Source organism: Haemaphysalis longicornis, unplaced genomic scaffold (genome assembly GCF_048455015.1).
Source record: "Haemaphysalis longicornis isolate Haplotype H1 unplaced genomic scaffold, Haemaphysalis longicornis Haplotype H1 scaffold_55, whole genome shotgun sequence".
NCBI classification, from domain to species: Eukaryota; Metazoa; Arthropoda; class Arachnida; order Ixodida; family Ixodidae; genus Haemaphysalis; species Haemaphysalis longicornis.
The window spans coordinates 224,404-512,761 of record NW_027526394.1 but is presented as its reverse complement, the minus strand read 5'-3'; the positions used below and the strand labels follow the sequence as shown (position 1 = coordinate 512,761).

Here is a 288,358-nt window from a genome sequence, read left to right as displayed (position 1 = left end):
TTCAACCGTTCTGTTCCAAACACGCATTTCACAGCCCACCTTCGCACTCCCTGAAAAAGAAGGCCGTTGTGGATATAAGTCAATATATTTTTGAGTAGAATATTTAAAAAAAATTTACATTATGCTGTTTTCCCGGGAAGTTCACGAAAGTGTATCGTTTAGTACAGGTTGCTAAAGAAATACTAACCGAAGTTCGGATATGCACATGTATTCTTAGGAATCAGAACATTTCTTGATATTGTATGGTTCAGAGATCTGAATAAAGTACGTACAGACGGCCGTAAAATAAAACAGACCAAGCGAGCGGCGCCTGAGAACTCTCGGCGGGACTCCTCCCGGCACAGTGCCTGCTGTAGAGATAGCCGAGATAGACATATCAATTATGCATAGTTGCTCCCGGGATTCCTAAGCAACGCGAGCTGACGTCATCACTCCCTAAGGTTTCTCGCGGGACGAACGGTTAACGCGAGGCTTAAACAGTGCACTGTTAAAAATATCAAAGCCAGATTGCAAACTGTGCAAGCCTGATTGATGTCAAAGCAGATCTATGTTCGCCTCACTAAGCTAAACTTCAAAAGGGCCACATAAGCCACTCAGAAACATTTATGCTGTTTATATATATTGCTCTCGTGAGCAAATGGTTACAGAAAACGCCAAGTAAACTCTATAAGTGCTTTATTTGTACAGTGCCCACTTCAGTCTTTGTATGTTTCACCGTTCGCGGCCACCGCAATGTCATCGTCGAGCCCTCCGTCGCTGTTGGAGACCTGCACCATACCTGCACTATTACGTCTGGTTCTTGTTCTTCCCTACGATTACATTGTCGCCTGGCAGCGCGGCGCACTTCCTGATCAGCCGCCCCTTTTTGAGCGTCCGAATCTTCTGTGGTCGCCACATCCTTTGCGCGGCCCAGATTTGCAGAGAGTGCTGCCGCCGCAACTGCCGTAATCAGAGTTACAAGAGCGCAGGTTGGTTCCCCTGGCAAATCGGAGTTATTGGCGTCAGGAGCTGACGGCAGTCGTTTCGTTGGCGACGCTGCTTGCCAAGCGCTGACTGCCACGTACTCTGGGTATTTTTTCTTTTCTTTTCGCGAGCACCTCACGTGGCGCAAGCGCACACGCAAGCATGAATACTTATCTGAGATTAGGCGCCTGCGCTGTTAGCTTTTATTTTTGCAAGTTCAGAACGCTCATGTTTTTGTTCAAACTTGTACTTCCGAATTTTTCGCAAATTTTTACTCCTGATTGTATGCTCTTGCTTCATTAAAATGCCTAAGTTTATAATTTATAATTTTCTCATAGCGGACGGATTAGCCCTTCTAAAGCATGATTTCCGAATCCCACACGCAGGTATGTACGCTCGATATATTCTTGGTATTTTTTTTGCGTATGGAGGGCGCAACCAGGAGCATAAACGGCACTGCGGTAAAACTTAAAATGAAGAGAAGCAGAACAGTAATACGTGATCTTATCTGTCTCTTCATTTGTATACTGACCGGCAACCATTCAGTCACGCGCGATGCATTATCGACAAATTGATCCAAATGTATTTTATTGTAGAGCACCAAAACGACAGTTACTGAGCTCCTGGCGCTGATATTATCCTGAAGCTGAACACAAACTATTTATTCCACAGCTTCGGCATGTGCTGAAGACTGCCGGCATATATATAGAATCATTCCGCTTGCTTGGCGTGCGGCACAAGGCACCGCAGGGTCTCTTTTACCACAGTAAGGAGGCATTGCTTCCGATATGAAAGAAATTTAAAGGCGGTGACTGACTAGCGAAGAACCCGTGTGCGGATTGAGCTATCTGGAATGCAGGCGCTTGTCCAGATGTCTTCGCTTCGATAGTTCTGGCGCACCGGTCGCTTCGTTTTATTTTGTGGCCGCCCGTACTTAGATCACCCAGCAAAAAAGAGTTCATGTAGTAATGATAAAACTACAACAAAAAGCACAAAATTTCAGGCACATTCATAGCTTATACCGAATCTCCACAGACAAGGTGTAGAAACAGCCTAATGAATGTTCGTTTAAAAGCTTCGGCAGATGCTAACAGCAAATTACTTGACACACCGATAAAGTGGGCTTATTAAGTACAGATGTTCAATCGGGGAAGTGCACAAGAAAACATTGAAATACTTGCTTGGGTACCAAACTTGAAGAGAGAAGATGGAGCAGTTCTCGGTTCTATTTATATATTTCATCGTGAACTCAACGTGTGCTCGTCCTAGAAGAGAATATAATTTGGTGTTTATAGATAAAAAGCAAACTATTGCCGCCTCCGATGCGTGAAGGCGCGTCTGCTCAAATTTGCTTCAACCTGACCGCGTGGTTATGAAATTATCAAATAGAGGCAACGTGTAACCGTTTTATTCCTGTTCCTCAACAACGTGCATTTTAAGTATTTCTATATTTTGATTGGTTTATTTTTTTTTATTTATTTGTTTTTTTATTATTATTAATATATATTCATATGAATTTATTTCCTACTAAAAGTACCCTAACGAGAAATTACCGCAGTACATGGTACCGAACTACGCATGGTTTCTTAAAAACCGAGAACACCGGGTATCGCTGCCAGCTTTTTCGAAGACCACACATAGAGCCACATTATGTACATAGTCATTAAGAAAATGGCAAAACTTTAACGCTATGATACCAAAAATAAATACCAGGCGCACGTTAAAAAAGTAACAAAACTGTGTCCATTTTAGAAATTATGTAGAGTAAATAGCTATTAATAAACAGATACGCAAGCGACCATTTCATTTTGATGCAACTATGCTTCGGCCGCAATATTTTGGCGAACCCTGGTTGATGCACATTCGGTAGTTGAATATTTGAAGAAAACAAAGAGGAGGTAAAATTTAATGTCATTTCGCCCTAGAAAATGTGGTAAAGAGCGAAGCTAAAACCTAACTGCCAGGTTGTAACGGCGGTCACAACGGTTTTGTCGCCGCTATGGCACACACTGATCGACAACTCCCCACGGCCAAAACATTTTGGGAAATTGTGAAATTGATGCAAGTTTGGGGTTAGGTGCTCAGTAGAATGGCTTTTCCATCCCAAGCAAACGGCTCAAACACAAAATTCGTGACCACTCCGCCCTACGTTCCACCTCATTCATATTGAAATCACCGACTATACCATCCCAGGGCTGGTGTCATTGCAACTAACCCATGGTCGGAATTGTGAAGGAATTAATTCTTACTGAAACGGCTGGGACGCTTTACTTCCGCCCCGCGTTCAGCAAGGGTTTTGCGCTCTTGCCTTCTAACACGATTTGCTATGCGATCCGTTTCCACCCTGTACTTTTGCATGGCTTAATCAAGGTGATTTTATGCGACGCTCTCCGTTCACAAGACTTGCTCCGTACTGGCCTTCGACATGTTTCTCGATGATTTGCTGCTTTGCTCATCCACTGGCTGCCGCTTCTGCATTTTGCGTGGTGGACGTCCTGCCGTCTAATTACCTCCGACCCAAGCTGCCTGCTACTCCAGCGTGGTTGTACACGGAATGGGTTGTGTGCACCACTGTACCTGGAATAGGAAAAAAGTTGCCTATGCTGGCATCTGCCTTGACCTATTTAGTCCTGCAGCATATCCAAACCTGTTATCCAGACCACTCCAAGTGTACACAGATGGATCCTTGACTTCAGCCTCTTCGGCAATCGCCGTATGGATTCCGTCAGCAGGACGGTCCATCAAAGAAACGCTCAGCCACAGAACATCCTCCACGGCCACTGAGCTAGCAGCTGCCAGAGCAGCACTTTTTTATATAAGCGGAAGTCCTGCTCGGCGGTGGGTAAATCTTTACCATTCCCGGCCACCCTTGCAACCACTAAATAAGCCGCCTGATTGTCGCAATCAACTTGTCTGCGATATTAACGAAATATTTTCAAGTGTGGTGCGCCAAGGACATTGAATTTTCTTTCAGTGGATACCAGGTCATTCTGGTATAACGGGCAACAAGATCTCCGTTACGATGGCCAGAGAAGCCAAGGACCTCAACTTCACCGTTGGAATACCGTTTTCCAACGAGGATCGCAAAGCAGCTGCAGTCGATCTAGGATGGCAACTCCAGATGCCGGCTAGGCAGGGTACTCTGACAAGTTATGCGGCTCTTCATGCTATAGACCCTCAGTGCGATTTCCCGCATCCATGGGGGTCTGCCAAAGCGCACTGAAGGTGTGCTACACCAGCTGCGAATTAACTTTGCATACACCCGAAGCTTCCTGTTTAAGCTGGACTGGGTAGAGTCGCCATTGTGTACAGTGTGCTCTACTACCGACAACATCGGGCACATTTTAAGCCAATGCCCTCGATATGCAAGTCAGCGGGCAAAAGCATCGAAGGCACTTGTGCGACTACGACGACGAAGTCCTCTAGAACTATCAGGCTTCCTTGGACCCTGGCGAAATCGTGATGAGGCAGTGCTGGGTACAAAAGGGCTTACACAGGGCTAGAAGAGGTTCTGTGAACAATCTGTGCAATACATTTTGTATATGTGTGCATTTCCCCAGTTAGTAGGCTTCCTTTCTTTTCTTTTCTTTTCTTTTTCTCTCTATTTTTCGCTGTCACCTCACTGTATTTGCCCCATCTGGAGTAGCAAGCCGTACCTTTAGTGGGGCTGACCTCTTCAGCTTTTATTAAAGGCTCTGACTACGAATAGCGCAGTTTCACAATATTTTTTTCTATTTTTGAGTTAATTCGTGTACTTTGGAGCACCTCGCGCTATAGAAATCATGACGCTTCGAAAAGGTGTTGAATTTCGGAAGTTTTTCTGCGAGCACATGAAAAAATGTGTCGATGCCTCGACTGATACAGCTCGCCATATAAGCTCGTCCTATATACAGCTCGTCCTATATAAGAGCAGAAACGCATTAGAAGAAGCATTATGCCGGCGATTTTGGTGTAACATGTAAAAAAAAACGCGGGACACCAGGGCAGAAACGCACAAGTGCGACGGACGGGTTGGTGTCTCTTGTGCTAGTGTTCTGTGCGGTTGCTCAGCAATATTTTTCTTTAATAAGAAATGAACAAAGTACCAGTACTAAATGGGAAAGTAAACGCAATGAATATGACGAGCAATAAACCGATTTCCAAAATTTTGGCGGCCAGGTGGTCACCGCATACTGCGTTGTGCACACAATAGATGTCGCTCGGAGGCCAAGCATAAGCGAAACAAAAACGGGATGCTCAGTGTCAGCATTACGTTGCATCAAAAACACATTGAGACGCTAACACTGCCGACCTTTCACTTAAACTGACTGACATTTTTAGCCACTCAAATTCGCGCCCACACCTTAAGTGATGAAGCATAGATGACCTGTGCCTTTTCTCTTCTGCGGTGTTTAAAAACCGTCGAGTGTCGTCTAGTACCCCAGCTCACTTTCCCTACTTTGATAGTGTACATTATGATTGCAACAGTAGTGTTCCCAGGCACCTCTTCAACAATGAACTAATGTTATCTTGTCGTTCCCGTTAAAACCTGAACATAGATGTCCCATGCCAAATTTTGCTATTAGGCTTACCAGGATGACCCAAATTCCGACGCCTTATATTTCAAAGTATATAGCTTATCCCAAGCAACCCTTTATAAAATACATTGTATATTGCGCCACTTAGCTGACGGCGCCAATATAGAATATGTCGTTGTAATTCCAAGGTGTTTAGCGCTTAGGATAGGGTACGCGCATCACTGTTAACGAGCTAGCTTTTATGTAGTCACTTAATGTGCAAGAACAAGGAGACAGAAACAAACAAGACGATGATTTCGAGGTCACAACCTGTCGGTTCTTAACATGCAAGAGTGACGTGAGCAGCCGTTCAGTCCGGTAGGAGTTCGTAAAGCAACAAACTAGAACAAAGATGTCAAGAATTTTGCAAGTAGGGAAATACATTTGTTACTCAAATTATTACTCTAAGGAGTTTTAGATTCCATATTTAGCAGTGCAGACGCCACACTGTAATAACCTATTAAACTCGCCACGTGGATCTGAAATTTCATTAATCTCATCACAAGCACCGGTACAAAAAGATTTGGAACTGCGAAGTGAAATTGTAAGCTTTAGTTTATTGGTACGCCCCAATTTGAGGGATAATTGTTTTGAATTGATTGTTTCTTCGTTACCAAGGTACCTCCAAAATTATTTTTCGTATTTAACAATATATTCCAGCGAGTGCAATATAATTCAAAAGTTTGAGATGGGGGGCGAATGCTTTCTACCAGCCCGAACGTCACGCAAGACAACACCACACTGCACATGCTTCGTAATTCTTTTAAATTTCGTTGTCCATAAATTTTTACGGATGTTATTTTCGGTGTTTGCTTTTTATGTAACATATTGACGCGTAGGGTAAGGACTGCGTGCCACAGAAAATCCCGCGTCTTTGGCAGCATTCACCGCGAGTGAAGAATACCGTTGCGCCACCTTGCAGGGCCTACTGAAATCCTCCGGGTCGTAAGGGGCTCATTCGGTAGATGGGGAGCAAGCGCAGGGGCCGGCAATGCCCCGGGCCGGCACAGCGTGCCACAGAGAAGGTCACATCTCCCGTTTTAAAGAGAAAGCCTCAAATGCCTAATCAAATTCGAAAAAATCAAAGCGCCTTTCTTAAAAGAAAGGTGGTTAAAACGAGAAGCTTGCTGCCATGCAAGGTGAGTGACAGCAAAAATCCGAAATCCAAACTGCTTCGACATGGCGCCATCGTACACTGCTTCGGTGTGATTCCCAACACGGGAAATTGTGGTTTGATTCCGGTTTGATCCACGTGCAATTGCGACCACGCGAAGCATTTTTTTTCGTCTGGCGCTCGATCTTCCTTCTGACGCGCAGCGCGAAGTTGGCTTTTCCGTTGTGCATCTTGTGCGACAAACGACACTATCATTTAAGGCATAGAAGCTTCTCTTTAAAAAGATCCTTCGCAGTCGTTCTATGAATAAAAATAATAAAAATGCAATAGGGCTGGTTTGATATTTGTACCTCGACCTCCATCGCAGGCACCTAGTGGATTACACTGGGGCGTGCCGCGTCATATGTGAGCCTTACAACACGCGGGTGGAGGAGGTGCATGTCAGTCACGGAGGGCTACGATTTTGGGGAGCAATCGCGCAACGTTCGGTCCTTCTACCTATTGAAGTAATTCGTGCCAAAAAACGCAGAAACGAAAGCGAAGGAAGGGACCCATCAAAAAGTAGCAGTAACGAAACGCTGGGCTCAGACAACTGAACACATCTACCTGACAACTACCTGAGGAAGGCTCCCTCGGTTCGTCTCAATTTCCAGTAGCGTACCTCATTCGACGTTAATATTCTCACGGCCGACGACTCCGTTGGAGAGCGCGTGGTAATGGGGATGCGAACACAAAGAAGTTCGTTTTACCTCCGCAAGGCGGTTCTCCCAGTAAGATCGAGAATTCGAACCACCGGGATTTTAATACGCTGTCCCAACCAATGGCAATCCATGATGATGATGGTTGGATGTTAATGGCGCAAGGCCAACTAGGGCAAAGAGCGCCAAAACAGTGGTTAAATATGAGAGGTGAGAACTTAGACTCTGAAATCAGTAAGCAAGAACAAAAGTAAAATCAATAAAAGACAGTGAGGATGGCTGGTGTAAAGGGCCAGATTTCATGATGCATGATAGGAAATGAGGTTTAAAAACTTGACTTCTGACAAATACTCAAACACACGTTTGACGGAAACAATGGCATCGTCACCTAGGAAAAACGATGGATGTAGGGGAATATGTTGTCTGTAGAGTTCTCTGAAGTGTTTGTGTCGTGTTGTGTGAAGTGCCTTGCATGTGATTAGTATGTGCACTACGGATAGGGCCTCTCCGCACCTGCCGCACTGGGGTCTAGGAGATCCCGTCAGCAGATACGAGTGCGTTGCATGGGTGTGCCCTATCCGCAGCCTACCCAAGGCGACTTCCGTGTGTCTGTTGTGCGAGTCAGATGTGTACCGTCCCAAGTGTGGCTTTATTACATGTAGTTTGTTGTCTGTCTGTTCATTCCAGTGTGTTTGCCATGTTCTGCGCAAGTGTTGTCTTATGTGTGGCTTGAGGTCTGTGTAAGGTAGTGTTATTATGTCTACTGTGTTTCGGAGTGCAGCATTGGCGGCCATTTCATCCGCCAGTTCATTTCCGCCGATGCCAGAGTGGCCTGGTACCCAACACACAGTCACCTCAAGGTTTGAAGAATATGCCAGCACAATTGATTTCAAGACAAGGTTAACTACATGGTTTTCGAGGACTCTCCGGATGACAATGTACGCACGACACTCAGCGAATCTGTATAGATGATGGATTTAGGAATATGATGTTCAACTATGTGACTTACAACAAGAAAAATGCCATATGCTTCTGCCGTAAAAATACTTGTCTTTACATTCATGGTTCTATATGCTTCAAAATTCGGCCCATGCGCCGCACAAGGCACTGCAGTGAACGTTTTCGATGCATCGCTGAAAAAATCTGCAGCCTTGTATTTATCCTGCACATACATGAAATGCTGCAGAATCCCACTTTTCGGTGTCCTGTTCTTATTGTATTTTAAGAAAGAGAAGTCACATGCAACAGGACGAAGATGCCATGGTGCTACAAGATCAGTGATAGATGACTTGAATGAGTCTACAAAGGAGACCTCATGAATAGTTACCTCGTCCCTTACTCTGAGCGAGAAGGGAACAGGAATGGACGGGCGATTTAAAAAGAGTTTTGATGTGGATGTATCATTAAAAACCGGTTTAAAAGGATGGTTGTCCATTGATGAAATTTTAGAGGCATATAACAAGTCAACATAGGTTCGCAGGCGTGATAAGCACCATTTGTCACACTCTGCGTAAAGACTCTGTACAGGGCTCGTACGGAATGCGCCACAAGAGAGGCGAAGCCCCAAGTGAAGCACTGGGTCGAGCATTTTAAGTGCTGTTTTAGTGGCTGACCCATACACAACACTCCCATAGTCCAATCTAGAACCCACTAGACTTGTGAAAATACTTAACAGGAGTTGCTTATCCGTTCCATACGACTGGTGGGACCAGATTTTAAGAATGTTGAGAGCCTTTAGACATTTATGTTTCAATTGTTTAATGTGAGGGATGAACGTAAGCCTTTCATCCAGCACCACACCTAAAAACTTGTGTTCCTCACAGGAATCGATACGCCATTAAGGATAATGTCTGGGTCCAGATGGATCCCACGCCTCCTGGAAAAGACAACACAGGTGCTTTTTTCTGGGTTAACTTTAAAACCGTTCTTGTCTGCCCAGCTGGCAAGTTTTTTGACACCGAGCTGGACTTGACGCTCACAGATGGACATATTACATGATTTAAAAGATAGCTGGATGTCGTCTACATACATTGAATAAGAAATTGTAGGTGGCAATGCCTTCCCAAGGGAGTTCATTTTAACTATGAACAGAGTGCAGCTTAGCACTCCACCTTGCGGAACGCCGTTTTCTTGCACATGAACTCTTGAGAGTGCGCTACCTACTCTCACGTGAAACGTTCTTTCGGACAAATAACTAGCAATTGTGTTGAGCATATGGCCCGAAACACCGAAAGACTTTAGGTCACTTAGGATCCCGTAACGCCAAGCGGTGTCATAGGCCTTCTCAAGGTCAAAAAATACCGTTCTGCAAAACTGTTTGTGAATGAAAGCGTCCTTTATGTATGATTCAAGGGCGACAAGTTGGTCATTTGTAGATCGCCCCGCCCTGAAGCCTGCCTGGCAGCCCTCGAGAAGACCGTTGTACTCAAGGAAGTACACAAGTCTCCTGTTTATCATCTTCTCGAAGAGCTTGCAAAGGCAGCTTGTAAGGGCGATGGGCCGATAGCTAGCAGGAGAGGAAGGGTCCTTTCCTTCCTTCAGGAAAGCCACTACTATGGCCTCCCTCCAAGAGCGAGGAATGTGCCCCGAAAGCCATATGTTGTTGTATAGATGTAGGAGTGTTTCAAGAGTGTTTGGGTGTAGGTGTTGTATCATGGTGTATGTGATTTTGTCTGCACCTGGAGCTGAAGGCTTACATGCGCTCAGAGCAACCTTCAGCTCATGAATTGAAAAAGGAGAATTGTAAGAAGTGTGCGACTTCTTGCTATCACGCAGGGACTTCTTTTCCGCAGACGTTTTGTGCTTCATGAAAGTGTTTGTGTAGTGTGATGAGCTGGACACGTGTTCGAAGTGTTGTGCAAGTGTGTTGGCCTGGTCTTCGAGTGTGTCCCCTGTTGTGCTAACCAGGGGCAGGCTGTTTTTTTGTTGTCCTTTCAGCTTGCGTATTCGTGTCCAGACTTTGTGTGTATCAGTGTATGAGTTGATGGAGGTGAGGAAGGTGTGCCAACTCTCCCTTTTCACCTCACGACGCACTCGCTTCCCAAAAGCCTTTGCCCGTTTAAAAGAAATGAGGTTATCTGACGTGGGGTACCGGCGAAAGACACCCCACGCCTTGTTCTGGGCCTCTCGCGCCCGCCTACAGTCCTCGTTCCACCAGGGCCTCCTTGGGTTGCGGGAGGCACTGGAGGCCTGGGGCATGGACTTTTCGGCGGCGTCGAGTATGTGTGCCGTGACGAGTCGGGTTGCTTCCTCCACGTGTAGGTGTTTTATGGTTGCGTGGTGTAGTTTAGATGTTTCTGTGAATGTACTCCAGTTTGCTTTTGATTCATTAAACCTATTATGGGAAGATGGACTGCACGGGCCTTTAACTATGTACGTTAGGGAAGTGGGGAAATGGTCACTACCATATGGGTCTGTGCCCACACCCCACTCAAGACATGGAAAGAGAACTGCAGAACCAATCGCCAAGTCAAGATGCGAGTATGTATTGTGTCCTAAGTTATGGTATGTAGGCTGTTTTTTGTTGAAAAGGCATGCTCCGGAGGATGTAAGAAACTTCTCTATCAGGCGACCTCGGGCATCCGTTCTGGAGGAGCCCCAAAGAGAGTTATGCGCATTAAGGTCGCCTGTTAGTATGTATGGTTCGGGCAGCTGGTCAACCAGTGCCTCGAAATCAGAGCTCAGAAGTGCAAAATCAGGAGGAATGTAAATGGAGCACACCGTTATTAACCTATTAAATATTATCGTACGGATTGCTACAGCCTCAAGGACCGTGTTCAGATGACAGGGTGGCAGGCTAAGGATTTCCGGGCGACAATTGCCACACCTCCTGAAGAGTGTGTGCAGCCAACCCTGTCCTTTCTGAATACCATGTACCTATTTAGGAAATTTGTTTGTTTCGAATTGAGGTGGGTTTTCTGGAGACACATGACACTTGGCTGACTGGCATGCAGAATCTCATACACATCGTCAAGATTTTTAAGGAGGCCTCTGCAGTTCCAATGGATGATGTGTTCTGTTCCCATTATTTAAATTTAAGAATAACTGGAGTGTGTGTGTGTGTCTGTTCATGTGTCGTCTTTCGGGGCAGTTATTCTAGGATTTCTAGGCCTTTCTGTCAGCTTCGACATCGGAGGCCGTTCCTTGCGCTGCGTTGCAGGCAGGAACGGCGCGACATCCATCTCCTCATCGGATGCCAGAAGGGTGCCCGGCGGACCAGGCCCCTCGGACTTGGCCCCCTTTCGGGAGCCCTTCGTTTGAGCCGCCACCGCCGAGGGCGTCCGGGGCACCAGAGGTGGCACGGGAGGGGCGGTGGCGGTGGGAGCCGATGCAGGGCCCCCGGTGTCCATCCGGTTGGCACCCTCCAATGCACTGGAGGACGGGGAGGCAGAGGCGGGAGCGGCACCGGTCCCTACAGAAGAGGTTGTCACCACAACCGCTGCTGCCTCAGCAAGCGGCGTGGGAACGGATTGGGCTGCCAGAGGCAACCAAGGGGGGTGGCGGGGGAGGGTCCAGGTCAGACTCGCTGAACTGGGTCCCTGTGGACACCAGACGCCACTCCGCCCCCCGGCGAGCCGCGTCGGCGTACCTCCCCAGGGGGAAGGAGGCGAACCTCTTTCGCGCCTCTGGGAAGGTGATGTTCTCAGTTACCTTCACATTAATGATCGCCTTCTCCTGCTTAAACTTCTCGCACGTTCGAGAGAAGGCGGCATGGATTCCCTGGCAGTTGGCGCAGGTGAGGGTTGATGATGGACAATTATCAGATGGATGATCATGCTGAGCGCACTTTGCGCAGGTCGGACGACCACGGCAGGAGTTGGTTCCGTGCCCGAACCGCTGGCACTTAAAGCAGCGGCGCGGGTTCGGAATGTAAGGACGAATGGAGCATCGGATGAACCCTGCGTTGATATGGTCAGGAAGTGAGGAGCAGTTGATGGTCAAGATGATATGTTTCCTGGGGATTACCTTATCATCTCTACGCATCGTGATGCGGCGCACGGCTTTGACACCCTGATCCTTTAGACCTTCAAGAATATCGGCATCTGTCTCGTTAAGAAGATCTGCCTCAGAGATCACACCCTGCGAGCTATTCAGGCTGCGGTGGGGTGTGACCCTGATGTCCAGATCGACCATTTTCGTCTAACCAAGAAGTGCGGTTGCCTGCTGTTGGTTTTTTACTTCAACAAGGACTTCACCTGTGCGTTGCTTTTTGGCGTTATAGGTTTTCCCAATGATTCCATCAAGGTATTTTGTAATCAAAAATACTGATTGTGAAGCAAGAGGGTGGGCTGTGTCAAGGGATTCGATAACAAGGAAACGAGAGTATTTGTCTGGCTTTGGGAAGCTCATGCTTGGAAGTGGAGGGAAAGATACTTCGGTGCGGCCCCTTTTCAGGGACCGATCACGTTTGGGGGGGGGGGGTTTGAATTTTCCATACAGCATAGAAAAAAGCAGGGGACGGGGGTACTTTCTTCTCAAACCTTACCCTGATAGCCTGAGAGGTCCCGGAGCTCCCTGCCTGGTAAACACAGGGAACCCATCCTCCGGAGCTTGACCTGGGCTCCGACGGCCACCGTTTGAGGCTTCTACCCTTCACCTTTAAGCACATCACCACGGTAGGTTACAGTTTATGTTGGGGGCTCGGGGTCCGCGGTGTCGCCAACACCGTCACCATGAATACTCAAGGTGCCCCGTGCGGGGCGAGGCCTCTTTACCACGCGGGGAAGTTTGTGCGATGCGAGCAGGGCCTGATAACGTATTGGCCTAAATGGGAAGGTTAAGTGTTCTCCAAGGTGTTTTCTGTCAATAAGGTGTGGTTACCGCATTTACACTGTTCGAATCATGCGGATACTTCGTTAGAAGCAGTATATCAAGGCCCATTACGATGTGTTAAAAAATTCAGAGTTTCGGTGTTTCACGCGGCAAAGCCACTCCTGACCTATGCGGTGCGACACAGCGGAGGGCGGCGAATTATCTTGACTACCTCGGGATCGCTCCCAAATCTCGACACATGACCGTTCTTTTTTTTCGCCTCTAGCTATAAAGCGGCTGCCGCTGCCGGGAATCGAACCTGTGTTTCTATATATTCTATTAGAGATGACATCAGCGTTCAAAAAGTTTTTTATACTCTGAAGTTCCTAGTTTTTAATGGAAACGCAATGAATGTTCCATTGATGTAAAGTCAAGCATCTCTCAGTATAACCACGAAGATGGTTGAACGTGAAGCATTATCATGATCAATTCTTTGGTTGGCCATTCCCGCACTCCGAGTATGAGCTCCTGTGGAGGTACGCGCCACTTTTCTAGAATACCCCCCCGAACTTTCGGGTGTGCACTGCGTAGGCCGGACGTTTGGGCTTGGGGATTACGGCGCGAATCCATCGTTGTAATCTCTGTGTATACATGCCGCCAGGAATGGGTAGCGGTTTAACGCGTGGGTAAAGCTATAAGCAATTCTACAGCCTTCAGCGAAGCCAAGGGTCGTAAACTAAAAGAGCACTGAACCCTTCAAAAACGCTTGTTGTAAACAAACCGTCTGAGGCGTTAAATTGGACAACACAGCTTTCACATTCTAAGCTTATAAGGGGCACTTTGGATGGACAGAAGAACGGAACATTCTGGCCAAAACCGGTTATGTACACAGCCCTACACACAACCCTACACACAATAACGTAACGGTTTCATGCTAAGAGCCAAGTAAACCAACTTTTAAATCTTCAGGCTAAAACTTTATAGTCCCCTGGGCACCCTCACTGTTATATTTTTATTCTTCTGGAAGAAAAAACGCCACCAGGGGGCTGTGCAGCGCACAGTTACCTCGAATGTGCTCCCGCTTTTGGAATCCTTGGCTCCAAATGACAACCGCCACCGCAGCAAATTTATTACGAAGGTGTTTGTAGCGTAACCAGCTATTCGCCGATACCACCCATGACTCAGTCTCAGCATCCGGTGGGCCGAAACAGCGGTTCAAGATTTGAAGTGGGAGAACGCTGTTGACCCTGACCTGTTCCTGGCAGTGAACGCAGCAGCTCTGCGTGCCTCCGGGCACGTCGCAATTCCTATCGGCAGCATTCTACTCCTTGTTCACGCCTCATGTTGCCATGAATAGATCGAACCAAATGTCACCAACGCATGATCCCGGCAGTGGACGGACACTCCCGCGGTATAACCCGTGGCAACAAGTGCTCCATGCCCGCCATCAACTCAAGAGACTCCGGCAAGCCGATCAACCGCTTCCAGCTACTCCCACCCCACGCAAGCCAACACTCCCAAAGCTGCCCGTAAACTACTACATCATCATTCGACCTCGAGCCGGCCTGCGTGTCGACGCCTGGACAACCCGAAAGTTGGCCACCAGTATTCAGCAAGCAAGCAACATTTCTATACAGGTCGTCTGCTCAAAATTCCTCACGTTTTCACAACCTGCTCACAACCTCAATACGCTCAGCACACGTGACGAAGCCTGCGCAGACGCACTATGCAAACTGGCCAACATTCACTTGGGCACTAACGACTACGAAATCACGTCGTATCCTAAGCACCCTCCGGTCACTTGTCGTGGCGTCATACAAGGAATAGATCCCGACACCTCTCCCGATCACCTCCTCACACTCATCACAACAGGACCTCAGATACTGGAATCTCACATGCTCGGTATGTCCGACACGGCTACCATGACCTCGACGGGCCCCACGTGCCTTTCTACGTGCGTGTCTACGGAACACTTGTTCGCTGCAAACCCTAACGCAACACCTATCAGTGCTGTGTGCGCTGTGGTGAACTCGGACACCGTTCCGAATGTGCCACTCTCCCCGCCCCAGCATCTGCACCCAGTGCTACACACCGGATCCTGCTCCCAAGCACCCATGCCGCCTCCAGTGCAAGCTCTGCGGACTAGAACACCTTACTGCCAGCAAAGAGTGCCGCCGAAAACTACGACCACTTCCACCCCCCGCACACGTGCGCATCCGTCAGCAAACACAAGAACTTCGACATCCCGCCCTCTCCACCACCAGAAGACCGCCACCTCTGAAGCCAGGTTCCCAACGGAAATCACAGGTGAGCTGGTCATGCGTCGCCGCTCTCCCCCCTCCTCCCACTACAGCCGGCTTCCCACCCCTTGATCCCCATAAGTAAACAGCGCCAACTCCACGGTTAGACACCTTAATCCGTGAAAACGCCCAGTTGAAAGCGCAAATAGCTGACAATGAACGTCAAACAACCTGACTTCAAATACAAATATCAGAGTTGCGAACACTACTTCACACAAGAACCAAGCGTACACACCAGTCTCCCCACCAGCCGACGCCCTTCCCTCTACATCACCGCTGGCAGCCCTTGCTGCTTCCATTGCCGACCTTAAACTACTGTTCCAGGCCGAATTCACTGCTTTTGTAGTCAGAATCTAGACCTTGGAAGACAAAGCAACTGACATCACCAAACGAAAGAAACAACGTAAACCGGGCCCTGCTCTGACCCCTTCTTTATTTGCTTACGCCTTATGGACGACGATGCCCCCTCCACGCTTTCCACGTAAACTCCGCGCGCCTACCGAAACCCTCACAATATGGCACTGGAACTGTCAATCACTCCGTAAAAAGAAAGCCTCCCCTTTACCATATACATCGCAACACCTCCCTGCCGTCATCACCCTTCAAGAAGCTGACGCACAGCACCCGACCATTCGAGACTACACTATCTTCCAAAACGACTCATTCATACGCACAGCTACGCTCGTCCACAATTGATATACTGCCCAGCACCATGCATTGACGCCCACGATCGATTATATACTCGTGGATATATTAGCAACTCGAAAGAGTGACCACAGTATTTTTGTGCTAAATGTCTATAGTCCCCTCAAGCTCACTCTGGCCGACTTTTCCTCCCCTTTAAAACAAGTACTTTCGCTCGTAAACACCACCAACTTGTAATCACTGGAGATTTTAATGTTCCGCATATGGCATGGGGCTACCCCCGTAATGCCCGCCAAGGCACCATTGTATGAGACGCTATGACTGAACACCTTCTTACGCTCTGCAACCCCCCGAACACTCCCACCAGGATACGCAACGTGACGGAATAGACATGGCGATGCCTCCCTGACACTTTTGGTAGCGACCACCACATCATATTCATAAAAATCTAAGGTAAGGCCTCTTCTTGAGTAGGCACAGCCCGACTCACGGACTGGAAAGCCCTTCGCATAAAATCTACCAACGGAAAAAATTAACGACCTCGATAGATGGAGGGCCGCCCTTTCGGATGTACTGAAAGCCCACTCAAAAGAATTTCTTCTCACCACCGACTATCCAGCCGTAAACCTACGCCTCAACAACTTGTGGACTACAGAAAACAGCCTCATCAAGCGTTGGAAGCGCAATAAAACAAATCGGAAATTGAAATTACGTATTGCACACTTTACACTACAAGCTGAAGAATATGCACAATTCTTAAACAAACACAACTGAATGCAATTGTGCGATCGCTTGCAGGGCACTTTTTGCACCCGTAAAGAATGCATATTTCTCATAGAGTTTGTCTCTCATTTCTTATTTTGTCTCTTTTGTTCCATTAGGGAACGAAAGACCGCATTCCTAATAAGCTCCTCCGCAATGTGGACGACTTGGCTCTTGAGAATCTCCTCCAATACATCGATGACCACTGGGCCGACGGCACGCTCCCACCACACTGGTGCGATGCCGATATCACACTTATTCTAAAACCTCAAAAATCCGTCTCCCTTTCAAACCTGCGTTCTAGTTCTCTTCCCTCGTGCGTCGGTAAGCTCATGGAACATTTGGTTCACACTCGATTCACTGACTACATAGTAGACAACGCATTACCACCAAATACTATTTACAGGCCTTAGACCACACCTGTCTACTCAAAAAATTCTACTTCAACTAATGGAAGACATCATCCTTCGTATTCCCAAAAATTACAAATACTGCATTCTTGCTTTCGGCATCACAGCGGCCTTCCATAATGTCACTCACGACGCCATCCTACACTGCCTCGCCACCCTCAACCCCGGTAAGAACACCTGCAACTACGTTAAAGCGTTTCTAACAGAGCACGGCGACAGACAGACTTGGACACGTACGCTCACCTAAGGTTACCGCAATTCCACGTGGTACCCTAAATGGTCTGTCATTTCCACACTCCTTTTCAACATCGCTATCAAAGATCTATCTACGCAAGCTCTACCATACGGGACCTGAAGCATGCTTTGTACGCAGACGACTTAACCTAATGGACAACCACAGCACTCATCAGAGACCAGCAAGAAGCCCTTCAAACAGCTGTTGATTGCACATGCAGATACTTACAGGCACGCCGTCTTATATACGCACCCGAAAAATCGGCCCTCATTACCGTAGAACAACGCAAAAACGGCCGAAGAATCTCTCCAGTCCCAGACCCTACACTCCATATTCAAAACCTTCCTATTCCAACTGTTACTCCCTTGCGCATACTCCGACTCACCATCCCACACTACGGATCGGGCTCCCATACAATTTTAAAACTTCAACACACCATGACTCATTCGTCGTATCACACACAAACGGCCCGGACTGACGGAACCAGACCTGATCCGTCTCATTCAAGCCTTGCTTATCAGTCGTATTACGTACGGTGCGCCTTACCTGTCCCTCAAGCCAGCCGAATGGCGAAATCTAAATATTGTCATCCGACAAACATACAAGACGGCCCTCCGACTTCCTACATGCACATCAAATGCCAAGCTGTTGCAACTGCGCTTACACAACACCTGGGAAGAGCTAAGTGAAGCGCAACGCACTTCACAACTCCAACGGCACCAACTCACTAATGCTGGACGTGCGACACTCGTGCGCCTTGGATATTCATCCCCTCCGCTATGCAGATGCAGCATACGTGTTCCAGTCCATATACGGAAACACATCCGCGTTACCCCAATTCTTAGAAATATGCACCCTATCTATCACATTGGAAGACGAAGGGCCCGGGCCAACTATCTTCAGGCACAATTTTAAAATCAAAAGGACGGGCTGTACACAGATGCCTCTCCCTGCGCAACCAAAAACGCCTATGCGATATCACTGATGAAAAATACACTTCAGACCGTAGCTACACCACTTTCCTCACCACGGATACCGCCATTGCCGAGGAAGAAGCAATAGCCATGGCAGCCACCACAACACAGAGCGACTACGTTACCATACTGACAGATTCCGAAGAAGCTTGTCGCAACTTCCTGTGAGGCAATCTCTCATCTCCGAGGGAACACATACCAACTAGCCCAACTTTCCGTTCTTCTGCAGGCAATCTCTCCACAGCAGCCCTCCATATTCTGGAAAACCAGACTCACCTACCTAACCTCTGAATTATCTGAGCACCAAGTCATTCAGGCATAGTCGGCAATGAAGCGGCACATACCACGGCTTGCAAAGCAGTACACTGGGCCATTTCGGACAGCCACAACCCTCTGCCAAGCACCACCACTAAGTATAAGCCCCAACTACTGCTAGCATACAACATCCTCTCTCACTACCCCTTATCCCGCCAACAGTTTCCTCCGCCATATAAAGAACTCACCAAAGATGAAGGAGTTATAGTTTGCCAGCTCCAAACTAACACCTTCCCCCACAACACGCTCTGGCACAAAATTGTCCCCACCCCACCCCATACTCCCCTCAGTGCCTCTTCTGCCCCACATCAGGAACAATATACCACGTAGTGTGGGCATGGCCGAACAACCCAGCCCTCCCTCCCTATCCCAACCCTACCCCTTCACAGTGGGCGGTGGTGCTGACCTGCTTCGACCCCTGCTCGCAGCTTCGGCTGGTGAATAGGGCACGGAAGGACGGCTACAGCCAGGGAGTCGTGGACTGAGGACGCCCTTCACTGGTACGGAGTGACTGCACGCAACGGATGGGATAAAAAAGTTTTTAATTCTCTCCTCCTTTGTGTTACATACGCTGAAACAGAAATTATGGGCGACAATCACCACGTTATCCCATTCGCCTACTGTCAAGGAAACTCAAGGGAACTCCCTCACAGTAAGTACTGTTGGCAGTAAAAACTACCAAAGATCGTTGTTTCCGTCTTTCGTGGCAACCTTTTCTTGATTTATTATAAAATTTAATAGAAACCATCGCCAGTGATTGCATGCTACGTCCCCTTCGCTATCAGTAACGCGAGTGTCGATGCTTGAGGCGTAATCAAGGAGGCTTTTTTAAGCGGAAGCATTCATTTCTTTTGTAGGGCAAAGAATGTTGAACCCGCCGCCGTGGCTCAGTGGGTAAAGCGTTGCACTGCTAAGTAAGAGGACGCGGGTTCCAGTCCCGGCCGCAGCGGCAGCTTTTCTGATGGAGGCGAAAAGCAAAAACGCCCTACTGTACGAGATTTCGACGCATAATAAAGATCCCCAGGGGGCCAAAATTAATCCGGAGTCCTCCACTAAGGCGCGCCTTATAGCTTGCGTTGCGTCGGTGCGTTAAACCCTACAATCAATCAATAAATCAATCAAAAAATGCTGACGCCATGGCCCAAAGTTGGAATAAAACTAACTGAAGATTAGCTCACAAAATACCCGATGCTATGGCCCGCAGAAAGGCTAACTGGTGGCTCACAAAATGACCGCAAATGTAGATGCTAAGTGTATTAGGGTGGACAGACCATTTCAGGTGTTGTTTTGCAGATTTCCGCCTGTTTTGTGGTTGAGGATCTGGTTTAAGATCCGTTAATGATAGGGTGGTCCATGGTTCTGATGTGTTGGCTGTGTCTGGCAGCTGCGAGGTATTGTGGCCAATGGCTTCAAGAATGTGCCGTCCGTAGTGTGAAGTGGACAGTCATTGTACATTTGAGTTACGCAGTGCGTATGCCCTGTCGGTGTATGTAGGACTGTTACTGCAGTCGTAAAGGTCATGAATGCTGGTGTAAGTGAGTACGCCGGTAATGAGTAGTAGACTTTCTCTATAATGTATTTCAAGGGTTTCTTGTTGCTTTTTAGTAATATTGACGTAAGGATAGGCATACATGATTCGTGAAATGAGGATTGTGTAAGTGAGGTGTCTAAGGCCATGTTCTTTAAGGTCAGACTGGTGTAACGTGAAGCGCTTTATAATGCGGAGGATCTGTTTAATTGTTTTGATTGTGTTAGTGACCCATGTAGTCGCCTGGCTCTTTTGATCCATGTGTGAGCCTAGTACCCTACTAGACGATATGACGCATCTAAAACAGAGTCCAGCACAACTGTGGCGTGGCATATACCAGCATTTAACGTCAATAGTGTTCATTCATTACCACCAGGTACCACCAGTAAAGGGGCAGAACTAGAAAGTACCATCCATTCATTTCGTCACATTGTTCATAACATATCTTTTCCATGTACAAACTCAAACGCATTCACACAGATTGTCGGGACGCTTTCCTGGAATGTCGTCATCAACTATCATACAGTCCACGAGTTAAGAAGATCCGAGAAATTGAGAGCATCCTTCGTCAACAGAACATTTCCAGAGATTCCGGCCAGGCCGGAATCCACGGAAATGAGGCAGCCCTTTTGGCGGCATGTGCATCGTTCACAACCGTGCCGAAATCCAGCTGGACGCCTTCGGACTGCAATTATGACCCTGAAGAGCACCGGACCGTCATCAAACTGCAACGGAATGACTTTCTGGCCTCCCTGCTCAACCACACTACCATTCCTAAGTCCTATTCTCGGTCTCAACAAGTCCGCCTAAGACAGCTGATGACACTTACGAACCTTTCCCCTCCAAACGACAACAGTTGTTTTTCATTCGTTACCTAATCAAGGCATGTGTATCCCAGTGATATTCCGGACACCACTGGAAACATTATTTGGACATGCCCTCGATTTAAAACTGAAAAACAGATTCTCCTAGACACTCTTTCCGCTGACTTACGACCGAATTCCTTAAATCATCTCCTGCGTCCCTCCTACGCACCTAATTTCGCGAAGGCAGTGTGGGACACTCTCCTGCATCTCATATCCCAACCCACTATTTCTCCCTTGCTATTTGCCACCCATACCCGTCGTGAACCTTAATTTATCGTTACCCCTAAGGGGGTCTGATGCACTAGCAAGACACCCCCGGGTGTTTTTTCTACATTTCAATAAACGTTTAAAAATGACCGCGAATTAATAAAAAAAACTCATATATCACTGAGGGAAATAAGCAAAGGTAGTGCCCTAAACTAAACTAAATTAAGAGGAAAAATGAACAAAATTGGGTGTAGGAACTAATAAAACCCCGTGCCTCAGCTCTGCAATACGAGAATGCATCTGGAACAATTCAGCGGATTCGTGGCTCTGACTGTGTGTGGACATAATAAATGCGTTGTTGTCTTCTGTCAAAAACGTTTGTTTTGACGTGCTCTGAGACACGTACCTGAGGATTTTGAGGGTGGGAATTTTACAAGCAGCCTTTACAAACTACAAATCTGACAATACTAATCAAAATCACGTAATACTAAAAAGACTGGTAATAATAAACACGCTAGATATCTGCTAACAGCGCAGGGCCTATAAAAGGCAATTCGTCAAGGCGTTGAGTCATAGTAAGAGAGGAAAAAGATAACCAGCAAAGAAGGAAAGATGGCGACAATGTTATTATGGCGCAGTCACATCACTGAAGACGAACAGTTCCAGCAGACTGGAACGACGCAAAAGAATTGACACTAGCGGTTTCGCCTAAACCGCGTAACTGAGAGTGCTTAGGCATCATTGTAAATTTCTGCTCTGCATGCTAATCTGGATGCAAAAGAAATAGTTTCAAAAGCGAATAACAGTTATGCAGATTTTAGGGGGGCGATTTTTTATGCTCCTTAACTAAAGGATCAGAAATTGTGTCTTGGAAAGTATTTTTCTATAGTTATGATCTCTATCCTGAACCTATAAACGCTGAGATGGCTTCAATTCAAGAAGCTGATGGGCTCAATAGCGTCATAGAAGAATATTCACGGGATGGTGAAAGTCGAAACTAATTCACGCCTATTCATTGTATTTGGGAACGTCATTTATACTTTGGCATCCGGAACTGCTGATCAGAGTTTTAACATTTTTTTAGGTGTTCTAAAACTTGTTTGAATCATCTTTTCACCCTACTTGGCAAGGCGGCACTTTAAAGTTCATGGTACGATTCAACCATTTCGGTTATATATTTACACTCTATTACCCATATTTCTTTATTGAATCATGCAACCATATTTCCCGAAGCTAATACGGTCTTTTAATTTTATATACCGAACATCTGTAGAAATTACTTTGGTATAAGGGCTGTCCTTTCCCTTGGCAAACTGGCTTGCATTTTTTGCTAACAAATAATAAAAGAACCAGCACAATGGCCAGCGTTGCTAACGTGAAATGTTACTAGGCTACTAGTATAGAATTTTTAAGCTCCAAACACCTGTGCGCCCTTCAATGATTATTGGCAAGTATGGCGTGTAGAGAGTCGTGATGTTCCAAAGAACGGTGTTACCGATAGGGGCCCCTTGGGAATGATGGGTGAATGGATACCCGGGCAAGCAGCGAGCACATTTCTGTCATATATAGGCGAGTAACAATAGACCCCCCCGTGCGAGTCGTTTTGTGACCTCCTCACCGTCTTCTCTAAGAACAACGTGAAAAAGCGGGTGACGGAATACAATCCGGTGCAGGCATTTCACTTACAAAACAAAATTCTTTCGCAGTTTGCCCTGGTTTTCTGATAGCAAAGTAACAGCTCACGCCAAAAAGCGCAAACTGAACACTCGGATGAGCCATGCCAAATTATGCTTCATGAGCTAACATTGCCGAATTCATTGGGTTGTCTCTGTAATGTTAATATTATCAACGGGTAATATATTGAAATATTCTGTACGCACGGATATTATTTTGTTAATACGATGTATTACATTTTAGATGCGTAATCATGAATTAACGAGAAAACGCATCACATTTAGCTACTAGACTTACGGAAATAATACAAAAGGAGATTTAAAATGAAACATTTTCATAAGCAAGCCATTACCTTCGGTTTTATTGACAACAAACCAGTCTCCATACCAGTTAGAGAATCTTGCCGACACGCCATGTCTCTCTCTGTAAAAAAATATACCAATATATCGGTGAGGTAATTAAGTAAAACATCTCAACAAAACCTGCGTCTTCTACGGTAACTCCGTAAAAAACATGCAACACCTTGCATATCCAACGCAAGATGGAATACCTAACCTAACCACTATAGTAGCTTCCCACAAAACTGGTTTTGTATCACGTCTCCACGAATTGTGGTGTTGCGGGAGATAGTAAATCATCTTCGTACTCGATTTGATTCGCCCGTAAGCAAAGGCAGTTAAACAAAGCGTTCTGTCGGGAGTGACGTTCACAATGTCATCAGAAATCACCGTGAACAAGTGCTTAAGAGTCAGCCTTGATGAAAGTGCCCTTTCTGCTTTCTGCCCATTTATTTAATTTCCACAATTTTACATTACTGGTCAAAGACGCTTATATGCACCAGGTTCTCCAATGTTTTCGCGAACAGCCGCATGGCAGGATGTCGTACCGAAGAAGACCAGAGCAGTAGATAACACTCAACTTCATTACAAAGTAGAAATTATAACCACTAATAGCAAGAACATGAAAAGAGGTCTTAAGAAAGTTTGTTACATTTTTGTTATAGCTTCATTAAATCTGACAACACTGTACACTGAGAAGGAGAAGACGCATAAAGAAATAATGGTGGAGGGGATGATAAGACAAAGTGGACCATGTGTATTTACGCTATGTCAAAATTACTATGGTACATTAAGCGGTTCTGACGCATTAGGGAGGTGTGCAACGCTGTTTTCGCTTAACAGAATCTTAATAGAGTATGAATCAGTCAGAAGTCTCAGTGGCTAAGGCGTTGCGCTGCTGAGCACAAGGTCGCGGGTTCGATTCCCGGCTGCGGCGGCCGCTTTTCTGATGGAGGCGAAAAGCAAAAACGCCCGTGTGTACGAGATTTCGGCGCACGTTAAAGATCCCCAGGTGGTCAAAATTAATCCGGAGCCCTCCACTACGGCGCGCCTCATCGCCTGCGTTGCGTCGGCGCGTTAAACCCTACAATCAATCAATCAATCAATCAATCAATCAATCGATCAATCAGTCAGAAGTAAAGCAATTGTAATTGAAACCGCGTTTAATTAGGGCTGATGACGTCACGTAACCTGACCGCAGCGCAATGCTGAGTTAGGTTTAACCCTCAGGTTGCAATCTTCGCCCCAACGCGTGAAAAATTCTCCTAGCGTGGTGCAGGCCATGAGTAGATATGGCGAAAAAAGTGTACTGAATATTTTGCGGTGTTCTTGAGCTAAAATATAGATATACGAAATATATACACCATAGAATTAGGACGTTTCTTCACACTTGTCTTTCATGCTGAAACCACAATGCCTTTATTTTGCACAAGCCCAGATAACCATTTCTACTTTTGCTGCAGTTGTTGGTGCCTTTTTTCAAGCCCAGCAAAGCGATTTATGATAAAACCAAAAAAAGACAGCCGTCACAGTGTCATGTGATCAATAGGGGGTACGGAGGCAAAAAAAGAGATTGCCCATATTAAAAAAATACCTGATGGCAAGATGAAGAGAAAGAAAAAAAAGAAGAAAGAATAGCCACCAGCTGATAAAAAGAATGTTAGGCAGATTTAGAAATCACACCAATAAAAAGGCGCCAAAAAAAGAAAAGACCAGGGAATTAAAGCATCGACGAATGAGAGCAAGGCATGGGAAAAGGCGACTACAGGAGAACAACGACGATAGTCTAGCCAGCAGTGTGGAATGGGACTTTATGAGGATACGGGTTTCGCGCTGTGTCGTGCTCCCCAACGTAACAGCGACTTCGCTCCGTTTACTTTTGTAATGGTAGCTCCCGGTGCATTGAGGCGGCGAGCAAGGTGAAATAATAGCCAAATCACCGGGGCATGGATATCTTGGGTGCTAGCGACGAGCACGCGCCACCGTGACGCGCTATGAGCTACTATCGCCTCTCCGCCTAGCCGCCATACAACTCGAAAGCGCCATGCACGTCCCAAAGGTTCTCCATACCATTGCGTTAGGAGTTCTAGCGTTACCGCTGGTAGAAAAGGGGTGAATGCTGTATATAACCTAGTGTAGGATAGATGACTCTTTAGGACTTATGTTGTAGTGATACACACTTAGCCAAAAGGGAGCAACAGGGGAGTGCCATTGCTCTTTTGGGGGACTACCTGCGTTGCCACAACCATTAGTCCCCTACGGGAGCAAATGCGAGGGGACAAAGGGTTACTCCCAAAACCGTTTGTCCTCAATGGACGAACGGTTCCTCCCTTCCGTTACCCCCCCCCCCCCCCCTCTTCCCCGGAGGCAAGAAAGGAGCAGCGAAAAAAAATCCCGCCATCTCCACGAAGTGAATGCTGATGATAGGGGTGATGCTAAAATGCTTTTCGGTAAAACCGTAAAACATTCGCCCACACATCATATAAAGACTCTACACGTTGTTATAGGTCTTCTTGACGACGAGCCGCATCTGAATGAGTGGAGGACATAAAGCGCGTCCGTAGCCATGCTCGCGTGTCGGTTTGTAGCGCAGTCGGAAGGGCGCCACGTACCTCCCTTCGCGGCCAGAGAGTCGTGGGATTGAAACCGGGCGCCGCCACTTCAATGGCACTCGATACGTTGTTATAGGTCTTCTTGACGGCACGCAGCATGTGAATGAGTGAAGGACATAGGGCGTGTTCGTAGCCATGCTCGCGTGTCGGTTTGTATCGCAGTGGGAAGAGCGCCAGGTACCTCCAATCGCGGCCACACAGTCGTGGGATCGAAACCGGCCGCAGCCACGTCAAGACCACTACTCCTCGCTCGCAAAGCTTGTGACTTCCAACCGCTCCGTTGACAAGCCCGTCGACGACAAAGATGTTTGTGGTGATCATGTAGGGCTTGCTTGGTACGATGAGAATCTCCATGGGCAAATTCGGTGTGTTGGCAAATTCGGTGTGTGACATTTTAGCCACCTTGGCCTTCGCCTTCTGCAGAGCGTCTTGTGTCGCGTACCCCCGGTACGTGTCCTGAGCTCGCAGACGACGAATGACAACCTATTCTTTTTCCTCTCCTCCTTGTTGGGTAGCAACGAACGCGTTGAACATTTTGACCTCTTCGTCCAATCTTTGGTTGGCCAATACCTAGGGGCATCGTGCCGCAATTATCATCAGCGGTAGGTACACGGCGCTACGAGGGACAGGACAGGGCCCGGGCAAGAGGAGCTTCGCCCCTAAAACGTGCTGGCGGGGAATCGAGCCACTGCCCCTCGCAGCTCAAACCCGACGCGCTACCGACTAAGCCACTAAACCAGATGGAGAAACGCGCAGAAAATGTGTAGTCGAGTGCAAAACGTTTGTACTGTGAACTTGCCGTCGTTGCGTTTATTGCTGGCGTCGGAATTCCTAGCGATGCAATTGCTTGCAATTTATGCGCTGCTAACTCTAGACATTATTGCTGACCTTCGACTGCAATTAGACGCTCACAAGCATGGTTTTTCCTCGTAAAATAACAGAAAACCAAGCGCTGTCGTCCCGGCAGGAGGCTGAGTGTTCTAACGATGCACCCGCTTCGGCAAAAATGATCAAGTTCCTAATGTTCGCCACTTGCCCCAGATTTCTTTGGTCTCATATGTGCGAGTTCATGGCTGTCTGTGCTAAAGAAATGATAGGGGGATAGGGCTGATGTTCCTGCGTAGACGAAACAAATTGTGGCGCTGCCGACTTCTTCAACTAGCGTTGGTAGATGAGGCTGGAAAATACAGCCGGGTCTTACGGCTCTTGAGGCGTTTTCATTGCTTTTGTACGGAAGACATTTATAATTAAGTATAAGAGCAAAGAGCTTACGTGTTGTGTGCGCTTGCAATTTTTTGTTGTTGTCGTAGTTCTTGTTGACATTTGTCGGCCTGTATAAAAATGTGTATTCACTACACTTAGTGAGTAAATTTAGCGATGTTTGACTACCTGCCTCACTTCGTCATTTGCGCGGAGTGTTTCATTTGCCCGTATTATTGCTCGGGAGTCCTATGTGCGTGACACTTTGTAATAACGTGAAAAAGAGGCGTTGGTGATATCGCACATCGCCTCTCCGTGCAACGAGCCGCATGTTCGCTTAGACAAGGCGCTTTGTTGTTATTTTAAAAACTAAAATTTTTTCCTAAGACACTATATGAAAGATTCTGCATTGACGTCTACGTTTGTTTACAAATTATGATACTGAAGAGACATATCCGCCAGGTCGTATAGCAGCGACGCCATTACAGGGGTAAATAACGGCTCGGCGTTTCGTCCTCCTGTTGCTCTCTAGGTCGGTGGGGACGAACATTTACTCCACGAATTATGCACACGGCACGCACGCTCCCACAGTTACTTCTCTTGAGGAGCAACGGTTGCTCGCGAGGACTAACAGCGGTAGTTAGTTCTTTTTTCGTCCTTCTTGGCTAAGAGTGTAGTGTGGGATGCTGTGCACGTCCTAATTGTTTAGAGCATACTACGTTTGTGCGAATGTGTTCTATCCTGTTTGAGCTTTAATTTCTTCACATATATTCAGAGGTATGCATTCGAGATCTCGACGCGAGCCTCGTTCATTGGCATGGTGAGACGCATGATGCACATAGTAAAAACTGTAGCACAATGTTTTTGCAACGTAACCAACTGGTGCACTGAGAAATTGTCCTGAAATCCCACGCAGGTTCAATAAGATGATGTACCTTCTGAATAATAAATGGAGACCTGCTTTCGTCTCTTCATGGATATTTTCGCGAAGGGTAGTATAAATGCTCACACAAAAAACTTTCTCCACTAGTATTTATTTGCGTGCAAATGTATCTTCATTACTGCAATTACCAACCACCATAGTTCAAACTCACGGAAGCTGAAAATTCAACCTAAAATTTACTTACTTTATTTTAGAGGGCCTGAAGCGTCATGTGCTGAGTGGGGCGTCTAGAGTAGCTGATTTTATCGGAATACGGAATGGGCGTGCGCTGGTTGGGGGCTTGTGAGAGTCTAATTTGGCCGGGGGGCAAGTATTGGGAGACAGGTGGGCAAAGTTATGTGGCGCCATTCGCTTCTGAAACGTAGTTGAAAATTGTCGTCTTCAAAGACGCCGTGCTAAAGTGCTTCAGCATGCCGTTGGTTTGTCGTCCGCCGCTCGCGACACAACTAAGCATACCAAAGCTGAAGGTACAACCGCCACCACCCATGCGAAACTTGAACCTCCTACCAATTTCCGTGAACTCAATGACACCGGCGCTGCTGTGGAGACGTCGTCACTTGCCCTTTGATCTTCCAGTCGCTGCGAATTCGCAGGGCTTAGCGCGAAGATGTCGAGAACCATTCTATCCAGGCAAAAAAGGTGAAGCCCAATCCACCTCGCAGGACTGCCACTCCACTGACCACAAAGCTTCAACAACCTTGCATCATCGACGGCATGTTCACTCATATTGAGCCGCACGCATCTGCCAATACACCTCAAGAGATGTCTGTCGCTCGAGGCGGGTTTTCCTCAGTGTCTCCTACAGTCTCCGAAACCGCGGACTTGCGTTGATTGATTGCAAGGTTTAACGCGCCGACGCAACGCAGGCGATTAGGTGAGCTGTAAATGAGGGCTCCGTATTAATTTTAACTACCTTATTCACCTTTTCATGCGCCAAAATCTCGTACACTCGGGCGATTTTTATTTTCGCCTCCATCAGAAAAGCGGCCGCCGCTGCGGGGAATCGAACCTGCATCTTCGTGCTCAGCAGCACAACGCCTTAGCCACAGCGACTTGCGTGACGGACCAACTATCTTGCTTTACTCAGCTCCAAGTCTATCACCGCCGTGAGTTCTATGTGCTTCCGACGATACTGATTACAATTCCTCTGCAACTGTAACCGCCTTGCGTGATACTTGGGCCCTCACGTTTTGCATCGACAACCCTGGCCCCCAACACCCGGCGCTTCGGCGAAATGCTCGTCATGTGCGGTTTACCCCAGTACTGGAGCACGATGGCGTGAAAAAGCAATGCCCTTGTGGTGCAAGAAGGATGGTGCTAGGTATCAAGCGTCGTGCGTGGCGTCGATGTCGTGCTCGTCCACCGCGCCGACATTTTTTCCACTTCACCGTTTGTATCTCCAAGGCCCCACTTTCCTCACCGGCACCATCGGAAGTCCAGAATAATCTTTCAACCTTCCGACTCTCAGGGTGTACACATCTCATCTTGCGCCATTCTACCTCTTCCGGAGTCACGGTTGGTACACTTTTTACTCGCAACCTCATAAATTCTCGTCCAAGCATTATACAGCCCACCAATCGCCCTCTGCAGCACTCCCAGCAAGATCTTCTGAGCTTGTTCTGCGCGCATGTCTGCTTGTGCCGGTCGGATATTGAATGAACTTGGACATTACTGAGCATGAAAACTGTATGTGCACATTTGTACATAGTTCTGCGCTTTATGCTCTCATTACACGTGTTAACAGTAACAGAATTTCTATTGTTTTAGTACAGTTCCTGTGTATTCGCGAAAGTTTTCATAGCTCCCTCGAAACTTTAGAATGCGGGATAAGTCAAATGTAGCAGTATTTGCGGCCGCAGCCTCGCCACCGCTAGGCTGTGGTGCTACCTGGTAAGGGACGAGAAGAACGAAGTTGCCTCGCATGATCCAGCACCAGCACTGTGTCGGTGTCTGTTTTCTCATCGTACCTGGCCCGGGAGCCACAGGCGCCGTGCTACATTTCTTGCCGTGGACGGTACAGCTCGTTTATGTGACAGCCGGCCTAGGCTACTTAAGTTATTTCTTTCTCTCCAAACTGCACTATATTAACGCGCAATTTTTTTTCCACGACAATCACCACTTATCTATCCTCGGTTCACTACTCGTCTGGTTACAGGGTTCTTGGTCGTTAAACGCAAATTTTGAAAATCGTAAGATAAGTTTTGGCCGCGAATTCCAGAGACTGCCAACTTATTCCCAGCTTTGGCGATTGGGCTTCCCTACATGATGATATAAAAAAGGCTATGACAAGGCAACGTATAAGTTGTACAATAACTAAAAAAGAAAAGTGCCTGTCTAGGTGAACGAGACCTAAGTGTCCCCAAGTGCTATGGATTTGAAAAAAATGATACCCAGGAAGGGGGCGACGAAGAAAAGTGGCCCCAGAAATGCTTGTTTCGCTGCAGTTCAAAAACACGATAGTCCTGTGGTGTCGCTGCCACGTACCTCCCCCTTCAGTCCCCAACGTTTCAAAGTTTTCCCCCAGCTTTCACTCTCTTACTGGTGAATGCTTTATAATTCTTTAATATAGGTAATTTTCTCTGTTCCCACTCCTTGATTCAGCGAGAGGCTTTTTTCACTGCGAAGCAGTATGTGACTCACCCCTCTCTCGCCCCCCGTAGTTTTCATTCCGGTGAAGTCGATGTGCTCCATCGGTGCAGCTCCGGGCTTTCTTTTCACCACCGCCGACACCTCTGTAACAATGGTTCTCCCAACGGTTGTTCCCGTCGGCACAACCGATGCCTCTTTCCCATGTTGCGCAGACTGCTGGCAGGCGGCCGTAGCGCCGTATTTAGAGATTTGCGGAGAATCACCAGCACCGCGAATGGGGCCAAAAACACCCGAAAGCCGCCGCCCCCACCGCGGCTGAGAATGTCGCCGCCACCATTGACACCTCAATTTTCACCTCGCCCACTAGCTTCGGGCCCCTGCCGCTCGAAAGCAACTTTCCCTATTGGAACGCCAAAGTGAACTCAATTTTTCTTTAGCCTGAAAGCCAATCCAAGCGACAAGGTCGCGTCGGTGGTCCTGGTTGAGCAGCTGGTCATTGGTGCTCTGGGGGAAGAATAATAATACATCTCAGATTACATCCGAGATGTATTAATAATACATATCAGATTAATAATTAAGAATTAAGAATTAGGAATTTATAAATAATAATACATCTCAATAATACATCTCCGATTGGTCACATATAAAGTACTTTTCACCCCCTCCACCTGTGCATTTCACGTCTAAATATGCGAACGTCCCCGGTTGTCGGTTTAGGCGTGCACGGGTTGGGGGGTGGGAAGAGGGGGTAGGTGTAAAACATGGTTATATTAGTTCTTTTTGGCAAGATGACATGTCATCACCCCGCTTCAAAGGGGAAACCAATAGCAATCATCATCATCATCATCATCAGGTGGTATCACCTCTAGCCGCGTCCTGGCTACAGGTGATACCTTTCCATGCTAATTTATATGGGCGTCCTTAAAATAGGCGATTTTTTTCCCCCTTCTGAATTTTCTGCCTAGTAAAGTCGAACAGTGTAGCAATATCTGCGGGAAGCGCCGAATCATAAACATTTGAAAGCAACAAATTATTAAAAACATGCAAATAGGTTGTTCAGACTAATTTTAATAAATAACACCTGCTGCAATTCAAACATTCATTTTAGCAAACTTCAGCACGAAGTTAAAGAAGTAAGTACAGAATAGGCATTACTACGCAAAGACGCATCTCCCAGAAGGATTTTTTTTTTGCTATCTCCTCCAGGGTCCAGACTTCATTTTGTCAGTCTGATGAATTTTCTGTACGGCTTGTGGGCATAATTGGAGGTCTTCTCTTGTGAGTCGGTGATTTTTTTTCTGTGGTTCATGAGAAGTACTCTCTTGAAGTTTTCGACAATTAAAGCTGCGGATCGTTTTTCATCGCTGCCGTCAACACACTCTGAACATTTTGAGCGCGAGGACGCGGGTTCCATTTCTGGCCAGGGTGGCTGCTTTTGGTGGAAGAGAAAAGCAAAACCACCCGTGTATTCGAGATTTCGGCGCACGTTAAAGATCCCCAGTGGTCAAAATTATTCCAGAGCCCTCCACTACGGCGCGCCCCATCGCCTGTGTAGCGTCGTCGCGTTAAACCTCAGAACCACCATATCAATCAATGCATCAATCAATTTGAAACTGTCTGCCCTCTGCGTGGTGAGCACCCCACTGAGAAATCATGTTCTTCACTTGTAACATGAGCGGCTAAACCACGAAAGCGCTTCCAAATAAGTAAAGAGCTCACACACCTCAACGAGGTTTAGAAAAGCATAAAACGTCGTCCGAAGCACAAGCCTAGTTATATGCAGCTCTCGGAAACACCGCATTGCCTAGGCTATTCCAATAATGAACGACATCCTTGAAATTATTTAGGGCCGTTATAACTTAGCAGCGAATGTATTATATGAAAATGGTGACAGGAACAATAGACGCGGAATTTTACGTGACTAAAATATCAATTTTTATTTTTTCTTTTGGATGACGTCTTGGTTTACACACGTACAGGGCCCGAGCAGTGACGCGACTGAATCCCCGTCGAGCTCACATGCGGTTATCGCTTAGATAAAAGTGTTTCTGCTGCTCACGCTCCGTTCGGCATGCGGGGACGGCCATGAGCAGAGTGGACTGTCAAAAACGGTTAGCTGAAACTCTCTAATCATGCAACTGAAGCACGCAACAAGTATACTTACATGGTCAGATACCGCGGCGAATGTATTTATGGGTACCGTGATAATACGCGGTAGATCGAAAGGACGTCCGACAAGCGTGACCTGCTCACAAGGCCAAAGGTGATGCGTCGAGTAAAAAAAGGAAAGATGGGAGGATAGACGGGTTGATGTTCAGTAAAGCTTGATGCCGGGCTAGTTGGTGTAGCATTCTTTTGAGGGTAAGTTGCGCTTGTTAAGAACACTGAGACAGACACGGGAAAGTCTTCGTGAAAGTCTACGTTTTTTCCCGTGTCCGTCTCAACAAACGCAACTTACCCTCAAAAGAATAGACGGTTGGTTCGAAGCGCCCTCACTCTTTCAAGAATCTGTTGCATTGTTCCCTTCTTGGATGCGCAGGACGCATGAAAGCGCGCGCCAAGCCCGGCCATGGCCTCCCTCGACTGCTTTCGAAACAGGCCGCTAAAGGTATTTCAGTGGCGCCCCAACAGGCAGCGCTTGAGGCTTATAGGTCATTTACTGTATCACTCCGCTGAAGCGACGGACGCATGACGTGAGCGCGTGCGCGCACTTTGTAAAGTGATTGCGCTTGGCGTGACGCGGTCATTTATAAGCAGAATAAATTCTAAATATCCCTGAATTGTCTTCTGTAACGTTCCCGATACTGGCTGTAAAGCATTCGCAGGGGCGCGTGGAGGAACAAGCAGGGTGCCGCGAAGACGGCCAAGGGTAGCATCCGTTGTCGCTCTCAAGTTGTAACCAAGTACACCACGTCGCATAGTTGCACCGATGAGCTACCAGACGTCCGTGGGTAAGTTTGGAGTGCGTACCTATCGAGGAAAGTGGCGTTGCCAGCCACCCGCACCTTCGCGCAAGTTCGCCGCAGCATGCAGACATCAGTTCCGCTGTTTTAGTAGATTTTACATGTTTGGAGCTGGCTTTTTAGAACTTTTTCTGAGACCAAAGCATTCTGACGGGGTAGTTAGTCTGAGATAATGCAAATACAAAGACGGGACGACGGACTGTGTTTTGTGTCTTCTGTCGTCCCACTCTATCCATGTAGCGCAATTATATTTCTATGTTCTTTGGAGAGGACAAGGTCGATGCCATAAACAATCATTTCTACGAGAACCTCGTTTTTTTCACTGCATAGCATTAATACGCAACTTTAGAGGCAAAAGGAACGATATCACGTTCAGTGTTGCTCGTATTCACTAAAAATGTAATTGCGCACAATTCTCAGTGTCTCTACGTAGGCAATCCGGGGCGTTTTCTTCACACGAATGCTATAATATAAACTAACACATTTTACTTTTTTCTCTGCGAAATGTTTCTACGCACAGTTTACCTACAACATCAAAGCTTCAGTTGTTATTATTGTCGGTTATCCTCAATGACCCTTTTCTGATACTGTTGTCTACGTTTCTTCCGCGTATATCTTACTTGTGACCCTTGTGTAGCATCATAGGTGATGGGGGTTGCACAGTAAGTACACTTCGTCTGCCGAAATACAAAGGGCGATGATTTAGTTTGTTCGAATTCTTGCAAAAGAAGTGGTATATACTGGTAGTAACGCCTTTCAGATCCCAGTGAACTCTTCGCCGGAACAAATAATTTTTTGTGCAATTTTATTTCACCTTTGTCTGCGAAGGAAATATTCCGATGAGAATACGGATGAGATTTTGTTACAGTTATTACCTTAAACTCACAATTTTTAAAACGCTCGCTTACGTACTGCGAAACTAACAAAGTGTGTTCAACACTCACGAGACCATAATAAGCGACATATTAGGTGTCAGAAATATCTATCTGTAAAATATACTGGTAACATGGATGGAAGTACAATTCCCGGTATTTCAGCACGTTACGTCCGCCTTTCCCGCGAGCAATTGTTTGGTTTGTTTATGGCTATTCAGATATTAATGTCTAAATGTCTATGTTGTGAACTGATGACCACAAGTTTGCAACAAGAATTTTATTATTTTGTTACGTCTATTGACAAGGTAGCATACTTACGTTCGGTTTTTATTCCTGTAGGTTTCAGTGAAGTCGTAGTAACTCTCCGTCATCTCACCAACTAATTTCGCGCTAACACAGGTGTGACTCCATGTGTGAGTGTAGTTGCGCTGGCGTACCCATATTGTTTCATTAGTATCTAGAAACTAATATAAGAAATATTGAGAATATTATAGTTTTTGTATTATCAAACTAGAATGTTTATAAAGCAAGCAAACTACTTTATGAGAAATAGTAGCATGCTACCAAGAATTCCTCTTCTAAGAAACACCACTGAAATATGAACCATGGCCAGCGCCATTAAGTGTCTCATGCCCGGGGCAAAACATATGCCACTCAGCCAAATTAAAAATTCTTTCATAGGTTGTTTTCAGCCAACAGCCTAAAACGCACTGGCGTTTCGCACAAGCTTGTTCGAATAAACAACTGTAACAGTTGTTAGTAATTCCGCCATATAATATCAAAGCCCCTTTGTCTAACGACAAAGATGGTTAGAACGGGAAGCTTTCTTCTTGCTCAAACCAAGTCGAATAAAGGTACAATTTTTTTAGGGTTTCGTTCATGGTCATCAGCCCATGATGCCAGCCGGTGATGCACTGATTCGTGGTCGTGATGCAGCGACTATGTGTACCAGCGGGTAACGCCGAAGCCTGTTGCACCAAAGCCAACTCGTCCCCATTTCTGAAGTGTCTGGCACGTACCAAATCCGGGGCATTTGTCAGTGATAACGTGTTGAATGAGCACCTGCGCTTTTTGCGCCATTGTGGAAACCCATTGTGTAGGTTGGCTTTCCTGCTTGGCTGTTTGGGCGTAACGATTTCAATTGTGGACTTCGACTTCAGACTTTCACACACTGGCGTTCGACCAAAGTTTCGCATTTGAACTATCTTTCACTTTACCCACGAACATCATCAACGGCAGAGAAAGTTGACTTTTGTTTAGTACAGTTTGAAGTGGACGGTCGCCATCAGTGAAGAAAGGAAAGCTTTAATATTTAAACTGCTTCGACCGTGTTGGAATGGCTTGATAGGATAGACGTCTGCTTTATAACGCGAAAAACCCAGGTTCCATTCCCACCATATGAGGGTTTCACTCTTGACCCTCACCCGCCGCGGTGGCTCAGGTGTAGCGTTCGAGGCGGCCGTTCTACTGCTTTCTTTTTCGCAAACGCATACTGTCTTAATCCCAAAGTCAGACTACAGGGCAAAACTTCAGTCTGTAACTGGCTACAGGCCAATGACCTTAGCTAATACAGGTTATAAAGTAATGATGAAGATTCTAGCGAATAGAACAGGGAATAGTAACCACACTTGTATGGCCGCATCAGACATGCGGCACACGAGGTAGAAGCATAGTAAACAATGTCCATGTCGCACGCAGTGTTTTACAGTGTTGTGATGTATTCTGTAGAAGAGTAGCAATGCTTCAGATTGATTATGAGACGGCCTTTGATGAAGTGTGTCACGAAATCTTGTTCTGCATTCTGGACTATGTTAATGTCGGCGATGTTGTGAAGGAGAGTGTACGTATGGCGTATCGTGAATGCTTCCCGAAATTTATTGTAAACACGCATGTCTCCACAAGTATTCCAGTTTGATCTTCTGTGAGACAGGGTTGCTCTGCCTCTCACACGTTGTTTTGCATTTTTTTTTGAACCTTTTTGTTTGCGGATAATCAATGATAATGGTTTGCGTGGGTTTCGTCTCCACCACTCGAGTGAGGTGAGACTCTTAACATATGCAGAAGACGTGGCTGTATTTTGTGAGGATAAGGAGAGCATCAGCAAAGTAATATTGATAACAAAAACATTTTGTCGCGTTACAAAGAGTTCTGGTAATTGAGCGAAGTGTGTGGGTTTTTTTCATGGGGAGTGGGAGGCAGCACAATCAGTTTTTGAAAATGTGCCATGGTCACGCACACCAGTGCGTTATCTCGGAGTTCCCCTGGACAGCTATCAGGATAGTCGCGATTACTGGGAATCCGAAACGGTGAGGCTGCGCGAAAAGACAACTAAGTGGAGAGGTCCAGCTTTGTCTCTTTTCGCACGTGCCACAGTTTGCAACCTTTTTCTTTTAACGAATCTGTGGTACGTGATGCAAGTCAATCATTGTTCGAGAGTTCAAGTTCAGAAAATACACCTTGTATTTGCCGTGTTCATTTGGTCTTCAGTTTGGGAGCGTTCAGCGTTCAAGCAGAACCAATCTTTTCCGGCGTGTTAAGGAGGATGGGGTTTGGTTGTGTCACGTTTACATTCGCCAGCTTGTTAATCGGTTTTTGTTCTTGCGGGATACGAATGACCCTTTTCTGCGAACATTTTTACAAAGTGTGCTGTCAAAAGCATTGCCAACATATATTGTCTCGTCCGCAGACAAAAGCTGTAGCAGCCCTAAAGGCTATATGAAGGAGGTTGTAGACTGTTTCAGGTTTCTAGCAGTACAGTTTTCACTGGAGTACTTATCAGCTGTGTCAATAAAAGCACTTAATAAAGACCTAAAGGATGTGTTGTTACCTGTGGCACTTTTCCGATCGGTGTATAGATCTGTTCCTGGCCAGGACGTGTTATCTCGTGTTAAAAAAATGGCCGTCCCAGCATCCGTGAAAACCTTTTTCTTTAAACTACACACCGGTACACTTCCCGTTAAGACGTGGATGCAGGAGAAGGGCTTGTTTGTCGCTGGTCCTACAACATGCACTTTGTGCAACAAACCAGAGACTATTGAGCATGTTTTCGCGGAGTGCTGGGGCGCCATCTTTTTATGGGATGTGTTGCAAAGGACATTGAAGATAGACCTGCCAGTTTCGCCCCAAGGCATACGATTTCTTTGCGTACCTAGTGACAACAGTGTGCCGTATGATCTCATCATGGCTCTGGGATTGCATGCCATTTGGAGATCGAGGATGGCGGTGCGCCCCGCGGACTCGCAGGCCCTCACTGTGAGCAAATACTTTGCACAGAGTGTTAGTTTGCTCTATGAAGTGCACAAGTGGCAGACGCCCGATATGGGATGGCTACCTGTACTAGAAGAACTGTGTACGTTTGACGTTTATTTTAAGTTTTTTCGTCAGCCGAAGTTCGGCCGACGGTTTTTAATCTATCCGTGACGTATATTGTGGGCAAAAAAAGGCAATAAAGAAAAAAAAGCCGCGGTGGCTAAGGCGTTGTGCTGTTGAGCACGAGGTCACGGGTTCGATTCCCGGCCGCGGCTGCCGCTTTTCTGATGAAGGCAAAAAGCCAAAATGTCCATGTGTGCGAGGTTTCGGCGCACGATAAAGATCCGCAGGTGGTCAAAATTAATCCGGAGCCCTCTACTACGGGGCACCTCATCGCCTGCGTGGCGTCGGCGCGTTAAACCGTACAATCAATCAATCATTCTTCAGCAGCATGGGACATTTGGCTTTCCGGTAGTGAGTTTGTCTTCTCGCCGGGTACACTCACCGAGGAATAGTAACCTTCGCTTTAAAGGGACACTGAAGTGATATGTAAACATTGCGGGATTACTAGCGCAAATTGTAGTCCGGAGTCCCCAGGCCATGTTTCGACCACTCTAGGCGCGTTTACGCGATTTTATTTAGTAGAAAAACTAATTCGAAAATGCTGTCCTCCTCTCTTTACGCTCGCCCATTTTCTGTGGCGTTTTCGTGTGACGTCAGGAGGGGATGAGCTGGCAATTGGCTGCGCCACGGCTGCGCTACTGCACGGCTCCCCGGCCGACAGAGTCAGTCGGCCCAGCGTTTCGTCCGCCGGCCGCCGGCAGGTCGTCGCAATCAAGGAGGTTAAAAAAAAATTGCTTGGTCGCAATTCGTTCGCTTAGTTGAAACGAAGCCAGGACACGTTTGTGAATGGAAGAATGTGCCTTTCTTTACTTGGTTTGTTTGTACACTGTATCTAGCTCCAAGTCAAGTTCGTTTCACACAAGTGCTGCACAAGCGCACATGCGACGCTTCGCTGACTGGTACGCCAGTAGGAAAATATAAGGCCTCTTGAAGGCGGGAGAAGAGTCAGCGAAGTCAATATAGGTACTAAGGAAATAAAATCAACTGATATTTTTACCGTACAGCGTAAAACTAGGGCGCGGGAAGCACTTTTTTGCGCTGGGCGAACAAGCACAGCGGTCAGCAGCACGACTACGCATCTGCGAACGCTTTTCCGTCTACGAAATGCAATTGCTAGACGTGAGCTACTGTGGAAACTCGGGCTACGCTTACTGCACGATCGCAGTACAACAAATAGTCACCTAAGCTGCTTGAAGTGCCAAAACTAAATAAAAGTGTAAACCGGTTGTACAATATATACCCTATATTAGAAAGGCCTTGGCGTCCCGCTTCGTGGCTCGGTAGTCTGGGGCACTGGGTATGTCACCGCAAATGTTTTGCAAGTCACGAGTTCGAATCCCCGCGGGTACGTGCTTTTTTTTTGTAAGTTAACTTTTTTGTTTTCCGCCGATGTTTTCTATATTGAGTTCACCTTTTTCTGGGCCACAACGTTCATGACTACACGAACTAGTTCACAAAACGCGCGCAGGCTGGCACATGCATGGCGCGCTAGCGAGTTCTCGTTGGCGTGCTGTTGCCATAAGCACCGACTGCTTGCAGGCAGTGGACGCAAGCCAGAATGAACAGACCCTTGGCCAGGTGCGAACACGCTTTTTACGATACAGGCACGAGGGAGGCAAGCTCCAATTATGGGGGAAAAGCGCACGACATTTGGGCGTCTACGGGTACGCGGAGGGCGTTCATGCACTGCGTAGGTTTCGGCTAGTGAATGCTACGATTCCAAGCCGTCCTAGGTGGCTTATCTTTATGCATTTTTACAGCTGACAACATGGCAGAAGCGCGGTACGATGATAACTAGAGTGAACTAGAATAGGGGAGTGGCCCGAGCGGGCGGAGACGGCGTTGCTTTCGCCGTGCCGCGCGCCGTCGACCACCGCTAGGGTGGCTAGGGGCGCTCGTGCACGATCTCGCAGCCGGTCAGCCGCGCCCGCGCTGTCGCCGCAGCCCTCAGCCCGGACTATAGTGCCTAGAATATACTGTCTAGGCACTATACCCGGACGAAACGTAGAACTTGGAAGGCGGTGGGTGCACGTGCGTTCGGTGGAATCGGTGCGGAGGTTCTGACGTGTTTTTTAAAACAGTGAGAGAGTGCATTTCGTCAAGGGCCAGCATGTGAGGAAGATGGCGAAAAGAAGAACTGATGCGCACTGTTTTGACCAGGCTGTCACGCCGGCTATCAGGGCGCTCCAAAGGCGTATTTGTTCGCCGCCCCAAGAGACGAAGAGGTTCGAAAAAAGTGGAAGCGCAATTTGCGCCGGCAGGAGAGAGAGACAAAGCTTTTTTTTTTATCGAGCTTTTAGGTGGGGTGGTTCCTCATTTCCAGGCATGTGCCGTCCCGGCTCGACCTGCCCTCTCGACCAGTAGAAGTTGATCTTGAGAAAGGGAGCTGGAACGCAGTATGTCCCACTGCTCAGGAGTAGGGGAAGGAAAAGGAGGTGGGAGGCCTGGGTTCTTGACGCACTTCCATATTATGTGCCATAGAGTGCCTGGTTGAGTACAGAAATTAATTTACATTGTGCGTCGAATTGTGAGGGAAATAACAGATGCATCCTGACTGAATGGGCAAACGTACTTGTAACTATTAGGACAAGCCCCTCACAGAATCGTCGGCTGCAGTGTGCGAGCTCCACTTTGTGTACAGGCCGTTCTGCACCGGTTTGTGCTAAACATGGAGAATGCGTTCACTGAATGTTTCAGTGTTCTTGAGCTTCATTGGGATAGCATCCTTGACATTTTGAGTGTGGTGAAGGCTAAGCAGCAGTGGGAACTTGGGTGCAGTGATCATTGTAAGGCTTTTGCGGCAGATGTGCGTTTTACCTCACGACCCGCATTCACTTCTACATCAAAAGCATCAACAGAAGCAATGCAAAAAGACGGCAATCTGCAAAATATGCTAAACTAGGTAAATGCCCGTAGTACTGGACCAAATTGCGAAATAAACATGACAGCACACTGAAAGGTAATCTGTTCTATCTCGTTCACTGTATGTATATTATAAAAATGTAATCGGGTTTGAAAAAGGTGAAGCTGGGTTTGCTTAACATGTAGCATTGCATGTAAGTGTTAACATTAGTTACTGTTCTTTTTTATAGTAATTATAACAAGAAATAACTACAAAATAATTTGCCTTTCCCCTGATAGCACCCTTGATCTCTGAAAAGTAGTAAAGACTCCATACCATATTGGCAAGCAAGCAGCAGTTAGTTTCGTTTTTGTGCTATGCGGCGGGTCTAATCTTCCTTTTAGGAGATCGGGGGTGAAGGGGGTCAACGGGCTTATTTGCGCACATGCGCCGAATAATACATTAAAGTTTACTGCAACACCTCGGCTAAAAAAATTGTCGCTCTTAAATGCTGCTATACGAGCAATGACGTGTTTTTAGAACCGCGATGCTCTGCCCTGTGCAGGGACTAACAGTCCATGCTGAACACCTGCCGGTTCGCAAAAAGTAGTTAATTGTCAATCGTCAGGCAGTATTAGGCGGGTTGCGGAGAACACAGGTGACAGTTCATTGACATTCAGAAGCACCCGCGCCAGATATAAAGCTCGGGGTGAATAAAAATTGTGGATAGCGGAACTAAAGTGCCTGCAACCAGAACGGCTCACCACATCGAGGTCACAGGTCTTGTGCTCGACCTGAAGCAGCAGTAAGTAAAGCAAAAATTACATTTGGCCGTTTAGAATCTTGCTTAGCTTCTGAATGCCTTTGAAAGCCGAAAGAGAACGCGAGAACATGATGGTGCAAGGCCAGGCGCCAGATACCTAGATCAGTCATACCTTTCAGAACGGAAACAGTGCGTTGAAGTTGAAGGCTTTATTTCTTCCCATAAAACTATACATCATGGAGTACTCCAAGGCAGCGTATTAGGGCTGCTGCTGTTTAATATCTACGTTAATAATATTGTTAAAACCAAAAACGACGTCACGTTCTTTCTCTATGCAGATGACACGAGTTTATTTATTTCAGGCCAAAACAAAAACGAAATGGCGGAAAAGGCTCAGGAGGCCCTGCCAATCCTTTACCACTGGTCACATTCCAACAGCTTAAAAATTAACGCCAGCAGGACAAAAGCCATCTTATTTGGAGCTAAAAACAAGGACACAACGATGCATCAAATGATAACTTTAGGCAGCATACCTATAGAGATAGTGAATAAGCACAAAATCCTGGGTGTTAGGTTTTCCTCTGATTTGACATGGACGGGTCACATAAAAGCCTTGACTAGATCACTAACGTCAGCGGCTGGTGCACTGGCGCGATGTAGACATTATTGCCCGGTGAAATCTAAAATTCAGATTTACCATGCCCTGTTCGCTGCACATTTACATTACTCTACGCTCATATGGGTCACCACTACCACTGGAAATATTGAAAGACCCTTTCACAAAAAAAGGGCCCTGCGCTTCATCGCCCATGTACCCTACACGCACTCAACTCAGTCTTTCTTCTCTCAATATAAAATCATGTCTGCCAAGAACATTTATGAATTTCGTCTATTGTATTCGCTTTTCTTTTCAAATGAAAGGTACCGAGTTTTTTTTTGGAACGCATGGGTGATTTAAAAATGCAACAGAGTGATTCGCGCACTCGAGGTTGTGACAGGTGGATAGTTCCGCTTCGACAACCTGAGTATCTTCTTCAGTCCTTAAGATGTACTGTCCCTTCTCTGCTAAACAAATGGAATAACGTAAACACAAATTTAAGTGGCTACACGCGAAAAGAAATGAGGGAATTGTTTTTAAAAAGTTGTTAACACACACCCTTATTTTCATATATGTTGATCAAAACTGTCGTTTCGTTTCTCTTTGTCTTTTCTTTCTTTTCTTGCTTTTTGCCTTTGCGTGTCTATTGAGTCTTCCTATAGAAATATTTCGATTTTTACAACTGTTTTTCTTTTTTTTTGCTCCTGTGTCACTGCAATCGCTATGCTTCATTGTTCATCTGCGCATGACAGTGTATATTGCTCCTAGCCTACTCTTCAAGTCGAACAACTCTGTATAATGGAAACAAAAAGGAAAACAGATCACTGCAACGGTTTACATTGCGAGTGCGGGCCTTCAGGCACCTTTCAAGTGGTCTTTACGGCCACTTCTCGCCTGGGGACCCCGAACTTCTTGTTGGAAATAAAGGTTGAATTGAATTGAATTGAACTGAATTGAATATGTATGTGATGATGATGGTGTAAGTTTAATGGCGCAAGGCCGACATGGGCACAGAGCGCCAAATACAAAGTTATTTGATGAGGAGGGAAAGCATAAAATCAGTTAATGATTATAAGCATGGCTGGTGTATAGGGCTAGGGTGAAGAACATGAGTGGTTAAGCGATAAATAGGATGGCTGGTGTATAGGACCAGGGGTAAAATTATGGGGGGTATGAGATGAGTTGTAAGAAATGAACTTCAGATAGGGACTTAAAGGTGCACTGAACCGAGAACATGGCATCATCTCCTTAGAAGTATGACAGGTGTGGTGGAATATGTTGTGTGTGTAGTTGAAGAAAGTATTTGCGTCGTGTAATGTTGAGTACCTTACATTGTATAGGGATGTGGATCACGGATAGGGCCTCTCCGCACCTGCTGCACAGAGGTCTTGGAGATCCAGTGAGCAGGTGCGAGTGCGTTGCATGTGTGTGCCCTATCCGCAATCTAGCCAAGGCGACTTCAGTGAATCTATTACGTGTGTAAGTGGTGTATTGTCCTAAGAGTGGTTTTATTACGTGTAACTTGTCTGTTTGTTCCCTCTAGTGTGTTTGCCATGTTTTTCGAAGTTGTTGTCTGATGTGTGGTTTCACGTCGGTGTAGGGTAATGTGGTTATGTCTACTGTATTCAAGAGTGTAGCAGCAGCAGCCATTCGACCCGCTGCTTCATTCCCGGCTATACCACAGTGGCCAGGGACCCAGCAAATGATGAGTTAAAATTTGTGGACATACACAGACATAATACCTTTGGTGATAATACTTACAACGTGATTTTTTGGAGACTTTGTTGAGGACAATGCCCGCACAACACTAAGGGAATCTGTATAGATAATGGATTGTGGGATGTGGCTTTGAAGTACATGATTAACAACAAGAAGTACACCATAAGCCTCTGCCGTAAAGATACTTGTATTGCTGTTAAGAGTTCTTGTGGCACTAAGGCCGGGCCCATGCGCCGCCCAGGACAGAGAGGTGGCAGTTCTAGAAGTGTCCGTATAAAATTCAGAACATTGGTACTTCTGCTGTAAATACAAGAAATTCTTCAGAATTGCACATGTTGGAGCTCGGTTTCTATCTACATGTGTGAAAGATGTGTCGCATGATACAGGGCGGAGATGCCATGGTGCTATAAAATCTGTTAGTGAACTTTGGATGCTTTCTAAAAAGGAGACAGAAAGTTCTGACGCTTCCTCTCTAACTCTGTAAGAGAAGGGCGCAGAGAACGATGGTCGATTTAAAAGGAGTTCAGTCATAGATGTATCATGGAAAACTGATTTAAAAGGATGGTGTGGCATGGATGAAATTTTAAAGGCATAAAGGAGATCTGTGTATGCTCGCTGACGTTGTAGGTTCCATTTGTTGCACTCCAAATAGAGGCTTTCAAACGGGCTAGTGCGGAAGGCGCCACATGCCAGGCGGAGCCCAAGATGGAGCAGTGGGTCCAGCATTTTGAGGGATGTTTTACTTGCTGACCCATAAACAACGCTACCATAGTCCAATCGTGAACCTATCAAACTGATCAAAACACGTAAAAGAAGTTGTTTGTCAGCGCCAAAAGAAATGTGCGAGAGAACCTTCAGGATAGTCATTGTCTTTAAGCATTTATGTTTTAGTTGTTTTATATGTGGAATAAATGTGAGTTTTTCGTCGAAGATTATACCTAAAAACTTGTGTTCCTTTTTGACAGGAATCGAGACAACATTGAGTTGAATGTCTGGATCCGGCCGGATGACACGCCTCTTGGAAAACAAAACACAAGTGCACTTCCCGGGAATAAATTTAAAACCATTGAGATCTGCCCAGCCAGCTAGCTTGTTAACACCAAGCTGGACCTGGCGCTCACAGACAGACAAGTTACAGGATTTAAAGGAGAGTTGAACGTCGTCTACATAGATTGAACAGGAAATCGACGGTGGCAGCGCCTTCCTAAGGGAATTCATTTTCACATTAAAAAGGGTGCGACTTAGAACTCCACCTTGCGGCAGTCCATTTTCCTGCACATGAACCCTAGATAGTGCAGTTTCAACTCGCACACGAAAGGTTCTTTGAGACAAATAGCTGGAAAGTGTGTTCATCATGTTACCTGTTATGCCGAAGAACTTGAGGTCGCTTAGGATGCCATACCGCCACGCGGTATTGTACGCTTTTTCCAGATCAAAGAATACCGTCATACAATATTGGTTGTGGAGGAAAGCATCCTTTATATAAGACTCGAGCGCGACGAGTTGGTCGTTGGTGGACCGCCCCGCCCTGAAGCCTACCTGGCGGCTCTCGAGAAGACCATTGTACTCAAGAAAGTACACGAGTCTCCTGTTTATCATCTTCTCACGGAGCTTGCACAGGCAGCTTGTGAGGGCGATGGGCCGATAGCTAGCGGGAGAGGAAGGGTCCTTTCCTTCCTTCAGGAAAGCCACTACTGTGGCCTCCCTCCAAGAGCGAGGAATGTGCCGCGAAAGCCATATTTTGTTTATAGATATAGGAGTGTTTCAAGAGTGTCTGGGTGTAGGTGTTGTATCATGGTGTATGTGATTTTGTCTGCACCTGGAGCTGAAGGCTTACATGTGCTCAGAGCAACCTTCAGCTCATGAATTGAAAAACGAGAATTGTAAGAAGTGTGCGACTTGTTATCACGCAGGGACTTCTTTTCTACAGATGTTTTGTGTTTCATGAAAGTATTTGTGTAGTGTGCTGAACTGGATACGTATTCAAAGTGTTGCGCAAGTGTGTTAGCCAGGTCTTCCAGTGTGTCCCCTGTTGTACTAACCAGGGGCAGGCTGTGTGTCTGTTGTCCTTTTAGTTTTCGTATTCGTGTCCACACTTTGTGTGTGTCAGTGTATGAGTTGATGGAAGTGAGGAAGGTGTGCCAACTCTCCCTTTTCACCTCACGCCGCACTCGCCCGTTTAAAAGAAATGAGGTTATCTGACGCGGGGTATCGGCGAAGGACACCCCACGCCTTGTTCTGGGCCTCTCGTGCCCGCCTGCAGTCCTCGCTCCACCAGGGCCTCCTTGGGTTGCGGGACCCACTGGAGGCCTGGGCAATGGACTTTTCGGCGGCGTCGAAGATGTGCGCCGTGACGAGTTGGGCGGCTTCCTCCACGTGTAGGTGTTTTATAGATGTGTGGTGTAGTTGAGATGTTTGTGTGAATGTGCTCCAGTTTGCTTTTGATTCATTAAACTTTTATGTGAAGATGGACTGCTCGGGCCTATACCTATATACGTTAATGAAGTGGGGAAATGGTCCCTACCATATGGGTCCGTGCCCACGCCCCACTCAAGACATGGAAAGAGAATTGCGGAACCAATAGCCAAGTCAAGATGCGAGTATGTATTGTGTCCTACGTTATGGCACGTAGGCTGTTTTTTGTTGAAAAGGCATGCTCCTGAAGATGTAAGAAATTTCTCTATCAGGCAACCTCGGGCATCCATTCTAGAGGAGCCCCAAAGAGGGTTGTGCGCATTAAGGTCGCCTGTTACGATGTATGGTTCGGGTAGCTGGTCGACCAGCGCCTCAAAGCCAGAGCTCGAAAGTGCATGATCAGGAGGAATGTAAATGGAGCATACCGTTATCAACCTAATAAATACTATCGTACGGATTGCTAGAGCCTCAAGGACAGTGTTCAGAGTGACAGGGTGGCAGGCTAAAGATTTCCGGGTGAGAATTGCCACACCTCCTGAAGAGCGTGTGCAGCCAACCCTGTCCTTTCTGAATTCCATGTACCTATTTAAGAAATTTGTTTGTTTAGAATTGAGGTGGCTTTCTTGGACACACATGATACTTGGCTGATTGGCATGCAGCATCTCATACACATCGTCAAGATTTTTAAGGAGGCCTCTGCAGTTCCATTGGATGATGTTTTCTATTCCCATTATTTAAATTTAAGAATAACTGGAGTGTGTGTGTGTTTGTTCATGTGTCGTCTTTCGGGGCTGTTATTCTAGGATTTTTAGGCCTTTCTGTCGGCTTGGACATCGGAGGCCGCTCCTTGCGCTGTGTTGCAGGCAGGAACGGTGCGACATCCATCTCCTCGTCGGATGCCAGAAGGGTGCTCGGCGGACCAGGCCCCTCGGACTTGGCCCCCTTTCGGGAGCCCTTCGTTTGAGCCGCCACCGCCGAGGGCGTCCGGGACACCAAAGGTGGCACGGGAGGGGCGGTGGCGGAGGGAGCCGATGCGGGGCCCCCGGTGTCCATCCGGTCGGCACCCCTCCAACGCACTGGAGGACGGGGAGGTAGAGGCGGGAGCGGCACCGGTCCCTACAGAAGAGGTTGTCACCAGAACCGCTGCTGCCTCAGCAAGCGGCGTGGCGACGGATTGGGCTGCATGAGGCACCCCAGGGGGGGGGGGGAGGGCACAGGAGGGACCAGGTCAGACTCTCTGAACTGGGTCCCTGTAGACACCAGACGCCGCTCCGCCCCCCGGCGAGCCGATTCGGCGTACCTCCCCAGGGGGAAAGAGGCGAACCTCTTCCGCGCCTCTGGGAAGGTGATGTTCTCAGTTACCTTGATGTTGATGATCTTTTTCTATGAAATTTTTTACATTTGCGGAAGTACGCTGCATGCGGCCCCCCCCCCCCCGCCGTTCACACACGTGAGGGTGTCGGATGGGCAGTTGTCGCTGGGGTGATCGTACGCGGCGCATTTTGCACAAGTCGTTCGACCACGGCAAGAGTTTGTACTGTGCCCGAACCGCTGGCACTTGAAGCAGCGGCGCGGGTTCGGAATGTAAGAACTAATGGAGCATCGGATGAAGCCTGCATTTATATATTGTGGAAGTGCCGAGCGGTCAAAGGTCAGGATGATGTGTTTGGTGGGGATTATCTTGTCGTCCCTGCGCATCGTGATGCGCCGCACAGCTGTGACGCCCTGATCACCCGCCGCGGTGGCTCAGTGGCTAAGGCGTTGCGCTGCTGAGCACGAGGTCGCGGGTTCGATTCCCGGCCGCGGCGGCCGCTTTTCTGATGGAGGCGAAAAGCAAAAACGCCCGTGTGTACGAGATTTCGGCGCACGTTAAAGATCCCCAGGTGGTCAAAATTAATCCGGAGCCCTCCACTACGGCGCGCCTCATCGCCTGCTCTGCGTCGGCACGTTAAAATCCTACAATCAATCAATGTGACGCCCTGATCCTCTAAACCTTCGAGAAGGTCGGCATCTCTTTCCGTCAGAAGATCTGTCTCAGAAATCACACCCTGAGAGCTGTTTAGGCCCCTGTGTGGCGTGACCGTGATGTCCAGATCATGGATGCGGGTTTGTGCAAGAAGAGTGCGGGCTTGTTGTTCGGCTTTGAGTTCTACAAGTATTTCTCTGGTCCTGAGTTTTTTAGCTTGATATTTGCCACCTATGGTGCTTTGCAGAAATTTAGAGATCAAGAATATGGACATGGAAGCGACAGGTCTTGCTGAGTCAGCTGACTCAATAACAAGAAAACGAGCATAGTTGTTGTTCGGCATTGAGTTCTACAAGTATTTCTCCGGTCCTGAGCTTTTTAGCTTGATATTTGCCACCTATGGTGCTTTGTAGAAATTTAGAGATCAAGAATACAGACATGGAAGCGACAGGTCTTGCTGAGTCAGCTGACTCAATAACAACGAAACGAGCATAGTTATTCACGGTTGTTGACAAGGCAGTTGTTGAAAGAGGTGGGAACGAAACTTCGGTGCGGCCCCTTTTCGGGGGCCGATCACCTTTGAGGGGGGGTTTGGAAAATGCCATATCATACATTGGAAAGAAGGGAGACGGGGGTACTTTCTTCTTTGACCTTACCCTGGTAGTCAAAGAGGTCCTGGAGCTCCCTGCCTGGTAGAGAGACAGGGAGCCCATCCGCCGGAGCTTGACCTTGGCTCCGACGGCCACCGTTTGTGGTTTCTACCCTTCACCATACAACACATCGCCACGGTTGGATCCAGCTTATGTTTGGGGGCTCGGGGTCCGCGGTGTCGCCAACACCGTCACCAAGATTGCTCAAGGTGCCCCGTGCAGGGGAATGTGTATGTATGAATGTACGTATTTATGTATGTACGTATGTATGTATGTATGTATGTAAGTATGTATGTATGTATGTATGTATGTATGTATGTATGTGTGTACATATGTACGTATGTATGTATGTATGTACGTATGTATGTATGCATGTATGTATGTATGTACAGTGCTCGCAGACTGAAACGCGACGATGCGAGCGCGTGGCCGCCGGTACATGCAGCGCTGCCCGTGGAAGCCCATGGGAGCTAGGTGTTGCACTGTGGTATACCGCGAGGGTGAGAGCGTATTGAGCGTAGAGTTACTGCTTGCGGTTGCCAATGAGCGGGACTGTGGTTTCCCCGCAGTGACAGCGGGACGCTGTGGGCCTGGAGCGCTGGAACGCGTTTGTGCGCCGACGGTAGTAGCCCGGCTGTGCGCGCTGCCGATTTAGCGACATTGTGTGCGCGCGCTCTCGTTACGCGTGCCCTTCGAATGCAGCACAGTAATGTTTATGTAATGAACAGTCACGCTCATCCGAATAAAAGAAACTTGTGTAAGAAGGAACAGCAAACTTGATTCCAGGATATGAACTAAAAAAAAGGAAACATGCCTTTGCAGGCACGTTCGCGTCTGGTGCGATGCATTAGTCATCTCTTCTCTTTTTTATTTTATGTCATGGAATAAAGTTAGCTGTTCCTTCGTGCATACGCTCGTTTTATTCAGATAACCGTGACCCTGATTACATGCGCATTATCTGTGTCGCATCGGAAGGGCACCCGTAAGAACAGCGCGCGAGGAGACGATGTCGCGAAATTGGCTGCGCAGACCGCCGGGCGGCTGCCACCGGCGCACAAACGTGCTCCTGCGCTCCAGGCTCGCAACGCACCGCTGACGCTGCGGGGAACCACAGCCCCGCTGATTGGCAACCGGAAGCAGAAAGCCTGTGGTTAAAACGCTCTCATCCTTGTGGTATACCATAATGCAACACCTAGCTTCCACGGGCCTCCAAGGGCGCCGCTGCATGTACCACCGGCCACGCGCTCGCACTGTCGCGTTTCAATCCGCGAGCACTGTACTTACGTTCATATGTATGTATGTATGTATGTATGTATGTATGTATGTATGTATGTATGTATGTATGTATGTATGTATGTATGTATGTATGTATGTATGTATGTATGTATGTATGTATGTATGTATGTATGTATGCATGCATGCATGCATGCATGCATGTATGCATGTATGCATGTATGCATGTATGTATGTATGTATGTATGTATGTATGTATGTATGTGTGTGTGTATGTATGTATGTATGTATGTATGTATGTATGTATGTATGTACGCATGCATGCATGCATTTATGTATGCGTGTATGTATGTATGTATGCATGTATGCATGTATGTATGTATGTAGTGAAAAAATGCCCGCCGGGTAGGGATCCGAACCCACGATCTCCAGAATACCGGTCTGGTGCGATAACCACTACGCTACAGGCGGGGCTGTTTCCCCACCACTTTCTCGGGTATTATGTTAAGGTAGTGTTTGTTTTCTACACTTGGGGGTGGTAGCCAGCGCCACTCCGACTACTCGGCGTGAAGAGGACCTACTTTTTAACCCCCGGGCCGTGACTGGAGTGTCTACGACATGTCGAGAGTGGTCGACCAACGTTGAACCTTCGTAAGCTGCCTTTGGCACCAACACTGCCAGAACAGAGGCCCTCACTAAGCATGTAGCGAATCAGAAAATGGGGAATGAGGGGCTCGGTAAATAAGACAGATAATAACAATTGGCCGTAAAGAAAACCTCGGAAAGCAAAGGGGAGGTTGTGGTGGGTCATAGAAACAGATGAAGAATGTTTTGAGTCAGAAAGAAAGTTGTGAAAAAATGCCCGCCGGGTGGGATCCGAACCCACGACCTCCATAATACCGGTCTGGTGCGATAACCACTATGCTGCCGGCGGGGCTGTTTCCCCACCACTTTTTCGGGTATTTATGTTAAGGTATTTTTTGGTTTCTGCACTTGGGGGTGGTAGCCAGCGCCACTCCGACTACTCGAGGTGAAGGGGACGTTCTTTTTAACCCCCGGGCCGTGACTCGAGTGTCTACGACATGTCGAGAGTGGTCGACCAACGTTGAACCCTCTAAAGCTACCTTTGGCACCAAGACTGCCAGTACAGAGCACCTCGCTAAGCATGTAGCGAATCAGAAAATGGGAAATGAGGGGCTCGGTAAAAAAGACAGAAAATAAGAATTGGCAAGAAAACCTCGGAAAGCAAAGGGGAGGTTGTGGTGGGTCATAGAAACAGATGAAGAATGTTTTGAGTCAGAAAAAAAGTGATGAAAAATGTCTACCGGGCGGGATCCGAAAACACGACCTCCAGAATACCGGTCTGGTGCGATAACCACTACGCTACCGGCGGGGCTGTTTCCCCACCACTTTCTCGGGTATTTAGGTTAAGGTATTTTTTGTTTTCTGCACTTGGGGGTGGTAGCCAGCGCCACTCCGACTATTCGGTGTGAAGGACCTTCTTTTTAACCCCCGGGCCGTGACTCGAGTGTCTACGACATGTCGAGCGTCTTTGGCACCAAGACTGCCAGAAAAGAGGCCCTCGCTAAGCATGTAGCGAATCCCCTTTGCTTTCTGAGGTTTTCGTGACTGCCAATTCTTGTTTTCTGTCTTATTTACCGGGCTCCTCATTTCCCATTTTCTTATTCGCTAGATGCTAAGTGAGGGCCTTAGTTCTGGCAGTCTTGGTGCCAAAGACGCTCGACATGTCGAAGGTTTAACGTTGGTCGACCACTCTCGACATGTCGTAGACACTCGAGTCACGGCCCGGGGGTTAAAAAGAAGGTCCCCTTCACCTCGAGTAGTCGGAGTGGCGCTGGCTACCACCCCCAAGTGCAGAAACATAAATACCTTAACATAAATAACCCAAAAAATGGAGCGGAAAATAGCCCCGCCGGTAGCGTAGTGGTCATAGCACCAGACGTGTTCTTGAGGCCGTGGGTTCGGATCCCACCCGGCGGGCATTTTTTCCCCCCTTTCTTTCTGTCTTTCCAAATTGTTTATCTGTTTCAATGACCTACCACATGCTACCCTTTTCTTTCCGATGTTTTCTTGGCTGCCAACCCTTATTTCTTTCTTAATTCAACGAGTCTTAATTCAACTTACCTACGTATGTACGTATGTATGTATGTATGTATGTATGTATGTATGTATGTATGTATGTATGTATGTATGTATGTATGTATGTATGTATGTATGTATGTATGTATGTGTGTATGTGTGTATGTATGTATGTATGTATGTATGTATCTTTGTGTGGTATGTATGTATGTATGCATGTATGTATGTATGTATGATCAACCTATCAAAGGCGTGGGCCGTGGGAGTCCAACTGCTCCTATAGTGCCCTGTACGAATAACTTGTGTGCGCCTAATTTCTATATTTCATTCGTTCATAGACCTATCGGTCGTGTGAATTTTCTAGCCTCATTTCAGCGTAGCCATTCCGCTACAACGGTGGTCCAACGGTTATCCGTTTTAGCCAATACATGCCCTACCTAACCTCACTTTCAGGGGTAGATACCCCCTCCCTTAACACAGTATTCCAAGATACTCGTTCGCAACGTCGCATCTCTTCTTTTATCCTTATTTTTTCTATGGTCATATGGGCCGAACTAAGATTATGTTGACGGAAAAACTCCCTGCGCTACATTCGTATACAATAAGAGCAGCCAGCACTCCAGCATTACAAGTAAGGAATAGGGAACTTTTAGTAAAAAGATTGCACAGCGCACTGAACCGAAATCACTCCAACTACTCACCAACGATTTCTCTACTGCTGTATTTCCTTCCTACAGTATTAGCTATCCGGAAAATGGAACTCGAGCACGAACACATGGACACATACACACGTGCACAGACTTCTTTTCTCAGTACTTTTTGCAAGTTCGTACGCATCACCACCTACTCGGCCGTTGTTTTTGCGCTTAGCTTCATTATTGTCATCGCTTTTCTTCGCAAAAAGTCCCTCAACATCTTGAAATGTTTCTTGTGCACCATACCTGCGGACAATCCCATATTTTCTCTTTCAGAAAATAAATCTCCCCATTTAGGAATTGTCCTCTCCCTCATATGTACAAGGGTTGTTTACTGTTTTGCTATTTTTTTCTTATTCCTCTCAGCTTCAGTCACGTCGCAATGACCGCGCAGAAATCCAGGTATACCTAGCCCTTCTCTGCCTCTTCTCTGACGTTACCGGAAGCCTCGCTTGATGTTATCCGACATCACTCCGACATCCGACATCCGACATTCCTCCCATATTCCACCCAACCTTCGGCTCTGAAATAATCTCCTCAAACAACTCCTCTCTCCCCGGCGGCGGCCACTTTTAAGTAAGTACATTCCCGTTTCTCTATGGCTAAGTTGCTTCTTTCAATCATATTGATTATCTCAGACCCTGCTTCCCCGTCCTATTTTTAGACAAGTAATAAGATCTGTGAAGATACCTGGCAACAAAAAGATTTTGCACATTGAAAAAAAAAAGCAATTTGAGAGCCTGCATGGACAACAGGCTCGTCTTGAGAATCGTGTGAAATTTGAAACATTATATTTTTCCGTAGCACACAAAATATTGCACCTGTCCCTGAAACCGAAAGTAATGTTTCAAAAGCACTGTAAAATTATTCAACGGCACCGCGATGACCAGGCTCAGCTTCTGCTCCATACTTCGTGGGTAGGTGGTAAACGCATTTAGGTGGAGTACCGCTTGAACCATGGCGAGGCTCGCCATGCCACTAACGTGCATGGATATTAGGATGAACAACTACGTAACGGGAAATAAATCGTGAATTCGATGATGCATCGCTAGATACGAACTGACGGAAAATTTTTTGCTTTGTGACAACCAACATAATATTCCTGAGCACACGGTTGCCTCACGATCGGAGCGCTACAAACGGTGTTATGCATGTACGGTTAACTGACCGGTCAAATGCCAACGCAAATGCATACTCTACTCAGGACCTCTGTGTTCTCGTTCAGAAAATGGTTTTTGCCTTCTTTGATCACACCCCACTTTAGTATACAGGATGTTTCATGGAAGATTTTATAATTTGTAAAAATACGCGTTTCGAGGTAAAATCGTTTTTCTTGTGTCAAGGGATCAGGGGAACCCTCTATAACACGGGTTCCAAGTGCTATTTAGGGAAATAATTAACTAGATTTTTGAACTTCTTAAATTGATCTGTTAGGTGCTTGGTTGTAATTAAGAAATAGTAGATGATCATGAGTCCAACCGGTGTCGATTATGACTTTTCTGAAATTGTAATTGCGTGCAGATCTACAGCGCTCAGGGCCTCAGCTCTCCAGATGCACGGAACGCGCTCCGGGCGGCAGTTGAGCGCTGCAAATCCACGCCCACACACTCATGTCACTCGGAGCTGTACAGGTTACACGTACACCGCGCTTTAGCTCTCGACCCAAAAGAGGCACGTGGTGCCGTCCGCATCATCCGCTGGAACCTCCTAGCCCGCCCAAGTGTGATTTGTGATAACGATTTCCCAGTGCGGCCTCGACCTGCCGCCGTTGGCGTGCGGCGGCCACGGTTCATTCGCAGATAACGTAAAAGAAAATAAAAGTAAAAGAAGCTGACAACTTTGTAATTTACAAATACAGATACCAGACGCCTGTTTAGGTAGCCCATTGCCTCTTTTCGGGCCGAAGATAAAGTGCGGCGTACGCGTGACATGTACAGCTCTGAGTGGCATGAGCTTGTGGGCGCGGTTTGCGGCGCTCACCTACGTCGCGGAGCCTTTGCGCGCATCTGGAGAGCTTCGGCTCTGACCGCTGTGCCTCTGCATGCAATCGCAATTCGGAAATCTAATAAACGATACCGGATGAACTCATTATCATCTACAATTTAATGAACTCATTATGATGAACTCATTATCATCTACCTAACACCTAACATAGAAAGTTAAAAAAGGGCAACTAAGCAAGTCTAGTTACATATTCACCTAAATATCACTTGGTGCCGCTCATATAGAACCCTCCATGGCCCCTGATCACTTAGCGCAGAAAAAAAAACAATTTTAGTTCCAAAATCCAACTTTTTAAATTACTTATTGAAAACCTGTACACATACACATTTACTTACCAGATTTTTGATTTAATACCCTTGCCTCTATTGTCTCTCTGTCTCTCTCTGTATGCCTTACTTTCCTGTTTAGTCAGTGCATCACCCGAGAAGGCACAGCGCTGTTAGAAAGCACTTCAAACAAACAAACAAACAAACAAACAAACAAACAAACAAACAAACAAAGAAACAAATAAATAAATAAATAAATAAATAAATAAATAAATAAATAAATAAATAAATAAATAAATAAATAAATAAAATAGTGAATGGTTGGACGCTTTGGCAGCCATGAATGTAGCCGCTTTCCTCAATAAAGAAAACAGTCAAGAAAACAGAAAAATTCACGTAACAAAGAAGCTTTAGCTTGTATGAATGATCATTTATCAATATTTTTGGGTACTTAGGGGCTGTGAAACAGGAGCTTCAATGGTAAAACGTACAGAAAAATAAATACGAAACAATACTCAATTGTGCCCTCTTCGAAATTGACACGTCCTAAAACTCTAAAAATGGATAGAAATGGCTTTTTTGCATATCTTTGCATATCCAAGCTCAATTAGGCTGGGATATGCAGAGCAAAAGCATGGCTTAGTCTGGGTGAGTCTGGGTTTGGCTGGATTAACCTTCGATGTACCTGTATTGCCGACCACGGCTTAAAGCCGTTCGGCCCCGTGCAACGCCCACAGACGGAGCTCCGCCGAGCGCGGCGTTCTTTCACGGCAAACGTGCCGTTCCTCTACGGCGGTCGCGAAACGAGTCACGTAGCCTGAGACGACCCCCCAGCGCCATATGAATGGGAAGCTGCGGGGGCGGTCGGCTACCGGTCAGCTGATCGACCGCAACCGCGACGGCGGCCGCCGGTCATGCTTAGCAGAACGACTTGAGACGGGGCCTTGTGTGCGGCGCTGAAAGCGGGCCCGGCCAATCACGCGAAGCGATTAGAGGGGTGTGTCGCCGGGGGTGTGTCTCCGGTCAAAAGGTCATTTGCGCATCCTCCACGAAATCGCTGGACGATAGTAGTCAAGCTTTGCTTTGAAATAAACTTCCAGCAATGACCTCAGTAATTAGCAGAAAATAACGCCGGAAACAACAGTGGAAAGGTGGACTCATCTATACATAAGTTTAAAATGAAACATCGCATCAGGCGGAACTCGAAGAGAACTTAACAAACACTCGCAGAAGTGTTTGTATACTTCCCTCTGATGCGCTCTTGCTTTCTTTCGAATACTGGAGATACCCATTCGGAATAATTGAATGCATGCCACGAACGCAAGATCTTCTGTCACTTCCTTAAAACTGCCTTTCAACGTTCCATTCATAACGTGAAAAGAAAAAATGGACCTTTTACAGTAGCAGCCAACACAAACTAGACAGTGTGACGCATTGTCCGAGACTACATGACCCAGCGTTATTAATAATCGTAGCGAGCTCAGGCAGGAACGAGATAACGCATCCGCGCCTGCTGACGCTATGACTACAAGGTGATTTCCGAACGCGGTGTACCATGCACATGCATATCCTCAACGTTAACTGGACGACGCACGGTGCATTAAAAAAATTCAAATTCCGTGCAAAATATCGTACATTTCTTTGTCTAGGGGAAGAAAATAGAACGATGTGAAGGAGGATTTTGGGAGAAATTCTGGAAGGGCACATTTCAACTGCAGAAGAATTAAGCTTCATAACGACAGTAAAAGTAACTTCCATTACCTGCAATATAAGGAGACAGGCCTTTTTATTTTACGATCCTTGATTAACAGTACGGTTACTATTCTGTGCGCTCGCCCAGTTAACTCCATATCTGTCCCTTTTAGCGATTTCAGCTTGGAATAAAAATAATAAATTGTTATATTTGCCGAGTTCTAGAATTAAAGGCTCGCTAATATCTAAGAAGATTGCTACGCAAAGTAAAGAATAGAATAATGTGGTACACCTGCTTCAAATTTGCGCACGAGTAAGCGAGTTTGCACATTACTCCACTAACGTACTCCCATGCAGACGCAAGTGGCTGTCTAAGCTCACTCACCGTTCGCAGGAATGCCGAAGCTGAAGCTAAAGAAAAAGATACTGCAGAAATTCAGAGAAGTATCTACTTACGCGTAGCATTCGTATGCCGCTTGTCTTGAGTGTGAGTTTTTCACCACCAATGTTTTTGGTTTTTCTGGATCCTGTCGTTCCAATTATCTCCACGTAGCATATTATAAGGATTAGAAGTAAAAGATTCCCGAAATCTGCATTACTGTGGGAATGCAGAGTGCTGCAAGGTTCGCTATTTTCCGTAATTATTTCATAGTTCTCTCATTTTCTTTGTTTTTCAAAATTTTGTTCGACCAAGTATATCCATTTACGCCATTATAACGATTACAGATGAAACTTCTGCAAAATCTGTATTATTCTGGAAGTGCCATGCGTTATACGTTTTGCCATTTTCCCTCATTTCTTTTATTTTTGACTTTTTAAATGCGGAGCATTTCTTAGGCTCGCCTGGTCTTGCATCGTTGATGGCGGCGCCGTCCACACGCTCACTGCGCATGCGCAACTCTCCTCCTTACACCCACAGCTCGGCGATACTACACTATATAAAAAAAAGAAATAGTTAGCGGCGCCCGGTTTCGATCCCACGACTCTCTGGCCGCGACGGGAGGTACGCGGTGCTCTTGCCACTACGCTACAAATCTTTTTTCTTTCTTTATTGCCGGTCTTCGACAGTGCAACACAACATGTAGCGTAGTTCTACAGATTGTGTGTTTTCTGTAGCACTACGCTACAAATCCGGGACAGGAGCAAGTGCTACGAACGCGCCTTATGTCCTTGACTCATTCAAACTACGTCAAGAAGCTACTGATGCAACGAAGTCACGCGAAGCTGAACGTCAACGGAAACGACGAACTGAAAACTTTAGAGGGGGATGCTGAATTTCCCGTGGGAAAGCTGTGGCGGGAAGCGCCACGCGCCTTGCAGCTAAACCAGCGCCGTCCGCAGCGCCTCTGATGCTGATTGTGGCAGGATGCCCTAGGGATTGGCCAACCAAAGAATCTATCACGAGATAGGTTCGCGTTCAACCAGCGTCGTCATCTTCCCGTAGTGGAACCGCCGAAGAAGAAGAAGAACGAGAAGACAAAGCTGCGAAGAGGAGGGCGTTTACATTGCTCTCAGCCGGTGCACCAATGTCAACAACCTTTTCCTCACCAAAGCTGACGGAGACTACCGATTCTACCACAGAGACAACATCGACAAGAACATGATGGACGAGTTTCGGCGCCTCGAGAACCACCGCCTACTCACCGTAACACAGCAGCACTTGCGTGCCTTTGCCACCGGTGTGGACATGGACGCGGAATTCCCTCTGGCGCTAGTAAAAACCAGATCACTCAACATAACGGCAACACAATGGAACCACACGGAACCGCCACGATGCTTCGCATCCTCATCAGGGTTCCCCACGGGAAGATGGTGTAATTTTTTTGTTTTCAAAATTTTGTCACACCAATTATCTCCGTTTACGTTATTACAACGCTTACATTTGCAGCTTCATTGAAATCTGCGTTATTGTGGAAATTCGTTGCGTTATACGTTTTGCCAATTTTCGTAATTTTTAATACTTTTCGTATTTTTTTTTCAAAATTTAGTGCGACAAATTATCTCCATTTATGGTATTATAATGACTACATTTTGAAATTTCGCGTAATCTTCATTATTGTGGAAATGCAGGGCGTTAAACGATACTGGATGCTTCAGTACTCGGCAAAGAATGCTACGCAATAAAACTGCCCCCGTAATCTGACCAAACGGGTTCTCGTGAAATGTCTATTTCTTACGCTACGCTAAGGAGAGAGATAGAGAGTAGAAGGAGGAGGCAAAACGCTTTCATAAGCAAAAATAAAAATAAAAAAGTGGGTGGCGTCTTCAGTAGAGGAAGCCCTATAAACGTTATTTCGCGATTGACGTCTGAAAACATCGCCTTGGCCCCTTCCCACATCCCAATCTCCAAGAAAAAAAATATTGCCGTGGTTTTTTACCGTTACACCACCTCGCAATGAATGACATGCAACAGATGCACAGGCAAGATTTGTGGTCGTGTCACTCCGGGAATAGAGGTTCTTAGTAAGTATACTAGAGACGAAACTGCGCCTGGTGCGCCATGTCGTCATGGGGGTTCTTGGGAAGACCCCTCTTTTTGGCTTGGGCTTGGCATGACAATTGGATTCTTAAGCGGCTTTTGGGATTTGCTTTCTTCACTACGCATTAACACGTTTAGGAGCTACAAGGAAGCCGAAATCCTGCCTGTTCTGCACCAGCCGTGCTCGGTAAAACCGCAGGCAGTGCGTCATCGTACCTTACGTTTGTGGTGCCGCACTCGAAGGACGTATGACTGAGCGGGTAATATGCCGCCGCAAAATTTGTAGCCCACGAAAAGAACAAACAAAACGTAATTCCACGAGGACAAGATCCGACAGATACGGGCTCTTGTATGCGTCCTGTCTTTTGATGCTCTACGACCGTTTAACGCCCCGTTTTCTTTTTTCTTGTTAAACTCGTGGTGAACACCAGTTCACCACGAAGGCAAAGTTACCGTAGGCACGCTCAAAAAACCTTCCAAACTCTTCAAACAACTTAATATTGGAAATAATGGTAAAATTAATAAAATCAGAGTCTCTAATGAGTCGCCCCCCCCCCCCCCCCCAAATATTAACATTGTTCGTAACTACAACCTTAGCCTGCGTAATAGCAAGCACAACCGTTCCGGCAAAAATATGCTGTACTTTTTTTTTTCCTTAGTTTAAAACAGCCTGTTTTTAATTTCCAGATACATAATTGCACACTATTCTTACCGTTTTTGTGGCACTTCGTTTAAATTTGCGGTCACTAAAACGTTTCAATCGAAGCCAAAGAGGAAACTAAGGCGAGCGCAATGTATAATGGTGGTCGATGAAGACACAGACGGCCTTGACGTGAGTCAAGCTAACTGCTCTGTGTTACTGCTCGAAGTAGTTCCCGATAAACTGGTTTTGGTTTCAGTATCAGCGTGACCCATACGCATTTGATAGAGTTCATTTCTTCGCATAAACTCCGTAGTTGAGTGCGCTGAATCACAATCACCGAGCATACAGGCATATTGGCGTCTCCTTCCAAACACTTTATTTGTTTGTAAACACAGGCCAACGCTTTGACTGGACACGGCCCAAGCGGCCGTGAAGTGGAGAACTCAGACCGACTGTGGACTCTGTACCGTTCAGAAAAGAGTGAATTTTGTAAGCGCCGCAGTTTTGACAGAATGCACCGATCTGTACACTCTTCCACTGGGCAGCAGCACCGGCATGTGCGGCGTACTTACCTAGCGCGGTCGCGGTATACCGAAAGAGCAGCATGCACATATGCTTACGCACACGCTCGCTTACGCCGGGAAACTGGCTAACCGAACGGATTGCGAAAACCGTGGAAAGTTCTGGTTGCATAAGTCTCACTTGGGCGCACACTTTTCAAACCACTCACTTCGTTTGTTTAGACAGCGAAGCTATACAAATCCTACGCGGAGAATGAAGTGGCGAGCTGCCGAAAGCCGTCGACAAGAACGCCATGTTTTTGTTTTCTTTTTTCGGGAGGCAACCATTGCGACGCCAGGGGCGACAGCTGCCACCAAAAATATCCGAAAATGTAAAAAAAGGAAGAACTCTGTTTCATATGTTCTGGCTAGCAATTTAGTAGCGTTATCACTGCAACTCTAAAACATAAGAACTAAATATCCTTGAATTGCTGAGGTTACCGCCAGCTAATTATGTTTGTTGAACTACTTCCAGGTGCGCAGTGAAAAGGCGTGGTCCGGCTCTGTAGCCTTGACTACATTGCCACAGAAAGTTGTCCCTGAGTATAGTGTATATTGTATGAAACTCTATGACTGCGGGCAAGCGCTTCGTTTTAGCTAATACTAAATAACTCAACATCATTACTACATAAGCAAGCCATCGTTCGGCGAAAAAGCAAAATATACACTGTTTCGACCTACGCCAACGGTCTAACCTAGTTATTCCCCGCATGCTGATAAGCGTCGAAATCGCCTCGCAAGAGATGACGCTGCAATGCATAGTTGCTGTCAAAGCGGTGTTACCCACCCGCATGAGTGCCGGCAACTTTTTTTTCACTCTTCGGCGCACACGTCGCCTGAGCCCAAAAGTCCGGTGCACGTGGTCCGGTGATCCGCGCAGTAAAACAGCAAGACCACGGCATGTACGCATTCTGTGGTAGAGCCTAAAAATGTTTCCTTCTTATTTTGAAAGACGCAGCCACCGACAAGAGTGGGAAATTTGATTGGAGGCATGGTCGAAAAGCCTAGCGCTAAAACAATGGGCCGAAAAGAATTCTACCGGCATGTATACGCAATCAGAAGAGCCGAAGAGAGGGAATGTTGGGAACAGAATTTTCACTTTGGGTAATCCTTTTCAATCCGGCGTGTAGAGATGCCGCCTGTGTTGGCCAGAAACGTCTTTACTGATGGTGATATCGCCCTTCCTAACTATGTGTTGAAGACTCTCAGCCTCGGTACAAAGTATGCGGTGCTGCCAAAGGCGTCCGCTACAAATTTCCTGTCGTATGTACAAGTGGCAAGGCCACCTCCGGATAAAAAAATAGCGCCCACCTCCCCGCGAGGGGAACCCTGTGTAGATGCGACGCATCGTGGGGTTCACTTGGTGTTTCCGTTGGATTTATTCTGAAATCGCGTGAAACGTGTCGGGAACGCGTATGATTATTATGTTTTATCATTATTATTATGTTTTATTGGCCAATCTTGGTCAATCTCTATAAGTAGTATGCTTGGGGCTTCGCTGTCGCAACGACCTTTACTCCATCATTGTTGCTGTAAGTGGGAGCTTCTTTTCTTTTATTGCAAGTGTTAATCATTGCCCCATCATGCGTTGTTTCATAGCGTCTTGACGTAGTTTGAATGAGTCAAGGATATAAGGCGCGTTCGTAGCATTTGATTCTGTCTCGGTTTTGTGGCGCAGTGGGAAGAGCACCATGTACTTCGCGTTCCGCCCACAGGGTCGTGGGATCGAAACCGGCCGCCGCAAACTATTATTTATTTTATAGTGTAGGGGGAGGCGCGGACGACAACAACGCCGACGACGCTGCATGAACAAGGCGAGTGAATGAGATGCAGTCGCATCTAAAAGAAAGGTGCGATGGGATGGGGTAAATGTACCTTCGAGGTGTGAGCCGCCATGAAAGGATTTGCCATATAGGGAGTGAGTGGCTATATACGTATAGGATCACAACGTGCGCATGATACAGTTTTTTTGCGAACGCACAAGACGCTATTATGTCTTTCTTCCGTACCTGTGGGCATGCGTGGTTGCCTAACCGCGAAGGGAAATAAAGGATTTATGCAGGATGCCTAATCTTGATTCATGGAAAAAATGCAAATAATGGTTCTTGAAATGGTTCAGCCCTAAGGCTCATTACGCGGGCACGTCTTTTAGAGTGGTCGCGACTGAAAGGCCGACTTCGCAGAAACGTGTGACGGGTCTTTTGCTGCCTCCTTTAAATCGGTTGTGTATAGATGAGCGAAATTAGCATCGAAATTGAATAGCAAAATAGCATCAATTCAAAATAGCATGGAAATTCAACAAACAAACAAAAAGTTTCGAACGAAGAAAAAGCGGTCAACAACCTGTCTCGAATTCCTTGTAATGAAGTAGGATACAAAGTTGTTCTGTGAAAATGAATATCTCGCCATAATCGTTTTGAGGGTTTCGTGTTGTTTCGTGGTGGCAGGACACATGAAGTGAACGATGGTTGATGGTGAGCGTTGTACTTTCAGGGTTTCCGCAATTGACCTTTGTTTCAAACAGCCATCACAGCTCTAGCCAGCCATGCATCCTGCCCAATCTTCGTCGACGTCGGTGATAGACGATTTTGGTGCTACATGACAGTTTGCCTTTGTTTTTTATCTCATGAACCAACTGCATGGTTGACAGCCTCCCGATCGACTCCGTAACCGATAGACGAGCAGGATAAGGCTGAGCGATGTGATGACTAGAGAACGAAGTTTTAGGCAAATTGACTATCATTCAAAATAGCATCGAAATTCAACAAACAATCAAAAAGTTTCGAACGAAGAAACAACAACCTGTCTCGAATTCCTTCTAATGAAGTACAAGAAATTCCATGCACATCCCCAGCTTTCCAGATCACGCCTAGTAGAGCCATCTGCCACCAGGCGATCATTAATCAGCAGAACTCTAAGGGTGGCAAATTTGAGACCGATTACTCATAATTTTCGAAATGTTCTGTGATATTTTTTTATCATGTTATCTTAGGAGTGAAAATTACCCGTTTATAAAACATGGTTTCAATATATTGGTTCCACAAGGTTCATGAAGGGTTTAGAGTGTGACTATTGCGGAGAAGCTTCAAGCATTGCTGGAAAAGCTCCTGTCGACCCCTGAGCAGACCACGTGCTGATCTCTCGGTGTGGGCTTTGCCTCGTCGGTGTATCAGTCCGGGTTCCAAAAAAGTCGCAAGTTTCTTTACGCCTACGCGCGTTACTGGCACGTTGGATAACAAACGGATATTGTGGGGCTAAAGCGAAGCGGTGGTGCGACTTCTGTGTGCTGTTAGCAATCGTCGGTGTGTGTGTGTGCACGCATTTGTGTGCATGCGTGAATGGGTGTGCGCACTTGCTTGCGTGTTTGCGTGCGTGTGTGTGTGCGGGCGCGTGTGTGTGTGTGTGTGTGCATGCGTGCGTGCGTGGGCGAGTGCGTGCGCCTGTGCGTGTGTGCGTGTGCATGTGCGTGTGCGTGTGTGCGTGTGTGTGCGTGCGCTTACAGGTGTGTGTGCGCGCGTGAACACAAAGCAGTCGTGAATGTCGTTGTGCAGTAATAGAAAGTTTGGTTAAGTACATTTCACTTGTCTCTGGTTACCCTCTTTGTACAGCCCCGTGTGAGAATTCAAGTGATGTTACATTGGTAATTGTCGTGAGTGTCGTTTACAGCTTCGCAGTCTAACCACATTTAGTGAATTTGAACATTTTTTTAATTTTGCCTATTAGATAATTAGTGAAGAATTTTTAGCCAACTTCTAAAGCAGCAAATCTAGGCAAAATGGCAGCATCTCCACTCCGTGGATGATGGCGAGGGTACGGAGTACGGGGACTCGAAATGAGATCCAAGTCGTGCCCCGCGTGACATCCGACTTCTGCCCTGACCGTCATTCAATTTGAGCCCTGAGTTGTCCCTTGATTATTCCCTAAATGAACCTGCAACTCACGGCTGAAAAGGAATTTTGTCTGGTTTTCACTTTATGGTGGTGTGCGGACGGATGAACGCTGACGGACATTGGGGTGTCTTATCGTAGTCGGCACCGTTACAGGCGAAGGAATAAGCCATTTTACTCTTGAGTAGTCACTCACCATCGTAGCCCGATGGGTAAGACGGCTGACACTAACTCTGTCTGGTCTACGAGGCGCAGGCTCGAATTCCGCCGGTGCCTGTGTCATTTTTTGCGATTGTAAATGGTATACGCATGGACGCGGACGGACATTGTGCGGTGCTAAGGTACTCTACACAAAGAATTCTAATAAGAAAGTTGAACAGCGGTTTTTAAAACTTCCGAATCGATAGTCTCCCTTGTATTTTTCAGCTTACTCATGCATGATATACAAAAACACTTCGTGACATGCCCGTTTGCGCGTCGTGATTGCAGTGCTATAAAACGTTCGGTGCACAAACAGCCACAGACGTGCTGCCGCTTAAAAAGCAACAGGTCATCGACGCAAACGATAACAGTTGCCTGTTCTTATTGCTATGATGAACTGTCGTGAGGGGATCACATCGCTGGCGTAAATGGAACAGACAACGCGTAAATCGCTGAACTGTCCCCTTTGAAGCGGCAGCCCACCGATGGCCCTTTGTGGCGAAACATTTGGGAGCACTGTAATCATGGCGCGCAAGCAGGCATGTCATGTGGTGTTGTTTGTATTTTTTCAGTAATTAGAAAAATAGTAATACAGAATATATGGAGAGACGGAAACTTTATTCGGACATTCTGGAAATCGCTATGCAAATTTCAAATTGAATTTTTTTTGGTATGGAGTACCTCAGGACCGCACAATGTCCGTTAGCGTCCGTGCGCATAGCATTTACAATCGCAAAAAATCACAGTGGCACCGGCAGGTTTCGAGCCTGTGTATGATAGACCAGACAGAGTTAGTGTCAGCCGTCTTCCCCACTGGGCTACAACCGTGAGTTAGTAACCGAGAGTCAATCGGCTTACTCCTTCGCCATAACTGTGCGGAGTACCTTAGGACCTCCCAACGTCCATCTGCGCCCATCCGTGCGCACTCCACCATCAAGCCAAAATCAATCGAAATTCGATTTCAGTCGTGAGTTGCAGTTTCATTCAGGATAATAATCAAGGTGCAAGTCACGGCTCAATCGATTGACCGCCGGGGCGCGAATTTCATGTAACTCGTTTCTCAACTTTGATGTCATTTCGAGTCTCGTACTCCACACCCTCGCCATCGTCCACGGAGTGGAAATGATGCCATTTTTGCCTAGCTCCGCTGCTTCAGAAGTTGGCTAAATAAGCGTCACTGATTATTTGATTAGTCAAGCTGCAAAAAATATTATGACACAGTACATATAAAATAAAGCAACGTGCATTTGGTCGCGTCGGCTTAGAGTGCATCGGTATATTTTTAAAGTCCGGCTGAAGTTAGCTTAACACCCTTACATATAGTACTGGGTTGAACAATGAGATTGATTTGAGGATTGATTACAAAGCTGACGAAGGGACTGACTGGTTTGATTTAATGTATTTAATAATAAGTAGCGATGCACGGGGGAATATTTTGTTGCTATTATTATGAACTATTTTTCGTTTGTGGTTATCTTTATCTAGCGACGAAAAGAGCCTTCCGATATGCCGCCTATTTGGCTTGTTCCGTTTGCGAAATAGCACCGTGCGTATTGTTCGGCATACCGCCGTTGGCGCAGCCATTCCAAGATGGCCGCAAATGTCCACGATGGCTTGCGCTCTCTGCTAGGTCAAAGCATAGGGTCGAAGTCGTCCCAAAACTATGAGAACATGATTTAAAAATTATGGTAACTATGAACTAATTCCGGGATGCGCAAAAGTACGAAGAAGCAACTGTCATAGTTAACTGTTGTGGCAATCTTTTTAACGGCCAGGCTCTCCAACATGCTGGAACGAAGAAGCGGAAGTTTGAGCAATTATCTCCGCATTCCGACTAGCTCATGTACCGAATATATGCGTGAACATCATTACAGACACACAAACGGCATTAAACTATTTGCTTCAGCCAGAATACGTAAACTCTTCGGTAAGCTACTCGCATCCGCAATAAAAAAGTTAACGTTATCTGGACACCTGGACAGAAGGGCCTGGAAGAGGCTGGAAGGCATGGGCAGATAATTAGTGCTGACCCCAACCACGAGAGAGAAATCCGGCTCGGAATAGGTAGGGGCTGGGAGCACTTGGCAAGTACTCCCAAATAATAAAATTTAAGCTACCTCTATCACTCAAACGGAAAATATACAAGCAGTGCACATTGCCGGTGATGATATACGTAGTATGACTTGGCGCCTTACCAAGCAACTGGAAAGCAGACTTAGATCGGCTCAGTGGGCATTGGAACATATAATAATAGAAGTAACGCTTACGGGCAGGAACCGGGCTTCCTGGATGAAGAAACGAACTCGAGCAGATGATATTAGAGTTCAAGCAAAGAAAAAGAAATGGACTTGGGCTGGTCATGTATTGAGACGAACCAGCAACTGGCTGACAATTAGGGCAAAGGAGGGCATACGAAGACAGGGGCCTAGAAGAAGGAGATAGTTAAGAGCAGGATGTGGAGATGAATTAGGTGCATTCTGTGTCCGCCATAGACTCAAGCGGCGCTGGCCAGGAGTGGTTGGAAGTCATTGTGAGAGGCCTTCGCCCTGCAGTGGAGCTAAGGAGGCTGTTGTTTTTGTTGTTGATGATGAAGAAGAAGAAGATAATGATGACTAGAGAACACGCTATGCACGCGAACGAAGCGCTGCTTTTCCGGCAGTTAGGTCATCAGCCTCTTCATGTATGACGCACCATATGGGTTGTATTTGCCTGCTCATGTGCGCAAGCGAAAGGATGAATACGATCCCCCAGGAGACCTAGCTAGACGGAAGTCTTGGAAATCCAAAGCAAAAGCAAACTTTCACCAGGCACTGTGCACTCTGTGCATAGGCGTTGTTTTTGCTTCTGATCACGTGGTTTACAAGGGTTAAACGAGATCCCTTTTCACGCATATTCCAAAAACCAGGACTAAAATCACTCCAGGCAAGATTCACTCCGAACGAGACAACCATTTTCTTCCGGCTTCCGGAACAAGCAACAGAAGTATGTTTCATGTTAATTTCTGGTATTTGTAGTTTTAAAGATTTTTAAACAACCTAGGCAACAATGCATTATGATGGGCCAGTGCTGCATTGTGGGAAACTTATTATGATCATGCGTTTACGAAATATTTGCTAATATTTTGCACAACATGCGCTGTTCTTCGCAATTTGTTTCTGTGTACACGCTAAGGATAGTCTGCCAAAGCATTTAAAATCTCGCGGGGATCCATCATCTTTGTACAATCGAAATCACCATCTACTAATCACTTCAGTTAGGCTGCAAGCACAGGGAGCTACGCGTCGTCTGACACAAATGACGTTACTATAGGTCAAAATTAACTAAAACGACAAAATAATGTTCAACTGCCGAGTTTTTCTACCATAGCAATGTGTAACCATACCTAGATAGAGTTCAATATAAATATTTCCCGTAGTGCACCAGACCACATTAATTTACGAAACACAGTGGCCCCGTACAAAAATTTTGGAAAGCTGAAACGAAATTTTTGGGCGTATCAAGAAAATCTTTGCAAATGAACTTCTCTTACATCGTATAGGTCATCAGAAGACACCGACGTAGCTTTCGAGGCTGCAGTAAATGCTGCGATGAAATAAAGCGATACGCGCAACATTATCCTTTTTCTATTGTAAGCTTCCTTGAGCCAACTTCTCGGGCATGTCTTTATATACATGCATGTTTAAATGTCACCTATGTTCGTTTTAACCATGTCCACGGAGACGTGACGTCTGTTCTTATTATTATTGGTATTTTATGTGTGTGCCTTGGGTGATAATGAACACTGTAAGATAAAGGTTCTTCTAAACTTTCCCCTTAAAAACACTTGAAAAATTGTTTCTCGAATTCAAAGGAAAGGTCAATAAACAATAAATTTCACAGAAATCACTTGAGAACATTTTGAAAGCTTTCTTGATCGTAAATCTTCTAGCATCAAGCTGGATGGCCATCTTCACCTCTAAATATCAGCGATGACGGGACGACGCACTCGAGGTTACCTCTTTTGGCTTTCAATGGTCGGTTTTGTAAGCCGATAAAAGTTAGGGTAAGCAGAAACTGCGCTTCAAACACTGCCATGCCTCTTTCTAAGTTCGCATTTGCAGTGCACGCCAATGCTAAGTATCGGCAGGTATTCAGGAATGGCGCTCATTTAACAGCGCATTGTGATTCCTGCACAAAGTGCGAGCCACGATTTTTTGAGACAAAGATACTGGGAAAGAGCAGATATCAGAAGGCCCGAGAATTGCTCGAGGCGCATCGTGTCAGATTGAAGGGAAGTGACTGCGTCAGTGACACTTCGGTGGTATTGTTCAAAGCCGAGGGGCGGTTTTTAGATGAATTCTTGCGTTGACGCTGTAGGCATCTCTATTGCGGATGGCGGGATGTGTGTATATATGTATACGTTGCAGTCGTTGCTATTAAACTGTTGGAAGTGTAGCGCCTGTCCGTGTCTTCTTTCTTGTGTGTTGTGAATTTGCGCCACTCAGTATGTTTGTTTTCTGTCGTGGTACGGTCGGGGTTGTTATTCACCGCTTGAATGGCGACGTTGATTTCTTTGTCAAAGCTGGAAATCTTGAATCCACAGGGAAGAACTACTGGCTCACTGGATGCAATTACCATCCACACATGTGACTACGTCCGTCTGTGGCCTCGGCCAGAGCTCGGGGTACCAAAATATTTTTCTTGACCATGTTCGCGTCGCCGTAAAATTAAAATAGTGCAGCTTTTCAAACGAAGACAAGCAGAGTTCTCCGGAACAAACGAAGCGGTCATAGCTGGTAACAGGGTATTTTCAATAACTGAAAGCACATCTGCGCTGGTCTCGCTGGGATCGTCAACTGATGTGGGCAGAATTTCACCCCGGAAAAAAATTTCGCCAGTACCACAGTCGAGCGTAGGAAATCTAGCGTAGGAAGGTGCGTAGGAAATCTACCCAAAATAACGTCATGGGTAGCTTGCGCCAGACCAATAAACTCCGTCCGGAATGCCTCTTCACCAAGCGTTACTGTCGCGAAACAAACGCCGAACGCGCGCAGATGCTCGCCCCATACACAGACAAAATAAAGGGCTTTAAAATAAAATAAAAGCCCAACCCGTACACAATAAATAAAAGCCCAACCCATACACAGCAGAAATGAACCTTGCGATTAGACGCAAACATAACTTCGTGTCCAAGGCGATTCTTGAAAGACTCATAACGAAAACTGCGGCGCCAGTGTCAACTAAAGCTAACGTTTCCACACCATTCACACTAACGATCACTTTGTTTTTCGACATTTTCGACATTATCACAGGTGGGGTAGCGGTGAAAGCGACCGTCTCGCAACCTCACCCCCGTGGGTCACAGAAGCTAGTTTTTCAGCGTCGGCGGTCCTCGCCTTCCCCGCGGCGAGGGTAATCGGGCTTGGTGAGTACGTGGGGGAGAGAAAGTGCGGTCGGACGCAGGCGAATCGTTGCGCATGTTGCTCGACTCGCTGCACCAGTAGAAAGTTAAAGTTGGTATAGTCGTTTCGTAAGGCGGGTTGTTGCGCATTGCTGTAGGTGGTCTCGCGAAGTTTCCTTGAGGCTGCCGTAGGCGATAGGGACAAAATCGGGATATATGACCGAAGAGGTCACAGTTATAACAAACAGGAGGTGGTCGGGGCGCAACATATCCTTGGAGGGGTCGTCTGTGGTCATGGCGTGGTCGGCGCGGATGGTCACTGTTGGACGATGCAAACCTCCGAAATGGGGACCGATTAGCCTGAGCCTCCAGATCGTTCATCCCGAAAACTGGTTGGCCGACACCTCGAACTGTCCTCACACCAGAGCATCGGCGGCTCTTCTGGTGACTCTTGCAATGCACAGTGATAATAGACGGGGCAGACTGGAGCGGGACGATGATGGCAGGGCGGGTCACGGCAGACGCATTGCTGGCCAAGCTCTTCTCTGTTAATTCTGCTAACCAGTGACGCGATATCTTCGAGTTGAAGTCCACACTCGGTGGTGACGTTTGCTAGACGACCGAACTTGGGAACAATTCGCCGCATTTTCAGTGCTTCAAACGCCCTGCAGTGGCGAATCACGTCCTGTGCAGACGCAAGGTCTTCCTTCGTTATTAAAAGTTTTACGCGTCCTCAGCAATTCCCTTGAGCAGGTGACCCACCTGGTCCTCATCGGACATGCCGCGGTTAACCAAGCGGCACAGCTTGAGCACTTCCTCGATGTACGTTGTGCCTGTTTCTCTAGGGACCTGGGCTTGTTGCGCGAGAGTTTGTTCAGCCTTTTTCTTTTTGACGCCTGAATTCCCGAAAGACTTCTTCATCTTGGTAACAAAGTCATCCCACGTAGACAACCTTTCCTCGTTGTTTTCAAACCACACAAGGGCGGTTTTGTCGAGAGAGGACGCTTTGGCCAGCTGTGACGCCGGGTCCCAGCGGTTGTACTTGCTGACCCTTTCATAATGTTTCAGCCAATCTTCTACGTCCTCATCCGGAGTCCCCAAAAACAGGCGTGGTTCCCTAGGGTGGGGCCAGATGCCCACCCTTCCTAGTGCACCGGCGTCAGTAGCTCGGGTGTTCAGCATGTCGGTCGGTCTGGGGGGTAGCACCGCAATCCGCCTGCTCGGTGAAAAGTTGATGGTTGTTTCCAGGCGGTGTCGATACCCGGCTCCTTCACCAATTGACAGGGTCGTAGAGGATGAGATGGGCTTTATTAAAGATGAAGCGGATGGTGCGCAGGGAATTCGTAGGCGGGGAGCGGTCAGCACAGAGCGAGTAGCGCGCAGCACCAACGTCTCCCTCCTCTGTTCCACTCGCGGCCGGTCGGTTCGTTTTCTTTGTCTTCTCGCCTAGTTTCGTTTTTTCCCTTTCCGTCATAACAATATACTCCCCCCTCCCTTGCCATTTGATGAGGCGCCGCCTTTTCGTCGCAGTGGTTGGATTGCGGACGTCCGCGGGTTGGATTCACATTTATTTTAGAACCGTTCTCGTAAACTAGTGTGCCACCACAGCTTTAGCGGCTGTAGTTATGCTATTTTGTCGCATGTAGTATGAGCGGGCTCTTTTACAATGCAATCCTGGTTACAAGGAGCCAGGTGGACCACCTTGTAGCTAGGTTGTATTTACGTTGCTTTTGGGAGTCATCGTATAGAGCTTGTTATAAAATATTGTTGGACTTCTTCACACCAGCTTTTTTTAGGCATTTACGACCAGTCGAACACATGCTATTCCACGTGTTCTGCTCCTGCTTCACCACGTCTAGACATAATTTTAGGTACAGTCTGTTTGGAGAGCTTTCTATCAACAAATAAAGCTTCGGCGGAGATTAGCTGTTAGAGCGACCAGTGCCTGCTCTGTTATGTAGGCCTACAGCGTACTATCAAACTAAAATATTGCCGCGCACCTGGGGCAAAGCAAGAAACCTTCCTTAGATGCTCATGACCCTATGCTGGGCGCTTTAACAAGTATTGGGCCAGTTTATTGGTTGAAGGGGCTATTTTCGTATTGGAGAAAAATATCGTCTTCTGGTGGCTTGCATGGTTAAAAATAGGTAATATTATTTTGTACTAGCGAAAAATATCTACCTATTAGCCGAAAGGGAAGAAAATATTTACCTATAAGCCGAGAGCTACGTTGGAAATTACAGGTTTAATAACCCAGGGTCTAGAACCTGCACCGAGGGCCCCCGAGATTAACGCAAAAAAAGTGGCTAGCATTCCATTCCTTCAGAGATGCCCTTCATATTTTCCCACTGCTCTGGACCAGTTACAATGTCTCGATTGGTAGTGCAGGGATTACGTCTGAGTTTCATGATGGAATGTGCACTAGTTCGAATTCCGGGCTCTCAAATCACTTGATTTATTTTAAATAGTTTGTTTAGAATGTTGGTGAATTTTTTAATTGTTTTGGGTGTTTCAAATCATTCTTTTGTTTTTGTTAGCTTAGGTAAAGTTACTTCAGAAGGCGTCAAGTAGAGCCATACGTGGCGCTCTGCAAGAAATTAACTGAAGTGCCATAGAAAACCGGGATACTTTGTACGGATTATTCTTAACTGCTCAGAAATAACGGGGCGAAGAAAGGAAAACACTGCAGAAGCCTTTGTCCCCTATTTGTGCGCTGTGAATATGATTCTGCAAGAAAACCAAGGTGCTCCTCACATAACAAAGTGCTTATTTATCCCTTGGAGGGTGGCATAGGCACAGTGTCTGATTAACTTAGACGTATACATAGTATATTGTGCATTTAATGCTGCCTACTAGCGGTGCCAGTCACGTTTTTATCGTGAACCTGCCGCAAACTATTTTCAAAAGTGCGTAACCTTCCCACATCATTACTATATTACTCCATTTCCACCGACCTGCTGGTACATACTTCCACACTCATTGAAGTGTGCTAAATGTCGGTGGCGTGCTAGGCCAGTAAATAATTATATTCATGCGAAATATTTACCCTACATGAGTGACAGGGTGACAAGGGTACAGTACACTGACTGCGCTACTTAGAAGCGCTGTTTCTGAAAAGACGATTTTATGATGCAACCGATCTCCCCAACTACGCTGGTTTCGCTACCGCAAATACCCAATTAGTAACTTTGGTGGATCACGTGTTTGACTCAAAAATTCAGAATTTCTGTTATTTTCAGATGCGGCAATGGCAGTTATATGCTGTCACTATATATCTATACCTAAGACAGGCTTACGTTTGTTACATTACAATCAAGGACTCTGGTTTGTCATCTCGAAGTGTCAGTGAGGCATGTTGGAAGAACAGTGGAACTGTCAGGCCTGCTCCTTTTGGGCCAGTGATGCGGGCAAAAGACTGACGCCGTTCGGATGTAGCGCATTATTAAAAAAAACGGTGCTTTTTTGAGAGTAGCCATAACATTCTGATATGATGTCACATCGGCCCGGGCGTCCCAGCGCTCGGCAACAAAAGATGTAACAGATACACGACAGTTACGATCCCTAATTGTATTAATGACTTTATGCCTAAGGACGACTGGCTAAGCAGATTGTTCAACGCCCCAAGAATCATCACAGTTCGCTTTTAGTGACGAACTACTTTATTGTCGCAACGACTGTAGCAAATATTTGCTAGTCGTGCCGCGCATGTTCTGCACTCACAAGGGCACCGCAGATAATTCACAGAAATTACCGTAGAGATGTGGAAAGACGGCCGGGACGGTGTTGTTAAGTGACGCTTCCAATCGCACCGGCCAACAGCGAAGAAGTAGGAGCATCGAGAGACAGTGGTCGGTCCTAGGATCGGGGAAGAGGATGAAAAGATTGATCTGCCAACTTGCGAACCGTTCTTCTATGCTCTGCTGTATCAGCAACTTCCGTAAATGGTGTAAATATCGTAAATACGCCTTATTTTCATTGTGACATCGTGGTGGACGTGCTCGATTACCGTCGGATATGCTTCAATTGCTGTCGTGTGGGCCGAAGTGCTCGGTACTGCCGAGTCACTGGATGCGGTAGTCCGGCCCTCCGTTATTGAACCACTCTGCCACCGATGTTACTACCCCTGACGAAGATGACAGCTCTCGCTTTGCCCCGAGATCTTACACGGACGACCACGATGCTCATACTGCCCCAATTTCCGATCGTTCACCGTTGCCGTGCAGACGCCAGCCCCGCTTACCAAAACCCCGTCGCCTGCTGTCTCCGGCCAGCTACAACCACCTACCGTCGGAAAACTAACACATGCCGCTCCCAGAGGTGACGCTACATGAACGACCTCTCCGGAAAATCTTGTTTTGACCCCGTCTACCTGCAAATATTTACTAGACGTTGAAGTTGATGGAGTTGCTGTCAGTGCGCATTTAGCTAAAAGAGCCCATTCATCTGTTATGTGGGCTCATCTTCGTTGCCCTTTACGCAAAAGTATGACGCCATTAACATCACATTTTATTAGAGTCGCTGATGGGGGTAAAGTTGTGATTAGAATGTGCTTTGCTCGTGTGAGTGTAGGGGGTCTTTAAACGACTGTTTTGTTAAGTGGGCTTGAACTTTGCTCTCATGACCTATTGGCCTTCAGGTTTTACGACGCCCTCAATGACTGTCCTACCAGAGTCCTTCGCTTCGAGATACCGATTTTTCCCGCTCCCGACTATGCGCCCGACATGAGGCTTCCCTCTAAACAGCACATTCGCTTGTCACCGAGAGTAATAACTTATGTTTCTCTTTCGTACAGCTCACAAGTTCTCTACGGTGATTACGTAGTGTCCCCATTAGTTCACGGGCTGCTTACACACGGCTTCAGCGTATGTCATACGACAGTGACTGTTACCAACAACGAAGTCACCTTGCCCTTGCTGCGTTTCAGCTTGTGTCCGCAACTTCATCCGCACGTTATGCATTTAGCCCCGTTGGCACCGTTCCGTGACTACGACCTTTCCGCTGCAACTCTTGCGAACCTGCAGTCAATATTGAAACGACACGACCGACTCCTCAGCGGGAAGATGCCGAACTTTCGAAAATGATTGTAGCAGATCTAACGCCAACGAAAGCTCAAGAAGTGTGTTGCCTTTTGGAGTCGCACCGTGACATCTAGAATTTCATAATCGTCCCTTGGGTCAGAAATTCATATTCCGTCATTGTATTAACATCGGAGAGGCCATCCTTGGGCGTAAAGCGCAGTATCATGTGTCCCAAGCTGAGCGGCTTGTTATACAAAAAGAGGTAGACAAAATGCTCGATAGAAACATCAGTGAGACTTCATCAAGTCCATGAGCGTCACATGTACTGGTTAAAAAAAATATGCACGGCCGCTGCATCTCCCCGCTTTAGTGCGACCTGCAAAGTCGCTTTACGAACCAAAGAACGCCTGTGAAAGGAGTAGTTGACTTACTAGCCACGGCAGAGGGGGGGGGGGGGGGGGCGTTGCTTATGGACGAACAACGCACCTTGCCCATGCACGCGCCACCTCGTACGAAGGTAGAATTCTTACAACTCTTGACCCTTTTACCCTGCTGTCGTCCGGTCAAGAGGCCACCTCATTTTTTTGTGACTGCGGTTAAGTTTACTAGTCTGTGATACATGAACGACACGGCACGCGTTGCGTAAAAATTGCGTGCCGCTTTGTAAATCGAATGCCTCACGAAACTTGGAACTGTGCTACGAGCTGCCGCAGGAAGAAAACCTCCGGGTTGCTTGGCAGCGGAACATTTCCGGACAAGGGAGCGACAAAAGCAGCTAGTAACAGCCAAGCTCCAGGACCGTTGTGTGTTCGCTCCACTACATCGTACATGATTACAAGGTAGAAATGAAATGCAAAACAAGGAGATTGGCGTGCCAAATTTGTCATGGAACCGATTATCATCTTTGATAAGTCGCGGCCGACTTTGCAGGAACCCACGCTGTGGGAATGTGCCTTGTGGAAGGCGACGTCTTGTGAAAGCTACGATCATGTGACGGGCAGAAAACTGCTGAAGCACACTAGAGAAGTTAGTGGGATCTTCTACAGGAGAGACTGGCGTAACAAGACTTATAAAGGAATGGCTCCAAGTGGAGAGACGGAGCATGCGGTCACAAAAACAGCCATACTGCAGCCTGAATATTGACGAAATGTCCATACAACAAACAATAATTTTTGACCGTAGGTCGGCAAATTTTTCAGCCTTGTTGATATGGGCTGTGAACTTCGAACCGGCGTCGCCACTGAAATAGCCAACAGGCTCATTTGGGTTGTCCGGCACGGCGTTTGCCGGCTTACGTTATCAACGTAGGGTATATTTTTACCACCAACCTGCAGAATGACCGTCTCCGTTATCTGACTCTGTGTGCTGAGAGCTGGGGAAGAAGCGGTATTTTTCATTATCCGTATTGAAACGGACAACGACCAAACCAACACCGCTATGTTTCGAAGCCTGTCGGATGACGACCTTTTATTTGATCCGATCCACCTCATTAAAATACTCAGAAACAATCTGCTAAGGAGAGATATGTTTGACGGAACGCAAAAAATTATAGGAGTTGTTTTTCTCAATTCCCTCTTTGATATCCAAAAAAATATTTTGCTGAAGCCAGTTAGACTCCTAAGCCAACCTCACTTTGAGACGAACAACCTGGAAAAAATGAAGGCGTCCCGCGCCACCCTCATATTTTCGCCTGTCGTCGTCAGCTGCCTGGTGTTTCATCAGAAAAATCCTAACGCTCAGAAAAAGGCCCTTAGAATTTACTGATTGCGGATGGACGACCGCATTCGTAAAAATTATTGGCATGTGGTATAACCTACATGATATGTCGGGCTGGAAATCCAGGCAAGGTCAATTGTCCCAAGTGAAGAAGATAGAAATACGTGTCTTGTCGCCGACTACATCGGTGAGAAGGCTTAAATGAAGTCCCTCACCGAGGAGACTTACGAAGGAACCATCATGACGACAAAATCAACGGTCGCTGTCGTGGAGTACGTGCTAAACGACGTTGGACAAGTAAAAATAAAAATAAATGCCAGATGGACTGCAACAATTCTGATCAGTTTGTGAAATGATTCGTGATAACTATTTCATTACTATTTTGAGTGTCAAGTATGTCTTGACGCGGGACCTCAACAGTGACCCAGTCAAGCTTGTTCAGCTGCTTCCGACCATTCTACGGCGGGAAGCCCATTCCCGCAACGATCCCCGCTTGGGAACTCGTGGGGCGATGTAAAGTTAAGTACAATTGTGCACCTTGCGCCATTTGTAGAAGTGCGGCCGCCCTCTCTTCACCCTTCGCATCTGCTGCTAACATAGCAAGGCCACTGCCTCCAGCACACCTCCAACACCCGACCGCCGTGTGCTTCTTCGAGATCTGACATTTCTTCGCCTCGTAAGAACACAGTATTATTTACAACTTTTACTGTGGTGGTGAGCAGTTATCACCTTTCTTGCGGCCCGGACCTTTCTACCGTCGTGCGTGTCCGTACTTTATGGTTCCTCCGTCGCCTATGTCTACACTTGCGTGAATCCCTATAATAGTCCCTACACTTTCACGTGAAACTGAAATATGGTTCACTAATATACAGCACAGTCAAAGCATGGGTAGTGTCACCCCATTGAAAGTCCGCCGTCAGCCCCACTATCTAGCCACGTGGGTGATTGGAGCTGGCAAGACTCGCTGAAAGCACTTGTGCTTGCGGTGGCGCCTCGGGCCTACGCTGCGAGGAGCGACCACTGGACCGTGGACGTTGCGCGCAGGTCGCTTGACGACGTGCAACCTGGTGCACTTGTCGTTTGGCACACGTCCCACGTCAGGCCTCGGGTGCTTGGCGCGGACCCAGTTCTCCGATCGGGCCCACGCCGCGAACGCTCGGGAGACCACGGACCGGAGGGTCAGGGCTTCCCCGATGCCTCGAAAGCAGTCACCAGAACGGGCCCGGGGCTCGGGAAAGGTGACGCTCAGGCCGCCAGAATCAAGGAGCCCGGCATACCACGCAACAAAACCCGCCTTTACGAGATCCCAGCACCCAGAAAACCCGAGCGCACGCCGTCTTCTTCTTCCTGTTCCTCCGTAGAGGGCCATACCTTGTCCTTCTTCGCCTGGTCAACCCCACACAACCACATTCCGGCACAGTACACCACCACACCATTTACGTAGTAATACTACTGCCAATTGTCCTATTCCTATTCTCCAATGACAAACGGCATGTCGCGGAAATAAAGAAACAGCGACGCGAAAATTCCGGTATAAATAAGCTGAGTAGCGCAATCCCATTAAAGGTAGTGTCAGATGTTAAGGACCGTGTTTCTACTCCACGTATTTTTATTTTATTTTATTTATAATACCTCAAGGGCCCCAGTCAAGGGGTGTTACATGAGGGGGTAGACAGTTCACAAACAGATGATTTGTTCGATGGCTTCTTTGAAATGGGCGATGCTGGAGTGGTGCACGATGTCAGCAGGAAGATCGTTCCATTCTGTTGATGTTTGCACAAAAAATGAAGAGTGATGAGCAGTGGTATGCGCACGGGGTGGATAAACGGCTTTCGAATGGCTAATGCGGCATGAAAGACGATGTGCTGGAATGATAACATGGTTTAGGTGCAATGCATGATAAAATTTATGGAACAAACACAGTCTTGAAATTTTTCGGCGTGAAGCTAAGTTAACCATGTTAGCTTGAGATTTTAGTTCGGTGACGCTACTGTGATAGGAGTAGTCTGAATAAATGAATCTGGCTGCGCGATTTTGGATGGATTCAAGTGTTTGAATAAGAGAGATATGATAGGGATCCCAGATGGCACATGCGTATTCTAGCTTCGGGCGAACTAGTGTTAGATAGGTTAAAAGTTTAACAGAAGGTGGGGCAAGACGTAAGGTGGGGCAAGACGTAAGACTGTGGCCTGTTCAGCTGGGCGACTCAAGAATATCATGACAAAGTGCAGAAATACTGCTGCCGCACCCCATACAACTGCCAGGGTAGATCACCGATTGTGTGGCACCTTTCCGAGTCGCCGCCGCCGCGCCGATAGCGCGCACCCCAGGCGACGCTGCGGAGGAAAAGAGAACTATCGCTCTCACAGGCGGATAGGAGCACTGATCTCCACTTAGTTGCTGGATGGCGCTTCGCCGCTGTCGCGGCCGGGCGCGCGCACGGGCACCGGAAGTTCAGCGGCTCGTCCCGGAAGTCGGGCGTCTGCTATGCTTTTCAACCGCTGATAAGCGTCCCGATTGGCGGATTTTGGCATTTTGTTCTCACTATATTGCATTTTGGCTATACACATTGCGTTCAGATCAAAACATATGCTATACCGAAATATGCGACGTTAATATGAAGCAGAATTTAATTGCAAAGGAGAACGAAAATGTCACTTGGGTCTTGGTTTGAGAGACGACGCAGCTCTAACGGGATTTATGCTAGAAATTTATGCTAGGGATTTATGCTAGAAAGAAAACAACGTGGGCACGGTGACAGGCTGTAGCCGAGTTCGTGCGCCCGTTCTATCAAAACAGTTGTCAGTAAAGTGGTCACTCCAGAGCCTGCCTGGGGATGGAGAGGTAGTTACACGGGCACAGTTAACCACGGTTAAGCAAACCGCGGTTAGACAAAACCGCAGTTTGCTGCGTTACACGACAGACGAAACTGCGCTTACGTCGCTAACCATGGTTAGCGCAAACTGATCTTGGCACCTCAGTTCGGTTACGCTAACCGCACTTTCTGCAGCCGCAGTGCTCAAAATCGCACAATTCAGTTCGGACGCAAGTGGCGGCGCATCAGCGGAGGCGAAAAAAAAAAATCACCTGGCGTTCGGAAGAGACAAAGGTTCTCAAATAGCGGGCGCCCAAAAGCTGTCCCCAAGACGCGCTTACGTTCTTTGCATCGCTCTCGCAATCAGCGCGACTGCCCGTCAGCAGCAGCTCGTTTCCCGATCCGCCCGATCAACTACGACAAACGCCGTGCAAAATTTGTAAATTCCGCGCGTCGTCCGCCAGAAATGGATATAGCAGGCAATCTTGAAGCGTTTTCATGAAAAGCACACGGAAACGATCGGCGCACGCGTCGGCCGTGCCTGTAAACACGCCGGCGCGCCTGCCCGCACGGCACTGCTTGCGGCCCGAACCGTCCCAGACCACGGCAGCAACAGCTTATCGCATCGCCGCTCTTCGAAATCAATCTGATCGCGGAAAAGAACTTCCGCATTCGAGAAAATGGATGTTAGTGCGGTGAAAAATTGTGCTATGGATTGTAATTCGCAGTTGTTGAGATAGCGGTGGTCAAATATCTACCGCGATGCTAAGATGAAAGTTCCCAACACCGAACAGACCTAAGCAAACCAAGCCGATTGCGAGCTTTGGGGAAGCCCCTCTTCTCGCCACGCACGAGTGCGTTGCGTTTGTGTCAGAAGCGAATGCTTTAACGATATTTCTTTTTGTCTACACTGCTTCTCTTTTTTTTATCGTGAAGTTAAAAGTGTGGTAATTTATTTTTGTTGCGCTCATAATCAAGTGACTGCGGTTACCAAACTCCAACATCCAAAACCGCAGTTGGCGATAACCGCGGTTAAAGTTTAGTATCCACGGTTAAACTTAACTGCGGTTACTTTCGCCATGTAACTAGGGCATACGTTTGCCACCCAACGCAGGTATAAATCCGGCTTAGAGCGAGGGAATCTGCGTAACAAGAGCCCCAGCTTAAAAACGACACTGATATGACATTTGCGTTTCGCTGCGTATCACGCACGTCGTTCAGAATATTGTAATACTTCCAAGTAGAACGTCTTCCCAGACGACTTCTCTGGTCTGCTTGTGCAGTTTACGGCGCAACAAGCAGGCATTTTTGGCGGAATGCGTGCGAAACCAGCCCATGCGTAGCATGCGCTATGCTGGAACGGCCCGACTTCCGGGACGAGCGCTTGAACTTCCTGCGGCCGTGCGCCGGAGAGCTCGAAGCGCCATCCAGCAACTCTGGTGGAGATCAGTGGATAGGAGCATTCGGCGGGCTGCGCCAAAAGGGGGAGATTCAGCGGCCGTGAAAGATGAAGCATGGCGATTCAGTGCGGAATACCAGCGCCTTAACACAATAAAAAAAACGGACACCTATCCCCTTCCAAGAAGCGACTGTAGCGGAAGCCGCTCGGCACCCCAGCGCAAGTGGCTGCCGCGAGACGAGGCTTTTCCTTTCTCTCAGGTCTGCCGCCGGGTTCACGACAGTGCGCCTTTGTGGAAGACGCGTATTAGCCATGGCGCCGCCTGCTTAGTTCGGGGGTCATTCCCCTGCCCTCTTCAACGTTCGCCGTCGGGGGAGGCATAACTTGTTGTCCGGCCGACTGCTGGCATTATTCCTGGTGCCGTGGCCGTCCGCTAGCTCGGGGAGCCTTTTTACTCTCTCCTTTGAAGGACGCGGGGGTTTCCCTTCTTTCCCTCGTCGGGGGACGCTCGCAGCGTACGTATGTTTTGAAAGTGAACAGCTTTTGTCTTAAAACTGAAAATCATGTCCCCGTCTGCTTTCTCGGCTCCTTCAGCAGCCGACATTCCGGGCGGCCACAAAAATTGCTTACCCGAACAACGCTTCAACAAACACGCCGCGATGAGCTCAAAAGACAGCACTGCTGCCTCCACGCCTGCACTCTTCGCCACAGCACTGAAGCTACCAAATTTTTGGCATAAAATCCAAGAGTTTGGTTCAGCCAAGCGGAGTCCCGATTTCAGCTCCGCCACATCACCTCGCAGTCGACGAAGTACCTTCACGTCATCGAAACCCGACTCCAAGAAATTACCGACGCTATCGACGACATTTTGGTTTCACCTCTCACACAAGCGGAACACGGCACCCTCAAGAAGACGGTGCTGGATTGCCTCGAGGTGCCTGAATAAAGCAGACTCCAGCAGCTCTTATGTCGGGAAGAGCTGGGTGACCAACGACATTCGCAAGTCCTGCACCGGATGCGGCAACTACTCAGTGTGCACGCGAGTCAGGATGGCCAGCTCCCACTCTTTCGTGAAATGTTTCTGCAACGGCTGCCCCAGTTGGTGCGCATGCTTCTCGCGGCTTCAGATGAGACGTCCCTTGATCGACTGGGGCAGCTTTTCGATTGCATGACGCAATACTCTGCTCCAAACGTCGCGCCCATAGCTGCTGCAAGAACACAAGAACAACCGATCGACTGTTGCGCCTTGAGGAGAAAGTGCAACAACTTACCGAGACTATGCAGCAACTTTTGCTGCCTTGCGCTCTCAAACAGGGCGAGCAACTGAAACAAATTCATAGCACGAGACAGCTGATCGAACCTTTTGAAGAAACTATTTATTTCTACAGTAACAGACCACTGTGGAGATAGGAGCCGTAGCCGCAGAACTGCGAATTAGACTAGTCATCGAAATTTCATCCGTTAAAACAAAGGAGCACTGAAACAGATAAAACAAAAGAAAATATAATAACAATTGCAACCAGGGAACAGGACCAGTTAGAAGCACCCTGCATTTCTGCATAAGTGACGTGTTTTAGTCCTGTTTTTCTTGAAACACAAAATACCTAATGTATTCACATAGCACAAGAGTTTCTAGAAAAGAAGAAAGTACTTATTCTACGCCAAGGGTACATTTTGCTTAAAGTATCACAGTTATTTGGTTTATTTGGAGGCACGGACTTGTCCGCTATGCACCTCCTAGAAATCTTATGAATAAAGCAGGCCCCAATCATTTGCTGTGTTTGCAAGAGGGCACGCTTGGGTATTTGAAAGCACAGAATAAGGAAGAAACGTCGAAAACAACATCATGTTTTTTGGGGGGTTTTTTCGATGGCTGAAGAAAGCGAAAAAGCAAAATAATTCTATTTAAACCCTTCGCGGGGAAGAGGTATTCCCACATGCGTAGCATTTTCTTGTTTCTGTGAAAACATCGGCGAAAAATGTTGTTTTGATGCCTTCAAACTTTTCATGTACTATGAGGCACGCTCCATATGTCAGGCCTTGGACCTTTACGCCATCTGGAAATCTTTAAATTGCTTCAAAATCTAGACGCACGATATTTTTATTCGGCCGCGCAAATCATGAAAAAAGCCGTCGGTGCACGCCATCAAACTACCGTCCACAGCAACCTGCCTACATCATAGCCACTGAACAACTCTGGCGGGTCACACTTGTCTAGTCTTTCCACTGTTGACTTGAGCGTTCTTTTTCAAGCGAATATTTTGGCGGAACAATTCAGTACTTTTTTATTTGGGCCTGTAATCTTCCACCTGCAGAGCTATGCGGAAACGCATCTAAGGAACGGCAACATCAGTGTTTTTTATAACCTGGAGCCTCACAGAATAAACCATTTTCTCTGTCAGGCCTTGCACTAAGCTCCCGGAACAAACAGCAGCATGCCATTTCAGTGTTCGTGCGGATACCATGCTTTGAGTTGCGACCACATTTATGGCATTGAGAGTTTTCTTATTTATACGGATTGTGAAAATGCAAGAGTGCAAAGCACATGGCAGGTGAAACAATAACGCGGAATGACCTAAACCCTGCATTGTAACAACAGAGACTCCCACTGTGTTGTTCCGAACATTGAACAATTAGGAATTTTCTGGGCATTCCTGGGGTCTGGTCAACGTGCGTATAACAAGAGGCTGGTTGAGGTTTCAGTGCTGCTAAAATATCGGTTTGTTTCAGGCTTGCTGCTCAGTTTTTCTTCCATTTCGACACCCTGCCTAGGTATTGTAAGAATCTACTTCACTTGCCGTAGCACCGAGGCTTCCTTCGCACTGATGTGTATAAACACCGAAATTTAATCTAAAAAAGAAAGTAACTTGGGGACACCTTAGCAGTCCCTATTAGTTGCACTACGCAGATTCATTTTAATCTGACTGAAGACCTCTCAGGTATTCGTGGACGTTTCTGCTGAGAGTTTCCGCTCAGAAGTGCCGTCCTAGCACGATTATACGGCACCCCCATTGTAACGCAAAAGTTTAGTTACTTTAAGAAAATTGAAACAATACTTTGACGCCGGTCGTACCGCCCAGGTTTAAAAAAATCGTACAACGCACTGCAAACGACATTTCATTAGACTTAAGCCACAGTGCCAGGAGAAATTTCTTGGTCCATAAACATGCTTATTTATGTCCGGGTGCAATTAAAAAAACTGGTGGGAACATTGAAAGTGTTCGCAATTTCAAGCGCGTTTGCCGTCATATTTTCAGACGCCACAGTTAAATTTTTATTTGTTGCTGCTTTATGAATTCAGCCATGGCCTATTCAACTTTTAGGCATAATGTACAAACTATCGCAGATAGCTTCTATACCTCAAACGCTTCCGTGCTCGGTGCCAGTGGAGCGCTATAAAAAATATTCTGCTACTTTGTTTACACCAGTCGTGATTTCACGTCTATCGGGTGGCCAGTGTGCGTCAGCCGGCTACTGTGCTTCAGCCCGTAGCCAAGCCAGTGTGCACCACCACAAAGTAAAATGACCTCGCTCTTGAAGGATGCTTGTTAGTGTTATTTTCTGGGCACCATATCAATTGAATCATGACCATTATCAACAGACTTCTGAGGCCCGCCATCGGATGCAGGCCTCTTCCATTCACCTTCAACCACTCTGTTTTACGCCGCTATAGTCCATTCTTCACCCCCCAATTTCCTCATTTTGTCCCTCCTCGAAGTTACAGAATTCTCCTTCTTACACCCGTGAGGAACTGAACTGAAGTGCTAACTTCCGCAGCGATGTGTGCCGCAGCACTCCAATTTTTTCGTCTAAGGTATGCAATGAAACAATTGGTACTCAAAAATGTACGAATTATGTGGCTTAGGTTGAGTCGCGTTTCGAGAGGGGTGAATGCCAATGGCAATGCTGCTGGCCTTTTTGAATGTGATTTCTTTTTAGTCATGTTGTAGAACGCACACACAAGCGTAAAAGCTAGTATTATTGAAAAAAAGGGGCGCTTTTGAATACTGCATATATGGTTTCTGCGATGTATCGGCGAGCTAGCCATCGCCGACAACGTTGAAGCTTTTGACTACACATAGGGATAGTGCGTAATGATGCGCAGAGGCCGAAGACAATTGTGACTGTTGCGCAGCTGTGTAAGTTCCTATGAGCTGTTATTTGGGTATATACCACTGTGGGAGTATTCGTACTCGCACTGAAGAAAATATCCCCGCGTGAGCACTGGTCAGTATTTTTTAGACCGCACGGTCTTTCGAACCTGTTTGATTTAGCCTAACGTCGTCCATTGAGCCAAACATTGTGCCTAACGTCGTCCTAAGCAATTTCAAATAGATATAGGGCAGGCGGGGGGAGCCTGTAAACATTGCTAGATCTCAGAGCATCACGTTAGGTATAATGTCAACAAAATGAAGCGAAACCGTCAGCCAATCAGTTGCCGCGGGTGTGCTGTACGTAGCAACGAATGGAAGCTTCAGGAGATGGTTTGGTGCTACAGACTGATTTTGATTTATAGGTTACGGGGTTTAACGCGCCGACGCTACACAGGCAATAAGGCATGTCGCAGTGGAGGGCTACAGATCAATTTCGACCACCTGGAGATCTTTAAGGGTGCTACAGTTTCCGAATAGCGGACTATTTTCTCAGTGAACCGTTCATTTTATTTATGGTAATGTTTGACATGCAGGGGCGTTAGAAGATTACCACCAAGCTCCTGTGCCTCGAGTGATTGTGCTTTCAGGTGTGCTTCACAAAAGACAGGCACATGTTTAATGTTCGTATCTTTTTGAAGTGCCGTGACTTGGCTCATACTTCTTCAGGGCCCCTTTACGGTGGTAATACGTTGTTGCTGTCTAGCAAATGATGACGATTAGAACCTTCGGCGGTACTCATAGACAAGTAACGTGAGGGAGAAAATTTTTACGTTAGCTAAATGTTTAGTTGCTATTTATTGGCTAAGGAAGAATATAAAGTAAACATCCCATATATCTTGGTAAGGGTAAAAAAGCGCGCTAATCTTGTCCCTTCCTGCCAGTTGCTCGAAAGATAATCCGGTTTCAGCACGTCAGTGAGAGCTTGAAGAGGCGCGTTTGCAGCCATGGGGGGAAACCCAAAGGCATTGTCTGAATTTACACCACCCGGTTACCAACAACGTCACGACGTACGCAAAGATCATGACGTTCTGCTGCTGCCATCACGTTCTGTACAGCTACAGCATTCCTAATACCCCAAGGGCCCAATGACACCTAAAGACGTTCGAGATTTCTTCAGGTAAAGTGAATTCGTAGAAGTGGCGTTTGGAAGGGTAACCTGTCTCTCGAACTTTAGGGGCGAAGCTCCTCTTGCTCGGGCCCTGACCCGTCCCTCGTTGCTGCTGTATCCGGTACATTAATAATTATTGTGGCAGTATCCCCCTAGGGATTGGCCAACCAAAATATTGGCCGAATAGGTCAAAACGTTCAACGCGTTCGTTGCTACCCAACACGGAGGAGAGGAAGAAGAAGGGGATGTCGTTCGTCGCCTGCGAGCTCAAGATATACATATCTAAAAAAATCTGTGCGGTATTTCCTTTTCTAAATTATGTGATCTAAAATAATATAGGTCACATCCTCATTAGGTGCAAAACTTCTTGGCCAATCCCCCGCGTGGGTATGTTTCATGGTCTGAGGCAACCAACCAACCAAACAACCAAGTACCGGGGGTACGCGACACAAGACGGTCTGCAGAAGGCGACGGCCAATGTAGCCAAAATGCCACACACCGAATTTGCCAACTTACCAATGGAGACTCTCATCGTCCCAAAGAAGCCCTACGTAATCACCACAAACGTCGACGTCGTCGACAGGCTTGTCAACGGAGCGGTGGTACGCTTGACGTGTAGAGTCTTTATATGATGTGCGGGCAAATTTTTCACGGTATTACCGATAAGCATTTTAGCTTCGCCCCTGTCATCATCATTCAATTCGTAGAGATGGTGGGATTTTTTTTGACAAAAAGTCCGCCGAATTTGTTCACTTCGCTGCAAGTATTGGTAAACGACGATTGCCTTCGCTCGCTTCTGAGCATCTCTTGTGTCCCGCCCACCTCTCATGCATTTTTTCTGCCTTATGATCTTCCCCGATAAGCGAGGTGAAAGTTTACTAAACTGCTCTGAAATTTTCTGCTTTCCACTTCTGGCAAAATTTACAAGAATCTTCTTACTGTTCAACGTCGGACACTGCCACAAGGTACTCTTTAGCACGAGCCATTTTTCCTGTTCGAGTGAAAATATTATTTTACACGTATTGTTAGTTCACTATCGCAAATGTCTAGCACACATTTCTTTACAATAAGAGAACAGTGCCAGTACTGCTTGTGCATGACGTGTTGGCGGAAATATGCCTATTTGCGCCACACAGCTGAGAAGCATGAACTGTGTTTGAGCAAGCATGAACTGTCTTTATAGATAAACGTACGTTTAGGAACACTGTTAGGGGCGAAGCCCCTCAGGGGCTGGGGCTGTTGGCATCTCCTGTTGTCGTCGTCGTAATCACCTTCGTAATCGTCGTCTCGTGTAGTCGCAGCACTAAAACACCGGGAAACGCATTATGCCTCGTGTTAGAACGCAACGCGTACTAAACAATCACCGGGACACTCGTTTAAGCCTCACGCTAGAGAGCTTCGTGCTTCAAAAAGAATATACTTTTGCAGCAAAGCTGTGTACAGCTACCACCGAACGGTTTCATCTCCGTTGGCAAAAACGCCAAGGCGCCAAGAATACACCTATGCTCGACCTGCTTCGCAACCCTCGAGGTTGCACGCTATTTCTTTTGAGTGGATTGCTCTATCGAGGGACAGACCGACCGACCGACAGACAGACAGACTGGTTTACATAGCACAATTTTATGGTTTACGTAGCCCAAGCAAGACTATCGTTATTAGAAGCGTAAAGCACAGTCACAGATACTGTGTCAGTTTTAGCGCATGCAAGACCAAGATAGACTATTAGCCTTTGTTCAGACTACCGACGCAAAAGCCATATCACGACCAATACACGCAAAAAACGCATGTCACAAAGTTCCGTTGGCTGAGACGTGAAATGACATCATTCGTTAAAGTTATTACGGCAGTTTCGGCCACAGTCTGAACCCGGCCTTAGGCACAGATTGAATTGAATGTCAAGTAAAAAAGAAAAAAATTAAATACCCGGGCCACCCATTTTTATGTCTACTACTGGAGCGTTGCTTGCCCTAATAAGATGTTTGCAAAGTCTGGATTCAGGTGTTTTGATCTGCCTACTTCAAACTAGTGGGTACAGCTACATTTATTTATATCCTTTGGTACGCTTTGAATCTACGGTACAGTGCTTGCGGACAGAGGGAATAGCACGGATGATAAAAGTTTCTAAAGCGACCTATGCCATTAAATTATAACCGACAACCAAAACCTTTTGTTCTAAAACATTCGTGTAAACACATAAAAATAAGTGCTATTTTAAATATTAAAACAACTATATATTTGAGAACGCATTTCGCTTGCTCGGAAATGCAATTTCATTTGTCAGTGCAAAGATTCAAATATTCCTGGGAGAGTATGGTTATATAAACAGTTTATTCGTGCGGGAAAATAACTTTGACATCGGCAAAACCAACCACTTGAATCATCCTTACTGTTATGGCCATACAAATTTGCCAGGTAGAATATTCTACACCGTATAAACTTAACAGAACCTCATGAGAGAAAAATGTAATTTATAAAGAATGTAGCACCTTACTTCGACAGCGAGTTCAAAATATCTAAGAGCTACCAGAAAATTTGAACATTGTTGATCTTGTTGAAGGAAACGTATTCTAAGAACTACAGTCGAATTAAAATGCATATCTTTACCGCTGGGGGCACTTTGAGGTGGAGCTCTTGCAAACCTATAAGTCAGTGTTAAACACATGAACAAACGATCGCTTTTCTGCTGCTGATGTTTGCTAGATTTCGCGTCATCCTTAAGAGAAAGTATTTGTGCAACACATGAACCTTTAAAATGTGTTCTCACGAGCTGTGTGCCATTTGATGCAAACTTGGTTTAGCCGTGTCTTTCTCTGCCTAAATATAAGCGTCACGTGTCTATTTCCAAATATACCGGTGCGGACAAAAAAGTCATAACCGATCCACGCTGGAAATCAGATTCAACTGAATTGTTTCCAGCAAGGTTAACATCAGCATAGAACGCCGTACGTCGAAAGTGTTTACTGAAAATCACTTATAGGAATTCAATTTCTTTCTAAATTTCCGTAGTTTTTCCCCGTTTCAAAGTTCTTTTGCTTCCCAGAATAAAAATTTCTACAACCAACAGAAAGTTGTTTGGCCTTCTCTCTGGCATATTCTTCCCCGTCTGTATAATCTATGACAGCTTAAGTGTTCCTGATGGCATGAAAATACTATCCTCTCTTTTTCTTGAATTCCCTGCTTGAGTACCCTCTGAGCTCCGTCGCGGCAACTTTTCATTGTCCCCGTATATGAATTCCATATTTAGTCTTGTTAGAAACTAGAGCGTTCCTTGATTGAGTCGTTGCCTGGGCGCTCAATTCAAATTTCAGGTTTTCGTATTTTTACCAGTGAGTTTTGGGTCTCTGGTGTTCCCCCTATAAATGCGACGCTTCTCACGTGCCGCAAACTTGTGCGCAAACCTGGCCGATGCCGGGTGCTGTTCAGCGGCTGTATCCCTGACTGCAGTGACTAACTAATGTGCTTGACTGACAGCCCTCTCTCTTATTCTTTATCCTAGCAATATCCTGTCTTTGTCTTCTACTCTCTCTCAAGTTTGTCCTGTTACTCCCCCTCTACTTCCCTTCCTCTGCCCTGGGTTGTATGCAGGTGAGCTCCCTGCCGAGCGCAAGATGTTCCTAGTACATTTCCTGTCCTTTTCCTCACCTGTAAACCCCAACCCGATCCCTACTCTCCCCCTCACACACGTGCGCTCCGTTCCCTTTCTTGGTTTTTTTTTGGTAACCTTATACAGCGGAACTAAAAGCTTTAACAGCTCTCCTGCTAGAAAAATTGACCAAGCTCGGACTATAGTTGTGCAAGGGTGGAGAAACAGTGCAGCTGGGAGTCGACCTAGCTCTTTTCCTCCTGGGATCCGCTGTCATTGTGTCGGCGACTGGCCGGAACGGCCTTGTAAAGTCCGGCTAGCCTTGGCTCACCCCTCAACACTTACAGTAGCCTAGAGATAACGTCACCAAAACGAACAATTTTTAGCAAACCCGAGAAAAACCTCGGAAAACGTAGCAAAACTGGAAGAAGCTGGGTCGAACCCTAGCTCCTATGTTCATCCGGCTTGTGCCACTAGTGAAATCTGGCATATTTTTAAAGATGTACAAGATGAATGCTTCTGATTTTGTCAGAACATATTCATTAATTTTTTGGGGAGGACTTTTGGCTTGGCGAATTACCTCACCTAGAATTACTAGAACGAATAAAGGTGTTCCTTCCGCAAGCGCACGGCCTCTTCTGTAGACTTACGACAGAGTAATAATCGGCTTTATTCAGTGGTCGAGACCACAGTGTTCTGTTGTGCTTTGAGTCACTGCTAAAAGGGCTACGCTTGACAGCTCCCGTGTCCTGGAGGTAGGCTATTGGGTTTGCGCTCGCACCCTTGGTTCGAGTCCCAAGAGCGACGTGGTTTACTTTCTTTTTCGCTGACCTCTTCTTTTAGTTCAATTCGCGTTTTTTAAGTAAACTAAGTGTGTACTGGTATTTTCAGGCTTCTTTAGTCGAATAATAATTAGCTATACCATGGTACAGTTCCCAGAATAAACCTGAACAGTACACTGGGGTCCGGTCCACGAAATAATGCTTCACGCATTACTGTATTCATGATCATTACCACCGACTGCTCCACAGAATTAGCACTGCCTCCGGCAAAATTTGAATTTTTGTGGAAGTGCAGTGCGTAACACTGTTGGCTCACTTTTACAATTTTTGTCCGTATTTTTAACGTCTTTTGCGGACTTTCTTCGTTTACACTTCGTTTTTTGGTGAAATGCATCTGTTGCAGATTTGTCTTGTCAAATCATTTTTTGTGAAAGCTGTATACTTTATATTTTTGTTATTTCTTGCTTTTTCGACCTTCTGTCCGGCCAGGTATCTCAATTTCCGCTGTCATGACTGCGCGAATACTTGGCAAAGACTGCAACGCAATAAAAAGAAAGGCGGGTGGCCTTTTTTCAGTCCGAATGTTTGCCAGCTGTTGCCGCTGCTTGTGCCCGTCATTCATGCCGCGATTGGACGATTCGCACGGTCATTGGTCTGGGAGCGGGGAAGGTAGTGCATTTTGTGTCAGGGATGTTTTCATATACGCGGGGTCACGTGGTACAGGAACTTGGTGGTAGCGGTGTAATACAGACAAAATGGTGATGTAATTTCGGGTATGGAATCTGTACAAGGCGGGTGCCGCGAGGGTTAAGGGGCTGAAAAGGGGCAAAATAGTGGAGGCGGATACGTCGGTAGTGCTAGAGAATTTCGGTGTAGCAAGCAGAAATGGGTTAGATGACGAGGAATACGGCCGAGTCACGCACCCTTGACGGTAGTGCCTTCAATATGTCGGGGGCAGCGACGTGAGCCTTATACAGGTTGTTCCAAAGGATTTGGTGAAACTTAAGGGTCTTTTGTTTCTCTTAATCTTGAGTTGGCCCTTGCGGCATGAACAAGCCTGTTTTCTGTACCGTGAAATACGATCCGTTTACTCGCGGTTTAACGGACCTTTCTAATCTAATAGTTTCCAGTCTAATACTTTGTAGATAGTACTCAAGCGCTCAAGCGTCTAGCAGCCAGTTTTGCTTGAACTACTCATTGAACTCCCGCATGGTGAGAAGCGTGGCAGTATCAAACGTTATTGTGTACCGCACATACAACCTCTTCAACAGCATTCCCAGGGCATTACCTGTACAGCTATAAGTATAGTAGGACGAGAGAATTGGCTCAATCTAGTGACTGCATGAGTTAACGACGACAAGCAGCATCTTGTTTTTCACTGGTCCTGCGAAGGGACCATGAAGTCAGAACCAGGTTTTCTGCATCTCTGGTCAGGAGATGGGTGCTAAATCTTAAGGCTCACCTAGGTGAGTACACATTTTTGTACGCCAGAGCTGAAACAGCCGTATTCTTGCTATTTCGCTGTGAGCGATCGCCGCACCTCGGTTGCCTAGCTGGCAGCATTTCCTAGAGAACCTGCCGCGGCTAAGAAACCTAGCGTTTCCCTTGCCGCCGCAGCTTGCAACGCCACTCGCCGTGCCCAAAACCGAAAGATAGATAAAAAAACAAAAAAGAGAAGAAAATAAGAAGATTGTAAAACTAAAAAAGAATAAAGACAAAGCAAACTTTGTATGTATAGAAGGGTCGGCTGGGTGGGATTCGGCGCGGGGCTTCGTCGTCGGAACGAAACCAAGCGGGGGAAGCGAGCCGAGTGGACGGAGGACGAACGAGCCGCACGCCTCTGACGCGTCGTAACCGCACAGAGAACCAAGGTCAACAATAGCATTAACTGTACCTCTCGCCACGCACACCCGCGCAGAACTTAGTTGAGGCACAGCCAGTTTTCTTGAAGTTCAGAAACAGCGCTGAGTAAAAGTTTGAAGAAGTAACAATAAACATTGCTGACGAAAGGAAAAAAAAAACGTTATTTTAAAGACAAGAAGTAGACGAAAAACCTCAAACTCAAACATATCTACGGGGGAAAATTGGTACCAGTCTACCTAGATAAAGAAAGTTTGAATCAGTGGCAAAACAAAAACGAAAACTTAGGATTACGGCTCTATCTAGTACAATAAAAGTAGCACAGAGTGAGCACCGACTTCATCAGACTGTAACGAAGCTTCAAACGCGTTTAATTTTATTTTGGGCACGACGAACATTTTTTTCAGTGCATTGCTATATTTCTTCCTATCCCTGAGCACATGTTGAACCCGAGCTCCATAGGGGCGTTGGTTTATGCACCCCACCACCCTAGAGTACGTACACTCGTCTACAGTAAGGGGTAATTTTAAGCCGACGAATTTCAAGCGTACAGTTTCGCACATTTGAGGGATTGGTTCACGCAATTTTTCTCCGATCTGACTTTTAGCCATTGCCGTTGTTTACTACGGCACAAAAATAAGTTAGCTTGTTGACCCTTCCCCCCCCCCCCCCCCTGAAAAAAAAACGCCCACATGCCTGCCTTCTCACCGATAATTTTCCAAAAGTTCGTGAAACCCCGTGCACGCACGACATTCTGTTTATGTTGCCGTGAGCTTTCTCTTGTTTCTATATGGTTGCCGTGCTAATCCTGACGCATTTGAGGATGTTTTCTGCGGAGATGCGTTATAAAAACAGGCTATCCTACCATTCCAAGTCTCTCAAGTTATCGGTCAAGGCTCATCGTCATCCCGTGCGGACGAGAGTTTATTACTGCGTTCTGTATGAGTGCCTGAGCTACGCCATGTATTACGACTGTTTAGTGGGGTAAATTGGGCAGGACACCTTTGGCATTCCCTGGAGCCTCTACGCAATGAGCGTGGGGCGCGCCGAACGTCAAGCATCTTCTTCTTTCCCTTAAAATAACTTCAAACACAAGAAGAACCGAATAAGCATGAAAGGCTTCCTGGATTCTCTGGTATGTTATTTACGACCCGCTTTTGCACTATTCAAGAACGAGCTCTACATGCAGCAAGGAAGCTGTATTTTGGCTCTGGTACATGTCTTGTGCTAAAGGCACCCTACTGGCCAGCTACGACAACAGTTTCTAATACACCAGATAAGATTGGGCAGTTGTAAAAACCTTTGATATGTCGAGGGTCGTCTCGCGCTGTTCGAGGTACATGAATATCCTTTGAGCCCAATACTCTGGAGGATTTATCTTATGTGTTGACGCGTTTAACCCTAAAAGGTATAATCCAGGAGGAAAGAAGTTCAACGTTTTTGCCTAAAGTTTACTTCCGCCATGCGTGACGTAGGCTGGAAATACCCTTCCAGAAAACGGAAATGTTTCCTGTCGTACAACTCATGCCACTCGAGCATGCTCAAACGTAAAATAGAACTTACACCTACACAGTACCGAGTAATAACGTCTTGTCCACATACGATGATGCAGAGGACAGACAGCCAAGTCAGCAGACGTAAAATGGCAGGATGGTTGGTTTTTTCGTTGGGCAGAAACGTAGGAGACATCATAAAGCGGGTCAGCGCTCAGGTAAAATCGGGAGGCTAAGTGCGCCTAAACGACATCACCTACGTGCACGGGGTTTTAGTATTTTGAAGTTTGGTAATAAAGAAGGCCTGCGGACGCTTTACGCAAACCCCGAAAAACTGGCGTGTATGTGTGCCATGATAAGCAATTACAAGGGCTAAAATCCACATCTGGAGAAAAAAAACGTGAATAAATTTCTCACCTGTGCACACTGCGTGGTGTATAAAACCACCCTTTCACGCCAACAATCGTACGTCCGCAGAGTGACAGACGCATAAATTAGCGCCTTCGGGAGAATGTATACAATCAAGCTCTCAGGAACGGGCAGCAACCAGAGAATAGACTAGAAACGTGGTATTTGATTCCTAAAAGGTAAGAAAAGACGCGAGTTAAAGCGGTATCAACATTTCCAATACTGCGAAATTTAAGTTATAGGTTTTAATTACAAGCACTCGCTGTGAACACTGGGTGTACCTATTATTGCTGGCACAGTTTCAACGGGAGATTGCGTATATAGCTGTATAAAAATGCCTTCATTGGACTAGGTAGTAGCCATGACCCTCTCCTTGAGGTTTTTTGTCACCTCTATGGGAACTCTTTCCCTTCTACAGTAATATCTCTTCCTCGCATTAGCTATACTTTTCTATCTAATACCCATTTATCAGATGTTCAACAAAACTCTGCCGCGTCACTTCATTGGTCTTCCACTCGGTAATGTCTTAGAAGTGGTCATATGAAGGGTGTCTTCGCAGAGGGTGGGGATCGCCTGTACGCATTTGTGACACACAACGACTAAGAGCTCAATATCTTGGTACTGTCGGGGCGCCAATGTTCTTACCTTGCAACCCACTTTATTGCAAAAATTTCTTGATGAGGCTCTTGCAATGCCTTAAGTAACCTATACCGGTCACCCTCCGCTAACACAACACGATGGCCCCGATGCAGTGAGTCAAGTATGCACGGACGGCTCGAGTACCCTATTGTGGCACTCCAGCATCTCTGTGCCTTCCCTGGCAATATGCAGTGAACGCGCCACGACGTATCGTCATACACCTGCGAGTACGCTGTACGTATGCGTGAGTGACTTAAGATCCTTCACTGGATTTGCTGTTTAAAGCCACTGGTTCATGACAAGCATGAACTCGGCCGTATTCTACGCGGCATTCAGCCCCAAGTTAAAATGATTGGGGTTTGCGGCCTAATCATCTGCGTTGCGAATCGATTTAGTGGGATTGTAGTTTAACTTTTATTTATATGCAACAAACACGGGTGCCTATCTCTCGGCTATGGCTGGTGGAACAATGGTCGGGAGGGTGTGTACCAGAAGCCCAAACCAAACCTGATGATACGTAACGAGAGTCAATTCTAGCACCGCACGGTAGTCCCGAAACAAGGTAGCAGGCAAGATGAATGCCGGCTGCTCAATCTCAGCATGAAGATATTTCTTTTGGCAACTGCCACAGTTTCCCATCAAAACACAACCGCTAGCCTTTATACATTAATATGATATGAAGGTACACAACCACCTCCGTAAGGCAACGCATTACATTAAAGAAGAGCCCACCGCTGCGGTCGAAGTTCAAGTTCAAGTTCAAGTTTTATTATTTCCAAAAATAAGTTGTTACAAAATCTAGGATATACAGACGAGGGTCCCAGAGCCAAAGCCTTTAGTAGGACCCTCGGTTCGTCGATACAAAATGACGGCAAAATTTATACAGAGCAACTGAAAATTCTTACAAAATACGGACATGAAAATACACTTTTACATCAGAAATCACGCCAAAAACACGCAACATGGTATAAAAGGAATCGAAGAACAAACAAGTCAAACAGGTAAACGATCACAAGTAGGGTTATTCGAGAAAATGGGTTTTGACAGACCTTTTGAACAAAGGAAATGAAGTGCAACACTTAATACTAGAAGGTAACGCATTCCAAAAGGATATCGCACTGAAAGCGGAAGTTTTTTTTCCCATAATTAGTATGAGCGGGGGGTAACAGGAAATTTTTATTAGCCGCAAACCTGGTCACATTATTATTCTGCAAAAGATCAGATGCAATAAATGGGAATGCCAGTTGATTATGAAGCAATTTGTGGAATAAAGTCACGAGATTCAACCGGAACAAAACATTTACGGGCAAGATATTGTAAGAGCGTAGTAATGTGTAGGCGTTCGATTGCGAAGAACTAGAAGTGACAATGCGTATTGACGGATTTTGAATGTGCTGTATTGATGATAAGTGACAAGCATAAGTGCTGCCCCATGAGACTATACCGTAAGTAATATGACTATGAATGAACGCAAAATACAGCGCCAGTAGAGCTTCACGGGAAAAGAAAGGGCGAGCTTTGATTAATGCGCGGATACCAAACGCCGTCTTCTGCTTAAGATGGTTAAAGTCACTGCAAAAGGTAAGGCATGGGTCAAGATGTATGCCAAGAAAGACGACATCAGAACAAGCAGAAATGGAATGAATACCAAGTTGTATTACGGGAATGGTAGATAATGACCTCTGAGCACTTTTAAACACCATAAATTTAGTTTTTGTGGGGTTGATAACTAAGTGATTACTGCTGCACCAATTCATAAGGGCACTTATTGCAAGATTTAACTTTGAGATAAGAGCACCAATGTTTTTATCAGATGAAGATATCGTTGTGTCATCTGCGTATAAAACACACTGACCACAGTCAGACGAGCTAAGAACATCAGGAAGATCATTTATATATAAAATAAATAGCAAAGGATCCAATACTGAGCCCTGCGGTACTCCTTGGTTAACATATTTTATTGCACAGAAGGTATTTGCGGCGTGTACTGAGTACTGTCGGTCAAGTAGGTAATTTTTTAAGAATGTAAGCGCAGGGCCAGTTATGCCATAGGACTGAAGTTTATGCAATAAGACTTGGTGATTTACTGTGTCAAAGGCTTTTGTGAGATTAAAAAAAAACCGAACCCACTAAATTTCCCGAATCGATACTTTTTTTTATGTAATCAGTTAGAGACAGCACAGCTAGATTTGTTGACCTAGCTGGACGGAAACCAAATTGGCTGTCTTTAAGCAACTTAAATTTAAATAAATAGCCATTCAGACGTTTAACAAACAATTTTTCGACTAGTTTGCTAAGGCAGGAAAGAATTGAAATAGGACGGTAGTTCGTAACTGTTTGTTTATCGCCTTTTTTAAAAACTGGAATTACATCAGCTTTTTTTAAGAATGAAGGAAATAAACCCTGTTTAAACATAAGGTTGATAATATGACAGAGCTTGTCGGAAACTAAATGTCCAACCAGTTTTAAATGCCTTACACAAACGTCATCGGACCCAGGCCCTGTATTTTTAAGATTAGCAATGGTGGAAAAGACTTCCTGTGGTGTTGTTGGGAAAAAAAAGAATGACTGCGTGGTACGTCCCAGAGAAGTATACGACTGCGCATGGGGGCGGTGGTTAGTATAGACGGAAGAAAAGTATTCCGAGAAAGCATTGGCAATTTCCTTGGGCTCGGAGAGGGTGGATCCATTGTAGTCTATTTTGGTTAGAGGGACATTAGCAGATGACTTGTTAAGGAAGGAGTTGAGCAGCTGCCACTGCCTCTTGGGGTCAGTCCTATTTTTGTCGAATTGATTTTCGTAGTACCTTTTTTTCGCTTGCTTGAGCAAGGTATTTAATAGATTGCAGTAGGACTTGTATCGTTTTTCCAGACACATATTAAAGTGCTGACGCTTCTTTTTTTTATACATGTTTTCTTTCTTCCTTAAACTTATTAGAAGACCATTTGTCATCCATGGGTTGTGCGGATACTTGTATTTCTTTTTACATTGGACAGTAGGCGTGTTAGTCGACACGGCGAGTAAAAATGACGAGAAAAATGCTCGCAAGGCTGCATCTGGGTCAGACATAGACATAACAGGCACCCAATCAGTTGTACTGATAGCCTCAACAAAGGAATCGGAACTAAAAACACATGTAGAATAGCTAATATTACGTGTGTGGGTTATGTTTTCGAATGTGAGGAAAATAGGAAAATGATCGTTGATATCGGTGTCAACAACCCCCACGCAGGGTGGTGACGCCATGTTGGATAACACGTGATCAAGGAGTGTACCGGTACCGTGAGATGCTACCCTAGTTGGACAATCAACAAGCGATTCGAAGCCAAATCCAGTGAAACAATCAGTGTAATTTGCATAAGAAGTACTGTCCGTGTCAAGCAAGTTATTATTAACATCACCTACAATTACTACGTTCTTATTTTCAAAAGTTAGCTTAGATAAAAGTTCACTGAGACTGCGCAAAAAATCACAAAGGGAAGACGAGCGGCATAATGACGGATAAACGCACGCCATTCACCGTGTGGAAATTTGAGAATACCATGAAAAAGGTCGGCCAAACGGAAAGCACACCGTTTGTTGTGGTTTTTGTTTGCGCGCTCCTTACCATTTTAAAAGAGTGGATTTGCGGTACATGCTATGTGAACCATGAAACACGGGCTAAAGAAGTGTGCGGACGCACACTTGCCAGAGGCCTGGCTCATGCTTGTACACACGCTTGTTGAATTCTTTCCCGCCTTCGAGAAACAGCCACACCTCGTTCTATTTACGTATATCTTCGTGGCCACGTAGTGTATCTTTCAGAGGCTCGTTGGAACCTAATATATAGGCGCACAGGGTTTAAAGCAAAAGACAATTATAATGCGGTTTGAAATTTTGCAACAAGGTGCAGAGACGGAGAAAGAGAAGAAGCCGAGGATTCGCATTCTGTCGGCAGTTTTACAGCTCTGAGAGAGGCGTTAATGACGCTGTCTTTGTTTTAATTCAGCCTTCTTGTTTCGGACCACTTCGCAGGCCATTTCCTGTAATGTTTAGTATTCAAAGCAAGGCGATAGAGCAACATTTGTTTCTTGACAAAGACCGCTGCTTCTGCGTCGTTTATATGTGAAGGCGCATTGGCTATTCCGGGGAATCACAAGTCGCACATTCAGTATATTATTCGTCTTTAGGCTTTTTTCTCAGAACAAAAGTAAGCTTTGAACGAAACAGAACATGTCGAAAAACCTCAGTGATAAGAAATCCGACATCTCATGACGACACACCCAAGTCTATATACGAATGTACTTCTCACTGGAGATGATCCGCGGTAACGCACACGTGATCAGCATATTAGGTAGTTTGTGGGTGCCCTCTGACGATCATCTGCTGAAAATGTCATGTTAGCTCATTTTAGACTAAAGCCGTACGTGGAAGCGTAGATAACACGCGGAGAACGTGGGTAATAAATTCTTGGAGCACTTCGATGTCGCTGGAATATACGGTGAGAAAAGTCAGCGAACGCTGGTTTATTGTTATCGCACACAAAAAAATGACAATGTTTGCCGTCATCAACTATATGCGGGAAGACCTCTAGTTTCTGTGAAAAGTTTGCGGCAACGCATTACATTAGTTCGGTGCGTTGTGTTACGAAACCGTCTCTATATTATTCCAGACCAAAGGGGATGCTATAGGGTAATTCTCAGGGCATAGCCCCCCTGTTTTTATTGAGATATATGATGGCGAATGCAATAAAGCTCCTGCGCCACACTGAAACCCTGGAGGGACGTAATCACAAATATTTCTAGAGCTTATCTGCTTCGGCGGGTATTTGAGCCGGGAGCTTATGTAATACCTCATATTCCCCTGCTACAAAAGCGGTGCGCCACGGCCAGTTTCTGAGCTACTATACGCGTTGACTCAAACCAGCCAGCTCGGCTTGGTAATACGCGAGCTCCTTCGTTAGCGGCTGTTTTGCCCCAGAGGCCAGAAAGGGGATAGGCGGTGGCATGGCGACTCCTTCGGGCCAACAGGTATCAAAATCCGCGGTTTTATACCGGTGCTACTCCTCTATATATTACACATGATTGTCATGAGCAACCTCCCGAAGGGGCATGTGCCCAGCAAAAGCGTATGAAATGTGCCAAAATTGAAATGAACATAGGGAAGAGGAGAAGAAGAGGAAAGAGGCAAGGGGGGGAGTAGAGAAGGAGGCCCTTCACGCGTTCTGGAGGTGATTGTAACGAGACTTCGGTGTCGTGTGCCCCAGTTCAATAGATACCTCTGCAGGTCTCGGCTGGCGCAGTCTGCTATAGGCAGTTAGTGTAATCGGCCATTTGCGTTTGTCCTGTAGACGATTTTCAAGCCTGAGATCTCAGCTCTTTGAGGTGCCGCTTCATAGCCTGGGATTGGCATTCTCAGTGGCGGCTCTACTTTTATTTGGTGCTTCAGAAACGGGATATTGTCGCCAGCGCGCTTGTTATGCTCTTCTGCGCTTCAAAGAAAATTCCGAAAGATTCACAACGTGATTCTATTCTTATTCTAGTACCTCACCACAGCCCTCCAACAGTCCTCATTTCGAAATATTTTTCTTATTTCCTTCTCCTTCTCCTTCTCCTTCTTCTTCTTCTTTTCCTTTTTCTTCTTCTTGTTTGTTTGTCTATTTATTATATATGTTTCTTTTTATAGTTTTATTTTATTAATGACTAATTTTCAAACTCGACTCCTCAAACACAAGAAGAAAAAAGCTTTCAAATTTGTCTAATTTTCCTCAAGTAATATACCTAGTCAGTAATCTCTTTCGGTTGAACGACTGATGTTTGGCCGACCCCTTGAATTGGTATGCGCTATTATTATAAGGAACAACAACAACAAGACCGAGGAAGACGAGAAGACCAGGCTACGCTCCTGGAACCGCCCCCAGCATAAAACGGTGCCTGATGCGCCTCAGGCTTTCTGACAGGAGTTCCACGCTACGATCTTGGAAGAATACCCCGCGGCAGCACACCGTCGGCAACCCCAGAAACGAGAACCAGCTGGGCTACAGGCGGTGACGCTCGGGTTCTGCACCGCATCGGTTCAAGAACGCACCTAGGGCTACGCTCCCCTTGTTTTTGACGGTGACGGCTGGGCTCACTTCCTGCAAGCCTCTACGAGACTCGACGGTCGCCTTGATCCCCACCCCAAATAGAAAGACTTCGACTGTAAGGTGAGGCGACGCCACACTTGAAGACTTTTATCTGAACTCAACCGCGAGTACGCTACTTTGACTATTTACCTTTACTTGTCATGTGGTATGAAATACCGTCGCCATCAATTAAAACGTTTTCTGTTTGTCCAATCCACCTAATGAATTGACGTGACAATTTTCACGAGCCTGCCAGGATACCTCATTTTTTATTCTTACTGTCAATTCAGCCAGGTGGGTTATGGATCCAGAAAAACAGCCCTCACCAATGCACTAGGGTTGACGAAGCAGGAGGCGTTGGCCATGTACGATGGAGCAGCTCAGCAGGAGCAGAAGAAAGCCGAACGAGAGCAGGAAAGAGCATAGAGAGAAGAGAACATAATAGAACTTAAACTGCTGGTCGCTAATTAGCCTTCGCAGGGGCAGTAGTGCGACCGGAGGAACATCAGGGTCGGTATCACATCGAGCCGCAAAGATCTGCCCCCAAAAATTGATGGCACCTTTTTGATGGCGAGGGCCGGGACAAGTACGAATGGGCTACGCCCACGAGTTTGTGCTTGGCGCAAGAGGCGTTAAGCATCTACTGTCGAACGCCAGCTTCTGGCTCAAATGACTATGACAAGGTGAAGATCGCACTACTACAAGGATTCCGCTTGACTGCTGAAGGTATCACAGAAAATTTTAGGTGCTGCCAACCCGAAGACGCTTAAACTGGTTGACAGTTTGCAGCAGGGATCAGCAATTACTTTGATCTGTGGATGGAGCTCTCCGGCACGGAAAGACCTATGAGTGTATTATTCATAGAAGTGGCTCCCAACAATTCATTAACTGCTGTAATCGCAATTTAGTCGTGTTTTTAAAGGAAACGAGATTACAAGCTATTGACGACCTGGCTGACTCAACTGATGGCTTTCTCGAGGCGCAAGGCTTAATAAACTTTGGTAGGGTGACTGACAAACAAGAACATCTGGCAGGTGGAGGAAACGCACCATAATTAAGGAAGCTCCGCATCACCAAACAGGGTCGTAGAAGATGCTTCCTCTGCGATGGGCTCGGCCATTTAGCCGCAGAATGTCGCAATAACCTTCAAGGTACCAAATCTGATAGTATTTGCCAAGTCTGCGATAGGAGAGGGCGCAGGATTGAGGCCTGTCGCTTTAAGCCTCAAGACACAGTTGCGACAATGGTGTCTCCACATGCAAAACCAGCGCTACGGCCAAATGCTGCTCAAGCAAAAGGAGATGAAGTCAGCACCCTAGGAGCATGAACGGCGAAGAACAATAGGGGCAGAATGCGAATCAGTTAGGGAGTAAGACAAGGGAAGAAGATCACAATATTGAGGGATAGTGGTGCTAACACGGTGCTGATTTAACGTTTGGTACGTGATGAAGATTTGACCGGAAAGAAGTCACCTGTTTTTTTAGTTCACCCTACTGTGAAGTGCTGGCCAGAAGCAATTATAGAAATCTCTACGCCCTATTATTCTTGAAAGATTAGCGCGAAATGCCTGAACAACCCTTTATATGACATAATATTGGGAAATGCTCTGTGCGTCTGAAGCGTTGATAGTCCGGATCCCCGATGGTCAGACATGACGCAAACTCTAACACCAAGCAGTTCCGACATCGGTACAGAAGTACGGCAACAGAAAAATGGCAGTTCACCGCACAAAGAGGACATCGAAGCAAAAACAGCCGCCGTTAAACGATGGACAAGGGTAGAAGACAAGAAGCCCACACTTACAGTTTCAGCCATACTACTGTTACAAGTTACCCCTAGTGAGTTAGAAAAGCAACAGGAGCAAGATAAGTCACTACAAGTTTGTTATGGACAATTAGGAGCAGAATGGAGAAGAAACCGTACCGTCTACGAGTTCCAAATACTAGATGGGCTTGTTTACAGAAGATGTGTATTCCCCTCAGGACGAGTAGCCATGCAGTTTGTCCTACCGCAAGACATACGGTAGAACCTCAAGGCATTAGAGCACAAAAACGTTGTGGCGGGCCATCGAGGGATGTGTGAAACCAACAGGGGAATTACAGCCAGCATCATAAGAGGGGACTATACAGAGCACTAAGGTGTCGTGTATTCAGAAAGAATTACGGCGAGAGTAGCACTGCTAATTAGTACAGTTACTGGGATGAGGTGAAAGGGAAGGGACGGGCAGGAACGGATGTTATGACCAGTGTGACTTAGTAAATGGAATAGTTGCTGGGGTAATTTAGAAGTTTTGAATATGGTGGGATTCGTCATATCGGGCGAATTGTACAGTGCAGTGTTCAGGGAGATACTATAGGGTTTGAGAACTGCGGACACTTCCAAATTTTGCACGGAATGGTGAACGGTGTTTGTGAACTGTGTACGTTGTACTTAATTAGGAATTTGTGGTGCGACAGGGAGTTCAAGAAGAGAGTGCATTCAAGCAGGAGACGCTTCAGATCAACCAAGCGGACATGATTAAGGAAATGAGCCATTTTTTTGACAAAAACGCTTAAAAGGGGAGGTATAGTGTGATTAGCAACCTCCTGAAGCGGTATAGGCCAAACCCCCGAAGGAGTATGTGCCAAGCAAAAGCAATGCAATGTGCCAACATTGAAATGAACATAGAGACGAGAGGAAGTAGAGGAAAGAGGCAAGCGGGGGGAGAAGAAGGAAGACGAGAAGACCACGCTCCGCTCCTGGAACCACCTCGAGCATCAACGGTGCCTGATGATCCTCAGGCCTTCTGGCAGGAGTTCCAGGCTAAGATTTTGGAAGGAGATCCCGCGGCAATGCACCATCAGCAACACCAGAAACGAGAACCAGCAGGGCTACAGGTGGCGATGTTCGGGTTCCGCACCGGATTGCTTTGTAGCGGCAGGGCACAGTGCCAGCGGTAGCGCCGTGACGGAGGCGCACGAGCGCGCTCACCCTGGCATCAGGAGATAGAGACCCCACGGCTTCCGAATAAACCGACCTTGCTACGTGGTCTGGTCGTCTTTCTTTCAACGCCTCCGTGGCATGCGCTCTACAGTTGGTGACCCGGACGTGATATCCCTCCAAGCAAAGTTGTAGAGCCATTTCTAGCAACGACCCGGACCAGCGAGCACCGCAAGCAGCCGGCAACGAGATCGCCACCCTGGCTATCCACTTGCTGCCGTGTAGGGAACACAACACGGCCATCTGGTTCCTTCAGGCCTAGTAACAGTTCGCTCTGTCTGGCATCAGGTCCCAAGAACGCAAGTTTCACTACGTCATGAGAGTTCTACCAGCAACTGCTGCGGAAGAGGTTGCGGACATTATTGCCTCCATCATACGAAACCCACCTACAAAGGCTTACGACCAGCTCAAAGCAGCGTTACTCGAACGTACAGCACCATCTGAGCGCACGTGCCTACAGCAGCTACTTTACACCGAAGAGCTTGGCGACCGCAGACAGAGCCAACTCCTGCGGCGCATGACCCAACTCCTCGCCTCACGTGCCCTAGCCATGAACGGCGCATTGCTGCGCGAGCTCTTTCTGCAGCGCCTGCCTGCGAACGTGCAAATGGTCCTCGCAACAGCGTCACCCTTCGCTCGCGTCCCTGGCCGACAAGGTAATGAAAGTAGCCAGCACAGCTTCACCTATTGCTGCTGTGACCGTGACGCCAGCATCACCCACCCCTCGCACCACACCAGCTCCTGCCGACGAAGGTGCGTCTGCGTCACCTGCCAGTGTCGATCACCTGTGCGAACGACTGGAGCAACTGGTTGCCGCGGCGACGAGGCGAAACAGCAACACATTCTGCTCGCCCGTCACGCCGACGCGACCGCTCAACTTCGCGACGCCATGATGCCATTCGTGGACGCAGCCCTACATCAGGCCCCAGTGCAGACGCTCGCCACTGCCTCTTGCCATGGTCATGGACGGGAAACGGCCATGCAGACCGCTAGCGGGGCCGAGCGGTTCTGGCCCCATTGAAGAGTGTCGCCTGTTTCACATCGTCGATCGCACCACCGGACAAAAGTTTCTCGCCGACACGGGGGCGCAACTCAGTGTCTTGCCAGCTTCACGCCACGACCGCACCTCCAGCGCAGTCTTCTACCTCCAGGCAATAAACGGCACGCGCATTCCCGTGTTCGCGCAGCGATGCCTGACTGTGAACCAGGGTCTTCGCAGAACCTTTCGGTTGATTTTTGCTGTCGCGGACGTTCGCTCTGCCATCCTTGGTGCTGACTTTGTTACCAAACATGGCCTCCCAGTCGACGTTGAGCGACGGCGACTTCTCTACTTCACAACCCTCCTCTCAGTTCAAGGCGCCGTAGCGACAGCAGCTGCTGACGTACCGCCTTCCTGCGCTACAGTTGCTGAAGAACCGTTTGCCGCCCTACTAAAGGAGTTCCCCAGCGTCACGTCACCACCCAACTGGACCCAGCCCGTGACTCATGACGTCCGTCATCATATCACAACTACCGGACCACCCGTTTTCTTTCGTCCGTGACGTCTCGCTCCCGACAGACTCAAGATCGCCAGTGCAGAGTTCGAGCAGATGCTGGAACTTGGCATCGTCCGACCTTTTTCCAGCAGCTACGCATCACCCTTGCACATGGTACCCAAGAAGAGCGGTGACTGTAGACCTTGTGGTGACTACGGCTTCTTGAACCTCTCCACCATCCCAGATCGGTGCCCTCTTCCCAACATACAAGATTTCACCGCCAGTCTCCACGGTACCACCATATTTTTAAAAAATCGACCTTGTCCGGGCGTACCACCAGATCCCCGTCGCTGAGGAGGACATTTACAAGACGGCAATCAGAATACCTTTCGGCCTCTTCGATTTCCTCCGAATGCCGTTAGGCCTCAGGAACCCTGCCCAAACGTTTCAGCGTTTCATCGATACAGTGACACGTGGACTGCCCTTCTTCTATGCTTACGTGGACAATCTGCTGGTACCACGTACGTCCCTACAGCAGCATCTTCACCACCTCCGCATTCTCCTCGACCGCTTAGCTGCCAACGGCGTTGTCATCAATGCAATTAGGAGCGAGTTCGGTGTTCCCGTCCTCGACTTTCTGGGACATCGACTGGATGCGACAGGCATTCGGCCCCTCTCCAACAAGGTCCGGGCCATTCCTGACTTCCAAACACCAATGTCGATCACCAAGCTTCGCCAGTTCCTGGGTCTGGTAAACTTCTACTGTCATTTTATCAGTAACTGCGCCACTCTGCTTGAGCCTCTCGACCACCTGCTTTACGGGAAGTGCTCTAGCACCGAATTGGACTGGACCGCAAGTGCTGACGCAGCCTTTCACGCCATCAAACTTGCCCTGGCAAACGCCGCTCTTCTCGCTCACCCGAATCAAGGACGTCCACTCTCACTGATGACCAACGCCTGAAGTTCTGCTGTGGGAGCTGTTCTCCAACATCACGTAAACGGCGCGTGGCAGCCCTTGGCCTTCTTCTCAAAACGTTTAACACCACCGCAAACCCGGTACAGTGTCTTCGGGCGTAACATTTTGGCAATGTGCCTGGCTGTACGTCATTTCCGACATCTCTTGGAGGGTCCTTAGTTCACCATCTTCACTGACAACAAACCCTTGACGTACGCCATCAGCCGGCCCGACACCCATTACACGCCACGAGAAGTGCGGCAGCTATCCTACCTGTCCGAGTACACGACGGATATCAAGCATGTCAGTGGCGTTGACAACAAAGCTGCGGATGTTTCAAGTCGCGTGGACGCCATTGCCTCCACTTCACCGCTTTTGCTTGAACCTGACATCCGCCGGCTGGCTGCTGACCAAAAAGACGACACGGAGCTGCTGCGTCTTCGCACATTTCCAACTGCGCTCCAGCTCAAAGACGTGCCACTCGACGGACAGGCGATTTACAATGTGGGTAGTTGGCTACAGATCTCTTTTTCAGCGATTGTAAGTTTTGGTCTGCCACGTTACTCTAGAGCCATGCCGAGCACCCTTACGTGACTGTCCTCTGTGAGGGCATCCGTACTTGAGCACGAGGTCGCGGGTTCGATTCCCGGTCGCGGCGGCCGCTTTTCTGGTGGAGGCGAAAAGCAAAAACGCCCGTGTGTACGAGATTTTCGGCGCACGATAAAGATCCACAGGTGGTCAAAATTATTCCGGAGCCCTCCACTACGGCGGGCCTCATCGCCTGCGTTGCGTCGGCGCGTTAAACCACACAATCAATCAAGACATCCGTACTTATTTTTGGCTGATATTTAACTTGGCCGCACAGTGCCCTCCGTCGTTTTCCAAACAGAGCTTGCAGCGGAGGCAAAACCACGGGAATGTTGTGATGTTCGAAAATTCATGTGATTTGATCCTTGTGTTTTATTTTCTTTCGTTTCTACTCATAATAATGCCTTCCGTGAGTTTTGGGAGACTGATGTTAATCCTTTGGCCCGTTTTAGGGAAGTGGCACAATGTTGGTACCGGCATAAGTCCCGGTTAAACACTGTGGCCCAGTGAATAAGGCGTCGCGCTGCTGAGCCCAAGGTAATAGGTTCGATTTCCGGCCGCGGCGAGCGTCTTTCTAATGGAAGCAGAAAACTCAAAAGCAACTTCTGCTACGGCGTGCCTCCTAGCCCCGGTGCAGCTTCGGCTCATGAATGACCGGAATTTATTTTTATCTTCCGGTGGAAAGACACTTTGATGTGGCGGCGTCAGTTGCGGGCATGGCTGGTGCCCGTGTCTCTGGAGTATGCAAATACCCATAGTTTCTTAGTAAGTATACTAGAGAGAAAGCTGCGCCTGGTAAGCCATGTAGTCGTGGGGAGTCATGGGAAGAACCCCGCTTTTGGCTTGGGCTTGGCATGACAATTCGATTCTTAAGCGGTTTTGGGGATTTTCTTTCCTCACTATGCATTACTACGTCTACGAGATACGACGAAACCGAAATCCTTCCTGTTCTGTGGTTGCCGTGTTCGCTGAAACCGCAGGCAGTGCGTGATCGTACCTTACGTTTGTCATGCGGCAGTCGAACGACTTACGACTGAGCGCGTAATATAACGCCGCTGAATTTGTAGCTGACGATAAAAAAGAAAACGTACTTCGAGGAACACAAGATACGATAGATACGGGCGCTTGTATCCGTCCCATCTTGTCGCCGTCCACGACTGTTTAACGCCAGGCTTTCTTTTTTCTTCAAGAATAAACCAACTCGCTCAGCTACAAGTTTTGTTACTGCAGCTGACGGTCGGAGCAAAAAAAAAACAGAAAAAAGAAAAACAAAAAACAGAAAAAAAAGTTACATTTTAGAAAGAACGAAGCGCGGCTCTGATAACACGTAGAGTGCTTTACGTTTGTAACCCGTGTAAGGTATTGCTCAAAAATTCAGAAGACGCTACCATGCCAAGAATGGCAGTTTCGAATGCTGTAGTCTGCTTAAAATAAGGGGTGCCATTAGACCTACACGTAAACCTAAAAACGGCTGACCGCCTGGCATTTGGTGCCCTCAGAAAGACAAGACAGCAATCGTTTGGGATCAAAAATATTTGTTAGCGACTTTATTTTAAAATCACAGAATTGATTTTCCTAAAACAAAAAAGTTTGTTCTTATTATGACCTTTTCTTGTCAGCGATGTTTATAAGACACAAAGGTGAGTAGGTCGATTTGAAATTCCCCTCTCCTCAAGATGAAAAAATATGTGTACACGGATTCGATACTTCAGGCATTCTGAAGGGCTTGAAATCTTATGATGTAGAATAGTAGGTCAAAAAGGAGTGCCCTCTCAAAAATGTCACAGAAAAGAAAGGAAATGTTAGAAACGTTGGTGCACCTGCCACGTGAAGAAAGATTAAAAGGTTTCCGCTGAAATGCTTGGAAACTTCACCCTTTCAAAACGCTGAGAACTTTCCACGTGCTGCCTTTATACGGAATGTATCAACACGTCTAAAGGAGCCGATCAACCAATTACGTCGTTTCTTTAACCTAGTACTGCTAAAAACGCACACCTAAGTATCATACAAGTGCCTAATACAATCTATACCCCAGTGAATCACATTTCTTATGATATCGGAACAGGTGAATCGCGTTTCTTATTGCCTCTTTTTACGTATCAGCTGTTACTGTTGAGTGCCAAACTTGCAGTGATCTCTGCATGCAACTCATGCTTTTGCAGTCGACACCCATTAATACACAATCCACGGGGTCTGCAGAGCAGTTTCAATTATCCGCGCTTGGAATCAAGCAAAAACAACGTGGACCGCATTGTTACTATTCCACAACACGACTCCCTTTTGTATTTCGTTCAGAATCTGGACTTTCATGGCCAATGAGAGTGTACCACACGGCTTGCCATCATAGTTGAAATGGCGAAGTATGATAAAGAGGAGACACGAATGTGGTCCAGACAAAAATTATTGGCGGGGGCCTATATTGTCCACGCGCCACCGGCCTCCCAGCTTTCACGATGTTCTCTTCCTCTATCACACCGCTCTCGTCGTTCGGCCTATGTTATTTGTGCTCCCCTTGTTCGCTCTCCCCAGCGGCTTGCTTTAGAGTTCCTGTATATCGCTAGCTTGCTTCCTTTCGCTGTGACATCTGTCTTCTAACATGTCAAGCTCGCTCGCAATCGCGAGGCGCGCGGGAAATCTAAATCACCTTGCGCGGCCGCAATGGGCGTTGGGGTAATCGCACACGGCTATATATATGACGATCGCTTATTCTCTATCGAGGAGCGTTTAGTCAAAAGGAATCGACGCGGTTGAAAACTAGTTACCTAACCGAGCATATCTAAGATGCAGACGCATGAGGACGATTTCAGAAAAACTAAAGAAGAAAGGAGTAAGTGTAATATCGCACACTACGTGTACTACAGCCTAATTTGGCTTACGGCAAAGCCATGCGGCGCAAAAATCGTCCTGTGTTTGCTCGCCCGCTATCCTGCTCGTGCTTACCCATTTATGCTTGTTCTGCACACAAACCACCTTTGGGAGGGTCTTCCGCAGTCTCCATAGGCGTGCTGCAATGATGGATACATTTACATTCAAGAAATTGACTGCTGCCGTCTTGCAATTAATATGGAAAGACGTCGTTAGCTAGATTAGGCGACGAAACAATTTCGAAAGCTATCTTTGATTGAACCCTCGTCGTTACTTGGGGCCTGATGTTCACTGTCACTGTGCCGTCATGTAATCTTGTCGATGGCGCCAGTGCAATCGACAAGCGGCATCCACAGCGGCATTCTTGAGCAACGTGTTCTGATGACCTTGTGAACACAAAGGTTTTCTGGAATAAAGCCCCAAGCCAGATAATGACCTATATTTTATCTCAAGAAGTGCTTGGGTATCTTTAAAAAAAATTTAAATAACATTTAATATAAAATAAATAAACACCTGTCGCTATCGCACTAACGGTTTGATCCATGTAAGTATTCCCCCTGTTTGTCCTATCTGTATGCCCTAATTAACAGCTGGACAACCAGTTGAGACGCCGCAAGCGTTCAGATGCCATATGTCGGCAAAACATAAAATACTCACTCTAACTCAATCACAATTTTTTTCATGAACGCTGTACTCAATCAAACTCAGACTCAAACATCCCCCTCGCGAGGGGCACGATCAAATGCAGAGCATTTCCGCGGGGGGGGGCGCGCCTGCAAGTCGTATGGATTACGTATTGGTTGTTGTTGTAATTGTTGTTGCTATTGTTGTTGCTAATTGTTGTAATTAACGACGACTCCTAATTGCGAGGTCACGTGACATCATGTATTAGCAGGTTATGATCGCTTTATTTAGTCTTGTCTTCTTTCTTCTGTCTTCTTTCTTCGTGAACGCGTAAATGCCTCTCGATAACTTGTACCCCAATCGAGGGGGAGTCGATGAGGCGATCGTTAGTTGTCGTTGTTGTTGCTGCTGCTGCTCTTGCTGCCGTTGTTGATGCTGTCGTTGTTGTCGCCACCGCCACACGAGACGCCAAGGACGACTGCCTTGTGGTCGCTAAAGTGGACCGTTAGGGGTTGGGGAAGCAACGGTCTGACGCGCAACGTCGATGGTGATGACGAGGAGGCCGACGCGAAGACGAGCTCGATGCAGGACCCGTGAATCGTCATCGGCGCTCTGCTGTTCACTTCGTTGTGGTCGGACACGCAGTCGAGACCGTACGCTTCCCTTACCCGCCTAACGATCCAGTCGTCCTTGCGAATGTCGACGTTGAAGTCTCCGACCAGGACGAGGTGCTGTCGTTGGTGCTGTTGCTGTTGGTGCTGCTGTAATTCACGTCCAATCATGTCTAGCACCTCGTCCCGATTGAGGCGTGGCGAGAGGTAGACGACCACGACGGTAGCGAGGAGAGCGTCTACGTTGAATGCGGTGTACTCTCCTCGCTTGTCCGCGTAGTCGAATGCCTTTGTCAGCTTGATGGCGTTCTTGCTGTCGTTGTCGTTTACGTTGGTGTAGACGGCAACGCCGCCCGCACGGCTACGGCCCACCACCGCGCTCGTTTCCGTCACCAGCGCGAACCCGTCGATGCCAACGGCAACACCACCGGCGTCCGCTCTTCCCGTTTGGTTGGCCATCCACGTCTCGCACAGGCACAGCGCGTCGACGCGGCCGAGTACGGCGTCCCTGCCAACGTCGACGGCGTGCGCACGCAGGGAGCGGACGTTCAGGAGCGCGAGCGTCAACTGTCGTTGCTGTCGTTGCTGTCGTTGTTGATGGATGGCGTTAAGGTAGCGCCCGGTGACGGTCTCGAGTCGGTGATTCTTCAGTCGCTGGAACTCGTCTAGCATGGGCTTGTCGGGATTGGCGACCCGATGGTGGAACGTGTGGTCGCCGCTCGCGTTCGTCAGGTAGAGCCCGTCGAGACGCGTGCACCGCGACAGCGCCACGTAGACGAGTTTCTGGCTGTGGGTGTTCGAGTATTCGTAGACCACGGACGGGTAGGTGCCGCCCTGCGACTTGTGCACGGTGATCGCGCTCGCCTGAACCACGGGGAACTGGGTGCAGTTGCACGCGATTGCAGACTTGCGGTCGATGGTGAACGTCATGGAATGCGGCTCGATCGGAACCCAGTCCTTGTGTTTGGCGAGCACGTCACCGTATCCGCTCTGTGTGGCCTCGTGGACGGCGAGCCTGGCCTTGACTCGCGTCAGCCTGCCGCTGCGAGGCACGTCAAACTTGAGCCACAGGCGCTTGGGACGGATTTCACCGTCGCCTTCTTGTTGTTGTTCTTCTTGATCTTGTTCTTGGTCTAGGTGATCTTGGTCTTGCTGTTGTTGTCGTTGTTGCTGCTGTTGCTGGGAGCGGCCGTACTCGACAAGCTGCAGTGTACCGACGGCGCCGTTGACGAGCCCGTCGATCACGTCCACGTTAAACGTGAGCATGTAAGGCTTCCCCAGCACCAGGTAGATGCGTCGAGCGAGGTTTCCCATTTCGGTGGTACTCATCTTGTCGACCTTGAACTTTGCATTCTCCAGGAGGTGGGAAGCCTTACAGCCCGCAAACTGGTCGCGCGACGACCGCACGGTGGGCGGCACCCTCGTAGTTGTCGTTGTAGTCGTTGTGGTAGTCGATTCTTCTTGTTCTTGTTGTTGTCGTTGCTGATCTTGCTGTCGTTGCTGACGTTACTGTCGTTGCTGACCTCCTTCGCAACGGACTCGTTGTACGCGGTGACCTCCTTGTTAGAAAAGGAGATCAGCAACGCCGACGGAGCGAGCTCTCGAGCGCACTCGGCGGTAACGAACCTTCCCTCAAGCAGCTTGACCTCGTCGTCGTCCAGCGCGCGCCCGTCCCTGATCTTGGTGAGGAGCGACGAGAAGGCGGTGTCAGCCTGGCCCACCACGCGAACGAGGGGGAAGTAGTTCACGTGGTGCCAGGACACGTCGCTGACGAAGAGCCCCTCGTCGTTGCGCGAACGCTTGTAGATTTCGTTGGCGCGAACGGGAGGCAGCTGCCGGAGGTCGCCGCAGAGAATCACGTCGAGTCCGCCGAAGGGTACGTTGCGGCACTGCATGATCTGCCGGAGACGGCTGTCGACGTCCCTGAGTTGGTCGGCCGACATCATGCTGACCTCGTCCACAACGACGCACCTCACGCGCCGGAAGGCGACCTGGAACGTGTTGAGGTCGCTGTGGCTGAGGCCGCCGTCCATCTCGGCAGATCGCAGCTTGGTGTTGTTGGAGTTGGTTCGGCACAGCTTGAATGCGGCGTGCACGGTCGTCCCGCCGACGGCAGCGGCGGCCTTGCTGGTGCTCGCGCACACCACCTACGCATTGTACGGGTTGCACGAGGGGCCCGCCCTGTGCATCGACACGGACGCCGTCGTCGCCAGTTCGCTCGTGCCGCCTTCGTCCAAGCTTCCGGCGTTGCAGCGGTTGTAAGCGTTCATGGCCAACTTCAGGACGAATGTCTTGCCGCAGCCGGCCGGTCCCGTCAGGAAGACTCGCAGCGGCTCGCCTGTGCCCGGAGGCAACGTCTGCCGATGCAGAATCTCCCGCAGAAGCTTCTACTGCTCCGGGTTGGTCATGCGCATCATGGTCTCGTAGGATTCGCGGTCCAGAATGTCCTTGCGTCCAGAATGTCCTTGCGTCCAGAATGTCCTTGCGGTCCAGTCGACACCTCCTTGACCAACGGGAGCAGCTGCTGGCTCGGTACCAGGTCGGCGGCTGCGGCCTCCTGGTCGCGTCGCATTTGCTCGGCAGCGCTCACTTCGCCGTCGTCGCCGTACTCGGCCTCATCCTCCTCCTGGGCGCGCCGCCGCAGCTCCTCTTCTTCTTCCTGACGAAGGCGAAGCATCTCGGCGTAGTGTTGGTGCACGAGTTCGGTCACGACGACGTCGTCGTTCGCCGGGTTGTACTGCCTGCGCTTGAGCTCGATGGCTTCTACGTGTTCCTCGTACAGGCGAATGTACTTGTTGCCGTCCAGCACGTCGACGGCCTCGCTCCTGAATGGCACGTAGAGCAAGACCTGTTCGCGCATGTACGAGTCCACATCTTCGCCGGGGTTGTAGTTCCGGTAGCGAATCACCACCGGCCGCTCGCGCAGGGAGTACAGGGTCGTCGTCTTCGCCTTCGTCTTCGTCACGGTCTTGGTCTTGGTGGGGCGGTCGCAGTCGGCGTCGACTTGGTCTTCTTCGTCATCGTCGCCGCTGCTGCAACCGCTCGTCGTCGTGGTGGTGGTTACGGTGGTCCTCGTGCGCTGTCGGCGCTGCACGTACTTGCTGACGACGTCGGCCAGGCAAACGTTCTCGAGCTCCGGCTGGCACCGGGCCTCGTACTTCTGAGATGACGTTGGGTTTCCAGACGTCCGTAGACCCGGCGGGGAGCCTGTTCACCTCCTCGTTCGTCTTGCGTACGCGGACGCGCTCCTCGGGGAAGCACGTGGGGACGTAAACGACGTCGCGGCTCTTGCGGGACATTTCCTTCCGCAGCAAGAACCACGCCGCCTCCTGCGCCGACATCTCCACGCCCTTGACCACGTTCACCTGGAGTTTCCGGAGCAGTTCCCGGTACTCGTCGTTGGGGTTCTCCTTGAGCAGGTCGGCCACCGCGCGCTGCAGGTGCGACATCCCACGGTCGGCCTTGTTGACGTAGTCGACCACGTAGGATGCGCACGCGTAGTGATCGAGGATGAGCTGGAGATCCATGTTGGAGTCCAGAACCCGCCCGATCCACGGGTTGAATGCGTTCACCGTTTCTGGGCGGGCCTCCTCTCGTGCAGCACGTGCGGTCGAGTCGCGCCGGCACGCAGGATTTCCAGGTACTGCTCGTGGGAAGCCACGTCCAAGACGCGCAGGAACTGCTCCAGGCTGTCGAAGTCGCCGTGCTCCAGACCCTGGTGCATCTCGTTGTACTTGGCTTTCAGTTGCTGCCGACGAAGCCGCTCCGCCTCTTCGTGCGGCGCCAGCGCACCCGACTCGCCCACGGCCATCAGCGGCGGGAACGGAACCACGATGCGCGTCTCGTCGCTCGGCATGAAGGGAGCGCCGACACGGCACTGGGTCCGCCCACGCTTTTAGCACGTGTGATTGTGCGCGTGGCACTGGGTGCACGGCCGGCGGAGGAGGTCCGTGTCGAGCGTCAGCAGCGTCCGAACCATCTCCAGGGTCTGAGGCATGGCGCCGTCCACGCCGCTCAGCTCCTCGTCGACGGGGGCGTTCTCCAGCCAGAGCACGGTGTGGACGTGGGCGCTACCGCGCTGCTGGAACTCGACCCGCTTGAAGAAGTCGCGAACCACGTACGGCCGGAACGGCGAGCAGCGGCGATCGCGCAGGATGTTGAGGATCACGTCGAAGATGTGGTCGGTGTATATGGCGCACGCAACGGGGTCTTCGTTCACCAGTTCAACCCGTTCCCACGACCGCATCTCTTCCACGACCCGAACGCGACCTTCGGGGCCCATGCGGAGCCGCTCCAACGTCTCCAGCAGCCGGTCCCAGTGTACTTCCGAAGCAGAGAGTGTCAGGAAGACGTGGGGTTTGCCCAACTGCCGGGTCATCGCGAAGAGCTCGCGCTGCCGCTCCTGCCAGTATTGGATGGTGTTTGGGATCCCGCGAAAGAACCCCATGTCGCGGTTCACGACGTCGTCGAGGAACTGCTGGCCGCCCTTGAGAAGCTGCTCACGAGTGATGGAGTCCGCGTAAGCGTTGGTTCGGAACGCCATGGTGCGCTCCCGGACGTTGAACCACATCACTTTCACGGCCATGTACAGGACGTGTTCGGGCCGCACGCCGCGCCGGTCCGTCCGGCGGATCTCGCTGTTGGCGGTCGAGAACGCGGTTGAACGCGGCGACGTGAGGCGACGGCGGACGCCCATGTAGATCGTGGGGTAGGCGAGCTCCTCGGCGCGTTCGTCGATGTACAGCGACAGAGGCCGCACGTTCTCGCCGGGAGCAACGTCCACCACGTACTCGCCGTCCACGAATCTGCGCGCCACCACGTCCTCTTCGACCGTCACCAATGGCCCCGCGGCCGCCGATTTCGCAAGCGCCTCGTCCGACGACGGCGGCGGCGCGCCGTGCATGGTATCGTCGTCGTACACGACCGTGCGCTCCATCGCGTGCAGCAGCTTGCTCAGCTCCACCGGGTCGTCGATGTCCACGTGCTCGGGGAGTTCCTCGACGTGCTCGTTGTTGTCGTCACCACCGCCGGCACCGTGTTCATCGTCGTCCTCCAACTCGTTCAAGCGAGCCCAGTCCAACGTGACCCCGACCTCGCGGTACAGCTCGGTCGTCTCGAGGTACTTGAGCCACGCCAGAATGTTGCCGCGCTTGACCAGGCCGCGCTTGTACGTCGCCGGGCTCATCAGTCGACGCTTGATGTTCACGTCGATTGCCGCGTCCTCCGGGACCCGACGGGGCAGCGACAGCACCAAGGCGGGCACTTCGATGGGAACGTTCACAACTTGCCCGCGGATGCCGTACTGCCCCGTCGCCCGAGTCAAACGACGAATGCTCATGAAGGGCAGCCTAGGCGCGATCAGCCGCTCCTCCACCGCGTTCAACTCGGGCAAACCCACAGGACGCGGCGTGTACCTGTAGCCGTAGGCGACGCAGACGCTGGGGACGACACCGCGTATCATCGAGTCCTTGCAGGAGTTGCACACGACGTGCGTGCGGAACCGCTCCAACGCTGCGGCGTCCGTCACGTCGTCGATGCTATCCACGACGTCGATCACCCGCTGGACGACAACGGTGCTGTTGTCGTTGTTGCCATTGTCGTTGTTGGCGGCGACGAACCCACCGAAGCCGCCGTCGTTGACGTTGGCGTTGTCGTCGATGTTGTTGTCAGCCGTGCCAGCAGCCGACCCGGCGCCGCCAGCGACGACGACCGCAGCTGCAGCCGCGCCCTCCGCGTCCAGAACGAACGCACTCCAAAGAACCCGCAGGCAGTTGTTCTGGTGCGTAGCGTTCCGGATGTTCCCGACTGTGGTGAGGTTGTTGCTGAACCAGAGTCGGTCGCAGACGGCGCAGCTGTGGCCGAAGCTGCGGTAGAGGAATTCCCGCTTGAAGCGGGCGTCGGCGCCGCCTTGCTCGCGGAAGCGCGCCTGGGCCTGTCGCTGGCGCGCGCGAACGGCCTCCGGGTCCGCTTCCAGACGACGACGTTCGGCTTCGGCTTCTCGTTGACGTACGCTGGGATCCTCTCGACGAAGCGCACTTCGAGCGGCGGCAGCCTCCGGATTTGCGAGTCGACGAGCACATTCTGCTGCCGCCTCTCGTTGCCGCATGGCCGGATGCGCTTCTCGGCGCTGGCGTTTAGCGGCGTTTTCGCATTCGCGAACGTCGTCGTTGTCGGCTCGATGTCGGCGTTTCGATGCAGTGTCACGTTCTCGCAGCGTTGCATCCGCCGCCCGACGTTCACGAATGGCTGCGGCTTCTCGGTGGCGAAGTTCGGCGTCGGCGGCTCGCTTGCGGCGCTTGCGCTCAGCATCCGCAGCACGCCGCCGCGCCGCCTTCTCTTCCAGCGTAGACATTGTCGATGAAGTTGATGGTGAAACGTGCCGTGAACCCCCTGCCGCGGCTACGACGCAACATGGAGCAGTGTCACGTTCTCGCAGCGTTGCATCCGCCGCCCGACGTTCACGAATGGCTGCGGCTTCTCGCTGGCGAAGTTCGGCGTCGGCGGCTCGCTTGCGGCGCTTGCGCTCAGCATCCGCAGCACGCCGCCGCGCCGCCTTCTCTTCCAGCGTAGACATTGTCGATGAAGTTGATGGTGAAACGTGCCGCGAACCCCCTGCCGCGGCTACGACGCAACATGGAGCGGCTATGACGCAACGTGGCGCGACTACGACGCCACACAATCCAACACAATCCACTTTAATCCAATCCAAATCCAAACCAATCCTAGCCAAGCCAAGCCAATCCAAGCCAATCCAATGGAATCTAATCCGATGCCCCTCGCGAGAGAGTGTTATAGCGCCGAAATCGCGCCACCACACGAACGCGGGATGTTGGCGTCACGATCACGCCACAGATGTTAGCGATTCGAGTGGGCGCGAACGACAAATTGGGCCCATCTCCCCGCGGAGGGGCCTCGAGTAAATGCGTCGCATAGGGGGTGGGTGTATTGCGTTAACGTTTAGTGTTTGGGAAGTTGGTGGTAGTGAATGCGTTGTATCAGCAGCTTCTTGACGTAGTTTGAATGAGTCGAGGAAATTTCGTCAGAGAGCGCTCGTCAGCAGTAATTTGAATGAGTCAACGAATCCCCCTCGCGAGGGGCACGATCAAATGCAGAGCATTTCTGCGGGGGGGGCGCGCCTGAAAGTCGTATGGATTACGTATTGGTTGTTGTTGTAATTGTTGTCTTCCAGCGTAGACATTGTCGATGAAGTCGATGGTGAAACGTGCCGTGAACCCCCTGCCGCGGCTATGACGCAACGTGGCGCGGCTGTGACGCAACACAATCCAACACAATCCACTTTATTCCAATCCAATCCAAATCCAAGCCAATCCAATCGAATCCAATCCAATGCCCCTCGCGAGAGAGTGTTATGGTGCCGAAATCGCCACCACGCGAACGCGTGATGCTGACGTCACGATCATGCCACAGATGTTAGCGACCGCAGAGCGCGAACGACATATGTGGTTTAAGCGCGAACCGACCGCGGCGAGAGAGCGCGATGCGAGCGCCCCACCTGTTCTTGCGCGCGAACCTAACGCGGCGAGAGAGGGTGTTGCGCACGTCCCCACCTGTTGTGCGCCCGAACCGAACGCGGCGAGAGAGGGCGTTGCGAGCGGAGAGAAGGCGAGGAGGACGCGGGGGAGAGAGCGCACCTCTGGCTGACGGTTGAATGAGTCAAGGATATAAGGCACGTTCGTAACCTTCAGTTCTGTGTCGGCTTTGTGGCTCAGTTGGTAGAGCACCGTGCACCTTGCGTTCCGCCCGCAGAGTGGTAGGATCGAAACCTGGCGCCGGCAAGTATTTATATAGTGTAGGGGGAGCGATGCGGACGCGGACCACGGACGCCAACGCGGGTGACATCGTGAGTTACTCAAATGCTCTGCATTTAAAAGCTTGTCTGTTCTCAAAATCACTCATACTCACTCATCACATACTCATTTGAAATCGTACTCACTTGTACTAAAACTCATTTGTCCTGACGAGTATCCGCACTCAATCTGTACTCATGAGTACTCAACCTGTAATCATGAGAACTCAATCTGTACTCACGAGTACTCAATCCTCTAGACTCATGAGTACTCAATCTATACTGATGAGTACTCATCAGTACTCAATTGGTATTCACAGTACTCAATTTGTATTACTCACGAATACTCAACTTAATACTCAATACCCCCAGGCACAATTAAGTGTCCGCTTAGGTTGACGTCCGCTCGTATTCAGATCACTATCTGCTTATTCGCAGTAGCTCGGTGCTGGCGTTGGTTTTGTAGCGTAAGCTACACTGGCCGAGGTTGAGCAGTTTCACGTGGACCTTGAAGGGCCGTGCTGCGCACGCGTGAGGAGCATTGGATTGAATTGGCTTGAATTAGATTGGCTTGGATTCGGATTGGATCAGATTAAATTAGATTGTATTGGATTGGAAATTCAGTCCAATTGGAGTACGGGTGTGTAGGGAATTGGGTCTGCACATTCGCCGGTCTGCACATTCCAGAGGAGTGACGTCATAGCCGCGGCAGACGCACTGGCGCAGGCGCGTGCTTAGCTGTGTGCCTCCGTTGCACAGTAGCCAAGTCTGACTCTGGGCCGGAGTCGTTTGATAGCCGTTTCGCGCGGCTCCTGGAGAGCCGTGCTGCGCATGCGCGAGGAGCAGTGACTGGACTGGACTGGACCCGACTGGACTGGATTGGATTGGGTTGGATTAGAAATCGTTTTAGCAGCAGTAAGCATGATAATCAGCTTATTCTGGAAAACCAGGAAACCTAAGAATAACCAGCTGAACCTCAGCTCACGCCACGCATATGCTGGAATAGCTGAGCTAAGCCACTGCTATTTTTTTAAATGCGAATGCATTTCTTTGCCGCGGGTGGTCTTGCGTCGTTGAGCGGCGTGCGCCTAGCAACAGCTGTGGCACGCGCCTAGCAACCGGAGCAGGTGCGGAGTAGCGGAGGGCAAGGGGAGAGGAGGAGCGCGCTCGGCGTGTGAGGGCGCTCGCATCGCGGAGCTCGGGCGGAGTAGCGGAGAGTGAGTCGAGAGGAGGAGCGCGCTCGGCGTGTGAGGGCGCTCGCATCGCGGAGCTCGGGGCGGAGAGAGCTCGTGCGCGGGCTGGCGCGGTTCTCTCTCTCCTCTCCGCGTACCCCTCTCCGCTCGCTGCGCATATAAATGCAGGGAGCGCGCGCCTCTCTTTGTGTCTGCTTGCCGACTAACACCTTGATAGCGATGGAAGTCGGTGAAGTCGAATCCCTCGCGGCAACGATACCGCAAATAAGAATTCGGTGCACCCAATGCATTCGCATTTCCGCACGATCCCCTTCGGGGAGGTGGGGGGATTTTTTTTGTTGTTGTTCCGGATATTAAAAACTTCGTTATGGGGCGTTTGGATAGATGAGGTTCGGTGAATATCAAATGGGCTTGTTTTTTAAAGTGTGTGCCGTGGTATTCACCTGGTCTGACGTGAATTTGACAGCCTTTACCGCGTTGCGTTAGTCGCATCGCTTCCGTCGGCGATCGTGTTCCTGTAGCTTGTTGCTTGCTTGGTGCATGTTGCTTGCTTGGTGAGTGTAGACGGCCGTTTTGTCCGGTGGCAGAGCTCCGGTGTGCAGGGACATAGTTTGGCGCGTTGAGTCCGTTGCTTCGATTGAGGTGTGCGTTGCGTTTGGTACGGGAGCCGGTTGGCTTTTCGTTTAGCCTGCGGTGGCGTGGAGTTGTCGTAGGGTGGCGTGGCGGATCGGTCAAAATTGTTGCGGTTCCGTTCACGCTTTCGCCGTGGTTGCTTCGGAAGTGAAACTGTTGTGGTAGGGAAGCGGTGTAGTTCATTTCGTCCATTTGGCCCACAATCCTTGGCGTCTTAAGCGTCACTTCGTCGGTAGGGCGTTCGATGGCTTCGTCTAGATCGGGCTCATTTGTCGGCGTTCTTGCCGTGTCCGTGTCATCACTCAAGCTCTCCTCTTTTGCCCGTTGTTTCGAGAATTCTAAAATCGCTATTTCTCCCGTACAAGCAGGCTCGAAAGCGTTCTCTTCGTCCCGAGTGCGCTTGCTTGCGGTTGCGTCCTCTTGTACGAAATGGGGTTTGTCGGGTGAGTCTCTATCGGAGCAGCGGGTGACGGTGATCTTGTACGTTCCGGCTAGGACGTGCCGCAAGCTCTGGCCGTGCCGTTGCTCGTTGACAGACCAACCTGCACGAGTGTAATGTCGTTCGTTCGCTGGACTTGGGTTGGAGCTGCGGGTGCTGGAGGGCTCGTACGTTCCGGTAGGGTTGAATCGCCTGCGCTGTGTTATTTGTTGCTTGCGGCAAGGTTGATTTCTCAGATTAGACATTCGCTGGCCAAGTCCGGATAGCAGCACCGGGAGCGGAGGATGTCGCAAATAGCGGTTTCCTGCGTGTGTGTTGGCTTGGTCACGTTCCGTGCGCTTTGCATTTCGTTCGCGTGGTAAGCTCCACCAGTCCAAGTTGGATGTGGTTCGTCACCTCTGGTGCGTTTCGTGCGCTGTGCGTCTCGTTTTTCTTGGGAAACTCCTCTAACACTATTGTGCGGTCATTCGCAACGTATGGTGCGTTCCCCGTGCCGTGCGCCTCGCTAGTCGTGGCCTATCCACGAATCCGGATGCGCTGTCGTTCGTTGCGCGGACCGGGGCCGGGGCAGGACCTGCGGAAAACGTACGTACTGGCCCCGTTGCGTTCCGCGCTTTCAGCATTTAGTTCGTGTATACGTCTGGACCGGAAAAGCGCGTGCCAGGCACGTGGTGCTTTCTGGCTCGTGCGGAAATTCGGGGACTTGAATCTCTTGATTCATCACGAAAACCTCAAATGACTGTGCACCATGCAGAAACAAAAAAAAACAATTATAATAACTGTTGTTTATATGCTGGGAATGTGTAGCGATCGCAAAAAGATAGGTGATTTCGATGCTACTGTGTGAACCCTTCAAATCTCATGGAATCAGACGTGTTTTAGATTCTTTATACAGGCGCTGTCAGGTTCTTGACCACGCATGTATAGCACTGCTGTGCTGTATTTATGGCTTCCTGTGACTGCTAATCTGTGATATTCACCCCTCTTACACTTGGTGACAGTAACGTCGGATCCGAATGAACCTACGTATTTCTATTTGAGAGAGAGAGAAAATATTTTATTGGGGACAAATGAGAAAACTTTTATTATATATTGCTTTTTGCTAGGGCTCCGTTAACTCTACGGGAGTCAGCGGTCTCAGTCGCTATTCAGACTAGTGTCTGTTGATCTTCAGTGGTAGTGCTGTGCAGCGCGGCCTCCCACTGCACGTCGTTGTGAATGTTTAGTAAATATGTGCTGTTTTCCTCTGGATTTGTAGTGATGTGCTGACACTCCCACATGGTGTGTGAGGGTGTAGCCCACCCTAGACAAAATCTATATTGAGGTTCATATAGTTCTGTATACATCTGATGATACAGGGTTGGGTTTGTAAAGGGGTTGGTCAGCAGAAGTCATAAGCTACAGCCTGTTTCCAATGAAGGGACCTGTGGGGGCCACGATATGATCGTCTACCCTCCCTATAGCAGTTGAGAATTTCCCGGTACTTGAAAGGCCTGCCGCCCTTCCGAGGTGTGTCCATGGATACCACTTTCCCGTTGGTTTGGCTGGGGCGAGCGCAAGCCAACTCATGTGCCTACTAATTGCCTTCCAAGGTAGCACGTGCAGCCACGTTATTGTGGGGAGGTTCTCAGTTTTGGTTAGAAGTGTTAGTATGGCAAGTGCATTGTGTGATATACGTCGTCTAGTGAAGTTTGGAACAGCAGGATGCGAGTCTGATAATACCACTCCCGACGTATGGATGCTGGAGATCGCTACGGCGATAGCAGCTCCCTCCGCTTCCAGCGTGTGCGTAGTTACAATTGTGCCAGCGACTTGCTCACTTCTTGGAGAGTTGGTAACAGCTATACAGGTGACCATCTTCTCACGATATTCGCAGAATCTGTTTACCTGACATTGGGTTCCACTCGAAGTCTCATGGACTAAGCACATACTCAGGTTCGCCTACGTCCTGTGTCTTAGGCGGAACGCATTTGCCTAGGGAGAGAAGTGAAATTGATTTGCTATCTGAGAGCAGTTAGAAGGTTGACTTGCTCGGAATTCTGCGCTTTGGATAGTAAGTTAGAAGGTTGACTTGCTCGGGATTCTGCGCTTTGGATAGTACTCTCAGATCGCACAGAAGTTGTAGTCCTGCCCGTTTGGGTGAGAAAGGAACAAGTTTTGCCATGCGGTGCGCCTCGAAGATTTCTTGCTCTCTGTTGTGGATCCCCAGTTCGAGTAGTTTGTGTGTCCGGGCAGAGATAGGTATGCCTAGAGCTTGCGTTTATATCTTGCGGATTATTTTGTCTATTCTCTCTTTTTCAAGTCTTCGGAGACATAAGAACGGCGCGGCATATGCGATTCGCCTGGTGAGGAAAGCATGAATGAGTCTTGTAATGCTGTTTTAAGACATCCGTTGACATCTATTGGGGGTTCTTGATATCACGGGGCTAACCTAACTTCTGTCGCATGCTTCTTCAATTGCTTGAGAGCTCCTCTGTTGTATCCATTAGCTTGGATCAGAACGCCTAATTATTTACACTGTGTCTAAGTATGGTATGGCAGCCCCATCTTTGGTTGTGATTGAGATTATTTTGCGCCCTTGAGGACCATGGCCGGTGCGTACATGACAAGCAGTTTCGATTTTAGCAGTGAGCAGCGAACGAATACCCTTAGTTATAGCATTTCTCTCTACCACTTCTATCGCTTGTTGTAGGGTATCCTGATTTATTCCATCCCGGCCTCCAGCTAAATTGAGCGTAATATTATCCGCATAGCGACTCTGATTGACTGTGGATATCTCATTCAGTTTCGGTGGCAGCCCGATCAGAGGCATGATAAATAAGAGAGGTGACAGGATCAATCCTTGGCGACTGCCCTGTTCTCCCAGTTGTTTGGGGTCCGATTGAATATCCCCTATCGTGAGACTGGCTGTTCTGGCCGTTAAAAACTTTTTCACATAGCTGTAGTAGCACTTTTTCACGATAACAAGCTCGAGATTCTGCAGTATAGCCGAGTGTTTGACTATGCCAAAAGCTTAAGTTAAGTCTAGTCCCGCATTACCATGGTATCATAGGAAAGGTTGTGTCGCCCCTCGATGACTTGGTGCTTTGGTTGTAGGAGCACGTCCTGCGTCGAGAGACCTAGTCAGAAACAGAACATTGAGTCAAGGAGTAGGTGTCCGTCACTCCCGTAGTTGTTGAGTCTATTCAAGCTTATGTGCTCTAAAAGTTTGCCTAACCAAGACGTCAAAGTGATGGGTTTTAGGTTCTTAATCTTCGAAGTCTTGATTGGTTTAGAAATGAATGTGTTCTTATTGTTTCCATTGCTTCGGAGGGGTACCTTCCCTCCAGAATTTTTTAACACGAAAGTGTTTTATGCCGGGGTCCACTAAGATCTAATTGACGTCATATCCGTCCCGAAAATGACATCGCCAGAATACTGCGATTGACGCGGTGGCTCTGGGATTCGATTCATGAACTCTTCCGTCGCAACGGGAGGTACGAAACGCGCTCCCGATTACGCTATGAGCAGTTGGGTGAACAGGGCGACAAACGCGCCTTATCTAGGCGAGGCGCCGAGGCGCCGACAGTTGCCGTATCGCTAGCGCCTCGATGCCAGCGCCTACGAGTACGTGGGATGCGCATCGTAAGCTGCGGAAAAGCGGAATTGCTGAAGTCGCGTTTGTGTTGTGAAGTGACTCGGCCCGCCGCAGCGTGGGTTCACCAAACGATTGGCTGATAACTCGTTTGGTTTCGTTCGCCCGGATGGCTTGCAAGCGCCTCTGGTTTCAGCCGGATTTACGCAATGCTCCGACGCGTGCAATCCTGTGTCTAACGCTGATGCGTCAACGGTGTCATACCGGCGAAATATAAATAGCGACGTGCAAGTTCGTACCGATGCACAATAAACGTTAAACTGCTCCTGTGAAGGCACATTTCACTTTCGTATTTTACCGGGTCCTATGGAAGAGTGAACAAACACATTTTTTATACGCAGTCAGGGTCATAAGGGATCCGTCATCCAGGTTCCCAAGCATCTTGTTAGTGACGCCATCTGGGGCGGCGCTGATTTGGCTCTGAGCTTTGGCATTGCTGTCCTCATCTTTGCCTCCGCGAAAGGTTCATCCAATTTTATTTTGGGAGCTGTTTCGTAGCCTTTGGCTGGGTTGTGAGGACTGATGTCACAGTATATACGTCGAAGCTCGACCAACAAGTTCTTCAGGGATTCCATGGTAGCCGTGTAGCAGGCGATGATGTTTCTGTCGTTAATAGGTCTTGCTTGCTACGAGCACTAGCAAATGGCAGAGTGTTCCACGTGCGTGCGGCACTCACTGATTCGTCCAACCGCGAGCATAGGGGATGTCATTAAATATTAGAGAGCTGCATCGAGTGTTATTTAATCTCCTTCTAGAGTTCGGCACTGCATTGCCTCAGTGGGTGATTTTGTTTGTTTTGTGCTAGCCTTCTTTGTAGCCTGGCTTTGGCTTCTTATAGATGATGCAGACTGAAATCCACTTCGCCTAGGTTTGCCTCCTTTATTGACATGTATGTTTTCGCAGACTTTCGGCGTTGCCGCACGAAATTTACGGAAGCCATCCCATTCCACAATTTTGAGGCTTCACTTTGTATTTGGTTTTACTTGCGGTAGATTCGGTAGATTCGAAGTAATCGTCGCTGCTTCAGTGTGCTTTTGTTACTCTAGGTAATGGGTAGGACGATCACGAGTAGAAAAAAAGTGCGCGTCAAAGACAAGACCACTGCAAAGGGGACAGGATGGGCGAAAGCCTGTCCCTTTTGCAGTGGTCTTGTCTTTGACGCGCACTTTTTTTCTACTCTTGATAGGCAGTGCCAACCACCCAATCAACATGCTGTACTGGGTAGGCCTATGTTCTTAGCGAAAGTAAAATCCGGAGTAGTATCATTCGATGCGTCCGTTCCTTGCCTTGTGGCCTACACGAGATCAGTTGGTAGAGCTAGGATTTCTTGCTGGGCATCCAACCAGCCCGTGAGCGGTTGACCGCGCAGCGATGGTATGCCCATGCGATTTGAGGGGAATTAAAGTCTCCTACCACGAGAAGTGGCGTTCTTACTTCTGCTGGCTTGCTGTTTTCCTGAACACCTGTGAAATTCCATGGTTTTTAATGGGAATCCAATAAACCCACATTATGAAAAGACTGCCTTGATCAAGTCCCGATGTCGTTATGAACTCTAGGAGTACGTGATGGGTGCCTTGGATCCCAGAGGGGTGTTTTATGGGCGGGATGTTTTGCTTGACTAGGGCCGTGACTAGTATAGAGAACCCTTCTCTTTGTGCGCCGTCTACATGTATGAATGATTTGAATCCGCGTAGCTTGGCATGACCATTGGTTTTATGAAGGGCTATCACATTAGGAACCCTGTCCAGTGCCACACTTCAAAAACACTGCTGTAGACAGCCTCCTTTACGTCTATAACCCATGCAGTTTTCTTTCCACATCAAAAATGCTGAAGTGTGTTTAGTCTTGCCCCACCAGTTGTTCAAGCGTTTGGCATGGTCCGTCAGGAGATTGTAAAAGTGCGGTTCTCAACACAGGCTGGGAGAGCCCTTTCGATTTTGGGGGTCGCTGTTGCTCGGGGTTTCACGGAGGCACTTATCCGATCCCCATCGCTACATGCTGTTTAATGGCCCCCGGAGTGGTTCAGACAAGTAGCATACAAGTAGCTACATACAAGTAGCAGCAAGTTGTTTGTTGAGGGAGTCCATAAAGGACGTCAACAAAGTACGAACTTTATAGATGCTCTTTTTAAACTTGGTAACCGTAACGGAGTCATTTTTCTCTGACTGGGCGGCAGTGCGTGTGCAGTTGAGAGTCCGCTTAGCTAGAGGTGTAGACTCGTCGGGTACCATTAACTATTCGTCTGTCTTTGCAGGCGTTTCAAAGTTGGTTACGACGCTAGCTATCATGTTAATGAAAGTCGGGACTTTCTGAAAACGTTTTATTTTTGCCACGCACGTAGCTTGTTCCAGCCATTTCTTCGTGACCAGTAGGTCTTTTTTTTGACGTTGACGTTATCAAATTTAACGGGTCAAACAAACTTATCCTGTATTACTGAGAACGGGTAGGCGAAAGAAATAAAGCGCCCGCATTAGGCGCCGCTCAATTCACTCTCTTAACAAGAAGGCTAGTAGAGAGGTAGCAACGGGTGCTGTATTTACCGACTCCATACTAACTTTGCTACCACACAGAACCACACTACCACACAGAACCACACAGATCCTGCCTCTACAGTAAAAAAAACAAAAATGACGTACTCGGATAGAGCGAATTATGCTTTATAGCGAACAATCAAATTTTTTCTTCCGTTATGCATGTACACAGCATGTACACAGTATCTAAATCTTGGATATATTGAACGCTGACCGTGCGCGATACGTCACCAAACGCCGGCCAACGCGTTTCTTCACTGGCTGCGCCAAGCCTCCGGGCCGCCACGTTGCTTGCGCGCGCTTTCTTGAAACGCAGGCGCAGGAGCAATCAAATCAAGTCAAATTTATGTTCTGGGGTAGTACGGATAGGGTTCCCAAAGGGAAGCAATGCTGACGGGACCAGTTATTTTTTAATGTAATATTGAGTGGTTAAAACTAGCGGTTTAGCCTTATTACAAACGTACAATTTAGAAACGGATGCGCCCAGCCGGCAGATGTGCATCGAAAGAATATTGCTTTACACAATATTACAAACCAGCATTTATTGTAATGTCCATACTTTTTCAGCAAACTATAACCACAAAAAAGTACAAGTCAAAATATTGACTTAAGAATGCATATTTATAGTACACAACTATCAATGCGAAAACCACACTATACAAGTTTTCAAAACAAATTGCTTAATCAACAAAAATACCACAGTAATAAAAACGAACGCGAATTCCTAGTAAGCAGCATACATATCACAGCATTTCCTTATCGTCGCATCAGTTACAAGTTAGGAAAGGCAATTACGATTAACAGAAAATAATTGATTTAGGTATAAAAATACCGAACGATGTATAACAGTTACTTAAACATATATAAAAGAGCTAGACGCTTAAAAGTAGGAAATTGTGAGGTTGCTTTGATTCATACCGGTAACTCATTCGACATTTTATTTGCACTGAATTCAACAGGTGGTTTTCCATAGTGTGATTTCGGTGAGCAAGAAGTTGTTTTAAAGTGACGAACGTGTTTTATTCAGGATTGAAAAGTATTTACTGCCTAGAATATATATAAACCAGGTAATTTATAACATCATGCCTCAGAATTCCAAGATTATAATTTAAAATACTGCGTAAAGACAGAAAATTGTTGCCTATAAAGTAGTGCAACATGAGCATTGTAGAGGCTTTCCTACAGCTTGCTACCTACAGCTTGATTTGGAACGTCTGAACTATAAGTAAGTACCCGTGACGATATACAGTAGTTTATATAACTACAGATAAAAGCTAATAGCGAGAATATACTGTAGGAGTACCAAAGTATAAGCGAATCTTTATAGGTATTGTGATGCCGCAGGCATTCTTTTTCCCTAATGAAATAATGTGAATATGAAATTTCAGAAAACTGTATATTTCAGCACCCAAGAAAGCGCAGAGGCTACTCTGAAAATGGCGCTACTCTGAATAAATCGGCAGCGCAGGCGTCGCCTTTGGTGTGCCTTTGGGTCAGCGTTGCATCATTTCAACCCCTGGATTCCGATGCAACTACAGCGCCGCGTCGCCTTTAAGAAGACCCCCAGTTTGTGCTTCCCGCCCAACCGCACTGGAACTTTGCCATTTCTTTTCTGGTGCACACATCGAGCACGGCATCAGCGGTGGACGCCGATAAAAACGAACGATGGCACAGTGGGCGTTTGAATCAGCGTTGCATCATTTCAACCCCTGGATTCCGATACAACTACAGTGCCGCTTCGCCTTCAAGAAGACTCCCAGTTTGTGCTTCCCGCCCTATCGAACATGAACTTTGCCCCTTCTTTTCTGGTGCCCACATCAAGCACGGCATCAGCGGTGGACGCCGATAAAAACGAATGGTGGCAACCGGACCCCTCCAGTGGGCGTGGGAGCAGCTACGTGATGCGGCTGTCTGAAACTGCGATTGTTTGCGCAGGCGTCCCCTTTGGTGTACCTTTGGATCAGCGTTGCATCATTTCAAACCCTGGATTCCGATGCAACTACAGTGCCGCTTCGCCTTCAAGAAGACCCCCAGTTTGTGCTTCCCGCCCAAACGCACATGAACTTTGCCCCTTTTTTTCTGGTGCCCACATCAAGCACGGCATCAGCGGTGGACGCCGATAAAAACGAATGGTGGCAACCGGACCCCTCCAGTGGGTGTGGGAGCAGCTACGTGATGCGGCTGTCTGACACTGCGATTGTTTGTGCAGGCTTCGCCTTTGGTGTGTCTTTGGATCAGCGTTGCATCATTTCAAACCCTGGATTCCGATGCAACTACAGTGCCGCTTCGCCTTCAAGAAGACCCCCAGTTTGTGCTTCCCGCCCAAACGCACATGAACTTTGCCCCTTTTTTTCTGGTGCCCACATCAAGCACGGCATCAGCGGTGGACGCCGATAAAAACGAATGGTGGCAACCGGACCCCTCCAGTGGGTGTGGGAGCAGCTACGTGATGCGGCTGTCTGACACTGCGATTGTTTGCGCAGGCGTCCGCTTTGGTGTACCGTTGGATCAGCGTTGCATCATTTCAAACCCTGGATTCCGATGCAACTACAGTGCCGCTTCGCCTTCAAGAAGACCCCCAGTTTGTGCTTCCCGCCCAAACGCACATGAACTTTGCCCCTTTTTTTCTGGTGCCCACATCAAGCACGGCATCAGCGGTGGACGCCGATAAAAACGAATGGTGGCAACCGGACCCCTCCAGTGGGCGTGGGAGTACCTACGTGATGCGGCTGTCTAACACTCTGCGATTGTTTGCGCAGGCGCCGCCTTTGGTGTGCCTTTGGATCAGCGTTGCATTATTTCAATCCCTCGAATCCGATGCAACTACAGTGCCGCTTCGCCTTCAAGAAGACCCCCAGTTTGTGCTTCCCGCCGAACCGCACTGGAACTTTGCGCCTTCTTTTCTGGTGCCCACATCGAGCACGGCATCAGCGGTGGACGCCGATAAAAACAAACGGTGGCAACCGGACCCCTTCAGTGGGCGTGGGAGTACCTACTTGATGCGGCTGTCTAACACTCTGCGATTATTTGCGCAGGCGCCGGCTTTGGTGTGCCTTTGGATCAGCGTTGCATTATTTCAATCCCTCGAATCCGATGCAACTACAGTGCCGCTTCGCCTTCAAGAAGACCCCCAGTTTGTGCTTCCCGCCGAACCGCACTGGAACTTTGCGCCTTCTTTGCTGGTGCCCACATCGAGCACGGCATCAGCGGTGGACGCCGATAAAAACGAACGGTGGCAAACGGACCCCTTCAGTAGGCGTGGGAGTACCTACGTGATGCGGCTGTCTAACACTCTGCGATTGTTTGCGCAGGCGCCGCCTTTGGTGTGCCTTTGGATCCGCGTTGCATTATTTCAATCCCTCGAATCCGATGCAACTACAGTGCCGCTTCGCCTTCAAGAAGACCCCCAGTTTGTGCTTCCCGCCGAACCGCACTGGAAGTTTGCGCCTTCTTTGCTGGTGCCCACATCGAGCACGGCATCAGCGGTGGACGCCGATAAAAACGAACGGTGGCAAACGGACCCCTTCAGTAGGCGTGGGAGTACCTACGTGATGCGGCTGTCTAACACTCTGCGATTGTTTGCGCAGGCGCCGCCTTTGGTGTGCCTTTGGATCAGCGTTGCATTATTTCAATCCCTCGAATCCGATGCAACTACAGTGCCGCTTCGCCTTCAAGAAGACCCCCAGTTTGTGCTTCCCGCCGAACCGCACTGGAACTTTGCGCCTTCTTTGCTGGTGCCCACATCGAGCACGGCATCAGCGGTGGACGCCGATAAAAACGAACGGTGGCAAACGGACCCCTTCAGTAGGCGTGGGAGTACCTTCGTGATGCGGCTGTCTAACACTCTGCGATTGTTTGCGCAGGCGTCCCCTTTGGTGTGCCTTTGGATCCGCGTTGCATTATTTCAATCCCTCGAATCCGATGCAACTACAGTGCCGCTTCGCCTTCAAGAAGACCCCCAGTTTGTGCTTCCCGCCGAACCGCACTGGAACTTTGCGCCTTCTTTGCTGGTGCCCACATCGAGCACGGCATCAGCGGTGGACGCCGATAAAAACGAACGGTGGCAAACGGACCCCTTCAGTAGGCGTGGGAGTACCTACGTGATGCGGCTGTCTAACACTCTGCGATTGTTTGCGCAGGCGCCGCCTTTGGTGTGCCTTTGGATCAGCGTTGCATTATTTCAATCCCTCGAATCCGATGCAACTACAGTGCCGCTTCGCCTTCAAGAAGACCCCCAGTTTGTGCTTCCCGCCGAACCGCACTGGAACTTTGCGCCTTCTTTGCTGGTGCCCACATCGAGCACGGCATCAGCGGTGGACGCCGATAAAAACGAACGGTGGCAAACGGACCCCTTCAGTAGGCGTGGGAGTACCTACGTGATGCGGCTGTCTAACACTCTGCGATTGTTTGCGCAGGCACCGCCTTTGGTGTGCCTTTGGATCAGCATTGCATTATTTCAATCCCTCGAATCCGATGCAACTACAGTGCCGCTTCGCCTTCAAGAAGACTCCCAGTTTGTGCTTCCCGCCGAACCGCACTGGAACTTTGCGCCTTCTTTTCTGGTGCCCACATCGAGCACGGCATCAGCGGTGGACGCCGATAAAAACGAACGGTGGCAACCGGACCCCTTCAGTGGGCGTTGGATCACCTACGTGATGCGGCTGTCTAACACTCTGCGATTATTTGCGCACGATAGTACGTGTACACCTTTGTACTCTTCTAAGTCTGATACCCCGTGCTTATTGCTGTTCCCAAGCCCAGGAGTGTTGTTGTCGGAATTTTGTGAGTGCTATTATGTTATTAGTCAGTTGATTTTGCTTTCATGGGATGTTGAGCTTAATCCTGGCCCTTCTACGCGGACGCAGAATGCCAATACTACGACTGACACTGAGCAAAAAACACCTAATGACATGTTTAGTATGCTACCCAGGGTGAATGACCGCACTGCGAACATTGACAAAAGCCAGTCAGAACTACTTAATTCCTTAAACGAAGTTATAAATGGCTAAGAAGCCATCTGGAACACCATCGAAGACATTGACAAACGACTAACGGCAGTAGAAGCTAAAACATTGGCTACTGTCGCCGCGCAGCAAGAATTAGTCGCAATAAGGGAACTCGCCGACAGACTTAGCACTGAAAATTAAAAAGGCTTCTTTAGTGCAATAAATCCAAGACGGTTATCAATTTCACTCGCGACATTTTACTTCCACATCCCCAGATCGTAATTGCTGGGTCTATAAAGCTGACATTGTACAGATTCGTAGCATTTCCGTACGGATGCCTGAAGGATTATTGGACTGGTGCCCTATACAGTCAAGGGTATTGCGCCGTCACGATGCAGCTGCCAATAGTGGCAGACAGAGGACTCGAGGGGGCGGGCGGTTAGAGTCAAGTTCCTTATCTCCTACTCTCCGCTACACTGAGCAGGGCTTTCGTGTACACTACTTTGGGCAAACAGGCCAGACACATGATCCGAGCAACTACAAAGAGAGCCTACACTTTTTTTGTTGAAGGAACGGGAAAATACATGGAAGTTAAAATGTCTACAGCTTGGCTGTAAACATTAATGACTAGCAACGCGTTTTCATCGTTTTACATCGTCAATGCCTAGTTTTTGTTGTGTTTTGATATCTTAGAACTGCAGAATTGCCATAAAATCATTTTAGTTATACTTACCGGGGTGCTTTGCAGAGACGCTGATTGCATCTAGTTCCTGTTGGCATACCACGCGTGCATTCCCGGGGAAAGGGGTGCTGCAAGGTGTCCGATGCGAGAAATGCCGTGTGCAGAAATAGGCGCAGAGAGAGAGAGAGAGAGAGAGTAAGAGAAGGAGGGAGGAAGGGAGGGAGGGAGAGATATAGAGGAGATGATGTTTCCTAGCACGAGGCTTTCCATAGCACGAGACTTTTAAGAGCGCAATCTTAAACTCAGCAATAGTGAGAAGCAGCCGTTCATGTCACGAAACTGCCGATAAAAAAACCCTGCCGTAACCGGCATGTAGTAAGTGAAACGATCCTGGACAATCCCCCAAGTGGGTATGCGCCACAAACTGCGCAGGAGGCCGCCTGATTCTTGCTGCGGCAGGAAACTAAGCATCCCCCTCGCGAGGGGCACGATCAAATGCAGAGCATTTCCGGGGGCGCACGACGTTAAGTAGTTTGTTACGTTAATGTTGTTGCACTTGTTGCTGTTGGTTGTTGTATTGTAAATTAAATGAGGAGACGTAATTACGTGGTCACGTGACATCATTTATTAGCAGGTGGGAATGACATCATTTATTAGCAGGTGGGTATGATTATAGTGGCGCAGTGGGAAGAGCACCATGTACTTGGCGTTCCGCCCACAGGTAGTGAATGCGTTGTATCAGCAGCTTCTTGACGTAGTTTGAATGAGTCAAGAATATAAGGCGCGTTCGTAGCCCTCCATTCTGTGTCGGCTTTGTGGCGTAGTGGGTAGAGCACCATGTACCTTGCGTTCCGCCCGCAGGGTCGTGGGATCGAAACCAGGCGCCGGTAAGTATTATTTTTTTATATAGTGAAGGGGGAGGGGTGCGGACGACGATGGACAACTAGAACGGGTGACATCGTGAGTTAAAGAAATGCTCTGCATTGAAAAATTCAGGAGTGCCAAGCTGAAATGGAGGACAGAATGCGAAGGACTACCTGTTGTTTTATGGACTAGCTGATGAACCTTTAGAAACGTGGGACCAGACCGAAAATAAGATACTGGAAGTTATGTCTGCCTCTTTTGACTTCATGGTTTCTAAACAGATTATTGAACGCGCGCACAGGCTGGGTGCTTTTTCCGACCACAAATGCAGACCGGTTGTTGTTAAATTTTCTTGTTTTAAAGTCAAACAACAAGTTCTAAATTCTTCGGCTAAATTAAAAAACAACGGTTTTACTGTGAGTCAGGACTATTCCGCAACAAGACGGAAGGAACGGAAAAAACTTGCAGAATTTGGAAAAATGCAGAATTCCACCTATCAACTTCGCTACAACAAATTTTACATTAATGACAAGTGCTACTGCTACAACCATGCCGTTGGGGCCGTGTTTGAGCAGGATGACTTTTCTATGCAGCCACCTAGTTCTCACCAATCCGATAACGCAGACGCGATGCCCCAGCATTCAGATAGCGCAGGCGTGTCAAACTCGTCCGATGTTACGAAATAGGAATACGCGAGGGGTAGTGGTTTGCCGTCGTCATTCAAGAGTTCATTGTCATTTCTTTTTACTAACATTAGAAGTGTTCTATAAAAAAGGGATGAATTGAGTTCGCAGATTCATTCATGCAATGCTGACATTTTAATGCTGACGGAAACTTGGCTTTCCTCGAATGTTGCTAATTGTGAAGTCTTTGAGTGCAACAAGCATTTTAAAAAGCTTATCCTGGGTTATCCTGGCTTTGTTATCACCCCCCCCCCCCCGTCGTGCGACGCCACGTTTGTCGATCAAATTCATGACGCTCTGAATACGATCGTTGTTCGCTTCCCAAATGTGCCTATAATTCTAGTTGGTGATTTCAATTATCCTAATATTGAGTGGTCCGGTCTGTACCCTCGCTCCACTCCTTTTTCAGCCGAATGTAGCAATTTTCTGACTATGTGTGCAGATTTTAATTTGTCTCAGCTTGTGAACGAACCAACTAGAGTTACGTTAACAACAAGCAGTATTTTGGACCTTATATTAACCACATCACCTGACTTTTTTTCACCCATATCTTATCTGCCTGCTTTAAGCGCTCATGCCGCTCTCCATTTTTTTGTATACATGCCTGTCCTCCACCACCGCACGCATGCAAAACAAATAATGGACTATAAGCGAGCCGACTTCGACAGTATTAATCGGGAACTTTCTATATTCCTGGACTATTACTTGCAAGTATTCCCAAACCGGACAGTCAACACAAATTAGATTTTGTACAAGGAGAAGGTAGTTGCTCTTATCGAAAGGTTAATACCCGTCATAAATATCACCTCTACCAAAGAGGGCCCTTGGTTTACTAAGCATCTAAAAGATTGTCTAACAAGAAAGAGCGTTTGTTTCGCTCAGCCAAAGCTCAAAACTCAGCCCTTCAATGGGATGCATATAAATTAGCAGCTGCTAACTACAAGACTCAATTAAAAATACGAAGAATTTTATTTTCACAGAAACTTTGCCGTCCTTAGTAATTAACAACACTAAGCAATTTTGGAAAATTGTAAACAAACGTGATACTTGTACTATAAACCTTAAGACCCCAGACGGTATGACAATTCCTTCTAATGAGTGTGCTGATTGTTTCAACGCTGCATTTACTATACTGACCACTTTACCAGCTGTGCAGCTACTTTTCCAGGCAGCATATGCTTCAGTTTTTGTCAAATGGAACCCGCATAATAGAAAAACTTAAAATTTCTTCGTCATGTGGTGTTGACAATATAAAGTCAAAATTCCTTATCAACACTAAAAATTACAGTTCTATCGTTTTTACAAAACTTTTCACTCAGTCAATTCAGACTAGTTGCATCCCACATGACTAGAAAATTGGGGAAATTGCACCGCTTTACAAATCTGGTGATCGATGTTCTCCTAGTAACTACAGGCCTGTGTCATTAACTAGTATTCCGTGTAAAATAATGGAACATTTCATTTATAGCCACATTGTAAATTTCTTGAGTCCAATTAATTTTTCAGCCCAGCGCAGCATGGTTTTAGAAAGAAATATTCTTGTGAGACCCAGCTAGTCTGTTTCTCTAACGATGTACACTCGGCGCTGGATCGTGGATGCTTTACAGACTGTATATTCTTAGATTGCTCTAAAGCGTTTGATTCGGTTCCGCATGATTTAATATTTATAAAGCTTTCTAAACTAAACTTAGATTATAATATACTTGCGTGGTTGCGTTCCTTTTTGACTAACCGATATCAGTTCGTAAGTGTGAACAATACAGACTCGCATCCTTATCCGGTTCATTTAGGTGTACCCCAAGGATCTGTCCTGGGGCCTCTTATTTTTAATTTATATAAATGACCTTCCGATTAACATCAGCTCATCTGTCAGTCTTTTTGCCCATGATTGTGTTATTTACAGGCAAATAACTAACAACAACCACGTCCAAATTCTGCAATCAGATATTGACAGTATTTCAGATTGGTGTGAATTATGGAAAATGAAGCTTAATACTAAAAAGTGTAAAATCATGCGCATTTCCCGAGTTAACACTACACCTCCCGAATACTCACTAAACAATGTTTGTCTTGAAATCGTGCCCTCGTACAACTATTTAGGGGTTATAGTGTCTTCAAACTTATCATGGAAACCTCACATAGATTATGTTGTAAGTAATGCCAACCGTATGTTAGGATATACTCGTAGGAACTTTAATTCTTCACCTAGCTCTTTGAAACTAATTCTCTATAAAACTTTGGTTCGTTCAAAATTAGCATATGCGGCTGCTGTTTGGCATCCTGGTATTGCATCGCTCACTGACGAATTGGAGGCGGTTCAAAATCGTTCATGCCGCTTCATACTTTCAAATTATCATTGCACGTCCACCGTCACCACAATGAAAACGACTTTATCTAGACGTGCAGTTTCCAGACTTTTTGAGTGAAAATGTGTATGCCGCTATGTTTTTTTTACTTTCCGTGACTTGGGCAGTGTTTATTTGTTTATTTAGCCTTCTCAGGTGAAGGTCCTTTGTTTTTGTATTTTCGCCAGCCAAATTTGTGCAGTGTAGACTCTGTTGGAGTAAAGCTGGGTTATATGAGTGTTTATGCCAACTTGTGCAACGCATGCTTCTTTAAGTAAGGAGCTGTTGATATAACTATCGCAGTGTCTGTACTGTTTGTGTAAAGAGCTGTTGTTATCATATTATTACTTGCTGTATATTCTTCCAATCATTTTGTTATCCCCCACTCCCCTCTGTAATGTCCCTGGACCCTGAGGGTATGTGAATAAATAACAGAAATAAATAAATAAATAAATAAATAAATAAATAAATAAATAAATAAATAAATAAATAAATAAATAAATAAATAAATAAATAAATGAATATTACGTGTATCCCTCGGCTTAGTGCTAAAGTTCACGAGCTTGATTCTAGAAGAATTTAGAGTTGCCAGGGTGTTATTACACCACGCCACAATTTTTATCAGGTCTTAAGTTGATTGCTCCGTTTGCAAGATTTGTTTGTACGCAATCAGGTAATGAACTAAGACACGTTAAATGGTTGGTGATATAAACTAAAAATAAGAGATGTCTAAGATTTTTGCTTTGCGGGAAATCACTGTAAGGGTTTTTTTTTGTTGAATTTACTCCCCATTCATATACTGTTTGTCCGCGATCCCTTAAAACACTTAAATATCTTGAAAGCTGGGCCAACTATTCCATATAATGCAAGTTTATTAAGAAGATATTGTTGTCAGTGGGGTAAAATGCTTTGGTAAAAAGAATAAATACCGAGCCTGGAATTTTTTCTTCGTTCTTTTCTTTTTTATATTTTATTGCTTGTATTCACGGGCGAGGTGCGCACGCAGGCTACCATGAGAGTGTGCCGCCCCTCGTTATGTCGGGCCCCGCGGGATGGCGGTACTTGTCCATGCTAAGCACATAACTGTGTTTCACGTTAACAAACTCCTCCGCAGCGAATGCAAAGTATTGCCTCGAGTTCAATGTGAGTGCGATTATTAACATCTATGTTAAAACCACAATTCAGAATCGGTTTTAACGGAGCAGACGACGCACGGCTTTGTTTTTTTTTTTTTTGTTCGGCGTGCGGGCACAGTGGCCCGAGCCACGCCATGTCCGTTGCGCATTGTGTGTGTCTGTGCCATGTCTGTGGTCGTTTCCAGTGTTGCCAAGCGAAGAAATTGACAGCAAAACTTTTCAACGAATACCACCACATACTATAGTAATTAAGCCAAGGTTTGTAAAGTAATGACTAGAAAAATCGACTTGCCTTTGATTGCGTAAATTAAAACCGATGATTAAATAAGAATTCAAAACTAATTATTTGGCTGAAATCAAAATGATCAGTCATTACTTGCAAGACGTGACTCCGGACCACGAATAAAGGCGGTCGTGCTCCGGACGTCGTGGTCCACGACCGGGACCTGCGCATCGGCCGCCGGCGCCGTGTCCGCGATGTTCTTTTGCTTGCTGTGTTCTTTATAGTTCCCGCGGGCGCCACGGCAAGCTGCGGCGCTCCGTTTGATCCTCACGTCTCCTATCCTCGCGACGGCCTTCGCTGCCGCGCACGGGTGGTCAGGGTTGCGGCTTGTTGGGTTTGCTTGTGTTTGGGCTTTTTCGCGCGCATGTTTGTTTCTCAGAATTACTTCAACTTCCACCTATGGCTGGAACAGGTTGGATGGAATAGTTACACGCTGCAACGTCCGCAGTTGTGTACTGCTGCTTACCGTTCTACAGATCGAGCGGGCGCACTACCGCATTAGGCGGAATATCGTTACACGCATTAGCGTACCCAGGATTTTTGTTAGGGGGGGGGATGAGGGGGTGAAATTTTGACAATCAATTTTCATGCAAAACAGCCTGTTCACCTACAAACCAACTGTAAAATATGGTTTGCACAGTGAGGCCAGTTTCGAGGACATAATTAGATAGACCCCAAACTTGAAATATACGTCTAAATGCGAAAGTATACTGAATTCCGATCTACAGCTCCAAGTGAAAAAAATCATAGTATAGTTTGGCACACATTGCGCTGGGTAGTCAAATTAACTGATATTTCTGGAAGCCTGTTCAGCACGGAACAGACCCGCGACAGGGCTCAGTGGAATGCTAGATTGCAGTGGGGAAGGCAGAATTTCTTGCTTTTCAGTCAGGTCTGTTAGTGCGCTAGTGAAAATGGGTCTAATCCGTGTTCACTGCTTGGTTTTCCTAACTGTGCACGGAACCTTGCCGCCTTCCTCGAGGATGTTATAAACCGTGAGGCGAAATGGAAAACCATATTTGTTATTAACGGGAGAGAGAGGGTTATTTCCGCTCGTACAGTGCTTTGCACTAAAAAATCTGATCTTATTAAATTTGAATTGAGGCCACAAGGCATGCAAGCTCGATCATACTGAGTCCCGATTACGGGAAAAATTAGCGCCCCCTCCCCTTTTTTTCCACGATTGATTAACATCTCGTGACTCCAGTTGCGCACAAAAGTTCAGAAAGTGATGAGGCCCTACAAAATTATAATTGTGGTTTAACGTGGGCTGTGAGGCGCGCCGTACCAGAGGTGGGGGCTACGGAATAATTATTTAAACCCCTCAGAGAAATTACGCAGTCAGAAATTTCATAATTATTACCGACTGCCAATTTTTCTCTCACACAAAATTTTTCGGTTCTTTTTCTTACACCACTTCAAGTTGTACGCAAGTTGGTCGGCGCAGTCTTAACTTAAAAGCTCGATCTCCAGTTTTCTTCTTTCACTTTTAAATATATCCACGAGATTTAGCTAAGAATATACAAAAATAGACGCTTCCGGTAGTACAAACTTCGTTCGGTCGGCTTCAGTTGTCGGTTCATTGAAAGAGGGGGAGAAGGTTGGGTCGACAGACCTCCGGGGGGGAAAATCGACAGACCCCCCCCCCCCCCCCCCCGAGGTGCGCCACGGGTTCTACCAGTTCCGTGTCACCGATTTGCGGAACCACTCAGGGACAAGAGTGCGCGGCTTAAAACAAAGCTGAATAATGCCATTGCGCAGAAATTTATGAGGCCATCCTTGTCAAGACTGGCCCATATCCGCCGTGTCGGCTTCTTGCGGTCGTGTCGGTCCTATACGCCTCAAAATGCGGCGGACCCCTGATTACGACATTAAAGCATTTACCAACTCGTAATATGTGTTTTCTAAGTTTGTTTTTATTGTGATTTACGCTTGAAATGATGGATTAAAGTTAGAGGTAAACACCCGTGAGGCCCATATCTCGGTACACGTTCAAGGCTCCATGAACAAATACATATTCCTCGATGTGCCTCGTAGTCCAGGCGCAGGTACAGCACGTAAAACCCCAAAATAAAAACAATACTGCATTGATTATTCTTTGGTGCTCCTGTCAGTGCGATAAAACGCGATAAAGCTGATGAGATGGCCTAGCGCAAACAAAACTGCCTTAACATGTTTAAAAGTTGGTGAGCTCTTCGCGTCAATCCGTGTGATCTGACTGCGCCTCAAAGAAAACAAACCCACATTGGCGTGCACCTCGCGGACCTGCAAAATAACATGCTAAATATATCTCATGAGATCGAATTAGCACGGCACAGCAAGTAATGTTCTTTGAGAATGTTTTCTAGGCTGCCAGGAGCCTACAACAAGCCGCCGTTGTGAGTGCTGACGTTTCTACATTCCTTCGTTATTTCGGTTTCGGGTTAAACTGTCCTACTTCATGGCATAGTAGGCAGAGCACTACAAACCAGGTGATGTTTGGAAAGGCACGGGGTTCACACCCTGTCGCGTGTTCCGCGGTTGTAGCAGCTGTAGCAGCCGACGCGAGGTTGGGGATTAAACCCAGCGCCACCTGGTGAGGCGCGTTGTAAATATCGCGGCATTTTTTTGGACCGCGTAGCCGTGTAGGAGAAGGGCGCGTGCACAGGTCGCTATTTATAAAGCCGGCTCCGGACACAAACCGCGACCTGTTATGGCTATCTGGACTTGTTAAGAGGGCGTGGAAGTTGCGTGTGCAGTGCAAGTCGACAGCGATATTGACTTGCTTTCGGAAGAGCTCACCCATACTACGTACGCTCTGCCAGAAAAACTAGACTTCGAGGACATTTTGACCATCGACGGCCATGTTGCTGGGACAATCATCGCGCTAGATTTTGATATTGTTGCTGACGTGATGCCGGCTGCATTCGGTGCACCGACGAGCCGCCGCCAGAAGGCGATTGCCCTCGCCCTACGTTGCCAGAAGCCCTTCTTGCTACCGATGTGCAGCGGTGATACTGCTGCGAAATATAGGTAAGTGGACGGGAGTTCACCGAGTTGGTGTCGCTTGTTGACAATGCCGTTTTCAATGATAGTGTTCAATGCAGTGTTCTGGCGAAAATGACTGCGTACTCCAAACAGGTGTTGATTGCTCTGCAATAAATTTATTTTAATGTACATTTCTATTCCTGATGAGTGGCATGATCTTTCATTTGTTATCCCGTTTTCAATCAGCCGTTCGCATTGTTTACAGCAAATTTGGTGCTGAATCAGGTATAATCGGTTTAGGTTATATCGAACTACGTCATAATACGAACAAATAACCTTCAATAACGCTGTTTGTTACAACCTTGTTGTATGTATGAACAATAAATGCTTCCGTTGCAAGTCTAGATCATGCAGTTAGTAACTGCTGCCTATTTAATACTAATATTCCCTTATAAGAACAAAATTCAATGACTTACTGAACATAATAGTATTGCACGTTTCCCACTCTACCTCACTATTAAACCATTCCCGGAAATCCGTATGGTGTCTTGTGTATGCTCATAGTAAAATGCGCAATTCCAAAATTATCGCTAAAATATTTGATTTTTGTGACAAGCCCCCGACTCGGTCAGATGACTGTGTGCTGCTGGCTATAAAAGAGAGATGGCATAAGTACTTGCAAGGTAACTAAGTTATACTCGCTCTGCGCGTGAATCCTTTGGTTTTCTTGACCAATTTATTTGTTGTCTAAGCGTCACATGTGCATGTTCAATGTGTGTCTATGTCGTACGGTGAGCTCCGCCGATCCGCATTATCACGCGTAGCTTTACTAGGTTATGCATGGTCAGTAGGTAAAAGCAAATAGTTGAGAGGAGTGTTGTTCACTCGTACATTCCTGCTAAAGGTGTTGGTGCGCGCAACCGTCTTGAGTAAGTAAATTTAGTAGGGCTACATTTACTACCTCCAGTTAAAAAGTGACAAGCGGATGCTGTGACAAGTAACCGGTTAGTGTTATGTTAGTAAAGGCAGCACTTTTTAAACAGTGCAAGCGTATCTCGCAGGAGCCTATGTAGCAAAAACCTTCCTCTCTTTCTTCCAGCGGACATTTTCATTCCAGCAATTCTGGCTTCTGACTATTCGTGTCAATAAATAGGGAAACAGAGAAGTTTGCTGGATCAGGTAGGGCGTCAAAAAAATGTCGTTAAATTTCTGCCACATTGGAACTCTATTAGGCAGAAAGCCCGCGCGCGATTTTGCTACAAAACGAAAATCTATTCTTGCAAATTAATATTGTCATCGATTTTTCAGACCTTGTTCACAAGCGCTGTGGAATGCAATTTCAAACATTTGCTACGACAGAGCCCAATCTTTTTATTTTTATTTGTGCGATTTATTCATTGACGGACGACACATTCCTTTACTTAAGGTTTTTATTCGTGCTGATATGCAAAACAAGAAAGCCTGATACAACTGTCATTAAATGGCAATTTCTCAACTTCAGTGCTCCCTGCTCAAACACAATTTGTCAAATACTTTGCGCACGTAACGACATTCTCTGAAGTAATGTTCTCTGCAGAGCTTCAAATCTTTTAGAACCTTCTCTTTACCCACGTGCATTTCACAAACCGGTTCTTCTGAGTCTGAAAAAGTTTAAATATGCACGTATTTTAGCAACTTCAAAAAACCTACTGAAAATTTTCGGAGCAATTTCTCAATTTCGAAAATAGCCCAAGTTTCGAGTATAGTAAACGTATTTGTAAAGCGCAAGAAGCTGGATTTTTTTCTAGGCTGACAAACGTTCTGAATAACGTTTATTCTTGGCTGCGCCCACTTATTTTGCATTACATTGTAAACGCCATGCCATACAATACTTTCCCACATTTTATGAAACGCTCTTGTGAGCTAGTTTCTATTGCTGTATTACCGACACTCCGCAGAAAGGGTTTTGTACCTAATATTTAGTTCATTTTTAAAATCATTGAACCTGCTAAATGATTATGCTTCGTGCTTGCTATTTATTAAATCCACTTACCTAAACACTGTACGAAGAGCACAACAAATACTACTTTTTACTGATAACTAGTTATCAAAAAAGAGGTGAGAGATAAAAAGGGGAACTTACAGCCCCATTGCTTTCTTAATGAGAAAGCAAAGAACTTTATAAAAATAAGCACAGTACAAGGCGTGCATTTGAAACCGGTGTTATTTTATAGATACTGTGAACGAAAATTATACGCATGCAATTATCAGAAGGAAAACAATAAAAAGAAGTCCAAAGAGGCGCTGTGTAGCTTGATTTGTGCCACCGGGTGTGTAAATGAAGTGACTGTATTTTTTAAAAGTATTAGGTTAACAAATAAATACTACCAAAGCTTGTGCACGATTTCAACCACGTTGGCTACCATCCCCGGCAGAACAGAATGTGTGTCTCAAGACCGACCCGTCTATGGCCGCTTTCTGGCATGTTCGGCAGCATGCAGGTTGAGGCAGCCACTGATCATGCGTTGAACAGCCAGTATTCGGCCACCAGCCCTTCGGTATTGTTCCGGCCGCCCGTGTTCAGACACACGACGCCAGTCACCCGGCTTACCAGGATGCCGGATATTCAGTTTACTTCCGGAGGCCGATGTACAGAAAAGGAACGGCCGACGTATGGCCTTTGGGCGTCCGTTTTTATTTTTGGAAGCGGTGTTCAGCCGCAGTACCGCAAGGGACCGGCCACATACTATTCGTATTCTTGTGGCAGGTGTTCTGAAAGAGACAAGCCGGAGTGCGGATGCCGTGAATTCGCTCTTTCTACGGTGAACCGTGCATCCGGTTTCTTCGGCAACTGGCGTTATAAAAGAGACCGGCCGACGTACGGCCCCAGAATGTACATATTTCATTCTGTTAGAGGTCTTCGAGGTCGTATTAAGGCAAGCTAGAGGCCGGAGAGGTTGTGACAACCGGTTTTCAGGGGAGACTATCCGACGTAAGGTCTCAGGTTATCCGTGATTTTTTCGGTAAGCGGTATACAGCCGAACAATAGCACGCGTCTGGGCGCCGAGAACCGATGCACTTCTGAGAACCAGTGCGGACGGTGTAGGTACAGTTTTTCCATCGGTGGGTAAAAATCCGTTACGAAGCCGAGCAATGCGGATGCCTTTCATACACTTGGTGTTTTTACGCTTTAAATGAACGAACTTCGTTTGTAAAGTAGTAATGCGGGGTACTAGGTTAACAGGCAAGGTACAAAGACTCACTGTACATTACAAGCGAACTTTTTAGGCCATTGGACTGCCATTTAATACTACAAGAAGGCTGTTCCTCACCGACGGGTTAGTTAAGCCTCGCCAGTCATAGCGCTACCACGCCTCGCCCGCAGGCGTCGTCGATGCAGAGTCTATTCGCTCCCTCGATAAATACACAGCATTGGAGACATCCACCAAGCACAGATGTGCGACCCGGAATGGCCGTATTTCACCGAAACTAACTGCCCTACACGGACGTCGAGCAAGTATAGACACAACAAAGGAGCTAGCCGGCGCTATGCCAATGACTCCCTCCTAAAGAACGGTAAGGGCGCGCATGAGCGCAAGTATCCGGCAGTTATTCTGACAATAATGCTGCGAAAAACATTCTTGCATTATTTTATTCGTACGAAACATAGAAGAAGCCAAGCTCGTGCATTTGTAGGCACTGCACTGTTTCTTGGTCTGAGTTTAAACCGGCCAGTTTAAAAACAAGTTGTGTTTTAAATTTGCGATAACAACAGAGCTTTGTCAATGACGAATCCTTCATGCTAAGTTTGTTGAGGTGTTTGAAGGGGAGCTCAGCTACATTTACTTAAACAAAATCTGTATCATCGTAAACAGCGCGGATTTCGTCAAGGTTTTTTGGGCAACGCAGCTTAATGAGTTAACGCACGATTTGACTCTAGCAAGAGATTAGAGTAAAGTAGTATTTGCGTCGGCTTAAAAAAGCTTTCGATGTTGTTTCATGACCTTCTTGTGAGTAAATTGTGGGACTATAAGCTGAATGAATCCGTTATTGCATAAATAGCCCACTATCTCTCTCTTGTAGGCATCAGTCGGTCGTTCTCAGCGGTTGATCTTCCGTATACCTTCCTGAGACCTCAGGATTTCCCCATGGATCAATTGTGTGCCCTTTTTGTTTCTGTTATATATAATTGTTGTTACTATTGCCCTCAAATATTTGCTCAAAATGTTCGCATATGACTGTGTATTCTACATGATTATGGAGAATGAACGTGATTCCAAATACCTGCAGGAAAATTTTATAGTAGTAGCATCCTGGTATACCGATTCAAAAATTTCGTTGATGTTATAAACAGTGTTCACGTCACCTTTATAAGGAAACGTTCATACCGGTTGAATACGTACGGCGTAAATGGAGCCTCCTTAAGAACGGCCAGAGAATATAACTATGATTTTATTTAACGATTGGTTTGAGGTTAACTAGGCGCATTTACAACATAAAAGTTAGGGCTAAATGTGTTATGGTTTTTCTGAAACAAAATTTCAATGAACCCCCCTTTAACTAAAAGAACAATAGCATTTCACTCATGTGCGCTCAATGATACAGTACGCATGTGTTTGCTGGAATCCTTACACCGAAGAGCTGGTCGATACGCTCAAAAACATATAGAATAGGGCTGTGCGATTCGTTTTAGGTAATTTGATTGATTGATTGATTGATTGATTGATTGATTGATTGATTGATTGATTGATTGATTGATTGATTGATTGATTGATTGATTGATTGATTGATTGATTGATTGATTGATTCTAAGCTTTAACGCGCCCACGGAATGCAGGCGATGAGGCACGCCATAGTGGAGGGCTCCAGAATAAATTTGACCACATGCGAATCTTTAACGTTCGCAGAAGTCTCGTACACACGGGCGTTCTTTCTTTTGGCCTCCATCATAAAAGTGGCCGCCGGAGCCAAGAATTCAACTCGCGACCTTCTGCTCAGCAGCCCAACGCCTTAGCCCGTTTTAGGTAATTGGAATCGTCTGATTAGCATGAGGCAAAGCAATAGTAAACGTAAACGGTAGGACGTGAAAGATGAAACACGAATCCACATATTCAAATTTTTTCATAATATCTATCAGTCGAACACTGGAATCAACAAGGAGGAGTGAAGTATATCCAAGCGCCATTCTATATATCCCATAGTGAGACTAGAACCTTAAAGAAAATTATTAGCTTTTATTACAAGGTGACGCCTTGCGCAATTCATTTTTCCTGAGATCACTACGGGAATAGAATTATCCTACACCTACAATTGTATTAATTTTTATTGACGATTTTCAGTGCTTTGTAGAATCAAAGAATCTTTTAGATATTTGGCCTCACAATTTCTGCTTGCTTTTAGATAGCCCTGCTGTAATGCATGCAAAGGCGAATGCATGCAAAGGCGAAGCAGGCATCCCACGAGCTCAAATTCTACCGTGGAGAACGGACCTCCCTAGCAGACTCGCTTGCAGGGAGGATATCTTGCTGCGAAGACTTCTTGTTGGTGTAGCCCTCTCTCCCGCTGTTACCCGGGGGTGGCTACCATGCTACCATGTCCTTTCAATCAGAACTGCCCCTTTTGCACGGTTTCTGCCGAACATGCGGACACAGAGAATTTGCTGTGGACGGGCCCTTCAGTAGAAGCGGCCAGAACGCGACACCTTCTAGGCACAGGCCTCCACCCTGGCAGACCACCAGAACTTCATCGGTGGAAATGAGGACCCCACCACCGCTCCCTCCTTGGGTTTCTTTGGAAAACGGGAGTTTACCTATACTTGTAACATAGTATTTATGCCAACGAGTATACTTTTGCATTACAAAAGGTATAAAATGAATTAATAAATAAATTGAGACCTTGTGAAAAGTGCCTCTTTGCGGGTAGCCTTTAACAAATGGTAATAGCAGGGTAAAAAAAATATTTTTCCGTGAGTGTCGATTGCCGTAACAAAAAACAACAGCACGCAGCCATTGACCCTTCTGAAAGTGGAAAAACGGGGTCAGTGGAACAGTTACAGTGCAAAGCACGGCTGGCGCTTTTTCCGCGGGCCGTGCAAGAAATGCCATATTACACTCTAAAGCTGGAGGAAGAGGTGTATACGTAGGGCCGAGCTATTATTTCGCCTTCGAAGGGGTGAGAGCCTTACGCATTCAAACTCGACCAGTCATATATTGATTATATTTTATTCGTTGTAGTGTGGAAGGTGTGCTGTGTACATACTACCATTGCTAGGTCATCGTTTTGAAACAAAATTATGAAACTGTGGTGTTACGTCTTCTATTGCTTGAACACAAATTTGGATAGAACTACTGCCATCAGAAGCAGGACGCCATTCGCCACAGGTCTACAATTTTTTTAACGAAGTACGACATTCAATGGAAATTAAGTTCTTTTGGACTCTTAAGTTGTGTGCACGTCCTTCATAAAAACATCATCAAAAAGAAATGAATCATCGAAATGAAAATGAATGTACATGTTCGATCTCTCCTAGAAACAGCCCTGTGAAAGCCCATCAAAATGTTAGTCGAGTATGAAATTTCTTTCTAAGAAAAATGGTCCTGAAGTAGACATACCTTTTTCGTGAAGAACAATATATAGAATGTTCCTGAGTGTTTTGTGGAGGGCCAAAACCGTTCGTAAAGGCATGCTTGCCGATTTAAATACAAAGAAAGGTGTCAGCCAACTGTTGTAAATATAGTTGATTTAGGCAGATCATTGAAGTGTTCAGTCGGGTAGGCCTAATGAAATTGGTTAAAGGCGGCACTTTCATCTTTGTGAAATTCAACCCACTCAAGTAAGCGCCCTCCGACCCTGCCCTTCCCCTCCTAGCTTACTGAAGCTGGGCCGCCCACAGATACCAGGGCATGGACAACACAACTATTGCGGCTATAGCAACGAAATGAATACTTTTTCCATCTGACAGTTAAAGGGGCATAGCAATTGTAGGAACTACAAGTTGTGAGAAGTGTTTCGTAAATAAATTTTGCTGTCGACTGAGGCTGATCAATAAGCAGAGCTGCCCTGAAGGCTGGACATCTGGTGGTGTCATGCGGGCTCACTTTGACGGGGATGCAGTGTACCCTAAATGGTGTATTTAGGCTGCTGCACAGTGGAAATGAGTCATCTGGATGCGCTGCATGCAGTGTGCAGTGGTCGTCCATCGGCCTCAGTACAGCTGGCGTACTGCGGCTGTACTCCAATGATCGTAGCATGACGGAACGTCGCGCAGCTGTAGTCCGGGTGGAGTCCGATGACCGCATCTCGACTGACCTCTGGTGGCCGTACTTCGGCCGCATACGGGTAGGTGGGGAATGGACATAGCCTACGGCTGAAGTCTGATCGGATGAACCTAAGGCCGACTGGCCGACGGCGAGTGGCCGTTGGGTAGCCATGGAGTTCGACCCTATACGGCCAAAACGCGAACATTTGGACACGGCCCGAACATGTCTGCCGGAAAACGGTCCGACATAAAATCACTGGACAAAGTATATTGGCTTGAGTTAGACCAAACAGTCCTGTGCTGCTTGGGCATGACATGTAATAAGGCTTCGCGCCACTCTTGTTTCCTGCGCTTGCGAGCTTTATGATGCTGATGATAAAACTAATAAGAAAATAATTGGTTTCATGCCTCAATGCAGAATACAACCATACAGATGAAGAGAAGTGGCAGCAGTTCCACTTTACGTGAAAGCTGCTTTTTTGCGGACGTTGTTTCGCAACACGGGCTGTAGCTCCCTCTCTTGGCTACTTTCAGTATCCCTCTGGCGTTGATACCGAAAGCAGTCAAGGAAGGGTGGCGGAGCCCTCAAAAGCATCTACAAAGTGCGACTAGCTTGAGGTTTCATGAATTTCCGGAAATTGATGTGTTAACTCTTGGTTTTCAACATATATCACTGTCTACACATTTCCAGCCTAGCAACGTGGGCTTCCGTGCCAACGGCGCAGTGCAGTCATCACCCGCAACACTTTTCTCATAAAGAACGTGTGCCTCTGTTGTGCAATGTGGTTAACATAGTCTTCGTGACGCCAGCAACCGGGTTGCGATGCCGAGCACAAAAAGCGGTGATGTTTTCAAGACTTCTCTTGGCCGCATAGATGTTTGCTGCACCGCAAAACTCTTCCAAAGACAATAGTCATCTGTCACCTCTGGTACGTAACCCGTTCTTCATTCTTTGCCACAACTCTCGCGGTCTTCCCATTCTTATCTCACTGCTTATTTTGTAAAACGGGCGAAGATTTTTTCAATGCAATTCAAGTTTCCCTACTTCGCGATGATCGTGCACTTTCTGCTGGGAAAGCTCGCATAGTTTTCTTTATTTTTGTTCCTTCTTCAAGGTGGAACAGCACGAACGAGACTTTCGTTTCTGATGCTTGCTTTCATTTTGCATGTGCTTTTCTGCCATTCTGTGCCATTAGGACCTCGTCGTTTTTGTAGCGGAAGCTACACTACGCTACCTGGGGCAGTCTTCGCGGGATGACCGATTTTGCCCTTGAGCGCGAGATGTCGAACCACACCCCATTCGCCAGCACCTGGTACGGAGCAGCGGCACGATAACGGGGAGAGATAGGCGCGAAGGAAAGGGGACGAGCGCGGGACCCGCGCGCGGGACGCAGCGGAGGAAGGCAAGAAGGGCGCCGCCGCAGCGAGAAGCCCGCGCCCCGAAGGAAAGCCACGAGGCCGCATGCGGCGCAGAAAACAGCTCATTTGTGTTGTCCCAAACTCTACTTACAACTTACAACCAATTCTATTTCCTCTCTTTTTAACAACAACAACAACAACAACGACCGTGTGCGATAGAGGAAGACGAACACGCAGCTGCGGTCCCTCGTACGGCGGCGAGGCTTAAACAACGCCGTGAGGCTAAAAATGCAAAAAAACGCTACTCTTGCGTACAGCTTCGCTACCTTCAGGTCTTACGCATTAGTGTGAGCGTCCTTCATTTTTAAATGCGGAGCATTTCTTAGGCTCGCCTGGTCCTCCGGCGTTGATGGCGGCGCCGCCCACACTCACACTGCTCATGCGCAACTCTCCCCCTTACACCCACAGCTCCGCGATACTACACTATAAAAAAAAGAAATAGTTAGCGGCGCCCAGTTTTGATCCCACGTTTCGGCCGCAACGGAAGGTACGCGGTGCTCTTCCCACTACGCTACAAATCCGGGACAGGAGCAAGTGCTAGGAACGCGCCTTATGTCCTTGACTCATTCAAACTACGTCAAGAAGCTACTGATACAACGAAGGCACGCGAAGCTGAACGTCAACGGAAACGACGAACTGAAAACGTTAGAGGGGGATGCTGAATTTCCCGTGGGAAAGCTTTGGCGGGAAGCGCCACGCGCCTTGCAGCTCAACCAGCCCCGTCCGCAGCGCCTCTGATGCTGATTGTGGCAGGATGCCCCTAGGGATTGGCCAACCAAAGAATCCATCACGAGATAGGTTCGCGTTCAACCACTGTCGTCATCTTCCCGTAGGGGAACCGCCGAAGAAGAAGAAGAACGAGAAGACAAAGCTGCGAAGAGGAGGGCGTGTACATTGCTCTCAGCCGGTGCACCAATGTAAACAACCTTTACCTCACCAAAGCTGACGGAGACTACCGATTCTACCACAGACACAACATCGACAAGAACATGAGGGACGAGTTTCGGCGCCTCGAGAACCACCGCCTACTCACCCTAACACAACAGCACTTGCGTGCCTTTGCCACCGGTGTGGACCCGGACGCGGAATTCCCTCTGGCGCTAGTAAAAACCAGATCACTCTACATAACGGCAACACAATGGAACCACACGGAACCGCCACGATGCTTCGCATCCTCATCAGGGTTCCCCACGGGAAGATGGTGAATTTTTTTTCTTCCCCGGCCACTTTTTTTTTCGCTTGATATCGTAAAAATAAATCTACCGAGCATGTCAAACTAAACGGACGTGAGGGCAGCTGTTTAAGTAAATACGTTTTGCTAAAATGTACTTGCAGTTTAATTTACGCTAAATAATGGAGACATTTATAACATTTTCAAGCTGTTACAGAAGTTTCGAACAGTTCTACTGATATAAACCTCTTGCTAGAATGTGTGGCCTACTTGGCACCAAGATCCCGTTTTTTTGAAGATATTGAACGCCTAGATCAAGGGCCGGTAACTTTGAAGACCATCTTAGGACCATGGACTTGCCCCTCGAAGCAGCGTCAGGCCCTAAAAAGTTTGTTTTCATATTTGGAGGACATTGGCCACATTTCAAAATTTTAAATTCTGTAACACAATCTAAAAATAGTCCGCCAAGCCCGCCACACCACGCCAGTGTTTTTTTTGTTTGTTTGCTTCTTCTTTTTTTTCTGTCTTTTTTTTTCTTTTCTGCCCACCTCTCTCTAGGGCCTGTTCTCCCTACATCCCCGACCCCTAGCAGAGAAGCATGTAGGTGATCACAAACGCCGGCAAAACTCTTTGCTTTTTCAATAAAGAGCCTTCTCTCTCTCTCTCTCTGCAGTATTCTGTCAACTTTGGTCTGAAGGTTGAATCTAGAATGAGCGGGTATCTTTTCGAAGCCTAAGTTTCGGCGCGTGATGTCGTGTGATTGAAGTTTCGGATAGCGTGATAACTAGACATCGGAACTTTAGGCAAGCTGTCTTTTTTATTTAGACCGTAATGAGCCTATTTTAGAAAAAAGCGTGTACTAAAGAAAATAAAACAATTCACGCGATAAGCTATTTTTCCAATTCGCGCCTATTCCAAGGTAGTAGTTTTATGCGTTTTTAGTGCACAAGAATGCGTTTTCTAGGTTATATGCTTCTTGTGGTTGTTTTTGTCGCCGATGTTCCGCTAAATATGTCATCGCTTCAGAAGCCCGCAACTGGGAGTTTGTCTCAGCTGTTTGTACCCGCCGCGGTGGCTCAGTGGCTAAGGCATTGCGCTGCTGAGCACGAGGACGCGGGTTTGATTCTCGGCCACGGACGCGGCTTTTCTGATGGAGGCGAAAAGCGAAAACGCCCGTGTGTACGAGATTTCGGCGCACGATAAAGATCCCCAGGGGTCAAACTTTTTCCGCAGTCCTCCACTACGCCGTGCCTCATCGCCTGCATTGCGTCGGCGCGTTAAATTCTACAATCAATTAATCAATCAATCAGCTGTTTGCGAGGACAATCAGCGTGCTGTGCCAAACAGGGCGAGACGGAGAAATCCGTGCTCGTGCCGCTGCCACTTCTTCCTGACGTTATCCCGAGCAACTAATCTGGTCCGTCAGATGCCCGAATGCAGCGATATCGCAGCTAACCTTTACACCGGTTGTGAACATGAGCTTTTTGTTTTATGCCATTCTGTCGCGCTGTGTCCATGTATCAAAAGGGAAAACCTTTGGCGACATGGCCTGTAAATTGGTCGCAGAATACAAAACACGCAACGAAGGACATGAACGACACACAACCGCGCATGTACTTCTCAAGGTCAAAGATGCCGAAAAAGAAAAAAAACTCCCCCCACCTCCCCGAAGGGGATCGTGCGGAAATGCGAATGCATTGGGTGCACCGATGAGTGCGCTGCGGCAAGCAGTAACGGAGAGAGGCGTGCGCTCCACTGCATTTATATACATTTTCCGAGCGCAGCGAGCGGAGAGAGGGTACGCGGAGAGGAGAGAGAGACCCGCGCAACACGCCCGCCCCGCGCGCGAGCTCTCTCTCCCGCCGAGCTTCGCGATGCGAGCGCCCTCACACGCCCGAGCGCGCTCCTCCTCTCCACTCACTCTCCGCTACTTCGCCCGAGCTCCGCGATGCGAGCGCCCTCACACGCCCGAGCGCGCTCCTCCTCTCCCCTTGCCCTCCGCTACTCCCGCCCGAGCTACCACCTGCTCTGGTTGCTAGGCGCGCCACAGCTGTTGCTAGGGGCGAGGAGGAGCGCAGAGAGATAACACCTGCGGGCGCACGCCGACGGAGCACGACAACCCCCGACTAAGAAATGCATTCGCATTTAAGCCGCGCCGAGACGACGACGACGACGACGAAGGCAGAACTACGAGGCGCGCGCTCACGTGCGCTCGCGCTGGATGAAAGACGACGACGACGACGAAGGCAGAACTACGAGGCGCGCGCTCACGTGCGCTCACGCTGGAGGAATGCAGGCGCACGCCACAGCTGTTGCTAGGCGCACGCCGACGGAGCACGACAACCCCCGACTAAGAAATGCATTCGCATTTTAAAAAAACACGTGAACATGCGAGCCACGAAGGTTTCAAGGGGGCGCCACAAACGCGTGCACAATCACGAGCCTATCACGCAAACATCACCAGCCGTCAAGACCCAGCATGTATTGCACAAAATAGGAACGGGAGAAGGGGGTTATAGAACAATAATCTCCCCACATCTTCGGTCTGTTCGCAACAGCGATCATCTTCCCTGCCAGTTAACAGCCGCGGCGTTTGCAGTCTAGCTCTAAGAGTTAACTGAAATTATGTTCGGTGCTGTTTGATGTTGGTAATTGGTATAAACAGCATAGCTTCTGACTCGTGTTATTCTCAGCAGCTATGCTGGGCATCTTATTGTTAAGGATAGGATGAATTTTTTTATCCGGAGATATTGGACTGTATTGCGTTATCCAGGGGATTATTCGATGTTGTAGAACTGCCTGTTTGGGATTCATGGGTGTCCTCGTCTAGGAGCCGTTATCGATTGTGCCTCTTCCAACGGAGAGTGTTGTTGCTCCCTGGGGAAGCGGCTAAGGGTGAAAAGCTTAAACAGCACACACTTCCGGGTTATTTTCAGCTTTGCAGTAGGCAAGAGAGTCTCAGACTAAACTATTCTCTATCATCCTACACTTGAGTATAACTTGCACAGTGCCGTGATTAATCCCCATTTCGAGCAGAAAGCGTTCCGCAGCGGTAAACGTGGGCACCACTCCGAATCAGAATGCTGAGCTCATTTTGAAGGTACAGGAGAGGTCCGCCGCCATCCCCGAAGAACTGGTTGCTGAGAGAGCCATTCTGAATCTTAAATCAGTCTCGGACATGTCCATCACATAAAGTCCATAAATAGTCTATACTAATAGGACTTGCAAAGGTTCTGTGCGGGAAATATTGGCATTACCAATAAAATTATAACATGGAGCGTTCAAAACTGCAAGTATAGTCGGCGCCAACTTCAGTGGACGTGGTCTGTTATTTTGCTTGCTCACCAATCTCGACTGACAGGAAGGGCAATTATATGCGTTAAAACGTCGTTACGACTGGATTTGCGTGGGTTTTAGTCTTTTACGTTAGCGGCGAATCGCCCGAATTGGACGTAAATCTCTCAAAGCGGCGGCGCTTCTATGACGCAATTTTAACAATAATATAAAATTACCTTTCCACAACACAACATTTGTCCGCAGTTTCCACTCCTAGGGAAGAGGAAGACATTATCCTAAAATATGCTGCTGAATAAATAGAAATCGTGTCTACATATGCCTAGTAAATTTTTTTACGCCTATGTATGCCTCAACGACTCTTTTCTGTGCGTATTCTAGACCCCTAAAACCTTGATTTTTTGTGCCTAAAGTTCTTGTCTCTGGTGGTAACAAAGCAGCAACGACGACCGGCCGAGCCTCTAAAGTGCTCCACACTTAAAAATTGGCTAACAATCACGATACACTCCCATAAGTTATTTGAGCGCAGCGCGAAAGGCAATCTTCTTGCTGACAGCGCCTAACTGTTACGTCTCAGCACGCATCCGTCTCCTGTGTAAAAATTTTATCGCGGATGAGAACTTGGAAACTCACCTAAGATGAATTATGATGTCATCGGATCAAAAGAACGATGGGTGGAATGTTATCCCTTCTCTTTACAGTTGTGAGCACCGTTCCAGTCTTGTTTTGCCGAGCGCACTTCATTGAACCTGGACGTGATTTACGGAGAGGCACACTTCCCACCGGTCACAGAGTCTTTAAGATCAACTTGGCAGGTGTCAGTGTGTCGCATGTGCGTGGCCCATCCATAACGTGCCTAAGGTAACCGCCATATGTCTGCTTTCTTTGCCTGTTATGTATTTTCCTACTTCTGGGTTTATAGTGTCCAGCTTGCTATCTGCTTGAGTGTACCTTGTTTTGTGCGGAATTATAGTCCCCTTCGCATCACTGGCCTTATGTCGAGCTACAGGGGACACGCGACACGTCGAATCTACGCAGAAGGGTGGGTGCAGCGGGAGTCTGGTGAGAAATTTGGTTTCCCAAGAATCCACTTTTTACGAAAATCCAGCAAACAATTGCTTCACGTTTCAAGTTATAGGCAGATTTTAGAGCCTTCTTTAGGTGATATAGGACCCATTTTTTGTACGTGTAATGGAATAAATAGCTGTTACTGAAAATTGTGTTCTTGTAAAGACGGTGAAGGTTTTGGTCCTGGTTTGTACAACGTGTTATTTTATATTATCACATAAACAAAAGAGAGCTATCGATCCAATCTTCAGAGAAGAGGACGAAGACCCATCTGTGAAGGCTTCTAATGTTCATTTTTGTGGTTCTCGGCAATGTGAGGTGACCTTCACTGAGCGGCTCTGCAGGGTCCCAAGGCTTAATTTCTATCTGTTCAGATTAGGAATTTCACCTACGAAACCACGTGTGCGGTGTCAGGTCCCTGAAACAATCGAACATATTTTTCTCGACTGCCACCTATTATCAACAGCTAGACAACTGCTTTTGAAGGTCCCAATTGAGCGTTTGGGGTTGACGTTTTCGATTCCACGTATATTATCTATTGGTGCATCAAATGTGGGGTTGGCAAACATATATATATATATATATATATATATATATATATATATATATATATATATTTGCATTCAAAATAATTTTCTTTCTGCTTCAGGTCGTTTGAATTGCTGAAGGGTGCTTATATAATGCGTTTTTCGGGTTTTATTCATAACTAAGTTTCCTTTTACAGCCTCTTTGCGGAAATCAATTAGTGTTTTAAAGTTTTTTTCTTTCCGTATTTAAACAACCGATTTAGCCCTAGCCAATCCCCTCTTGTGGGTACGGGCCAAAATGTTTGAGGACATCATCATCACCATCGACATCGCGTATATAGTGTAAATACATCAATCGCATCTTCCATGGTTAATTCCCTCTGTCCTGCTGCCACGTAACATGTTATGATGGAGGTTGCGGAGTTCATGCCCCTCCTAGCCCAAGCTTCGTTTTTTTCTTTTTTTCTTTTCTTATTTTTTATTTTTAAAACACCTTTATTTCTTACTGTCATCAAAAAATGCTGTCCCATATAAAGGTAAAGCTTATTATTGGAATTATTTATGGTGAGAAAAGCTTAGTATTGGCCAATAAAGTTTTGATAAAGGCAGTAAGTAATTTGATATTACGCAGGCGCATCCACAGAGCAGAACTCCCAAGGGACAAAAAAACGTCACTAAAGAGCATCAGCTTGTGAATCTTTGAAGCTTCAAATTCACATTTTTACTGGTTCTTCTGTGAATAAAAATCGGCTGTGGAGAAAGGAACATACATAGAAACTTGACCACACAGCCTCCAGAGAACTTAGGTTTCACATATCACAATGTGAATGGGCATGGGAACAGTGTGGGCATGGGAGCAGAGTGGGCATGGGAGCAGTGTCATCAACATGCTTCCTAATCCGCTACTTCGCGCATTTCAGGCTCTTTTGACGTGTCTGGCCAGCTGGCTATCTGCGTCGCCCTGTGGTTCCGCCTGTCAGCCTTCGTTACTGATACCTGGAGAGCCGATCAGCTACGGTGGCCACTTTCCCATCGTAAACGGTGCGCGGTGTGTCGATTCTGCCCATGCGCGGATTCCACATACGCGCCATCCTGCGGAAGCCCTATTCATAAGCCCGTCAGTCCCATGGTCAACGTCATCACCTGTCGACGCCCTGGATTTACGCAGCACGCATCCAAGCGTCCTCTTCAGAGGGCATGGCAGCAGTGTCGTCAACATGCTTCCTAATCCGCTACTTCACGCATTTCAGGTGTGTAAACCATATTGACTTTACGCTAAGAGGTGCGATGACCGATGTTTATTACTGCTCCCGTGCCCACGGGTCTTATGTGACACTGTCTGCGAGTGTTTTTCTATGGCCTGTTTTCTTCTCTGCTGTGGATACATAGAGGCTAACCCTGGTCCTTGTGCACGATCTAATTCAGTTGATGACTCCCAATGCTTACCCGATGATCCCGCTGAGCAAACTAAGCTAATGTTTAAATTACTTAAAGAAGTGCACGAACGTACGCAGGAAAGTACAAAATTTCAAACCGAAGTCACTGCTGACATAATAGCTATAACAGAAGGACAAAATAGCATTGAAAACAAAATGACCGCCATCCAGCAAAGACTAGACGAGCTTGAAGAAAAATCTGAGGCTTTTTCCTTGTTCGAAGAGCAGCTATCGCAAACGGAACAATAACCTGCAGGCCTAACCAACCACACCGATTATCTAACATCCCGTGTCGACGAACTTGAATATAGATCCCGTCGTAACAACCTAATATTACATGGCATTACAGACGCTAAAGAAACATGGAAACAGACATAAGCAAGACTAACATCTGTGTTATCTTCCGTCATGCACTCTTTTCAATCGACGTATTAGAACGTGCACATTGTTTCGGGTCCTTTTCACCGAACAAAGCTCGCCCCGTCATTGCTATGTATACTAATTTCAAACAAAAACAAAAAGTACTTTCCCTACGCAGTCAACTCAAACTTAAGGACATCGCTGTAAATGAGGATTTCTCTGTTAGCACTCGTATTGCAAGAAGAAAACTGATCGAATTTGCTCAAAGTCAGCCTGGATCACCTTCTTTCCAACTCAGCTACAAAATATTATTTATAGACAAGAAATGTTACATCTACAACGCTAGCATTGACACCGTAGAGTAAATTGAAACTCGAGACGAGCGCCCCAACCATACTAACAATGCCGCCTCTCCTGCCTTATCGTAGGAAAACGAGGGGAGTGGCCATCTTTGTTCATTGTTTTCTTCACCTAACATTTTCATTCTTTTTTGCAATGTAAGAAGTGTACTTAATAAGCATGAGTCGTTGTCATCGGCGATTGACACTTGTTCCGCCCACATTATTGCGCTAACAGAAACTTGGCTTTCCACACATGTGCGCGACACGGAAAGTTTTTTGCAATGCCTCTCACTTTTCCATTTATCGTTGCGACCGTACTGAACGTGGAGGCGGAGGCGTTCTTTTAGCCATATCAAAAGATATTCCATCCAAGTGCGTACATATTAACAGTCATTTAGAAATAATTTGGGCCTCTATGACGCTTCAACATCAAAATGTAGTCTTCGGTGTTTGCTATCGACCTCCTTCTTCCTCAATTACGTTTATGAATGAGCTGCATGACGCAATGAACGCAATTTTCACACGCTATCCTTCCTCGTGCCTTTTTCTTCTGGGTGACTCTAACTTTCCTAACATTTGTTCGAGTACGCAACCGCCTCACTTATCACCATTTTCGACTGAAGCAAGTAGTTTTTTAGATATGTGCTCTGTATTTTCTTTAAGCCAATTGATAACACAACCGACTAGTAAACTAAATAACACAACAAGTACTTTAGACCTTATCTTAACGAATCGACCTGATTATGCTTCATCTGTCACTTATTCCCCTGAATTGAGTGATCATTTGTTGTTGACGTTTCACATAAACGTAATCCCCCCAAGAAAAGCAAAAGAGAAAAAATATATTCGTGACTACAAGAACGCTACCTTCGAAGCTATTAACAATGAACTGTCAGCCTTTACCGACTCATTCTTGCTGCACTTTGATGACCGGTCTGTTCAATGTAATTGGGATTTATTCTCGAGTACAATTCACCAACTAATGGATAAATATATTCCGAATAGTGTAGTTACAACTTATCCCCACGCACCATGGTACAACTCGTACATCAAGCGCCTCTCTAACCGTAACAAGCGCTTTTACCGATTAGCCAAAAAGTCCCCCACTAGTCCCCGCTGGGATACTTATCGCGTCGCTTCTGATGCTTACGTTCATGCAATAAAAAATGCTAAAAAATATTTCTTATGTACAGGACTGCCATCTATGCTAAAGACTAACATTAAGAAATTTTGGCGCGTTATTAATCCCACCGCTCATGATGATATTGCCCTCGAGGACGACTTTAACAATCCAGTGCCATCTAATATGCGTGCGTCTATCTTAAATGACACTTTCGTAAAAAACGTTTCCAACACTACTGTCGATAAGCTTCCGGCCATCCAACATTTCGAATATATTGCCATGTCTCCAGTGATTGTCGATGTTCTTGGCATTTCCAAATTAATTGACGGTTTACAGAATCATTCATCCCCTCCTTTTGGCCTAATTACTGCAAAGTTTCTGAAAAATACAAGTGCTTATTGTTCTATACTACTAACAAAAATTTTCCAACAATCACTAAATACATTTACGTTACCCGCCGCGTGGAAAATCGGGAAGGTGGTTCCTCTGTACGAAACGGGAAATAAATCTGATCCCGCTAATTACCGCCCAATTTCACTCACCAGCGCATGTTGTAAAATGCTCGAACATGTTATTTTTTCTAATCTGGTTGAATCTAACTCATTTTTCACGTCGGTACAGCACGGCTTCCGGAAATCATACTCCTGTGAAACTCAACTGGTAACATTTACACACAGTCTTCACCGTATTCTTGATCGTTCGTCTAATGCAGATTGTATTTTTTTAGACTTTAGCAAGGCTTTTGACAAGGTCTCTCATAAACTCCTGCTTCACAAACTACGCCAACTAAATATCGATGATAATCTTCTAAAATGGATTGAATGTTTTCTTACTAATCGTTCGCAATTCGTTGCAGCAAACGGCTACACTCACCCCTACGAGACGTACACTCCGGTGTACCTCAGGGGTCAGTGTTGGGGCCGCTGTTATTCTTAATTTACATTACCGATCTCTCCTCCCTGGTAACTTCTAAATTCCATTTTTTTGCTGATGATTGTGTCATTTTCCGAGAAATCAACACCTACAACGATTGCGCAATTCTTCAGTCTGATCTTACTAGTATCGCTAACTGGTGTCATGAGTGGCGAATGGAGCTCAACACTAAGAAATGCAAAGTCCTACGTGTATCTCGTACAAACACCACTCCGTCTCTTTATTTTCTTAATAATTCCGCTTTAGAATTTGTTGTCTCTTATAAGTACCTTGGCGTTCACATCACATCAAACTTGTCCTGGGCCCTTCAAATCGAATACGTTATTAACAATGCTAACCGTATGCTGGGATATATAAGGCGAAACTTTTTTAACGCCCCGTCCGAACTTAAACTGTTGCTTTTTACAACACTAGTACGTTTAAAATTGGAGTACGCCGCGCCGATATGGGATTCCACTCACGAAATGCTAACAACTGCACTTTTTTACAACACTAGTACGTTTAAAATTGGAGTACGCCGCGCCGATATGGGATTCCACTCACGAAATGCTAACAACTGCACTTGAACTTGTACAGAACCATGCAATTCGCTTCATTCTCTCCAATTATAACCAATGTGCAAGCATTACAGCAATGAGAAATACACTTGGCCTACCTACGTTGTCTTCTCGTCGAAAGCTTTTTCGTCTAACCCTGTTCCATAAATTGTAACACCACCCGGAACACTGTAAATTAATTCCACCACCTCAGTACACTTGCCATCGCATTGATCACTCTCACAAAGTTGGTCTTGAATCATGCAACACAAAAACCTTCTGTCATTCATTTCTCCCCCGTACATCCCGCGAATGAAACCACCTTCCCCGTGAAATTGTTAATATTAATGATATCCTGAATTTTCGCGAGAATTTAGCTAATATTGTATATTCAGGAACAATCTAATGTTTTTTGTTGTTATGATACTCACTGCACTGTAATATTTTTTTAATGCTTTGTAACCCACTCCCCCTCTGTAATGCCTTTGGCCATGGGGGGTACAATAAATAAATAAATAAACAAATAAATAAAAATAAATAAATAAATAAACTGAGCAAAAAAATGTTTTGTAGCTGCTAATTGTTTGGAAGGTACTTCTTGATTGTAAGAGATACCGCTGTGACGAGCTAGGGATAAAATCAGACAGCTCAGAAATTTCTAAGATCGGAGAGGCGTCAACTCTTGGGGTTTTTATTTTTCATCTCGATTGTAAGTACGGCGACACCCACTTCTTGTAGCAAGACCTTACCTAATGGTCTACTGTGCGCAGATACACGGCATAAAGCCCGCATATTCCCCCATAGTCAACTTCTACCCAGCCCTATAGAATGCATTTCACCTTCCCTGTCTACGTCCCGTAGTATCACACTTTCAAAAGATTCCACTTCTTCAAAATTTACCCTAATTGTATAAGAATTTAGCACGTTCGCAAAAAGAAGAAAAGACTATTTGTTAACTGTTACCTAAAAGGGGAGTGTATACAGAGAAAACTGCGCAGTTCTCCTCTTCCACCCAGTGCTTCAGTGTGTATATGACTCCTTCCGCCTCTGAAATAGAATAGGTTACCGTTTCACCAATGATGCAGGGCATTCTAAGGAAAAAGTATTGTTCTTCATTACAACTCAGCACAACGACGGCCTTTGTCGTTGCAATACTGTCCAGATGCTTGATTGCGGTTGTTTAAAAGTATAAAACGGCACCGATTCTCTGTTCGAAGCTTCCTGCTGACATATAGTTCAGTTTATTTCCACCGACGATTTTTGCACAGCACAAATGTTTCAGCCTTACAAAACTTCCTGTTGAGGAGCAAGCGGCAGTTTGTGTCGCACTCTAACGCCCATGAATGTTAAAGCTACGTATACCCTCTGTAACAGTTGCTCTGAGATGTTTGTACGAAGTTTGAAAGTGACGTCTGTCTGCTGCATGTCCACCTGGGGCCCTGGCTACTTTTCCTTGGGTGCTCCACTGCTTGAGCAGTGGAGCGCCAACAAATATGAGCTTTGACAATAGCGCCATAACATGTTACAATAACAGACAGACCACCCTTTAGAGTTGACCTTGCGCAAGAACGTAGGAAAAAAAATTTCAGAGTATTCAAAGAATTGTGTATCAATTAGTAGAGTAGTTATTTTCCTTGTATAGAGTGAATTTTTACAGAGTAAATTTGTCTGTAAGTTGCCAATACCATTCGGCTATTTACTTTTGAACAGTTTCCTTGTTTATTTTCGCCAATAAATCGAAAATAAATTTAATTGAGTTCCTGAGTAACAATGTTGGCGCACTCCCCGGAGAGAGATGCCTTGTAGTTGCGCGCCGCTCCCACATTTTTGCCGGAAGGCGGTCTGACTCCTACCTTTCGTTATAGTGATTTGGTGGTTTTACTTCGCCAATTGTTTATTTTTCCGCAGATGCGGGGCGTATTGCAGGGTGAGTACATTTACGCTGCTTGATTTCGAACATTATTCTGTGGGCTTTTTCGTGCACTCTTCAGTTCGGGAAAGGTTGTTGAGAAGGCATATCTTTGGGGTTGTCAGTTTATTTTTGTAAATATTTTGTTTTTCTTTCTTATTGTGTTTTGGTTGCTGAATGTTCTGCTCTACAACAGTACTTAATTTACGCTACCATATTGATATAATACGTTATCACCGGCAGTTATGCATTTGTGTGTAAATGCAAGGTGTTAGACGGGTTGCTCGTTTTCGCTTTGTAGTGTTCCTTTTTGAGTGATCTTTCGCGGGAATTTTCTGCGTAATTTTCGGTTTCTCTAGGAGGTGTGTATGATAGATATTTTGGATTCTGTCACTGACCTATTAAAAATGTGTTCTTTTTTTCTAGATTTTAATTTTCAAAATTTGTTTGGCAATTTTGTCACTTTACATCACTCCTATGAATCAGTGTGTTACTTTGGCCAGTGATGCATGCTTGTGGAAATGTAGATCAGAAAAGTATTGGTTTGGACATGTTGGTACATACAGGCGTATTGAAGCGCAGCAAAGACGAGGACAGTAACCCAGAAGACGACACACCGAGCGCTCAGTGTGGCGTCTTCTGTGTTCGTGTCCTCGTCTTTGCTGCGCTTCAATACGTCGTTCCAAATGTAGAGCGTTGAACAGTTTGTTCATTTTCGCTGTTTTTAAAGCAAAATCGTTTTTAGTGGAACCTGTTGCGTTCTCCAAAAAAACAAATATATTGCCTCGTAGACCGGTCGACAGAAGTCCTGGGAACTACTCTGGACACACGGCGCATGCGTGAAAGCGGGTTTCTGCTTTGTAAAAGCAATTACGGCAAAGCCTCGATAAAGGAGTGGTTATAGATAACACAATACACGCATAGAGGACGAAGAAGCAGTACAGTGGTATGCGGTAGCTGTCCGAAAGTTGCCACCTATCTAACCGTTCTGCTCTGGCTTTCCACATTACAAGATACGACAGAACTGCTTGATTGCGTTTAGAGTAAAATTTCAGCATTACGTTACAATACTCCTGTTTTTGGTTACCTACTAGTCGGGCTACTTGAATAGCAACACGTACTGCCTTTCACCTGAACGTGTCTTTCACGCTACCTAAGATGACACTACAAGATGGTGCTCCCTGCTTCTCCTCAATATCCAACATGCTTCCCGTGGTTGACGAAGAGCGGTGTGACACTTCACTCATTCATCCTTCACCATCTTAGCCGTGTCACACGCATCCCTTCTCTGAGGACTCTTTTCAGTGTACTCGGCGTTTTACGTAATTCCAACTACCGTTTTTATGGTTCTCACCTTCTCCTTGGTCCCAGCATCTTCCGTTTGAATATCATACTCACAGCTTTCCTTCTCGGATTAACACGAAGTTACTATCGACTGCGACGCCACTTTTTTGGGGGGTCTGGGTACTTCCGATGAACACGCTGCTACATTATCAGGTACCATCTTTGTGAGCGTCTGGGACAGCCACAACGCTCCCTAGCAGATAATATCAGCATATCTATATTTCCCAGAACCTGTTCTTGTCAGTGGGCCTGCATTTACTTGGCCCTTTTTTATGGCCGTAACAGAAACCAAGCACATCGCCTCAATGACAGGTATTCCATGCGGTGCACTATAGACACCGGTGTTTAAAACCATGTGTAGGAGTGATGTTTTCCCCTTAAATTCAACATGGCGTTCTTCCGCACTACAGCGCCCCCGCCACCTGCTTACTAAACACGTATAAATTTTTTGCTGAGCCAAAACCAGGAAAATTGTTTATAACAACAATTTTCCGTGTTTTTACTCAGCGACCCATCAGCTTCCCACAGCCTAACACAATTAACTGATGGCACCCTGGAAAACTTCAGCCGGACGTTGACATGCATACGCGTGTATACAGGTATCTTCTGACCACATCGATTGAGACCTCACGTTACTCTTTCCAGATTCGCGTATAGCAGCACGCACAGTTACACAATATTTCTCCGTTTTGTTTGTAGTGTCGCTAGAAGCGTGTCTCGTTTTAAACACACTACTAGTTCCTCCCTCGCCCTCCGAATATTTCATAATACTCACCCCGAATGCAGCCGAGTGCAGCTCAACAACTAGTTCTCGCCCGCTCGGTTGCAGGAAACTATTGCGTAAGCTCACTTTGTTCAACATCATTGCAGGGCTCACTTTGTTCAACATCATTGCAGGGCTCACTTTGTTCCGGGATCGCTTCTCCTGCTCTGTTCTCCTACTCGCTTAATGGGTACGTTAAAAGTGTTACTTCAGTAGTTATTGACGTGTTTAAGATATTACCCAACCATCTGGTCCTTTTCCTCGCAAACTTCCGGCTCAGTGTTGGGTGCACGTACTGCTTAGGCGTTAGAAGTCCGTTATAGGGCGTTTCTCGCAAGCTTTTCGTGGACTTTGCCAACGTGCTTCGTGTTTTACCTGCCTCAGTCGCCATGTATGCTCACTTTGCCAATGGCATTGGCCTCATTCCTTTTTCATCGCCCTATATTTGGTGCACACTCTGTTTCGCAACGCATTCAAGACCGAAAAAATTCCAATGGCCCGTCTAGATGGCTTAGGACGGGCGCGTCGGCGCAGAAAGGTGGTAAGTTGAGCTTTGCTTTATCATCTCTCTAGCAACATCACCTGAAGAGTGCGCGGAGCTTTACCGAAGCGACGCGTTCATTCTTTTTTGTTGAATCGCTCTAAGTTGATATTGACGGGGCAAATTGTTGCAGACAAAGCCAGCTATTAACACCACGCAATAAGAACTGCTTCCGCCCCTATTCTGGAGCGAAGAAACTGCTCCTGCACGTCTCATACGTAACACCAGCGACTGCTACAGTCGTCTGTCCATCTATATAATAGTGTACCTGACTGTCCAGCGGTGTTGTACCCTTCACGCGTCTGAAGTCAATATGTTATCCCGACGCCGTTATCCCAAGCGCTAAAGCAGTGATTTTTTGCATAGATTTTTGATACGGGCAATGCCCATGTAAGTCGTTTCCGCGAATTCAGTCGGTGCTATAAAGGACGCAAGAACGGTACGCTTGACATTGTACTCGCTCTTTAAGCGTGCACTCGCCCAGCATGTAATTATATGTGAATTGATGTCTCCTTGGCGGTTATAGGTGCAATTTATTCGTATCTCCGCATTTGTCGATTGTGGAAAGGATCTCGGTAGTGAGATTGTCCTGTTGCACATATCACAGATAAGGTATCAAGGATTGTGATCGCAATGTTTAGAGACAATGTAAATGACAATTTTCCTCCCTGTGTTAATTTGCAGGCTGTAACATGGTCCTTTCTTCCTAACACAGTCTGTGCTTTTATTTTGTGATTTATGAAAACATATTTTACCATCGCGTTCAATGGTGCCATCGTCGACAACTTTACACCACATAGCGGGGGGACACAATAGTCCGTTTTCTCACGCGTGATTTTATTGCCTTTTTGTCAGCCAGCGGCTTGAAACTATCCCTCACTTCTGTTTCCTTATGTTCAATGATAACATAACTGTCTACACTGCATCAAAACCTCTAACTAAACGTGGAGTGCCTCCAGCAGGCATTGAAATACTCCTTAAGGGTTAGGTATGCTAGTCTCACAATGTTCCTAGAAATCTAACATTCCTCTTGGCTAAAGCTTGTGGCTTTTGCACGCTTGAAATGTGCTCATTTGCACTGCAATCTAGAGAAATGCCCTTCACATTGTTCACTGCCTTCTGATTTTGGGATTGCGAATTCGGTAGCAGGGTTTGTTGTTGGCTGCCTTCAATATTGGAAGCCCAAAGCCGTAGACCCTCAACCCGTTGAGCACATTTCGCAAAAATCTGGCGGGCATGCATGAATATTCTTCTTCTGATGGTGCACTGGGTCAAGCAAATACTGGTTGCGTGGCAAGCACAGTTTTCAAATACACCTTGGACAGCTACAAATCTTCTCGATATAATCAACACGGCGGAAGCGCACACTATCAATTGCCTTTATCGCGCAAGGTTGGTTCAACCGCTGCAAACAGAGGGGCGGCAGAATACGCCAATTGGGATGAGTCACCCGCACTGTCCTGAAGGTGTGTTCATAGGTGATCTTGTGCCGCAATCAGCAACTCTTGTCTGCAGTTGGCACCGAGAAAACATAAGACGTTCGTCAAAACCTGAGATACCTCTAAAATACCGAAGGTTCTTCCTTTGGTATAGTATCCAGGTGTACATACTAATCGACAGTCTAAAAGGTTGCTCATACCATTCGGTCGGACAAGACTACCGGTTCCCGAAACTGAGAACAGGTGAGGACTAGTACCTGAGGTCTGCCGAACGTCTTCTTTAGTACTCGGGGGATCTAGCCGGTGTTCGTCGAGCGGCTTAGTACCGAAACGGGCTGGAGGATAGTGTCGCCACTCCTGCGAGGGTTCTCCCTGGTGCTTCGCTGATCGGAGCTCAGCTAGTCCGGAACCTATTGTGGGGTCCGCCAAATTCCAATTGGCAGTCTAATGCCCATCCTGAGCAATCAGGCCTTTTATAGGAGTCAGACCTCGAAGGATCAGATCTAAAATCTCGCTGTCCCCATTCCCACCCAACCTCCCATAACCGATTCCTATACTCCAACTTCCACTTTCCTTCATCCCAACCCCTTCCGCTACCTTCCTAGGGGAGATCAGGGGAGTCTCCCCGGGCCCGCTCTCCTGGCTGTGGTGTCGCTTGGTAGCTTTTCCCCTTTTATTTCTTTCCACTTCGGTGGTCAAAAACATTCTTTGCCTTTCGGCCAATTCTTTTATATTAATATTGGGTGAAGCCTGTTATACCTAGTGGCGCAGGGTGAGGCATTTAAATATTTTATGTTCTTTTTAACTTGCCTTACAATATCCATGTCTCTGGTATATGCAAGCCCCATGATACGGCTCTACTTTTTTTCCGTGGATAACCGCCTCTGGGTCTGTTGTAAGGTGAAGGGCCACGCGCCTATGAAGAGATTCTACATCCAAAAAATTGGCTGTAGCCAGTGTAAATCAGGTGGTTTTAGTCATAAGGATAAGGCCCCTGCGGCGGTGAGGAAAAGAGGCGATTTGACGACTGACCGAGGCAGACTACATTTCCAAGGCAATTGGGGAAATACAAGAATAAAAGCAAAATTAATCTTGTCGGTACAGTCTTTATAATAAAAAAATCCTTCACACCAATTAATCCGGATTCACTCGCAAATAACATTTCTTCGGCGCTCTGGTACGGTGCGAAGGTTGTTGGCGTATTCATGACCGAGAGATGCCCCGTCGTGAAAATGCCGTGTGATAAGGCGACGGTACTGACTCTGCGCTCGCCATTCATTGAAGAAGGCTGTCGTGAAGACATCGCCCAGACGACTTTGGCAGTCTACAAGGCCAGGAGGGAAGTGTGGTTTGGCTCAGAGTCTCATGGCCTTCACATCCAGCAGAGGACTCCCGAGAGCCCCGTTTCTCCTGCCTCCAACTTGCCACACCAGTTCCGCTTGCTAACTATGCCTTTTGCTGCGTGCTCTTCTCCGACGTCGGCACGCACTCCTTCTCCTTTGCAGCCGTCGAAAAGCGCCTTCTCACAACAGACATTTTCGATGTCATTGTTTTTACAGGGACAAGCTCATCCTCCTGCTCCTCCTCTTACTCCTCCCCTCCTAATAATAACAATAATAATAACAATGATAATAATAATCCTTCTCGTCATCTCCATCATTAGCATCATCATCACCACACTGCTCATGTCCAGTGCAGGACGAAGACCTCTACCATTGACATCCTATCGCCCCTGTCCTGCGGTGCTCGAGTGCACAGTTTATCACCGAAGTTCCGCAATTCATCCCACCATCGTGTTACTTGCCTTGGCCTTTTTCTGTGCCCATCTTGTGGTATCCATTCTGCTGTCCACCCGTTGTGTGTTCGTCTCACTACATGGCCAACCGAAGTCCATTTTTTTTCTTTACTTGAAGAATGATATCGCCTAATCTAGTTTGTTGTCTGATCCACTTAGAAAAAACAGCGCCAAAAATGATACGATACGGAGTAAAGACAAACACTGCGCTGATCCAGGTAGCTCGTATCTTTTCCTTGAGTGACATTCCTAACAATATTCATTCCATGGTTCATTGAACCGACAGAAGTTTGCTTTTAGTCGTTTAGTTGGGTGCAAGTTTCAGCTCCCCGTGTAAAAACGTGTAGTATACAGCTGTTGTAGATTTTTTTTGTCAGTGACAGATTTAGCTTACGTTTCATGATTGTATCGAAAGCTACAGTACGCTACCTCGGGCAGTCTTCACTGGGTGACCAGTTTTGACCTTGAGAGCTACAGGACAAACCACACCCCCATCCGCCAGCGCCCGGATTGGAGCAGCGACGGATGGCGGGGAGAGATAGGAAAGGAGAAAACGGAGAAGGGCGCGATACCCGTGCCGCCACCTGGCGGAGGAAGACGAGCACACCGCCGCAGCAGCGATAAGTGCGCGCGACAAGGGAAGGTGACGTGCGCGCAGAGCCGTGTGCCATGGAGCAGGACCAACGTCCACCTGTGGTCTATCCTACAGCGGCGGCGCTTTAACAATGCCCTCAGGCGAAAAACAGGAAACACGGTACTCTTGCGTTCAGCTTCGCTGCCTTCAAGCCATACGAGTTAGTGGGAGCTTCATTCATTTTTGGAAGTTCTAGCGGAGCGTGCCCCAAAGCATACCCATAGTCCGTCGGATTGCTTTCTCGTGGTTGGTGTCAGCACTAACCATCTGACCGATGTTGTTAAATTCTGTAACTTCTTCTTGCGTTTCGTTTCCTAAGCAGAAGACGACACTCATGACATGCTCATTATCATTACTTTATAGTTATTCGTATTTATTCTAAGCTCATAGCCGTACTTTCTTGTTGTAGATCTTTGGGCATCGTTTCCATCTGTTATGCAGTATCGCTCTGCAAGAGTATGTCTTCCGCAAACCTTAAAGGAGCCATGAAGAGAAAACAAAAGTTTGTTTTTTTTTCGAAAGATTAGGTGTTTCATAGTACCCCCAGCGCTTTCCCGGAAGCATAGATGCTTTATTCACTGAGAAATAAGGCAATTTAAGCCAAAATTTTACATCTCCCGCTAAAATTGCACATTCCGTGACGTGAACAATGGCGTCATAGGAGCCGGTCCATGAAACAGATACTTAGTATGTCGACTCCATATAGCACCCACACGCGGGAGTCGACCGAGACGGCGGCCATTTTAAAAATACTAGTAAAACCTAGCGCACCCGCAGCACCAGTCATGGAATCGCCTGATCCGGAGAACAAAACTCTCGCCGAGGAGCTCTGGCTTGCATTTAACACCCTCACACCACTTGAACGCTCAATGCTTCTAAGTGCACGAGCGGCAAGAGTTGTGGGATACGCGGTGGACGGGAAAGCGACCATTCCGCGATAGCCACAACAGACCAACGCCCTGCCGTCAGCACCGCTGCCTCGTCAGCCCCGTCGCGACGGACGAATAAAGACTGGTACGTATGTGCCGTATTTTTATTACGGTTAATAATAGTTCAATTTCAGTAGCAGTATCACTTATGCCAGTTGGCCGGTGTCGTGTATGGAAAGCCGTTCGTGCGAGCTCTCTGCTTCGACCAGAAAGATACGAGCGTCAATGCGGGGTGTTTGCGGCCTTTTTTTCCCCAAGGTCAGAGCGATTTGACGAAGTCGGCGACGAGCGCCAGCATGTCCCAGGAGTGAACTAACGTAGGGTCCCTGCCGTAATCACTTCCTCGAAAATGAAGCGAGCACACTCGTACTTCCTTTAGCTCTCTTTCTCCTCCGTTTGCAAAGTTCACAAAACGTAGCCACTTGCTTCGCCGAGGTTCGTCGTTGGGCAGCACATGAAAGGAGATCTCCTCACCGGCGGGGATGTCGCACTCCCTCGACTATTTGCCCGTACTACATGGGCATTTCAAGACGCAGCAACGAAATTTCATTGTAAAGTACTCGAACAAACTGAAGTTTTCAGTTGTTGTAAACTGGAAACGAGCTCGTAACGACAGCAGCAAGCCAACACCATTCGAAACTTCTGCGACGACTGGCACTATCTCGTCGCTTCTTGCTGTTCCTTACTCCCCTCGTTTCTATTTTTACCTTTGCTGGTTGGCGATATGACGGCCAACCTCCTGTCAAGGGATTAAGATACCAAGCAAGGTCGCGGCTGTACGTGCTGGAACGGTTCGTTGGCCCCTAAGAGCCTCGAACCCGAAAATTCGTCTGCGCGACGGCGAGATGTCGAGCTCGGCCGGCGGTAGTTTCGTACTCATTGGCGCACACGCTTGCGTGTTCGTTCGTAACTTTAACTGTTTACTCCACCGTTCTTTGTCATAAAAAGAATGTGCAGTATGTTTCACTGGCATTTAGCTCGCTATGCAAACTGTAAGCCCTGCCTAACATGCGTTTGCTTTTGCCGGCCTCCGCCAATCGCAGAGCATTATCGAGTGACATCATAGGTTCTGTTGCGGATAATGAGCTGGTGGGTCGCATGTTCATTTCCTTTTTTCCTAATTATGTAGCTTATTTGAGCGAAGTTTGCGTTATAAGTGGTGTCGTTATGGTTCTAACGAGGCAATCTTTCGAATGAACCAAACTTGTGTTTTCTCTTCATGACTCTTTTAAATAGCTCAAGTAATATCCTGTTTGTTCTTAATGCTATGTTTTCCGAGCCACGTCTTCTGCATATCCCCTGTAGGCATGCTGTGAATAGTTCTGGAGAGATGGTGCCTCCCGGTCTTACTCGCTTTCGGATGAGAAATTGATTGTTTTACTTCTAGATGGTTACCCTACCTGTGCGTTCCCTATATATGTCTTCTAGAAGTCTTATGTAGGTTACCTTTATTCCCTGGTCCTTTAGTGCTTCTAAAACGGCTGCGGTAAGTACGGAATCAAATGCTTTTTCGTACGCCATCATGAAAAGAGGTTCAGTGTAACCTGCGGATTTTTATAGCACTCGGTGGACTACATAGATGTGATGCATGGTTGAGTACCCTTTCCAAAACACAGCATGCTGTCGGGTTCATGAGAATCTAGGCTGCAACCTATGTGGGTAATTAAACTTTGGGGAACCGATTGTAAACAACTGAGAGTAGCCTGTTTGGTGTGTAATTCTTGAGGTCCTTGCGATCTCGCTTATGAATCAAAAATAATACTTGGGTTTTTCCAGGCTACGGGCACTTTTGCAGTCTTCAGGCATTCAGAAAGTGGCACAGCCAGCTTTTTCAGTGCAATATCTAATCCTTACTTCAAACAATATATGGTAATGCCGTCATCACCTACAGCTTTTCTATTTTCATGCCTTGGGGAGCCCTTCCAATTTCGTCTTTAGTGACTAGTTGGACATTCAAAGTTGACCATATATTCTCAGTCGGTTCCTCTGGTCTAACGTCGCTTTCATACAGCCAGGTGTAGAATCGTTCTGCTACCTTAATGATGTCATCCATATTATGCGTAATGTTTCCTTGTCTCTGAGCCCGTACATCCTGGCTTTGCCCATGGCTATCCTTCTCTTAGTTGCTTTCAAGCTTCCCCCTATTGGCAGCGTTTGCGTAGTTACTGCCATGTTATACTTACGAATGTCTGTTGTTTTATTGCTGTAATCAGATTTGCCCGCTCGGGTAATTCCATCCGGTCCTGTGTACTTAGCAGCTTCATGTTCAAACGTGTTGCGATTTCTTCCTTCGTTTTGTTAGTTAGCTTTACTGTTGATTGTGCCCCAGCTGCGGCTGATTCGCTGAGTGCCGAGGTTATGTTATCAGTTGTCCTGTCTCCACTGACGGCGTTTTGCGCGTTCAAAAGCGAGAATTTGTTTTGAAGAGTTATTTTAAACTACTGCGGGCTGGCTCTGACTGCTTCTTTGCAGGTTTTATTAGTTTTCGCGAGAATCATTCTTTTTTTTTTATATTCAGCCTTAGGTTGTATCTAATCATCCTACGATCGCTGCTCCGAATCTCACTTAGCAGCTGTACGTCTTGTAGAATACCCAGCTCGTCACTTACAATTACGTCAATGTTCTTTTTGGTTGTGCCATCGAGGCTTTTTTGTTCACTATTCGTTCGTTTGTAAAATAATGTGTTAATAAACCTCAGGTTATTCCTCTCTGCAAATCGGACGAGCGTAGTTCCTCTACGGTTGCGATTCTCTATTTGGAAGTTTCGCACTGACTTTTCTCCCATTTGCTTCTTCCCGACCTCTGCGTAAAGTCTCCAATGTCAAGCGTGAACTGTGTTGTGGCGTTCTTTATTGCTGATTCAACATTCTCGTAGAACATGCCCATGGCTTCATCGTATTAACTGGTTGTTTGCGCATAGGCTCGTACTACCTTTGCCTGTATCGAATGCTTAGCTTCATCACAAAGCTGCGATTCTCTCTGTAACGATGAAAAACTCTGCCACGTTGCAGAACATTTCCCTGTGGATTAAAAATCCCACCCCGTGTACTGTTTTCTTGGGGTCCGCTGCAGCCTAATGTGAAAGCGTTAGTGAGCTCCATGAACACTTATCTTGTTGTTCTAACTTTTCTGATCCTCCTAATATCCAAGTAAAGGTCTTCTAGAAGTACAGTTGGACTTCCCTTGAGAGATAGAGTGCGTATGTTGCCAGGGCGAAGTTACAATGGCGGCCTTTCCGGGCACAAAAATTCTTAGCAACCTCTCATCTATGGCTGTGCTGGCCGCTGCTGTGGAGAGGTGTTTTACAGGTGCTTGGAACTGGGGGTCAAAAGTTGGATTGGTTAGTCATAAGATGTGGCGGCTAGCTACTACACCAACCTGGCCAGATCCTTCTATGTAAAGGGAGTGCTCTTTATGTCCCTAAGGGCCTTCCTAGAATTCGTGAACATTTATAGTGAAGCCCCTGAGGTATCCAGGAGGATTCTTGCTTCCGGAGCAGGCTACCTTACCTATCTTGTTTGCTCATAGAGAGCCCTACGAAAAATGGCAAGAGGGCGAAAAAGGTACAATACACGTGTAGGGATACTAAGCCAGGGTTTGCCGGTTTTGCTTTTGTACGCGCGGTTCTGGAAGAGTAAGCTGACGCTGGCTACAGAAGGGATTCACTGACGTCTGACCGTTGGAAAGGTAAGCCACTGCTATGCTCAAGTGTATAGGTATGAAAATTGGCTAGTTTGAAGCGCAGCCGGGCAAAGAGAAGCTGGCCAAGGGAAGGTGAGCTTCTCAGCTGAGGTGAGGCTGGATAGTTAAAAGCAGAGCTCGCGCAACTCCATCGAGCCGTGTGCGCAATGAATGAAGGCATCTCGAACGTATGGTGACTGTTTACATTTCAGGTTTCGCTGTAACTTTAGGAAAACTGTGCCTAGCGAGCTGAGCTAACTTCTCAAACATCAGAACAGCAACACGAGTATGGCCTTTGAAGGGTCACCTTGTCGAGGAAGTTTACTAGGTTCGGTTTGCTTGCGTATGACCTAGCGGGCACGGTCGCCCCCGCCAAAAAAATAAAACGTTGTCAACTTTAATTACAAGAGAACTACGAGGTTCAAATTTTGTACAGAGGTGTTCAAGAATGTTATGAAAGATGGAGTGGGAAGGGATTAGATCTTCCATTGTAGATGTCCTGATGAAAATGTGAAAAGCGCCCGCCATGAATGGAACCTTCTGGAACAAACCAGGGAGAAGCTAGGCGGAGTAATTTAAGCTTTTCTAAACCTAAATTACGAGCACGACTTTCGCACCACCCAACTGAGCGAGACTCTCCCCATGTACAACCCTGTTCACGGAAGTTAACTATTACATGGGACTTCCTCCAGGCACACGAATCGAAGTTGACCACTTACCTGAAGTCCACATTTCTCGCAGAACGGTGACATGTTTTCGTGATTTATGCGGCATACCACGGAATTCATGTTCATATATGCATTGTCGCCAGAAAAGGATTCATGCTACCGATAAATTCCAAAGGGCATTTTCTCTGGACACCTCAATGGCTACTCGCCGTTTTTAGGGTAGCTACTCTGAAAGAGGTTACTAAAGAAATAGATAAGTTGTTCCACGCGTACTCTGCTTTCTCCAGGTAGGACTGAACCCCTTAGTGGGTTCCCTGGCTAGGAGGCTCTAACTAGACACTTTTCGATTTCCGGTTACATTCCCCTGAGCAGTGCGTAAAGGTTCTAACCTCGATGTAATACTCTGGCCTCTGACATTGTTACATTGCACTGTTCTTAGTCGACAACTGGCACAAAACATCATGTACAGGCTGCTCGGCACACGCACCCCACGCGGCCAGCACCATCGATGGACAAATCTCCATCTGAAGAAACCACCCCATTTTCAACGGTAAATGAAGGCCCAGAGCAAAGGTATATTCGAGCTTTTATTCGCGAAACTAGTGCAAAGCATCCTGTTCAGCAATCTCAAGTAAGACCAAACAAGCAGGTAATATGACCAGTGATCAATGGCCAGCTTAAATTGTATGCTACGAGAACGAGTCAGCATGTACCCACATGTAAAAATGTTCTGGGCAACAAAACTGTTGGACCAATTCCAGCAACCAATCGCTGTATACTGCAGGCAAGCACACATAATTTATTCTGATATACATGTTTTATGGGTCAAAAAAATCCGACTTGTTTAGGTTGGCCCCTTAAGGTGATTGTGTGTTTTGCTGGCCGTTTCAAACAGTGCTAGGCAAAATAAAAATGTACCTGGTGAACTCCTATCCACCTCTGCAATCGAGTCTCTCAATTACACGTAGAGGTTCTTCAATCAGCTTAAATGAATTTGAATGTAACGGCGAAGCCGAATATGCCAAATCACCCATCTCCTTAAGTTAAAGCAGCTGTTCTCGCGACAGTCCTTTGTATCCTCCTCTTCGCCACCACGGCCACCTCTTTCACAATTTGTTCAGTCGGTTGATAGCGGCGCTAGCGCCGTTATTAGCAATGGCAGTTTTAAGTCTCTCTGGAACGGACGTATATTCGCTCGGAGGTGCAATACGGGTATTTGAATAAGCTTCGGTGCGCAAATACGCACGAATGAAGCAGACGCAACAGAAAGATGGTGCCGCGGAACATGCAGCCACTGCCGTTGCCACGTCAGATTCAAACTTCTCGAGCCCGCTTTAAAGGAACTTGTCCGCTTGGAACGCCGATGTGAGTCTACAAGACTTGTTCAGTTTTAAGTGGTTTCAGAGCGACTTTTTTATCAGTTCTTCACGTCTGAGCACACGCACATCTCATGACATCGGTTTATGCCTGCCCGGAGGGAGGGAAGGCGGGAGGGCGGCACACGCAGCTTCGCTTCAAGCCTTAATCCATTACATGGCAATGGGGCTTGGCACCTGTCGTGTGTGCTGCCTGCCCTTTTCTTCCTCCTACAGCAATGCAGAGCTGGCTGGGTTGCCCCTTGCTCCAGACCTGCGGCTGGAGAAGACCAACAAGACTCAGGGGGCCGTCATCTTCACCAGCTCCCGGCCCGCTCTTTTGCGACTGCATGTGGCGGACCACTCATGGAGCTCGAGCGGCTACGTGCAGTGGTCGCGAGCGGTGAAGCTTCACCTGGTGGAGTCCGGTGGCTGTGACCTGTGGCGCCACTGGTTGCCATCTCGTGTCGGAATCACCGGCAATGAGGTGGCTTACGCCCTGGCCAAAGGTGCCTCGCCAGGACGGGGTCCCTGCCTCCAGTGACCTGAGGCCCTTCGACACCGCATAACCCATCCTGGCGCGGGAGGTGGACATGGTGAAGCCGGACCCCAGAGTCATCAGCGGCCAAGCTCCATAGGTCCTGCCTGGCCGCATCAGCCGGCACGCGCGCTGCATACTCCTCCGCATGCGACTCGATTTCTGCCACGTGGCAGCCCGCTTGCACTGACAAGACTACTGGTCGTCGGTGCTGACTTCCCAGAACCCGACACCCTGGAGCACCTCTTCTGCTCGTGCCGCCAGCACGATGCCCCGCGACTATAGCTTCGGGGCGCACTCTAGGGCCTCGGGCTGTCCAGTCACACCCTGATGGACCTCTTTTTACCAGCGGGCCCCAACTACATTCGGCGGAAAACATTCGGGTTTGTCCTGGCCTTCCTCCAAGAGACGAACCTCATAGAACGCCTGTAGTGCAACGCCTGACGGCAAGCCTTACGCAATCCTTATCTCTTCCTTTCTCTCTCTCGCTCTTTCTCTGTCCCCATTTGTTCTCCACTATCCCGTTTCAGTCCCCTTCCCCCGGATAGGGTTGTATGCTGATGAACTCCCAAATGGAATTGCGGAACTTTAAATTTCTTTCCCCACGATTTAGCTCTCGCCTAATAAAGAAAAATATCAAAACTTTGTTTTTTTTGCCTAACTCTTTGTTAGGGTGGAGTAACAGAAAAAACGCAGTTGACACCGCCAGAGTTGCCCATGCATATTTCTTGTAGGTTCCTCTGCTCTACCGCTGCCAATAGCCGCACAGAGCCCGGTGACGCCATGAGGTTTTGAGGAGGAGGTTGCTCAAAGATTGCTTTATCCACTTGCTTTTCATAATACATGAAGTATTAGTTTGAATGTTACTTACCAGTAGCCATATTACTATCTCTTTTAAAAAATTTTTTTCTTTTGAAGAGAGAAGGAAAGCTTTCTTTTATGGCTTTTTTTGCGAATAGAAGACATTAAAATTAAGAATACAACAAAGTAGAAGACTTTCCTACCTTCCGGATCGATGATGGTCAGGGTAGAATTCTGACTCTCGTTTCCTAAGGTTCCAATAAATTGCGTCCAATTGCGGCGACTAGAGGAACACAAGCAGTATTTCTTATGAGCAACAATAAATTATTGGAATCTATTATAGTAAGAGGTGGACGAGGGTATAAATTAAATGCGGGAAAGGTGTACTTTATTTCCGATATATATGTGAACATCTAAAGGGCATGTACAATGACCGAAAAGGACATCGCTCATGAAGAAAATAAAATTATTCTTAGGATATACTTAGGTAGCAACCATTTTTGCATCAATAGCATAAAGAAATGAAAAACATGCAGGAAAACGGCATTTTCATTGCAGGGAGTCTGCACGTTTAGAGGGACGCAAAAGATATTGCGTTGTTGCGCTTAGAAGAAGGCTATCACGTAATTAGCAACTTGAACGCTATAACGTGGCTTTGGAAAACTTGTGAGCAGTCAAAGCTTCTTTGCATATGTAATGCTTACCGTGACTAATTATGCCGTCTTTTCTGACATTTTGTGTCCCGGTGATTAGCGGGTACACCCCTAAATATGAAGCCAATTCTAAAAGGTCAAATACGAAGTAGACTCGCTTTACTCAATCGGCTGCTGTGTCTAACAGCTGTAGTCCCGCGTTACAGCATAGCTCCGCTCCCCCCTTGATTGGGAACACCGCTGTAGCGTGACCACGTCCAAATTATCCCCGTTTCTGCCTCTGACGTGGAAAGGGAATAGTATTAGCGTATAGGTGTTGTACAGTAACTTGGCTTTTTCAAGAAGCTAAGGTGTCTTCCATTTGAAAGGACTTCGGCTTGATATTGAACCGAGAACAATTCCGTGCACATTTCTGTGGCAGATCACCATTGCGGGATGACAACCCAAAACAGGGGTAAATTTAAGGTCATCCTAGCACACGTATCAATATTGATGCTTCTAAATCACCTTACACAGAAACATCTCGGTCATAACAGAAGAAACAATGTGTTTTTCTGTTATGACCGAGAGACAACAGAAGAAACAAAATGACCGCCCCCCGCCGGGTATTTTTTGGCCACTTTCTTTCTGACGAAAAAAAATTCTTCATCTGTTTCTGTGACCTACCGCATTCCCCCCTTTGTTTTCCGAGGTATTCTTGACGGCCAAACATTATTTTATATATATATATATTCTCCACTTTCTTTCTTTCTTTCTTTCCAATTTCTTTATCTGTTTGCATGACGTACTATATTCTCCCCTCTGCTTTCCGAGGTTTTCTTGACTGCCAACTCTTATTTCTGTCTTATTTCAACGCGCCCCTCATTTACTATTCTCATTCGCTACATGCATAGCGAGGGCCTCCGTTCTGGCAGTCTTGGTGCCATAGGGATACTAAGAGGGTTCAACGCTGGTCGACCACACTCGACATGTCGTAGACACTCGAGTCACGGCCCGGGGGTTAAAAAGAAGGTCTCCTTCACCCCTAGAAGACGGAGTGGTGCGGGCTACCTCCCCCAAGCACAGGAAAAAAATACATTGACATAAATACCCCAGAAAGTGGAGGGGAAAATAGCCCCGCCTGTAGTCAAGTGGTTACCTGTATTCTGGAGGTCGTGGGTTCGGATCCCACCTGGAGGGCATTTTTTCTCCACTTTCTTTGTTTCCAAATTCTTTATATGTTTCTATGACCTACTATATCCTCCCCTTTGCTTTCCGATGTTTTCTTGATTGCCAACCATTATTTCTGTCTTATTTTCAACGAGCCTATGTCTTATTTCCCATTCGAATTATACTCACACACGCATATATATATATATAAATATATATATATATGTATGCATATATATATATATATATATAGTGGGAAATGAGGGGCTCCGTGAAATAAGAGAGAAAATAAGGGTTGGCAGTCAAGAAAACCTCGGAAAGCAAAGGGGAGGTTGTGGTGGGTCATAGAAAGAGATGAATAATTTTTTTAGTCGAAAAGAAAGTGGTGAAAAAATGCCCGCTGGGTGGGATCCGAACCCACGACCTCCAGAATACCGGTCTGGTGCGATAACCACTACGCTACCGGCGGGGCTATTTCCCCACCACTTTCTCGGGTATTTAAGTTAAGGTGTTTTTGTTTCCTGCACTGGGGGGTGGTAGCCAGCGCCACTAGGACAACTCGGGGTGAAGGGGACCTTCTTTTTAACCCCCGGGTCGTGACTCTAGTGTCTACGACATGTCGAGAGTGGTCTACCAGCGTTGAACCCTCTTAAGCTACCTTTGGCACCAAGACTGCCAGAACAGAGGCCCTCGCTAAGCATGTAGCGAATCAGAAAATGGGAAATGAGGGGCTCCGTGAAATAAGAGAGAAAATAAGGGTTGGCAGTCAAGAAAACCTCGGAAAGCAAAGGGGAGGTTGTGGTGGGTCATAGAAAGAGATGAAGAATTTTTTGAGTCGAAAAGAAAGTGCTGAAAAAATGCCCGCCGGGTGGGATCCGAACCCACGACCTCCAGAATACCGGTCTGGTGCGATAACCACTACGCTAGGCTATTTCCCTACCACTTTCTCGGGTATTTAAGTTAAGGTGTTTTTGTTTCCTGCACTGGGGGGTGGTAGCCAGCGCCACTAGGACTACTCGGGGTGAAGGGGACCTTCTTTTTAACCCCCGGGTCGTGATTCTAGTGTCTACGACATGTCGAGAATGGTCGACCAGCGTTGAACCTTCTTAAGCTACCTTTGGCACCAAGACTGCCAGAACAGAGGCCCTCGCTAAGCATGTAGCCAATCAGAAAATGGGAAATAAGGGGCTCCGTGAAATAAGAGAGAAAATAAGAGTTGGCAGTCAAGAAAACCTCGGAAAGCAAAGGGGAGGTTGTCTTGGGTCATAGAGAGGGATGAAGAATTTTTTGAGTCGAAAAGAAAGTGGTGATAAAATGCCCGCCGGGTGGGATCCGAACCCACGACCTCCAGAATACCGGTCTGGTGCGATACCCACTACGCTACCGGCGGGGCTATTTCCCCACCACTTTCTCGGGTATTTAAGTTAAGCTATTTTTGTTTCCTGCACTGGGGGGTGGTAGCCAGCGCCACTAGGACTACTCGGGGTGAAGGGGACCTTCTTTTTAACCCCCGGGTCGTGACTCTAGTGTCTACGACATGTCGAGAATGGTCGACCAGCGTTGAACCCTCTTAAGCTACCTTTGGCACCAAGACTGTCAAAACAGAGGCCCTCGCTAAGCATGTAGCGAATCAGAAAATGGCAAATGAGGGGCTCCGTGAAATAAGAGAGAAAATAAGGGTTGGCAGTCAAGAAAACCTCGGAAAGCAAAGGGGTGGTTGTGGTGGGTCATAGAAAGAGATGAAGAATTTTTTGAGTCGAAAAGAAAGTGGTGAAAAAATGCCCGCCGGGTGGGATCCGAACCCACGACCTCCAGAATACCGGTCTGGTGCGATAACCACTACGCTACCGGCGGGGCTATTTCCCCACCACTTTCTCGGGTATTTAGGTTAAGGTGTTTTTGTTTCCTGAACTGGGGGGTGGTAGCCAGCGCCACTAGGACTACTCGGGGTGAAGGGGACCTTTTATATATCTATATATAGAAATATAGATATATATATAAATATATATATATATATATATATATATATATATATATATATATATATAGACCCAAGTTTTGTTTTTTTCCGTGTGTTGTGTTTTTTTTAAATTATTACACTGTGACATGGGCCTTGAATGAACTCGAGCTACCAGGGCAACACGGAAGAGAAGACGAGAAGAGAAGACTTGCGTGGGCCATTCAAAAGTTTCATGTTTATCTGTTTGGAAAGAGATTCGTGCTGCAAACTGACCATCAGCCTCTCGCTTACATAAACTCTGCGAAACAAACAAATGGCCAGGTGCTCCGCTGGAGTCTGTTACTCACTGAGTATGACTTCGTGGTGGAATACATTAAGGGCTCCGAAAACGTAGGGGCCGACTACCTCAGCCGCATTTGACTTCCACCTACCCTCTCATCGCTTCGTTCCACCGTTTGAAAATGAACTCGTGTGCACAATTTTGGTTTCCTGGATGGATAACATTTTCCCTGAAGTGAACGGACATCTGCGAGCAATGTTTTCTTTTATCTACTTCTGGACGTGTGTGTGCATTCGTACTTCGTGCGCTTGTGCACAAGTTGTTTTTTCCAAACAACTTTCTTAAGTTGGGGGATATTGAGAGGAAAAGACCCAAGTTTCCTTTTTTTCCTTGTGTGTTGTGTTTTTTTTTTAAATATTACACTGTGACATGGGCCGTGAGTGAACTCGAGCTACCAGTGCAACACGGAAGAGGCGACGACGGGGTGTGAGCAGGTGGCGCGACAGCTGGGCAAAAATCGAGGGAAGAAGAGAACGAAGCTGAGACAGCTACGAGAGGAACGTGTGACGCTGCTCGTCCAACTGAACCACGGGCTGGGGGACGTTCCAGAGGAAGAGCTCCTGACATCGTTCCTGCTGCGGGCCTTCACCCAGGTCGTCCCTACCTCATTCTGTCCTGGTGGCTTGTTCCAGTACCAAGGGGCGGCCTGTCGAGCGGCTCCTGCCAGGGCGCACTAGCCGAGTGCGGGCCTTGTCCGACGCTACCGAGGCGCTCATCTCCGGGGTAGTTCGTGGGACGTGGTCCTCGCGAGCTCAGCTGGGATCAGACATCGGTGCGCTGTCCCGTGGCAAGCGCCCCACACGGTAGAGCAGCTGTGTGGCGGTGACGATCAAGTTGCAACTGTCGTGCCCCCCCTGCCCTAGCTTGCTTCGACGGCCACATCAACGGACGAGGACAAACCTGAGAAGGCGTCGGGACCTGTCCGTGAGATGACGCCTTTAATATTCTGAACCCTACTCGCGAGGGACGTTGGTGTGGGGTAGAACGGACAGTAGCTCGAGAATTGCCGAACTGTATGTTGGAGTCACTTGTCATGTGAGACTGACGCGAAATGATGATGTACTTTGTTTTCCCGCTCCCGTAACTCAGGACTTGCGGAAGAGATAAACATCTGATTTTCTTTTTCCCTCTTCACAACGTCTCCGTCGCCTCCTTTCTCATCCGACAGCACACGAAAGCGTGACGAACATCCATTCACCATCACAATTTCTGGCGTCCGCGACAGGGCGAATCTCTCACGCTACATCTGCGAGTTTCACGGTGTTCTTGTGTAAGGACGAGAATGGAAGAGAAGATAATGTTAGTGGAGCTAGGAAAGGAGATGGGTCCGAGTAGAGAGGCGTTGCGGGCATGGGTGACTGATGAACAAAAAGATATGAGGGCGCAACGAGCAAAAGAAAGAGAAGAGACGCGCGTAGCAGCACAGGCTGAGCATGAGCGAGAAATGGCTCGCATGGAGGCTGAACGACTCACGCAGCGTCCGAGCGCGAGTTCGGTGCATGAGAGTGTAGGTTCCCGTCAGAGTTTTAAAAGCCCGCAGAAGATGATTCCTCCCTATAACGAGGGTACGGATGAACTGGACGCATACATCCAGAGATTTGAAAAGGTTGCCACGAGCCAAGGGTAGCCAACAGACAAGTGGGCTTTGTCCTTGAGCTTATGCCTGACGGGAGAAGCCTTGACCGTGATCGGGTGGATGTCTGCTGAAGACAGCACGGACTACACAAAGCTCAAGCACACGCTGCTCCAATGGTTCCGATACACGGAAGAGGGATACCGCTTGACGTTTAGATATGCACGGCCCGAGAATGCCGAGACGGGTCGACAGTTCGCGTTACGTCTCTCTGGGTACTTCGACCATTGGCAAGAGCTGGCGAAGACTCCGATTACTTACGACGCACTACGAGGCAAGATGATCTCCGAGCAATTTCTCAGGCGGTGCGACGAGAGGCTGGCGATCTTCCTGAAGGAGCGGGGGGAAGTAATAACTTCGACGTGTTGGCGACAACAGCAGATCAGTACTTGGAAGCACAAGGAATCGTGAACCTCGCTCGAGGAAAGGAAGAAAAGGGGAAACCGATGGTTGCTGCCAAAGCTGGCACCTCGAATGAAAGCAAAGGAAAGCCGCTTTGCTTTCTGTGCAACAAGCCGGGTCACCGAGCTTCGGATTGTTGGTGAAAATTACGAGCACAGAAGTCACCACCGTGCTGGAAGTGAAAGAGGACAGGACACCGACCAGAGAATTGCCCGTCAAATTCTGGAAAACGTGGGGAATCATCCTGCTCCGTCTTAGGACCGCAGAAAGCGCAGCGTGACGAAACGATGGAACCTGGGGATGACAAGCAACAGGTCAGTCATAGTCATGACATGTGCGATGGTACCGAAAACAGTATAACTTGCGATGGAGGTTCGAAGCCGTTACCGACAGTTCAGGGCTATCTGGAAGGGAGACCTGTTACTGTATTACAAGATACTGGATGTAATAAAGTAGTAGTGAAACGTTCGCTCGTTCCAGACTGCAAACTGACTGGTAGCACCCGTACCATCCACTTACTAGACCGGTCTGCAAAGAGCCTACCAGAGGCTAGGGTGTACGTCGATTCGCCGCTCTTTAAGGGACAGGTGCTTGCTGTTTGTATGGAGAACCCGTTGTATGAAGTAGTGCTGGGAAACGTTCCGGGTGTACGTGCAGACCGGCACCATATCGCAAAGCCGGAACAATGACCGAGTCTGTCTCAGACTGACCATGAGCACTTTGCCCATAAAGAACCTAAAGACACGACAGCTTTGAATAAAGAACGGCAAGGGAACGTGTCAGCAGCTGCAGGGAAACAAGGGAAATACCCAAGAGAACTGCTTGTGCCACAGATCAACCCCTTAGATATCAGCCCGAAAGAATTACGGAAATTGCAGCGCGCAGATTCTACGCTGGAAACTTGCTTCACGGCTGTGGGAAGGAAAATCACGTTAAAAAATTCGGCAGTCACTGAGTTTGTTCTGATACGTAACGTTCTTTTCCGACGCAACCACACGACAGAACGGCGAGACTTGGAGCAACTTGTAGTCCCCAAGAATCTCCGGAACAGCGTGATGAAGATGGCTCATGAAGGTCTTCTGGCTGGTCACCAGGGGCAACGAAGGACTTCAGACCGGGTCCTTGAAGAATTTTATTGGCCGGGTGTACAGGCCGATGTTATAGATTTTGTAAAGTCGTGCGACATCTGCCAAAGGACGGTACGAAAACACCTCGCCGGTAGAGTTCCTTTGGGAAGTATGCCCATCATCGACACGCCATTTCAGCGGGTCGCAATTGACATTATCGGACCTCTGTCCCCAACTTCATCTAAGGGAAACCGATACATATTAATGATGGTAGACTTCGCTACGTGTTACGCGGATGTGGTAGCACTAGCAAGTATTGAGACCGAGCGGGTAGCGGAAGCGAATGTAGAAAAGTTTTCCCGTGTCGGAGTTCCGCGAGAAATAGTGAGCGACTGTGGGAAGTAGTTCACCTCGAACCTTATGCAGGAACTCGGGCGACTGCTCTCGTTTCGGCAACTACCCACAACTCCCTATCACCCCATGGCCAACGGACTGGTGGAAAGGTTTAATGGAACTCTAAAACAAATGGTCCGCCATATGTGTCAGGAACAGCCGAAACAATGGGATAGATACCTAGCTCTATTGCTCTTCGCATACCGTGAAGTTCCACAAAGGAGCCTGGGATTCTCCCCATTCGATCTCCTCTATGGTCGCTTCGTACGGGGCCCGAGGTCAGTTCTTAAGGAACTGTGGACAGGGGCCAGCATTGATTGCGATACGAAGTCAACATACGGATATGTCGTAGAACTTAAGGAGCGTTTGCAGAACACCTGCAAGGTGGCGCATGAAGAACTCCAGAAGGCGAAAATGACACAAAAGAAGTATTACGACAGAAGAACAAAAGTTCGACAACTAGCACCAGGGGACAAGGTACTGCTGCTTCTACCTGCAGATAAGAACAAGCTGATATTCACATGAAAGGGACCCTTCACGATCGTCGCCAAACACAGTGAATATGACTACTTATAGACCTTGGAACCCGAAGGAGCCTATTTCATATTAACCGTCTAAAGAAGTACGAGGAAAGAGAGTCCGAGACTGCAGTACCACAACACGCCGCCGTTACTGTTCAGACGGACACTACTTCTGAACGAGACATACCCTTTGCTGCTCTACAGCGCCTGGAAACTTATCGAAATGTATTAGTAGCAACGACCTTGAGCGACCAGCAAAAAGACCACATTAATAAACTGCTGGAAGAGTTTTCCGACGTGTTTTCGGGTGTACCTTGAAATACAAACGCTGTGGAGTGCAAGTTGCGCCAAACCACTGAACCGCCGGTAAAGGTACGGTCGTACCCCATACCATTTGCTATCCAAGAAGCTGTAGAGCAGGAAGTTCAGGAAATGTTAGCGCAAGGAATAATTGAACCTTCGGATTTGCCCTATCAAGCACCAATCATCGTGGTGAAGAAGAAAGACGGGAACATTCGGCTCTGTATTGACTTCAGGCAGCTATACCGAGTCGTAGTGACGGACAACGAGCCGATACCTCGAGTGGACATGATGTTTGCCAAACTGGGCCAAAGCCGCTACTTCTCGAAGTTCGACTTCACGAAAGGGTACTGGCTGGTGCCCATGCAAGACGCATCGAAACAATTAACCGCGTTTCAAGCTTCTTCTGGTGTCTATCAGTTCATATTCATACCGTTCGGCATCAAGACTGCACCTGCGGTCTTTACCCGACTAATGAGACGAGTTGTAGAAGGAATACCAAACATCTATCACTATTTTGACGATGTGCTAATAGCTACCAAAACCTGGGAAGAGCACATTACCACACTCACCCTGTTTCTGGAACGTGTTAGGGCTGCTCATTTGACGTAAAGCCTTCCAAAAGTGAGGTGGCTTTCGCTGAAGTAAAGTTTTTGGGGCACATTGTGGGGAACAATCTTCTGAGGCACCAGATTGAGACGATAGAGAAAATCCAGGCTGCAAAAAACTGGATATTACCGGGACTTCGTACCAAATTACTCTACTGCGGTCGCCCCTCTGACGGAACTCACCAGAAAACGAGGTCCTAACAAAATCACCTGGGAAGAATCTCATGAACAAGCGTTTGTAACACTACAACGGCTCCTATCATCGGGCCCGGTATTACGGTCACCGCACTTGCAGGAGCCTTTCATCCTACGCATGGATGCAATATCCTCTAGTGTTGGAGCTGTTTTAGTGCAGCGCCATGAAGGGGTCTTACATCCAGTACCGTACGCAAGTCGAAAGCTCCTCGAGCAAAAAGCTCGCTACTCCACGATCGAAAGAGAAGCGCTGGCACTTGCGTGGGCCATTCAAAAGTTTCATGTTTATCTGTTTGGAAAGAGATTCGTGCTGCAAACTGACCATCAGCGTCTCGCTTAAATAAACTCTGCGAAGCAAACAAATGGCCAGGTGCTCCGCTGGAGTCTGTTACTCACTGAGTATGACTTCGTGGTGGAATACATTAAGGGCTCCAGAAACGTAGGTGCCGACTACCTCAGCCGCATTTGACTTCCACCTACCCTCTCATCGCTTCGTTCTACCGTTTGAAAATGAACTCGTGTGCACAATTTTGGTTTCCTGGATGGGTAACATTTTCCCTGAACTGAACGGACATCTGTGAGCAATGTTTTCTTTTATCTACTTCTGGACGTGTGTGTGCATTCGTACTCCGTGCGCTTGTGCACAAGTTGTTTTTTCCAAACAACTTTCTTAAGCTGGGGGATATTGAGAGGAAAAGACCCAAGTTTCGTTTTTTTCCTTGTGTGTTGTGTTTTTTTTAATATTACACTGTGACATGGGCCGTGAGTGAACTCGAGCTACCAGTGCAACACGGAAGAGACGACGACGGGGGTGTGGGCAGGTGGCGCGACAGCTGGGCAAAAATCGAGGGAAGAAGAGAACGAAGCTGGGACAGCTACGAGAGGAACGTGTGAAGCTGCTCGTCCAACTGAACCACGGGCTGGGGGACGTTCCAGAGGAAGAGCTCCTGCCGTCGTTCCTGCAGCGTGCCTTCACCCAGGTCGTCCCTCCCTCATCCTGTCCAGGTGGCTTGATCAAGGACCGAGGGGCGGCCTGTCGAGTGGCTCCTGCAAGGGCGCACTTGTCAAGTGCCGGCCTTGGCCGACGCTATCGAGGCGCTCATCTCCGGGGTCGTTCGTGGGACGTGGTCCTCGCGAGCTCAGCTGGGATCAGACATCGGGGCGCTGTCCCATGGCGAGCGCCGCACACGGTAGAGCAGCTGTGTGCCGGTGACGATTCAGTAGCAGCAGTCGTGCCGCCCCCCCCTGCCCTCGCTCACTTCGATGGCCACATCAACGGACGACGACAAACCTGAGAAGGCGTCGGGACCTGTGAGACGACGCCTTTAATATTGTGAACCTTACTCGAGAGGAACGTTGGTGTGGGGCAGAACAGACAACAGTAGCTCGGGAATTGCCGAACTGTATTTTGGAGTCACTTGTCATGTGAGACTTACGCGAACTGACGATGTACTTTGTTTTCCCGCTCCCGTAACTCAGGACTTGCAGAACAGATAAACATCTGATTTTCTTTTTCTCTCTTCACGTCTCCGTCGCCTCCTTTCTCGTCCGACAGCACACGAAAGCGTGACGAACGTCTATTTACCATCAAACACAGAAATAAAAGTTGGAAGTCAAGAAAACCTCGGAAAACAGGGGAGGATGTGGTAGGTCATTGAAACAGATAAAGAATTTGGAAACAAAGAAAGAAAGCGGAGAAAAAAATGCCCGCCAGGTAGAATCCGAGCCCACGACCTCCAGAATACCGGTCTGGTGCGATAGCCACTACGCTACCAGCGGGGCGATTTTTCCCTCCACTTTCTGGGGTATTTATGTTTAGGTATTTTTTTTCCTGTGCTTGGGAGTGGTAGTCAGCGCCACTCGGACTACTCAGGGTGAAGGGGACCTTCTTTTTAACCCCCGGGCCCTGACTCGCGTTTCCACGACATGTCGAGACTGGTCGACCAGCGTTGAACCCTCTTAAGCTTCCTATGGCACCAAGACTGCCAGAACAGAGGCCCTCGCTATGCATGTAGCGAATCAGACTAAGGAATGAGGGGCTGGTTGAAAATAACACAGAAATAAGAGTTGGCAGTCTAGAAAATCTCGGAAAGCAAAGGGGAGGATGTGGTAGGTCATTGAAACAGATAAAGACTTTGGAAAGAAAGAAAGAAAGTGGAGAAAAAATGCCCGCCAGGTGGGATGCGAACCCACGAGTCCCACGAGCTCTGGCTACCACCCCCAAGCACGGGAAATGAAAATACCCAAACATAAATACCCCAGAAAGTGGAGGGAAAAATCGCTCAGCTGGTAGCGTAGTGGTTATCGCACCAGACCGGTATTCTGGAGGTCGGGGGTTCGGATCCCACCTGGCATGCATTTTTTCTCCATTTTATTTTTTCTTTCCAAATTCTTTATCTGTTTGAATGAACTACCACATCCTCCCCTTTGCTTTCCGAGGTTGGTTTTCTTGACTGCCAACGCTTATTTCTGTGTTATTTTCAACGAGCCCCTCATTTACTATATATATATATATATAGGGAGCAGTTGCACTTTTGAACCCTGAAGAAAGCAAGTCTCTTTGCTGAAACGTTGGCAACAAACGTGCTTTTACCTTGTTCAAAATTTTCGTTTATTATATATATATAGAGAGAGACATACATACATACATACATACATACATACATACATACATACATACATACATACATACATACATACATACATACATACATACATACATACAAACATACAAACATATAGATCACCATCAGCGTATCTAGACCCTTTACAGCAGGTAAAGGCCCCTCCCATTCATCTGCAATTACCCCGGTGCTGTGCTAACTGCGATCAACTTATCCCCGCAAACTTCTTGATTTCATCTGCCAATCTAACTTTCTGTCGCCCTCTGCTCCGCTTGCTTTCTCTAGGGATCCACTCTGTTACCTTTAATTACAAACGGTTATCTTGCCTTCGCCATACATGTCCTGCCCAGTTCCATTTCTTCTTAATTTCTACTAATATGTCCGTAACACGTGGTTGTTCCCTGATCCACTCCGCTATCTTGTTGTCCCTTAATATTACACCCCTCATCTTCCATTCCATTGCTCGCTGAGTCGTCCTCACATTAAGTTGAACCCTGTCAGTGAGCCTCCAAGTGTCTGCCCCGTAGGCGAGTACCGATAAGATGCAGCTGTCATACACTTTCTTCTTCAGGGACAATGGTAGGCGGCCATTCATTATCTGAGAATCCCTACCGAATGCACTCCACCCCATGCTTATCCTTCTAATAATCTTTGCCTCATGGTTGGAATCCGGGGTCACAACTTAGCCTAAGTAGATATATTCGCTTACTACTTCCGCCGCCTAGCCACCCATCTAAAACCTCTTGCTGTCCCGAGGCTTTGGTCATGACTTTAGATTTCTGCATATTAATTTTCAGGCCCACGGTTCTACTCCGTTTGTCCACTGCGGTAAGCATGCTTTGCAATTCCTCCCCAGAGTTACTTAACAAGCCAACGTCATCAGCAAATATGAGGTTACTCAGGTATTGTCCATTAACCCTTACTCCCACCTGTTCCCAATCCAATGTTCTGAGAAGTTTAGGTGTCAATGTCTTCGTTTGGCAACAATGGAAAGGGCCACAGACATTGCCGATGCGCCACCGACATGGCATGGCTTGGGCCACTGCGCCCGCACGCCGAAGCAAAAAAACACCGGCGTGCGTCTTCTGCTGCGTTTCAACCCGATTTTCAGCGGTGGGGTCAACATAGATGGTAATAAACGTACTCACATTGGACTCGAGGCAATACTTCGCGTTAGTTGAGGTAGAGTTGCTTAACGTATCACACAGTGATGTGCTTAGCACGGACAAGTACCGCCATCACGCGGAGCCAGACGTAACGAGCGACGGAACAATCAAACTGTGCCCAGCATGCGCCCTTCGTCAGTGAATACAAGCAATAGATATATATTTATATATACAGATATATATATATATATAGTTAAAGTACGCTCTTGAGAGCCTTTATTTCCACGTTTTGACCTGAGACAGGTCTTCTTCAGTAATGAAAGCTTTGGAAAAAAATCATAGAGACTCAAGGTGGTAAGGCGCCCCGAAACACAAGCCACATGAAAAACAAACACCCAAATGACCACGCACATAATACAGAGCTTATTCTGCTAAATGCAAGCGAAATAGACTGCCAAAAACAAAAAAAAGGAGGGGGAGTGCAGGAACACAATTACGGAGAACATACTGCATAAACACGAGTGATGGGGCTGATAGGAAATGCGAGAAGTTCATGGGTGGCGAATGCCCCATAAACATCCGGTGTCTCCAAGAGGGGAAAACTACAAAGCACAAGGCGCCACAAGGAGTGCGCTTACATGCGCGCCGCCGGTAACAAGGATTGACTACCGACCGTCTTCAGCGGCAAGGTCAAGAATGCAAGTGGGGCCCTTTACTGTATTTGGAGCCCAGGCAGCTTCCGCAACTTTCGGGGGTCCTGCAAAAGCTAATGGGGGAGCCCATTTGAGGCGTCCCCTTCCCCGCCTTCGCCTCCGTCTGTACACGGCATCGCGTCGTGTCCCGCGAGCTCAATGCACGGCGTGTTAACTGTTAGCACTGGGTATTGTCGCCCGCACACGTGGACCCCAAGGGTTATTCCGCGTAAATATTGCGGAGCGCAGCAATTCGTAAAGAAATGAGAACAAGAAGAGAGAGGCGGCAGTCCGTGTTTGCCGCGCCTCCGGGGCAACCAAAAAATAGAAAAGAAAAAAAGGAAGTAAAAAGGGAAAAAGAAGCAAAGCAAAACATGAGCGATTAAATAGGAAGGAAGCGCGCACCCCGTCAGCAGTAGCATTGGGGATCACAATGTGAATAAAAGACACCCGAGGCAGAAGCCACAACAGACACCAAAATAAAATACTTCTTACACGCTCGGTCGAAATTGGAAGCTTCAACATCCGATTTCTCATTTCCCAAGGATAAAATGGGTATTACATATGGTGACATAAGCAGGCAATGGCTATAATCTGGCTATTAATGAGGCGTGTTATCCTTGCTCAACGCTGAGACAAGAAAATGAGCGAGAAAGGATTCAAAAATAGGGAGGTGGGAAGGGAAGCGTTGGTAGGGTTCCGGAAGAGGATGAAACCATTATAGTGATCGCGGAATATCGTGGTAGGTTGTTGGCTTTTTAATGGACAATCTCACACCGCGAAACAACAGGCTGCCTGTGCACCTCAGACCGTGCAATACCATGCGCAGGAAAGGCCGATGCACACCAAGGGCTTAATGTAGGCATAGCAAAAGAGCAAAACGGCAAGATTTTGTATGTGCCGGGGTCACAATGCCTCAATGGTCATGCAGCCTACAAAATACAGTCGTATATATTGTGAGACCCAATGACTACACTCCCAGTACTTTGGGTTATGTTACCGGCGCTTCTTCGTAATCAGCCACTATCATCAGTGCTAGCCCCGATGGGCTCGGCATCATCATCACTTGTAAATAATCATCATCACCGCTTGATCTTCTTCCTTGGCCCGAGCGTTGGAATAAACGGCCACGCAAACCGTCGTCTCTCAAGTGGTGGAGCGTGCGTCTTCATCCCTCGTCCTCCATCTCTGAGTGCACCCCTGGAGCTCCGTTCGGGTCGTCGCTTGCTGCGAGAGGCCATGCCTATGACAGCGGAACGTGCCACCGGAACCGGCAGCGGTACCGGCAGTGGAACCGGCAGCGGAACCGGTGGGGCGGGCTCAGCCACCGTCCCACCGTACCTCGTCACCAGCCGCCAGCGGGATCCACCGATGTTCGCTGGACTTCGTAATGAGGAAGTTGACGAGTGGCTTGATACTTTCAAACGCGTCAGCGCCTTTAACAGGTGGGACGACCGCGCGAAGCTTGAAAACGTCTCGTGGTCCCTGGACGAAGTGGCCAAAACGTGGTTCCGGAACAATGTGCACCGCATTGATGACTGGAACGATTTCACCACGCAGCTGCGCCAGATTTTTGGCTCCTCCTCGGGCTGCTCAGCCATCGCGAAAAAGAAGCTGGAGGGACGATTCCAACATCCTTGTGAGACGTACACGTCGTACATTGAAGATGTTGTGGCCCTGTGCCGAAAGGTCAACAAAGACATGACGGAGGCTGATCGCGTGCGCCACATCTTGAAAGGGATCGGCCAGTTCGCCTTTAATGCCCTGGCCCTTCAGAATCTGACAACCGTTTCGGATGTGAGGACAACGTGCCAACGCCTGGACGACCTTCAGTCGCTCCGTCTCTAGCGGGGTACCATGGCCCGGAACAGCGGCGATGAGGACCTCCGAGCTCTAATACGCGAACTGATCCGGGAAGAACTTGACTGCCGCACCTCTGTGCACGTCTCTTCTACCAGTCCCTACTCGTCTACACCTAACCTGCGAGAGATCATTAGAGAGGAGCTTGCCGTGTGTACTCACGGAAGACTTCCCGCAGATCTTACCCCTCCACTCGTCACGCCATCCTATTCCGACGTGGCTGGCAGGCCTCCTCTGTCCGTGGCAGGCGTCCCCGCCCAACCAGTTCCTGGCTATGTGGCAGCGGTCAACCCGGTCCCTGGGCCGCAGCCTTACTATCCAGCATGGCGACCGCAGCGCCCTGAGCCCTCTTTCAACCGGCCGGTGTGTTTCTACTGCGGAATTCGCGGGCACATTTCGCGGTTCTGTAGGAGGCGTTTAATTGATGAGCGACGTGGCTACGACACGTACGAACGTGACCGACCAAACCTTCGTTACGACTACCGCCAGAGGGGTTACCCATCTCTGCCACGGCGGTCCTCTCCTCCTGCCACTTCCGAGTCCCCAACCAATTCTCGTGCGTCGCGACGTCGTTCCCCATCACCATTTCGCCGATCTGTGTCTCCGCTTAGCCCTGTCGTACATGACCCCACCCACCTCTCGGAAAACTAAGTCATGCAGTTTTTGGAGGGGAAACTGCATCTATCGGTACATTAGCAACTCCTCCAGAACACCCATCGAACTTGTTGTTAGTATCAGTTGAAGGTAACGATATCGGAGCTTTGGTGGACACTGGAGCAAGTATTTCTATTATTCGAGCTGACTTTTGTAAGAGACTACGAAAGGTAAAAACCCCATACAGTGGCCATTTATTACGTGGTGCGAACGACACGTCCATCCAACCTTCTTCCTTCTGCACGGTACGCGTTTCTATCGACGGGCTATGTCATCACATTCAGTGTGCGGTGATCTCGGAGTGCCCCTATAAGCTTATTCTTGGTTGGGACTTTCTTTCGTCGACTTCCGTTGTTATTTGTTGCCGCACTCCTGCTATTAGCATCACAGACGTTCATCACTCAGCTGTCCCGGAAACAAGTACGCCTCGTCTGGTGCTACGTACCGACCACGTTGTGCCCGCCCGCCAAGAGCACATTCTTTCAGTTTCCGCTGACAAAATCGTTGACGGCGATGTGCTGGCCATTGCTGTGCTGGCGATGTGCAGGGGAAATTATGTGAGACCCAATGACCACACTCCCAGTACTTTGGGTTATGTTACCGGCGCTTCTTCGTAATCACATACTATCATCAGTGCTAGCCCGATGGGCTCGGCATCATCATCACTTGTAAATAATCATCATCACCGCTTGATCTTCTTCCTTGGCCCGAGCGTTGGAATAAACGGCCACGCAAACTGTCGTCTCTCAATATATATATATATATATATATATTACCCGCCGCGGTGGCTCAGTGGCTAAGGCGTTGCGCTGCTGAGCACGAGGTCGCGGGTTCGATTCCCGGCCGCGGCGGTCGCTTTTCTGATGGAGGCGAAAAGCAAAAACGCCCGTGTGTACGAGATTTCGGCGCACGTTAAAGATCCCCAGGTGGTCAAAATTAATCCGGAGCCCTCCACTACGGCGCGCCTCATCGCCTTAGTTGCGTCGGCGCGTTAAACCCTACAATCAATCAATCAATATATATATATATATATATATATGTTTCCTATGTGGCTCGTGTTTCGGGGCACCGGCCCAACCTTGAATCCGTATGATTTTTTCCCAAAACTGTCACTCCTGAAGAATACCTGTCTCAGGGCGAAATGTCGAAATAAAGTCTTCCAGGACGTGCTTTTACTCTGTGCGTATTTGTGCAGCAAATAGCAAAACAGGACTACACTTCAGGACTATATATATATATTGTAGTGCGAAAGACGAGCAAGTGGCGCGCAGCCACCATGCGAGCACTAACGAACAACTGATTTGCTACGCGGCCACAACAGTCAGCATTGTCCTTGTGATTGGCGTATGCCCGCTCAAGGGGATTGACCACCTGGTTTGTACAGACGACGACGAGGCAACAAGGTCAGCCACCGCAGCGGCATCGTCATCGGCATGGAGCTCGTGAAGTGCTCGAGACATTCTGCCAGCTGAGCCACCGATCCGTTTGCCACTTCTGAGTGCCCCTCCTTCCTTCCGCTATCAAGGCAATAAACCCGCCTTACATTTTGGTGGAGGTTGCGGTTCTTATCCCCTTCGTAGACCTTCAGCTACGCCCGTCTCGGTTTCTGAAGCGACCACCTCAAGCATCAAGGATCACGTCGGTACGCCCCAGCCCCTGTGAGCCATTGGCCTGCGCATTCCCCAGCCCGGTGTCCCCTGCCCGTGATCCGACGAGACCAGCCGACCTGACTTGCCGCGACGAGACCAGAAGCCGACGACATTCCCCTGCCCTGTTCTCCGGCGCGATTCCAAGAGCTTGAGGTTCCTTCGTGGCGTCGGCGTCATCGCTGTTCTGGGGCCCATCTTCATGAACCGATCAGCGTGTGCAGTGGCGGCAAGGACTTCACTGTTCATATTCATTTCATCTTCACCGCACGGGTTCATTGACTGTGACCTCGACCGGGACGGTCGTTTTTGATGGCTTGGGGATATGTAACGAGAAGACGAGGAAGTGGACTGTGCAGCCTAGTGCGATGGGCATCTTACACCGACGAAGACGAAGACGGTTGGCGTGGGGTTATCGCTCGTGCTGTGATGGCCGAATTGTAAATAGCTTGCATCTCTTTCTGTAATAGATCGCTTCAGCATCGACCATGGTTCATGTCATCCGTCCTACCGCCATGGTTCATGTCATCCGGTACCCTCCACTACACCTGGACTTTCTAGCAAGCTCCTTTCCAAGTTCCATGGACCGTACCGCGTACTCGAACGAACCTCCTCCGTTAATTACGTTGTGGAGCCGCTCACCCCGTCGCCTGACCTTCGCTGCCGCGGACGCGAAACGGTACACGTGCATCGCCTCAAGCCGTACTACGACCCTTCCGTCGTGACGTGCCCTTAGGTCGCCAGGGTGGCTCCCTTCGTCGTGGGGGTAATTGTAGTGCGAAAGACGAGCAAGTGGCGCGCAGCCACCATGCGAGCACTAACGAACAACTGATTTGCTACGCGGCCACAACAGTCAGCATTGTCCTTGTGATTGGCGTATGCCCGCTCAAGGGGATTGACCACCTGGTTTGTACAGACGACGACGAGGCAACAAGGTCAGCCACTGCAGCGGCATCGTCATCGGCATGGAGCTCGTGAAGTGCTCGAGACATTCTGCCGGCTGAGCCACCGATCCGTTTGCCACTTCTGAGTGCCCCTCCTTCCTTCCGCTGTCAAGGCAATAAACCCGCCTTACAATATATATATATAGCGAAATAGAAAGTGGGAAATGAGGGGCTCCGTGAAATAAGACAGAAAATAAGGGTTGGCAGTCAAGAAAACCTCGGAAAGCAAAGGGGAGGTTGTGGTGGGTTATAGAAAGAGATGAAGAATTTTTTGAGTTGAAAAGAAAGTGGTGAAAAAATGCCCGCCGGGTGGGATCCGAACCCACGACCTCCAGAATACCGGTCTGGTGCGATAACCACTACGCTACCGGAGGGGCTGTTTCCCCACCACTTTCACGGGTATTTATGTTAAGGTATTTTTGTGTCCTGCACTTGGGGGGGGGTAGCTAACGCCACTCGGGCTACTCGGGGTGAAGGGGACCTTCTTTTTAACCCGCGGGTCGTGAGTCGAGTGTCTACGACATGTCGAGAGTGGTCGACCAGCGTTGAACCCTCTTAAGCTCCCTTTGGCACCAAGACTGCCAGAACAGAGTCCCTCGCTAAGCATGTAGCGAATCAGAAAATGGGATATGAAGGGCTCCGTGAAATAAGACAGAAAATAAGAGTTGGCAGTCAAGAATACCTCGGAAAGCAAAGGGGAGTTTGTGGTGGGTCATAGAAAGAGATGAAGAATTTTTTGAGTCGAAAAGAAAGTGGTGAAAAAATGCCCGCCGGGTGGCATTCGAACCCACGACCTCCAGAATACCGGTATGGTGCTATAATCGACTCAAAAAATTCTTTATCTCTTTCTATGTTCCACCACAAGCTCCCCTTTGCTTTCCGAGGTTTTCTTGACTGCCAACCCTTATTTTCCATATATATATATATATATATATATATATATATATATATATATATATATACATATATATATATAGTCAGCAAATGAGGGACTCATTGAGAAAATATAGAAAGATAGGTCGGCAGTCTACAACGCCAAAGGAGGCATAGGGGTGTTGTTAGGATTTTTTACTGTTAGTGCAGAAGATTTTTTTAAGATAAACATAAGAAAGAAAGAAAGGAAAACAAGCGCCCAGATTGGGGACCGAACCTACGCCTTCCGATTAGATCTCGAATGCCTTACCAATTCGGCTATCTGGGCGACTGTCTTGTCCTTCACTTTCTGATGTATTTATATTTACTAGAACGGTATTTGATGCTTGAGGGTGGTAGCCAGCGCCACTATGACTTCACGGGGAGAAGGGGACCTTCTTTTCAAACCCCGGCGCATGACTCGAACGTCTACAGCCTGTCATGAGCGGGTCAACTGGCGAGGAACCCTCTTATACTACCTTGTCATCAAGACTGCCAGAGCCGAGACCCTCGCTAGGCTTTCGCAGAATAATATAGTCACCAAATGAGGGACTCATTGAGAAAATACAGAAAGATAGGTCGGCAGTCTACAACGCCAAAGGAGGCATAGGGGTGTTGTTAGGATTTTTTTTACGATTAGTGCAGTTAAGATTTTTTTAAATAAAAATAAGAAATAAAGAAAGAAAAACACGCGCCCAGAGTGGGGACCGAATCCACGCCTTTCGATTAGATCTCGAATGCCTTACCAATTCTTCTATCTGGGCGACTGTGTTGTCCTTCACTTTCTTATGTATTTGTATTTACTAGGGCGGTATTTGACGCTTGAGGGTGGTAGCCAGTGCCACTATGACTTCACGGGGAGAAGGGGACCACCTTCTTTTCAAACCCCGGGGCATGACTCGAACGTCTACAGCCTGTCACGAGCGGGTCAACTGGCGGGGAACCCTCTTATGCTACCTTTTTATCAAGACTGCCAGAGCCGAGACCTTCGCTAGGCTTTCACAGAATAATATAGTTAGCAAATGAGGGACTCATTGAGAAAATACAGAAAGATAGGTCGGCAGTCTACAACGCCAAAGGAGGCATAGGGGTGTTGTTAGGATTTTTTTTACGATTAGTGCAGTTAAGATTTTTTTAAAGAAACATAAGAAAGAAAGAAAAACGCGCCCAGAAAAACACGCGCCCAAGGTCCCCTTCTCCCCATCAAGTCATAGTGGCGCTGGCTACCACCCTCAAGCGTCAAATACCGTTCTAGTAAATATATAGAGTAGAGATAGATAGACAGACAGACAGATAGATAGATAGCGAATGAGAAATGGGAAATGAGGGGCTCGGTGAATTAAGACAGAATAAGTGAAGGCAGTCAAGAAAACCTCGGAAAGCATAGGGGGGGAATGCGGTGGTCATAGAAACAGATGAATAATTTTTTGAGTCAGATAGAAAGGTGTGAAAAATATATATATAGATATTGTAATGAAGAGAAATGAAAGGACGAATGGAACTCGATCGTCCAATCCCTATTCGGGTATATGCCGGAAGCATCAAGCTGGCATCATCTCTGTGCGTCCTTGTGTTCAGATCAGCGATCCCCTATCCGGTTCGCCTGGAACAGACTGCGCTGCTTCCCGCCTCTCGCTTCTACTGCTTGTTAGCAATTATACTGCCTTTCAAGTGGTGGAGGTGCTGGGTACGAGGTGAACCAACCTGGAGCTTCGCAACCGCACCGTACCAATGCCCGTGAACCCCGTCGACGTATCCCAACAGCCACCATCACCGGTGCCAGCGGTCATCTGTGCCGCCACCATCCGTCAGCGTGACCCGCGCTTTTTCACCGGCAAAGGTGATTATGATGCCGAGGATTGGTTGTCCACATTCGAGTCAGTGAGCGTCTACAACAAGTGGGATGACAAAGCTAAGCTGAGCAATGTCGAGTTTTACCTTAGGGAAGTGGCTGAGGTCTGGTTTCGGAACAACGGCAGGACCATCAAAACGTGGGGCGAATTCAAAACCCTCTTCGTAGAGGCGTTCGACAGGCCAGCGGTGCGGAAACTGCACGCTGAACAGTGTCTTCGCGTACGCGCGCAGCAGCCCGGCGAGAATTTCACAAGTTATATCGAAGACGTTGTGGATCTCTGCAGGCGCAACAACATGGGTATGTCTGAGCAAGAAAAGATTCGGCACACACTGAAAGGAATTGAAGACGCGCGTTTCAGATGTTGATGTCCAAAGACCCAAAGACCGTGGCTGAGATAATTAAGCTCTGCCAAAGCTATGATGAGCTGCGGTGGCAGAGGATTTTTGTTCGACAGTCAGTGGGGACGGGCGACGAACTGTCAAGTTTATCGTTCAGTTCTGAACAAGCATCGCTTGAGATGAGGATTAAGGACTTCATCCGGGAAGAGGTCGCTCGGCAACTTTCGCTGGTACCTTTTGTAGAGCAGCCCGCACCAAGTTTGCCTCAAGCTGTTTAGCGCACCGTCAGGGAGCAGGTCGCCGAAGCCCTATCACCTGCACACCAGTCAACTACAACCGCTGCCCAGCTGACAGTTCCAACCATGGCTACCATAGCACCGCCAGTGACCGCTCCGTTGACGTACGCCGAATGCGCGGCAAGGGCTGCCCCGCCACTTGTCCACTCCTTTGTCCCCTCTTTTGGACCCTACATACCAGCGCCTGTGACGTTCATTCCTCAGCCAGTCTCCTAGTTCCGCCGTCCCGCGCCATTGGATATACAGCAGACGAATTCGTGACGCACTCAGGACAACCGACCTATTTGCTTTGCCTGTCGTCTCCCAGGACATGTAGCACGTTACTGTCGCCGTGCAATGCAGCAGGTTGAAGCATCTCATAGTCCAGTGTATGTTTCCCGCCAAGCTCCCCTTCGCGCACCTGCGGGACCGCCGTCACCATCCTTTCAATCCGACCATCAGACGTTCGCGAGTCACCGATCGACTCCTCGTCGCCGCTCCATCTCTCCTGTGCGTCGTCAGTCAGCCCCTCATGACGCGGGAAACTAATTCACGCAGTTCCGGAGGCACGAACTGCGTACGTACCAAAATGTCAAAGTCCTCGTCTATCTCCGAAAAATGTCGTCGACATAGCTGTTGAAGGAGTTCCTATTCTGGCTCCTGTCGATACTGGTGCCGCGATTTCTGTTATGAGTGTGAAACTATGCCGCTATCTGAAAAAGGTTATGACGCCACTGTCGGGACTTTCGCTTTGAACTGCAAATCCGGAACATGTGCCACCACTGGCTGTATGCACTGCTCGAGTAGTGATCCAAGAAACTGTCTACACCATCGAATTTGTTGTTTTGTGTTCATGTTGCCATGACGTTATTCTTGGATGGGACTTCTTGCCAAGCCATAACGCAGTAATTGACTGTGCCAAGGCTGAGATTGAACTTATTTCCCAGAGCGATCCACTGCTGCCTAAGCATTTGTTTGGTGAATGGAAGATTACCGTGGACGAGGACGTAGATATCCACCCGCTAAGTTCCGTAATGATTGACCTTGCTAGTGCGCCCGTACCCGATGGACCTGTCCTGTTCACACCATGCGACATTTTTGTTCGCTGGAAGGAGTTGCCACTCCGATTCGCCGTTCTTACAGTGCAAGGTGAGCGTACGAGAGTGTTTATCTCCAATCAAACCCACTGTTCTGTCAGCCTGCTCTATGGACAGTCAATTGGCCATGTTGAAGCTATGCGCTCCATCAAGCTGGCATCATCTCTGTGCGTCCTTGTGTTCAGATCAGCGATCCCTATCCGGTTCACCTGGAACAGACTCCGCTGCTTCCTGCCTCTCGCTTTTACTGCTTGTTAGCAATTAAACCGCCTTTCAGTATATATATATATATATATATATATATATATATATATATATATATATATATATATATATATCACCATCAGCTAATGTGCGCCCTCTACAAACAAAGGCTTCTCTCATTAGTCTCCAATTACCCCGGTCTTGTGCTAACTGCGACCAATTTATCTCCGCAAACTTCTTGATTTCATCTGCCCATCTAACTTTCTGTCGCCTTCTGCCCCCCTTGCTTTCTCTAGGGATCCACTCTGTTACCCTTAATCACCAACGGTTATCTTTGTAACAGCAAGAGGAGGAGGTCGACGGAGAGCCTTGCCGCAGCAAGAAGAGGAGGAGAAAGCGAGGAGTTGAAAGGACAAGACCCGAACTATTGTTTGTCTACTTAGTGAACTTGACCCAATAAATGGGAACGTTACATTTGACGCAGCCGATTCTACCGGACAACAGTCCGGTTCTCGTCCTTTCACCTCCTCTTCTTAGTCCTCCTCTGCTTGCTGCCCGGCTCTCCGTCGCCCTCTTCCTCTTCCTGTTACACACGCCGCCCCTCTGTTGTCAACAGTCCTGGATTGATACGGCACAACCTTGCACATAGACGCATCTTCCACGATGTTATTAGGTCAATTGTAGCATATGTACTGCAAAATTCCTTGTTTGCGAGCCGTCTTCACAACCATAGGGCCCTGAAAAAGGAGCCTTTGAACCCTGCAAGCCTTTCCAGACAAGGACATAATCACCCGCATTAATTTTCGGAACCTTGCCCGTGTAAAGAAGGTCGTAATGCTTCTTCATCGCGATACGGTACCTTTCATTTTCTCTCTCGGACCTTTGTTGTCCACGGGGTACTATTGAATCGGTAATCCCCAGGAGGTAATCGGCATGCAGCAACTCAGATTTCCCATGATATGCAAAGTATGGACTGCATCCTAAAGCTTCTGTGTGCGAGTGGTTGTGGTGTGCAACAGCGGCTTCTAGAGCACATTTCGAGCCCCCTTTGAAATCTGGATAGAGGTAAATGAACTGCTTAAAATCACGTATAGCTCTCTCAGCTAACCCGTTGGCTTCTGGGCGGTACGGCGCTGAGATACACAGCTTCACATTGCGCTGGAGAGCCCAGTTCTTCAGCTGCTCGCTTCGAAAGGCTGGTCCGTTGCCGGCCACAATTCTTTTTGGTGTCCTTAAATATATCACGGTTAAAGAGAGAGATGACGCTCCTTACATCTTCCTTTCCGGCTTTACACGCGACCATTCGCGTGCGCTCTTCAATTGCCAGTAGGAACAATTGCGTGCTGCCTCTTCCCACGCCTTTTTTTCTTAACTCCGCGAATCAAGGGGGATCGTTGCAAATGGTTTTTTGGAATGTTCTGCCATGATCATTGCACTACCTTTGGGTTTGAACTTGGCCTTGCAGATTTGGACTGGTAACAGGTCCGTACGTATTGAGAGATGTCTTGCTTCAACGTGTTCCAATGAAATCTTTGCTTGATTTTCCAGTATATCGCCAAAATCCGTCATGTCCGCCAGAATGAGGTGAATCATGGTACAGAGCCAAGATTTTTGGTGCACTAGTCTTGGGTACCTGTTAACGACCATCTTTCAGTGACATCGCCTCTGTGCTGTCCCATAAGAGGGCGCTGACGTGGTGTTCATCACATGGGGCAGGTATATGGAGCAGTGACATGGCATCAGCATCCGGTAGCTTGTCACCTGGTATGGGAGCAATGTCAAATGCAAACTGCTGCGGTTCACTAACCCACCTGACCAGCCGCCCTTTTGGATGAGACAAATTCAGTATATAGGTCAAGGCTTGATTGTCGGTGAATAATCTGAAGTGTCGGCCTTCCAAGTACGTTCGGAAGTAACGTAGCACCATCACTACCACCAGGGCCCCTTTCTCGGTCGTAGAATAATTAATGTCTGCCTCGGTAAATGTGTAAGGATAATAACCAATGGCTCTGATGTGTCTCTTGCTGATTCCCTGTCATCTCTTTGTTACAACATCGCTCCGGCTCCGTAATGCGATGCATCTGTGGTCAGTTCAAACGGTTTGGTGAAATCTGGGAGCGTTAACACTGGGTCCGACGATATTATTTTTGTAAGCTCCTAATAAGAGCTGTCGCATTCCTTGGTCCATTCAAAGGGAACATCTTTCTGCGTCAATGCTGTGAGGCATTTTGACTTAGTGGCGTAATCCTTGATGAATGCCCTGAAGTGGCCTGAGAGTCCTATGTAGACGCGTAGAGAATGCACGTCGTGGGGCTTGCATAGCTGTAAAATTCGCTTGACGGATTCCTCTTTCGTGCTTTTCGTCTTCCCCTCAAAAACTCTTCCCAGAAAGACAACAGAATTTTTACAAAACTCCCTCTTCGTGAAATTAATCTTCAGTTTAGCTTTACTTAGGGTGTCTAACACCTGTGAGAGATATGGTATGCCCTCATCTTTGCTCCTGGAATAGATTATTATGTCGTCGACGTACACTACACAAAATTGTCCAGTGAACTCTTGTAGGATGGTGTCAATCATTTTCTGGAACCATGCTCCAGAATTTTTATATCCGAAGGGCAGTCTGTTGTACTGATATGTACCAAAAGGAGTCACGAATGCAGTGAAGTGCTTGTATTCCTCCTGAAGTGGTACTTGCCAATACCCTTTGCACAGATCGACTCGAGAGAACCAAGAGCAACCACCAGTTTTGTTGATGATGTCGTCTATTCTTGGCATTGGGTACTAGAACAGGTCAGTCTGGCGATTCAGAAGCCTGTAGTCTGCGCAGAGCCTATATGTACCATCGTCCTTGAGAACCGTCGTGATATGTGACGCAAATGCTGATACGGAAGGTCGGATGATGCGATACTCCAGCAGACTTTGCAGTTCAGTTTTTAGCCACTTCTTTTTTTCGTAGGATATGCCGTATGGTTTTTTTCGTACAGTAGTAACATGCCGCAGTTGAAACGGCACTTCCATGACTGCTGCGGCTGTCTGATAGGTGCCTACACACAAAAGTTCGGGATATTGTGAACAGACGTTCTAGCTTTTCGTGACCAGCCTGATGGACGGCTTTGTCTACGCGCATATCGTCTCAGTGGGATGGTCAACGAGCACCTCATCCTTCCAAGAGAGGTTGAGCATCAATCTCTTCATGCCAGGATGGTGTAGGATGAAATTAAACTTCACGTCGTGTATTAGTAATGCTTCTAGGAGCACTTTACTTCCCTGGTACTGGAATTCTACGCACGTCCATTTATCAAGCACCCGAGCAGTCCCATCGTAGCCATGTATCTGGACAACCCTACCAGGAAATATGTTATCTGGCGAGGCAAGTCCTGTACTCATGATGTTCACTGAGGCTGCGGTGTACTCTAAAACATTTTCTCGTCGCCCGCTGACATACATTGGTGAATACAGCAAACTGGATTCAGATTTAATTAAGTACACAGTCCTTTGTGGTCTTTGGGTGGGACCGATCAACCTCTGTTATTCGTTTTTTCGCTGTTGAGCACCGCTAAGAGTGCCGACCGATAGTATGGCATTCTGAGCAGTGTCGTACTGTCGGGTCTGGCCTATTGGTGGCCGAAGGTCGACGCAGACGTCCCTGAGCGCATGAAGGAGTTCTTCCGCTGTGGTAGGAGCCCGTGGAAGAACCTGGCGTTGAACGGCTTTCGTCATACCATGGATGATGAGTGGTACAATGGGCGACTCGGGGAGATTAGGATCGGCAAGCGCCGTTTCAACTGCGCCATGTTACTGCTGTGCGAAAAAAACCATACGGCATATCCTACAAAAAAAAAAAAAGAAGTGGCTAAAAACTGAACTGCAAAGTCTGCTTGAGTATCGTATCATCCGACCTTCCGTATCAGCATTTGCGTCACCTAACACGACGGTTCTCAAGGACGATGGTACATATAGGCTGTGTACGGACTACAGGCTCATGAATTGCCAGACTGACCTGTTCCCGTACCCAATTCCAAGAATAGACGACATCATCAATGAAACCGGCGGTTGCTCTTGGTTCTCTCGAGTCGATCTGTGCAAAGGAAAGGGTATTGGCAAGTACCACTTCAGGAGGAATACCAGCACTTCACTGCATTTGTGACTCCTTTTGGTATATATGAATACAACAGACTCCCTTTCGAATAGAAGAATTCTGAATCATGGTTCCAGAAAATGATGGACACCATCCTACAAGAGTTCACTGGACAATTTTGTGGAGTGTACGTCGACGATATACGAAACTATTCCAGGAGGAGAAATGAACACATATCACAACTTTCACAGGTGCTAGACGCCCTTAGCAAAGCTAAACTGAAGATTAACTTCAAGAAGAGTGAGTTTTTTGAAAATTCAGTTGTTATTCTGGGAAGAGTTTTTGATGGCAAGACGAAAAGCACGAATGAGGAATCCGTCGAGCGAATTTTACAGCTATGCAAGCCCCATGACTTGCATTCTCTGCGCATCTACCTAGGACTCGCAGGCCACTTCAGGGCACCCATCAAAAATTACGCCACTAAGTCGAAATGCCTCACAGCATTGACGCAGAAAGATGTTGCGCTGTCGCATTGACCGAGGAATGCGATAGCGCATATCAGGAGCTTACAAAGATAATATCGTTGAACCCAGTGTTGACGCTCCCAGATTTCACCAAACCGTTTCAACTGACCACAGATGCATCGCATTACTGATCCGGGGCGATTTTGTACCAAAGAGATGAGGAGGAATCACCAAAAACACAGTTCTGGAACATTGCTTATTATTCTTACACATTTATCGAGGCAGAGATTAATTATTCTACCAGCGAAAAAGAGGCCCTGGCGGTAGTGATGGTGCTACGTTACTTCCGAATGTACTTGGATGGCCGACGCTCCAGATTATTCACACACAATCAAGCCTTGACCTATATACTGAATTTGTCCCATCTTAAAGGGCGGCTGGGCAGGTGTGTCAGTGAACTGCAGCTGTTCGTATTTGACATTGCTCACAGACCAGGTGACAAGCCACCGGACGATGCTGCCATGTCACGACTCCACATAACTGCCCCATGTGATGATCACCACGTGAGCGTGCTCTTATGGGACGGCAGCGAGGCGATGTCGCTGAAAGATGGTCGCCTTCTTGTACCGAAGGCTAGTGCACCAAAAATCTTGGCTCTTTACGGTGATTCACCTCACTCTGGTGGACATAACGGATTTTGGCGCACATACTAAAAATCAAGCAAAGATTTCATTGGAACACCATGAAGCAAGTCATCTCTGTATACGTACGGACCTGTCACCAGTGTCAAATCTGGAAGGCCAAGTTCAAGCCCAAAGGTAGTGCCATGATCTTCGCAGAACATTCCAAACAACCATTCGCAACGATCCACCTTGATTTCACGGAGCTCAAAAAAGGCGAGGGAAGAGGCACCACGCAAGCGTTCCTACTCGCAATTGATGAGCGCATGCGAATTGTCACGTGTAAAGCCGGGAAGGAAGATGCAAAGAGCGTCATCTTTCTCTTGAACCGGGATATGTTTAAAGACACCAAAACAATTGTGGCCGACAAAGGACCACCCTTTCAGAGCGAGCAGTTGAAGAATTGGGCTCTCCAGCGCAATATGAAGCTGTGTTTCTCAGCGCCGTACCACCCTGAAGCCAACTGGTTAGCTGAGAGAACTATACTTGACATCAAGCAGTTCATTTCCCTAAATGCAAATTTCAAAGGGGGCTTGAAATGTGCTCTAGAAGCCGCTGTTGCACACCACCACCACTCGCACACAGAATCGTTAGGATGCCGTACATACTTTTCATATCATGGGAAATCTGAGTGGCTGCATGCCGATCACCTCCTGGGGATTACCGATTCAATATTATCCCGTGAACAAGAAAGGTCCGAGAGGGAAATAGAAAGGTACTGGATCGCAATGAAGAAGCACTACGGCCGTCTTCACACGGGCAAGGTTCCGAAAATTAACGTTGGGGATTATGTCCTTGTCCAGAATGGCTTGCAGGGTTCAAAGGCTACTTTTTCAGGGCCATACATGGTTGTGAAGACTGGTCGCTAGCAAGAAATTTTGAAGTACATATGCTACAATGGACCAAATAACATCGTGGAAGCTGCGTCTATGTGCAACGCGGTGCCGTATCAAACCAGAAGGGTTGAGAACAGAGGGGCGGCCTCTGTAACAAAAAGAGGAAGAGGTCTACGGAGAGCCGGGTAGCAGCCAGAAGAGGAGGAGGAAGAGAGGAGGTGAAAGGACAGGAACCGAACTGTTGTTTGCCTACTTAGTGAACTCGATCTAATAAAGGGGAACGTTACAATCTTGCCTTCGCATTACATGCCTTGCCGACGTCCATTTCTGCGTAATTTCTACTAATATGTCCTTGAAACGCGTTTGTTCCCTGATCCACTAAGCTGTATTCTTCTCCATTAATGTTACACCCATCATCTTCCCTTCCATTGCTCGCTGAGTCGTCCTTACGTTAATTTGAACTTGAACCCTCTTAGTGAACCTCCAAGATTTTGCCCCGTAGGAGAGTGCCGGTAAGATGTAGCTGTCATACACTTTCTTCTTCAGGGACAATGGTAGGCTGCCATTCATTATCTGAGAATGGCTACCAAATGCACTCCACCCCATTCTTATCCTCCTAATAATCTGTGCCTCATGGTTGGGAACCGGGGTCACAACTTAGCCTAAGTAGATATATTCGATTACCACTTTTACAGCCTCGCCACCTATCTCAAATTGCGGTGCTGTCCGGAGGTTATTATTAATTACTTTTGTTTTCTGCGTATTAACTTTCAGGACCACGGTTCTACTCTGTTTGTCCAGTGCGGTAAGCATGCTTTAAAATTAGTCCACCGAGTTACATAGCAAGGCAACGTCATCAGCAAATCTGAGGTTACTGAGTGTGTTCTCTATTAACGCTTACTCCCACCTGTTCCCTATATAATGTTCTGAATACTTCTTGTAAATATGCTGTGAATAACGTTGGAGAAATTGTGTCTCCTTGTTGAAGTTGAAGTTTCTTTATTTGACCACAAAGCAGTGCGTGCTTATGCAATGGAAATTACAAACAGAAATGTCAACAACGCAATGTGTTATGGAAAATGAGGAGAAAGCTGCGCAGATGCATCTTGACAAAGCCTCACCTTCCAGAAAAATACAACAACAAAAAACAAAAACGAAAAGAAAACAACAAGGAAAACAGCAGGCAGACTATGCAAAAATTTCTTAGCAAATAAGGCTTCCACGATTTGGATCAAATGCGTAAATTTTTGCATAGAACAACACATTCAAAGCAATACTTTTTGATGACCCCAGACTAAATTTTTAAAACAATATTTCTATAAACTTATTTTACCAAAAAAATGTCATACAGACAAAGTGATATTATTATATGTGTGGGACAGACACAGGTCTCCTATGGTCCGTGGTGGTTCACGACTACAATTGAAGGAGGAATACGTTGCTGCCCACAACTGAATAAAGACAGCGCCTGCAGAAATTGAGCGCAATTGTTCCAGAGTAAGCCTATATATATTTAGCACATGCGGACTGGCAAATTTCAGCATTTGAAAGCCGTCATTTGTTTTCGGTGTAGGGGTGTACCAAAGTTCGCTGTGACGATTAAAGCGAGGTCAAACGTTTAGCTGCAGGTGAGCTAGGCTTCTCAGTGCAGTACTATTTGTGCGGATTGCGGATTTTAAAGACAGTAAATTCCGGTATTCATAAACCGAGGTACCGTTCGGCACCGAATCCCGGTGCCGAACAATTCCCACCAGATTTAAAAAAAAAAAAGAAAAAAAAATCCGCGTATTGATGGAATTGCACAAAGGGGCTTGGGGTGCGGCCTGACCCTGGCGACCATTGCCGGTAATGCACTCCCTCACCACAGCAGGATTGGCCACCCTGGTGTAGTACCGGGCACAACCTCCCATGAATACGCCAACTAACCCTCGGCCCTCACTCCCCAGCGGCTGCGAAGCAACTGACCGCGGCGGCGGTCAGACCTGTGACGCAGCAGAGGGTGCTAAGAATCACTGGATCCGGACAGGCCGCCAATGGAATCTGAACCTGGCAACGTTTAACGTGCGAACCTTATCTAGCGAAGCAAGCCTCGCGGTGTTGTTCGAGGAATTAGAGGGCATTAAATGGGATGTAATAGGGCTTAGCGAGGCCAGGAGGGCAGGCGAAGCCTTCCCGGTGCTGAAAAATGGACACGTCTTATGTTACCGTGGTCTAGAGGACAGAAGAGAACTGGGAGTGGGATTTCTAGTCAATAAAAGCATAGCTGGCAACATAGACGAATACTACAGCATTAACGAAAGGGTAGCTGCTCTTGTAATTAGGCTCAATAAGAGGTACAAGCTCAAGGTGGTGCAGGGCTACGCGCCCACATCCAGCCACGACGACCAAGTAGTGGAACGCTTCTATGAAGATGTGGAATCGGCAATGGCTAAAGTAAAAACGCAGTATACTGTAGTTATGGGGGACTTCAATGCTAAAGTAGGCAAGAATCAGGCTGTAGACAAGGCAGTTGGGAACTATGGTCGGGGCTGTAGAAATAGCAGGGGGGACCTACTAGTTGAGTTTGCAGAACGGAATAACCTATGCATAATGAATACCTTCTTCTGCAAACGGGAGAGTCGGAAGTGGACCTGGAGGAGCCCGAATGGGGAGCACAAAAATGAAATAGACTTCATATTATGCGATAACCCTGGCGTCGTGCAGGATGTGGAAGTGCTCGGGAGGGTAAGGTGTAGTGACCACCGCATGGTAAGATCTAGAATTAGGCTAGAGTTGAGGAGGGACCGCAACAAGCTAGTACGAAAGAAGCCGATAAATGAGCAAACAGTAAGACGTAAAGTAGAAGAATTCAGGATCGCGCTGCAGAACCGATATTCCGCCCTTAACGAGGAAGCCGAGCTTACTACACAGGAAGCCAGCGATAACCTTACACGCATTCTCACGGAGTGTGCAGTAGAAGTCGGGGGCACTATGGCTAGACAGGATACTGGTAAACTTTCACAGGAGACGAAAGATGTAATCAGGAAACGGCAAACCATGAGAATCTCAACCGCAGCTGACAGAATAGAACTAGCAGAGCTCTCGAAGTTAATCAATAAGCGCAAGACAGCTGACATACGGAAGTATAATATGGAGAGGATCGAATACGCTGTAAAGAACGGAGGTAGCCTGAAAGCAGTAAAGAGACGTCTTGGCGTGGGGAAAAATCAGATGTATGCACTTAAAGATAAGCAAGGCAATGTCATCACAAATAGGGATAAAATAGTCACAGTGGCCGAGGAGTTCTATAGGGATCTGTACAGTAGCCGGGACATACAGGATAATGCCGAACGAGACAGTAGTTCAGAGGAGATAGACATCCCACCAGTAACGACCGAATAAGTAAGGAAGGCTTTGAAAGAAATGAAAGGGGGCGAAGCACCTGGTGAGGATCAGATAACAGCAGACCTCTTGAAGAATGGCGGAGAAATTGTACTTGAAAAACTGGCAAACCTGTATACGCAATGCCTAATGACCGCAATGGTACCGGAATCTTGGAAGAACGCGAACATCATCCTAATCCATAAGAAAGGCGACATGAAAGACTTGAAAAACTACAGGCCGATCAGCTTACTGTCAGTCGTCTACAAGGTATTTACCAAGGTAATCGCTAACCGAATCTCTGCAACCTCAGATTTCAGTCAACCTAAAGAACAAGCAGGGTTCCGTAAAGGTTATTCAACAATGGACCATATTCACACGATCAATCAGGTGAGAGAGAAGTGCGCTGAGTATACTCAACCCCTATATATAGCCTTCATAGATTATGAGAAAGCATTTGACTCGGTCGAAACCCTAGCAGTCATTCAGGCATTACGGAACCAGGGTGTAGATGAGCATTATGTAAGAATACTAGAGGATATCTATAATGGGTCTACAGCTACTATCATCCTCCATAAGGAGAGCAGTAAAATACCTATAAGGAAGGGTGTCAGACAAGGAGACACAATCTCTCCAATGTTATTCACAGCATGCTTACAAGAAGTATTCAGAACGTTGGATTGGGAACAGGTGGGAGTAAGGGTTAATGGAGAATATCTCAGTAACCTCAGATTTGTTGATGACGTTGCCTTCCTAAGTAACTCGGGGGACGAATTGCAAAGCATGCTTTCCGCACTGGGCGAACCGAGTAGAACCGTGGGCCTGAAAATTAATATGCAGAAAACTAAAGTAATGATCAATAACCTCGGGACAGCACAGCAGTTTGACATAGATGGCGAGGCAGTGGAAGTGGTAAGCGAATATATATACTTAATCCAAGTTGTGACCCCAGATCCCAACCATGAGGCAGAGATAATTAGAAGGATCAGAATGGGGTGGGGTGCATATGGCAGACATTATCAGATAATGAATAGCAGCCTACCATTGTCGTTGAAGAAGAAAGTGTATGACAGCTGCATCTTACCGGTACTCACCTACGGGGCAGAAACTTGGAGGCTCACTAAGAGGGTTCAACTTAAATTGAGAACGACTCAGCGGGCAATGGAGCGGAAAATGATAGGTGTAACATTAAGGGACAAGAAGAGAGCGGAGTGGGTCAGGGAGCAAACTGGTGTTAAAGACATATTAGTAGAAATTAAGAAGAAAAAAATGGACTTGGGCAGGGCATGTTATGCGAAGGCAAGATAACTGCTGGTAATTAAGGTAACAGAGTGGATCCCTAGAGAAGGCAAGCGCTGCAGGGGGCGGCAGAAAGTTAGATGGGCAGATGAGATCAAGAAGTTTGCGGGGATAAATTGGTCACAGTGGGCACAGGACCGAGGTAATTGGAGAATAATGGGAGAGGCCTTTGCCCTGCAGTGGGCGTAGACAGGCTGGTGATGATGATGAAACCGAGCTAAACCTTAGTACTTTAAATTTAGCGAATAAATGAGGTGTATGGGCATTGTAACACAGATTCCCAACAGCACGCATAGCATTTTTTTAGTGTGTATATCTAGTTTTTGGAGGACTCAGTTCGGGATGCCCATATCAGTTGGCAATAACGTAAATGTGAAGCGAAAAGTGTATCAAAAAGGAGAAGTTTAAGGGGAGTTTGTAGAAGAGACTGGCACCTTCTAAGCATACCCAGAGATTTATTTAATTTGCTGCACACAGCTTCGGTTTGAGAGTCCCATAGCTAGATTCATAAAAAACAACTCCTAATGTCTTAGCAGTTTGGGACAGCTGAATTTCAACATTGGTTAGGTGAAGTTTACTCGACATTGCACAGTTTTTGTTTTTCGCACGAAAAATGACCGCCTTGGTTTTGTTTTATTAGTAGATAGTTTTGGTGGGACCATTTGTGTAGTTCGCCTCATGTTTGGTTCGCTTTCTGTATCAGTTTATTGCTATCATTGCCCGTAACTAGTGTCATCAGGATATACTAGTGTCGTCAGGATAGCTAATATATTTTGCCGATTGATGTATGTTTATGATATCATTTATATAGGCAATAAATAGCAGAGGACCTAAAATGCTGCCCTGAGGTACTCCGCATTTAATTTTGTAGGGTGAACAAAGTTCAATTTGTATACATACACACTGATGTCGATCCTTTAAATAGCTTTTAATTAAATCGTAAGCAATTCTACTTATAAAAACTAAGATAATTTTAGCAGCAGAATATCATGATTATTCCTGCCAAGTGCTTTTGTGAAATCTACAAATATTCCGAGAGTTAGCTTTTTTTCTTCAGTATTACCGACTATAAACTCTTTTTTGGTTTAACAAAGCAGTGTTAGAGGATAGACCTGGCCTAAAACCATACTGAGAAGCATTTATTATGGAGTGTGAGTCAAAGAGTTTAGATACCCTAACAAAAATAATTTTCTCAAGGGGCTTCGCAATAATGGGCAACACAGAAATGGGCCTAATAATATTCATAATATTTTTATGTCCGTTTTTGTGAATGACAACTACCTTAGCACTTTTCTTTTGCTTCCTGGTAGGTATTTCATGACCTTCCTGATAGGCATTTTGCTACTCTCCTTATGGAGGATGATAATAGCTATGGATCCATTTTAAATATCTTCTAGTGTTTTTACATAATGCTGGTTTACACCCTGGTTCCGTAATGCCTGAATGACCGCTGAGGTTTGGACCGAGTCAAATGCTTGCTGATTATCTATGAACACTATATATAGGAGTTCAGTATACTCCGCGCACTTCTCGATCACCTGATTGATCATGTGAATATGGTCCATTGCTGAATAGCCTTTATGAAACCCAGCTCTAGGTTTACTGAAATCTAAGGTGGCAGAAATTCTCTTAGCGGTTACCTTGGTGAGTACGTTGTGGATGACTGACAGCAAGCTGATCATATGTTTTTCTTCAAGTCCTTCATGTCACCTTTATTTTGAATTGGAAGAATGTTCCTTTTGTTCCAAGATTCTGGTACACTCTCTGTCAATATACATTGCGTGTAGAGGTTTGCCACTTTTACTATAACAATTTGTCTGCCATCCTTCAAGAGGTCTGCTATTATCTGATCTTCACCAGGTGCTTTGCCCCGTTTTATTTCTTTCAAAGCCTTCTTTACTTTTTCGGTCGTTACTGGTGGGATGTCTATCTCCTCTGAACTACTTTCTGGTTAGGCATTATCCTGGATGTCCCAGCTACTGTACAAACCTCTATAGAACTTTTCGTCTGCTTTGACTATTTTATGCTTATTTGTGATGACATTGCCTTGGTTGTCTTTAGCGGCATACAGCTGATTTTTGTCAATGCCTTAACACCTCTTCACTGCTTTCAGGCTGCGTCCGTTCTTTACAGCATTTTCGATCCCCTCCATATTATTCTTCCATGTGTCAGCTGTCTGATGGTTATTAATTAGCTCCGAAAGCTCCTCTAGTTCTAATATACCAGCTGCGGTGGACATTGTAATGCTTTGTTCTTTCCAAATTGGATCTTGCGTCTCCTGGGAACGATTACCAGTAGCCTGTCTAGCCATCGTGCCACCGACTTCTACTGCACACTCCGTGATAATGTGTGTAAGATTGTCGCTGGCTTACTGCGTCGTAAGCTCTGCTTCCTTGGTAACCGCGGAATATCGGTTCTGAAGCGCAATCCTGATTCTTACGTACTAGCTTGTTGCGGTCCCTCCTCAATCCTCAAATCTGGCCTAATTTGGAATCATACCTTACGGTGGCCACTACACCTTACCTTTCTGGGCACTTTCACATCCTGCACGACGTCAGTGTCATCGCAAACTATAACGTCTGTCTTTTTTATGCTTCCCATTCGGACTCGTCCACGTCCATTTCCGCCTCTCCCGTTTGCAGAAGAAGATGTTCATGATACGTAGATTATTCCGTTCTGCTAACTCGACTAGTAGGTCCCCCCTGCTATTTCCAAAGCACAACCTTAGTTCCCAACTGCCTGTGTCCAGGCTGATTCTTGCCTACTTTAGCATTGAGCTCTCCAGTAACAACGTTATACTGTGTTTGTACTTTGCCATTGCCGATTCCACATCTTCATAGAGGCGCTCAACAAGCTCGTCGCGTCGCTGGATGTGGGCGCGCGGCCCTGTACCACCCTGAGTTTGTACCTCTCATTAGGCCTAAGTGCAAGGAGGGGCTGCCCTTTTGTATTGCTGTAGTATTCGTCTATGTTTCCAGCTATATTTTTAATGACTATAAGTCCTACCCCCAGTTCTCTTCCATCCACTAGAAGACGGTAAAATAGGACGAGTCTGTTTTTGAGCACAGTAAGAGCTTCACCTGACCTTTTAACCTCACCAAGCCCTATTACATCCCATTTAATGCCCTCTAATTCCTCGAAGAACACCTGTAAACTCGCTTCGCTAGATATAGTTCTCGTGTTAAACTTTGCCAGGTTCAGATTCGAATGGCGGCGTGTCCGGCTGCCAGGATCCTTAGCACCCTATGCTCCATCACAAGTATGATCACCGCCGTGGTCATTTGCTTCGCAGCCACTGGAGATTGAGGGTAGTGGGTTAATTCGCGTATTCATGGGAGGTTGTGGCCGTTACTACACCAGGGTGGCCAATCCTGCTCTGGTGAGGGAGTGCGTTGCCGGCGATGGTGGGCGGGGTCTCGCCGCACCCCAAGCCTGATTCTCCAATTGCGTCAACACGAGGATATTTTGATCCGATGGGAAATGTCCGGCACCGGGATTCGAACCAGGGTCCTTCTCCACACGCAAGGCGGATACTCTACCTCTGCCGCTGCACCTTATATATATATATATATATATATATATATATATATATATATATATATATATATATATATATATATATATATATAAAGATATTGCCGCGAACCATACATTGGGTTTGTTTATTTGTGTTTTGCTTTTACCGCCCGGCTGCGCCGGTCTGTGTTATCTCTGCGCCAAGGGAAGCGCGTGTTCCATTCTTTCTTTCTGTGCCGCATGTGTTATCTGTCGTGATAGGGAGAGCATTCCGATCTAACGTGAACAGCCCAGAATAATCTTCTTGGATCTACTATGTTCTCGATGCGAATCGACGTTTCTAGAACCACGCGCGCCAAAAGATAAAATGCCTGCAGTGCGGACGCCGGGGCATTCGATTCGACGACACTCGCCTGTGCAAGTCACTTTGTTGACCGCTGCTTCGCCGCCTCTGCATTCTTTTGAGTTGTTAGGGGAGCACAAGTTCGCTCTAATAAACGTGTTTCTTATTCAAGACAACTGCATCGTCCTTGTCTTCGTGACAATATATATATATATATATATATATAGTCTTTAGGTATAGCCCTTAGTTGCTGCAGGAATACGCCCAAACTAAAAGTACTCTGTTGGGGTACGTTATTTCCAACGTTTCGACCTTAGGCAGGTCTTCAGGAATGAAAGCTTTGGGAAAAAACCATACGGACTCAGCGTGGGAGCTGCGCCCCCAAACACAAGCTACATAGGCAACAAATACACAAACTACCACACGCATCATACAGAGCCTGTTCTGCTGAGGCAAGCAAACCCCCCCCCCCCAAAACAAGCTAACAAACAAACGAAAAAAAGAGGGGGGAGGCAAGAAGGAACATATTGCATGAACGCGAGTGCTGCGGATGATAGGAAATATGACAAGTACATGGGTGGCGAAAGCCCGAAAAGCATCCGGTGTCTCCAAGAGGGGAAAACTACAAAGCACAAGGCGCCACTCGCAGTGCGCTTACATGCGTGCCGCCGGTAACAAGGATTGACTACCGACCGTCTTCAGCGGCGAGGTCAAGAATGCAAGTGGGGCCCTTTCCTGTATTTGGAGCCCAGCAGCTTCCGCAATTTTCGGGGGTCCTGCAAAAGCTAATGGGGGAGCCCATTTGAGGCGTCCCCTTCCCCGCCTTCGCCTCTGTCTGTACACAGCATCGCGTCGTGTCCCGCAAGCTCAATGCACGGCGTGGTAACTGTTAGCACTCGGTCTTGTCGCCCGCACAGGTGGACCCCAGGGCTTATTCTGCGCAAATATTGCGGAGCGCAGCAATTCGTAAAGAAATGAGAACCAGAAGAGAGACGCGGCAGTCCGTGTTTGCCGGGCCTCCGGGGCAACCAAAAAATAGAAAAAAAGGAAGGAAAAAGAGAAAAAGAAGCAAAGCAAAACATGAGCGATTAGATAGGAAGGAAGCGCGCACCCCGTCAGCACTAGCATTGCGGATCACAATGTGAATAAAAGACACCCGAGGCAGAAGCCACAACAGAAACCAAAATAAAATACTTCTTACACGCTCGGTCGAAATTGGAAGCTTCAACATCCGTTTCACATTTTCCAAGGATAAAATGGGTATTACATATGGTGACATAAGCAGGCAATGGCTATAATCGGGCTATTAATGAGGCGTGTTATTCTTGCTCAACGCTGAGACAAGAAAATGAGAGAGAAAGGATTCAAAAATAGGGAGGCGGGAAGGGAAGCGTTGGTAGGGTGCCAGAAGAGGATGAGACCATTATAGTGATCACGTAATGTAGTGGTAGGTTGTTGGCTTTTTAATGCACAATCTCACACCGCGAAACACAGGCTGCCTGTGCACCTCAGACCGTGCGATAACATGCGGAGGAAAGGGCGATGCACACGAAGGGCTTAATGTAGACATAGCAAAAGAGCAAAACGGCGAGATTTTGTATGTGCCGGGGTCACAATGCCTCAATGGGCAGGCAGCGTACAAAATACAGTCGTGTATATATATATATATATATATAGATATATATACATACATATATATATATATATATATATATATATATATATATATATGTATATATATATATATATATATATATATATATATATATATCTATATATATGTATACAGAGAGAGAGGGAGAGAGAGAGAGACAGAATAAGGGTTGGCAGTCTAGACATCCTCGGAAAGCAAAGGGGGAATGCGTTATGTCATAGGAAGATATGAACAATTTTTGGAGTCAGAAAGAAAGTGGGGGGAAAATGCCCACCGGGTGGGATCCGAACCCACGACCTCCAAAATACAGGTCTGGTGCGATAATCACTAGGGTACCGGCGGGGCTGTTTCCCTACCACTTTCTCGGGTATTTATGTTAAGGTATTTTTTTGTTTCCTGCACTTGTGGGTAGCAGCCAGCGCCGCTCGGACAGCTCGGGGTGAAGGGGACCTTTTTTTTAACTCCCGGGCCGTGACTCGAGTGTCTGCGACATGTCGAGTGTGGTCGACCAGCGCTGAACCCTCTCAAGTAACCTTTGGCACCAAGACTGGCAGAACACCCGCCGCAGTGGCTCAGTGGATAAGGTGTTGCGCTGCTGAGCACAAGGTCACGGGTTCGATTCCCGGCCGCGGCGCCCGCTTTTCTCTTAAACCCTACAATCAATCAAATCAATCAAGACTGCCAGAACAGAGGCTCTTGCTTGCATGTAGCCAATCAGAAACGGGAAATGAGGGGTTGAGTGAATTAACACAGAATAAGGGTTGGCAGTCTAGAAAACCTCGGAATACAAAGGGGGAATGGATTATGTCGTACAAAGATATGAAGAATTTTCTGAGTCAGAAAGAAAGTGGTGGAAAAATTCCCACCGGGTGGGATCCGAAACCACGACCTCCAGAATACCGGTCTGGTGCGAGAACCACTACGCTACCGGTGGGGCTGTTTCTCCACCACCTTCTCGGGTATTTATTTTAAGGTATTTTTTGTTTCCTTTATTGGTGGGTGGTAGCCAGCACCGCTCGGACTACTCGGGGTGAAGGGGAGCTTTTTTTTAATCCCCGGGCCGTAACTCGATTGTCTACGACATGTCGAGTGTGGGAGACCAGCGTTGAACCCTCTTAAGCTACCTTTGGCACCAAGACTCCAGAACAGACGCCCTCCCTATGCATGTAGCGAATAAGAAATGGAAAATGAGGGGCTGAGTGAATTAAGACAGAATCAGGGTTGGCAGTCTAGACGGCATTGGAAAGCAAAGGGGTGAATGCGTTAGGTCATCGAAAGACATGAAGAATTTTTTGAGTCAGAAAGAAAGTGGTGGAAAAATGCCCACCGGGTGGGATCCAAACCCACGACCTCCAGAATACCGATCTGGTGCGATAACCACTACGCTACCGGCGGGGCTTATTTCCCAGTTCTCATTCGCTTATTTCCCATTTCTCATCTGATTCGCTACAGGCATAGCGAGGGCCTCTGTACTGGCAGCCTTGGTGCCAAATGTAGCTTAAGAGGTTTCAACGCTGGTCGACCACAGTCGACATGTCCTAGACACTAGAGTCACGGCCCGGGCCTTTAAAAAAAGGTCCTCTTCACCCCGAGTAGTCCGAGCGGCGCTGGCTACCACTCACAAGTGGAGGAAACAAAAAATACCTTAACCTAAATACTCGAGAAAGTGGTCGAGAAACAGCCCCTCCGGTAGCGTAGTGGTTATCAAACTAGACCGGTGTTCTGGAGGCCGTGGGTTCGGATTCCACCCGGTGGGCACTTTTCCACCACTTTTTTTCTGGCTCAAAACATTCTTTATAGCTTTCTATGACCTAATGCAATACCCCCTTTGCTTTCCGAGTTTTTCTAAACTGCCAACCCTTATTCTGTCTTAATTCACTGAGCCCCTCATTTCCCATTTCTAATTCGCTACATGCATTGCGAGGGCCTCTGTTCTGGAAGTGTTTGTGCCAAAGGTAGCTTAAGAGGGTTCAACGATGGTCGACCATTCTCGACATGTCGTAGACACTCGAGTTATGGCCCGGGAATTAAAAATGCTCCCCTTCACCCCGAGTAGTCCGAGCGGTGCTGGCTACCACCCACCAATAAAGGAAACAAAAAATACCTTAACACAAATACCCGAGACAGTGGTGGGGAAACAGCCCCGCCGGTAGCGTAGTGATTATCGCACCAGACCGGTATTCTGGATGCCGCGTGTTCGGATCCCACCCGGTGGGCATTTTTCACCACTTTCTTTCTGACTCAAAAAATTCTTCATATATTTCTATGACCTAACGCATTCCCCCTGTGCTTTCCGAGGTTTTCTAGACTGCCAACCCTTATTCTGTCTTAATTCACTGAGCCCTCATTTCCCATTTCTGATTTCACCGCTGTCACCGACAGCGTCGCGCAGTCGGTGGCAGGCGCGACGCTGTGCCTGACCGAATTCTTTGCTACAGGTATCACCCTCGGCCGATGAAAATTTCCCTGTCGACACCGAGAAGGACAACTGAAGCAAGCCGACAACCAATTACTGCATACGCATGCGTCGTGCTGACTCATCACAGGACAGGGCCCCGCCGCTTGGAGGTACTGCTGTCTGCGCTGTCATATCGCTGCGTGGATAAAAGCTGGAGCATCGCCGCTTCGTCTTTGCAGTCGGTGACAGGTGCGACGCTGTGCCAGACCGAATTCTTTGCTACAGGTACCAGTCGTACACTTTCATCGTTTACTTTATTTTTGATGCTGCATTTTTTCTGTCACCGACTGCCATCTTGTGAAATCGTTGCCATGTCCTCTGAAACAAGCTGTAGGAAGTGCCAGAAGACGTTGCCTCTTGATGGAAGGTTTATGACTTGCTCAGATTGTAAACGCGGCTATCATTATGGTAAACACTGTGCTGGTGTTTCTGAGAAAGCAATGTCCGGTAAGGGAGCTGAAAAGCGAGTTAGCTGGCACTGTAGTCTGTGCGTGTCGGAATCGAGGCAGTCGAGCTGAGACGATTCTTTGCCGAGTTCTGAGTCGTTTTCAGAGTTGCTAAAGAAGGTAGAGATGCTGTTACCCATGAAGGATGCAATCATATCGCTTACTGTTAAAGGGAAGGTGAAGCGGTTTTAGAATTAAAAGAAAAGTTGACTAGCAGCAAGTACACATTGAATAGTTCATGTGTACGAAATATGTTCGCAATACATGCAATAGAAGCGGCGCAATGAGCAAACAAAAGTGGCCCGATGCCCCGCCCCCATCTCGCCGCGCGAGCCGGAAGACCGAAGAGCGCGGGCGAAAACCGGCTGAAAAAGTCATACCTGGACTTCCGGCCGGATCGGCCGCCTCGGCCATGCTCTTTTCGCCGTGTTTCCTTGTGAATGATACTTGTTGTTGTTGTGGTTCATAGCACTCATTTGTACAATTTTCGTGTCCAAAAAGTATGCATGAACGCCAAATGAGGCATACGTTATCATGCCGTATTCCTAAGCAGAATAATGCCACGCCGGGATGCTTGATAACATACGGAAGCGACAGCCGAGGTGGCTGTGCTTGATGACAGAGAATATACTACACTACGTTAAATACTTTGTAAACCACTCTAATGCGGTTTTTTTTTTGATGCGACGGACGTGAATGTTAACATTAGATTCTAGATTTAGGAAGGATGGGGAATACTGCTGTACTTTGGCCGGGGATGTTTTGTTCCATTCCAGAAACCAAGACACATTTGTTCAGGAAATACTTGTTTCGTTAAACGCGTCGGTTTTCTTTCCCTATGGGCTCAGGGCAGTGTTCAAAAAAACAATTTTTTGGCGAAACTAAAACAAGGGGCCAATCCTAATAGAAGTTCTCTCCCGGCTAAGAGCTAAACAGTATTCCTACAAAGTAAAAGAACCAAGACAACCAGATCACTTATTTTGCAAGTATACATGTCACGATAAGGTGATGCTTGTCTGGAATTAAAAAAAAAAAAAACACCACTCCGAACCACCACCGTGCCATGATTTGTGTTGACTGCGGGGGCCTGATTTTTTGCCCAAGATTCCGTGTGGCTGCATATTATAACCTGGCAAGCACTTGTTGTCACTGAACCTCAAGTGTGCTCTAGTGATAGTCGGTGATATATATAATGATGATACTAAAAAAAATTAGGAGCGAAGAGTAAATATACGGCCTTTGTCCGACTAGCGCGGTAAATGCTTAAATCTAGAAATGCTGAAACAGGCCAACGATTCGTTATCACAAACGTTTGGTGATTGTTACCTAAAGTAACGTAACTACAACGTAACTGCCTTGTCCGACTGGTCTGTTAATTATAACGAGGTGGCCGTAATATTGTAGCAGAATGCGCAACGCACAAGCGAAAATCAAGCCCTACTACAGCCAATAATGCTGAGCAGGCACTAGTATGCTGCAGTGTTTTCAGAATAAATGCATGTGAAGAGTAAGACGCCACTCATCGAAGTGCAGCTAGAAATCGCGGAGGCGGCGTAGCGCCGCTGCCGAAATGGCGCACGCGTATGGGTCTGTGTACGGGGATGAGTAACGGGGCTGGGGTGGGCGACAACGAACAAAGGAAATGCGGAAGCAGAGTCTGCTTGTTGGTTTATGCGTGTACCGGCAAGATGTGTCTCGCATATACGTTTACAGCGCATGAACGCTATTTTTTCGCGCAGTGCACGTACGTGCTTTTCGCTGGTAGATTGTTTATAAAACGCTCATTAATCTTCGGCATAAATGGTTTTGTGTATAATAAGAAACAGTTAAGGCGGTACCTAATATTAACATAAGGTATAAAATCCCCCTATGCTGGTTGCCTAATTCAAAAATATTTTGATGGAACCCACTAGTCGACGTCACAGTCACTGCTTTGGGGTTCTCTGTCGTGTAAAGCAAATTTAAGCTCCAAGATAATTGAACCAACCGCACGGGAAATTATAAAACAAACATCCAGTCATGTGCGAAAATTAGACTGCAAGCTAAATTGCCGCAAAGGCAACCGTGCGATCGTTCTCAATGCTTCCGACAACCCGCGCGGCCGAAGGGTGTCCTCCTTTGACGTCATGACGGGCGCAACCAATCAGGGGCGTCAAAAGACCAAAAGCGCGCGTCTCTCAAACGGGGCCGCGCTTTTTGCAAGATAAATGCCACTTGGACTCATGTACGATAAATTTCAATGTGATATTCGGAATCAGCGCGCAAGAAACTATATAACTGTTAATCTAACTCAAATTTTTTGGAAAGCGCTTCAGCTTCCCTTTAAGGTTCACGAGCTGTTAGGTTTTAAAGTGACCGTTGATGCCCTACAGAAGACGGTGGAAGCTGTGGAGGGCTCAGTATCTTTCTTGTCAAAAAGATATGACGAGGTCCTCACTTCTGCAGCCGCCATCCAGGCCACAATTAAATTGCTAGAGTCTAAAGTACAAATTCTGGAGACCATGGTCTCGCAGCAAGCTGAAGAGCTTCAGTTTCTTCAAGCTACGTTAAATGACAACGAGCAATAGAGCAGACTGTGCAATCTTGAGATTCAAGGTTTGCTCATGCGCCCTGCCGAAGACCTGTCTGTGGTCATTTGTGACTTGGCTGGCAAGGTAGGAATTGAACACAGCGACGATGATGTCGAAGCTATCCACCGGCTTCCGGCGAAGCGTGACTTCATGCCGACTGTTCTTGTTCGCTTCGCATCGTTAGCGATTGAGGGAAATTGGATGTCTTGCCGCAAAAAGACCCGATCACTTGCCGAACAAGAAGCTATTTCCTTGATTTTTCTGAACGACAACTTTACCAGCCGGAACAAGAAGCTTTTTTGGGAAGCTCGGCAAAGAGGAAAGGAAAAAAAACTACAAGTATGTCTGGGGGAAGCAACAAATAATTTTTGTGAAGAAATCCGAAACCTCCTCCGCCTTTCGTATTTACAGTAGCCTCGATCTAGACCGCCTTATTTAAATATGAATAGCTCTTTCTTTCATGCACTAACGTTGACGAGTTTTGCAGTTTGTCAACTAAAACCGGTGGAAACGCATTTTCCGTTTTGCATGTAAACATTCGTAGTCTCAGGCAGCACTGGGACAAATTTTTGACGATCGTGGAAAATTCGCGCTTTGTCCTAGATGTAATAGTTCTAACAGAAATAAATATACACTGAGAGCTTATTTCACGCTTTGAAATGAATAATTATTCTTCATATTCTGTTACACGTCCACAAGCTAGGGGTGGAGAGGTACTCTTTTATGTACGCCAAGGTCTCTTTGCAGCCCGTGTTTAGCGCAGCGGAATGCATTGGCTTAAACATTGCTTCGGCTGCGCCGCTCGACATTACGCTTTTAGCCGTGTACAGACCTCCGACACAAAATGCCTAGGTTTTTTTATCTGAACTTGAAAGCTTTATTCAACCAGTTCCTGTGAATTCTATTCTTTGTTTAGTCGGAGATTTCAATCTCGACACTTTGTCGCCCTCTAGGCCGATTGTGTGCGATTATCTTAATACTTTGGTAAAATGGGGTATTCAACCTACCATATTTGCATCCACAAGGGAAGAGTACCTTGTTGACAAATTTGTAACATCATGTCTTTATCATCTGAACATTAAAGCGCCCATATCTGAAGCCACCGCCGCTGTTATCAAGCAGAAACTGGCCGACCATTATTTTATTGGTTGTCATCTTTTCTTTCCGGAGTCAAACAGGACACAACCTACTGCGAAAAAGCTGGTTATCCTTGACATAGTGAAATTTTATGAATCCGTAGCTGATTTTGATTGGGAAGATTTTTTACAGAGGGTTACTTTTCAAGACGTGTATCAGGAATTCTTAGAAATATGGAAGCAACTTAAACAAAAGGCACAAAAAACCGTGCTAATAAAGAAACGCAGTATGAACAGCCCTTGGATAACAAAAGACATTTTGCAAGCTATAAAAGAAAAGGGCGCGCTTTGGATGCGCTGTAAGCGCTCTTCTAATCCCGAGATGAGGATGTTGTTTAGATCTATGCGAAATAAAGTTGCAGCTCTGTTGAGATCGGCGAAACGTTCGTACTTTTACAAATCCTTCTACGAGAGTCGATTCTGCCCCAGGAAAACTTGGACAACCATTCACCAGTTCCTGGGCCCAAAAGCACAACTGTCGATCGATGTAACAATTTCTAAACACTTCTGTAATCTTGGTCACTCCGTGCATGACTTTAATAACCACTTTTCGAAACCTTGAAATCGGTCACAGGTTTCCCCCGGTGCAGCGCTGTCTTCCTTGAATAGCAGCGTCACTTCGGCATACTTGCCTCCCTTAACTTGCGCTGACTTGCATGGCATAATATTTAGTTTCAGGCGTAAAAAAACACCAGGTATAGACGGTGTTTGCGTGATTGAACTTCAGCGAAACTTCAGCGCATTATGCGACTTATAATTTTCATGCTCAGTTCTTTTATGGAACATGGTTCCATCCCTGATGAGCTTAAGATCGCCCTGGTCAAGCCGCTCCATAAAGGAGGAAGCTTTAAAACGATTGAGAATTACAGACCGCTATCTATCCTGCCTTGTATCGCAGAAATTTCAGAAAAGCATCTTTTCTTGAAGCATCTTTTCTCGAAAGCATGAGTCCTTTTCTCGAAAATAATAACCTTCTTTCACATTCTCAGTTTGGGTTTAGGGCAGGAAAGAGTACTACAACGCTTTCAGAAGAGTTCTGTGATCATATTTATTCCGCCTTCGATAATAATGAGGTCTCCTGTGCTCTTTTCCTGAATGCCAGCAAAGCATTTGACTCTGTTTCTCATTCATTATTGCTTGAAAAGCTTGAACTTGTCGGTTTTCGTGATCCTTTTCTGAAACTTTTAACAAACTACTTCCACAACCAGGCTGAAATTGTTCGGAAAAACGGTTTCTCGAGTTCCAAACTTTTTTTGCAATCAGGAGTGCCACAGGGGTCTATTTTATCGCTATTGTTGTTTAACGTGTATGTCAATGATTTGGGTTCTGTCACAACAAGGAGTCGCCTGTATCAGTATGCAGACGACACTGTTCTTCTGTCCACTCACTCTTTTTACAGTTCAGCGATTTACTCCCTTCAAACAAATGCAATTGCGGTTATGGATTGGCATTCCTACAACAGTATTTGTATTAACACACAAAAAACAAAATGTGTGTGTTTCCGTAATCCTCACAAAAAATTGACTGTACGCCGATTCTACTCCGTAAATCAAGGTGTAAAGATTGCCACTGTATTCCTCTTCCCTTCTCGACAAGCGTGAAGTACCTAGGTGTATATTTTGATAGCGCCATGACGTGGAAGACCACCCAGATGAACTACGTTTGTAACAAGCTTCGGGGGGCATCTTGCGTTTTACATAATGTTTGTTCCTTCATGCCAGTCCCAACGCGCCAACTTATTGCGCACTCTCTCGCTTACAGCATTCTCAGATATCGATATCTTTGTTTTATCATTGCTCTTTCTCTTGGCGTTCCAAAGTAAACTGTATATTAAAAACATTGTCCTCAGCGTTGCCTACAATGCAGATATCCCCGTTAAAGTTGATTGCTTCACTTATTTCAGTCTGGCTACATTTGATGCCCTGTTTTTTCAAATCATTATTTAAAAAACTTCTAGTGTAGCTCTTTTTTGTCCCCTCATGTGCCGGTGCGAGCATTCAGACATTGTCCTCGATTTGTCATACCGCGTTGCTACACATGTTTTGGATCCTATGTTCCAAAGTCGGTTCCAAAAGTTTCGGTAAAAACTGAACCCGTTGCTCTGCTGGCGGCCCGGTATAATCAATAACATGCTGAGTGTGTTAAGAGAGGCCCATAAAGAAGTGGATCGTCAGGGCAACGGCAAAAACGAAAGCTGAAAGTGGACACCTGTTGGTAATTCACCCTGGTTAGAGCAGCTGTGCTAAATAATTAATGAATTAACGTGTTTTTCTTACACAAAGTTCTTGCTAGAATCAACGAGGTAGCTGACAATGGTATAGAATCGCGACAAAATAGCAATTGCTGGTGAAACATCGGTATGCATCCAGAACCCATACGTGCAGTTCATTTCCGCATGCGCGTAGTGTTTAAGTTACTGGGAACGAAATAAGATTTAGAATTAAACTCGCAGAAGATGTGATAAAAAGAAGAAAGAACCGTCGGAACGCGGTTTCGAACCCATGTACTTCAAAATTCAGCGTCTTCTCTCCAGAGCGACGCGTTAGACCACTCGGCTACAAAACAGCGCGGAGCGATACACCTCCTTTCTTTGCGGACTACTTGTGTAGCCTTCACAGCGTTGCACTTGATGTATGAAACGGAGTATAGTTACCAGCCCTGTAAAGCTCCAGCACGGTGTCGTACAGCCCAGGTCTGGAATCGAGCATCTGGCGAGCACTTCTCTGAAAGCATCCCCCCGGACAACGGTTGAAGACCCTTATCCAACGGGATCTCAGACCCCAGGCGGAGAAGATGTTACGACTTAGCCCGCGGTTGGGCTTTGCTTCAACACTCCTGGACTGTGCGGCGAATTCTCCACTACGCGCGCCTTTCAAGCAGGCCCTCCCAGTCAGTGATTCACAATTGGCGCCGACAATTCAAGCAAGCTGTGACAAGCCTGGATCTCTGGTGCCTATCTATCGGCGCGATCAACCTTCGATGGCGTGCCGACGCAACACGCAGAGACCTATCCCAAGGACACAGAGGCCCCGCGACCGCTGCGAAAACATCCTCTCTCCTGTCTCTCGAATTCAGCATGCGCAGCTACTACTTGCTACTACTGACTGCTGACGAACTCTGGAATGAGCGTTGTGTATTTCTGTGCCGTTACTGTCGGGTGCACAATCTCGAGGGAACGCTTGTTTTGACCTTTGGCGCTTTGGGCATAAAGAAGACCCCCTAAGCGCTGTAGTAAATTCCTGTTTGAGCAGTGAATCAATGCTGTCACTCTGCTCGAGTCCTGTACTGTAACCACGCCTGTCCGGGCATTGTTCTTTGGCTTCGGCTCATCTCTTGCTATAAAATAAACAAGTTATGTTTTGCCTATAGCTTCTGGACTTCTCCACAGCTGCAACATTGGCTGGCCGCTCGCTTCAAACCGCGCTACCAAACGCACGTCGGAGGCGGCGACGGAGCTCGGCTCGGGTCGGCTTTCCCGTACGCAACAACGGGTTGTCAGCGGTCGGGTGACAACTTCCCAACAGGAGATATAGGCAGATGGCCGGCTACCGAGTATAAGCAGAGTTAAACTTTCACAAAACTATCTCTGCACGTACTTTTTTGTTGCTCGTGGTAACTAGGACTAACTGGGTTAAACCTGAGCGCGTTTTAAAGCAAAGCTTTTTACCTCTACCCCCCGAGGGTTCTTTTGCGACTGCTGGTGTCAAAGAAAACTCCCGCTAACAAATAAAAGAAGTTACTGGCACCGCCAGGAATCGAATCTAGAACTAACAGAGCAACAAAGATAGAGCCCGTTTTCTGACCGATAGAGCAACGAGCCCACGCGGAGACCGGGAAGACAGGTGGTGCACTCACCATGCACATCTGCGGGTTTACCCCCGCATTTTCGCTCAATTCCACGTGATAGCGTCACGGGAGCTGTCGCTCCGCACATGGCACGTGTAGCGGCTGTGTGCGCACCTTGCGCATGCGCAAGGAGTTACAAAAATTAAGCGAATCTCACTGCAACGCATGGCATCCCACATGTAGTACGCGAATGAACTAAAACCTGTGGCCTCCAGTGTTCACTTAAAAAAATCAGAGATCCTTGTCTTCCGCTCTCATGCCAAACGCCACATCAAGGCAGACATTCAAATACTCCTTGACTGCCAGGCCATCATTCCAAGATCCAAACGTCTTGGGCCTATATCTCCAGGCCAACACCAAGAATGACGTATCCTTGAAGCGCTTTAACGCAGCATCAATCAAATCATACGCATGATCAGGAGGGTTGCCACCAAGAAGTGAGGCCTCAACGAAGCCCATACCTTTCGATTAACTCAAGCTAATGTCATCCCGAGAATGTCTTACGTCACACCATGTCTTCTCGGCAAGGAGGACATAACGATGCTTGACATAATGACTAGAAAGGCAGTTGAGCAGGTCGTTGATCTTCCCATGAGTGCATCCACTCAGTGGCTGCATAGAATGGGGCTCCTGAACACGGTGGAAGAGCTGATAGAGGGCCATCTTTCTAACCAGAAGCTCTGAGTGAGCAAACCTGCAGTGGGTGGCCGCATTCTTCACCACATTGACTGGGAAGCACAGAATGTCACACCACGTGATGTACTCCCGGACTCTTAGCGACAAGAACTAAAGAGGCTCCCTTTGCTTAGAAATATGAACTCGCCCCCCGACGAGGGTGGCCAACAACCACGGGCTCAAGCGGGCAACACCACCCACGGAGACGATCATGCATTTATATGCACAAACACCTCCAAACATCGAAGGTACCAGTACACCATCATCGTGGCTACCGCCGGAACCATCCTTCTTGCGTGTTCCTCACTCAAGACCCAAGACATGACGGCAACAGAAGAGGCAGTCCTCGCCTTGGCACTCACTCAACCAGGGGCTTGGAAGGTAGTCAGCGGTTCCCAACCGGGATTACCCGTATTACCAGTCGGGGTGGGTGTCCCTGAGCTGCAATGCGTGTGCTAAAAAACCACTCCCCAACTGATGATAGTCGGCTTATCTGGACGCCCGCTCACGCTTTCATTGAGGGCAACGAATACGCCCACCAACAAGCAAGTGCTGTCACCCCCCAAGCTATGGATCTGCACGAAGACTCTCAACCACTTGTCACGTTCACTGACACAACCCAGCATTATCGCCTTCACAGACAGACCCTACCCTCGCGTTACCCTGACCTTTCCAGAAAATCCCAAACTACCCTACGGCCCCTACAATGCGGCTCCGGCCCACGTCCTACGCGTCTTGACTTAATGCACCCAAATCACTACTGCGCTGAATGTAAATTTTGCTCAAAACTAGGAACACTCCAGAACATAATCGGGGTGTGCGACTTTAGCCCTGAGCACCCTCCTCTATACCCGTCAACTACCCAACAAGAGCAATGAGAGAGGCTGGTGTTCATTCCCTCTTTGCCTACCCAGGTTCAGCTGGTGGACGGAGCACAGGAGGTGCGGACTGCATATGGGCTCCAGTGAAGGAACCCACCCTCTGCGTCGCCCTCTGGGCCGTTCAGAAGTCTGAATAAAAGTATTTACCCTTCTGCTCTTCCTTCTCCTATTCGTCCTTCGTATCAGACGCCGATCTCGTCGCTTGCATTGGCGGCGGCAGAGACGGAGAAGTGACATCGGGTAACAGCGGGTTTGACCTTCCTTTAGTTTGTAGTGGCGGCAGCTTCACCCGCTAACAGCACCACTACCATCATCAACCCTGCATCCCACAATCATCAGCAGCAGCGGTACTTGCCCGGCTGCGTCAGCAGTGACAGGCGCCAGAAAGATGTAACACGACCGAGCGCCTGGGCGGCCGCATGACTACGGCGCTCTCGATGTTCCGGTTCCGGCCGGGGCTTGCACACCCGAATAAATGTAGGAGAGCCGCAGTGCATCACCGAGTTCACGGCTCCCTTTCCTACAGTTGGTGACCCGGACGTGATATCCCTCCCAGCGAACTTGTAGAGCCATGTCCAACAACGATCCGGATCCGGACCAGCGAGCACCGCAAGCAGCCGGCAACGAGATCGCCGCCCTGGCTATCCACTTGCCGCCGTATTTCGAACACAACCCGGTCACCTGGTTCCTCCAGGCCGAGTCACAGTTCGCGCTGTCTGGCATCGCCTCCCAGGAACGCAAGTGTCCCTACGTCGTCAGATCTCTACCCGCTACTGCTGCGGAAGAGGTTGCGGACATTCTCGCCTTTTTCATACGCAACCGTCCAGCAACGGCCTACGACCAGCTCAAAGCCGCGCTCCTCGAACTGCTAGCGCCTGGGCGGCTGCATGACTACGCCGCTCTCAAATTTCCTGCCGGGGGCTTGCACACCCGAATAAATGTAGGCGAGGCACAGTGCATCACCGCGTTCACGGCTCTCTTTCCTACAAGTTTTATATAAAAAACAGTTCCCACTACTGTGCTACGCCAATACAGCTCGACCAACCACCGTTCATGCATGACGCATTGATTTAACCTTAGCAAAGAATATCTCTTTAAAGTAATAAAGCGTGTGGTTAAATGCATTGCACTTGTCTCTGGTTTTGCTATTTGTAGAACCACGATAGTGAATTTTAATGACGATGCGTGGGTAATCGTTGCGGGTGCCATTTACAGCTTTGCTTTCCAACCACATTCGCAGGGTAGATTGGCGCGAATTTTTTTTTTTCTTGTGTGGTTGGTAGAAGCGGCCGAAAGTATTCTGCCACGCTTAGTAGAGATGGCGACAGGCACGACTACAGAGTAATCTCAGCGCTTCTACATGGCTCTTTGGCAATTGAGCCGTCTTGGCTAAAACAGCTCTGTCAAAGCGCTCTATGGCAGATTCATTCTATTGCAGATTCAAGCGTAAAGTAATTGAATCCCACGGGAATTCTGCTGACTCTCTTCGTGTATTGGTTGCGCCCTCAGCATACTTATATCACCTTATTTCGATATTTTATTTTCGTATGCTCCGGTGACAAATAATCAAGGCGAAGTTGGCGACACTGTAAATCCACACTAACGAATCCGAACCCTCGCCAAGAGCACTTTCTGACTTAGCAATACAAGAGAACAATGGATGGTGGTGATGCTTAGTACTAAACATTACTAGAGTTCCTTTTGTTCTATTTGCTTGAATATAAGAGAGAGAATGCACCGGAAACACCAATAAAGTTATTCCAATAACACCCTTTACTTATTTTATTTTTTATAGCAGCAAAGAGCTATAGCGCAAAGTTTCTGTCATGGACTCTAATACAGAACTTACTTCCGGCTATGGTTGAGTTTCTGGCGCAGCTGATCTGCAAGCTTATTTTTTTATCCCGAAGTAGCAAGGGGCGATAATAGCAATATCTGCGATGTGTTTTCCTCAACTCATAATATCATGTAACTATTATTAGTAGACATAAGCACCGTTTATGCTTGCGCATATCTTGGTATATTTCCCAGCTGCTTGCGGCGCCACGCGATATTTCCTGGCTGATATCACGACAAAACATCTAAGATGAAACTTGAATCTGATGTCTTTAAATCACTTCCGAATCATTGGCCCCCTTACGCTTGGCACGTTAAAATCACAAATTCGCCCCATCTTAGACTAGCTTTGGAGCAGCTGGCATCTCATTTTATAAAAGCCGTTATGAGCCCAATGGCGTCGTGTACCAAATGTGACGTTGCCGTAGCCATGATTTACTTGTGGAGGTCTTCTCCCAAGCACGTTTATTTTAAAATTAAGCGCTTTGTGGTTGGGTACTGCACCATTCCTCCTAAACCTCCAGCTGAATTACACCATGCAGCCCTTACGCACGCCGATAAACCTACACGCTGGCCTCTATTTGCAATTACAAATACTCGTTTTTGACTGCACCTCACCTTTGCATAGTCCAGTTGTTCTGAAATGGGGGTTCGCGTGCATAACGCGTGTACGAAGGAATTTTAGGGGTCCGCGAAGCCATTACCCAAACTCTTGATGTCCCGATTCATTTTTGCTTGTCAAACATTGCTGCAAAGCAAAAATGTGGCTTCGCTGCATGACATGTGCGTTTATAAGAGAGTTTTAGAATAACGTACGCAGCCGTACGGAAATCGTCAGCGAACGCTATTTCTTTGCGTCGCTCGCACTCCGCATTGTCTGTACGGCAAGCCGGTGATGCGTTTAGTGGGGGAAGACGCGCGGACGCTTTTTTAGCAAAATTCCGTGCGTACGCGTGGCCGCTTGCTTTTCTAACAAGGCGGCAAGTATCGCGACAACCATCCACGGTTCCGCTTTTCTGTGGAAATTAATTTGCTTTCGATGGACCATAGGAATTTTCTCTTGTGTTTCTAAATACGTCGCGGGGTTAGAAAGTCGCCCTCGCTCAGCTCTGTATCGTCGTAACATTTGGCTGTCCGAATGAAGAGCTAGGCCAGCGACCGATGTTCTCTGCGTGTGTTCTATATGCGTTCGCTTTGCGATGAAATGCGACGTTGTGCTTCTGCGGCTGGACATTGCTTCCCATTCTCTGGATTATCTTGCTCGAGCGACGTACGACCCAAAAAAGCATGGGGTATCTACAGTGTGCGTGGCTAAAGCCTTCTCGGCTTAAGCTCCACAATTAAGTTACTTACTGTAGGTCCCCGCAAACCGCGAGAGGTGCATTCGCAATTTACGACGGGCAGGAGGAGGCAACCGATCGCCTTTCAATACCAGTTAAGACTGGCAACGGATGTCGTGATGTCATGTTTGTTAGAAACACATCGCAGGATTGTTTTTAATTTGAATAAAATGTATGAGTCAAACCCGGACATTTGGTTGAGGGCGTTCTTGTCGATTTCACGAAAGAAATGTCACGGTGCTTCAACGCTTTTTTTATGGACGTACTCACGTAAGGGAATACTGATATCATGTTATGAACTTATTGCATTCAATACTAACGGGAAAGCGTTTGTTTGCAGTTGTTTGGATATTCCTAAAATGCACAGTCACTCCGGCGCTCTGCTGGCAGATCAGGCGTCGAGTCATTTGGCAATCCATTCGACAGATGGCGCCGTAAGAACTAGTGTGTCGCAACGCAAAAATTATTTAAACGCTCTACTTAAAATCGATTCACGGCGTTTACGTACCGGGACGCAAAAAATATAGCGTTAAGCGTACGCCAAGGCAAGAGACTCCTTATTGTCTTTCTTTGCGCAGCACATATTCTAACGTCGGGTTTTCGCACAACACTTGTGCTACGCAAAAAAAAAAAAACAGACGCACCAAAGCGTTCCAGCTGCACAAGCAAATCGTTTGACAATGTGAAACACAGCAGCATAAACTTCAGCTTCAAAAGGCGTGGATTTAATTCGTGTGGGCGACTTTATCTGCATGTGCAAATTGTTTCACATTATGAAACAGATCAATAAATCTGCATCACCTGGTCAGTCCTTTATAACTTTTGCAAGCACAAAAGGAGTCGCCGGTAAACGCATGCTTGAGAACGACTGGCATAGACGATGCAAACAATGTGTTTGGCCTCTTGCAAGAGCGTGACCCGCACGTGAACACGGCGTCAACACAGCGGCGGTTCGCTGAGGAAAATTTTTTAAAGTGTTCCAATTACCGTGGCAACACACTGTATGCCTTTTCTAACTGAGAAGGCATTGCTTTATATTTACTTACTTAGTTTTAAAGTCCTGAGAAGATCGGCGAAACGTGTAGTAAGTTTCATTGAGGTTCACGTTTTGAGTTGTAATGCACTCCGAATAATACAGATCGGCGTAGACGCTTGCACTTTCGTAGTACACGTACATGTCCTTGTTCTGCTCCAAGAACTAAGAAACAAATGCACAAAGGGTTAAAATAAGAGCGGAAGGAAATGCGTAATAATTTGTATGAAAGATTGTGCCATGTGAAAAGTGGAGACGGAAAATAAGGGCGTAAAAACAAGATTTATTTTCCGTGCTTTAGCACTTGGGGTAAACCAATGGTTGCTCTTTAGCTAATGTGAAGCACAAAAAAAACGGCGTTCTGTGTACCGAAACATTTATCCACTCTCTTTCTTGTGCATTTCTTCGGAGACGGTTCATCCATTCCTTACACCCGCCCTCAAGCATATACAGGTCATCCTAAAAACTCTGTTGTAGCAACTACATCTTCCCTGTGTCTGACAGTTCTCTTCAATTTTTTTACGCATTCATAAGCATTACCAGAAATGTGGGAACGCTTTTCCTTCCCAAGAAACGCATATCTCAGTAAGAAGGAAAGAGTGAGGACTTTGGGGACGCCTACTACCCAAGCGTTATCAAATTAATATTCACGTGAGATGTTCATAATGCCGAAAAATAAAAGTAGCTTACAAGATATAATTTATAACTCCTCTCCAACCAGACCAACGGTCTGGCCGAGTGGTCTGAAGCACTTGATGTACTGCAAGGCGGCCGGCTGGTCGAATTCCTATTTGGACATTGTACTTTTCCAGTTCATTTTTTTATTCACAAATGTTTTGTGCACTCCATTCGCCATTTTGCGCGGCAACCGTGATTGCTCCAGAGGTGAATTGCCCGACAGCGTACAAACTGACACTGTGGCGCTGGGGAGGTACAGTTGGCGTTGTGCTGCAAAAACGCCGCTTTCCCGGTCACAGTGCCGAATCAGCCGACAGTTTTCGTGGTGCGAACACGCCTCTTTCAACGCAGGGACAAGCTAGGCAGGCTCCAGAGGTTGGCGCGACGCACCTCACAATCGACCGTATCTGATGACATGGATTCCATTTACCCACACCGCACGCCTGGGCTAAAACACGGTACCATTCTAAGCGGCCCTGGCGAGCTTATCTGACCCATCTTACAGCCGGCAAAGTGGCAGAAATGCAGTATGTTCAGTCTTCAGTATTGAGGTGCTGATAATAGCCGATGAAAGATGACGTCCCATGTCAAGCATGTTGTTCATGGAGCAGAAACCAAACCTAGTTTGAACTCCAAACTCCAATTTGGAACATTGTTCAGTCACATCCCAGGACCAACAAGCGTCATCTGCTGTAGTTGGTGCAGCCGCAAAGAATGTAGGATTCCATTTTTTTTCTATCAGGCATTGTAAACTAAATACCGCTTCATCAACAGAATAAACAATACAAAGTATGTTTATTCGGTCTGTCTAAGCAATGAATGCAAAAAATGAAATATGGCAGGTTCACAAAGGTGTCCCTTCAAACTATATTTAAGGTGCCTTGGAGAGGATTTGTCGTCAAGTGACGCTAAGAGCAGCCAAATTTTATCAATCACATATTCTACCGCCCACTAAACGCTGAACGACATTGGCATTGATATTGACATTGTTTTATTAAGTAGTTGAGCACAGTGTTTAAAAAACAAGGTTTTACAGAAGGAGGTCCCATGGAAAAAAATTCACACTGGGGGTCCTCCGTATCCACAACGCAAACAGCTATGTCATTAGGGAGGCGGTATACAAAATGAGAAAAATAGAACACAAACAAACAAATTCATATAAACAGGTATACATTGGTAGGAAATTTGAGTACGGCGCATGTGCGCATCGGGTAGATCAAAAGTTATCTGGTATATTTATTTTCTTGTAACGTTAACACGAGGCACCACTATACCTGAAACTGATCGGGGAAAGAAACAGGCGATCAAATATTGATTACGAAAGTGTGCCAAGTATGTATTTTCTTACAGACCTCTACGAACAGCAGTGTGAGGGGTACGATTTAGGTGAAGGGGGTAAGGCATTCCAGATAGTGCAAGCAGAAAATAACAGGGCTTGTTATTCGTAGTTGGATCGGACAGTTGGAAGTAATATATTATGTTTCACTTAAAATATGATGTTGTTTGTGTTCAGAAAACATGTTCTGCCGAAGGACACGAGAAATGCCGGATTATCTCGTAAACGGGAAATAAGTACACAAAATTTAAAATAAACTTCGAGAGAGAGTTGAAGGATGCCGATGTGGTGGACGATAGGTTTTAGAGTCGATCGGCAGTAATAGAATGTGAGTAAATGAACGGCTGAATCCTGAAGACGATGCAGCGGTGCAAGAGGGGTACTATACATGTTGCCGCAAGAATAAAAATAATAAGTAAGGTGGCTGTGAATAAACAAAGCATATAACAATCGTAGAAGGGAAAATTTGAAGAATAGTGGATTTTAATGACGACGCCAATGCCGAAATTAGTTTTATATGTAACCGATCAAATGTGTTTGTCAAACTCGATTTATTGTAGGCAGGGTGTCGAACCGGAATTTTTTCGGGTTCGGTTCGGGTTCAGGTTCAAGACATTCGGGTTCGGTTCGGGTTCAGTTCCAGAGCACCATACCGTTCCGGTTCGAACCGGTTCGAACCGGTTCAAACGGGTTCAAACGGGTTCGAAGAAAAAAGCAGGCGTGTTTTTTCTGTTAATTTTCTGTGCTCGTTTTCCGTTTCCTTATCAAGTCAGCATAAAAACAAAGTAATAATGAAGGTTTCTTTGTCGAAATATTTGGTCTTCGGCAAACTAAAGCGACCCTGCAACACTTTTTTCAACTTTTTTTTAAATCTTGAGTGCTTGCAGGAAGTAGTCAGCCACCACATTAGATTATGGGGTCGCAAAGTGCCTCAGCCAAAAATCACTGCTCTCTCCTCGTCAGATAACCAAAGAAACTTGCTCAAAATATTTTTCTCTACTTTCCGGTCTTCGCGTTCTTCGCCCGCTGAATGACGTCATTACAGCGGTGTAGCGTCTGTTTACCGGCTTTTCTTAAGTTGCAGAATAGAACGCATTTGATAGCAACTTAAAAAAAGCCACAAAAGCGAAGCAGGAACGGAAGGTGTATCCGCAGCGACGAGCAAATCACGCACTGTTCCTCTGTGCTGGCAATAGCGATAGTTTTCGCAGTGCTTCCAGATGCGAAGAGTGAAATCACTTATCGAAAGTGTTGATTTATTTATTTACTGCTTTTTTGTTGATTTATTTATTTATTTATTTATTTATTGTTGGGTTTAACGCGCCGACGACGAGGCGCGCCATAGTGGAGGGCTCCGGATTAATTTTGACCAAATGGGGATCATCTTTACGTGCGCCGAAATTTTGGACACACGGACGTTTTCGATTTTTGCTTCCATCAGAAAAGCGGCCGCCATGGCCGGGAATCTAAACCGCGTCTGTGGGCTCAGCAGCGTAACGCATTAGCCACTGAGAGACCGCGGCGATTTTATCTAAAGTGTTGAAGAGCTCCTTTAACTGTACCTGCAAAATGTTTTCTATGGTAGTGTGACGAGTATGTGGCGCCTACTGCCAAGCGTGGCAGGTGGCATTTAGAGAAATTTCCTTCTGCTCATCTTTTATCTGCTCACAGATCTGTTAGAAAGGAAGAATGGCTATAAAGACTCATTGGACGGCGTGTATAGGACGGCATTGGACAGGAAACCACCGGCGATAGGAGCTTGCTAATGGTCCTTCAGTGACCCGTCACAGTGATTGGGCTCTAGGAAAGATGATAGCCAAGCGAAGTCACAAGCGGCAGTAATGATCACTTGTATAGAGAGAGAGAGAGAGAGAGAGAGAGAGAGAGAGAGAGAGAGCGAGAGAGAGAGAGAGAGAGAGAGAGAGAGAGAGAGAGAGAGAGAGAGAGAGAGAGAGAGAGAGAGAGAGAGAGAGAGAGAGAGAGAGAGAGAGAGAGAGAGAGAGAGAGAGAGGTGTCCTCATTCGAGGGGGCCGAATCGACAGCAGTTTCCATCAAGAGCAACTGATCTTCCACGCCGGAGAAGGCCATGGTTGTCTCCCAATTCTCTATGGAAACGTGGAGGTTGAATTGATCTACGGCACACTTGTCGCAGCTGCCTACTATGTGTATGAGGTTCCCAGGCTCTCCACAGAAGCGACGAAATGGAGAGAGTTGTGTCCCGTCAAAGAGGTGAAATCTGGTGTTGTGTGGGAAGGTGTATGCCCACAGGGTGCGGAGTAATCTTTCCTGGTTAATCGGTAGCGATTTGTGCGGGGAGGAATACGTTCTACACAAGAGGCCATAGTGCTCAGTAACTTCCTGGTCTGTAACTGCAGGATGCATATGCATGCACTCGGGCCGGGCTTCATCAGCGCTGGCTAAGCCAGTCAAATCTCGACCCACGAGGTTGGTGATCTTGTTTGCCGGCGATGCCAGTAGGAGCTGATGCCCATACAATCGTGACTGGTCTCGTTGGTGGCCCTTGATTGATCATCGGAAGTGTTGTAACATGCAATCGACCGTTGGAAAAGTTGGGCCACGCCTGCTAAGAGTCTGTTATGGGAGTTTTGGCGCCGCTTTGGCTAAGCGCACGTGCTATCGCCGCTTCCTCAGCTTAGAGGGCGCTATGTTCGAGGGTTGAGATGCTACACCTGTGGGAGGCGGAGAACGGTAACAAAAAGAAAGAGAAGGTATTGAAGAATGCTATTGGGCGAATCAAACCAGTTGATCGTTCCTCCCATTTTTTCTTGCAGTTTAGTTTCTTTCCAACTCTCTCCCCTTATATATACACACGTTTTGAAAACCCTTTGATGAATATAAAATATGCATTAGGCAATTACTTATTAACTTTAGTGCGAGATGTCAATTTTAATATAGCAACAACATAATAGCGCAATACGGGCATAAAGAAAGACCTTTTATAGCATTCAGGCCGTCGTCACATAACTTTGGGGCTAGTTTGTGCGTGGCAAAATTTCCTGATTGGTCGAGAAGGAGAACGCTGCAAAATTTCCAAATGCCAAGGACCCCAAAGATATCATGTGTTGTCCGACCGTCGAATCCGCCTTAACTGACCCGCTAATTCCTTTAATCCAAATTAATCAACACACCAGTCCCACTAATTCACAATAGCTCATTCACTCACCTAACTCACCCCAGTCTACCCTCTAACCCGCACTAATCGACTTCAATCCATTCGCCTCTTATGTTTAAGGTGGAAGAGATTCAAGAGAGCATGAAAATGCTATAAATTTACTTTAAAAGTGGAAATTAGGATTCCCCATTTTTTTATATCTCATGTTCTCTTAGAGCAGCAACCAAACGACACAACGGCACTGTATACAAGAAAAAGTGACGTTAATTTTGAGAACTGCCATTGTTTGTGTATCAGTGCTGTTTGTATATGACTGCCCATTCAAACTAGAATAAGTGGAAGATATCGATTTATTGTTGATGGTGTCCCTGAAGGCCTTCACAAGCGGACAGGGATGCATGCGAATGAACAACACATTGAAAACAACACGATTCTAAACACAATGTAGATTATAACTTAAGTTATTGTAAATGAGTTATAACTTAAGATGAGTTATAACTTAAGTTATGCTAAATGTAAAAGATAATTGGGAGAGATGGGCAGTACCTAACGCAAACTGATAGTATATACGGACAACTTTACACTAAATTGAGGACAATAAATAGAAGAAAACATGATGGGCCTTGGGAACTGCAGACTACGCAAAATATTTCATGGTTCTGTCTGGCGAGTGGCAAAATATCTTCAGACGCAAGGTAGGGTACCGAAATGGAAAATTAGAAATCAAAATTTTGAGGCCTCGGAACCGGTTCGGAACGGTTCCTTCGATTCGTTCCGGTTGGGGTCCAGTTCCAAACTGGCGCAAAAAATACGGTTCCGGTTCAGTTCCGGTTCCGGGCGAAAATTCGCGTTCGGTTCCGGTTTTCGGTTCGGCTCCGGTTCCGCTTCGACACCCTGATTGTAGGGTTTAACGCGCTGACGCAACGCAGGCGATGAGGCGCGCCGTAGTGGAGGGCTCCGGATTTAATTTGACCACCTTGGGAACTTTACGTGCGCCGAAATCTCGCACGCACTGGCGTTTTTGCTTTACGCCTCGATCAGAATAGCCGTAGCCGCGGCCGGGAATCGAACCCGTGACCTCGTGCTCAGAAGCGCCACGCCTTAGCCACTCAGCCACCGCGGCGGGTGTTTGTCAAATTTCAGACTTTTGTCTAGGATAACCCCAACACAGGTAGTAGAATCGGGTGAATAGATGACGTGAGTGTCAAAAATGATTATTGTGTGTTCGTCAGTTTTTTGTGTGTGGAATGAAAATCGTGAAAGTGGTTTCTACCGCGCTAATTTGCAACAGGTTATTTTCGCACCAGCAGTGAACCTTTTCATGGTCGGTCGCTAACTTTGCTGTTAGATTTGAGATGTCGTTGTCGCAAGAAACCTTTATCGTATCGTGATCAAAGAAGATACAGTAACTGTAGTTGAGAAGGTAGGGAGGTCATTGATATATACAAAGAATAGAAGGTGTCTCAAGACGGAACCCTGAGTAACACCCTGGTTAACGATTCTTGTGTCAAACATAGCGCCGCCAATTTTCAGAGAAATTCGACTATAGGGACTCGAACTGCATATTCAAGCTGAAAGATATGTGTGCGATATCTTCTGTATTTCGGCCACAAATATCTAGTCAGTGTAGCACTAATGCAAGAAATCGTTGCAAAATATTGACACAGGTGATACTTTCCCTTAAATCGGATCGGTTGAATATGTCCAAAATGTCCTTTGGCCTCGAGGTGCTAACCTTGAACTCCGATTTCCCATTTCGTACGGCCCTTCCAATTTGAAGAACCTCGCCTTAAATGCGACATGTCTTTGAAACTCGGGAACCTCTAAAAGCTAGTCTCACATGCATTTCATGTCAGATTCAAGCTTTGATACGAAGTGGCAAAATTTTAACGAGGACTGTCACCTGAACGGATTTTGAGATTGACTTGACCAGCTCCGCGTGATGGACGCAGGAAAGCCATTGACAAGTTTGACAAAACGCACATTTAATGCACACTCGGAAAACCCTAAAGCAAAGCCCTCAACAAAAATACTGTATACACACGATAAACACACCTCTGACTAACCATCCCAAAATACAATTCAACTCTAAATCCAAAGGTCTCTACAATAAAGTTCTACAGAATTCTTCCTAATACCTTCATTAGTAACCAATAACACTGCCCTCACCCCAGTCTCTCCCACAACTACTTCCTAGTTGGGTCATACGACAAGTGTCCCCAATGGACTGGCCTACCCCGGTCGACGGCGTTGACGTCCTGACGTGTCGCACCCTTGCGTGGCCGCGACTCGGTGGTAGCCGTCGTCGTCTTTTGTTTACGCCAGCGTTCGATGCGCTCGGTCGTTTCTTGTTTGGCGTGAGTTCCGCGCGTCCTGACGTTTCCTCTGCGGCTACCTTGTGGTAGCCGCGCACGCTGGAGATCCCACGTAGCATCGTCACGAACGTAGTTTTCGGGGCCATCGTAACGAGATCGACGGAGCGTGGACGTTGGCCGCAGGTGCCCGACTGCCGCCGCTGGGGCTGCGAAGACACAGGTCCGTGGTGCGCCTGGGATGCCGAAGCCAATGCCAAGTCGGCCCGCTCCCGCCCAGGCTTGGTAGGCATAGTCGGTGGGCTGGCCACGTCCCCCTGGCTCGTTCCTTGAAGGTCACGTGCTCCTACCGCCTCCTGGTTTCATGCCTCCCCGGTTTCTTGCCGCCCCCTTCTATTTATGCGCCCCGCCTTTAACCCCTCTAGGCTCTCTCGTTGCGCACTCCCATTCGCTCTTTGCCTTTCCATGTCCATATATAGTCATCACGCCACTGGTCTCCTGTGCCGGCTTCTCTAATTGCCTGACCAGCGCGCTGCCATATTTCACCATGATGCCTCGGGTTTTGGCGCTGGAGTTCGCCCATTGGTGGATTCCTGGCGCGCGGTTCACATTGGCGTTTCTTTGTTCTCTTTTTCCTTTTCTTTCAGAGGTTTTGATGCATCCCCTCTTCGTGGGTGTCCTTGCAAATCACAAAGATGACCATCATGTTCATTTATTATTCCGCTACGACGCGGGGTACATTCGCGTTTAAATCATTCGCAGTTCTTTTTTTCAGATCTGGGGGAGCTAGATATTTTAAGTTGATTAAATTCGCTAATCCTTTATAATTATTTGAATAACAGGCAGCTATTGAGGTCTTGTTTAATAGCAGAAAAAAAAGGCCCGGGTTAGAAATTTGATTCTGGACTGAGACTGTCCGGCTGATTGATCGTAGCCTAACCGAAATTGCGGAAAATAGAGACTTGACATTTTGCAAGTTTGTACGACATTAAAAACGTTAGGCGCGAAATGTTTCATACGTACGACCTGAAGGAACACGTCAGGCGCTAACTTTATATGATCACTTTAGTTACTAGACGTTTATAGATTATGTCACTCACTATACTTAGAGGTTTACATGTGCAGAAGATTTTCATACAACACGTACACTTGCAGTGCATAGGTGCACACTTGTGTCATGTACACCACGCTCATGCTTAGCACTGCGCCAACAGGCCAGCTCCTGCAGCGTGCAATCTGCGGTGACAACTACGTCATCATGTTGACGCAGTTATGGCCCTCGCGCTGCATTCCAGCAGCTTCCACAATCTACAGTATGGGCTCGTGGGGGTCAAGTAGCACAGGAGGGCATCCACCAAACAGCAACTTGAATTCGCAATTGTGGCGAAGAATTTGTAAAGTCCTATCTATGCCGTATTGGCGCAATAGCGTTATTAGGCTCATTTTTCGATTTCCTCGTGCCTTCTAGGCTTCCGCTATAAGCCATGCTCATCAAGCATTCGCGGGAAATACTTCATCGCTGCCAGCAGGAAGTTTACGAAAGAGACAGAAAGATTTGGGGGCTCACCTAAATCTGTAATGTGGAGCAGGGCCACTGGACTGTGGCAAAGAGAACAATGATACTATGGCGGAGACGAAAGAAAAAAAACATGCATTTTAAACAGGTGCCGCTCCTGCGCAGTGAAGTGCGTTCCATCCCAAACTGTGGTATCATACTCGACAGACACGGTCCACAGCCTTGCCCACAACTGACGCCGTGACCCCACAGCTTCTTTCCACTGGAAGGTAGAAATACGCTTCAGGTAATTCACAGCCAAATTTACGCCTAGGCTTTGAATTGCGCGGTAGTGTAAGGGATCCGTAATAATTCAGACAACCTGGGGACATTTCACGTGCGCCGCAATGTCGAAATGAGGGTGTCCCAGTTTTTTGCTTCCATCAGAGAAACGGCTGACCCGGCCACAAATCAACCCCCTATTTGGCTCAGCAGCGAAAGCCTTACTCAGTAAACCACCCCGGTGTGTTGATCAACGGTAGTGATGCTAGGACCAACTTTGGGTCACCTAACTAAAACAGGGGGCAAATGATTCACACCCGTCTCTCATAAATCAAGGGAGGCGCTAAATATGAGCAGAAATGAACTGGAATAGAGCCAAGCGGTGTGATCAGAAGAATGGTCCTGTCGTGCGGCAAGCTCCGTTTAGCAAAGACGGAGGGCACCGCGCGGCCAACTTAGAAATCATCCTAAAACCGGTACGGATGCCCTCCCAGAGAACAGTCACGTTAGAATTGTCGGCAGGTTTCCACAGTGGAGGCAGAGCTGAAGTCACAATCGCCCAAAACATAGAAAATCAATAACCAATTGCCTACTGTATAAAATGCTTGAGCCAAGAAATGAGCAGTAAAGAACTAAAAAAGACAAGACTCATTCAGCCACGGATCTTGAGCCGGATATTGCAGAGGCTACCGCAACACAAGTTTACCCGCACAAAAAAAAAAGAAAAACCACGGTTAGTACAGCATTAAAGGCAGTTCACAACCTCGCAATTCCGGTAAGCTAAAAGCCACGTTCATTATTGTGTTCGCTCAGGTGTCTCAGTGGTGAAAGTTAAATAGTGTCGAAAAAACAACTTTTTTTGTGTGTCAAAAATAAAAATTGATTCCTCACAGTATGTTACGTTTAAAATACGAACAAATTGAATTTGCTCATCAACGTGTGATTTTAGGAGTGTACTTTTAACTTCCGCTGAGATGCTTACGTTAGGTAGATCAGTAAAAAGCGATGTGCAGTATCTGCTGTCTGATTACGCTGCGAACCCATACTCCCATTACCAGCTAAATTTCAAAGATATTACCCAACATATTTAATCACACCTTATTTGATCGACCAAGACATAAACGCGGATTGCTTTCTAATAAATAAACAACAGATGAAACAGTGGATTGTAAATGTCGAACACATGCGCACCATGATAAAAATAATGAGCCACCTGCACTTAGGGGAAACCCGGGGGATGGAGCATGCAGTCTGCGCCAGTGTTTTTAAAGCAAAATCGCTGCTAATGGCAATAAGGGACACAAAATATTTTTGTTTCACCTATATACATGTGTACATTTATTATATACAATCAGAAATCGCGTGGATAATCCGAGTCAATATGCATAATGTATTTCTTTGGGTATTTTCTCTGGTAATGCTCGTGCAGTTGATGATACTGTTGCGCTTCGAAATCGTAGACCGTGCCGACTTCAGGCAGGGGTATACAGCTTGGCTCTAAAGGTATCTTATCTTTGAAGAGCGAGGTGTTCTAGCACAAAACGTTGGAAAGCAAGTGTACTGGAGGTTTTTGCCCGCTAAGATGAAACCAATATGACCACGGTTTGAAATTAGAACAAGGGAGTACGACCGCCAAATCAATGCGCTGGTTTCAGGGAGTGTCGGTGCCCCGGCTTTCACCTCCTCTACACTATGCGAGGTCATCCATGCAGATGTCAGGGAGGAGCTGCTGAAACTTTCGGAAACGACGCTGACCCTTAAAGTTTTCTCCCTGGCCGACGCGATCCGAGAAGCAATTAAACACGCACAGGGGGATTTTTGGCCTTCGGAACCACCCGTAAGCCACAAGCTATGGCATACGCCGAAGCTGCTCGTCGACAACACCCAGCTCCAACTCTTCTTCCGGAGGCCTCGCCGAACCGCCTTCTGCTGTTGCCCAGCCGACCCTCCGCGGCCCTAAACCCGGCTCCGAGGAAGATTGACGTATGATGATTTCCCGACCGCCATCCACTTAGCTATCATTGCGAAGATTGAGAGAGGTCGGGAGAGCAAGAGAGATCTAAAACTTGACTGGCTGAGTAAATGCGTCAAGGAGAATTGAAGTTCTTGTGTAGGTAGCGGGCAAGGGGCTGATGGTCCACCCCTGCAGGTTGTCTTCTTCTTCAATTAGGTGGGCGAACGCCTTGGAAACACACACCGCTGCTTTTGTGCGCCCTCTTCTGTCTTCTTGATCATGCGTCCCTATAGGTCTTGGTCGGGGCTGCAAAACGAGGCCTCCTTCCTCTCCTTAGAAGTCATCACGGGAAGGGTTTCTAGGGGATGCCCCCATGATGTGGGCCAGAATAGCCTGGGCTCCACATAAAGGACGCGCCAAGGCTTGGGAACGTTTGGGGTGGATATGGGTTATAAATGCCGTATTGGAAAGACACCCATCTGGAGGGTTCGCCAGACGTGACTTTACTCCAATGTGAGGGATTTATCTGCCCGAGTGTATATCCGGCCGCAGAGAAGGTAACAGCAGAGTCCTTCAATGCTTCTCTGGTCATGAAACTCTCGGCCAAGTTTCCTACGGGGACAAAGGCTACCGCGAGGGGCGCCACCGCAGATCGGAGGGCATCGGGTGGCCGCCGCTGCTCTGTAGCCAGACCGGCAGGCAGAAACGCAGTAGAAGCATGCCCGTTCGCACCAAATTTTTTCGCTAGTCACAAAATGATAAGTCCATTTGAGCGGCGCACGACACGTCAAGCGAAAGCGCGCTGCTGATAAGGCGGTGAGCGTCCGTATTATCTTACTTCGTGGTCCGTTCCCTGCCAAGCGCGCTCTGACCACGCTTCCGACTGCCCTCCAATCAACACCAGAGCCGCGGCGCGGCAGCGTACGAAGCTCTCCCATAGCGTCACGGCGAAGTTTTATGGCCAGAAAGTCATTGAAGGACTCTGGTAATAGACAGTAATGTGGCAACCGATTAGATGGTCCTGCACCGACCGGGCTCCGTGATTTGAAACGGGCGCCACCAACTACGGTTAGTAAGTCCTCGGGCTAGGTCATGTGGCGCCTCGTTTTCCTCGCGCCATGGTTGCGCGGGGGTTCCGACCAATGGCACAGGAGATTGCGGGGGGTTCCTGAGCAAACTTTTTTGCGCCGTTCGGATGTTGTGTTCAGCGGCAAAATTTTGCAGCATAGTTTTAGAATCTCTAATTGATGTTGCGGGGGTGGCGTTGAGTTAAAGGACTAAAGGACTAAAGGAGTTAAAGACTAAAAATAGCGATTCTGGTGAAGGCCTCGTGATGTCTGTTTTCCGATGCGTTACGCGCACTACTGGGTCGTTTTAAAGAGACGCGTTTTGCCTCTACCCCCCCAGGGTGCTGTCGTGGCAGCTTGTGTCAACAAAAAACTCCAGAAAACAAATAAAAGAAGTTACTGGCTCGGCCAGAAATCGAACCTGGAACGAATAAAGAAACGGAACGCGAGCACTTTGTCTTACCGATTGAGCTGCATGCCCAAGCGGAGACCGGGGAGACAGACAGTGCACTCCCGGAGCACATCAGGGGGTTTACCACCTGCGGTCTTGCTCAATGCCACCTGATAGCGTTACGTGACCTCTCTCGCCGCTGTGCGCTCAATACACGGCACGTCTAGTGGCCGTGTGCGTTTCCTTGCACATGCAGTAGGACTCATAAAAATTAAAGAAAGCTCAGACCAACGCATGGCGTCTGACTTCGCCGTCTCTGTCACCGATCTCATTGCCTCCGTCTGCGGTGGCAGATACAAAAGGAAAGTGAGATAGCCTAAGAGCGGATTTGATCTTCCTTTATATTTATAAAAAAGAGTTCACCATAACGCACACCACATTCCCATCATGCCAAAGCCCCCAATTACCATGACGACGACGCCGACGTGTAGCCATCGACCATTAACGCGAACCAACCCTGATACGACGCCCAGACATACCAGAAACTCGAACACGACCATTAATAATATACAGCTGTTGATCGATGGTAGTAAGTTGCACTAATCAGCGCGGAAGTAGCATATTCAGTGATCCACCGATCATTCCCGTTGAAAACGAAAAAGTTACAAATTCGGACGATCCGCACAAGCGCAAAGCAGCAGGCCATCACGTCAGGAGAAGTGGAACCTGTACGTCACGTGTCCCCATAAACGGCAACACATACCATGCTGTGTTCAGGAAATTGCCTTATTGCTCCCGCGTCATCATTTTCGGCAAGGACTTTTTGACGCACAAGGGTGGAATTATCAACTACCAGACAAATTTCAGACGTTTTTCGACCAATCACGTTATGAAGCTAAAGCTCAGCCCTCAAAAGGATGCTGCTGTATCACCTATCATCAGGGTTGAGAAAAAGGACGAACACGGCGTGCCAGGAATAGTATGACCATCATAATGAACTAGTGAAAGAAGATGGAATCAAAATGCGCCTTTAGCAGAGCCATAGCCTTGCGTCCTCGTCCTGAACACTCTGGTGCCACGAAACCCAAAACGAACGGCCCAGTGGATGCCTGACTGAGGCGCAGAGCGATTTCGAGGCACGCTAGGCCGGCGACACGCCTTGATCTTCTTATCAGGGAATCGTAGCCCTTGAACGGCGCCCATCATGACTGGCTGCTCGCCGCATCGCACGGCCCACCTGGAATCCAGGTGGGCGTTGCGGCAGCAGCAGCACCGTACCCAGAACACCCTCTCTGTCGACATTGAGCCTACCAAGGACAGCAAAGTCGAAGGTCAATTGCAATAGCTGAGGTACACTTCCCGGTCAGGGGTATCCGAGCTTGCCAAAACGACACATAACATTGTGAGCTCACCAATTTCGACAATACGTATGCTTCAAAGCCTTCACGAATCTCTCATCCAAAGGCTGGACAAGATAACAGAGGTTGATGCACAGACCCGAGATCTCCTTGATTACGAGGACTTTCAAAGTGATTATTAGGAGACCGAGAATTTCTTAAAAATGACTTCTTCCGCGAAGTGCCTGCTCAGTGAAAAGATATTTAAAATGCATATGACACGTATGGAAGCTATCACGCAGCAGGTTAGGCAGCATAATATTTCATCGAGACCTGCAACCGCTCATCAAGTCGCACCAGTCCAACCATCGCGGAGCCCGACTACTACCTCTCCAGCTGCATCTGATAAGTCATCCGATTACCCCGACAGATCATGAGTTACGAAGACGACGCCAGCAAAAAACGCCCCATTTCAGCTGACAACTGTAGCTCTTCCATATGCGGAACGCCGCAATTGCAGAGTGAATGTGTACAGTCACAAAGGGGAAGAGCGTGAAGAACCCTCAACACAACTTCCTGAGCATTAAACCGATCATCAGAAGCTAGTTGCTGAAGCACCTCTAATCTTGAACAAGGACGCCAGGAAAATCGGCTTGAACCAGTGCAACAAGAGACACAGACTTCGGCACAAGCACAGGAAAAGGAATGAGACTGCCGCACTATGCCCTGGGTTCAGAACTACTGGAAATGCCCGTAAACTACCGACTTATTCTCTCTGACCGAGTGGAATTAGGTCTTCCACTTGTAGAAGGCAAGGTAACATAGCAAGGTTTAGTCGCACTGAGAATTTCTACCAAGACGACATGAGAGACTACCTAGACGCACAGAAGTCGGCTATGTCTCCCGTAAAGCGCAAGAGACTGTTGCTATACGTTCTTCGCCGATCCTAAAGACAACCATCGTTATGAAGAAGCGTCGAATTTCGAAGAACCGTTGGAGATGAAAACGGCCAACGATCTCCGACTCACCGGCATACGGAATTCAACAAGACTGCGGACAAAATCGTCATTCAACTTCTGTGTTTTCTCTCCAGGAATTCTGTGCTGATGTTCGTCAGCGTCATTGTCACCGGCGGGAGTATGTTGAGAAAGAGGATGAACATGGCTTGTCAATGGGAGTATGACCATCACCATGAAGTAGTGAAAGAAGAGCAGATTCAAGAGAGTCTTTAGCAGAGCCATAGGTTTCGGTCCTTTTCCTGAACAATCAGGTCACCCTGCCACCCCGCGCAAGCTTTATCATCAGCGTCTACGGCGAAGATGCGGTCCATCACGTCGACGTTATCTTGGAGAGTTACCATGGTTTGCTTCTCGACCATGGCGTCTCTTTCGACGAGGCATTGTGCGCCTGAAGCGAACAAAATCTTAAGTTTTGGTCAGCACAACAAGATGGATAGTTTGGCGAGTTTGATACGTATTCATGATGGAATGCAACAGCGCAATAAACGAAGAGGGACACAGATGACCAGCGCCCGGGTTGTACATTTCTTCTGTGTCCGTCGGCGTTTACTGCGCTGTTACATTCAATGAATAATTTTGTCACCAGTTTACCGACATGTGCCAGCATTTAAACTAGGCGCTTAATTCCGTTCATCGAGGGAATGCACCAAGCGAATGACATGACCATCGGCGCCGTCTTCAAGGGAGCCCTCATAAATGCCTTCAATATCTAACCCCTCTCGACGTGAATCCTGCGCTGTCGCAAGAAAAGCAGAAAAAATTGTCATTGCTGCTGTACTAGAGCGAGCGTTTTTCGTCAAACTCAAAATTCCGTCAGTCACCTCTAGCGAAGCTCCGTCTTATACCCACTGAAAATGGAGCCCGGCCTACACCGGAATCACCGTACTGCGTGTCTTTACGCTACCGGGAAGCCATCCCTGCCGAAGCAGAAGATATACTTGGCGACCACAATGTACAGCCATCAAGAAGTCCCTTGGCTCCGCTGGCGTGCTTGTGAAGAAAAAGACGGCACATTAGGCTCTGTGTTCGCTACATGAGACTGAATAAAATCACTAAAAAGGCCACCGGCCACGAATTGGCGACGCCTTCGAACACCTCTACCACCCCAAGTACCTCTGTCTTCGATAGATGTAAAAACCAGCTACTGACAAAGTCAAGTGGACGAGAGACACCCAGAGAAGACAGCATTTTTAAAGCCGTACGGCGTTTACGTGTTTAAAGTGATGACGTTTGGGCTGTCCACGGCGCTGGAAACCTTCGAGCGACCCTAAAGTGTACTCCTGCGTAACATAACTTGACTATATTGTCGTACTCGCCCAGAAACATTGCAAGGGTGCAGCCTCTACTCGAGGTCATTCTTTCGTCGGGGATAACGCCGAAGCGTGAAGAGTGCCGCTTGGTGTACGACGAATTCACCTTTCTGCCCTGCGTCGTTACGCTGCGGGAGTCCTGCCTGACCCGTGAAAAGTTGCAGTCATGGTGAACTTCCCAAGACCGAACTTCCCAAGACATGAAGGCGGTGCGAAGATTTCTCGGACTATGCGCCCACTACAGGCGCTGACGCTAACGCTCTTGACGAAAGATATCACCCGTTTAGGCTGGGAAGGCCACCATGGGGAGTTTTTCCGTGATGTGCAAGAACGCCTGCAAATCATGCCTGTGCTCCTTCATTTTGAGGAAAACTCGGAAACAGAAACGCACACAGACACCAGTGACATAGGGGTGTGTGCTATTCTCGTTCAAAAGCAAAGCGGTGGCTAAATATAATCGCCTATGCCATTCATGGTCTGTCAAAAGAAGAGCAAAGCTACTCAGCCTCTAAAAAAGAGTGCCTCGCTATTATATGGCCCATTTTAAATATTTGCCCATTGCTGAATGGCAGACTCTTCGAAGTTGCAATCAGACCACAATGTCCGGTGTTGGCTCGGGAAATCGAAGGACGCCTTTGACCGTATCATGCGGTGGAAGTTGCGTCTGCTGTGCTTCCAAATTACGATCGTCTAGAAATCCGGCAGGTAACACTCGGACGGCGACTGCGTGTCTGGCATTCTGTCGACCGACCACCCCAAGAGTCAGATGAAGACGGCGCGGTTTCCGGAGTCGTGCCGGAGAGCGACCTAGCCGCCCGGCAGCTCGCTAACTCTCCCAGCAAAGTGTGATGATGGACAACTTCGAAAGATGCAACGTCACCTCGTCAAGGCGTTTCAAGTGCAACTTCCCTGCATTCAGCCTCTACAACCCCGTAGTCGTAATTAAATACTTGAACCCCGGAAGGAGGAAAAACTATATTCTGGTCTTCGCAGGCGACGTACGTTACAAAATTGTTTGAGCTTGCCACGACAACCTGTCCTCTGGACACTTGGCACAGCACATACTATTGGAAACATCAAGCGACATACTACTTGCCTCAACTTATCAACCATGTCTCCCACAACTTCCGGAGCTTCAGTGACTGTCAGCGACGAAAACCGCCCCCGCCAAGCCCTTCCGGACAATTGCTGCCGATGGCAGTCTCATTGGGGCCCTTCAGATGAATCAAAATTAACCGCCTGACCCCATTCTTTATGTCACGGCGCGATAACAAGTGGATGGTGGTTCAAGGAGGACTTCCAAAGGGGACTGCACAAGAAGTCGCAAATTTCTACATCCATCAGTGGTGCTCCATCTGAAGCCCCTGAAGCCCTAATCACTGACCGCCGGACAGCCTTCACTGAAGAGTAATGCAAGGAATCTTTCCATACATCAACACAGATCACCAAACAACGACTTCGTACAAACCCCATACGAACGGACTAACAGAAAGTGCGAACATGTCGCTCGCTGGCATGCTGTCAATGAACACAAGACGTGGGAAAGTCCTTCTTGGTGTCACGTGTGAATACAGCACAGCTAACCAGGAAACAAAGCATATCACACCATTTGAGTTTCCCTACGGAATACTGTAGACTATGATGCTCGACGCCATGCTTCCGCCTACAGGAGAGTGCGACCTCAATGCCGATTTCCAAGCAGACCCGCAGCCTGCGGAGGATGCCCGGCAGCTTGGTTGAGTTCCTACCACCGACAAGAAGCTGTTGGATTCCAGGCGCTAGAACCTCCGACACCGAGAGACCGAGTACTGCCAAGGTGATTTTCTGCGGATTTCGACCCTAATTCGATGATTCAATCTCAGTGAGAAGCTCCTGCGACGGAATTTCGGACCCTACAGAGTTTATCGGCGGGTTCACCAATTTGTTGACGAGTTTGTTCCCGGCGCTGTCTCTGGCACATCAAGACGATGTCCTTCGGCAGGGTTTAGTTCATGTAGTTGGCCAGAAGCCCTACAACGCCGTATGACGGACTTTTTATGTTTCGACTACCGTTTTGTTTATACCATTGGGTCGTCGTTCAGCTTGACGGAGGTGGCGCCACGAACTGTGCTGTCCGGTTGCTGTATTGGCGCCTTTTGTTGCCGACGTCTGGCCGTGTCAAGCCGTCTTAATGAAGCTGAAAATCAAGCGCACACTTCGGTATCTTTATTTTGTATGCTCCCAAGGCTATCTCATTTAATAGGAAGAGTGCATCGCTTGTCGAATGTTCGTCTTTGATAGCCAACGTTTTTGGTCCGATTCGATTGTTCCCGAAGAATTACGCCGCAGAGCAATTCTCACAAGGCACACAGCGCGGATTTCTTTTCGCCGACACTCGCTCGTTCATGTCACGTTGTTGACGGCTGCGTTGTCGGTTCTGTAATGCTGTTGAGGTCTTAGCGGTGCACTACTTCGCTGCAATAGGCGTTTGTTCCTTCAAAAAACCTGCTTTGCCCTTCGTTAAGTAAGGATGTTTGGATTTTATATATGCCTCTTTGTGTTTTTGAGTCGAAATATGATATTCTGCTAGGATACGCTATACCTGAATTCTGTTTTAAACAATCAATGGAATATAAGATTGAGGGTAACCCGCTTTTGGGCTGCCGGCACAATATGTTTCTAGGACCTCAAATATTCGGCGGCACCACCACCGGCCGATTTTTAATTAAAGAAGAAGATTACATACGGTTGCTTTTACAAAACCGGCGTGTTTTTAGAGTATAGAACGTAATAATCATTCACTCGGAACAAAATGACATTATCCCTTTCGGCTTCACTGTGAAGAAGTATACCTCTAACATCCACGGGGTCTGTAGCGACCGTCGGCATAAACAGAAAATTACCGCGAACAATATAATAAATTACTGGTAGCACCATGAATCGAACATTAACCTCGATAGAGTGACGGAGCGACAGCCCGTCGTCTTACCTACTAAGCTACGGCCACTTGAGGACACAAGGAGGAAGATAGTGCGCTCAACGAGCACAGTGGCGTGTCTACAACCTGAGCTCAACCGATTCCCTCGTGTGAAGTGGAAACTGCATAATGTGTGATAACAGATTTCGCGTGGTTTGGATTAGCGGAGAACAGAACTTCGTCTGGGGAGGGGCAGGGCAGGGTGGGCCTTTTTTGCGGTGATGCATGAAACAAGAGTGAGAGGCAGGCAGTGGGACAGATGATGACATAGCCACGCATGCCACCCTTGTCCTCACTCTTCCCCAGACGCTCCTCTCCGTTTTCATTCTCCCATCGCTGCTCGTTTGGTCGCCCATTGTTTCGCTCTGTGTAGAGCCACGTGTGTGAATTCGAGTAAAGTGACATGGGAAATCGCTGTGGGTGTCGTTTCCAGCTTCGCAGTCCAACCACGTTCACAGCGTAAATCCAAGCCAATTTTTCACGCTAATTATATTGGCGGTAGTGTCAGCTTTGCGCTCGCCGACTTCATGCTTTGGAAGCTTAACACAAGCTTGCGAAAAGAATTTTCATCGCAACGTCACTTTCAAGACTTCCCATACCACACGTATTGCGAACGTAGAAGAGAGGAGCATGCGTATTTCGAGAAGTACTGTTTTACCTTGTATAGATCGTTTTCCAATGAGGCACTTGGTGAGATAAAGAAAAGCAAGACACCAGCATAAGCGAATGCATAGCGCTCCATTTTCGCCAGAGTCAATGTCAGCTGCAGTTCAGCGACTTACAAGTCTCAGAACGGAACTTTAATATTTATAGCCTGTATAGGCTCTTCAAAAGAGCTGAATTTATTTTTTAGAATCCAGTAGAATTTATATTGTTGCCAGTTCATCAAAGCGGTGAAATTCAAAATTCCTATTGCTGTTTACTAAAAAACAACCCCTACAAACGTCATAGGGCTGCATACCTCATTTGTTCACACGTAAAGTCCAATGTTTGTTCGAAGAGAATGCGCACTTGGAAATGCCATTGGCCGACAAGCCACACTTGCACCTATGAGGGGAATGTTACGGCGTATACGATGCTGAGTATTGATTCGACGACCGAGTAATATTGCGCAACGTATAGTTAGCTATGCTCGTCAAACATTTGACGTTCATAGAACGCAAAACTCCTATTGGAATATACAGAAACGTGTCCAAACACGGCACACAAAAAAGCTGTCTGCTCCAAAAATAAAACTACAGATCAATGAACAATCGGAGTGCCGCACATTTCTAAGAGATCCAGCTAAATAAAAACTCATCGCACTAAAAATGAAGTTATTTAAATTTTGCACAGGTTAGGATTAGGACTGCAGTCGCCCGCAAGGCAAGAATAGCACGGAACTACTACATAACATCAGCTCGATGATTATAGGATATTTCCGATGAACTTAACGTAGGGGGGAGGCATTACACATAGAAACATTTTCTAGCAATAAGTTTTAGAAACTTCATTGGACATTTGAGCCTGACGATTACTCTAGTAAGATTTACGGGAGCAGCAAAGCCCATTGGCACTGATAGCGTATATGTAGGGCAAAAAATCGCAGTTGAACGAGCCTTTATCATGGTAACCAAAAGAGGAAGAAAACGTTACGTCACATGTTACGCATGTGACAGGCGGCACATGCGTAACAGTGCACCCGTGCCAATGTACACAACAAGTCAATACTGCGCTCAGAAAGAAATGCTGGCTTCGACACGGTGCTTTTACTACAAATTTCACCCCTCTGGCATATGCAGCGATATGCTTGAGCCGCCTGCATTTGCAGCAGCTATGATTGCTGGCGTGCCAGGAAACACCGACATATCTAATAGAAAATAAATACAGATACTGCCACACGTGAAACATCTTAACGAGTGCGTTAGTGTCCCGGGGGCTTAACATTGTAGCGGCAAGATAAGTCATGTGCCACCAGCTTAGTCTTGTCATTATACGTAGAATGTGTTAGTCCATTGAGGAGTGTGTGAAGTGGCGAACGTAGTGCAACTTATTTTTCAGTTAATTTCTTCTGAAGATTGGGTTACATCTGGATACGTATTTATTGTTTATTCTTCAAAGCTCTGACAACATATTAAAATTAATTTGAGACGTTTTGCGCTGATGGAGAATGCGTTCAGAAGATGCACACTTTTTAAACAGAGCTTCGTGTGTTCGTAGCAACATTGCAGCTCAACACTTCATGCCCGTCCCCAATGGCACCCAAGAAAACCTCTAAGGATCCGGCATTTCACTGTTATTATTCAACATAGCTATGAAAGATCTGGCGCCGCTTCCCGCTGCAATCCCCAACTTTGCGCATGCACTTTACGCTGGCGACATAACCTTGTGGGTCACTACCAGCTGCGCCGCCGCCCAACCAGACGCACTTCAGGAAGTCCTACACGTCACCAAACATACCTCTTAGCTCGTTGGCTAGAATGTGCTCGCGAAAATTTATCCTCCTCACGCTCTGTACCCGCATATAGAAAAAATAACAGCCCCAATCCCCGATCCGGAGTCAACGATCAACCACCTAGGAGTACCCACAGTCTCCCACCTCCGCGTACTCGATATCAACAACCCCAAAAATGGAAGCAACTCTCAAATCTTACTTGCAGTAAGACACATCATTACAAAACTCACGCACTTCGTGCGGGGTATCACCCACCGCAGCTACTGGCTTCCTTAGAAGAACACTCTCAAATAACGCAAGCAGCACTGATCAGTTGTCTAAAGTATGGCACACCATACCTGGTTCTCAAATCTGCCGAAAAAAACCTCAACACTTTTTATCTTCCAAACCTAAAACCTCGCCCTGTGCCTAGCCCCCTTAACAAACACCGGCACGTTGCTCCAACGTGGAGTACACCGCAGCTTGGAAGACTCGCATGAATCTCATCATTGCTCCCAGAAGCGCACACCTACCAGACGAGACACCCTTACACGCCTCGGATAGCCAGTGCCACCCAGAGAATAGCAGCCACAGAATTTCCCCTTCCAAATCCGCCAACACATTCGTGTTGCTCCCGTGCCTAGGAATATGCACTCCATTACAACAAAGCACGCCCCAAAGCGCGGGTTGATGCGGTTACTAACAAGCCCACAGGGAACCCTACGACGCGCTACACGGACGCCGCACGCTACACCAGCAATCCCTCCTACCCAGACACGGGTATGGCCCACCCGGAAACCGAACACACAGGCACCACGATATGCACCACATCTGCAAACGTAGATGAGGAAGTTGGCATTGCCCTTGCAGCCACAACACGCAGAGAATAAATCACCGTCATCACAGACTGACAGGTAGCATGCCGCCACTGCCAGCTAGACCGCATATCACCCTTCTCCGCCAAGAACCTTAAGAACATCCGACTGCTCCGAGAGATATATATCATTTGGACCACTCGTTACGAGTCCCTCGACGGAAATAATGCGGCACACGCCGCTGCCTGAGTACGACAATATGTGCAGTTTCTGAAGAAAGCAAAGACACGGAGAAGACCTCCTACACACTGAATGGTTACGCGGGCATTCTGTCACCATTTAGGTACGAGCGTCAACGATTGCTTGCACCCAACTCCAACCTTTCCCGATCCGAAACGACTACACTCTTCCGGCTACAAACCAACTCCTACCTCCCTTGTCCTCCCCTACCATATCCACCGCGCCAAATATTATAGTAACTCAAACGTTCGCCCACAGACAGGCTCCCTGTACCATCTGGTCTGGGAATGTCAACAATGCCTGTCCCTCATACCTAATCCCAATCCCACGTGCGAGCAGTGGGTGAACCGGCCGTGCAGCAAGTACCTCTCGACCCAGAGCATGCTGATAGAGAGGGCACGAGCAGACAGCAGGGCCCAGGGCATCCAGGACGAGCGGACGCACCCCAACCGCCCCCCTCCCGTCTCACCGGCCCGGTACTCTTAATATCCAGCGCAATTAAGTTCGAAATTAAAGATGTTTTTTCTCTCTCAATAACGGGTTTGATAAAGTGTAAATTCTGTGGATATTTTTTTGTAAAGATAATAGATGTTTTGTATTCTCAACATTCCTAGTTATATAAGGCAGCAACACGGTTCTAGCAGTATTAGGACGAAGAAAGGGCTGCAACCAAGTTCAGGGCCGAATGTTTATGAAATTGAAAAATGCTTTTACGTGCCCCTTAAGTACTACACTTCGAAAGAAGCACTAATTTATGTTTCCACATCTTGAATTTAGTTGATTTGCGTGCGTTTCAGCAGAGTCTTAGAAAGCGCACTGCAGCTGCACACATTCCTGTTGTCTTACAGATGCTCTTCACTGAAACGTTCAGTCGGCGAGTTATTCGTATAGGAATATAGGCAACTTCCATCGCAGTCCCCGCTGTTCCTGCGAATGCGCATTGTGTGCACGCATCTCGAAGAAAAAAGGACATGGTGTGCGTCGCCTGCCCCGCTTCCACGTCATTCTAGGTCGTGGCACAAACATATATACTATTATTCGGAATCACATTATGGAGTGGCGCTCTCCCTGACATCGATCACTTAGAACCAGCGGACAATAAAACCGCGGCTTCCAACGAATGGGGACACGGCGCGCAAGAGGCTGACGATGCAGCGTTGCAGCTGCCTGCGACCACTGATGATGACAGAAGTGCCCTGTAAGGTGCTGTTGACAACGAAAACGAAATAATGGATTTGAAGAAACGTTTTACGCGTACGATGATTGAGATGCTATCGTAGTGTACCAGCTAGTGCTTTCGAGGCCGTCTCCTGAGCTTGCCGAGCTTGGGCTCGTCAGTCGGCAAAAGCGCTGCAGAATCTCGAGCGCCCTTGGATCAAATCTGGCCATTTTCTATATTTATTGCGGTCGTGCGTCTCCTCTTCTTTGCTCTGTCTACAGCTCTAGTAAACGATGTACAGACACCAACTGCCCACCTGTGCGTTCTACTGAACTACATTTCTTTTCATCTGGCCTTTATATGTGTTTAGCCCCGTCGTGTGCCTCCTGTTCTTTCCTCCTCTCTGAACCGCTGCCTAATGATGTACAAACACCAACTAACCCACCTGTGCGTTCTACTGAACTACATTGCTATTACACCTGGTCCTTTTCTATGTTAAGCCCCGTCGCGTGTCTCCTGTTCTTTTGTACTCTCTGAACCGCTACCTAATGATGTACAAACACCAACTAGCGCAAATGTTGATTCCACTCATTCGCTTAAGTTTCACTTCCGCACGGCAAAAGTTTCAGAAACAATACATCTGTTCACCTTCGACAGGTGACAGACCTAAAGGAACCATCCGAGTTTACTAGCATACGCAGGCGACTTTGTCCATCCACGGCCGGACTGGAGAGCTGCGCGCGTGGTTCCTTGCGGCCTTCACAGTGCGACGGTTTCCGCCTCCCGTTGCACCCCTGTGGTGTCGCTGCGACCCTACTTCTTCTTCGCTTCTACGTGCGGCGTTCGTTGCTGCCATTTGCGTGAACCGAATGCGACCGTGCTCTCGGTCGCCTGTCCGTGGTGCAGGCTCGCACTATTTTTAAGTGTCTTGTACTGAAACTAAAATTTTGAGCTTATTGCTATAACCCGCCGCGGTGGCTCAGTGGCTAAGGGGTTGTGCTGCTGAGTACGAAGTAAGGAGTTCGATTCCCCGCCGCGGCGGCCGCTTTTCTGATGGAGGCGAAAAGCAAAGAGGCCCTTGTTTGCGAGATTTCGGCGCACGTTAAAGAGGCCCAGGTGTTCAAAATTAACCCGGAGACCTCCACTACGGCGTTACTCGTCGCCTGCGCTGAGTAGGCGCCTTAAACACTATGATAAACCTTATTTCTACCACCCTTATTTATATACAACCACTGTTCAGTCTTGGGCTTATCTACGAATGGGTCTGAGCCACCAAATAAACTTCCGTGGAACATTCAGAGTTTGCTTAGAACAAAACGCCTGACTTCGATTGGCGTCATAGCTCTTAAACTGAAGTGCTGGCATTTCTATTTCCGCAACAGCGGCATTAGCAACAATTAAGAGATGATGCTGCACATTGGGAAGGTCTTATTTACAACGAAAATACAAACTGCATGACGCACGTTAGGCTGCGTCCACCTTAATATGTACAATGTTACCGAATAGAATAACTCCAATAGCTCGACACTCGAAAGGCTCTATCACATGATGTTTAATTTAGATCTTTTATCTTGTCCGTGTCGCCAAACAAGGAGTTATGAAATGATATGATGCATGCATTATAAGTAGCGAAAGCTTCGAAACACACAAACCGAGCACTTCTTTCAATAACATTTCATTAATGTAAACCATAATCTCGATTACAACACTTTTTCCTGAAATCCTTCCCACCAGGGACACAACTTTTAAGCCAAAAGTGCTTTCAGAATGGCGTATGCACATAACTTGTTGGCCTCTCGTTCTTTTCGGCTACCTTCTGGATGTAGTTTCTCGGAAATTAAGCAGGCAGACCTTATCGCGTGGCTGTTATCGACGCCTTCCGGACAACATAGCTGCGGCGAGTTTTTGAGATGTGGCTGAATGGGGAGTTTCAGTACTTCCAGTACATTTGTACGTGGAAGGTGCTCGACCGCTTCCTCAAAAAAGCACACAACTTTGTCCTAAACTGCAGAAACTGTTCTTTTGGATAGTGCATTCTGCTAGAATCTTGGTTTTATAGAAGCGTGTACAGAGGGTAACACCTCTCATGCGTTTTGAGGAGAATGGAACAAGCGTCACACCCAAAGTGACTTATTAGCTTTATGATGTATCCAGCGACATAAGCCGAACCATAATACCTACAGATGGTGATGGGGCGGCTGGATATTCTGCAAGATAATTCAGCTCCTGAGTCGCTAATTGAGGTAGGGCTGCAGCTAGCTCTTCAGGATCAGCACAAGGTATTGTGATCCTCATGCCAATTGAGACCTCAGACTTGACGTCATACAGCGCCTTCGTCACGGCCGTTGCGTCTAGCATGTTCTTGCCTCAGCACATGAACCTTATCCTCCCAAAGATAGCCTCAATGGGCTCACTGTTTAGCTTCCGCGTATGGACGAAGTTGACCCCGTTTCGCCGAAAAAACCGTAGCGTTTCGAATGTAGACTTGGCCTTAAAGTTCAATGCTTCAAATGTCTTAGAAGAGGAACCATGATTTCCTCGTGCTCTAGAGGTTTCCTGGATGGCTTCTGTATAACCGGTGAACTCAAGTTCAAGCCACAAGAACCGGGGGTCGTCTGTCTTCTATATCGGTCTCTTTTGCCTGCTTCCCACGTACGAGGTGTCATGGATATGAAACGATCGTTTGATTGTCTGCATGAAGTGAATGGTAGAATCTGCTTTGCTGAACACTCAGAGGGTGGAGTCACCACTTCTGTTTTCTTGCAGGTGCTCAATACCTGCAATCACCTGAGGAGAGAATATCTGCACTGCCCGAAGGACATTCATCTTCGCCAAGCTCATAGGATAGACATGCTTCTTGGTTAAGTTTCGAGCCAGTGTGACTGTCAAGTCCTTGTGGTGCTCGTAAAGCTTCTGGACAAACATGCTAGAGATGTCCCCTACGCAGTCTGTCAGCTCTCGTTCAAGAAATTGGTTCCGAATGTTTTTAGTACGTGCCATGGGTCGAAGCTTCGGAAGATCACCCGATCGGAACTGTGTGCATGCTCCACTACAGGAGATAGGCAGCCGCTTCCCATCAGCTTGAACATTGTAGTATTGGAAGAATAATTATCCACCACAATAATCCATACGACTCAACACCTCTGATCACTCCCTTTGCCTATGCCAACTGGCCCCTCCCGCTAAGTTTGTTAGTCAAATAGTATGTATGAGCAGGGAATTCTGTAAGATCTACGGATTCAGTGCAGCACAATACACAGGACCCTGTTTTTAAGGGTTTCCACCTGGTATGTCCCTGCTAGCCTTGTCTTTCAAGCCAAAGACTGCGTCCGATTTCCAGTCATATATACACGTCGGCTTGATGCTAGGTTCGTCAGTGGTTAATGTTGCCATGTGCTGCTTAGAGCTCACTAGGAAGCTGCAGAAACCAGTCTTTCTCTCATCGCATAACCCATTCCTGTCGATGTAGGGCCTGGTCAATTACCGTTGCAGTGTGCCCTTTGCTGCATGCGTCAGCAGCTGGGACGTAGGAGCGTGATCGTATCCCTTCGCGATACAAAGCGCCTTGCGAAACAATGTCTTATTATCTCCTCTGGGTAGCACGTCGTGTTTGCTCCTAAAGGTCGGGTTTCAGAATGAGAAACAACTTTTTTTACAGAAGCAAACCTATTTTTTTGCGATAGAAAGCGCTGCTTTCCTTTCAGCGTCGAGCTGCTGCTGAAGTTTGGTTCACTTTGAATGGTGGTACGCAGCTTGTTTACGAAGCCTGCCGATAGTCAAAACACGCACTTATTTGCTGGGCGTCATTATTCGGTATTTCATTGGAGACAGACACTAAATTTCTTGTCAGCCAAGTAGTCCGGTGATTCCGGGATGTTAATCGCACCTTCTGGCTCGGCGTTTCGCTGCTTGGTTTTGAAGTAGGAACAGAATATCTGGATACGGGCTCCTTACGAGGCTTTTTGGCTCTCGGCACAAGGTAGCTTGGGCACTCTTGGAACGCGGTTGGCACAACAGCAGGCAGAAGTATTGCTGATCCGGACACCGGCACGTAGTCAGGGGAGAGGAAATGCCGGCTACAAACGACAGTTGATGCCGACTTATCGCTGACATCCAAATTTTGCTTCGAAATGCTTTTCAGCCACTTAGCGACCAGTTCTGCATTACTCGGGAACTGATAAAAGGAAATGCCTGGGGTCCTGCCTGACTGTGACATACAGTGCGGCATGCAACGGAACACCATGGTTTCGCTCGCCAGTTCGCGGCGACCGATTCATTCCTCCGGATTGCAAAACATGTCCTATAGAACGACAAAGCGACACTGATGCAAAAGTTAGTACAGCCATTTTTGTCAGTCGTGTGGTCAGGATCCATAAAGTCATGTGCCGTAAAATGCTTAGAACAAATTCCGTACCATTGCAGTTGGCTGGCTGGCTTTGCCTTGAGGTCATCACGGCCACTGTAGGCCACCTGTTACGATCGGGCCCCTCACCTAATAATTTAAACCGCCCAGAAACTAGATATCTTTCGTTGGAGTTAGCTCGTTTACCTGTATTGTTTGTTTCCCCCAATGGCCGAGCTGAGTTAGGTGCGAGGGGCGTAAGGAGAAAATGCGGAGGTTTTGTTATTCGCCGCGCTTTTCTGTCTACCCGGCGAGCGGGCCCGGAGACGACGCATACCAACGGGTCGTTCACTCCATATTAGCTGAAAGCGATGTTAGCTTTCAAAGAAGGATTTCCTTGCGAGAAGCTGGCGGAGGGGGACTGTTGGCATTCTAACGACCGTCATTACCGCCACGAGAATCCCCGAAGCGGACGGGAGCTGAAGGTAGGTCAAGGGGTCAAACATTGAGTCAGACCTAGGAAGAAGTCACCAGACGTTCTGTCTAGTATAGTTGCACTGCTCAAAGCTACTGAGCGAATTTGCACTTCGTCACACGGCTCAACCTGGCGACTATGTGGCTGGATGACGTTAATAGATAGGCCACCAGGCTTTGCTAAGCGCTCCACGTGTCTACAAAGGAAAGGAATTTTGGCGGCGCGGAGCACAAACATAGGCGTGCATGGTTAGATCTGATTTTCCTGTCGTTAGGTCTGATCTTAGTGGTTGGTTTTCATTTCAGTTAATTTTTTTTGCGGAATACCTTTGGGTTTCTGTATGAGAGTGAGAGTGGTGGGTCACATGACTATTTTGAACTCACCTAGCTTTGTCACGCTGGCCAATAAGTGTCAAAGTGTGGGATAATCAATGAGCCATACTAACTCTCAAGCTGTGACGTCCCATTTTTGCGCGGGGATGTGGTGGTATAACCGAGGAGCTTGATGTTTTGAGGAACGGAGAGAGACAGAGGGGAACAGAGACGAGAGGAGAGGAAAGCGCGCCGAGCCCCGCTCGACGCGGGCCTTGCTCGAACTCTGTTTTGCGACCATGAGCCATGAGTTGTCAATACGTAGTGTAAATAAAGTGTACATATTGTACATTTTGAGTTTGCTACGAGTAGACCATCGTCGCCTATGTGCCGTCGGCCAAGCAGCCAGCAGTCGTCGTTACATCGGATCGGCGATCATCGACTCCGGACAACTTATCCACCTGTTTGAATTTATCTCTACCCATGCTGTTAACCTGCATAAGTGATTAAGGGGACAGTAAAGAAGTTCTTTGAAATGGCAGATGCCCTGCTACTAGCCTAAATAACATTTTGGCTCATTTGTTCGAGTATTTGAAAAAAAAGGAAGTTCACTACAACACGTACCAAGTATGGCATTTACCACATGTCACTTATAAGCAACACAAAACCTTGTCTTATTCTACCCAGCGGTCGTGCCGTTCTGCTTTTAGCTACGCTGAAGTATGCATACCTTTTTAATTACGGAAGACTGGCTAGTAACATTTTAATGCAACCTAGGCATTGTTTGGCATAACAAAATGACAATGCAACCACTGCAGCCTGCATTACGCTATTTTTTGACCTAATCAGAACAAATAGCGAGAAATGAATGTAATACGAAGCCCAAACGCACGAGTTGTCCGGTGAGGTGCGGAATAAATACATGCTGGGACCGGGCGCTTGGCGAGGGTATAACTTGCCACTGTGTGGGCACCACTGCACATAGCAGTACCAATGACCAATAACAACCGCTGTACCAATGACCAACAGAGGCCGTGAACTGCAAAACATGGAAATAACACACAGTGGTGCTCAGAGAATCGGTGCTGCATGCGAATCACGCCCTTTATAAAACTAGCCAAAAAATGACTAAATGAAGACGTTCGCACTGACGGCACTGCAGAGCGCCACGTCATATTAGATAACAGCAGAAAATAACTAGCCATGACTAGGCAGTCGCATAATCTAACGCAGTGTGCGGGCTCACGTGTACTATGCAGCCACAGCGCACGACACTTGCCTTGCCGTTTGGACCGCCGGCCAACCGGCCGCTTTTTCACGTTACTCACCGCCGTCGTACGCTGCACGCAAACGCCGCGTGCGGCGACGGGCGCGTACCGCTGACACTTCAGCACTTGCGCGAACACCACAACCTCCCTAAAATATGTTACTTTTCGGCTAGCAGACATAGTCACTAAGGTATTCCCAATGCATTGAGTAAGCTACTATCCTGACGACGCTAAACCCGCCCTAATTTAACCACGCAGTGCTGTCCGCGTTTCAAGTAGAAAGAAACATAAATACGATATCCCGCCGCAGAACTTTCAAGAAATGCCTCACCGGCCGTTCTGGACAAAAAACCGATGACGTGAAGAAAGCGCCAGGAAATTGTTTGTTCAAGAGAAGTTACCACGAGGTTTACATACGCAAGTGAAAACCGCTAAGACGCTGCCAAAACCGACAAAATCAGGACAACTGCCGGCGGAACATTGAGCCTTGCCTATACCCATACACAAAAATGCCACGAAAACGTACAGGGCTGTCTCCTTTAGGTCCGAACACGGCACAGCGTGGCCATGCTTCCCAGAGCGCCAGAACACAAGCCGCGGCCTCGTATCGAAGCTAAGCTGCGCAGGCGCGTAGGGGCTTGGAGGCGGGGCTTCGTGTCATCTGCTAGCGCCGTGCTTGCTTAGCTATTCATCTTGAAGGTGGAAGCGCTCACAAAACAGGGACGAAAGTAGAAAGAACATAGGCGACACGGCGCTACACGGTTCTTTCTACTTTCGTCCCTGTTTTGTGAGCGCTTCCACCTTCAAGATGAACAGCTACCAACTAGCCCAATTGTCCGTCCTATTGCTTAGCTATGAGGCACGCCTAACCGTCGGCGTGCATGTAGCGTCTTAGCGCGCCGCGACCGCCTTGCGGGAAAGCGCACTTATCTCACTTCGCCGCGTTTTGTAGTTTCTGCGTACAATTGAGCGCTTCCTCTTTTCAGGTCTACAGTCCCACTTTAATGCATTTATTGTTACACACATTTCAGAACTGGCTTGGTTTGATTTATTGAGATACGCTGTAGAGGAGGGCTACGTATGATTTCCACCACCAGGATTTATTTAACACGCACTGGTATTACGCAGCTCATGGATGTGTGTGCTTTTCGCCTCCTCGGAATTTCGGTCACAGCGACTGGGTTTCGATCTTGCAACTTTGTAATCGATGTGTGTTGGCTTTTTTAACCCTTTGAGGGTTACATTTTTTCGCCAAATGCTACCCCCAGGGTCGATTTTTTTTATTGCTGATTTAAATTCTTCGGGTGAATTTATTTCGAGAAAAAATTATCGCAATTTTTTAAGGTGACCATAAAGCGACCGAATAATCGTTTGTGTTGTTGCTTATATGCGTTTTATTCATGAGTAACAGAAAAAAAATTCTGAATAAAAATTACGCCCACCTCCCCTCGCGGGAATCCTGGTGTGATGCGACGCTGAGGGGGGTTCAAGCGCAAGCGGAAAGCAACCGTCGACCGAAAGGCCGCCGGAGAGCGGCACACCGGTTATATGCGCAGCGCGCCCGAAGGAGAGGATACCGCGGAGAGAGAGAGTACTGCACATCCGCAGCACCGCGCGCAGCGCCACCCACCGGCGGAGTGAGAGCGCGCTGGGCCGCACACCCGCAGATGTTGAGAGAGAGTGTTCGCTCTCACCTGGGCACGCGCCTGCGCCAGTGCGTCTGCCGCGGCTATGACGCAACACAATCCAACACAATCCACTTTATTCCAATCTAATCCAAATCCAATCCAATCCAATCCAAGCCAAGCCAATCCAACCGAATCCAATCCAATGCCCCTCGCGATAGAGTGTTCGCTATCGGAGAGGAGCGGGGTTGCGCGGAGGAGAGTGCGGACGCCGAAGACGACGACGACGGACGCACGCAGGAAGGACAGGGCCGCCGACAAGAGATGCTCTCAGCGTCGCATCTAAAAACGAGACAGTAACAAGCCGGCACCTTTTGAGTGAATCAAAATGAGATAGACATCAGTTTCGCGGGTGCAAAAAGCGGGAAGCGCCGGAGGACAATACCAAAACCAGCCGCTGCGCCCGCGCGCGCGCGGCCGGATGCGGAAGCGATAGACGGCACACGACTCATAAAATACAAAAAAGGAGAAAAGAGCCTCATCAGTTTGACAGGCGACCTTGGTCTGTGGCAGGCGCAAGAAGGGAGAGGTGCCCGGGCGCCCGGTGGGCGATACGCAGCGCGCCCCCTCATTAGCGGATGCGCCAGCGATAGCCGGCGCGCCGCTGAAGTAAATAAGAAAAAATAAAAAGAAGAGCCATCGGCGCCAGAAAAAAATTTGACGTATTTCCGAAGTGTGGCAGCACATGCCAAGCAAGAGAAGTTGGCGAGAAAGGCGCGCTTTTTAAAGATACAAGCAATGCCATACATGTACGTCATTGACCATTTTGAATGAGTTAGCCGATGCCGTACATGTACGGCCGTGACCCTCAAGGGTTAATATATATGAATATCGCGCATCGACGAGATAATTCAAGCAGTCGCCCAGACAGCGGGCCACGCACCCAGCACAATCGTCCTACTCTCCGGCCGAGTCCTGGGCCCGTCCCGCTCTAGTGTGCTGCATTATAATGCATTTACCATTGGTTGCGCTGCCCATCTGGCTTTTTTATAAGAAACAGTGGTCCTTCCCTATGTTGCCACCTGCTACGTATCCTCCTTTCAGGTATGACCGGCACTTCCTCGCAATGGGCCTACGTGAGTAATGAAACTGTGGTCAGCACTTCCATGCTACACAATTGCGGAACAGCTTCCCCGTTTATCAGGTCCACAACTTCTGCATTCTTATCTTTACCATCCCAACACACATTGCCTAGCCAAACGCCATGAACTGAAAAATCACCATATGTTCAATACGTTTTCAAAGTACTGCATGATGCAAGCAATGCCTTACTTATAAACAAACACTTGCTTTGTGGACTGAACATATTCTGATTTCTTTTCATATCTACGATATCTGTTGTGGATTTCCGAGCGTTAAGGCTTTTGTGGAAGAGCTTAAGGCTGCCAATAAAAGGCTAAATGCACGCAACGAAGAACTGGAAAGCAGAGTAGCGGAACTTGAACAATACTCAAGGAAAAATAATATCGAAATCAGGGGAGTTGCGGAAACGCAAGGGGAAGATGTAGTAGCAATTGTGAAAACAATCGCGGAAAAAATAGAAATTCCTGTTTCCGAAGCTGACCTTGATGTCGTGCACCGAGTACCTGCTAAGGGAAACGTCAAAAACCTATTCGTTCGCTTTTGCTCTCGCGCCAAAAAGGCTGAATTCGGCGCGAAGGCGCGGAAGGCACGATTGCAAACAGTCGAAATCAACTTTCAGGGTACTGACCGAAAACCGGTCTACATTAATGACCACCTCACCCCTGCCAACAAACTTTTGTTTGTGAAGGCTCTAAACGTGAAAAAAGAAAACAACTGGCGGTTTTTCTGGACCGAAGATTGCCAAATTTAAGGCCAGGAAAACCGAAGACAGCAAAGTTCACCGTATTCGCAACGAGGCTGACCTTTCCATCTTCCGTTAATATGGCACCCTAATAAGCAAATAACAACAAAATATGGCCTACATTGAACTGAACGAATTCCAATCGATCAGTGACCATACGAGCTACTCTGCTGTCCACGTTAACGCCCGTAGCCTCCGCAAACATTACAACGAATTTCACACTTTATTTTCGTCAACGACCTCCCCCATTTCTGTCATTTGTGTCTCGAAAACATGGCTATCAGAAAGTGATAAGAACCTGTATGGCTTCCCTTCTTATACCGCAGAGTACTGCCACCGACAAAATTCAAGCCATGGTGGATCAGCCATTTTTGTACTAGGTAGTGTAACCTATAAACGTAGACTTGACCTTTCTCTTAATGTACCGGATTGCGAATCTGTATGAATTGAAGTTGATAGTCCTAATTTTTTTAATGATAACAAGAAAACCGTTTTTGGCTGCATTTACCGTTCGCCGAGCTCTCCTATCACAAACTTCTGTTCCGCTTTTGATGATCTCCTGTATTCTCTGTCAAACGAAAAAAAAAACGTCGTGATCTTAGGGGATATAAACATAAACCTTCTAGATGACTCGGTCGCGTATGTTAATGAATACACTAATTGCTTTCTTGGCTATGGATATGAGACACTAATTCACGCACCAACCCGTTATTCGAGCACCAACGCAGGGACACTTATTGACCATGCGCTAACAAATGCCCTCACCCCACCTGAAGCGTTTATCATTCGAGCAAGCATTACTGATCTTTATCCAATAGCCCTTCGTTTTCACTGTGCAAAAAACTGTTCAAAAGATTAGTCATACAGAACAATATTCAACAAACAGCAATTCCGAGAGCTAATGTCATGCGCCCCCTGATCCCGAATCTTGTCGTGTCAAGATGCTCAGTCATCGTACAGTGATTTTACCACGATAATAAACAACTGCATAACGTCGTCTACATCTACAGTAAAGTGTCGTAAAAACTACTCATTCCCTGAGAACCCCTGGTTAACTCCCGGATTGCTCAAAAACATGCGTAAAAAAGAAAACCTGTACAAAAAAACTAAGCGGCAACCTTTCAACGCCGCGCTTCTCAGGCGGTACAAAAAATATTCTGTTACTTTGGCACTATTGCTGAAAACCGCTAAAAAGAATTATTACGAACGACGAATAAGTGAAACCGGTAGTAACAGCGGAAAACAGTGGCGTATCATTCACGAATTTCTGAATAACAATGCTCCTTCCAATGTTATCTCAGAAATACAACACAACGGTCTTTCGCTCAGCACAAACAAAGAAATCGCTAACGCCTTCAGCTCATTTTTTTCGACAACATCAAATCTAACGAATGCACCCTTTACCTCTGCACTACGAAAAGTTTCACAATCATTCTTTGTTTTCCCAATTTCATCCAGTGAAGTTAGTTCTACTATCACTAATGTTAAAACAACCAGTGCCGGCCTCGATAACATTCATGCGCGCTACATCAAGGATACTGTTGATATTATATCTGATACACTAGCTTACATTGTAAATTTAATTTTTTAAAACTGCTGTCTTCCCACAAGAGCTGAACAGAAGTAAATTAATTCCTGTATTCAAAAAGGGGGATAAGACTGCCATGAATAACTACAGACCAATTTCTGTACTTCCATTTTTTAGTAAAGTGATTGAAAAGCTAATTGAACAACGTCTTTTAAACTACCTCAATAAGTTCGCAATGCTGACGTCTCGACAGTTCGGCTTCCGGCCCGGTTACTCCACTAAACTTGCTCTAATAGCGCTGACTGATCAATTTAAGAAGGCAATCGATGAAGGTAAAATATTCGGATCCGTTTTCATAGATTTTAGTAAGGCATTTGATTCCATAAATCATGACATTCTTTTTCAAAAATTATCCTCATATGGTATAATTGGTCCCCCTTTAACCCTCATTAGGAATTACTTGCTCGATCGAGAACAAACCGTTAACGTATCAGGTGCAATGTCGGATATAAAAATTGTAAATATAGGCGTACCACAAGGGTCTATCCTTGGTCCAATCTTATTCCTAATTTACATTAATGACCTCCCAAACTGCCTAACAACTCCAGCCGACTGCCTACTTTATGCTGACGAAACAACCATTGACACCGCCCACGAAAATATCCATGAAATAACACAGCAGCTAAATAACGACCTTAGGAAACTTAGCATGTGGTGCGACAGGAATAAGCTAGTAATTAATCCATCTAAAACACAATTCATGTTATTTAGTTCCCGCAAGCTCAGGCACGATAATGTGACCATACTCAAAAACTCCCACCCCATTTCCCCAAGCAATCAATGCTTGTTTTTCGGCGTTCAACTGGACTGCTCCCTTAAATTCACTGCACACATTCATTATTTAAAAAAGAAGACGGCTTATGGTATGAGAGTTTTGCTAAAAGCGCGTCAATATTTTAGCTTATCAACGCTCATTTCCCTGTACTATGCATTTGTTCATAGTCACATCAACTACTGTATCGTGTCTTGGGGCCTTACTTATCATTCGCACCTCACCCCCCTTCAGCACATTCAAAACCAAGCGGTTCGACTGATAACATCCAGCCAGTACAACGCGCATGTGCCCCCACTTTTTCGGAAACTAAACCTCTTTACCGTTGACAAACTCGTTCTGTATAACCTGGGAATATTTGCTTACTGTTTAAGCAAAAGTTCGGAATACTTATACATAATCAATAGAAAGCAACTTACCAATCCTAACAACACACGGTTCTCACTTCAACACAACTACCTGCTTCCAAGAGTGCGCACAAACTATGGAACACAAACGGTGGAATTCGCTGCTTTAAAGAACTAGAACAGCCTCCCTCTTGAACTTAAAGATTTGTCGCCTATTTCTTCATTAAAACAGTCACTCAGGAGATTTTTATCCCGCTAATTCATGTGGTCTGTTTTTTGCTGTGATTACTTAGAAAATTCATTATTACGCCTATGTTCTTCATGACCAACCTTTAAATCTGTTGCACTGTATAATTATGTATTCTGTCTTCGAAAATATTTCTGTCACACAAACGTATATTATTTTATTGGCCTTGTTTGTCGTATTTTTCACCTTATCTACTGTACGCGCGACTGCATTTTCTGTACCTTTTTATATCACTTCTCGCATTTACTAACAAGAGGTCCCACTACAGTGTTCACTTTGGGACCTCTTTCTGTATATTGTCTTGTATGACATTCACCACGACCTAATAAATAAACCTAGTTTCAATTCAATTCAATTCAATTCGTTGATCACAATCGAAGTCGCATCGAGCAATCCGCGAGTATCTTCGAGCTATACTTAGCATGTGACACTCCGAGCAAAAAAGTTTAGGGATGCTTGCACTCACGCAGAAAACTTCAATTGCAAAGCTATTGTAGGTGAGCATTGCCGCACACAGTTAAGTTTGAATATCATTGCATATTTGCATAGTTCCGATTCTAGTAATCGTCGTCATATCCATCAAAGAGGTCGTCGTCTTCTTCGCAACGAGTGGCTCATGGAAAGTGAGCTTCAGCATTTTATCCGTCCACCATGTTTTCAGCATCGACTCAAGGCAGCGGTGGCGTGATCTGCAAGTCATCTAGGGAATGATTAGCAGACTCGTAGTCATGTCTCCAATTAGCCTTAAAGGCATTCAGAAGACATGGCGGCGGCAGTGATATCTCCCAAGCAGGGTGTCGTGTCAACTTCAGCATTAGATATTTAGCATTAGCGCTGGAGTTTTTTAAATGCAGAGCATTTCTTTAACTCACATATAGCGTCCGCCGTCCGTCCGCAACAGCTCAGCGCGCAGGTGCGCCCTCTCCCCCACTCCTCCTCTCCCGCATCACGCTACCCTCCTCGCTCTCAACAACAGATCCGCACCCCTCCCCCTACACGATATAAAAAAATAAGACTTATCGGCGCCTGCTTTCGATCCCACGACCCTGCGGGCGGAACGCAAGGTACAGGGTGCTCTACCCACTGCGCCACAATGCCGACACAGATTCAAAGGCTACGAACGCGCCTTATATCCTTGACTCATTCAAACTACGTCAAGAAGCTCCTAATACAACGCATTCACTACCACCAACTCCCCAAACAATAAACGTTAACGCAATACACCCGCTCCCTATGCGACGCATTTACTCGAGTCCCCCTTAGGGGAGATGGGCCTAATTTTTTTACACGCGCGGTAGCAGCTGACGACAGCACTGGAGGTTCTTTTTTTTGCGAAACTACTGCGCGAGCGGGGGACTCGGCGGTCTCCGCTAGGTACGCGCTCTCGTGCACTCGGCATTTTCCCTGTGCTCGAGGTTTTGCTAGTTCATTTTTATTTTCGCTAGATCCACTGTGCGTGCCGGAGACGCTCGGCAGCCACCGCGAGGTGCGCGCCCACGTGCTCTCGGAATTTTCTTGGTATATTTTATGCAACTCTGTTCGCCCAGTGCGGAAAGCATGCACAGAACAGAGTAGAACCATGGGCCTGAAAATTAATATGCAGAAAAGTAAAGTAATGATCAATAAACTCGGGACAGCACAGCGGTTTGAGATAGGTGGCGAGGCAGTGGAAGTGGTAAGCGAATATATCTACTTAGGCCAAGGTGTGACCCCAGATCCCAACCATGAGGCGGAGATATTTAGAAGGATCAGAATGGGGTGGGGTGCATATGGCAAACATTCTCAGATAATGAATAGCAGACTACCATTGTCGCTGAAGTAGAAAGTGTATGACAGCTGCATCTTACCGGTACTCACCTACGGGGCGGAAACTTGGAGGCTCACTAAGAGGGTTCAACTTAAATTGAGAACGACTCAGCGGGCAATGGAGCGGAAAATGATATGTGTAACATTAAGGGACAAGAAGAGAGCGGAGTGGGTCAGGGAGCAAACTGGTGTTAAAGACATATTAGTAGAAATTAAGAAGAAGAAATGGACGTGGGCAGGCCATTTAATGCAAAGGCAAGATAACCGCTGGTCATTAAGGGTAACAGATTGGATCCCTAGAGAAGGCAAGCGTTGCAGGGGGCGGCAGAAAGTTAGATGGGCAGATGAGATCAAGAAGTTTGCGGGGATGAATTGGTCACAGTTGGCACAGGACCGAGGTAATTGGAGAATAATGAGAGAGGCCTTTGCCCTGCAGTGGGCGTAGATAGGCTGGTGAGGATGATTATGATGATGATGATGATTTTATGCAAAGGTGAACTTACGGCCCGTTACCACAGCTCCGCTGTAAAAAAAGCGGGCCGGTTTGCATATCCGGTCATTTGGCCATCTGCTTTAGAGCACAGACGCAGAAAATAAAGCATTTTTTTCTTGACCTTCTTTATTCTTAGGGAGAGGTGAAGTCCTAAGAAATCCGCCAGGAATTGACATGGCCCACCGCGGTAGCTCGGTGGTTTTGAGGTGCTTAGATATACTGACCCGGGAGGCCAATTTTTGATCCCAGTAGCAGGTGCCGCTTTTCAAAAGAGGCAAAATAGAACAACGCGCACTTCCTGCACGGTATTAGGGCACGGTATGCACGGTAAAGAGCCTCAGGTGGTTTTACGGAGCTCTTTTCTAGAGCGTCTTCGTAACAAGAGTCGTTTTGCGGTGTTAAGCTCTATAACCCCAGCGAAACAAGTCCCGAAATAACTTCATTTCAGGCTGTGTTAATACATGCATTTAACTGAGACTGTGCACCTGGAAAGAGGAAGCGCTCAGTTGCCGTACGCCGAAACTACACAACACGGTGCAGTTAGAGAAGTGGGCTTTCCCGCAACGCGGTTACGGCGCGATACGGCGTACAAGCATGTAGGCATACTTCACAGCAAAGCGAGCACAGCGCGCTCCCGCTCTAGCAGACGACAACAAGTCCCGCCTCCAAGTCCCTACGCGCCTGCGCCGCTTAGTTTCGATACGCGGCCGCGGCCTGTGCGCTGGCACTCCGCGGAGCGCGGCCACGCTGCGCCGTGTTCGCACCTAAAGTGGACGGTCTTGTACATTCACAGCCATTAAACTTGATACATAAGTAGAAGTGTGTAGACTAATGAGTAACAAAATTTTAAAAGTATAATATTGTGTGATAGGTTAATTTTAAAAAATAGATTTTTGATCACTTGCACCAACTGCCGGAAAACTTAACAGTGCGGCCATTCGGCCGGAATTTGCCCGAATGTCTTCCCTTCCAGTTCTTTTTTTCTCTATTTCCGCACTCAGTATCAACTGCCGCTAAAGCGCTGGTATAGCCGGTATTGATCTTCACGCCGCATGAGTCGAAGCGAACGTGGCGCCACGCGCTGCAAAAAACGACGATAGTTACATCGGCACTGCTTCAGAATGTTTCCGCAACTTAAAGAATGACGTCATTTCACTTCTCAGGCAATCGAACGACCGAAGTGAGTGAGATGCCTTTTTTTACGTTTATAGATCACGGCATGGCTTTTGCGTCGGTAGTCTGAACATAGCCTTAGCTGCCATTTGGAGATCACGGTTCGCCGACACTTAATTTGCACAGTTGCTGATAAGGATTCGCGCTGACATTCAAACTTTCGACCTGCGCTGTTCACCACCCGAAGCGACGCAGCTCCCGGTATGCTCAGGCTGGCGCGGCTGATAGCTATCGATGCCATAACGGTGAGTGAAGATTTTGGAGACGTCTTTGCGGGCATTGTGCCGGTAGCAGCTGGTTCGACGCAGACACAGTTTAGTTCATTCGTACACAAGGAACGGGCGTCCCTTTATGAAGCGAAAAGGCTCAACTTTTTACAGAAGGGGTTGTTCGATACATTCGATAACTGGCCGAAGTTTTAGCGGGCGAGTCCTTATACACAAGTAATGATAGAACGACCCGTTTTGGCGGCACTTTCGAATTCGCTCTAAGCGGGATTGAGTGTTTACGGAATTGTATCGCAAACGTTTAAACCCCTTTAGTTGCTCTTGCGTTCTGTTCTGAAAACGTTTTCCTTGCCTAAAATGAAGCTGAGTCAGTAACTAAATGTTACCTAATTCTTTCCAATTAAACGAACGTATGTGTTCTGTCTTCATGGCCCTTTTCAGCTCAGCATCATACGGGCTCGGAACCTCGGTACATCAGCCCACACAAGAAATTTCAGTGCATAGCGCTTCTTATGGAAGTTGTTTCCGGTGACCCTTTCTTGAATTACGGTAGTCGATTATTGCAAGAGTACTAGGCTGACCACGACTTGACTTTTTCCGCTGAACCGGCCCAATTATTGCACTAAAGTTGCAGCTGTGCTGACAGAATCGCGAGACAGGAACTAGACGTGTTAGAGCAAATAAATCTTATCTGTGTTTTTCCAAATGCCCCCATTGCTCTTACGGTGTACCTATATCTTTGTTACCAAACTGCTAGCCCGAGCACTTTTTTCAAAGCTGCTCTTAATCAAAACAGCTTCCTTTGTGCTCTCGCTGAGAAGAGTTGAACTTCCAGGCCATCATAACGGTCACTCGTGACGTGCTGAGATGTGTTTCCTTTGAGAAGCAATATTTTTAGTACACACCGCCACCCCGTAAGGACCGAGCAGGAGTGCAGAAGAAAAGATACATTTCAGACATAGTAGCGATCAACACATATCAAATACCATGCTTTGGTGGCGCACAAAAGTGTAAGTAATGGCGAGACTACTTTTTTATACAAAACCGTTACACAACGCAAACAATTTTATGCCTAAAAAGTTTCAGAACACCGCAATAAATGTTTCCAGTTCAAGAGATAGAGTAAAAGAATTTTCTAAAGGTTTGCAAAAAGTTGATGACACTGTTCACAAAACCGGCAAAAAAAACTAGCATCGTATTCCGGTAGGCCGCGTACAACGGCCGGAGATATGCAGCTTCTCATGTCGTCGTTGTAGGCGTCTTCTCACATAATCAAGGTACTAAAGCACAAGAAAACATATTTGCGCCTCACGCTAGAACGTAACGCGTACTAAAAATTCGCAGCGCACCAGCTCCTCTCATTGGAAATGTCGACGAAAGACGAGAGTCTTTCGTCAGCATTTGCCATGTAAATGCCCCCTTCACTTTCCCGCTCACCTCTCACGCTGTTGCTCTCTCATCGCGCTCCTCCCAAGGTAAACGTGCTAGCGGTATGCTCAAGTCAATTTACCTTAACCGCGTTCCATAGCTCTAGGCCGGGCGCCTGTCGTGCGAATCTAGTCGACATACCTAAAAGTGTAAAGAACCACGTTGCCCTACTCCCCGTGATCCTATCCATTGGGAGCTTTTATAACTGTTTCCGTGTGATTTTTTACAATACCGCGACAAGCAGTAGTGGCGCGGGCGGTAGCAGGCGAGAGAGAGATTTTTTATGCAGTCGATACAGTATTTCATTTGAATAAAAAATTCATGAATTTGTTATAAAGTAACACTGAAAATATCACTTATGTATCTTTTCTGCTTCATATTTGCGCAATTTTCTGTTCTTGTTCAACAATATTGACAAGTATGAACGTTGCCACCGGACTTGGCGGTGAGCGTTGGACCCCCGGTAAGAACATTGCCACGGGACTTGATTAGGCGTTGGGTATATGCAGCTATTGTGTAGCTGATGTTTCACTTTGGCCGGGCCACTGAATCGTGTTACAGACCGACACAGACAGACAGACAGACATTCGGACAGGCCGAAATGTTCTCGTAGAAGTAGCCCAAGAAAGACTAACGTCTTTTAAAGAAACGGGACACTCGTTTACGCCGCGAGCTAGAAATCTTTATGCTTCAAAGATGCAAGACTTAAAGGAAAGCTGTATACCTCTGGCTCCAAATGTTTGCACCTCATTTGGCAAAAAAACACCGAGGCGCAAAAAATACGCCTATACATTGCATGCTTCGACCCTCCCCAGGTTTCACGTTAGTGTAGGTGGCCAGAGGTTTTATTCCCGAGCATACTTTTTTTGCATAACCTCTGAGCCGATCGAATTTTTTTCGCAAGGTGCTACGTTAGACCCTATACTCCTGGCCCATAGATATCTGAGTACTTCCGGATACTTACCGATTGCACTCGAGCTCAAATTGATTGATAATGCGCTCAAAATCTGTTAGCAATTTTAGCACCTTCACAAAACGACTTATCCAGATAGCTGTAACTATTAACTTGTTCTAGTACTTCACTACCTGTTTCGAACAAAAAAAAAGAAAAACAATAATGCATAAACTAAACCTTCATGTCTCCTAAATGACACGTAAAAGGTACACGTTGTTGCGAGAAAATACGGCACTTGAGCTGTGAAATACTCTTCTGGACAAGAATGATGGCGCTCTAATTTGTTCTCGTAGGTAAAGGGATACGCAGCAGACCTCGATTTTACAGGGCACTGCATACTAATTACAGTGCAGTTACCGTCATTATTCGTCCGGTATATGTTGGATAGTGGTCACACATATTCTGTCGCTCAAGAGAAGGTGTATTAGCCGACCCGATTAAAGCGGGAATCGACAGCGTGCCTGGAAACAAACTGCACCAGCTGGACGGGGGGTCCTTGCGTGCTTTTTGTTTTACAGTCGCTTTCCGCATAACATGAATTTGTAAATATAACGGGAAAACATTCAAGGCTTTTAGAGAGATAATCTACTGTCATCTGCATGAGCAGGTCGTCATGTGTTCGTCTAGGCGGGACTAGTGGTGAGAGCCGGGTAAGCGCTAGTTTCTTGACACTGAATTTGCAGTAAAATAACTCGTTTTTTACATTTAACGCCATACGCGTTTATTTGTTGCTACTTTTGTTGCTGAATGCATTCCTTTCAGCTCTATTTTTTGAAATGCTCCAAACACATGTGGAGTGATGAATCGTGTACGTTAGAGAAGTCCTGCTGGTCATGACAGAAAAAAAACATAGACTCGAATATTTATTGCAAGATGCTTCAAATAGCACTCAGGCTGTCGTTAACCTCATATGCGAACAAGTGGATATGTTGATGCGTCCGGGGTGGTTGTAAGGGCAGATGTCAGCAGAGTGAAGAGCCCCACTAAATGAACTCCTGCTAAACCCGATCACTGCTTCTGAGAAGCCGGAGAACCTTTAACTTGCGGCATCCAAAGAATGCAAAAATTTTCTTTTTTCTAGTTGAATAAATTCGAACGATGATGCTCACCAATAAGGGCAAGCAATATAATGTAATAAACATCTTGTAGAGTCAAGGACGAGACACGACACAGGATCCACGCCAAGAATATTAGGGCCTGAAGTCCTGAGGCTCGCAAAGCCGCAAACGAGGAGGTGGTTGAAGGCTAGGGATAAACGCTAGTTTTATGGAATTCCAACACGCGCCCAGTGACCTGGGCGTCATAAAATGCGTTGAGGGTAAACAAACAACATGTCGCGATAAACTTGTCTACAAAGTATTTTCACAACGAAGTTCCTTCTGGAACTAAAACGACTTAGCAAACGCTGCTCGCCTCGAAAGGATTGCCGTTACGGAAGCAGGACTCCTCAAAACTACTTTTTCAAAAGAAACCAAGAAAAGTAAACCTATTGTACGACAAACTAGATTGCTTCTCTAATAATATATTTGCAATGTGAAGACTAAATAATTAATACCAAAACAAGATACAACATTTCGTTTATATCTGGTGCGCTCACGCTTGGTGTGCTGTGAAGATTCATTTGCTTTGATTTACGCACGCTTACGAAGATGCACTGACGCAGCCTCGTGCAATGTACCGGCGCTGTGATCTTTAAATGTACGACTGCGAAACAGATTCGTCCGCGGTGTTCCCGTAGCTTTCAGTTAACACTTACGCGAGGGGGTAGTCGTAGTAAGTATATTTTGCCCTCATCAATGTTTGCTTTTCCGCCATTTGTTAGAATTCTGCAATTTATGTTGGCAGAATTGACGCTAGATTGTCTTGTAATGATGAATACACGTTATTTGCGCTATAAACCCGGTCACATACGCGTAATACTAACGCCAAAAAGCACTCAACAATATACACTTCCTGTGTATTCCTTGTATCTGGCGCAATGTTTAACGGTAATTATATATCTTTCTGTGTGAACGCTCTTAGTCACTTTTACTGACTTAAGTTTATTCTGGGCTGTTCCAGAGAAAGTGCGATTCGTTTGCTGACGCGATGGAAGAAGGTCAGAGATGAAGCTTGAAGAAAGTTGAAGCTGGAGCTAGAGGGACTTCGTGAACTGGTTGAGCGGGAGGCCTCTACCGCGACCCAACAGCGCCATCAGCAGCCGCTTCTTCTCGAGCGGGTGCGATCTTCGAGCCTCCGAAGCTACTCGATGCACCCCCTTCCCAGAGGGGAACGAACGGGACCGTTGTCTTCCGCCGGGAGGTAAGGTGACACCTCGCAGCTTGGTGCCCGTCGTCTCTCTCGCGAGCCGCGTATGCCCGCTTTCAAGGGGAGTGCCCACTACAGACGTATTTTGTGGTCTGTGTTTTCTAGCGACTGTGGTGGACGCGTGGTTTCCAACTCACCACGCCTGACCCTGTTAGTGCGATTGTGGCTCAAAGGGAGACGATTGACGGCCGAAGGCTTCGCGATGGGTGTTGATCTGCGCACGTACCGTATTAGAGTGGGCTGCTTTGTTAGCGCCGGTGGCTCTACGCGTAATGATTGTCCGGTGTGGCTTCAAGTCTTCAAGTCTTACTCGTCATCTGAGTACTGGGGCACGGTTCTCGCTTGTCTTGTTTTGTCTTGCCCACTTGCTTGTCTTTGCTGGCGACGTGGAAACAAACCCAGGGCAGGAGAAATTAGATCAGGTGTTGACACTTGTTATAAAATTGATAACATCAAACGACAAATTTCAGGAGGAGGTATCTGGCAGATTGAACGACCTCCAGCTCAGTGTGACGGATATCAAAAGACGCCTCTCTGAGCTCGAGCAATCTGATTCTGTCAAGGACCTCTGTGTAGACGTCAGTAGTGTCAGCTCCCTTCTAAAGGAATCATGCGTTCAGCTTAGGAACATTGACTCAAGGCAAACTCATCGATCGAGCCTTGTTGTTGACGACCTAGACAACCACATACGGCGCAAAAACCTTATTTTTAAGGGCCTTCCTGAGACCAGTACGGAAAAGTGAGCACAGACTGAAGAAACGATTACCAAGTTTGTTAGCGAAAACTTAGACATACATGTCGGTGAGATCGAGCGGGCACACAGAATAGGTGAATGGAAAGAAGGAACTGTCCGCCCTGTAGTTGTCAAATTTCTCAAATTTAAAGACAAACACAACATCCTAAAGAATGCATCGAAGCTGAAAGACGTATTGTCGTATTGAGGAAGACTTTTCTCCAAGAATGCAATTAATCAGGAAACAGCGCAGAGGCTTTGCCCATGCAACGAAGAAACCAGGTGAAAAATACAAGGTACTTTCTGATAAACTTCTCCTCAATGGCCCACTTTACCACCTCGACCCAGTAACTAATAATGTCGTGCCCTTGCCGAGGCGCGGAACCCCTGCTACGGAACAGGGTGAGAAACTTTTAGAGGAGTCAATCCCCACGGCTCCTAAAGAAAAGTGACTGAAAAATCGTTGATCTTCAAAGCTGTCAAGCCTCCTGGAAAATTTTCGCAGCCTATTTAATAAACAGGACCTCCTACGCTCGTTCACTGAATCATGTTCGGCGGATATTGTGCTTGGAACTGAAACGTGGCTTTCCTCTGATGTTAGTGATTGCGAGTTGTCATTGGCTAAACACTTTTCTGTATTTAGGAAAGATAGAACAGTGTTTCGCGGTGGTGGTGTTATAGTGGCCATTAAAAAGAATTCGCAAACCCATTTAGTCGATGCAATTTAATGTATAGAGATTCTATGGGTGATGGTACGCGTATCTGCCTCTGTGCGTTGTGCTGTCGGGGTCTGCTACCGTCCGCCAGATTCTTCCCCAGAATTTATTGATCACTTAAACGAATCGCTGTGCTTTATACAAAAAACAGGTACCTAAAATACCCAATAATTCTTGCTGGAGACTTCAATTATCCAGGGATTGATTGGCGGTCAGGCATACCACATGGCAGCACAAAAAGGCATGAATATCAAGAATTTCTCGATGTGTTGTCTGCCTTTAGTTTGAGTCAAATGATCAGATTGCCTACACGTGTCGACAGAATTTTAGATCTTGTGCTGACCACAGAACCAAGCAATATGCTCTTACATCCTTAAGATAACATCAGTGATCACAACGTACTGCATTGTGAGGTAACATTAAAAAGCTCCAAATTTGAGAATAAAAAGAAAACAATTATTGATTACACCCGCGCGAACCGCGCCTTGATAGAAACCGAATTGTTATCATTTTCCGCGCAGTTCTTCACTTACTTTGCTCTCAGAAATGTAAATAAAAACTGGCAAATTGTTCCCGATAAGCTTCTGGAACTGAAAGAAAAATACGTTCCAAGAATGAGTATCACGTCATCGAAGCAAAGCGCGTGGTTTACGACCGGCGTTAAACGCTGCATCAATAAATAAAAGCGACTTAACTCCAAGGCCAGACGATCTGATTCAGCAGATGACTGGAAGCGCTACAAAGAACACTTTAAACTGTTCAAAGGAGAAGTCGAGGCAGCCAAGGAAAAATTTTTCAACAATGAATAACAAACTTACTGCAGAACAACACGAGAAAATTTTGGAAAATGATAAATCCAAATTACTCATCATCATCGTCCATAACATTGTCTAAAAATGGTACAGACCTTTCTTCATCAGAGGCTGCAGAGGAATTCAATTCTGTTTTTTGTTCTGTGTTTACAAATGAAAACACATTACCAGCCACTCTTAATATACAGTTGTTAGATTCAACAGTGGATGACTTGCTTATCACTCAGGAGGGTATTGCTGCAGCCATTGATAGACTCCCGACCAACTCTGCACCAAGCCCCGATGAAATATGCACCAAACTACTAAAAATGACTAAAGTGGTCATATACCCGATCTTAGCTGCTTTATTTCAGCAATCCATAGACACAGGATGCGTACCGTTTGCTTGGAGAACTGCCCGTGTTATCCCCATCTTGAAGTCAGGCGACCCATCTGTGCTGCTTAATTACAGACCGATCTCCTTAACCACCATATTTTGCAAACTTCTAGAACACATAATATCATCTGCCTTAATGAGCTACCTAACAAAACAGTGCTTCTTTTTTTCTAATCGACATGGTTTTTTGAGAGGCCGTTCTTGTGAAACTCAGTTATTCGAATTAATGACTGATCTCCATAATGCAGTACATTTGACCTCACAAATAGATGCTATATTCAAAGATTTCGCCAAGGCCTTCGACAAGGTCCCTCACATACGTCTAATGGAAAAACGTTCTGCTCTTAAGATCGACACTAAGGTTAACAGGTGGATTAAGAACTTCCTAACCCATCGGTTTCAGTCAGTAACCATTATTGATCATTCCTCCTCTTTAGCTCAAGTAACTTCCGGTGTTCCACAGGGCTCACTCTTGGGTCCTATCTTATATTTAATATATATCAATGACATTAACACTAATATCTCTTCTACTATCCGATTATTTTCGGATGACTGCGTCATTTATAAGCAAATTAAAGCCCCCCAGATTTCTTATCCTTACAAGCAGAGCTTAATCAACTGACGAAATGGTGTAGGGATTGGCAGATAGAAGTAAATGTGCCCAAAATTAACGCCATACCGTTTACCAAAACTAGCGCCTCTGAGCCCCGTCACTATTTTCTAAATACTATGCTTGTACAAACCGTAACCATTGTAAAATACTTGGGGGGGCACATAACGTCTGATCTAACCTGTAATCACCATATCGATACAATAACCATCAAAGCTTCTAAACCACTCGAATTCATTAGGCGCAATCTGCGTTATGCTAACGCATCCACAAAGCTTCTGGCCTACCAAACACTTGTTCGACCAAAGATTGAATATGCAGTGCTAATCTGGAACCCCCATCAGTCGTATATCGTAAAAAAACTTGAGGCAGTCCAAAATAAAGCTCCCCGATTCATTCTCAGGAACTACTCACGAACATCAAGTATAACAGAAATGAAACAATCCCTGAACTTACCACCTCTACAACAACGCCGGCTTTATAGACTTTTATCGGTTTTTTATAGGCTATACCACAGCCAGTCTTCTTTCGCTGCCTCGCACAAAGGCCCGCTGGTTGGGTTTTCCCCGTTTAGATCATGCATTCAAAGTTGAACCAATATTCGCGCGTATCAACCTATTTTTCTTCTCGCCACTCTTACTTGCTATTCGCACTGGAATCAGCTCCCAGGTAACATCGTCACCCTCATTTATCACGACTCATTTATCAAATGAGCACCATGAAGCAAAATCACATTGTGCTGACGAAACTCGGCGAAGACCAGGGCGCAGGCAGTCGGTATGGCAGGTTTGATTGCGTAACCAGTCGCGTAATCCGTAGCGTAATCCGGAGTAATGCGGGCGTAGGCTACATACATGTGGCCTCACTCACATGTGGCCTACATGTGGCGTCACTGCCACCCACTCGCTGGATCTCCAAGACCTCTGTGAAGAGGGGGGTAGAGGGGCTGTCCGAAATGCATATCCTCATTCAACTTAAAGAAATGGACACAACACGACGCAAACGTATCCTGAAATTTACGTGCAACATGTGTAACTGCACCTATCATATTTTTTAGCCGACGATCCCATTATTTCTCTATTTTCTATTTCTCTGTGGCTAAGAAATCTCTATTTCTTAGCCACATTTTGAGCGCTCTTTGCCCTGGTTTTTCTTCCACCACAAAAATCCAGCCGTCATCTACAAGACAAAAAATTGAGAAAGGGCGTGCGTTTGCTGTTGTCCGGGAGCTGTTCACGGAAAAGTCGGCGGTAGGGCTTATGAGTCGACGACTTGGCTCAAGCGTTACAAAAAGCGAAAGGACGAGATCCCGGCCCAGACTTGATCGGGCAAGGTAGTTCTTGTCGAGCAATCGAGAAAGCTGCGGAATCCCGAGTGCTTCTAACCAGCGGCTGCGATTCGATCCACACGGACAATCCTTGATTCGGCCTACCCCCTGACGTCGGTTCGACACCGGCGCCTCCTGGCCCAAAACAAAGCCCGTCGCCGATACACAAAAAGTCCCGTCCAGCGAAGCACGGCGTAGAGAACCCTCCACAGTAGCATGTTTGACTGTGTTTTTGTATATTCTTCTTGTGACGAATTTGCTGCTGGCACGTGCGCGTTCTTCTTGTAGGTACCAAGAAAACGCGTGTTGCTTCAACTGCTGCATTTCCGGTCTGTCTCTTCACCGCCATGCACGTGGAGGAGCAATTTGTTTTCGTACCGGCTGCCAATACATCCACAGGGCCTTTTGCACTTCACGTAATTTGTCTCCCGTACCGCCCTCAAGAATTTCTCTGAAGTCACAAAAACACTGAGGCGTTTTAGCAGCAACCTTGGTTGTATCAGTCGACTATGTGCTCATATTGCGGTTTCTTGACTTTCCTTGGTTAAGCTGTTATTTGAAGTATTCGCAAAGGCAAACCTTTCTTTTAAAATTATTTGTGCAGCACTTTTATTGTGCCAATGAAATTGTTATCGAATGCGAATGTTTCCTCGACACGAAATATTCATGTTGAGAGAATCGACGGCATTCATCGAAGTGTTTTGATAATGTTAGCGAGAAATTTTTGTAAAAATAGGTACGTCTTCAATAGTTCCAAATAAGTTTAATTTCGGAATAAATGCTACAAACTGGTCTGTCGTCCCAGTGTTTGTTCTGTGAACATTCTTGGCATCAGCCTCCAGATGCCCTTGTTGTGAAAGCATTTTGATTTACTTTACTTGCCATGGCCAGTGAATTCCTCACAAGTGAGATGGAATGTTGACGTGAACACGCACCTTTTTTCATGATCCTAAATCCTGAAACGTACAAAATAGACAAAAAGACTACCGACCATACTTCCCCGTGTCCTTTAAGTTGTTTTTATTCTCCTTATAAAAATTCAGACCAGTGGGTGATTGCCCTTTGTCTTTGATTTCTTAATGTCAGGCCATTGCCCGCAAATCTGTTCCCGAATATCTTGGGATCAATCATTTTTTCTGGTATCTCTATACCTACGGCCTCAATTTCTTCTGATAAAGAATTGTAGAATTTTGTACCGCATAGATGCCCTAACTCAACAGGGAAGAATCAATCGCTAGCCATTGGTATATAGGGTTGACATGTATAGTGCTATGTAGTGGGTAAAGTGGGTAGTGGGTAGAGTGCTATCAGCGAAACCGCGAGCAATTCGTTGCTTTGAACGATGAGGTATCAGGTAATTTAAGTGTTTTTTCTGGCGTCCCCCACCCCGAGGATCGGTTTTGGCACAAATTTTGTTCCTTATCTACATTAATGACATTCATTTCAGCATTAACTCACCCATTCAATTACGGCTATTCGCAGATGTCTCTGTCATATACTCAACAATAAATACAACAGAAGACCAAGTTCAGCTGAATAATTCATTACAATTAATTCATGCATGTAACAAGTGGGGAATGGCACTGAACGCCAAAAAAACTGTGAGGATAACTTTTACGAATAGGAAAACTCCGCTAAAGTTTGCCTACACTCTTGACAATAATGAAATTGGTAAAAGTAACCACGTGAAATATCTGGGCGTAACGCTTACGTCTAACCTAAGCTGGGAGACGCACATTGAGACTGTGTGTTCTAAAGCACAAGGAAAATTGGCCTTTTTAAGGAGAAAGCCTCGCAATGGACCTCTTGCAATGAAACTAACTGCCTATAAATCTCTTATAAGACCAGCCCTAGAATATGCAGATATCATTTGGGATCCATATCAAAAATATCTGGTTAAGAAAAAAGAACGGATTTAAAACTTGGCAGTTCGGTTCATTTTTTCAGATTATTCTAGGCATACCAGCGTAACTAATCTACTGAACAAAGCCCCGCTTCCCTCACTCGCACGCCGCAGAATTACTTCCAGACTAAAATTTTTACATCTTCTTTACCATGGCCGTTTTAAAATTTCACGAGACGATTACCTCCTTGAACCTTTTAATCATTCCTCACGAACAAACCATAACAAAAGCTTCGATAACCAATTAGTCGCAACAATGCTCATAAATACTCTGTTTTTGCCTCCTCTATTTCTTACTGGAACCGATTACCGGCAAGTGCTGTAAACTGCGAGACCGTGCAATCATTTAATGATCATATTCAAGATTTGGAATTTGTATAATATATAAAACTCATGTGGTATTTGTTTCTGGAAGAGAGAAATCTAGCTGTTAATTATTGTCTTTATTACCTTTGTTTCTTTATCCTAATAATGTCACTACTGTTTTTTTTTATATATTTGTCCCTCTCCGTGTGACCATGATGTATGTAATACTTCAGTGTATTTTGTTGTACCACTCCTGCTTGGACCGCCAAGGTCTGCAGTATATTCAAATAAATAAATAAATAAATAAACATGTACTGCTACGGTCTTGACAATGTGCGAATACGTCTTTGCTTAGGATGTCTTTGCTTAGAAAAAAAAGGCAAGGCAGATTGAAACAAATAAATGGAGGGAAAAAAATGGAAGCTAAAACGTCGTTAGAGATGTACAGGGCCGAGAAATTGAACATGAGAAAGGAAAATTTCTACGATAATTCACAGGGAAGTGCTTTGCTTTTTGAGGGTAGAGCACGTTGCCTGCGAACTAGAAGCTTTGTTTGGACGTATTCACAAAATGATGGGGTATGCGTGGTCTGCGGAAAGGAAACAGAAACTATGCGGCACATAGTGTTAGAATGTGAGGGTATCTATCCAAATCTACACGAGGGAAATATTCGACTTCCAGAAGCGCTTGGATTTAAGGGTATCACAGAGGAAGTTAACTTCAAGGGTGTCGAGGGGACGAAAAAAAGATTAGAATGCTGGTGAACGAAAAGCAGAGAGGAGAATATTGCCTAAGACAGTTACCACCTGTAACAGAAAAAAAAGTATTTTGTGCCTAATAAGCTTTTGGTGCCTGCCCTAAGCAGCGCTAGTATTGAACCAAGAGTGTAAAACATAGGTATAATATTTTTTTTTGTAAGATGGCATGTCATCACCCTGACACAAAGGGGAAACCAATAGAAAACATCATCATCATCATCATCATCATCATCATGTGCAACATCATGCTCCGCCACGTGTACAGGGTGTTTCAGGAACAATTAAAATTTTTTAAATAGATGTTGCCCGACAGAAAATTGCTTTTTGTGCGGGGAGTGATGTGGCCCCTGGTGGGCGCAATTAAACGTGTTTCAAGTGCTAGTCACAGGTACATAATTGTTTTTACAAACACCTTAGAGGCCCCCGCAGGGGCATTGCGTAATGGCAGACATGAAACAGTTAAAGGAATACAATAGCGGCTAAACCTAAATGTGCGAGATGCATTTCGTACATATGCATTTCGTACGCTGCATTTTGTACACTATGCATTTCGACCACTGTGCACAAAAACACAAGGAAACAATATATTTCCAAGCCGTAACTATGAAACATAAGACGCATTGCATACAAAACGCAACTTCACAAAATACCTCAGAAAACAAAAAGTCGGTGAAAGATTCTGGTACGCAAACCTATGAAATCACTGGTTACACAGTGGTGGAATCAGTAATTTATTTGACTGGTACGTCTCCCTAATTGACTGGTTAAATAACTACGTGTTCATTACCTAATTACGATGCTTATATATTCACTAGTACTTGTTATATACCTTTCAAATGTTACAGTTATGGGTGAAATTGTAATGTGCGAATAGTTGAGGATCATCACTCAACCCGATAACGAGCGTTCGATTTCAGGAAATTTAATTGCCCGTAGATATATAAGCCGAGTGCTTCAATCTTCTAAACAAACCTTTATCATCTCAAGCAAGTCACTCATGAAAAAGAAACAACAACTTCCCAATTGTTGTCATTAAAATCTGGTTACATATAAAAAAAAAACATGCCAGGCAACTGCAGAACACAAAACCCCAGAGCCAGACCCGAAACGAGCAGAAAATGATCATTTTCATACCTGGTAGGTAAATTGGTCAAACCATAATTTGAATGCAATAAAAAACTCTAAAGGGGTGAGCTGGTAAATTCGACATCTTGAACAAAAATGCGGTATAGGTTTTACAAGCTGCACTATCCTATATCGAAATGAAGCAAATGAGTCCGGCTTTTGGCATTTGAAATACAAAGTGCCTCTACTGGCCGAATATTTTCGGACGCAATTATGAAACAGCCAAACAATTCAGGCTTTCAATGTGAATGTGTTCGTCAAAAATGTAGATCAAAAAATTTATACAATTTGTAACGAGTTGCCTAGGCATTGCAGCATGGAGTTGCCGGTCTCTTCTTGCTCAAATTACCTGTACATTCAATCCACCTGTATTTAACTGACCACAAATTGTGGAAAGCTGATAAAGTGTTCAGAATAATGGCGGGCTACTCGTCATCCGATGTAAATGTTGTATCAAGCCCTTAAATATCCCAATAAAAAATTATTTTCAAATAATTATAAATTTTATGAGTTGTAATAAAAAATAAAAACTTCGAAATTACTCATAAACAAACCTGCAAAAGAAGAGTTTATATCTCGTAGCGTTTATTATTAATCCAGTTAAAACTGTCGTAGATATTCAGAAGCAGCTGCTACAAAATACAGACAACCAAAATACAAAGAACACTTCGGCTGACCTGAGAAATATAAAAGTAATTTGCTGACCAGATTCTCCATTTTTGACATTTTAATTCGTGGATCATATGACTACAAAATGCTCGGAGTACGTAGGTTGTGTGCATGGTTAACAGTCTTTCAATACTTTTGACGAAGAACACAGAATCAAAGCCGTACGAACTACCCTAATAACGCGACAAATTGATACAATTGGACAAAGTTATGTTGAAAGCACGCATGCAGTGTTCGTGTGTGTGTTATGCCTATTTTGGGACTTCCAATATCAGTAAGACTAACTTGAAAACAGCTAAATAAATGCAATCTTAAAACATTGAAATCCTTAAAACAATGATTGTCGAGACAGCATACACACTCTACTTTTTACAAAAAGTGTTTACACTTCTCTAGTTATAGCAAATCAAGAGCATTCAAAGTTTTTTCACAATACGTATTGCGCCTCTTTATCAAAAGCAAAAATATCACAGCCAAATCTCTTTTTCAATAAATATGCTCCTAGCACGAGCAGCGCCCGCCTACTCTGTGACCAGTGTATAAAAGGTTATATTTGCTTGGGACACTACACTGAGGGAGTTGTATTTGGGAAATCCCAGAGACACGGCCGTTCTTTTAAACTCTCTCCAACTTCTGAGACTTTCTACCACGGGGTAAATCTGATATATAGTAACAAGCAGTGTCGCCTTGCCTGCGCCCTGCACATATATAATATATAATTTGCGTGAAAAGTTTCAATCATAAAACACCAGCTGTGAATTGCCTAGTATTATTTAAAACAAAATCAAACGTGCTCGGTATGACGACAAAAATTTGGCCGGTAGCATGTGAGCGCAATCCTGTTCTATAAAACTT

The 288,358-nt window shown here is 47.0% G+C and overlaps 2 protein-coding genes, 1 long non-coding RNA gene and 1 other non-coding gene across 4 annotated transcripts; all 4 read right to left on the bottom strand.

Moving 5' to 3' along the window:
* Positions 1 to 2,024: 2,024 nt before the first annotated feature.
* Positions 2,025 to 68,258, bottom strand: LOC144140909 (uncharacterized). The gene is made up of 4 exons (XR_013316385.1): positions 68,133 to 68,258; positions 34,837 to 34,982; positions 23,351 to 23,421; positions 2,025 to 2,228 (listed from the first exon to the last, which is right to left on the bottom strand). It is a non-coding gene; the product is annotated as an uncharacterized LOC144140909 (long non-coding RNA).
* A 46,795-nt stretch (positions 68,259 to 115,053) lies between these two features.
* LOC144140902 (uncharacterized) lies at positions 115,054 to 116,042 on the bottom strand. The gene has a single exon (XM_077672403.1). It carries the CDS (start codon positions 115,852 to 115,854, stop codon positions 115,054 to 115,056), a length of 801 nt encoding a protein of 266 aa, XP_077528529.1. The 5' UTR covers positions 115,855 to 116,042.
* Positions 116,043 to 142,717: 26,675 nt separating this feature from the next.
* Positions 142,718 to 253,056, bottom strand: LOC144140908 (uncharacterized). The gene is made up of 5 exons (XM_077672408.1): positions 252,951 to 253,056; positions 233,036 to 233,187; positions 177,347 to 177,426; positions 161,710 to 161,793; positions 142,718 to 142,941 (listed from the first exon to the last, which is right to left on the bottom strand). Exons 1-5 carry the CDS (start codon positions 253,032 to 253,034, stop codon positions 142,799 to 142,801), a joined length of 543 nt encoding a protein of 180 aa, XP_077528534.1. The 5' UTR covers positions 253,035 to 253,056; the 3' UTR covers positions 142,718 to 142,798.
* Positions 180,727 to 180,799, bottom strand: Trnat-ggu (transfer RNA threonine (anticodon GGU)). The gene has a single exon. It is a non-coding gene; the product is annotated as a tRNA-Thr (tRNA).
* Positions 253,057 to 288,358: the final 35,302 nt, after the last annotated feature.

Bases quoted from the DNA above. Each gene is read 5' to 3' on its own strand.
- LOC144140902 (XM_077672403.1), bottom strand. From the start codon at position 115,854: ATGGGCGTCCGCCGTCGCCTCACGTCGCCGCGTTCAACCGCGTTCTCG.
- LOC144140908 (XM_077672408.1), bottom strand. From the start codon at position 253,034: ATGGAGCGCTATGCATTCGCTTATGCTGGTGTCTTGCTTTTCTTTATC. The intron at 161,794-177,346 runs GTAGGAAAGTCT...ATTCTATTTCAG, and splicing joins GACCATCATCGATCCGGAAG to AGGCGGAAGGAGTCATATAC. The intron at 142,942-161,709 runs GTAACAGTTAAC...AAACTTTTTCAG, and splicing joins TGTATACACTCCCCTTTTAG to ACTCAGAAGAACCGGTTTGT.